The sequence below is a fragment of the Jatropha curcas genome, chromosome 6 (assembly GCF_041381405.1).
Source record: "Jatropha curcas cultivar XTBG-Jc1 chromosome 6, XTBG_Jcur_1.0, whole genome shotgun sequence".
Taxonomy (NCBI): Eukaryota; Viridiplantae; Streptophyta; class Magnoliopsida; order Malpighiales; family Euphorbiaceae; genus Jatropha; species Jatropha curcas.
The window spans coordinates 6822630-7097581 of record NC_143156.1 but is presented as its reverse complement, the minus strand read 5'-3'; the positions used below and the strand labels follow the sequence as shown (position 1 = coordinate 7097581).

Genomic DNA, 274952 nt, shown 5'->3' with positions numbered 1-274952 from the left:
AATTAGTGTCACCAGCATCTTCAGCCTCCTCATCATCAGAACTCTCTTCTCAAGATCCCACAATACGAAACAAATCCCTTATCTTTTCTACCAACTTCATATGCACCATGACATCTAAGTCAGGTCTAGTGCCCTTGCCTCTTCCCACACTATCATAAACTAGTCGAGCAGGCTTCCAAACTCTCAAATAAAATGCAATTCGGGTCACAAAATACCTCATCATGATAGCTCCCTTGTCTGCCCTTGCAATCCTAGCCCATCGTTGGCATAACCAATAGCCAACATTCAGAAATATCCCCTGATCTATCGCCCATATAAAGTATAATTCATTTAGGCTCAACACTCCATCACTCTCACTACGCCCAAAAATTGTGTTGGCCAAAAAATTTGTGAATGTAACGATAGGCTGGGTTTCTCAATTTAGAAGCTTTTGACAGTCTAGGATTATAGTTATTCTCCCCGGTCAGTTTTGTCCATGTGGTTCGATCTCTTAAATCCTTAGGTATTTGGTTAAGGGCATTTTCTGTAGGGAACGCAAAGATATGACTAACTTCATTTACTAAAAGTTCATAATTTCTCCCAAAAAGCAAAATATGAACTCAAATTCTAAGGTTATAGAAGCATAAACAAGGTCTTTCATGGCAATAAACTGTTCCCACCCAATGCGTTTAAGAGGTTCTAACACTGCATAAGTCATGCTTGCGCTAAAGCAGATTCATCAATAAAACGATTGGGTAAAATAGGGCGAAGAGAGAGTTTATTGTACCTTTCATGTTGTTCTGGTGAGCCGAACTCAAACGGAGGAGGAGCAGTTGCCATAGGAGGAGGAGCGGGAGCCGTAGGAGGAGTAGCGGTTGGTCCAATTCTTGCGGCCACTGAAGCGGCAGATCTGCTTCTTTTATATTTGGAAGGCATGGTGAAAGAAGGAGAAAAGAGAAGAAAATGGGTTTTGCGAAGCTTTTTGGTTGAGAGAAAAAGAGAAAGATGAAGAAGAAGAGGAGGAGAGGTTAGGCGTGCTTTAAAGAGAAAGTAAAGAAGTAAAGGAAGCGGCTAGGGCGTGCGTTTTAAATAGAGAAGGTGCGCGGTAACCGAAAAGGCGCTCTTTAAAGATGCAGATCTGGAACGTGGCACGGGCGTGCTAGCTCTGAGTCTTTGAAGTGCTGGCTGATACGGGCATGCTATAATGAGCATGGGCTGAGAGCGACATCTCCAGGAAGCACGTGCGTGCTACATGGCACGACATGGGCGTGCTAGAGTCTGACCTGCAAGGCCGATCTACACCTTTTGAAGCACGGGTGTGCTGACTAGCACAGTCCGGTGTGCTAGACCTTGTTGCCTCAACTTGTACCTGAAATAGCTTGACTAAAAACAGAAGAATAGGCATGATTTAAAAGTTTTGGGAAAAATGATAAAAAGAAATAACAAAAATAAACTAAAATAAGAAAGTTAAGGAAAAGAATATGAGTTGTCTCCCACAAGCACTTTTGTTTAACGTCGTTAAGCTTGACGCACTAGACCCAATTTAGGCAAAATTAAGCAAGGCTTATAACGGTTTTGACTGGATTGAATTCTCCATTTTGGTAAATTTTTAACCGTTGAGCATTAACCTTGAAACTCTAATTTCCATCCATATTTCAACTGCTCCTTGTGGAAAAATTTCCATGATTGTGAATGGTCCAGACCACCTAGAGCGCAATTTACCTGGAAAATGGAGTCTTGAGTTATAGAGTAATACATGTTAGCCTATCTTTAGATCCCTCAGAATAATATGCTTATCATGCCACTGTTTGGTGCTGTCTTTATAGATTTTGGCATTCTCATAAGTATGGAGTCTCATTTTATCCATCATATTCAATTAAAGCAACCTCTTTTGACCCACCTCTTTAGCATTAAAGTTAGGAAACTGGATTGCCCAATATTCCTTGTGTTCTAACTCAACAGGGAGGTGCAAGCCTTACCATAGACCATTCAATACGGAGATTGTAACGCCCCAAAATTTTCGAATCTTAAAATAGTATTATTTTATCAGATAATGAATGGTGTTGTAAAGAGGGGGATAATATTTTATTTAGACTCGAGGAAGATATTGAGTATAATTAACTATGAATGGATAGTGATTTACCGGTCTACGAATAGTACCACCGATCTGTGAAATAAATTAACTATGCCAGAGCGTGCTAGAGCCTGAGAGTTTTGCTTTATTTTGCTCTTTTCTGTGTCAAAATCCTACAAATTTCCTTAATATCAAGCAAATTATGTTTCAAGGAAGTTTTGAATAAAAACATAAATAAAATTAAATAAAAGTCAATCAAAGTAATTAAAACTACTAAAAATCCTAATAAAAACTATATTAAAAATACTATAAAAATAACACTTATCATTTACTGAATAGGGTCATAGTCCATCTTTCTTTTTTGGTTTGTTCCAAAATGTAGTTTATTTTCCTTTTTTTATATTATAGTTACTCTTTAAATTGTCAACTATATCCTTATTAAATTTTATCTTATTTTCAATAACCCTCATTAATTCTTATTCATTATTCCAATATAATAATTGCTCATTTGTTATTTAAAATGGGCATAATAGAAAAGTTATATGAATAAAATTGTCCTTTAATTATAATAATTGTTATTTCTTAATCTGTGTGAAAATAAAAAGCGGATTATTTTTTTGAGATAAAGGGAGTATATATTCATCACTAAATTTAATACAATAATTTTATTAATATTTTTTTTAGTATTAAACAATGATTAGTATTCATAATTTTATTAATATTATTTGGCATTATATATTTATTTTAATAAAAAAACAGAAATACAACTATTAAGTTGCATAAAATAAATAGAAACGGTATTTGTAGTTAATTTAAATTATTTATGTAAAGATATTTTAGAAAATAAAAGTACATGAATTTATAGTTATAAATTTATTTCCAAACATGATTCCGTGAAATTCAATTCAACTAATTTTTTAAATTAAATATATTAAATATAAAAATTTCATTTGCAAATTAATGAATTATATTTAAAATACTTTTATACATGAATTTCACATTTTGAATTCACATTTATACAAAATAATTACTAATGTCTACTAATCTCAATGTGCATAAATTGATGGAATCATAAGTGTAAGAAAATTTTTGCTTTGTTATTTTTAGAAAATAATTTAGCGGTAAAATGTTTTATTCGAACCTTTTGATGTTTGAGGTGTTTAAAAAAATCAATCAATAAAATATTTTTTTTAATTAAAGAGAAAACTAATCATTTTAAAAGAAAATAATTTCTATTTTTAAAAAAAAAAATATTTTTCAAATATTGATAAATTTATTAAAACCACGTAAATATACATTTATTAAGTTTTCGATGATTGGTAAACGATCATTATCCATTAATGCTAATTTTATACTCATAAACACAACTTATAAAACAATAATCTTCGACTAAAATGTATAAATTCATCCTTATAAAAAATCTTATGGCATCTTTAATTTTTTAATATTTACTTTCAAAAAGTTTACTTTCACTAATTAAGCAATTTAACTTATAAAATTACATCTATTAAACACTTCAACTTGTAAATTATTTTGTTTAACTCCAACTTGTAAAATTAAATTAATTAAACACTTATTGCAAATTTGAAATTTTTGAAAGTTATTATTCTAAAAGTTGTGTTAACTACACCCCAAATTAATATTTTAAATATAAAAGTCAAAAACACCAAAACTTATCGTTGCAAGCGTGGAGAGATGTAAAATATACCGAATTTGTAACTTTAAGAGCATAATGGGTCTTTTATAGTTTAGGATGTCACAAGATTTTTACTGGGTAAAAGCACATGAATAAATTTATGTATTCTAATGATTTTTATTTTTATTTTTTTGCTATCCAATATCTAATGAGTATTTAATCAATCTAATTTTACAAATTAGGACAATTTATGAAATAATTTTATAAGTTAAAATGTTCAATAGATGAATTTTATAAATTGAAGTGTTCAATATCAAAATACAAGCTAAGTGTATCACAAGAATTTTCGTGAAAAAGTATATTCATAATCTATGCATTTGGCTTTTCCATATATACAATTTTAAAAAAATTGACTTGGCAAAAACATGAAAATGATTTGAATATTAGGAGTTTAATTGTGAAATGTCTATCTTATAGTTGACAAGTTTAGATAATATTTTAATGGTAATCTCAAATTAAAGAAATCATGTCAGACAAGCAAATTTGAAAATAAGCAAATATATTCAATATTTATATATATATATAGCTTTCATACAAATAGATAAGTAAACAACAAAATATATGGTCTTTGAACGCAAATTAGTTATTAAGGTTCAGAAAAAACATCAGGGTCTGGCTTATCAACACCATCAACATTCCTCAGCCAACAAGTCTGATTTAAAGAAGCTGCACCTTCTGCTACATTATCCATCATCCATTCTTGCCCTTTCGGAACATATATTCCGGTACGAGGGTCCGGTATCCAGCATGATGAGTTGTCAGTTTTTCCTTCATCGATTGAATTCCTTGATGATTTTTTCAGTTGATTATTATGATTATTACTATAATCATAATCATGTTGCGATGTTGCTGGAAGACTATTAAGTCGATGATGAACTCGATTAGCTTCCCTATTATGCCAAAATTAACAGATTATAGCTTAATTAAAATAAAAATAAAATCGTAAAAACATAAGTTAATTAGAGATAATAAATCATTATTACCTAAGGATCATCATCTTTGCTCTTGCAATCCCACCCTTAGCCATGTTTGAAGTGGCAAAGCTAAAAAAGGAAGCAAGTGACATATAATTAAGCTGTAGCAAAAGAAGGGAGAGGACCTCAGTTAGAGGCTTGCAAGATCAAAAGATTATGGTTTGCAAGTTTCTACTCTGGACATATGATATGACCCCTTTATATACTGAGTATGTGCACCAATTTTTTTTTTATCTATCACCAAAATTAGCTGTAATGTAAGTGTTAATAATTATATTCTAAGTTAAAATTTATTTATAAGATGGGATTTTAAAATTTGAAATCTTCATTATCGAAAAAGTTTTACCTGAAGTTGTACTATTTATATATAAACATATGAATACACTAGGTAGTGCAAATAAAAAAATAATAAAAAAAAAGATTTTATCAGTATCTTAAATCTGTGGTTATAAACTCTAAGTTCTTTTCGAGCATCATTACTTGATACCTTATATAAGTAGAAAAAGAAAATTGGCGGTCATGGGTATTGTTTTGATGCCTTGTTTATTTTCACATCTTCTTTAAGCACCTTAGAATATATGAATTTCTTTATAAAAGAGTGGTGATTAGTTGCGATCCTCCTTGTTTATTTTCAAATCTCAAGTACCACACGTGTCCAAACTCATTTTGCCAATCAAAAGTTGTTATGAATAGGGTTAGCCTAGCCTAGCCATGACCACATTGGAGTTTGGCTTGGGTCTAGCTAGTAAACTAAAGGGCTAAGCTTATAATATGGATATTAGACAATAAACGGAACCCACTAATGCTTTGATATGTAACTCAACACAAATTTGTAAAATTACGATTAAGAAGTGAATTTGAAAATAATGTTCATAACTTATAAAGAATTTAATGGTGGTTTGGATTGATGGAATATGAAATTTATGAAATATAGAATTCATGAATTGTGAAATTAATAAAATTGTACGTAAATATAATGGATTTGAATGATAGTGTTAAAATAAAATATTTGATTTAAATTCTATCATTAGTAGAAAATAATCAAATTCAAAGTGATATTTCTTATTCTTCTAAAATGTTGTAACTGAGCTTAATCACAATTAGGACTCCTTATCCCTTGTGTGTCTAATGGAAATCGAATTCAAAAACTCTTTTCACATATTGAGCCTGTATTGCAACTGAGCCATAACCTGTAAGTTTAAATAAGCATTATTAATTCATAAAAAGTAGGACACTTTATTTTTAATGGACAACCTCTATAATGTTAGACTTCAAAATGAAATTAATTTTTATATCTAAAAAAAGTGTGATAATATTTTAAAAAAGAAAACTAATCATTGATTGAGATTTAAATTTGGTTGAAACTGCAATAAAGACTACTAAACAAGTTGTTCAATAAGAAGCTATCGGATCAAACTTTAGAGTAGTAACCAGTTAACTACTAAACAAGTTATTTTTACTTTATCATATGAAATTATAACATGCAACTTGAAACCCTTTCCCCTCTCTTCAAAGAAAAAAATAATTCTTTCCTCTAAATCCATATATGAAGCCGTAGCTTCTAAAGTTAAATCAAATTATTTTTCTCTCAGCGTCCTGATGTAGATATATAAATAGTAAACTCAAAAAATAATGATTAAAAGGTTCTCGCTTTGATGCGGCACGAGTATGATTAGACTTAACCCAATCGGATTGTATGGACAAACAGAAAAAAGAATTTTTATATATAGAAATTAAACAGATAATATTTCTGTGAAAAAGAGAATTCACCAGTAAAAGCTGGGACTTGGTTAGAATATTGTTATCTGATAATACAACTCTCTTTATGCTTCTGGTCCTCAACTTGAAAATCTTCCAAGGGATATATGGCTAGCTTTTCCAATGTTCCATGAATATAAACCCAATGGCTAGGGTGATAATCAAATTGCATACCACATTTTCAGTTTAAACCAAATACAAAATCACATCTACTAGCTAGTTTTGCCAATTTATTTTCTTCTCTTTTCAATTTATTTCGTTTATAGTATTAAATATGGTGAAAACAAATTAATTCAGTAATTAATTCAGTAATTGTTAAGATCATGTTGTATTAGTCTTTTAAATGGCTTATGTGTGGCTTGGATTAAGTTGTAGAATGGAGATTGAATTATTATTTAATCTCCTCGTTATGTTATAACTATTTAAAATATCCTGAATTTTGCCTTTTATTTATTGTAATGTCATTCCAATTTAATTTTTATAACCATTTTACCCTAATTTTTTTGTACTTGATATATAATTCTCGTCGGAAAAATACTCTACTCAGTACAAAATTAGGCTATCAGTAGTAAGTAGTAAAATTGAAGTAGAAAACTACGCATCATTTTTTTTCCCTAACCTAAAGATAATACAATAGTTGTTTTGACAATTTTTGGATTTTGTTGTTACCATTGTGGTGATTTGTTTATATTATGTTGTTATTTAGGTAGTTATGTAGAAAAAAGTGTAAATCTTCTCTCTCTCTCTCTCTCTCTAATAGAAAAAATACATTTGAAGTAATCAAACCAAATTTGTAAAAAGATTATGGAATCAAACAATGACCATAAATATCCACCAAGTGAAGAGAGCGATCGTTTATGACACATGTATTATATTTTTGCAACTTAATGAGATACTTCAAATTAATATTATGTTTATTAATAATTTGTATAAGTAGCTTATTTTTTAGACTTTCAGTTTGATTTCTTCTGAAAAAAAAAAAATGCTGAGCTTGAATTTAGGTTGTTTGCATTAGGAGTGGGCCTTTCGTCAACCGAATTGAATCAAATCAGTTTAGGTATAATCAAATGTCTTTTTTATCGTATTTAAATTTGAAACTGACTATGGCAAAGGCCAAACAAAACCGAGTTGAACTAGTTCCATTCTAGTTTGGTACAATTATTCTGAATTATATTAGTAGTTTGGGCATAAAAATGATCACTTCACTCTAGGAGGAAGAGTGTTTAACCACTTATCCAAACACTCATTGGTGCCAAACTGCTTGAGCTTTAATATTATAGTTTAAACCAAAATAAAACTTTTTATCACCCCTCTAGGTACAAAGATGGGCTTGTGGTGAATGTGGTAGAAGGATGTTGTTGGGGCTCTACTGTTGGAGAAACAAGAGGCTGTGGAAAAAGATGTACGCGGCAAGGTTGATGTTGCAGGTGTTCTCATTTCACCTAAACGCGGGTTTGAAGGTTTTGCCATTCTTGTTCAAGGTTTAAGTAGGAAATTAATTTACCCTAATCTTTTTATCAATTTTTTAAACCTTACAATAATATAATTGTATTAAATAAAAAGAATGAGATTCAATTTGCCTTTTAAATTTAAAAACAATATACAATTTATCTAAAAATTAATTTTTTGTGCAATTTATCCATTGAACTTACACTATAAGAATAAAATGTCCAATTTTTACTCCAAAAAATAAATATTTGTTTTAATAATTAAAAACTAATTAAATTTCTGAACTAAAACCAAATAATAATTAGAAAATAATTAAACAAAAAATAATAACTAAATATTCAATATATTTCTAATTTTATAATTTTCTCAATAAAATATTTTTTTAATTATTTTTTAAATCAAAGTCAAGATATTGGATTTTTATGATTATTGTAATAATTTGAATAATTTTTCTTTACTAAATTTTTTGACTTTTTGGTGTAAAATCATGAGGAAATCTATATATATTATTTCCAAGTTTAAAGGGTAAATTGAGCGTTATCACTAGATAAAATATAATTATTTGAAATTATATTTTTGTAATTTTCAAATAAAAATTAAAATTTTAAAATTATCGAAACAAATAGGTGAATTCAAAATTTAATTAATATTTCTACCACGCACTTAAAAAAACACTACGGTATGGCCATCCTTGTCAGCTATTCACGAAACTTCTGACGTAAAAGCAAAGAAAAACAAAATAAAACGCAAAGAAAATAAGAAAAAGCCATCTCCCGCCATTGACGCGGTCTGCCATTTTCTGCATTATATCCAAAGAACTCAGACAATAAACAAAAACCATTAAAAAACAAAAATATTAATTAACTATTGATAATTGATCAAAAAACTCCCAAAATCTCCATTAAACCTCAATCAAAGCTACCAATTTTGTTCCTTTCTGAAAAGAAAACCAAACATAAAGAATCACAGTAAATGAAATCCAAAACGAAGCGTTCAAAGAGAAAGCTAGGGTTACCAGCTGTCTTACTCCTATGCTTTCTCTTCTTCTTGGCCGGATTCTACGCTTCAACGCTTTTCTCTCAGGTATATTAATAATAGTGTTGTGGATGATTAGATTTGGCTAATTTTAGTTTCGATTTTGATTTTGATTATTGATTTTTGTAGGATGTGCCTATTATTAGACCTAGGTTAAGAATGCTTGAAGTTGCTGAGGAGCAGGAGATTGATGGAATGCCACATGGCGCTACCGGAGAATCTTCCGTGGAATCTATTCCTTTTCAGGTGATCTATGGATTTGTATATAATTGTGTTTGATTGTTGTATTAGGTTTTATGATGGCGTGATTTTCGATTGAGATTGGTTGTGGTTAAATTAGTACTAAATTAGGGAATTTTTTGGAGGATTGATGGGTGAGACTTTGGTTTTTCGAATGGTTTTTTAAAGAAATTATTTAGTTCTATAGCAATGCTAAAAATTATTGAAGCTAAGATTTTTTTTTTTTTTTTCGATTTTTAGTATCATAGTTAATAGGTATATATGGCTGCACTCAGGTACAAGATAATGCTGTTAGTGAAAGGTGAAAGTATTTATTGTTGTTTTAACTTTTAATCTTCAGGGGAAAACGAGAAAATTGATGGTTGGAAAAGGAAGTTGAATTGGAGATTTAATGCTTAATTCAATGAAAATAGTGATAAACAGAAATTGATTTGTCAAAATGCTAAAGAAATTGATTTGTCAAAATGCTAATGAGATTCTCAGTCCTGTAATATTTGGATGTTTTTTATGACAACCGAACCTAGTAAGGTTTAATGTCATTTATTCTAGTTTTTCATTTTGAGTTTCAGGTTTTAAGCTGGAAACCAAGAGCTGTTTATTTTCCAAATTTTGCAACCCCAGAACAGTGCAAGAGTATAATTGAAATGGCTAAGTCCCACTTAAAACCATCTGCCCTGGCTCTGCGAAAGGGAGAAACTAAGGAGAGCACTAAGGGGACCAGAACTAGGTATCTCTGTCTATTTTCACTTCTAGTTTTCTGCAAATCACTAGGCCTTGCAACTCTTCGGATGAGGGAGTCTCTTATCTACTCGTTATTGTAACTTGTGGAAACAGTTCAGGTACTTTTATTAGTGCTTCAGAAGATGCATCTGGAATCTTGGACTTTGTTGAGCAGAAAATTGCAAGAGCTACAATGATCCCAAGGTCTCATGGGGAGGTATCTTTGCCTATTATTATTATTATTATTATTATTCAGCCTGTCAAGTATTATTGGAATCAAAATCAAAAGGAATGTGCTCTAGGTTATGCCATTTGAACTTGCACAAGTCTATTTGTTTCTTTTTTCTTTTGATGAATTAAATTTCTTAGAGTTTCTTGTAATTCTTGATGATTAATATACGACAATTGGCATTGAAGCTTTCTATGAAATCATGGTATTACGACAATGATAGCTACCTCTTCTGTGATTGAAGTGGAAGATACCTTTCATCTTCCACCATTTTCCTGGTCTAAATCTTCTTATATATCTGCTCCCCTAACCAGTAAATGGCAGTTTATCGGACAATAATTATTTCTTAGTCATTTCTGGAAATCACATTTATGTTCCAATTGTATTTTCCTGCAGGCAAGCAGATACGTTATAATAAATACGGTATTCGATTGTCCATGAGTACTACAGATTGAATTGTCGATAATTAACTGACAAGACACTAGTGAAACTGAAATCCTTATACCTGAGAAAATACTTCTGAATGATAATCTGATCGTACCATTAGGTGGCTAGCCAGTTTGTCTTGTCATATCTCGATTCTTATCAGATGCCTTTATTGACCAGTCTGAGCCTTTTTGCAGACTACCTGCTTGTTATATCATTTCAGAATGATACACAAAACTGAACAGTGGATTCTTTTTGTTAAGATCATTATTGACCCTGATTGCGCAACAACTGTGTCTGTCCACATATACTATAGAGTACAGAATCTTGTTCTGATTTTCGTGCTTTTTTTATGGGTTGGGGGGGGGGGGGGGGTGTGGTAGAGAAGGGAAAGTTAAATGTTTCCATAATACTTGTTAATGCCTGATATTACACAATCTGATAGCATTTCATATCATATTTCTTCCTTTATAATCTGCACTCTGTATCTTGATTATCTTTGTACGACTGCAGTCAGGAAGTATAATATATTTCCAAAATATCATTCCACTTTATATTTTGCTTATTAGTCGCTGAACTCTTAAGTACATTGTATGGTTCTCTTGCATTGAAATATTGAATCCTTCATTTAGTTGAGACTGAGTGTATATTGCTCTATTGCAGGCATTCAATATCTTGCGCTATGAAATCGGACAGAAGTATGATTCACATTATGATGCATTTAACCCAACTGAATATGGCCCGCAGACCAGCCAAAGGGTAAGTAATAAGGATCTCCTCAATTTTTTAACGTTTAGTTAGTTACCACTCTGTGCTTCTGCTTGCACGTTTTCCTTTCTCTTCCTCCGAGATGATATATTAGTACTCTTTTTTTTTTCTTCGGCTAGGAAAAATTTTATGTTTACCTCTTATAAATATAATACTTTTTACTTCTGCCAATCAGTTACTGGTGTTAGTTAAAGACTTATAACTGTTTAATCAATGTGGTATTTTATATAAAGAGATAAAATGCCATGTCATGCTCATTAAGCTTTTTTTTTTTTTTTTTGTTTTGTTAATATTAAAAAAAAGATATTCTAAGGGATAACTATGGTAGGGTTTTCCTTTATTCTAGTATCATGTAGTAAATAAATGTATTTGGAATGAAACACTGTATATTTTGCGATTGTCTAGTCTGAACAAGAAAACTATTAGGTAGAGATGCTCTGGCTGATGGTCATGGAATGTAAGAAATGCCTTTTTTAGCTTTCCTTGTTATGTTTCTTGTTATTTGTAATATGGAAAAACATATGCATTGACCATAAAAGACATTAATATAATTTATATTTACCAAAAAAACAAGTAATGAACATTTTTAATAATTAAATTTATTTACATTACCATAAATATACTTGCTTCCTAATTTTAGCCTGTTCAAAATAAACTTACTTCCTAATTAATTCCAAATTACTATTTTTTTAAAATTTTCCCTATAAATATAGGGACATACATATTTTTAATGTTAGACAGGCATATAAGCAAGTATATTCAAAGAAACGATCTAGATAAGCACATAACTTTTCTTTTTTTCTCTTGGCTTATTGATTTAATATATGATTTTTTTTCAATTATCATCGTTAAATATGTAAATTTCATTTCTTTGCAGAAAATATTATAGGTGTCTTTAAAGTAAGCTAATTTATATTCTGTACTTGATATGATTTAGCTTTATACGCACTCAGAGCTTTAGTAAAATTATACTGCCGAGGCTTTTTAATTGATTGCTCATACTAAAATAAAATTTTTATAGTATTGTTGAATGTGTTTCCTTTAATAGTGATCCATTTTTGTAGGGTGTAATTTCGCCTATTATCCATGAACTTATCACTATTGAACATTAATATTCCCTATGTTTCAATTTGTACTATAAAACACATTGAACATCAATTTATATAACAATAAAAACCCTGTTATCAGATTTTGCAAAACTATTTTACAGATTTTGATGATAGAAAGATGATAGCAATGAACTGGTCAGTTCAACCAGGGCCAGTTGTTTCACCCTTAAAGCCTTTTAAATCTAATCCTGTTGGAGAATCAATATGCCTGACCAGTTCAACTGTTAACCAGGTTGGGTTTGGCCAAAAAACCTGGCAGGTCAACTGAAATTAGTTTATGTCAATACAAATTATAATTATAACTTATCGATAAGTTCTTTTAATAAATTTTAATAATTTCAATCTATTTTAATTCACATATATGATTTTGAGTAAAACTAACTATTTTTTTAAAGTTTTATATAATATGTAAACTATATGTATCCTAGTTCAATCTATAATTCTAGACCCTTTGCCTTTATCAGATCAATGAGCAGGCTGGGTCTGAAAACCTTAGATGATAAGTATGACACCCAGGGTTAAAATTTTGGCTCTTACCCTTCTTAATACTCCCTAGCTGGAAAGATACTTATTTGGCTAAAGAGAAAATTTATACAAAGAAATAAAAATTTAGGAGAGAGAAAGTGATTAAAGTGACAAGTGAGGGAGTTAAGAGAGAGAAAAAAAAAAAACTATAACATGGTCATATGCTTTCTTAAAATAAGTTTTTTCTCATGTATTATTCGTATCATTTTTATGTCATTGAAATTTATTTGATAGCAGGGCTTTTATTGTTATACAAATTGATTTTCAATGTACTTTATGTTACAAATTGAAATTTAGGCATGTTACTGAGCACTGGTGTATAAATTTAAATTGGATAAAATTTAGCCATTTTTTACAGTTATTATGCTTTTATTTCATTGACAAAATAAATAAAAAATTATAACTTTAACAATTTTAATATGTGCACAATTATATTTAATATTTAATTTATTAAAATGTATTAATATGAAAATATACAGACGTGCAATGCTCATGCTAAAAGGAGTAATAATGAAAATGGATTGACTTGGGTTTATATCCAAATTTAATCCATGTCTTTTAGATATTTACATTGTATATCAACATCTGGCAATATTATACTGTATTGGTCACTCTGTGACTTAAGGGGTTTTCTTTATTGTCATTCTAGTTACCATCTCAGTTGTAGCATGAGTGCATGACAGAATACCCAAAGTCACATTTAAAGTCTTTTCTATCATTTTGGATTATTCGCAAGGGCTTACTTCTCACATTAGTTGTTGCTTTTTAGCTAGATTTTATATATGGAAACCATAATTCTACTTGAAGGAAATAAGTTTGCATATAGACTATGTTCTTTTCTTTTTCAAGAAAAAAGAATTCCATGAGTTCCTGTAGTTCGACATGAAGATATTGTTGCTTAGAAATTATAACTTTTTGATTATCTATGATGCAGATGGCTTCTTTCCTGTTGTATTTATCTGATGTAGAAGAAGGTGGAGAAACCATGTTTCCTTATGAGGTATCCTAGGAAATTGTAGATTTTCCCTCTTTTGCATTATGATTGTATTTGCTTACTAATAGTTACTATGTTCTGATTGTAGAATGACTCTCAAATAAGTTATGATTATAAGAAATGCATTGGCTTAAAAGTGAAGCCTCGGCAAGGCGATGGGATTCTGTTTTACTCGTTGTTTCCAAATGGAACAATTGACGAGGTAAATTCTCTCTCTTATTAATCTGTATCTCCTTTTCTTGTTTTGTTGACTGCTGAAAGTATGCAAGTAAAGAGTCTTCCAAGCATTTTGAATTTTTGTTAGATCATCAGAACATACATTAAAGGTGGTATGAGATAGAAGTGATGCATGTATTGAGCATGTCGTCTGAACTATAGAAATATAACTATTGAAACCCTTCAATCATTTAGAATATAACAGATCAGAAGAGTAAGCACGATAATGTGTTCATCTTATTTATGTGTGCTCAAAATTTGGATTGGGCCCAAGTCGCGCATATAGTTTTTTTGTCCATGCCTGGCTCAACATAGTAAGATATTTAAACATTAATATATATATTAATTGGACGAACTGGGTCCTATGTAACAACAATAACAAGCCCCACTCACCTAGGAGATGGGTGTCGAACCGGGCCTGGTGACAAAGCCTCCTGGTCAAGCCAAGAATTTTAACAGGTTCAGTCCCATGTCCATGAACACCTCTAAACATGTTAAAGGTTCTGATGCACAACAGCTCTGACAAATCTGTTGAAAGCATATTATTGCTGATTCTGGTACATGCTGTCCTGAATGTTCATCCATATATTTTTATTTTTGTTTTGCTGTAGGCTTTTTTAGGTTAAATAATGTTGTTATAATTATAATTCAGCAACGCATCTCAGTGGCCTATAATGAACATTTTGTGAAAAAGTTCTCTATTATTAGGATGAATGCCCTAACTATGGGTATGATGCTGGAAATAGACCGATTTTATATCACCCTTCAATTTGAAGTAGCAAAAGCAATGTCTCCTTGCATAATAAGGATTCCAAACATTCATGATTTGGACGTGAATGAGTCAAATTACTTGTCCCTCGGTCTATCAGTGGACTATCTCTCCAGGGACTGTGAATGATGTTCCACTAGAAATAATACTTATTATCACTATTTATATTGATATTGAGAATTTTTGGCAGACATCTCTTCACGGAAGCTGTCCAGTTATCAAAGGTGAGAAATGGGTAGCAACCAAGTGGATTAGAGACCAAGTACAGATGGACTAAGCATGGTTATACTTTAGACCTGAGATTTTACTGATTCATAATTATTGTACTATGGCTTTTTGGAACCGATTTATTTGAACATTTGACTCAGAATGTATATATACTTGAAATGAAATGCCAATGAAAGAGAACTGCACCTGAAAAGAAGAGAGAATTCTCTCCAGCTCTTGTATTTGTTTAATTATTATTGAGAATCATAAGCTTCTTAAGATTAAGATTTGCTACTCCCTTAAGCAAGTCTATGGGATTCAATGCCTGAGATTCAATCCCTTTTCGTACTTCAATGATTCACTAATTGGGGCCGCCTGAATCAGCGGTTAAAATCAGTAATTGTAAATTGTTTTTCAAATTGCAACTAATCATTTGAATTGTCCCGTTCAATCCTTTCTTGGTATTCTTGACGTAATTGTAATTTTTTTTTTTCCTGTCGAAGATAAAATTTAATATATACACATCATGATAAATTAATGATTGCACAAGTCAAATGATAAATAATCCATCAATATATCAAATTAATTAATATCATCATAATTATTAATAATATTAAATTTATTTAACCATGTTTTCCCCCCTTACCTTGCCACTAGAATCCAAACACTCGTGCTAGCTATCCAAGTTTCGACTTAGCTTTCTTCCAAAAAAAATAAATAAATAATAAAAAAAAAGAGGTTTCGATTTGGCTAATCAAGATTTTTGTGTGTCCGCAAGGAAATCTGGGAATCCGCACGTGTCGCTACTAACTCTTCCCACCAGTACTCTCGAGTGTACCAGATAATCTCTTCATCCAGCCGAAACTAGACCGTTACGACTTAAAACCCTCACACCTGTAACGGCTATTTCGCATTTTCAAAAAAAGCAAAAAACCACCAAATCCTCCATTCATAATTTTCTAAAATTTATTTCCTAACGCTCACATTCTGCTTCAAATCACTCTACAATCCTACTTTTCTCTCTTTCTTTAATCATTTACGAATTTGTTGTATCTGCAATTGTTGAAAGCGATTTAAGTAGGTTAATTAGGCAATGGATCTTGGGTGCCTCGACTTGGGTTGCATCTCTGTTTCAGATAAGCACAGTACTGATACTGGAAATTGCGATTCCCGAGAAAATTCGACTTCAGCTACCAAGTCTGCAAAGGTATTCCTTTGTTCACTTAACTTCAATTTCTTGAGTTTGAATTACATATCCTGTTTCAATTGTTTGAATTTCTTTCTTTTTCTTGTTTATTTTGTTTTTATTTGAGTGATGGTTTTTCTTTGTATTCTTTAGAATTATTAAAACCCTAAAGAATTCTGTTTCATTTCTTTATTTGGATAAAATCAAATGTAATTCCTCTGTTGTTTATTAGTTTTGTTTGTGTTTTATGGATGTTTAGAACTTAGAGGAAAGACCAATTGGATATGTTGGCTGATCGGTTTGCTTGAATTTCAAAATCCCGAACAAGAATTATATTCAGAAGGCACTACATCACTTGCAAATAAAATCCACATTGAGAAAATTAGGTATACAATAAGCAAGATATGCAATGTTCAATCATTAATTCCATAAATTGAAAGAAATCTGTAAATTTAGTTAATGTGGGATTGGATATCCAAAATTCGATTTATTCAAGTTTACCAGCTCTAAATCTTTTTCAATTTTGCTTTTATTCAATCACGTTTCTTAAAGCTAAGGTTAAAATTCTATGCAATTAAGTGATGATTATGAATTTAATTTCCATATTATATATATATATATATATATATATATATATATATATATGATTGGAGAAGCAACCCACAATCATTTAATATGAATTCAATGCTTCTTTAAATTTATTTTTGGATTCGCTTCATTCAGTCTGCACAGGTCATTGGTCAAATCTTGAACTGAGATTTGGCTAATACTTGTCTTCAATCCACAGGTACGCTGTTGTGTTATTATCTGATATTTTCCTGCATAGAGGAGGGATTTGGTGGATTGATAAAGGAAAGGCTTTTATGCTCCAACCTGCCGTAAACAGTGGTAATAGTTTACTTTTGAATGGAACATAAGAGCCTTGTTTTCTCCAATGCGATATCATAAGCTAAGATTCCAGCATACAGAACAATGTTCACCATATCACAAAATGATATGCTGCCTTAACTTCACCTGCATTATTCATAAAAATGTTTTTTTATGTCAATTCACATCTTATATAGTTTGTCAAGATCTCTCTTGGAACCCTCTGCACATTCGTGCAGCTACTTTATTATTACGTGTATGTAGGTTTATTTCCCCTAATAGTTTGGTGTGCTTGATGAATTTCATTGTTCCTGTATTTGCTTATGTCTTCTGTTTTACATGCTGCTTTATAATTGAATGAATGCGACAACCCAAAATTTCATTTACCATGTCCTATCCTCAGTTTCTTTCCCTAATTCTAATTCCCTTTTCCAATCTCAGATTTTGATATTTTCTACTTTTGAATAGTGCAGAATAAATCGCCAAGAGGGACTGGACAGTCAACATTGAATGCCCTAAATAAATTTACATCACAAATTAAGAAGCCCCCTCATCGTAAGAGTTCTCCTATCAACTGGTTCCCACGCAAAAAGGTGGACTCCTATTTAAAGAGGAAAATCAAAATGCTGCAGGTTGTGCTTATGTCTATCGCATATTCTATTTTTATTATTCTTTGTCTTGATAGATTACATGAATTTATGCAATTTTTTAAGAAAGTTTTATCTACTTGTTTCAGGAAAAAGATGGCATGAATTTAACTCTGGATGAGACACTAGGCGACTCTAATCCACATTATTCAAGAGTCTTGAGAGAAAAAATTGCAGCAAGGGAGGCTGCACACACTGCAATGGAGGCTAGAAAAGCTGCATTGGTGGAAGCATCTTGGTGTAGAATACTTCGGGCAGCCAGGTAAGCACTAATGCTTTGGCAATATGACTATCTTTTTCTTTTCATCTCTTTTGCATAACTTTACTCTTCAATTCAGGATCCAGAGCAAAGAAGCAGAAGCTCTCTTGCTAAAGGCAGAGGAAACTGCAGCTGAAGCTTTTGAAGCAGCAACAGCTTTGGGGGTGATCATGTATGATATGCCAAATTGTCCTCGGAAGCCTAGTCGAATTGAAACATCTACAGCTAATGGAGGGAGATCTACCACTCATACTGTCACAGCATCTTTTGAAACAGAATTTGATGTAGATAAAGAAGTAGCTGCAGCAGTTAAAACTGCATTTATTAGGCTTGCAAGTTGTCCTTCTTTTGACAAAGATGAATTCAAAGAGCTATTCTGCAAAATTAGACAGAATCCAGATATTGTTTTTGATAATAACCAGGAACTATCAGACTTTTCTTCTTCAGAAGATGAATCAGATTCAGGACCAGAACATGAAACCGACGTAGATTGTAAATTGCCAACTCTAGACACAAGACAAAGGAAAAAGATAAGGCAGTCTATCGAGAAGCCTAATATTGTCGATATGATGCTTGAGAGGCTTAGATGTTTGAAAGAAGATGAACTTTCTTCTTTGGCCACTATAGTGGCAACTTGTGGTCTAAATGCTGCCTTAGCAGAAGTGGAAAGCAGTAAGCTGCATGATCAGGACTCTTCTGCTGATTATACTTCAAGCTTTAAGATGCCTCGTAGAATGTCTTCTGTGTGTGCAGGAACAATTAGATATTCCAATCTTGAGCAGATAAGAAAGAAGCAATTTGAATCAGAACTCCCAAGTTTAGACAAGTTTTTGGTTAAGCACATGTCAAAACTTGAAAGAGAGGTGCAAGAAGCTAAGAACAGCAAGAAAAATGGATCTTTTGAAGGAAATCCCAAGAATGATAAAATTGACTACGAAAATTCTATTCCTGATTTAGGAATTATTCTTGTGAAGCATTCCTCTAAGTTTGAGAAGGAGATTGAAGAGGCGAAGAAGAACTCACGGAAAGATTTTGAAATTGTTCCGAAGAAACCAGCCAGTGACCTCACTTCATCAGAGTCCATTCCTGACCTTGGCAGTATACTTATAAAGCATTCATCAAAGCTTGAAAAGGAAGTTGAAGAGATAAGAGGGAAATCTGAAAAGGCAGTTAATAGAGTTTTCAGTCAAAGAAAAGATGTTCCAGAAGTCCCAAGTCTGGATAAGTTTCTGGTAAAACATGTTTCAAGACTTGAAAGAGAGGTCCAAGAAGCAAAGACGAATTCTTCTGATAGAGATATTGCAGAAAAGGAAAATGTTGACTCGAACAAAGCACAGGATAGAAAATCTAAAATGGATAAAAAGGTGGGAAATAATGAGACAGGAGATAGCCTAAGCTTGGACAAAATCTTGGTAAAGCCAGTGCATAGACTAGAAAGGGAGAAAATGCAAGCCTTGTCATTGAGAGGCAACCAAAAACACCAAAATAAAAACGCAGGAAACACTGCTACACATTGTGAAAGCTTGGACAAAGTTTTAGTGAAGCATGTATCTAGACTAGAGAAGGAGAAAATGGAGTTCAGTTTGAAGGAAGAAGAGGTGAAAAGGGAGAAAACAAGTTGCAGAAATGTGCATATGCAGATGAATAAAGAAGGTGGACTGGACCAAGTTTTGGTTAAACATAAATCAAAACTTGAAAGAGAGAAGATACCGGCTTTATCTTCTCAGCAAGGGGAAAACCAGAGAGGACTCTCTGTGTCTCGTAGAGAAGCAAGAGATAGAGAGTTGCAAGAAACATGGGGAGGATTAAGTTTAGGGAACTCTATCAAGCCACATCTCTCCAAACTTGAAAAGGACAAGGCAAGTTTAGTCTGTTTTCTCTTATTCTTTTCATTCAGTAAAATTTTCCATAAACTTTTAGTATTGAAAACTTAATCAACTATGTTTGTTCTTTCTCATGTTCTAGGCTGCTTGGATAAAAGCTGAAGAAGAGGAAAGAAAAAGGTGTGCTATAGGAGAGGGAATGTAATTTCTGAACTTTTGCTATGTCTCAAATTCCTTGTTGATTCTCTCTTGAATCTTCTTTTGCACAATTGTATGTATCTTTGGAGAGAAGTTTATTGTTCTTGCTTGGCATGCCTTTTGGTGCCTATGAAACGAGTTCTTAGTGTTTCTTTCGGCAAGTGTAAATGTTGGCGACCATAACTTATTCAATACATTGGCTAAGGCACGTTATGGCTAATTTCTGCAATTATAGAGGTACCTCAGATAAAAAAAGAAAAAAAAACCAACAAAATAAATAACATTATTTCTTTTTGGATAGAAAATTAATTTCTTTTGGTGATAACTTTTGGATAATTACAGTAATCGTGGATAGAAAAAATAATTATAAAATATATAATAAATATTATAATAAATTTGAATCTTTTATTCGTTTTGTCTTCTCTTTTTAAGCATTCTTTCTTATGGTTTGGAATTCTATTCCAAATTATATTCTTGGCGTGATAAATAATCTCTGAGATTTTTATTCAAACTTTTACCTTAAAAAAAGTATTATTGTCATTTAAGTTTTTATTCTCAAATATTATTATCACATCCCAAATGAAATTTGAATTGTAATAATCATAAATTTAGATAAATTCCTATATATAGGAAAAAGAATATCTTATTGATTATAAAAAAATAAGTACCATTAACATGATGGAATTTGATGGCAACTATGAGTGAGATATCGAATTTGAATCCTCTCGTTTTCGAAGAGTTTTTATTAATTTTATGAGTAAAGAGAAGTACTATTATTATGGTATTAATTTTCATTAATATGATGACTCAAAGATAGTGCTACCCTCATTGTATTATTTCCGTAATTAAATTTCTCAGTGAATTAAAAAATATATATATATAATCAATCGATTATATATATATTAAATATAAATATTCTGTCAGGGACTGTATTTTTTATTTTAAATCCTTACGTTCAAAAAATTAGAATATAATAATAATAATTTATTATAATAATATTACTATGATTAAAAAAATATTTAAAAGAAGAATTATCATTTTTGTCAAATTATTATTATTTTTATTACTTATTTTATTTTCATTTCACGAGGCATAAGACATAAGGCCCCGCCCTAGCCCTACAATAATTAATAATTAATAAATCAAGTCTACCTTTGAGTTTGCTCTTTGCTGGTGCATGGTAGTGGAACTTAATATTTATATTTGTCTCCAGAAATTTCAATTCCTTTTTCTTCTTCCTCCGATACTTCTCCTACTCTGCCATCAGCCTCCATCCCTAATCTTTTAGAGACTCCCATTCTCGCGTTCATATTTCTGCAAATCAATCAGCCATGGGAGGAGGCAACGGCCAGAAAGCCAAGATGGCACGTGAGAAGAACATGGAGAAGCAAAAAGCTGCCAAGGGTACTCTCTCTCTCTCTCTCTCTCTCTCTCTCAGCATAGATATAGGGTTTTCTCTAAATTTTTGGCCTGAAAAATCTATAGAAACGTGTTATATTCCGATTTCTTTTTTAATTTTTGCTTTTTTATTGATTTTAATTTTATTTCTAATTTTTGTTGTGTAGGAAGCCAGCTTGAGACTAACAAGAAAGCCATGAGCATCCAGGTAGCATCTTTGCATGCTTTGATCTGTTAATTTTTGCTTCTATAGAATTCGATTGGAATTATACCTATTAGATACTCTTGACTGTTAATTATATAGATTTCATTAAAAATTCCCCTTTTTTGCTTGATTTTGGTTGTTTTCTGATTCTTATTACAATTACTTCGCCGGATTATAATGAGAAATTTTTTATTGAAAATTTTCTTCAGTTTTTATGCTTTAGCCTGAAATTTTCTTGCCCTAACTGGGATCTTTCTTTTAAGCTGGTTAAAAGGTTTCATAGATTTTTAATTAAATGATTCTTTATTGTATTTTGAGTTCAACTCCTTGTGTTGATTCCAAAAATCCATAGAGCCTTATCAGTGTGATTATGTCAGCATGAAGTTCTGGGAAAGTATTTGTCAATTTTACAATGATTTCATAGATTCTTAATTAAATGATTCTTTATTGTATTTTGAGTTCAACTCCTTGTGTTGATTCTAATAATCCATAGATTCCCATTAGTGTGATTATGTCAGCATGAAGTTCTGGGAAAGTACTCATCAATTTTACAAAAATTGCCCAACTCATTTAACTGTTTTTAATTTTCTGTCGAAAACTAATTTGGATTAAGATTTTCACCCTTAATAGAGAAAAAAAGGAAGTGGTATAATGACCGCAGACATCGGTTCCTCAAGTGCAGTTTATACTGAACTGTGTTATTTATGATGAATAATTTTAGCAAAGTATTATCTTCTCATCCACATCTATTTTATGCATTTGTGGTAGCAATTATGTTTGAGCGTTAAAATAACCAATTAGCCATAGCCAATTAAGGCCGATGGCACTAGTGCATGTCTAACATCATTCCCTTTTGAACCATGCATGTGTTAATTTTGCCGGTTTTACAAATCTGTTGGTGGGAAGGGGATTTATTCAAGCTAAGATTAGACGGGACTTTGTGAATACAAATTTTAATTCTTTACATGGTTTATGAACATCAGACCACTTATTTTAGCTTTGCCTCTCATGAGCTGTTAAAAGTTCTATTTTTTATTTTCCATTATTCACATTCATAGTTGAAGTTAAAACTGTTTGTTGATTTTGAAATCTTTTAGTTTAGTGCAACAAAAACAATTTGATCAGTCCTTTTGCAAAAGGTAGTGACTTGATCTTTTGTTGATCTGTTGTCTCCGTTGCTGGTATCAACTGCTTCTTTGATGATGCATCTGGTGGATCATGAATGCAGTGCAAGGTGTGCATGCAGACTTTCATTTGTACCACTACAGAGGTGTAGTGTCGAGAGCATGCAGAAGCAAAGCATCCTAAGTCTGATTTGTATGCTTGTTTCCCGCACCTTAAAAAATGAAACAAATGCAAAATAAGAAATTGAATGTATTATAAAATGCTTGTTATGTCTCTTGCAACTACTTCTTGAAGAAGAGTTTTCTTGATTATTGGTACTGCGGCCTTGTCCACAAAAATTTATATGTATGATCAGTTAGACCAAGGAAAATGATGTGTGATGGTACTATTGATATGTGAATATTTTGCATTATTGACTGGGGATGATTATTAAGATTTGTTTAGCATTGTTGTTTGAGTTGCTGTTGAGAAGAATACTGTTGAAAAAGCTGATTAGGGATTGGTCTTGAACTTAGGATTTTACATGTTCTGGTCATAGAAGTTTTTAAACGATGAAGCACTATTCACAAGCTGTTTTTTCCAACAACATTTAAAATGGTTTCATCCTAAATGGGATGAAATGCTACCATTTTTTTTTGTGATGGCTCTTGGCTTTCTTTCTTTTTCTCATTGTCACATACTGAAGAGGAGGGTTATATGGTCAGATGCATTTCAATTCATGTGTCTTTTCATAGAGAGATTAAGGCAAGTTTTGCCCTGCAAAGGAGGATGAGAGAAGGAAATGCTGTCTCCCTCAGATTTTTAGCATTTGGATTGTACAGAAGTAAATTTTGGAATTGAAATTTCTACATCCAACCAATGGAAACCAATTCCCGTGTACAAAATTGGCCTTTTATTTTTTGTTTCCTTCTCATTCAGACAGATGCTCAGGCTTTGCAATATCAGTTTATCTAACATTTTCAATATCATTCTTTTATTTGAAAAAAATTAGCCTATTTGACGATATTTTCTAAATTAATTATTTTTCTGACTAAAATGAATTAAATCTAGAAAACTGAATTCAAGAATCCAAAATTTTTACCCCGAACTGAATATGTAAAAATAGAAAACCAAACATTAAAGATTAAAAGCTAAACAAAATTGAAAAGTGAAAAGCATGAATTGTACTGTTGATTTTCAGCTCGAAATGGAAAGTGTTCTCCTTTTGTGGGTTAACAAATGCAGCACAACCCATCTTACGTGGCATAAAATGATTGGAGTGGGGCCAGTCGGTGCATGGTGAGTTCTTCCAAACAAACATGTCCTTACAGTTACAGTATCTTTAACTTGAACAACTCCACCATCAAAAAACTTCCGTAGTCCCAAGAAAAACCATTAAAAGCAAAAGCTTTGAACTTTGAAACTTTCAAGTCTTACCTATTGGGACCCACCACTCGTAACGCGGTAACGACTCTCTCTCTCCCAAAGACTCACAAGTCACAGCCATTGCGTGACTAACGCCATTCTCTCTCTTTCGTCTCCTTCTTCTATCTCTCTCTCTCTCTCTCTCTCTCTCTCTCTAAAAGGACTGGACAGTGAATTCCAAAGGCCCTTCTTCTACTCAAATGCACACTTAATTTGACTTGACCCATTTACTCTCTCTCTCTCTCTCTCTCTCTCTCTCTCTAACATTTCTCTTTGGTTTTTGCTTCTTTTGTAGTGTATAGGCTCTTTCCACTTTGCTCTAAAAAAATGGCTTCTGTTTCCCTCATCTTCTTCTCTCTCTCTTTCTTTCTCTTCTTCTTCTTCTCTCCCTCTCTCTGCACCAATTCTGAAGGTAAAGTTTCAATCTTTTTGCTAAAAACTATTTCTTTTACTTTTGGCTTAATAAACAGAAAAAGAAGGGAGATTTAACTTTATGGATTCAAAATTTTGATTAGTTTCATTAAATCTAGTTTTTATTCTAACAAGTTTGGATTTTGAGTTTTTTGGTTTTGGTGTTTTTTGCTTTTATAGGCAAGAAATCATGTGGTTGGGTTTCCCCTTTTTGAAATTTTCTTTTGTTGTGTTGTGGTTTTGTTTGTTTTGGGGTTCCAGGAAATGCTTTGCATGCTTTGAGAAGTAGGCTTTCTGATCCAACCAATGTGTTGCAGAGCTGGGACCCAACTCTGGTCAATCCCTGCACCTGGTTCCATGTCACTTGTGATTCCAACAATCATGTGATTCGTTTGTGAGTTACTCTCCACCTCTGTTTTTTCCTTTTTTTTTTTTCTTCTTATTTCTTTTTTTATTTCAATTTCTTAATTCTTATGAGTATAATGATTAAAATTTTTGGGTTTTGCTTCTAAAATTTCAGGGACTTGGGGAATTCTAACGTTTCTGGAACTTTAGGACCTGAGCTTGGCCAACTCCAGCATCTGCAGTACTTGTATGCCCCTTTTATCTCTTTTGACAAATTATCAGAAAAACTGATAGTAATTTATAAAATGCTGTGTCTAATTGCACTTAAATTAGCTCAAATATGTCATTCTTTGCTGAATAAAACCCACTAGAGGTTAGGGGTTTTATTGGTGTACCTTGGAACGAGAATGGAAATTGATGTCTAAGTTAAGAAAATCCAATTCCAAGTCTAATTTTAAATAACTGAATAAAAGTTCTTGGTTATATTAAGAATAATGCTTAAGAAAATTGAAATTGAAGTTATTTGAACTTAGAATACCTGTAAAAGTTTGGGTTCCTCATATTCAAAGAATTTGCATTTTATACCCAATTCTAGAGTGAACAAAATATGTAATAAGGATTTTGTTTGTTAGGAACTTGTGTGTTTGTACTTGATATGATTGTATCAAATAACGGGTTTTGTGAATTTCTTGAACTGGATGCAGGGAGCTTTATAGAAATGATATAGGAGGCAAAATTCCCAAGGAGTTGGGTAAGTTGAAAAATCTTATTAGTATAGATATGTATGAGAATAAATTTGAAGGAAAAATACCCAAGTCCTTAGCCAAATTGAAGTCATTGAGATTCCTGTAAGTTCCTTCACTTTGATCAACTGAAATTATTTGAACTTACACAATTTTTGTTATATAATATTCTAGCTCTGAAATATGGTTTGAATTGATGATGTAGACGGCTAAACAACAATAAGCTAAGTGGATCAATTCCAAGGGAGTTCACCACCCTCAATGACCTCAAAGTTTTGTAAGTAAAAAAGGAAAAAAAAAAAAAATCTACAATTTTAGTCTTCATTTTGTTAACTTTCTAAAGTGTCTTCTTTTCTTTTTCATTTTTTATTTTTTGTTATTTCATTTTACAATAACAAAGAAAAAAGAAGAACTTTTGCAAGTTTAAGAAATGAAACTTTACTTAATATTTGCTTTCTGATTACTCATTTCTTTTGATTTTCCTATTTAGTTATATTCTGTATTCTTTTCGGTTGCAGCGATGTATCTAATAATGAACTTTGTGGAACAATTCCAGTTGATGGTCCTTTTGCTACTTTTCCAATGGAAAGGTATCATCTATCTCATTGTTACATATTCTTTTCTTTCTTTTTTTTTTTTTTTTTTTTTTTTCTCGCATAAAGTTTCTTATCTTTTTTTCCCTTGTGTTCCGAACTATTATCACATGGAAGTTTTTAAGTAGTTGTGTGATCTCTGTACTCTGTACCAATTATTTGCTTAGCTGAACTGGAACTGGAATACTTACCAATAGGTTCACACCAATTTTTTAAGCTTAACAATGAATTGTTCCCACGAAATAAGTACAAGGAATGACATGGAAGCTATATAGTTGTGATTGAACAGATGATATCCGACCTGACCTGATCGGAAGGTAGCTTGTAGTGCTGTTTGGGTTTATGAACTTGTCTGGCATTAAGGCTGAAATTGCTTTTTCAGAAAAGTATTCCTTTAGATGTTGAAAAAAGAAAAAAAAACATTATTAAATGTTCTGAGGTTTTATGATTAGAATATTGAAATTCAGTTGATGAATAGACCCTATGACCAGGGCAGTATTCCATGTAACCTCCCCATAATTCAAAAAAAGAAAAGTCTTAGTAAAGAAAAAAAAGAACCTATTATATCGTTTGACTCTATGTTCACCCTCCAAACTCTAATCCCTAGTTCCGCCCCTGCCTATAATAATTATTGTCACAGAGGGTCTGCTCACTTGTAGATTTGTGCAGGACTGCAAGTGGATTGTTGAACCCCAAGTAATAGAAATATTCCAAGATATATGAATTATCGTTTAAGTGGATTAAAAACTTTAAATATGAAATATCCTATAGGCGACATATGCATTTTGTTTATACCAAAGTTTAATTTATATGGTCTTTGACAAATGCGTTGAGAAAAAACATTCATGAAAAAAGAAATTAGTTTGAAACAATTTGCTCGTTTCGTTTTCATATTTGGAAGTTTATACTCAGTTATTTGCTATCTTGGCCTTTGTTTCAGTTTTGAAAACAACAAGCTTAATGGACCGGAGCTGAAGGGACTTGCACCCTATGACTTCGGATGTTGAAGCCTAGAAAGTTCGATTCAGTCGGAGTTGATCCTTTGAAGACTGTAATACTATGGGTGTATAACTACTCATCATGATATAGTAGAAGTGGTGATGTGCCTGATTACAATCTGTACTTGATGAAGGCTGTCAACCTTTGATGTAGGATCTGTATTAAAAGCAAGGAAATAAAAATGGATGCCCAACATTTATGACCTTACAGTCTTTATAGTATGCCTATATATGTAAGTTGACTGGATAATTTGGCAAATAAAAATCTACTGCTACTAGCTCCAAATTGTGGATTTATGCGTATTGGTTTTTAATTTCTTTTCCCACTTTGTATATACAAAAAACGAGGGAAAAAATGATGGTCCAGTTAAACCAGCCCATTAGGCCAAACGGATCCAAGTGGCACCGACATGTTATCCTTCCACTGCAGGAAGCAGGCGGTTGTCGCTGCTCTGTGAAGCCAGCCTCACGCATTACCCGCCAATTTAGGACTCATATGGTCTGAGCCTTCGCTAAAGCCATAAGAGCCAACTCACTGCTTGGAACGGGCAGGCCAGAGACTAGCCACATTGAACCCAACCCTTTGGAGTTGAATCAATGTTCCATCACTTTCATGCCCCCACTCGGGTTACAGGCTCTCGTTAATGAGCTCGGCGGGCCGTGCTGACTAAAAGCAAGTTCATAAAGGATAGAGATTGCTTTCATCATCTCGATGTGGGAATTGATTTGAATGATGTTAGCCTCTTCATCCTCATACGTCACGCCGTTTTGAATTTTTGATAGAGTTTTGCATTTACTAATATATTTACGCATTTGTTGAAGGAAAAATGGAACGACCTTTCACAACTGAACGTCATTGATTTTTTTTTTTTTGGTTACAATAAGAACTAAAGAAACTAACGTTAAATAAGATACAGAGGAGGAAATTCTAAAATATGAAAAATCAATGAAAGGAAGAAACATAGTTAGAAAGTCGATGTGCATAGAAATTCGCTTCTCGGAAAATATTTAGAAATTCGCTTCTCGAAAATTATATTAAAGCTGATGATTAATGATTTTTTTGTATTATTCGATTCAATATAAAAAATTATTTCCGAAAACATATTTATGATGTCTAATTAATAGTCAAATATTGTTCAAAAAAATATTAAATAGTCAAATAATTATGTGCAATGTTCATGCATTTTCTCACTGAGGCTGCATTCCACATCAGCTTTTTAATTACTCACTTCATTCTTTTTGTATAGGAAAAGTTTCTATTTTGGATATTCTTTTTATACAGAAAATTTTACTTAATTTAGTAACTATGGGAACTATGTCAATGTAAAAAGTCTATCTTACATTTATTTTAGTCCTTTGCGAAGCTTTTAGTATGAGGATTCTCAAGATAGTGGCAGAAAAAAATATAAATGACCATTTAATGTGAATAAATTTTGTTGAATACATTTTTTACATCAATTTCCATTGTAAAAAAAAATATGTGTTTATATATAGGTTATATGAGCACCGATTAAAATGAAGTTTAAATAGAAAAATGCCACAAAATTTTTAAGTTGGCCACATTGAATTGAATTTTTACGAATTTTGCCGAAAATTTAAAAATTATGCAATATTTAAAGTACATTTTCAATAATGAAAGGCAGTTGGAAGGTTAAACGAACACAAATTTTCATATTAACAATTTTTCCAAATAAAGGACAAAACATAAATTTCTCTTCATATATTAGAGCAACTTTTTGTATTCCGTTCATTCCAACAAAAGTATTTCAAACTTTATTAAAGATTGAAACATAATTTAAGACATGCATTGATATTAGAGGAGAAATAAATAATATCTTAGGGGTAAATTAGGAAAAAAAATGAAAAAAAAATTAGTCAAACTACTTTCTTAATCTTGATGAAAAATTAGTTGTGCCTATATAAAAAGAATGGAGGGAGTAGCTTTTAGTATTTTGACCAGTCAAAATACGATAAATGCTACTTTTTATAGTGTTTGGTAACCTAGCCTTTGAACTACCTTTTAGAGATTAAGCGGTGTTTTGTGAAAAGTTGAAAAGTTAACTCATGTAATGTTTAACTTTTAACAGCGTTTCATGAAAAGCTATCAAATAGCTAACCGCTAAAATAACTAACGGGTAATTTTGTCGAACAGACCCTAAATATTTTTTTTTCAACTTATATAAGTAACAAATTAAAAATTAATCAATTTTTTTAACTTGGCAATTCATTAATAAAAGAAATACTGCTTGAGTACATCATTATATTATCATGACAACAAAAAATACAAATATAAAAAATTGAAATTTTTTGTTTGGAGATGATCTTAATAAAAGAGATTAATCTTCCAGGTAAATATTCTTCTTTCTTGAAATAGGACAATAAATGAAACTTTTTGTAATATTGTCTTGAAATTTTTAGGAAATTTATTTCACCTGACACTCGCAAAAAATTTTTTTAATACCAAACCTTAGTGGATGAAAAGCTTGCATTACTGAGCTCATTGATAAAAGAAATTTACTTGAATTTGAAGATTTAAAATCTCCAAACATAAGCAATCAATAATCTATTTTGTATTTCAAATTGTCAATAAAGAAAAAATTACAAAAGCACGTTAAAACTCTTTAATGATCTGTGGTGGCTCGAAACAAAAACTAAAAGAAGACAAAAAAGAGAAAAAAAAAATGCATATACTAAACCTTATTTGCATGTTTATTCATGTTTAATTTGCAAAAGCAAAAAAATTATATCCTAGAGTTTTAACCATAGATTTAATTTTTATCAAAACATTCTTAAGTAGTTTATTATTTTCTTTTTAAAAAAAAAAATTCTTAAACTAAGATTTACTTCTATACATTAACTTAATGATTAAACTTAATCAAAATTTATTACATAACATATAAAGCAATAACATAATGAATTAATAATACATCTTTAATGAATTTAATCAATGTCAGTGCGCAAATAAAAATTTGTGAACAAGCTTTATTTATTTATTTAGAGTAGGGATGTGTGATCAGCTTTGACCGAATTACTTCTTTAGACATGGTAAGTGAAAACACTTGTTTTTGTCACACGTGGGATTTGCCACTGCTTTTTTCTTTTGGGAATATGATTTCCTCTCCCTTCTAATGTCATTTTGATTTTACTTTTATTAAAATAATAAAAAATATTAATAATTATTATTATAGATGGATGGTTCTGATTTCTTCAATAACCGAACCTGAAGGGAAGGGAAAAACAGCCGCATGTTAACGGTTGGACAAGGTGTTTTGAATTTTGATTCATAAATTATGACGTGTAAATTTTTTCCATATACGTGGCAGAAAAACAATGGCTAGAGAAGATGCGTGTCACGAAAGTGATGTGAGCTGAACTCTTGGAAAGAAAAGTACTAAAATTTTCAAGTTTCGTTCGGTGGTGATGCTGTGAGCCTGTGACTTTTCAAAGCGTCCGGCTCCCACCTTCTCATTACACATATTCGCAGCATCAATGACTGATTGCTACGCGCTGCTCTCTCTCTCTCTCTCTCTCTCTCTATATATATATATTGCATGTTGTAGTATAATTAAGACTAGGGCATCCAATTTGGTGACAAGATCGTTTTAGTTCAAAAAATTATCGATTCTAATGTCGGCAATCCGAAATTGAGACTGATTCAAAATTTACTGATTTCAATTTCAATCAGTTTGGAAGCTTTTTATTTTCAAAAATAGTCAAAATCTATTAAATTAAACCAATTTAAAAAATAAAAATTAGGTCCATTCAAACATAATGAGTTTTTATTTAATTAAAAATTGAATTATATTAAATTGATATAAATCAAACATTATTTTTATATAAAAAATATTTTTTCATAATTGAATGTTTTGGATAACACATCAAGCATTAGTTCCATGAGGAAATTTGTGATAACCACAAAACAAGTGCAAAATTATTATTCCAAAATGGTATTAGCTATTACCTCTATTCCTTAATATTTATAACATTTGAAATTTTATATTTTTTAAGAAAATTATTAAATTTGTCTTGATTATAATAAATTATTGAGTAAATTGAGTATATTATTCGTAATTTAATATATTCAAATACCAAAATTTTAAGGAACTAAAACAAAAGATGTTGATTATATATAAATAATAAACATGAAAAAATATTTTATTACTCTTTGAAACCATAGATGTGTCAAATATTTTATGATATAGTAATTTTTTAAATGTAACAAATATTTAAAAACGGAGATAGCATATATCAAATCAGTATTTTACATATATAAATTATAAATTTTAAAAACTATTATTTTTAGTGCAGAGAAATATATAATTTTATTAAATTTGGTAATATTAAAGGTACAATTTGTTACCTTTTAAGTTTTGAATTGTTTTCATTTAAAAGTTTTATCTATTTTAATAAATTTTTCATTTACGGACGTGTGAATCTATAAAATTGAATTTCACACAATTTTATAGAATTTACTTATTGCAAATAAGAGATTATTGTATCTAGTCAGTGTTATGAACGAAATCCATTTTTTCATCTATTTTATTTATTTTTCCAATTTTAACCCTCCAATACATACCCAAAATGAATATGCATGTGGGGAAAAGGATTTTTACGTCATTTTGATATTTCAAAATTAAATAATGATAGAAGAAATTTAGTATAATAATGCCAATAGAAATAACCTAGAGGAAGCAAAAGCGAGTACAGGTAGATATTCATACTCGAGAATGTAGCGATTACAAAAACCCTCATTTCTGTTGTGTTTGGTATAGGCTGTTTGTTGCCACAGTTTTTTCTTTCATGCTTTCTCGTTCGTATAACTAAAACCCCAACCTCCTCCCAAAAACCCTTCGTAATTCCCAAACCTTCAGGAAACCCCAAAATGAGCGCCTCTTTCTTGAGGAAATCTAGCATCCACCGGCTATTACGCAGCCACACGATCACTGACATCGCCGGAGTAGACCCAACTACAACGGCGGCGACGGCAATTCATTCAATTTTCAAACACCAAACTACACAGTCCAGAGCTTTCTTTCGTTTCTCACAAATTTTTAGGAAAACTAGAGAGTATAATGACCTATCTCCTTCGTTTTTCACCTCTGCATTATCTTCCGGTTCTTCTTCATCGAATGTAACGGCGTCTTTCGTCGGATGGTACTTGGCTATGGTAAAGTCAAGGCCCATTTTGACAAAAAGTGTCACTTCATCGCTTATCTATGTTGCCGCCGACTTGTCTTCTCAGGTAAATTGGTAGATGAGTATAATCAAATGCGATCCCTGTATTTTGTAGTCTTTGTTCTTACAAATTGGGTTGATTTTTTTTAGTTCGTTTGATTTTTCTTTTTAGACTTCTAAAATTATATGTGGCCCTTTTGATGTTATGCTTTTTGTAATTTTTCTATGTTTTAGATATTGGTATTTAGGAGTTCTTTCGTTTCTAAAAATTATCTATTTCCTAATGCTGCTGTGAGTCTTATTTTGCAATTTTGTGAGGAGAAGGATGAATTGGAAAAATTATATATGGTTTTTTGTTTGATATGGAAAAACTCAATATTTTTTTATGTATCATTATTGAATTCAACAAAGCTCATTAATTTTGATATTGAGCTCTCTTATTTTCTCCTTTGAATTAAGATAGATATGAACGGAATTCTTTTTTTCCGTTTTCCTGCAAGTGATATGTGAGGCTTCCTTCAAATGGGATTTTCATTCCAATACTGATAATCCTTTTCAAATGCTTCAAATGTGACTCATTCTATTGGATTCTCATTCCAATACTTTTGAGTTTTTTCTCTTCAGGGCATTGTTTTCTCAAGCCTTTTGATTTTGTACAGTCATTTGTCTTCTTCACTATTCACAATCTCTTTGTTGACATTCACAATAGTTGATTGGCGTAAACTTGAAATGATGTTAATTGATTCTTAGTTTTCATCATAAGAGTAATATTGGTAATAAATTGTTTATTCCAATAATCTATTGTCCTTCTTCTTGATTACTTATCTTAGTTCTATACACAGTCCACTCTCTTTTTTAGATTTACATTACAACTTAGAAATGATATTTACCAAGCTCATCTTAGTCATCTCTAAGCAGGAAAAAATCTAAAATAGTACTTGCTTACCATTTATTTGAAGGGGATAAAGAAAAAAGATACGAAAGGTGCTGCAATAACATGAGTTCACTTTTGTTTTTTGTTTACAATGTGTCGGCTAAATTTTGCTTTTGAGTCATCTTGATATGACATATGAATTACGAATGGCATCATATCTTATTATTTCCTATGCATGGTTTATTGTGTATTAATTTGTTGCTTTCCTTTATATTCAAAAAGTTTTATGTGGTTGTACCAGTTTTTTCGTCTATATTAATGCGTTGTGAGTTATATTAAACATTAACAAATGTATACGTGCTATTGTCTGATGTCATTTATGGGGATTTCACGTCAATTTCCTTCAGACAATTGTAAAGCCAGATTCAGAAACTTATGATTTGGTGAGGACACTGCGCATGGCAGGATACGGAATGGTGATTTTAGGGCCATCACTGCATTTTTGGTTCAACTTTGTATCAAAACAATTCCCCAAGCGAGATTTAATCACAACATTTAAGAAAATTATCTTGGGGCAGACTCTTTATGGACCAGCCATGACTGTTCTTTTCTTCTCTTTGAATGCACGCCTGCAGGGTAAGTACCAGATGTTTGCTTTTCCACATTTTCTATAAGCATACTGGTACAACCTGAGAGTGTTTATTTCTTTCATTATTTTGCTGTCTTCGCTTCTTTTGCCCAAAGTAAAATAATCTCACCTATCATGCATGTCTTTTTATTATTATTATTATTATTGGAACTATTTTAGACAATCTTAGATTTTTTCCTGAATTTTGAATGGACTCCTAGGTCTAGGATACTATTCAATTGGGTGAATTGAAATATTTCAATGAAATGATGTTATGGTCAATGCTGGAAATGATTGATAACTTGATGATATACTAAAAGTACTTCAGTGTGTTAGAAGCAATCCTTGACCTGTTTAATTCTTGGCTAATAAAGGAGCATTCCCCTAGTTCTCAAGCTAAAACATAATATAAATAGTAACAGTAAAAGAAATCTTTGACTCTAAGCTAGCAAGGCTGTGAGATAATCGATGGTCTAAAGGACCTAAATTGCTAATACACCGAGAGGGAAACAAAAAACTCTGTTCCCCTGTTTGAACTACAATACAAGTTACTTGATAGTATCTCCAATATGTGTAGTAAAACTAAACTTTCAGAAACAATTGTGAGCTTAATCAGACTTGGTTTGAAAATTTATATTTCAACAGAATAATAATTTTTTCAAAGTTTGATTTTTAAATATGATTATTTGGAACTCTTGGAACTTGGAGGCAAAAGATCCTGTGTGTAGCATGTTCCTGCTATTCCTTATAACACAAAGGTGAAGTTGTGTTCCACAAAAGACTGCATGAAGCATAGATGCCTTTAAATAGATTCTACTCCTTACTCATGTTTTAAATGTTGCTGTTGTGGTTAAGCACAGGTGAGAATAATCAGGAGATTGTTGCCCGATTAAATCGGGATTTACTGCCTACAATGATGAATGGTGTCATGTATTGGCCTGTATGTGATTTTATCACATTCAAATTCATCCCTGTCCATTTACAGGTATGGATCGATTTATGACTCAGCAATGTGTTCCCCTTCTCTTCTCTTTTTCCTTCCCCTCCCTCTCTCTCTCTCTCTCTCCCAAAATTTCTTTATTTTTTTAATCTGTTTATAATATTATTGTTTACACTTTGCAGCCACTGGTGAGCAATTCATTTTCATATCTATGGACTGTATATATGACATATATGGCAAGTCTGGAGAAAGCGAATACCTAAATCAACTGGTGAAGTCATTTTAACCAAAACCCTTGAATGCTGTTTTGCTAAAATGATTTATTTTCATCGACAATGGGTTGATGGATTAATTCAACTGAGTTCATTCTCTCTGATGCAGCTGAGCAACAATCATCATGTTTGATGATATATACCCATGATGGTTTTAACGAAAGTTGTGTAAGTGAATGAACTTTGTATTCTGTAGAGCAATAGCTTAATATCATTGGAGACCTTTTACTTTGTAAACCAGTTGCCTCTATATTCTTTTATACTCCGATTTCCAATATTTTTTGAGTAATTGAATGTGAAATTTGATTATGTCCAATTTGAGAAGGTGATCATGTAAAATTACAGCTCAATCTAGGAAAGCAGCAGACACTACAAAATCCGCCCTTTGAAAATCTAAAGGTTTCTGTATCTTTATGAATTCTACCATTTTCAGTTCACACCCCTGCCCATCTACGAATTTTCACTTCATACTAAAACATCTTTGTTGAATCACTTATAAATCCATCAATAATGGCTTTCAATAATATTATGTCATGTAAATATTTTGAATATCTGAGTTTCATTTGTGGTCTAACACTGAAAAAAATTATATAAATATAATTTGGTTTTATTCAATTAAATGTAAAAATTATTTCTGAAGATATATTTATGAATTCTAATAAATAGTCAAATAATTATGTGTAATATTCATTTATTCCTATATTAAAATTTTGTTTCCTTTCCATCAATAAACTTAATCAAAACAATTAGATCTGAGACCAAAATTTCAAGATATGTGGATATGTGTAACAATAATCTCAATGTATAAGCAACAATAATTCAGATTTATATCAAAAAGGCACAAATCTAAAAATTATTAAAAAAACAAAAAGTACAAGAAAGATTAAAGAAAATTGGGCTAGATGCCAGTAGGTGATGATTTGCATTTTCGGAGATAAACATAAAAAAGAAATACAAAGTTTTAAGTTTTTATGAAAAATTATCTAATTATACAAAATAAACCGGTAAAAAAACCTATTATTTATAGGTTTCTTTTAACACATAAATTGATAATGTTATTTATATGGATACATAAATTTCATAAAGCTTTTATGACAATTAAAATTTTCTTTATCTAATATATTATTAAAAAATCAATTTGAGAATTATTTAAAAATTCAAAAATTATGTTTTCATTATATTCATCTTAAAAAAAAAAAAAAAAATCAAAGCTAGTATTTTATACTCCCTCTATCTCAAAATATAAATATAAGTCTTTTAATGTTTTTACACGATTATCAAAGAAGCAATTAATTCTCTTAGATTGTAACAAAACTAAAGGTAAATTGACCAGATTATCACTTATCTTAAAATCAATAGTTACTTGTGAAAGTATTTTTTATATATACTGTAAATGAGGATAACATTGAAAAAATATCATTTGTTAAGGTATACTTTATTAATAATTATTTATAGTTTAGATTAGATTAGATATGAATAATGTATCTTATACTAGTACCTATGTAAAATTTTTGACAAAAATATCAAGGATGGGGCAAATACATTAAGTTATTGTTCAAACAAGAATGAATAAATCTATTTGTCTAACCTAAATTAATAATCTGCTTATCTAAATTTACAAATTAATAATTACTAATAAATTTATTTTTGTTATAAAACCATGTAATGGATATCCATTAAATTTATTAAAGATATTATTTATTTCTCCAAAAGTTATGACCTTTGAAATAAATGGTTATGTCCTTTAGGATGAAAGATTATATCTTTTAATGCATAAGGTTATGACTTTTAGACCATATTTTGTATCCTATAAGTAGTTCCTTAATCCTTTTCATCATGTAACTAAGATTCTAATATTATAAATCTCTTTCTCTCTTCTCTTTTTATATTTTTTATATTTTTATAACACGTTATTAGCACGAAACTGTAATCAAATTATATAAATTGGTTCTACAATTTTTTAATAAACTTCTATGGTGTTTTATGTTTGAAATTGGTTAAAAAAAAGAATAACTCACGGTTTGCAACAACCAAAGTTAAAAGTTATATATCTAAGACTGCTCATGCTTAAAAGGTAATTTTATATACAATTTTGTCTTATATATATTTTAGATCTTAATTATATATATTTTAATTTTATATTTGGTTGGTTATTATATAGAATATAATTCTAAAATCAAATTGGTATGCTATTGTTATTTTATCAAGTCAAATCTCATAGAACTTGGATTTGTGACTTTTAATATATATTGAGTATGAATTATTTATCTTTATATGTGAATATCATGTGTCCTAAAGCCACAATAAGGAAGAAAATCAAGGAATTAGTCGAATTTGCACTAAAATGATAATTTTCTTTCACTAGATATTTAACAATTAAATGTCCACTTATTTAATTTATGAACCGTGAATAATATTTTGTATTTTTGAATATGCTCCTGCAATAGCATTTTTCAAAAAAAAAAATGTTTTAATATATCGATTGAGAATTTTAAATTAGTTTTAGTCTTTTTGTTATTGATCTTAATTCACATAGATTTGTTTCCATTCCTTGAGGTGAATGAAATGGTATATGATCATATTGAGCATAAACAAAAACAATAACATATTTATGATCGTGATATATAAGATGTCATGAAATGAAACCCATTCAATTAGATTCATTTCATTTCCTGAATTGAATGCAGTAACATATAATATTGGGTATGAATGTGAATAATAACAATAATATTCTTATCATGGAGAATATTAATAAGATCGTTATTGAATTACTAATCTTTGTAATTGTGGTAACCAAAAGTAATCAAAATAAATCTTATCACTAGAAGTGGCAAAAAATAATATAATATGTTGATTATGTACTTATTGTACATCAAAACATATGAAAGCAAATTTTGGCCTTTTGGTATTAAAAGTATCATCAAAAGCTCTTGAAGAGCAAATATTATTATTTGGATAAGTGAAATGAATATTCATATAGAAATAATAATTGTATGAATATAGTTGTAAACTAGAAGTTTACAAATTCAAAATATTTTTATTGTTTGATAACGATCAGTTGTGCTATTTTGAATCAATATTGATGCGAAAAGAAATTAAATCTTTATATGGATAATTATTAGAGAATCAGAAGTTTCTTCGAATCTAATAAATTTTAATGGTTGTGTTCTCAAAATAATTTTTATGAAAACAAAGTTCTCTATTTATGCATAGGGCTATTGTTATTGTATACAATAGTAATTATTCGCATTAAGCCAACAAGTTATTATAAATTCTTTCTCTTTTTGAATATGGATCCTCAAAGCAAGTTATAGATATGTCAGGTATGAAGTTTCATTTTCATATCTAGAATTTTAAATAAAGAGAATTGACTATCGCTAAATTTGTTGATTGTTATGGATCCCAACATTAGGGGAGAGAATAAGCAACTGAAAATGCTAAGTTCTTGATTGTTATGGACCCCTACATTGAGAGGGGGGGGGGGGGGAGGGGAATAAGCAGCTGAAATGCTAATTACTTAAAAAATAATTATTACTATCAAATTTTGATCCTCTCACAAGGTTGTATGAACTAGAAGTTCAAAAGATAGTTATTTTGCAAACTATTGTAAATCAGTTGCTAAACTCCTACTATAATCGAAGTCCCTGAAGGATAAAATTGTATATGTTAATAAATCTATTGCACAACTGAAGCGTAGTAGATTGATCAATTCCAAGGACAAAAATCATTGAAAATGAAAATGAGTAAATATGTTATATTCTATAGAAGAGATCTTAGACATGATTGATAAATAATTTTCAGACTAAATTTAGGTGCCTGAAACTAATGATTTTGATGAAAATAATGAGATCTCAATAAGTTATGTCATGTCAAAGAAAAGATGGAATCAATATAAAATAAATATCGACTGTATTTTTACATATGCTATAACATTTAATATTGTGAATAATTATGAGGATCTTGAATATAACTCTTATCGGGCATATAGACATTAAATGATTGTCTATTTTATATGGTTCATTTGATATAGATATCTATATGAAAATTCCTAAAAGATTTAAGTTGCTTGAAGCACAAACTTCAAATTCTTGAAAAATTATATAGAGCTTTATATGTACTTGATAATAATAGTCCTTGAAGGATTAAAACATGCTTGAAGCATGCAAATTGAAACCCCTAAAATACATTAAAATAAATTATAAAGATTTATATATGGATTAAGAAAATATTTGCAAAGGTGGTATAATCGTCTTAAAGATATGGCTGAGTAAATATCATGTGATCTATGGTGGAAAATAAACAGATGATGTGATTCATCATGTTTCCATTCTTCTTGGATGAAGTATATGAAAATCTTGAAGGATTTAAAATGCATGAAGCATATAAGTTAAATTCCAGAGAATTATTTTCAATCAAATTACAAAAATCTTTGTATGAGTTAAAGCAATCTGGACGCATGTAGTAATAATTATTACTATCAAATTTTGATCCTCTCACAAGGTTGTATGAATTAGAAGTTCAAAAGATAGTTATTTTGCAAACTATTGTAAATCAGTTGCTAAACTCCTACTATAATCGAAGTCCCTGAAGGATAAAATTGTATATGTTAATAAATCTATTGCACAACTGAAGCGTAGTAGATTGATCAATTCCAAGGACAAAAATCATTGAAAATGAAAATGAGTAAATATGTTATATTCTATAGAAGAGATCTTAGACATGATTGATAAATAATTTTCAGACTAAATTTAGGTGCCTGAAACTAATGATTTTGATGAAAATAATGAGATCTCAATAAGTTATGTCATGTCAAAGAAAAGATGGAATCAATATAAAATAAATATCGACTGTATTTTTACATATGCTATAACATTTAATATTGTGAATAATTATGAGGATCTTGAATATAACTCTTATCGGGCATATAGACATTAAATGATTGTCTATTTTATATGGTTCATTTGATATAGATATCTATATGAAAATTCCTAAAAGATTTAAGTTGCTTGAAGCACAAACTTCAAATTCTTGAAAAATTATATAGAGCTTTATATGTACTTGATAATAATAGTCCTTGAAGGATTAAAACATGCTTGAAGCATGCAAATTGAAACCCCTAAAATACATTAAAATAAATTATAAAGATTTATATATGGATTAAGAAAATATTTGCAAAGGTGGTATAATCGTCTTAAAGATATGGCTGAGTAAATATCATGTGATCTATGGTGGAAAATAAACAGATGATGTGATTCATCATGTTTCCATTCTTCTTGGATGAAGTATATGAAAATCTTGAAGGATTTAAAATGCATGAAGCATATAAGTTAAATTCCAGAGAATTATTTTCAATCAAATTACAAAAATCTTTGTATGAGTTAAAGCAATCTGGACGCATGTAGTAATAATTATTACTATCAAATTTTGATCCTCTCACAAGGTTGTATGAACTAGAAGTTCAAAAGATAGTTATTTTGCAAACTATTGTAAATCAGTTGCTAAACTCCTACTATAATCGAAGTCCCTGAAGGATAAAATTGTATATGTTAATAAATCTATTGCACAACTGAAGCGTAGTAGATTGATCAATTCCAAGGACAAAAATCATTGAAAATGAAAATGAGTAAATATGTTATATTCTATAGAAGAGATCTTAGACATGATTGATAAATAATTTTCAGACTAAATTTAGGTGCCTGAAACTAATGATTTTGATGAAAATAATGAGATCTCAATAAGTTATGTCATGTCAAAGAAAAGATGGAATCAATATAAAATAAATATCGACTGTATTTTTACATATGCTATAACATTTAATATTGTGAATAATTATGAGGATCTTGAATATAACTCTTATCGGGCATATAGACATTAAATGATTGTCTATTTTATATGGTTCATTTGATATAGATATCTATATGAAAATTCCTAAAAGATTTAAGTTGCTTGAAGCACAAACTTCAAATTCTTGAAAAATTATATAGAGCTTTATATGTACTTGATAATAATAGTCCTTGAAGGATTAAAACATGCTTGAAGCATGCAAATTGAAACCCCTAAAATACATTAAAATAAATTATAAAGATTTATATATGGATTAAGAAAATATTTGCAAAGGTGGTATAATCGTCTTAAAGATATGGCTGAGTAAATATCATGTGATCTATGGTGGAAAATAAACAGATGATGTGATTCATCATGTTTCCATTCTTCTTGGATGAAGTATATGAAAATCTTGAAGGATTTAAAATGCATGAAGCATATAAGTTAAATTCCAGAGAATTATTTTCAATCAAATTACAAAAATCTTTGTATGAGTTAAAGCAATCTGGACGCATGTAGTACAATTGTCTCAGTACATATCTGATAAAGGATTATATAAATGATCCAATATGTCCATGTGTTTCTATAAAAAAGTCAGCATCTGAATTTACTATTATTGCTGTGTATATAGATGATACAAATCTCATTGGACTCTAGTGGAGCCCCAAAATACAGTGAAGTATTTAAAGAAGCGATTTGAGATGAAAGAATTTGAAAATATAAAATTTCTCTGATCTTGAAGACCGAGTATTTTATATATGGAATTTTTGTCCATGAATTAGTATATATAATTCAAGGGATTGAAATTATTTTATATGGATAGAACTCATCCATTAATGACAATGATGGTTGTGAAGTTATCTAATGAGATAAAGAACTAATTTTGATCTTCAAAAATGAAAAAACTCTTTAATCCCAAAGTACTATATCTTTTTGCAATAATGAAAATACTATATCTTGAAGTACTATAGTGTCATATTGAGTATATATCTAAAAGATCATTATAATCATAATGATTGATATATGATTTACATTTATTTATTTATGAAAGACGTCACAATTTATGAAGCAAGTAATCAAAGTGTCTAATTGAAATTGAAATTTGATATGTATAAAATACATATAGTTTGCTTGCATAGAAAACAAGCTCCATATTTGTCACGACCCGATTCTATGGGCCGCACCGACATTAGGGCTCAGGTAAGCATAAAGCCCCGAAGCCCATAATAAGCCTAAACTACTAAAATTCAACCATTTTCAAAATAAATTCCAAACGACTATCCCATAATACCATGCACAGTAGGCTCCGAATTTAACATCTTAAATAATTCATGGATCGGACTCAATTTATAATACATTAAATTATAATATGAGCTCATAAAATTATTATACAACTAAAGGTACATAAGTTCTATAACTGCGGAGTTTACTAACAGATAAATACCAATGAATTTTTATACATTTATCCATTTAATGAATTAATACTAAAATTAGAGAATTCCTTTCTAGCTCTACAGTGAAGGAAGCAGGGCTTTACTGGGTCAAGGAAAATCTACTTCCTGCAAAGGTTAATCAAGGAGATGTGAGTTTAATAATAAATAATAATTATTACACGCCACATGCATTCACACAAATATGTAAATACAACAATCTAGTCATCCGACTAGTTATATGCTCACGCAGTCAATCACACAAATGACATAACAACAACACTCACAATTATTAACATCTTTACATAATCACATCACATGAAAATTGGTCTGTGGCGTCACCGAAACCCATGAAAGCCATCCTCCCACATGGCCCATCCTCTCATGACGCGCCAGGGAGCCGATCCCTCATACCTGGCCGACCGGTCTAATCCTCACTTGACCAGCTCTCTCATTGTTTTTCCATTGTCTCTTTTCTTTTCCATACCAACAGGAGGCCACCCTGTCATTTTCCATATCATCTATATCATAATATCAGGTGCACACAGGGGCGCCAATCTCCCCGTATCTGGCCGACGGTCAAATCCCATATTTTCATAATTTCCAGGACTGTCCTAACAAACCCATGGTGACCCATTTCATTCCAGTTCCACCCAAACAAAGCATAACTATGACACAATACAAACAATCAAATATTGTAATTAAATGCAAGCATATCAAGTAATTTAATATCATAATGCAAGTATATCGAACAATCAAATATCATATGCAGGTGCGCAATTAGACATTCATATTCAATTACAATTAAATAAAGGAGTAATAATTAACAATATATTACCATAATTGATTCTTGGAGAATAAATAAATAATTAAACAAATAAATAAACAAACAAATAAATAAATAATAAATAAAGAACTTTATTCTAAATATATTAAGTTAAAGAATTAATCTAAATAAACCTATTAATTTAATTATTAATTATGTCTAGCCTAGATTCTAGCAAAATTCCAGTAGTATCTCCCCTAAAATTTGACTAAACCACAATTCTCAAAACCCATCCATTGGGCGATCCACATCAACTCATCCCATCCGCCATAACCATATTCATCCATCACACACACACATATATACACTTAATAATTCCAAACCAATTAATTAACAATTTATATTAACCTCCAAGCATGTTCCAATGATATTATTAATTGTTCTATAACTAATCACCAAATACCTAAACAATTTATAAATATAACTTGTTTCGCCAATTTAAATACAGGTACTCTCATTTGATAGTTTTTAGACCTCTAATTATTAAGAAACTTCTTCATTTTTGCTTAAAAATTCTATACTTGCCACGAGGAACCAATACTAATTTAAATTACAATCTAATGTATACACCTAGTAAATAATTCAACTCGCCCTTAAATATATAACAATTCCAATGATTAGTTTATCTAAATGTTCTCAATTATTCGAAATAGTTATTGTTCGTCAAAAAAAAAAAGGTTCTTCTCAACCTAGCTCGTATATAATGTAAACATTAATTCATTCCAATTCATATAGTTCATAATCATTTTCAGATTTGAATCAGAATTGCCTACTTCATTTCGGGTTAATCAATTACGCTCAATTTACGGACTCTCCAAACATATAAACCCAAGAATTAAACTTAATTCACAAATAATTAATCAATCCGGGCAAATTTCAAATTGTAAACATAAAATAAGCACCGACCTATATTCGCAAAATCCGACTAGACTGCTGCGTTTGCTGCATCAAGGAGACCGTTCTGCCTCTTGGAGCCTTGCCGGCCCGTCACCGGTACGCCGCCGTGTACGGTGGCCGGAAAAATCGTGGTGGCTTGAAACTGAGCGCTCTTCACACCATCTGACTCGGTTTGCTGTTAGCCCGTTTCTCGCGTTAGTTGCGCGAGATTGGTCCTCCATCTGGCCGGAACAGGCTCGGTTGTTGCTGCGCCGACCGGAACAAACAGAGGGAGGAGGAGAGGAGTTACGCCATCGCGGAAGTGGTGGAGCCGCCGACTGCGCCGGCATCGACGGAAAACCAGTGGAGGCGCTGATGTGCCATTCGCCAACGAAGGACCGAGGCTCGCCTCGCTGCTGCGTTCTCCAGAAGCGAGAATTGAAAGAGAAGAGGCACTGCAGGACGATGGTGGCGCGATGGAGGAGGTTCGGTCAGCTCAGGTGGCCAGAAACGAAAGAGGAAAGAGAGGCACGGCGCTGGTGGTGGTGGCGCGCGCTCTGGCGCTCGCGAAGAAGAAGACAAGAAGAGGAGAAGAGAAAAAAAGAAAGGTTCTTTTGGGCCATTCCGATTCGATTCAAATCGGTTTGGCTCAATTCAATGATTTGGTCCGATTTTACTTTCTTTTCAAAAAATGAAAACTTATTTATTGGTTCAATTTATAATAATAAAAAAATATTTTTCTGTTATTTTCATTGTTTAGGTCTTACGATTATATTTTTAAATGAAAAATTTCAAAAAAGATTTTTCAAGTCGTTTCAATAATATCTAGGAGATAATATTAAAATATCTTATATTCTTTAAGAAACGGTAAACTAAAGAAAGAAAAGTAACTGTATCTTCATAAGAGGGATAAATAAATTTTTTAAACACAAAAAATACTATACTCTTTTTTCTTCGTTAAGATTTCTTTTCCAATAAATTTTTTTCTAGTAAAATTTTAAGAAGGTATAATCTCTATATAATACACATCGAATGGGGAGTATTATAAAACTATATAATGTAATGAATGATAAATTTATTAAATAAATTATTTATTTTTCTAAAAATTATATCTTTTATAATAAAATATTAAAAATATGATATAAAATTATATTGTTTGAGGTTACGAATTTTTGGAATATGTAAGTGAGATTTTAATACAATAAATAAATCTTATTCGTTTTCAAAAAAAAAAAAAAAAAAAAATCTTATTCCTGCTCTATATATTGAACAAAATCTCTCTCTATAGAACAAGTAGAGGCAAAAATGCCTTTCTTCAATTTTTTTTTCTCTTATCACCTTACATATTTCATTCCTCTTCCTAAAGTGCACCACATCCTATGTGGCAACCCACTCATGCTCAAAACAAAATGATATAGCATATATTTTGTTTCCATTATTCGATGTGGGAGATTTCTCTCCTGGATGCTTGTTGACTCCTTTCTCACATCATAAAATCCTAATCTGGAGTATTAACTGTTTACTCCAAATATCTATATGATACTCCTCCTTGGTTACTCATCTTAGTTTTATTGCCGTTCCTCTCTCTCTCTCTCTCTCTCTCTCTCTTTAGATTTTACACAAAAATAACATACAAATTGTGACTTGTGTATATAACATTAACTTGTGTGTTGTATAAATTGTACAAGGACAAACCTTTCCTTAAGGTTTATATTGCACTTTTCTTAAATCAACTTCTTGTTGAAGCCATCTAACTGCTCACATTTGACATGGTCCATACAAGATTAATCTTTCAACTGCTATTGCTTGGCCGTCTTTCTCACGCAGCAAATCAGCCTCGGTTGAGAATAAGCTCTGCTCTAAATCGCGCAAGGCATCCACAGGTAACGTTGACATCCAAATTGATAGCATACATCTTCCGAGTCTGAGTCGCTGGAATTGGTTCATCAACACCTTCAACAATAGAAAGAGAAAGCTAAAGGATTCTCTAATACTATCATTGTTAAAGCCAATATGAAAGACTTGCTTTGAACCAAGATATCTGCGGAAACAAATGAAACTCCAATGATCAGTTTAGTATAGCAAACTTATAAATCCATACATTTAAATATATGAATGCAAACATAACAAAATATCATTTCCAGAATTTGGAGGCTTAAAGTTCAATCAACCATTTATAGTGTACCTATCAGGTCACCCACAGGTTTATGGATTCTCAACTTCTTGGTTACACAGCTTGATCTTGTGCCAGATCCAAAATGATTTATCTTCAAATGATCAAATTGAAAAACAACTGGTTGCCTCTTTTTTACCATTCAATTACTAAATAATACTGATTGTGAGACCTAATTCTAATATTGTATTGGATATATTTAAACCAATCAATTCATTTGCATTAAGCGATTATCCATTCTATCAAATTTTGGAGCAACACAAAAACTGCTTACCCAAATCCTCCAGATAGAAAATTTCCTAACAATGACAGCACTAATTTGAAATAATCAGCATTCATGCAATACCTTAATGTTGACAATTATGAATAACTTTACGGCTTGTTTGGTTCACCTTAGAATTGGAATGGGAATGGAAATGGATGTATAACTTCAAACATCCTATTCCAAATTCACTTTTTAAATAACTAATAAGTTATTCAAACATAAGAATTCCTTAAAAAATTGGATTCTTTGGTGAATCAAACAGAAAAATGGAATTCTATTCCAAGAATTGTATTCCATTCCCAATATCGAGTGAACCAAACATGGCATTGAGCTGAAAAAAACATAGTTAAAAACTATAAAGTAAAATTCCAAGTTAGAAAAGTAACCTCACCGGAGAAAGAATATGGTGAGGCTGCAATCACCATCAGGTTTGCCCTTGCATTACCAAGCATAAGTGAAGCCCGTCCTTTGTCAAGCAGATGCCTCCTGAAGGTCTCAATTCTATCATCCTCACTTAAAAAGAAAGAATACGTAACAAAACAATACCATCTTAGGCATTTATTATTTTTGAAGGATGGTCTAGTTTTCTGCTAGTGATAATTAAAATGACCATGGAAAACCACGATATCTGGTCACCTGATAATTCTAGTGTAGAGAGATAAATACATCATATACTTTTGAATCCCTGACAATTCGATGCAAAAGTAATTTGGTTGAGGTTGTGACAGGTTTTCTTTAATCAAGCAATCCTCTGAGCAGATAAGTTAAGCCCTCCCTGGAATTATTCTCAGGATAACACATATTGATTCTTCATAACTTCAGTTGCAAGTTCTTCAAACTAGGATGAAAACATAAACGTTATGGAGAATAAACAGCATATCACAATTATGGAGGATTAAAAAAAATGATACCAGATCAAGTTATAAGTATGATAAAGCAACAATTAACAGGATAAAAAAAAACGTCATTCCAAAATCGATGTTGCTTTATTGCATTGATAAATCAGTACATTAGAGGCATGGGAAGAAAAGGAAAATCTTCTTAATTGAAGAATGGCGTGAATTTCTTAAAATAGTGAGCTCTAACCTGTATCTAATTTTACATTTTACTGTATAAACATGTATCCTTTCAATAATCATCATTTATGGCATTTGAAGGCAACCTTGCATCTGATCTAAAATTTCCACAGTTTCTACAACTTATTCCCTTTGGCTTGACTATAATGCTTTGTAACAAGTGGAGAGCAAAACTGGAGTAAACCATTAGTTCAAAAAACTGATCATCAGATAGCCTGGTATCCCATTGCAGCAACTGTGGAATTCCTACCAATTGATACGAAGATATTTATCACTCTTCAGAAGCACGCAGTGAAATTTTCTCAAGTAATATAATCCAATCTTCTCCAAGTATTTGGGGATTCACCTCCATTGCAACATGAAAATCCAACATGGATGCATACACAGATTCTGTCCGTCTCTGCATGTATCTCCCAGGTAACCTCCCATCCAAGCCAGGTAATAACTGGCCATTAACCATTTTCAAGTGACCATTTCCACACCTTGAGCTAGCTAAGCCCATACACGGCTCAATCAACCTCTTCAAATACGTGTCCAACCCATTGTTCAACAAATTAACACAATCCATTGAAACATTAATCCCTTCCATCCCCAACTTCTGCTCCAAGCGGCTTCTTAATGATCTTGTATCAGGCAGCTCACCGCTGTTCACACAGGTCTCCTGATGGTGGCTACCACAGACAGTAAAACTTGAAAGAGCTTTACGAGCTCCACCTAAATTCATGGAAACACCAAGAGGAGCAGTAACTGGGCTTCTACTTTGAACACCTGGGCTCCCCGCCACCTGCTCAACCTCTTCCCCCTCTTCAACAGAAGCAACTTCAGCTGGAGGTCTGCTGCCAAGTGAATGCAATTCCGTAGCACTTTGCTGTTCTTGTGCCCTTGAACTCAATTCCTCACAAACCAAACTTTGGGGCTTCCCAAGTGGTCCCAAAGGACTTGGGCGGTCCCTAAACTTGCGATATCGATTAACGGGAGACCTTCCCTTCCTAGGAGAAGGAGGAAAGGCATCCCCATAAAGTGACTGAAGACAATTTTTATGATACCCATTTGCAGTTTTAACATTAAGACTACTTGCTTGTCTTTTAATTGCTTTCTGCGGGGGAACTTTAGAAAGGCAAGCATTCTTGACAATTGATCTAATAAGGTGGTTGTGAAGAGGGATATTCTCCCTACCAATAATCCTAACACAAAACTTATCAAATTCAGACTTGGTAATCTTAAAACTAAACAATCTTGTCAGTTGATCAAAGTACTTTTCTGCTCTTTCATGCCCAATCTTTTTAACTATCAAAGCTTTGAGTTCTAAAGTGTTGATTCGAGTATAACTTTGATTAGGCGACATAGTTTTATACCTCCCAAAAGTTACTTAAATTTGCCAAATCTGAATCCTCGTCAAAATTTGAACTTTCAAGCAAAACCCAGATCATATAAACACTCCTCCTAATTCCAAAACCTGAAACCCTGGTTCCCAAAGCACTGTTCCCATCTGCACAGAAATAAGTAAACATATCAAGATTTACAAAAGCACATATTTCTCTAATGCCATTGCAAAATTAACGAATACAATATTACAAATTTAGCTCAAAACCATTACTTGCAACAAATACGAGTATAATCACATAATAAAATACTAAATGGAACAGGAAAAGAAAAAAAATTAAAAATAAATATAAAACCCGTAAAAAATGCATCAACAGAAGTAACAGAAACTGAAATCGATATACTTAAGAAGATTGAAACAACACTTAAGAAAATAATTAAAACCCAATTGAGATATCGATGAAAATCGAAAACCCAAAAATTGAATTAAGAATTGGAGCAAAATGAGACACGTACCAAAGTGGGAATAGGGTTTCTTGTTGTGTGCAAATTTCTGCTACCATGAACAGGTTTTTTCTGGTGATCGATGCTTTGTCTGGTTTGTTTGCTTGGTTTTGGTTTGTATTATTCAGGTGTGTAGAGGAACAGACACCAAAATGTAAGGGCTCATGGGCTTTTTGGGTTGCTTTTTTTTTTTTTTTTTTTTTTTTTTTTGTCTTCTAGTACACAACAACATACATGTACTTTTAAGGCCCTGTTTCTTTTGTGTCTCATTGACGGTTTTTGTTTGTTTTTCGCATAACAAATGAGTGGAAAAAAAAAAAAAAAACCTACTCTTAAGTTGTTGGCTCATAACACTTTTTTTGTCCAATAATTTCCAAATTAGATATTTTCACCGTTATTATCTCAAAAAAAAAAAGAAAAAAAAAATCAGCGTTATTATCCGCATAAATTTTCAAATTTTAAGTCTTCGTTCATTGATAATGAAAATTAATATACGGCAATTAATGTATTTTTAACATAATTTTTACACTAAAAATGCCTATATTATATTGTATTCAATGACGACTCACTAAATGAAATTTGACTATTTTATAATATACTGATAATCTTACTAATGAAATGTATTTTAAATTTTACAATTTTAAGAAATGAAATGTTGTTAACCTTCGATTTTAGGAATCCAAATATTAATAAAAGAATTTTGAACTACTTTTCAGAATCAAATGTGTTAAAAGTTCTACAGGTTTGATGGGGCTCACCATCTCAGCAATCTTAAGGTCTGATAGACATGAACATCTTTAAAGGTATGAACTTTCACTTTATTATGAACATCATTGAATGATGCTACATATATGATTAAATAAAGATAACATCTACACATTTCTAATGCCATTCTGTAAATCTTGAAATACAATTTGTGAGTACTAACTTTTTCGAAGATCACAGTCACTATGTCTTATTCTAACTTTCCCTCCACCAGAATTTCATAACCTTCTTGGTCTGTTCCTGTAGTGGATAAATCTGAAAGAAGCATAACTTCAGCCTCATGTGCATCTTCTTGATTCATTTGTGGCATAACTGAGTTGTCTGGCGCGCTAGTAGTAGAAGGCCCTGCAGGCTGTTCTTTAACAAATTTGGTCCATTTCTTGTTCTTCGCATGAACCAAAGTTGGGTATAAAATGAACCCAACAACAACAGCAGCACCACTTACTAAGAATGTCCTAAGAGAAGCCAAGCACATAACAAGAAGAAGCAATATTGCAGGAGGTATGCAAAGCATTGTTGCACCACATGTTTCCAATGGGACTTTATAAGGTCTATGAAGTTCAGGTTTTGTAATTCTCAGTTTTATAAAAGCTGCAAACTCAAGAAGCATTCCGATGGCATATAAGAAGTTTATAAATTCCAGGATTTCTTGGAAACTCATCCACGACAATAAGATTACTCCAGTGGCAGAAAACAGTATGCTAATCGTGGGTGTCCCATATTTTGACCTGCAAAAATGAATTAAAGGAAATGTAATTGTTTCTCCTTTCAAATAAATTTTACTCTAGTTTTTGGACTTGAGAATCACAAAAACACAAGAAGAAAGTACTGTGTTTGATTTCTGTTTTGTCAGAGCTTTTTTTGGTATAAATGAATTTTATAAAATTTCATGGAATTCATTTGTAAATCCGTACATTTTATATTTGGTTCAAGTGAAAATCATTTGAAAATTTATTTCATTAAGTCTATGAAACTGCTTCTGCTTGAACCAAATGTTATCATATTGGATAGAATCAGTAAATTAATTTAAATTAGTGAGACTGAAAGTTTGACTTCATTATTACAAAAGAATTTTATACTTGATTGTTAGGAATTTAGGATACTGAGCAGGAGAATTCTTTAATAAATTCATTTGCAAAGGAATGGATGTCTCATTTATATTTGATCCACACACTATGCAAGTTCAGTTTGGTTAACTTGCGTCTCTTGCTTTTGCTACAATAGCAAAAGGGAAATTAACCAAATGAAGCCTAAGTTTTCAGTTTAAGCTAGTAATCTTTCAAGCTCAATTTGTTCATAAAACCAAACTTAAAGAACACTAATGGTATGCTTATTGGCCATATGACAACACATGCAATTAAAATATTGAAAAATGTAACTTAGGATCTTAAACACCATAATGACCATTTCCTCAAGTAAACATGTCATGTGCGCCTAATTTGCTTGAATTGCTTTAAACTGCATCGATCTTCGATCAAGAATTAAAACAACAATTAGTAGAAGCGAGGAAAGAACCAAAAGCAGGAAAAGACTGACCTTGAAGCAAAAATAGCAGGGAGCATTCCCATTTCACTCATGCCAAGAAGCTGAAAGGCATCACCACTCATCTCTGCTTCAAACAATCCCAAATTAGACATAGCAGAAGCTGCTTGGATCCACCATTTAAGCCAAGCCCCTCCAATCAACATTCCAACTTCTGCAAAGTATCCATCAGTCCACTCACTTGATGGGGTCTTCAGTGCCCCAGTGCCCGCAAGGAGTGGAATCAAATACGAGGAGACCACCAACAATACAGCCCCAAAGAGCGCCTTTGGGAATGTCTTACTAGGATTTTCAACCTCCCCTGCAAGAGTACTTGCTTTGTCCCAATAATTCAAATTCCAAAACAAGCTATTGAAGTATCCCCTCCATTCTACTTTCTTAAAATCCACAGCTAACCATTGTTTAGGCTTAATTCGAGGAATCGAAATGATACCGATTACAAGAAATGGGCATAGAGAAAAAACAGCAAGCAAAACAGCTGAAAATCCAACAATGTGTAGTCCTCTATAGTTCAAATATGTCAAACCAACTGTAATTCCTAATAGAGCTGGAATTCTTGCAATTAATTGGTTAAAAATGGGAAACGAATGTTTCAAGTAATCAAGAAACAACACGGGGTAAAGGGCATTATCCATTACTCCACTAAACCATTTCCAAAACCCTTCTTGGAAACCCCAAAAGGGACCAAAAGCTGAAGATATCCAAATAACATACCCACCATTTTCAGGGAAACTTGTGGCTAGCTCTGCTGTTATTAGAGCTTCTGGAATACTCCAAATTAAAGGGAATATCAAGAAACCGAGCAAAGACAACAAAGGTCCACCTCCAGCTTTCACTGAATCCTCTACGCCAAAAGGACCCCCAGATACATCATAGAATATTAAGGCAATAAGAGGCAAAAGGGTAAGTTTTCGACTTGTTTTAGTTGTATTTTTTACATCTGCAGGTATTCCCTCTTCACCCATCCACAACATGACATGAAAGAGAGAAAGATTCGATCTTTTAACCCCACAAAGCACTTCAAAATTTAAACAGGGAACTGGGCTTTGCCTAAATCAGCTCTCTGTGATTATCAAGTAAGTTTTTGCATATCAATCATCAACAGCTTAGGAACTAGTTTGAAGAAATTACCTGTTTATTTTAGGAGGCTTACAGAAGGTATAAGACTCTGCTTGTAATCATAAAAGTCGACAAAAGAAAATATAAGACTCTGACGATAGAAGATGATCTGGTGGTTAACGGTGGTTCCAGCGTTCTCTTCCTTCCTGCCATGGGAGATTGAACATGGCAGTTGGCAGGAGCGGAATTTTTTGAAGTGCTGAATATTGAACCCCACCTTCTTCTTTGAGAGAGTGTCCATACCTACAGGAATTTTATTAGGACAAGTTGCTATAAAGTCCCTAAGGTTTAAGTAAAAATACTACTTTATCCCTAATATGTAGAGAAATTATTATAAAATCTCCAATATCTTGCCTCTTTAAACTATTTAGAGCCCTTTTGTTTAACTATTCTTGTCAATAAATAACTAACAGCAATTACTTAGTTTAACCGTTCATATCAACGAATAAAGTTATCACTGATAGCTTGTAGTTAGCAGCTAACAGTTGATGAATGTTGGTGTTTAATTACTGTTAAAATATAAAATTATCATTAAGGATATAATTTTTTTATATATTATGATGTATAATGTTATTTTTTATTTTTAAAGCAAATTTTTTTTATAAACTACCTGTATTTGTATCTATTATTAGGTACCGCCGAATTCGGCTCGTACATATTATTTTTTATTTTAACATACTATTTAAATAAAAAATATTAGTTAAAATTTTCAAATAATATTTATTGTACCGTATTCAACCTTGTTAAACTTTCTAGTTCATTGAATCCTACTTTCATCGGTTCAATGTCCGATCAAATTCTCAGAACATTGGTTATTTTTCTGAAGTTAATTAAGTTCAAATAAATAAAATAATAATTAATTAACAGTTGATCAAATTCTCAGAACATTGGTTATTTTTCTGAAGTTAATTAAGTTCAAATAAAATAATAATTAACTAACAGTTGATACAAAAAAGCTCCAGATATAGGTGATGGAATTAATAGTTGTTCGGGGACTTCTATCTGCTTCCAGTTACTGATTAAAAAGTTTATCAAATATCTAGAAGCTAGTTCCTGGATATGAATAAATTCAACTAAACGCGCTCTTATTTTATTCAAAAAAGTGTCATTTATGTTGTTAAATACCATGTAATATTTAAGTATTTGATCGTTGGTATGTAATATATCCTAACAATTTACATGTTATTAACTTTAATATTTTGTACCTTACTTAACAATTGAATTACTATTAGCTCTTTATTTAATGGCAAAACTGTAACTTTTACATAAAAGAATTAAATATTCAACGGGATCCTATATATATATATATATATATATATATATATATATATATATATATATATATATATGCATATGCATTTCTATTTGTGTCGGCCAACTATTTCAAAAATATTTAATTTGTCGGTTTTTTAGTTTGAATCGAATTTATTATTTGATTCGATCAGATTTAAAGAAATATATTAATTGGACTTAAAATCGAACTGATATGACAAAAATAATTAATTCAATTCGAGTTAATTTGGTTCATATATCAATTTTGGTTTGATTCAATTTTTCATCAAAAAATTTCGATTGTATTTTTTGATTATCGAACCCAACCCACCATTTGTTCATCCGTACATGCACACCCCCTATAAATTATACAAGAGGTTTTTGGGCAAAATGTAAATTATAGTTAAACACGCGCTGTGAGAGCGAGTATATAGTGATATAATTCCGAAGATATCGGGGTAGTGGGTGGTGGGGTACCAGCCCTTTTCACTTTGACGTAATAACTGCAAGTTGTATGTTGAATTATCAGTTTCGGCTTCCCTAATTTGGGCAGAGCAATCTGTTGGGCCGACTATTTGCTTTAGCTCTCTCGCTATGGGCCGGATTTTAGTACAGTCCCAATTGTGTCTTTTTTTTTTTCTCATTTTTAAGAAGTTATTACAACTTAAAGTTTAGAAATTAGGGCCAGTTTATTATTTTGTTATTTTTATTTTTATTTTTATTTGTTTATGTATTGAATTTAGAATTTTGTTATTTGAATTAATTATTTATTACTTAATATCTTAAAATAGGAAATTCATTGTTAAAATAATAAATATTAATATTTTCTCAGCTCAATTTTCAGGGAAGAAAATTTTAATTTAAAAAACTTTACAAATGTTTTCAATATTTTCAATTATTGAATCTTGTTAATTTATTTTTTATATTATGTTGCCAGTTAATTTAATAACATTTCTTTAAAAATTGATATTTATCAAATATTTATAGCTCATCTGGAACAAATGAATCATGGTTATATAATTCATTTTTAAATAAATTTCAAGTAGAATTCATTTGCAAATGAATTTGTCATGTTTAGTATGCTACAATTTAAAACAAGGACTTCAATTGAATTTCACAAAAATATATTTGGAATAAATTCTTAAATGAAAATTCATTTATCTTTATTTCTTATAACACCCTTAACATGATAATTTAACAAAAATAAATAACAAATGCTAATTATATTTATTATGTACAATACAATAACTTGTCATTTTTTATTAGAATATAAATAATTAATTTCATATAAATAAGTACACTAATATTCCACGCTAATTAATTAATTATATAAGCAGTGACATTCATCATAATAATTATTTGTAATTAATATAAAAAAATTTATTGATTTAAGTAATTAATTTGAAAACCAAAAAAAAAAAATATTAAGAACGTTATTATTGTTTTTAATTGCATTTGAAAACAAAGAATTAAACATGAATCACCTAATTATAAACAAAATAATGCTTGATTTGATTAAATAATCGTTTAGACAGTATTTATTGGGTTTAGCAGAGATAACATAAAAGTGGAGTCAATAATTAGGAGTTAGATTCTCGTTTTTATGACGAGCTCCTAGTTTTCTCTTGTTCATATGACAAGTTTCAAACTTATTTCGTTTTTTTTTTTTTTTCTTTCTTGCTTCCTGTGAGATTTCAATATGAGTTCTCCAAGTCAAGGTCCCAGTTTGAAGGACTTTTATTCCAATCTTTCGTTACAAGAAAATCAAAATAGGGTTGTAGTGACTAAAGGTGCGAAGAAGGAATAAGAAGAGGTTGCTACAGATGAGCGGCAATGGTGTATTGTTGGTCGTGTGTTAATGGAGAGGTCGATTAATTTTCAGGCGTTCAAGAATACTATGGCGATGGTATGGAGGCCGGTGAAAGGATTAGCTTATATGGAGTTGGGAAACAATGCTTTCATGATCCAGTTTTTCCATAAGATAAATCATGATAAGGTACTAAAAGGTGGTCCTTGGAGCTTCTCTCAAAATCTCCTTATTCTCCACCCACTTAAGGATGGTGAGAATCCTAGACAGGTTGAATTGACGATGGTGGACTTTTGGATCCAGGTGCACGATTTACCATTTGGTTTCCTATCTGAACGTGTTGCTAAGAACATTGGTAATTCAATTGGCCAATATGTTGAAGCTGATCCAAGGAACTTTAATGGCATATGATGTGATTATATAAGAATCAAGGTCTGCCTTGACATTAGAAAGCAACTTTAGTGGAGGTCACAAGTTAAGAAATCAGGTGATGACTAGGCTTGGGTTACATTCAAATATGAGTGCTTGCCAACTTTTTGTTTCTTCTGTGGAATGTTGGGTCAATCAGATCGTTTATGTGTGAAGCTATTTGATTATCCTTCAATAACCAAGGAGCAGTTTGCTTTCGGTCCATGGTTGAGAGTGGATGGGACGAAGGTGGCGCAGTTGGGTGAGAGATGGATTCTAAAACAGACAATGGGTACTGCTGACGTGACAGGTTAGAATAAAGAAAGTCATATGGAGGTTGATCTCCAACAACATAAGGAAACTAATTGTAGTCAACCATTGGTAAATCAGGAAGCTAGTTTCTTACATGGGGATACTATGACGGATTTGAGAAAAAATCTCATGGTTGTGTATGGGAAGGGAATCTGAGGTGGATTTTGCTTCTTTTAATGAGATTCATGATAATGTGGTCATTTATGATGCTAAACAACGTCGGCAAGATCTCAACCCTAGTCCAGTAAATTTTTTAACTGATGAATCTGGTTCAAAAAATGCGTTTCAGGTGGGTTCTGGTTCCCAGGCTTGCCCAGCCTAATGAGTTTTCTAAGTTGGAATTGTCGTCGACTTGGGAACCCACGTACAATTCAAGAATTGAAGGACTTTGTGTCCATTAAGAAACCTAAATTTGTGTTCCTCATAGAGACAATGTTTGGATGGGATAGAGTGAATCAAGTTAAGAGGGTGTTGGGCTTTGAAGGTGTGTTTGTGATAAGTCCAACAGGTCATGGCGGAGGGCTTGCGCTACTATGGAAGGATAGGTCAAACTGCTCATTTCTTGGCTATAGTTCTAACGATATTAATGTTAAAATATCTGTCGAAGGTGTTCCTCCTTATCATTTCAGTGGGTTCTATGGTTATCCTGAGTGTTCTTTAAGGCCAGCGTCTTGGAACTTAATGATTTCGTTAAAGGACAAGTCTCCCCTCCCTTGGATAATGGTTGAAGACTTTAACGACATGCTTTTGCATCGGGAGAAGTAAGGTCGTATCCCTCAGCCTTATTGGCTCATTAATGGCTTTCGGTCTACTGTGGAAAGATATGGGCTCATTGATGTTAGGTAGCAATGTAATTGTTTTACATAGGAGAGAGGAAGGGGTTCTAACGAGTGGGTTTGTGAAAGAATAGACCGAGCGCTGGCTTCAACAGGCTGGCAGTAAACTTTTCTTTATGCTACTTTCTATAATATTGATACTATTAATAGTGATCACTCGGCCATTTTCTTAAATATTAGCATCACTGTTATTTGGTATTCTGCCCTACTGTTCCCTTTGAAAACTCCTGGCTTCATAAGTTGAATTTTAAGCAGACTATCCGTAAGGCATGGAGGTCAGGAGCGGGTCTTGGTATCAAGGATCAGATTGCAAGATGTGGAGCCTTTTTGGAAGAATGGGTAGGAAGACGCAGCAAGAGTTTAAAGATAAGTGTGAATTTGTCGTCAACAAATATCTCGTTATAAATTGAAAATGGATGCTAATTCAATTCAGTTATATCGAGTGGCAAAAGCGGCATACATTGAACTCCTTCAGCAACAAGATGACTACTGGCGCCATCGCGCTAAACTTCTTTATGGGAAATCGAATACGAATTACTTCCATCAAATAACCTTTTATCACAAAAAGAAGAACAATTTTTCTTTCCTACGAGACTCCAATGGGTCCTTGGTTGGGTGGGATTCAGGTTTGCAAGAACTTATTATTTCTTATTTTACAGAGTTGTTTACCTATGATCCAAGTGATAGTAATACGATTCTGGACTTTGTGGAGTGTCGCGTGACTGAAGATCAGAATAATTGGCTTTAATAGGATTTTACCATGGACGAGATTCAAGAGGCTGTCTTCAGTATGCATTCAGATAAAGCCCTTGGTCTGATGGGTTTAATCCGCCTTTCTATCAACAGTACTAGGATATTGTTAAAGATGAGGTTAGTTCTGCTTGCCTTGCTTGTTTGAATTTCGGGTCAGTCTCTACCAGGGAATAATCAGACTACTGTTGTTTTAATTCCGAAAAAGGACCCTGAACTTGTATCTGATTTAAGGCCAATTTCTTTATGCAATGTTATTGACAAGTTTGTTTATAAGGCATTAGCTAACCGTATGAAGGCTTGTTTATCAACGGTGTCTCGAAATTGTAAAGTGCCTTTGTGCCAAGTCATTTTATCACAGATAACATAATGATCGCTTTTGATTAATGCACTCGCTCAAAAGGAAGAATAGTGGAAAGACAAGATATGTGTCGTTAAAAAAGGATATGAGCAAGGCGTATGATCGAGCTGAGTGGGGTGTTTTGAAAGATTTGATGTTAAAGATGGGTTCTTGTCAGGCTTGGGTGGAAAGAATCATGGTTGTAGTTACTTTGATTTCCTATGGTTTTTACCATGATGGTCATAGTTTTGGTCCAGTGTTGCCAGAGCACAAATTACAACAAGATGACCCATTGTCACCTTACCTTTTCATATTGTGTGCTGAGGCTCTTTCGGCCCTTCTATCCTCCTTTCAGTTAAGGGGTCAACTACATGGCTGTAGGATAGGTCGTGGGGCTCCTATGGTCTCACATCTATTTTTTGCCAATGACGCCTTATTTTTCTTCAAAGCCAACACTGTTGAAGCTTATATGATCAAGCATTGTTTGACACTGTAACAACAAGCTTCAGGATAGCTTGAAAATTACAGTAAATCAGAAATTTATTTTAGCCCCAATACGGCTCAAAGAGATCAGTGCACTATTCATCAATTACTGGGAGCGGGTCATAACAACAAAGAGGTATTTAATTTTGTTCTTGATAAAATCTGAACTCATTTAAATGGGTGGAAGAGAAAGTCACTAAGTCGAGCAGGGAAAGAGGTGCTAATCAAGATAGTTATTCAAGCTATCTCGAACTATCTTATGTCGAGTTTTTGTTACCTATGGGTATTTGTGATACAATAGAAAAGGCTATGAAAAACTTTTGGTGGCAGGGAGGTACAGATTCTAGTTTTGGGGTTCATTGGCTTGTTGTGAAGGCTTTGTGAAAGTCAAAATTAGAAGGGGGTCATGGTTTTCGAACTATACGAGAATTTAACTTAGCTTTACTAGCTTAGCAAAGTTGGTGTTTTATTAATGATCCCTCCACTTTTGTTTCTAAGGTTTATAAAGCTCGATACTTTAGAGATACTTGTTTCTTAGCAGCAGGAAGAGGAAATAATCCAAGCTGTAGTTGGTCCAGTATTCTAGCTACTCAAGCACTGCTGAAAATGGGTCTTCTTTTTTGTGTTGGTGACGGTAAAGATATATCAATTTTTTCTAACCCATGGGCTCCAAATCTTCCTCAGTTCAAAGTCTCATCAGGTAACAATTCTGGAATTAAAGATATTAAAGTCTCTAATTTGTTTCTGCATGGCAGGAAAGCATGGGATTTTGAGGAGGAGGCAGTTGCCATTCTAAAAATTCATTTATCAGTTTTGGTCCATAATGACTCTTGGCTATGGTCTTTTGAATTTAAAGGGATATACACTGTTAAGAGCCAATTAACGTTTTCTCAAGTTCACTCAACTAGCTGCTGCTCAAAATAATCAGGATATTTGGCTGTGAATTATGAAAAGTGGATGTTCTAAGAAAAATCTCTAATTTTATCTGGCGTGCCATGTCAAATGTCCTTCATGTTTGTTCAAATCTGGCTGCTCGCCATATAAAGGTTGATGTCATTTGCCCCACCTATGATCGTGAGGCAGAATCTATCATTCATTCTTTATATAACTATGATTTTGCTCAATCAGTATGGAGGAGAAGTTGTATTGGATGGTGGGGTGTTATGGAGAATGTGGCTAATTGATTTTTAATGGTGTTTCAAAAAAGCTCTTTAGATGATGAAGCTATAATCTTTCACATAGGTTGGGAGTTATGGTGGCAACGGAACCAAAGGATTTGGCATCACAGTTCACCTAGTGAAGTAGTGGTTTTAAAAAGGGCAATGCAATTTAGGCATGAGCGGATAAAAACTCAGGCTGGTCAAGTTTTACAGTTGCGAGGTCATGTTCATCAACCTACTGTGTTGAAACAATTCCCTTCTATCGCTAATAGACTCAATTTAAATGTTTATGCAGCTTTCCTGTTAAAGTCAGGGTCTGCTGGGTGTGATTGGATCTTAAGAGATCATGCAGGTGCTTGTATGGGAGGTGGGATGATAGCCTTGGGTTCCATGGCTAATGCCTTGATTGCAGAAACTTTGGATTGTAGAGAAGCATTAAGTTGGTTAAAAAGGAGGGATTGGATAATGGGAATTGATATTAAGTTGGATTGTCAGCTACTGGTCCAAGCTTTTCGAAGTGTTTCTCATTACATTTTTTATTTTAGTTCCATTCTTCATGATTGTAAAACTCTCTTAAATGAGTTTTCATCATTTTCTGTGTCTTTTGTTAAAAACTAGCAAACCAAGTAGCTCATTCGTTAGCTCGAGCATTTGTTTTGTTAGCTACTGGTCCAAGCCTTACCAAAGTGTTTCTCATTACGTTTCTTATTTTAGTTCCATTCTTCGTGATTGTAAAACTCTCTTAAATGAGTTTTCATCATTTTTTGTCTTTTGTTAAAAAACTAGCGAACCAGGTAGCTCATTCGTTAGCTCGAGCATTTGTTTTTTTTTTGTTTGGTTTAGTGAATTGGGAGTTTAACCATCCATCTTTTATTTCTGATGTATTGGCTTTCGATTTGATTAATTAATAAATAAAGCCATTTTTAGATTTTTTTTTTTAAAAAAAAATTATATTTGAAAACAATTGTTGATACTCAGTTTTTATAGTTTCACAGTAATATTAATCAACGTTATTATTAGACTTTAAAAAGAAAAATAAATTTCATTACTGGCTTGAAATTTTTCTAAAAAAAATAAAAATATAAACTAACATCACTATTGGATTAAAAAAATAAACAAAAAGAAAAAAAAAAGTAAAAATAGTTGAGTTTATAATGAAGGGTAATTTTATCAATAAACACTTTAATGATCAATTTTGTAGAATTCAATTTTAGTAGAATTCGAGTTAGGTATATCCAATTCTATAGAATTCAATTCGTAAAATTCAAATTTATATTTTTTTTTTCATTCCAAACACAAAATTTTATATTTTCAAATGAATTTTACAAAATTTTGTGGAATTTATATGTTCCAAATGGGCTTTTAAGGTGAAATTAAATTTGTATTAATTAAGATAATCAAATTGGGTTCCTTAAGATAGTTGGATTATGTTAACAAAATAATGATGAGTTTGATAAGATAGTTGGATTTTACAAACTCTTTAGATTTTTTTCCACCTATCCCAATTAAGTAAATTATTCATCGACTTATTGTTTATGCTGATTTCAAAAGAAGAAATTCAAAATCTGCAAAACATATATTGCACACTTGTCAAAAAAACAAATTGTCAAAAGCTTCACATAAAATGAAGACAGACAAACAACAAACAATTTGAATAATTAAAAAATTAATATTTTTTTATTGAGAATATCATTTCATTTGGAATTTGATGGAATTTAAAAATATCATACTTCATCTGTTTCGAAATATAGTTCTAAATATTTCTCACACAGTTTTAAAAAATTAGTTAAATTAGTTTAAATATAATTTTTTTTCAATTTTTTGTACAATACCCTAAAGGCTCTAAAAGATTGTATATTAATAATTCATTGAAACTTTTAAATTAGGATTAATGTTTAGTATATCAAGATTTCAAAATTAATTATTTTAAGACTTTTCTCCATTATCTAAGTAAATTCAATTAATATTAATTATTTACATGAGTTATTATATAAGGATATTGTGGAAAAATGAAAATGAAAATATTTTAAAAAATGTAAATGAGACTATTATTTCGGGATATTTAAAAAAGAAAATGAATTATAATTCTGGGACGGAGTAAAATGTAAACATTGGAACTGATAAAGAAATATACATAATGTATAGGATAATTTTAATAATGAAATTTTAAAAAATGAAAAATTAATAGATAACAAATAATTTTAAAATAATATAGTAACTATATTTAAATAAATTGATTTATCAACTAAAATTGTTCTAAAAACCTAATTGAATTGTATAGTTTCAATTTACTTTAATTTAGTTTATATATAAAATAATTTAGTTTAACTTGAAAATCTAAAAACAGTAACTTATAATTTAACTTTAAAATTCTTTTCACATATAAGTTAATTAAAATAATCTTAGATTCGAATATTTTCGATCTCGATCGCAAGAGTTTTTGAACAAAAAATTATAAACCTTATTATGTTGTGTGAAAATTTTAAAATAAATTAAAGAAAACGTTGTCACAATGAAATAAGAGGGATAAGACTAAATTTGACTCCGGAACTCGAAAACAATGTATAATTTGTCTAAAACTTAAATTTCTATACAATTTAGCCATTGAATTTACACAAAAAAATAAAAAGTCTATTCTCTAAAAAAAAAAAAAAAATTGATTTACATCAAACATAATTAAAAAATAATAAATATTTATTAAAATAAAAAAATTAAATAATAAATAATAAATATTTATCAAACCAAATATTCAATATAATCAATATTATTATCATCTTGTGATTTTTTAAATGATTATTTTTATAATTATTGTATTTTTAAATAAATTTTCTATTTCCTGAGTTTAAACTTTTTAAATATTTTTATTAATTAAAAATATTAAAATTTATTTTTTTAAAATGTATTTTTTATTTTTTTTGGTACAAATTCAGAAAGTAAATTATATAAAAAATTAATTTTTGAACATGCATTACTAACAAATTAGAAAGCAAATTTAGCCTTATTCCTAAAATAAAATAATCACAAGCAATAGCATATATCTGTACATTCTCTTTTCCCGCCAATCTCTATCTTTCTCCGTCACAAGAGAAAAATGTCCGATAGTCCGTTGCAGTCTCTCTTCCAAACCTCACAGAAACTCTCAAATTGTATCCAAACCCATCTCTTCAATTTCACAGGCCAATCTCCCCACCAATCACTCTCTAGCAAAACCCCTCTCTTCTCCATCTCCTCCTCATCATCTAAAGTAAACCCGCCAAACACAGATACTTCCCCTCTTCAACCCAAAGACATTCTCAATAAGGTGGATTCACTCGATATCTCTTGTTGCAAAATCATTCAATATGCACTGAATTAGAATTTGAGTTTCAGTAATAAACTTCATTGCATTTTCTTTAAGGGTTCAAATTGCATAGATAGAGTAAGCTCAGAACCTGTTTGATAAAATTCCTGAATGGTGAATCTTAAGCAAATTCATATTTTCTATTTTTCTTAATTAAAGAGAATGTCAAAGCACAATATATTTATTGTTGTTATATAGTTTTATTAAAATGAGCATTACATTTTCAGTAACTTGACAATAGAAAAGAAAAACATAATAATAATCTGATTTCTCCTCCTTTGCTTTTCCTTCTTTTTAACCATTTCTACCAACAACGAAGATGAAAAATAGCTAATAGAAAGAGTTTTAGATGTGACGGTGTCTTTTTTTTTTTTTTTTTGGTTTCTAGTCCTTAAGTAAATGATTTTTGAATGATATGAAGTGGATAGAGGGTGATGTATAATGGCATTTAGTGTGTTTGGTACTAATTATAATATTTATTTTTATATAAAAATTTTATGCTTGATTAAACTTTTTTTATTATCCATTTCTTCAGGGAAAATCTACTGGACCTGTGACTAAAGAGGAGCTTGGAAGAGCTACTTGGACTTTCCTTCACACACTTGCTGCTCAGGTTATTATCATTGATGACTTGTATTAATTGATTAAATTGTTTTTCCTATATTATAAGGGGGAAAAAAATCAACCGTTTGAACTTAAGCCGTTATCCTGTTTTCTTCTATTGGCTAAAAAGAACCAGCTAATAAAATTTCATTGAGCTTTTTCTTCATTCTCTATATCAATTTACAAACTCAAAGTCTCTTTCTAAGAATTTCGGGTTTTCAGAGTATGGCAACTAACTTTGACCCTTAAATCATGGATTTTTTTTTCTTAATCTACTAACTATATTCTTGATCATACAATAATAGTTTTTTTTAACAATTTTGTTCTGTTCCAGTATCCAGAAAATCCAACCAGACAACAGAAGAAAGATGTGAAAGAATTGGTATGATACTCTCTTACCTTTGGTGTGTGCAGTATCAAGCTTTCTGTTATGTTGCACCTACTTGCTGATAGGTCAATCAGTAATGGGAACTGAAACTAGATATCCCAACCATTAAGATCAACTAACTAAGAGAGGCTATACTGCTTTATTGTGCAGATGGCAATATTATCTCGTATGTACCCTTGCAGGGAATGTGCAGACCACTTTAAGGAAGTTTTGAGGTATGCTTTATTCTTCTACATTCCTCCCTTTTGCTGAGTTACGTATTGGATCTGTTGTTTCAGAGGATTGTTGGTAAATGGAATGCAAACCAAGTATTATTTCTGCAAAGCAAAGGCACTCACACACATGAAAGAAAGAAAATTCTTATTGCGCTTTAGATAAAATATTAGGAGCCACTTTCTGGATCTCTTATAAATTTTTACCCTTAATAAAGCAGAATGAAGAAAAAGAATTATAGTAGCAAAGCAACATTGACTAGCTTGAGATTACAGTTAGTTGAGTTGCACACTGAGATATCTTTAAATGAATTGCACTTGAATTTGCATGATCCATAAGATGAGTGTTCTAAGTTTCACAATTCTCCTTCTCTAGGAAGTTTAGAATCATACAATGTGAAAAGATATGAAAATTTCCTTCTATCTCAGCACTTCACTACAGTGGACAATTCTTTGTGTTCATTTTCTCCATCACAAATTTACAATGTAAAGTGGAAGTTATTATTAAATATTAATAGGTTATCAAGTTCCCCATACTATTTCCATTGCTTATGGCTTCATTTTCATGTTTCACAGAGTGAATCCTGTACAAGCTGGATCTCATACTGAATTCTCATTATGGTTATGCCATGTTCATAACATAGTTAACAGAAGGTAAGCCTGCAGTTTTTTGCCGATGCATTGTAATTCTTTTAGGTTTTAATTGCTCAATTTTATGGTTTTATTTTACAAAATAGAGAACAACCAAGTAATTGTTTAAAGTAGTTGATGCTCATGGTAATCTAACCAAATCCTAAAGTTGTTAATTATACTTGGTTTACACAGCATGGACCAGAATCAGAATTTGTTTCACTTACCACAATAACTAGGTCAAAAAAAGTTGAGCTGCTTTTACCCTTTTTATCCAAATTGATCATCGAAATGGACGGTTAAATTACTGACCCCTAATTGTTCCTTTTTCTTTTGGCAATTATCTTCGTATGATAGAATCTAACAGAGATTTAGATTTGTTTATATGCTTTGATTGCTCCACTTCATCCGAAATTTACATACATATACATGCATTTCTAATATTTAAGACAGCTATCAGTTTCACTGTCTGAAGCAAAATTTATTTATCGTCTTGTTAACATTTGAGTGATTTCTGACAGCCTTGGCAAGCTGATATTTCCCTGTGAACGAGTTGATGCAAGGTGGGGCAAACTAGAATGTGAGCAAAGAGCATGTGATCTTCAAGGAACCACAACAAATTTTACTGCAGATTAGCACGTGTGATGCATAGAAAATAAAAATTGGATAGGAAAAAGAAAATCATGTTATGATCTATTGGTTTATTTGTATATGAATATAGAAAACACGATTGATTTTATTGGTCTAACTTATGATTTCACTAGTTATACGAATTATCTTTTAAACCTTTCAGAGAATCAAGAAATGCATGCTATACAGTTGCCAAATAGAAACAAAATATTGTCATTATGTTTCCCTCTTCTTCATTAGTTTTATTTACCGTTAGGGTAGTTGGCATAGAAGTTTCTGATAATGTTTGGATGAATTGAAAACAATTTTCGTGTGTTCTTGTCAAACCATGCTAGCGTTTAGTGTTTTAATTGTGCTCAAACACCATCTCTGTTATCAGAGTTATTTTGGTGGCATAATATTTATATTAGTTATTTACAAAAGTATATTTATATTAGTATTTGGATAGATTGGGAGAGACAACTACTATAATAACTGGTATTGCCGATCTGAGCCGTTTCTTCTAAAATTTCATGTTTTCATGCTTGATTTGAAAAAAATGTTGATTTTATTCTCATTAATATGAAATCCAATGGGAATAAAACAAATTTTGTCATTTAAATAACTACAACTATGGACAGTTTTTGCATATTTCAATAGATGTTTGAGAGGCAAACAAGACAAATCAAATCCCTCGCAAACAAAAACAACCATGTACCCACTTGTATCAAGCTATCAGCAAAACTTCTATTTTCACATTTTGGATTCAAGTTTTCAGTAAATGAAAACAATTCGAATTCGGCCTCTCCCTCTCCAACCCACAAAGTAGCCTAAAAATAAAGTAAAATGTTAAAAAAAAAATGAAAAACACAAATGTAATATGTTAAAGTTTTTTCTTCTGAGAGAGTTTGGATATATCCACAACTTTCATCTGCAATTAGCCATAGGCGAGGCATGCCAATTGAAGCTAATTATTAGATGATTTACTATCTTGTGAGTATTCAACAGTGCGAAATGGAGGTGCCTCGCCAAATTTCAAGATGTAAGCAGTCTCATACACAGTTCTCAGCTGCACAATTACTTGGGCGTCTAGATATGCATCACAGGCAAAACACCAAACTGAAAGATCACTGTTTTTCAAAATTAAAATAACTAATATGTTAATAAACTCGAACCTGCAAATCCAAAACAAAAAGATCAATTTCAAAAGAAGAAAAGAGTTTCAATAAATACCTATAGCTGAGAGCAACACAATGGTTCATTTGCTGATAATGTTGTAGCATGTGTTTATTCACAAAACGACTGCAAAGTACATCCTTGCATGACAAGCACACCCAGTTTTCATTCGGATGATGGCATCTGAGAAAATAAGTTGCTCCTTGGATTAGCGAAAATATAGAATCTGAAAATATAGAATCTAATTCGCCAGAAAGAAATTCAGGACTCTGTTTGGTTAATAAAACGACATATGTAGAAAAATACGAGAACATAAATACAGAATAGAAGTTCATTGATCATGATACATAACTATAATGAAAAATAACTACACCATAAAATAACATGCACAAGTAAAGGATAGTAATTTTCATTTCTGTTCTATCATATTCTGCAAATCCAATAAAGCCTAGCAGCAAAAAGATTAGACCTTTAACCCTTGTTCGATATAATTAAACTAGAAATATAGAATCTAATTACAAATGATGAAATTTGATTTCACTACGTTGACCTTCATAATATTTAGTTCTTTGAAGTGGAATGAACAAATTCATTTATACCAAGCATGAAAACGTGAAGGTCTACATAAATTCCAGAAAATTTTGTGGAATTAATTTATACGAAACATTGTTAAGGGCATTAGGCAAAGTACAGCTACTATACATTGAAATAGCTATATCAACTTTGGTTAAATAATTAAGTTTATAAATTATACAAATGTAGGTTAACACTTCTGTAGAAAATGCAAATTGCACAATAACTTAAGAATAGCTAATTCATTTCTATTCTATTTCCTCAAACAAACAAAGACTAAATTAAACCCTAAAATCTTATCGAATCAAATATAATGTCTAATTCAAGTAAATACCCAGAAACAACAAACGAATTTCAAGATAAGAAGATGAAGAGCAAAAGATAACCTGTAGCAGGAAGTATCAGGAGTTGGAATGTGAGAGAGATCGGATGATAAAGAACCCAAATGATCGCAAGATGTTCGAGCCTCGACCCAACCCGACTCCGAACCTAGTATCATAAACTCATCTTCCTCTTCAAATCCCCGTTTCTACACATGAATTATTCGCAAACCTTTATATTTCTGAAAATTAGAACCTAATCTCCATATATATATATATATATATATATAATTTTATTTTTTCTCTTACCAAAGGAAGAGAAGAAGAAGACCCAGAAGCTTCGTTCGCCATTGAAACAATCTCTGAAATGATGTTCAGCTGCGGTAGCTCCAAGAGGTTAGGAACGGCGTCGTCTTGCGTTCCATATCTACATGTACACACTTCAACTGGATCGGGCCACTGTGCCAGGCAGCGATGGATCCGAAGAAATTTGGTCCAATATTGTATGGAAAAATTACGGCTAATTACATAAATTTACAATTTTAATCATGTGGGTTGTGGGAGATTAGACATTGTAAGAGACCTATTGTACCATTAAATTCATGAATTTTGCACATATTATGCCTCTCCCTACACTAGAAATAACTTATAAGATTTTTATCTTTTTTTTATGTAAAGTATTGATATTATGTGTTGTTAGTATAATTTTTCAAATAATGATTTTTATAATTTTTAATTATTAAATAAGTATTTCATTAAATTTAATTTATAAGATGAAGCGTTGAAGGAAATAATTTTATAAATTATAATATTTAATAGGTGTAATTTTGTAATTTGAATAACATAATACGTCTTTTGTAAAAATTCAGTGTTCGTAAGAAAAAATAAATGGAAACAAATATTAGCAATAGATTAGTATATTTTCAAAAAAAAAAAAAAGATAAAATGAATAATTTTGACATAATATCAATAGGATTGTATGTGGATCAAATTTATCAATTTAAATTACTCGATCAGTGTGCAAGAACTACTAAATTTTTTAATCCAATTTAACGTATCAAATGTATGATCGGTGAGTAAATAAGTTGGGTTGATTTACAAATTTAACCTAAATTTGTACGATAAATAAATGATAAATAATAGAATTAATTTTAAATAAAATATAATTATTAAAGATGAATTATCAATAAAATTAAATATATTTAAAAATATAATTATATAGTAATTTCATAAATAAAAATATATTACAATAACAACATTTCAAAATAAATTTTTAATAATAATAAGAAGCAACAATAATAAAAAATTAAATTTTCTAATAAGAAATAATAATCAATAAAATTAAAAATACTTAATAACACGATATTACATTACGTCTTCAATAGCAATATTTTAAAACAAGTTTATTATTAAAGTGAAAAGCAATAATTTAAAAGGCAATGCCTACTATAATGTATATTTAAAATTATCAAACTCGTAAATCATAAATATAACTTATTCAATACAATCCATTATATTTTCAAATCCATTGAATTAAATTCAACATGTTGAATCGGATTGAAATCGGTCATGTGTAGCCCTAAATATAGGAACACAATAGTAAAAAAAAAATACCCTTCATTTTCTCCCTTTTCTAAGCGAAATAGGAGAAAATAAAAGTAACTTACCTCATGTCAAAAAAAACGTATCTTACCTCTTCTTACATTTTTTTACCCAAACAAACGTTAGTGATTCAATCACGACTGTGAATAGTTACCGGTATAGCGTCTACCCGTTCCACATTCGTATACCCGACCCGGGCTAAGTTGAATGCTAGGGTTTTGGACGTTCCTATAAGTACTTCGCTTTTCAGTGACAATTCAACCTTTGCATTCTGGAGCTGCTCTACATCGTCTGATTCTTGCAGTGTAGTCATGGGGCACTCAAACGTCTGGAATTCTCACCCAAAGAACTACGGCCCTGGTTCTCGTGCCTGGTACAAAACCATCTGCTTCTTCGTTTCTTTTTCTTTTTCTAGATCTGTTTGTTTCCCAGGAAAATTAAAGAAACTATAGACTTGTATTGGTTTTTGTATTTCCTACGATTGTATTGATGAGGGGCTTCCACAGGTTTATCCTTTTTGTGATGCTTTCAAATGCTTGTTTTGGATTATTGGTTCTAAAGTTTTTTTTTTTTCCTCCCATGCATGCGTTTGCTTTTTATCTGATGCCTTCCATGGTTATATGATTTAATAGTTGTTGGCTGTGTATTATTTATAATGTTTTGGAGCTTAATCTGGGGTGATTTATATGTTTTAGTATTATCTAAAAATTTTAATAGAGTAATAGTAATAAATTAGAATAATCATTCTATAATTGGTCGATAATGTCTGTGTGTGAAGCCTATGGGTTGATAATGTCTGTGTGTGTAGCCTATGGGTTGATAATGAGACTGACCAAGAGGGAAAATAATAGCAAGCAGTTGTATCTAAATACGATTAAGCCTGTAAGTTGAATTTCTTTGCTTCAATTTAGACCGAAACAGTTCAATTTTCTGATGCAAAACCTTTTTAGACCTTATGATGCAATTTTCTGAAGAGCCTAGTTAGACTAAATGGTATGAAGGGAGGGTTTTGTTATCTCCATTCAATATCTGTGAAAGGATATTATTGTAAGCTTCTCATACATAACCTCTTATCATCTGGTCTTATTTATCTGCTAATGTTTGACCATTCTTTGAACTTAATTTAGTTTATGAAGTCTGATAATTTTAGTAAATTATTTGTTTGACTTGCTTCAAGTTTTTAAATGTGTTTGTATGGTTAAGAAGATGAAATATTTAACGTAGAATCATCCAGTCTGATTTCTGTTTTCTTGTTATGTTAGTCGTGTGTGTGGAAATCCTCATGGGCTGATCCGGAAGTATGGGCTCATGTGTTGCAGACAGTGCTTCCGCAGCAATGCCAAGGAAATTGGCTTCATCAAGGTATTTTTCAATTGTTGTAATCAATTTGCATCCATGATTCAGCTACAGTTGATTCTTGTGATTGGATCTCATTCTCTGTATTCATTCCTTTGCATTGCAGTATCGTTAAAGGATGAGCACCTGTTCCACAAGAGCGATGGACAAGTATGATTGGACTTGTGGTTTCTTTTTGCATGAACACTAATATAATGTTATATTTAGTTAATGTCGCGTTGAACTTCTATTGATTATGGAAGTATATTTTGCCGTTACAATGTTTGGAATTAGTCATTGAGGATAATTAATTTCCTAAGTCTATTCTTGTTGCTTATTCTATGTTCTCATATTTGTTGTTTATATGGGTGCTTTAACCTACTAGTTTGCAATTTCATAACACTGACACTGGCGACTGACCTGCTGTTGACTGTAGATTTTGAGTTACTTTTTCTTTGAGTTTTTTCCCTTATGGGAATATGGGCATTAGATTACTATAGACCTAGATGCTGCAACATTTTCACTATTCACTATTTGCAATTGTTTTTATTGTGGCTTGTAAGATGAGTATTCATGTTGAAGAATAAGAGATGGTCTATCATACTTGTGTCACGAGTTTTCTGAATTTGAACTTCACAGGCCATTAGAGTGGCTAAATTTCTGGGTTTTGTAGCTGTATAGATGGAAAAAAAATGCTTGGCCAGAACTTGGAGATGAAATGTGAGCATCTACAGATTATGATTCCAAATCTTCAATAGGAAGGGCATTGGCTATAGGACAATTTTAGGGCTGCATTGCTAGAGCTAGTCATTGGATTTGTCTGTATGATATTGGACTTGCAATTGTTCTTTTTAAAAATAAATTATAGACTGCTGTATAGTATAATGTTGGTACTTGTTAATCTTGACTAGAAAATCTGAGAACAATACTTTTTGATGGAAATAACTATTTTATGATTCAGATGACATCTATTAAGAAATATTGGAAAAAAAAAAAAAAAGAAGTCTGAGACATTGGAATGTTATAGGATTTTGTTCTCTCTATATTTAATGATGTTTCTGTTAGTATTCCTAATGTATGTTAATGTGGTCATAAGCTTGGAATTTAGAACGCAAGAGTATTGGAGCTTAGAATGCAAACGAGTTGCATTAGAATGCAAGAGTATTGGAGCTTTACCACTGGCCTTTTGTGTCGAACTTACATGGTATAAAGTTATGGTGGTTGCAGCTTCAAGCATTCTTGAACTTCTGATTTTAATTATAATTTCTGCCTCTTATGAGTTATGGTGTGTATTTGTAATTGCAGAATTGCTGCAGATTGTAGTATATTCCTTCTACATAGTATGTAAGGGGGAAAAAAAAATATATTTTCCAGTTAAAGTACCACCCAACATTTGAAAACCATTTGAATCAAAACCAATAATTGGAAACCATTTAAATCAAAAAACAACTAGAGTTCCAGCCAATAATTGGAAACTTTATTTGAATCAACCAATGAGGGGTTTTTTTTGGAAAAAAAGATTATATGAATGTTAAAAATTGGAAACATCTATTATATGGGAGAAACCATCTGAGCAAGAACAAATAAGAGGTTAAAAAATTATGAGTATTGAAATTGACCTGAAGGCTGAATGTTGATTCGTTGAACTTGGTTGTTGTCTTGTATTTGAAGCAATTGTTCTTATTTGGATAGGTCTGCCATTTGCCAATTCTATTTCTTTTCTTACCAAATGTTACTGTTTAATTGCTATTCCTGCTAAGATTTTGCTCTATTTTGTTGCAGTTGTTATATGGTAAGTAACTATAAATTTTCATATAGCGTCCCTGTCGATAGTTGATGCATCACTTTTCTTTCTTTGTAAATAAATCAGAGTCTGCTTATATATATATATATATATATATATATATAAGGTAACCATTTTTTTTTTTCCTGTTGCTTAAAAATAGCTTTAACCTGCACAGGCTTCACATGAGAACTCCATTTACATTTCAGCAAGTCAGGCTTTATATTTCCTTCAGTTCCCATTTCCAAATCCATTAAAGTGTATATGCCTTTTATATCGTAAATAAAAAGTATACTATAAATTAAGCAATACTTTGTTATTCCTGGAGATAACATCAATTCGCATTTTGGTTCTATTTGCAAAGTGAAATAAATGTATGTATTTTTCATTTGAAATTCTTAAAGAAGATGAGAAAAAAAAAAAGATTTCTATCGTTCCAAAAGATAAATAGTTATTCTATTTTGCACAGATTATAATCAAACAATGCTCAAAAGTTTTATTCATATAAAGGTTTCTAATTATTTTAGAAAAATGTAATTAAAACGATCCTTAAAGAGTGACTCAAGTGCTAAAACATATTTGAGTTCAGCATACAATTTCTACAAGATCAAAAATACAATTAGTGAAAATCACTTATGAGAAAAGATAGTCACGATTCTCAAAATAAAATTACTCATACCTAAAGAGTGCGTGAGGATATCACAGAAAAAATATAATTAGAATGTAAATCGTTAATTAAGAATTTAAGAGAACAATTTTAAAAGCGAATCAAATCCACAACTTGAGAAAGACAAGGCTGTATAATTGTAAGGGTAAAGATTTTGTTGGAATCCCTTATTAAATATTAATAATTGATTGCTTATAATGCATATTACTAACCTCATCTATCTACATCATCATCATCAACAATCAACATATGAGAAAAAGATAATTAATTGCCTAATCAAAGATTAAAATGAAAAATCTCCTGTTTTGCATTTCCTACTATTTTAGGCACATTAGAATCTGCCATCATTTCACCTCATGTGCTTTCCTATTCATTGCAGCTGCTTTAATTATGTAAGTTTTACATTTTCCTTTCGGTGTTATTTATGTTATTTTTAAACAATTTTTTATAAAAATATAAATTTTTATTATAAAATAATTATAATTGCATATTATTTTTCTCACATATAATAATACCATTAATTTGTTATATTATTTTTCTAGGAAAAATAAAAAATTATGAAAAAAATATTAAAAAGCAAGAAATGAACCAAAGAAAGCCTTTGTAGTTGCAGTGGTTTGCCTAATCATCGCAGGTTTTTCAGCAACAGACATGGAACCACTGGAAAGTGAAAGGCTTGATTTTGACCTCCATTGCTATACAATGATAATTCAATTGGTTTTTGTGAAAGATGAATTCCGATGTTCACTTATAAATAAGTTTATGTCGTCTGAACTTGCAATAAATTTATTTAAGCAAATTTTTAACATTCGTTCCCTTATGAGCTCGTACTGAACTGTTCTTTCTCTAGTGTCCCATTGGAGCTTAGCAATGATGATTTTACCTTCAATTGTCCTTCCCTTGTCCGATTATGAATCTACCAACTCATTTTTACCATTAGAACATGATCCATCTTGTCTGATTAGTATACTCAATTTTTGACCTACCATTCAAGGACATGGCTTTGATATGTACAACAGTATCAAAAGATGGGAAATCACGAGAAGAAGTTATTGAATTTTTTTTTTAAAAATAACTTAGTCTAACTAGGGTGTACTCAAGTTGACAACATTATTTAGTCTTAACTATAATTAACCTACTGATTAATGCTTCAAAACTACCTTAATAACCTGTCTCACAAACCTAAAATCATCTATAAAAAGAATATAAATACAAAACCTGCTAAAGTAGCTGCAATAACCTATTCCACTTCCACCAAACTTCTTGACTATTATTTCTTCTCCTTCAAGGTAGTTTTTCTGCTGCTTTCACATTTCTTTTCAATTATCCCTATCAATGAAGTGCATTTCTCCATTTCTCACCAATGCTAGCTTCATCTCTCCAATTAGATTGTACATGTGTGTTGCTTTTTCTTTTCCCTTTTTCAATGGGTTGAATTTGTTTGAAGGACAAAAAGTTTTAGGGTTTAACGCCGAGTTGTTATATTATAAGACAAATAAATTATGTTTGACATCTTATTATTTGAGCAATGGCCATTAGACTTAAATTAAATCCTGCTCACATCGAGTCGGCCCATTAAGGGATAAAGTGCTTATAGCGAGTATTTGATGAGCACCGAGTCAGCCTATCAAGGGATAAAGTGCTCTCTTAGCGAGTATTTGCTCGTTCGAACAACTCATTCCAACACTCCTTGCATAGTAATTTTTGTTAAACATAAAAATTTCACCAATAGAAAATCTGCTAGGCATTGAACTAGGCCATCTTTTAACAATTTAGAGACACATGTGAAGGTTGGATTATCTATGCACTAAAGAAAAATTTTTATTGTTATGGTAGGTTTTCATTCTTGAATGTGGCCTGATTGAATATATATATATATATATATATATATATATATATAAAAAGCTAAATTCATATATTTGCCGAGATTTACGCGATTTGACTTGTGTCACTCTCATATTTGCAAGAATTTATTATAACCGTACACTTTTACATTTTAATAATATACCTCTCATCAAAATGAAATAACTTTATAAGAGTTTAATCATATCCCTACACCTTTATATTTTATTTTAGCGAGTGACATAATTATGATCGAAACGTGAAAGTGTAGAGTCATAATAAGCCTTTTGCAAATTTGAGAGTACTATAATGATGCGTCCCACATCTCCCACGAAGTACATCTTGGGCTAGTGTATAAAGCTGGGTTCAGTCCTTCCTCTACGAGCTAACTTTTGGGGTGAAGTTAGGGGATCCAGTCCCTTATCATTTGGTATCAGAGCTCTGGCTCCGTAGGTTCTGTGTCTCATGGGGTTCGTCAGAACGCCGACTGAGACAATTGGATCTTATGGGGGTGGGGATGATGCGTCCCACATTGCCAGCGGAGTACATCCTGGGCTAGTGTATAAGGCTGGATTCAGTCCTTCTTCTACGAACTTGTTTTTGAGGCGAAGTTAGGGATCTAGTTCCTTATCACATAAGGCAAGTCCTTCTTCTACGGACTTGTTTTTGGGGCGAAGTTAGGGGTCTAGTCCCTTATCACATAAGACAACTTGCATAAATGTTAAAGGGCAAATTTATGCATTAGAAAGAAAAAAATTGAAGGAAAGCATGTGTTAGAACATGTAGGTCACCCATCACAAGTCTAATAGTTGATATAGGAAGGTTCTTTCTTGATTTTTTTTTTCTAATATTTTATTGTCAAATTACTTTTGAACCTTCAATTCTAAGATAATGTACACTCGTAAGTGAAATTTTTTATAGCCACCCAAGTACCAAATAGTCACATTTTTTTGTTTCTAATTTATTATTTTAGTAAGAAATAGTCACATTCCCTTTTTTTTTTTTTTTTTTTTTTATTTATGGGAAGTGGAAAGGAGAAGCAATGTTGGAAAGGAATGGATACAGACAAAATTAATCACACTCCTAAGTATATTACTACTATCACTTTCAAAGTGGGCTAACTAATAAAGCTAATTAAACAACCATTACTTAGTGGATATGTTACTTTTAAACTAATTTGTCCTATGGAGTGTTCCTTAAGTCACATGCCCTTAATGATTTGAATTATGTTCCTCTATAACCATAGATTGACAAATAGGACGTCTAGATAAATATGTTTTTTCTATTCCGGCCGTGTTCGGCAACTATTTTTTAAATAGTTTTAGCGTTTTGACTGGCACTATTTTTTTATAGTGTTCAATAACATAGCATTTGAACTAACTTTTAGATATTAAAATAACATTTTATAAAAAGTTAACTCTTGCAATGTTTAACTTTTAGTAGTTTATGAAAATCTATTCAAATAACTAATAGCTACCAAAACAGCTAATTTTATCTAGCATGACTACTACATAGAAAAGTAATTCTTGTGTTGTCATGGAGAGTCAACTTGGACATGCATTAGGCTAGTGTTTAATTAATAAATTAATCCAAATTATAAGATTAACTTAATTGATATAAGTATATCTATGCTCCATTTTATTAATTATCATTCTAATTTATAATTTTTATTAAATCACAAGGGATGTTTTTTTTATCCTTTTGTTACTAGTTTTAAACTAATGCCCATTAAGCATGTAGGAAGTGTCATTGAATAGTAGCTCAGTATTTATTTGATTATTTATTCCTTTTAACTTATAACTGAGGGTATTTTTGAATCAATTTATAGACATATTGAGACTACATTTTTTGACTGCACAATTTTAAGAGTATATTCTCACACATCAATTAGATACATTTAGAAATTTTGTTTTCAGAGCGCACCCAACAATAAAAATAACAAGTCCTAAATTTCTAATTAATTGGGGTACACTATATGAATACTTACTCATTATATCCGCTCGAGTCCATGATAGAAAAATAAGCAAAGCATATTATATATATATATATATATATATATATATATATATATATATATATAAAATTAATGATGTTCAGCTTGAAACATCGTCGAATCTTCTCGAGCTTTATATATACATACATATAATATTTATTTTAAATTTATTTGAGCATTAAGCCTCGAGTCAAACTCAAATTTAAAATTTTTTCGAAACTCGAGCCTCAAGTCGAGCTCAAGCCTTCAAACTCGTCGAATTTCGAGACGATTTAAATTCTATCGAGCCGAACTTCAAGCTTAACATATTCGAACTCAGCTCGATTCAACTCGTTTACACACCTATGCCCACACATCTATCTTATAGACCTGTTAAGTACTTCGTGCCCATAATTCACTTTCATATGATATTACAAGTTTTACTGTCGTCCTGTGTAACTTACCTTTCACTTTGATTTATTTCTATCACATAATACACATGTAGCATTTCTCCATTTCATCCATCTTGCTAAATTCTATGAGTTTCATTTTCATCAATCAAATCCCTTTTTCGAAAAATGAAGTTTATATACCTAAATTAATTACATATGGACACCACCTTATTGTCGTCTAAATGGAACATCTCGTTGTTGATTCTTTTTTTTTTTTCTATGTTAAACTCTTAATACATACTTTAATACATACTCCTTCTGTCATTAAATATAAGTTGTTTAAGATTTTTGCACAAGAATTAAGGAAGTAATTAATTATTCTAAATTATAACAAAATTAAAAGCAATTTGACCAAATTATTATTTATCACTTATAAAAGTATTTATTGTATCTAATATAAATAAGAACAATATTGAAAAAATATCATTTATTACTCGTTATAATACACAAAACGATTTATATTTTGAGACAGAGAGAGTATATTACATGGCGCTCCTACTTAGCTTAAAGCCCGAGTCTCGAGATTGCTCCTCCACAGTAACCAACTATTTTTTGTTTAATCCTTCACGTGTTTTATGAATTAGGACAATCTCATTTGCGAATAATATAACTAGGGAACTTCATCTTGTAAATTGTATATATGATACTATTTAGCTTATCCATTACTAGAATAAATATAGGCTGAAAGCAGATCTTAATTTGATTTATCCAAACAGTTATAAGAAACTTCTCTACATTTTTGACAATTGTTCCCACACTTGTCACAGCATGTCCATAAATATATCTCTGATAGCATTAGTAAGATTCATATGAATTTTTTTTTCTCCAAAGCTCTTTATTTTTTTTATATTGAAATATGATCAGTGAAGAATGAAAATTTCAATCCATACCAACTTTATTATTTTTGACTTAAAAAGATTAAAATTAAAGTCTCGACAATTTTCCACGTTAATAATTAATAATAAGTGAAACTATAATTATTACATCAAATAAGTATAGTTTTAAATTTAATTTAATGGCTAATAAAATACTCTGAAATTCTCAAAATTCTCTTTGAAATTAAAATTGTGAATGTGTATCCTTTTTTTTTTAATTAGTAATTTTTAATGATTAAAAAAAAAATAAAAAGAAGAGCTATCAGACATACGACACAGTACCTTTCTAATTGCTTTTTACAGTTGACTATCATTTGTATTTCAGTCTGAAGATATTTGGCTTTGAAGGGACCCAAACACCAAGTTGAAAGGAAAAGAAAAGTTGACCTTAATTAACCTAATTAGATCCTTTTTTTTAGTTAAGCTGCGTAGTTTAGAAAAGCTAATTCTATGTTAAAACTAAAATTGTGCAAGATTGAGACAACACAGTAAAATAATCATTTTGAAAAAAAAAAAAAAAAAAAAAAAAACTTAGATTGCAAGTGGCATGGGGAGAAATATTTTAAATTTTTTTATTCTCCGTACGGATATTTTACTATATTTAATTTTATTATTTACTTCATCGAAATGACATAGTTTTTTGAGAGTCGGTTAATTTGATTAATTAGGTTAAATTAACTTTTAACCGAATCTTTAACCGATAAATTTTTTAACCAAATGTTTATTCACAGAAATAGATTTGGCTGAATTAACCAAATTGATCGAAACGAATGCTTACCCCTATATTTGAATACCTATATTTCAATCCGTTTAAAAATTTACTATCCATGCCATTTCAAATCTATTTAAATTACTTCTTAATTTAAATAGATAGAACATTTGTAAATTTTAAATTATCCAAACTCGAACTTATTTAAAATATATTTTTTATCAATAATGGGTAAAATACACATGGGTACCCATATAAGGAAACTCATTTAATATAAATGGTAATGGATAGCGGATACCTATAAACTTATACTTGTACCCATTTTCATTAATAACTATCCATACCTAGGGGTGTTCCTATCAAATGACCGAACCGATCCATTTTTATTCAATTCAGTTAGCCTACTCAATAGGAGTTTTGTTAGTCAGTTTATTTAGTTTCAATTGAAAATACCATCTGGTTTGACTATGTTTTAATTAATAGTTTAGGATTAAAATTGAGTTGATTTCTAAAAATTTTGATTTTGCATTTTTCACCGTAGTTAATAGTCGATACGCTCAAAACGTGCTATTAAGAAAAATATATTAAATTAACTCTGTGTGATAGGTTGTGACATTTCCTTATAAATAATTAATAATGATAATCATAATAATACTACAAAAAATGCGTTAAAAGCAAGGGATAGATGAGATTGAGAGAGATGGAATAAGATGTTGCATCTTGTTTATGTAATCAACTAATTAATTTTAATTAATTAATTAATTAAGAAATGAGTTATTTATAGCTTAGCTTGCAAAAATCACAAGGCAATATTTTTGTCTCTTTTTTATAAGAAATTCTATTAAAGTTAAGTTTTGGTGTTGCATTTGCAATAGATGACACCATCAAAGCCTCCCCTTTTGTTTCTGCTTGAAAGCCCTTTTCATGAAGGTTAATTAGCTCATTCATGTCCTCTTCAGGTACTCTCTCTTTCTTCTCTTTAATTCATTTTCTTTGAGTGTTGTGTGAGAGTCAATCAAACATTTATATCATGCCTAATCTTTTTTTAATTCCTAGTTTATGGGGAAAAATTCTTACAGTTGCTTTGCTTTTTGCTTTCAACTATCCCTATTCCTTTGTTTTCAAAATTAGAGGTGGATAAACTTCGGTAATTACCGATTTACTAAGTCAAGCTGAGATTATTTAATAAAAATGGTTCAATAAATTGGTAAATAATAAACTGTCAGTAAACTTTTTAGATAAAATTTATAACCATTAAATAGTTTGGTAAAATACTCAAAAAATTCTCAATTTTCGATTGACCAATTTACTTAAAACAACATCATTTTATTTATTTATGTTTTTAAAAGACAATTCTAATATAGTAAATTGATCAATTCAGTAAACAGTAAAACTTTATTGGTGAATCGATAAATCTAGGGGTCTAAATGTGCTGAGCTGACTCGAAAGAAATTCGAAAAAATTCGGGTTGAATCAAGTCCGAATTCGAATCTAACGACATTTAGCTTGAAAGCTCATCGAGAACTTTTATCGAACCGAGCTCAATCTTAAAATTTAGAACTCATTATTATAAAAACTTTTTATAAAAATTAATTTATATTTTTATATAACCATTTTGCTCCATTTAAAAAAAAAAAAAAAAAAAGTAATATTCAAATGGATGTAAAATGCCAAAATGATATGTGAGATGCTCTGTAGTGGTAACCATTTGTCAGATATTTTTATTTATTTCAGCTACTTAATTTCTTTTTTTAGCGTAAGAATCCAATGAATTATTTCTAGCTGTACTACTGTTTAATCATTTCAAAACTTAATTAAGTTAATAAATTATCAATTAATCAATAATTATACACGAGATTTCATTCATGTGAAAGCGTTGGGACCAAAAGTTGCCTCATAAAATTTAGTAATTTATTGGGAAAATAATTATTATATGACCATAGTTATTATATTTTGCTAATGATAGTAATTAACTAATTATAGTTGGGAACAGTTTGGAATCATGTTAATTAAAGAAAAGGAAGTAATTAATTACATATGAATACCTTTTCTCCAATTGTTTTGTATTTTAAATGTTATTAACAAATAAATTTCAAATGTTAATATAATTTTTTTAAAGATTTATTGAAAATCTATTAATTAATGAAATACAATATATTAAACAAGGTTAAGAAAATAAATGGCCTAGAGAAAACAATTTTATGTTGTATTACTAAATGTTATTTGCTGTATCTAAAATTTATATAATTCAGAATGTTATTTTAATATTTAATTTCTTACAAATAAAAAGATAGGTGAAAATACAAACATAATATTTAATTTCTAATATTTTGTTAGCAAAGATAGAAAAAGTACCTACGGATTGTGGCTAGTTGGCTATGCAAACTGAGTATGTGAAAAGAGCTTTTGGATCCAATTTTCATTAAATACACCTGTAGAGAAGGGCAAAAAAATCTTAACTGTGATTAAACTCCAAATCAAATTTAGTCGGTTCCTAGTGATAAAGTCTGAATACCGGTGATTTCAACCAAAAAATAAAGATAAGATCCCTATCACTCGAGTCAGACATCATTTGCTTGTTCCAAAATATTTTGGGATAATTTATATTTTTATTATAACATGATCTAGCTAGATAGATATGTAAAAATTACTTTATTTTTTATACCATAGATTGTTTTAATGTTTTTTTTCTTAAATATCGATATTATTAGAACTAATTAATATTTCTAATCATATATGGAAAAAATAATATCAGGTAATAGTTTATAAAAAAGTATATATATATATATATATAAAATAACACATCAATTGACATAGTATTATATTTTTATGTAAGGAATTTACTAAAGTGATATAATCAATCAGCTAAATTGATGTGTTGTTATATTGTACTGCTTATTTTATGAATATAATTTTAAATCATTAAAAAATCTATTTTATGAATATAATTTTAAATCGTTAAAAAATCTATTTTAGTACAAATAACAAGCTAAAATGATATGTTATTATTATAATAGTTTATATTAAAATAATTTAAATAAAGAAATTGTTAATTTGTAAAATTAGTTTACTAGACTAGTAAATAAAAGAAAAGAAAATATTATATATATTTATATAATTATCATTATTTTTATATATTTTATTCAACAACTGATAATACTTTCCTTCATAAATTAAAGTCTTCTATCTACATATTAAATGTCAATTTTTGAATAAAAACACAAAAGAAAATAGTAAAACCAAATTCACCAATTATTACCATTCCTAAAATGATCTACCATTTCATAGTTGTTTAATATTCATAGTGAAGATCAAATGATAAGAACCAAAGATTAATTTATAATGTAATAATATGAATTATAATAATTCACCTAAAAAAGAACATGGATCATAATTAATGTACTTATAACAAAAGATTATTAAATTATTAATGAAATAAAAAAAAATTATGCTTAGTTAATTTGGATCATCATCACTATCACAATCTCTCCAAATCATATTATACCAATAACCATATTTTTAAGAACAGTAGGCCAAAAACAAGAAAGAAAACCATACCCTAACCATAATTGAAAGTCTTATAAGAACTAAAAATGTCTTTATTAATTAAATTAATTTAAAAATTAACATATAACGTCTCTCCAAAGATTCACCATAACCAAAAACAACGAAACCCCATACCTGTGACTCTCCTCTCTCTCACAAATCTCACCTCTTTTACCTACTACTGTTTCGTTCTCTGTAAACCCAAGGAGGATTTGCCGTCAAAATGCAGAATCCATCAAAAACAATTTCTGGGTTTTTCACGTCTTGCTTAATTTGTTGAAAAGATACCTAATTTTTCTTGTTTTGCAGGTTGTAGCCATGAAACCTGTAAAACCCATACTTTGATTTCATGAGGAAATGTGAGGGAAAAAAAGAAGCAGAACTCTTTTTCGTCACATAATGGTGGCTGCTATTTCTCAAGCAGCTACTTCTACTAATAAAACCCCTAATCTAACTAGACCTCCATTGTTACCTTCAGAGAAAGAGCAAAATAACAATGGGGGTCGTGTTCAAACGAGAAAACCCAGAGGAAAACAAGTCCCTTCTCGATATCTTTCTCCTTCTCCTTCCTCTTCTACAACAACAACAACAACTACTACTACCAGTACAAGTTCTTCCTCATCATCATCTTCGTTTGCTAAGAGATTTGCTTCACCTTTACTTTCGCGGCCTACTAATTCTGGGCCTGCAAACACACCGCCTTCTTTTTCGGGTCCTAAAAGATCTCAATCTGTGGATAGGAGGCGGCCAGTGGCAGCGAGGCCACTGACACCGAACCCAGAAGCTAAACAAGGCAATGCTACTGAAATGTCTGCTGCAACAAGGATGTTGATCACTTCTACAAGGAGTTTATCAGTGTCTTTTCAAGGGGAAGCTTTTTCACTTCCGATTAGTAAGGCTAAGGCTGTCACATCGCCTAATGTGGGTAGAAAGGCCACGCCAGAAAGGAGGAAAGCGACTCCTGTGAGAGATCAAGGAGAGAATTCGAGCCCTTTGGATCAGCATAGGTGGCCTGGAAGGAGTAGAGAAGGGAATTTGTGTTCTAGTGAGAGAAATCCATTGTTGTCCAGGAGTTTTGATTGTAGTAGTGCAGATAAGAGGACTATGGGATCTGGGTTATTGATGGTTAAGTCATTGCAACAATCTATGTTAGTTGATGAGAGGAGGTTGAGCTTGGATTTAACCAATGCTAAGCAAAACCCAGATGCTAATTCGGTAAATGAGTCTTCCGTTACTGGTGATCTCACTGCATCTGATAGCGATAGCGTTTCCTCTGGTAGCACTTCAGGATTGCATGAATTTGGTGGTGGGATTTCGAAAGGAAAAGGTGGGCCTCGTGGCATTGCTGTTTCTGCAAGGTTTTGGCAAGAAACTAATAGTAGGTTGAGGCGGTTGCAGGATCCGGGTTCAACATTATCTAATAGTCCTAGTTCAAGAACGAGCATTTCATCGAAGAGTATTCAATCAAAAAGATTTAGTAGTGATGGTCCTTTGGCATCTCCTAAAACAATTGCTTCACCTATTAGGGGAGCCGCTAGGCCTGCTTCACCTAGTAAGCTTTGGACACCTTCAACTTGCTCTCCATCAAGAGGGATTTCTAGTCCTTCGCGAGTGAGGCCGACGAGTCATTCGGGTAGCATGCCTTCAATTCTTAGTTTCTCTGTTGATTTAAGGAGAGGGAAGATGGGGGAGGATCGAATTGTTGATGCACATATGTTGAGGCTTCTGTATAACCGTTACTTGCAATGGCGGTTTGTAAATGCAAGGGCAGATGCTACCTTCATGGTGCAGAGACTAAGTGCAGAGGTATGGAAATATAGGTTAAAAGCAGTTCATTGTTTTCAATTAATTGATTTTGCTTTCTCATCCGTAAACTTTGTTATGTTTGTGTTATAAACGCTTCGCTTATCCTACTCGGTGCAACTTCAATTAGCTCATAAATGTAATGCTATCCTTTAAGAAACATATGAAATCATATTGCATGTACATATGAAATCATATTGCATGTTCATTCTCGTGCGATGAAATTCTTCCTTATTTGGTCAATGTTCATTGATTGCTTAAATACAATATCAACATATTTGGTATGATGTTGATTCCTTAGAACTTTTAAGTTTCTTGGAATATCAAAACTAAGAATTGCATGTAATTGCCGTAACATCAAAACTACAAATTCAACAAAGATGTCTACATTTTTTTGAGAATTGGTATGTGGAGGGAGAGGTTGCAGTACAAGTTTAGGCAGTTTTTATTATTGTCAGGAAGGTAAAGAGATTGAGAATCAAGACGTCATTTGGCTGCATAAGAATAAAGTTTATGTTCTAGTATTCTACATGATTTTGCCCCCCAATTTGTCAACATCATGATACAGCTTCATTATTATGAAGACATCTTGAATATTGATATTAACTTTCTTATTTAGGGTATGTGCTTAGTTTCATAAACTACCCTGATGACAGTGAACTATTTAGTTCTTGTGGCTGGATCGATCTTCTACATTCTAGACACCCTTATGCTTTCTTCAAGGTCAAGAAACATTAAAACTCCTCCATATCGTTCCCTTTTCTATTTGGATTTTAGATTGGAATCTCTGCTTTAGAACAGAAATAGGAATGCTGTTTAGCTATTCACATGGATATCCACTTTAGCAATATAAGGGACAGGGATTGCTCATCATTTTTTTGTTATTTTAAATCAAAGTTGATTGATAATAAAAAATTTCTTTCAAAGACTCTTCCTTTTCCTTTACATTACTCTTTTTGCTAAACTATGTAATTTCCTTTGCGCAATTTAAGCAAAAGCCAGATTGGAATTTCCAGGGTCCTTAAGGATGCTGTATGTGCTTCAGAATAGCAATTAAAATTGGTTTATATAGTCAATATGATGCTAATTAATGTTAATTTAGTCGGGAAACAAAATTTTGGCCAATTAGTCATTTAGTAGCTCTTTCGGGTTCAGAAATTGTTTTCAATAACGTAATAATTTAGTTTGCCTTTGTGTTCATCGTTTTAGTTCTGCTGATCAATTGTTTGGGCTGGGCCAGTTTCTAAAAGCTTGTTTTTGGTTCTGAAGAAAATATCCCCTATGTTGCAAACTAATTCTCCTTTCTGTTTCTGAAAACAATTTCCTGAACTTTTTTGTGATAATATTCAATTGCACAGAACATGAAAAGTTTGCTTTCAACATTTCCAAAAGTTGTTCATTTAGAGAACATTTGAGAAACAAAAGTTTATCCAAACATGAAAATTTCCTACGAAAAGCTCTTTCTTGTTTGAGTTTTCAGATAAATTTCTGGTAACAAAAAACTGAAAAAAAAAAAAAAAAAAAAAAAAAGAAAGAAAGAAAGGCATAAGCAGTCCCCTTAGTGTTCTGAGTAAGTCAGCCACCTGATCTAATGGTTTTTCAAAAGCAGTTCCATCAGCTATCTCAATACTTATCCTCTATTTTTGCTTTTCATCAAAGATATTTTCTTGTGTTTGTGATGTAATGGCATTGTTTATAATTTGAGAAAACAGTTGAGGGTGGTGTCTGTATTTGCTTGCTTTTACTGTTTACAGAAAATGTTGTTTGTACTAGCTTCTATAGTAGCTACAGTGTATTACATGGTTGCTAAAACTGTTGAGGATAAGAACAATGGACCATCTTGTGATTTTTAAAGTCTATGTTATTCTTTGTACCAGAAAATTTTGTGGAATGCATGGGTAACAATCTCAGAACTACGGCATTCTGTCATTCTTAAAAGAATCAAGTTACTGTTGCTGAGACAAAAGTTGAAGCTAACTTCTATCCTCAAGGGACAAGTAAGACTTAGTGACTCTTTTCTATTTTTTTTTTTAAATTATTGAATCTGGTTAGAATTTATTGTGAACCTTGTGCAATGTTATTCCATTGTCTCTTACCTTCTTTGATTTTATCTTGAGCTTAAATCTTGTGGTTGATGAGTCATAGAAAAATTTTGAACTTATACAGTTATGTTAAAACATAAATCAGGAAATTTTTTTGAAATCATCCACATCTACTTGTGGAGAAACCCTTGGTATAATAATGCATGGAAAAGTGAAACCATACCTGTTGTGTGGTGGTTGAAGTATGAATTAGCTGCTTTAGCTAGAGTTTACTTTTGCATACTGTATTGGCTTTTTTTTCTAGTTTTGGGGCCATTAATTTTTTTATTTTTTTTTGTAAATGCCGTAACCTAATGAATTATTGACTTTGTCATGGCATTCCTTATGTCATTGGGTCTAAGGAGACTATTTGCTTTGAAGTTCTGTGAAATAGTTTGCAAAAATCTGACAAAAATACGTGATGGAACTCCCTTGTTAAGTGGATTGTCTTGAAGAAAGAATTAAAATATTTCCTATCCTTTTGGTCCTGGTAAAAGAGCATCAAACGTACACGAGTCAAAAATGAATCTGTAGCTGTTTCCACTCTCATTCATTAACCAGGTGAACTCAGGAGTGGTTCTGGCATGTTTGTTTATACTCTTGGAGATGAAAATGTACTGTAAAAAGTCACCAAGGTAATGCCACTTAAGTACACGGGAAGCATATTGGGGAAATCCCGAGGATTAGACCCACCCATATTAAGGCTTCAAAATGTATAAAATTAGGTCTGAATAACATGAATTCTACTCCCTCAAGTGTGGCAAATTTGAAAGACGTATTAACTTTTGCCTGCCATTTGTTCTAGTTGATGCTCTCTCCTTCTCTTTCTCTATGAGAGATATAACTCAATTCTAATAAGCCTTAAGTCCCATGCTAGTTAGAGGGAAGAGAGATGGGAGAACAAAATTTTAGGGCCAACTTGAACTTTGGATTCTTTTATTACTTCACAAGGAACATGATGATTGATGTCCAACACAGACTTAAAGAGTTGGACCTAGAATTCATGTGAAGACCAGAATAATAAAGTAACCAAGGCCTTGGTTTTGCATACCTGGAACTGATAGTTGTCTATGCTGCCATGGAGAAGATGCTTGATTATGGTATTCAGACTCTTGTATCCATATGCATATTCGTGCTTTACCATATAGAATGTCACATTCATGACTTGCAACTGTCAGCCAGTCTTCATTTTCTGTCTGAACATATGCTTTATTTGCTTGCATCAAAGTGCTTGATAATATGAGGTGATCACAATACCATGCTAGCATTTGAATTTAGGAAGTTTGTTTTCCTGAACTCTACTGTTTCCTGTTTGCTGAATTCTTGTTGTCATCCTTGATAAATGGAAATTTGGCAGCTAGAATTACTGATTTTCTTATAGTTTAGACACACACAATACGTGTCATTGTTGAAGATATTTCCCAAAAAAGAATAGTTTTAGACATTGATCCCTAGAAGGAAACCTGTGATTTTTTCCTGATTAGATCTTTGCAACAATTACAACACACTTCTTACATTCGCTGCTCTCACCAGTTCGCTTTTTTTACAAGTAATGGAGTGAATCTTAACTTTTACATGGTTAGATAAAAAAATGGAAACTGTCAAGATGACAGAAATTCACCAGATACCTTTGTAAACAATTTATCCATTTTCAAATGTGGAAGCTACATTTTGTAGACAAAATGTTGGAGAGGAGTGCAACACTGTAATGGTGGTGAGTGTTTCACTAAGTTTAACATAAGTTAATGTTCGCTTTTTAGATCAAGTTCCAGTTCTTGCAACTACTGAAATTTTAAGCTGAAACTAGGGGCAAGCATTTGGCCAATTTGAGTAATATTTTTAACTGAAATAAATTAACTGATATTTTTTTTATTTAACCGAACTAATTTGGTAAGCGAATTTAACTGAATCGTTTTGTCCGAATTAATTATGATCATTAACCGCAGCAACGTTAAAAAAAAGAACAAAGAAAACTTAATTAACCAACCGAATTTAACCGAAATTTGTGATTAACCGAAATAAAAATTAATCAAAATTATTAGTCACTACTTAATCAAAATAAAAATTAAAATATTTTTAATTTTTAATTTTATTATCTACTTAATCAAACGACATAATTTTGGGAGTTGGTTAATTTGATTAATTCAATTAAATTATCTTTTAACCGAACCCCAAAAATTGTAATTTTCTTTAACCGAACATATATTCACTGAATCGAATCAGCTGAATTGGCCAAACTAATCGAATTGACCGAACCAAATGCTCACCCCTAGCTGAAACCATAAAAATCAATTTAGTCTGGAAAGTTCATGGCTGTAAGAATTTCTTCCTGTTAAACTTTGACTTTAGAAAGCCCTTAGAGTGGTTAATTTCCCTCACATATGTTGAATTTACTTGCAAATTTTAGTCTTGGTTCTTTTTTTCTCTTTGAAGGTTATTATATTCATAAATTTCCAGCGACATACATGTTGATTGTTTTGTTTGCTGGCACTTTCCATTTGTGCCTTCAAATGCCTTGTAGTGCTCAAAAATTGTTTTTGATGGGTGGAAGTCTTATCTCTAGCCAGTAGGGGTTTGCTGTAGAAGTAGTTTTCCTGTTTTGCAGTGAAATTGTAGATGCTTGTAGAGCTATGGGCTTGGGTTTCTCAATCATTTCTCAAATAGTTTGTAATAAAAGTTCATTCTGTTTTTTCCATATGAATGGATCTTTAATGCCATGTCCAAATGGTACTTACTAGTTTTATTTTGGAATAATCATGTTGATTGTGTTGCACTGTTGATCATGATAATTTAGATGTTATTTGCTGCAGTTATACACAACCAGATGTTTGTTTATATTTCTTTTATGCTGGTTTTGTGGCTCTATCTTTCTCTCTTTCTTCTTCTTCTTTTAATGACTGAAGCATGCTGCATTTGGTGACGTAGATTGCATATTTAGAGGAATGGTCTTTTCTGGATAGAGATCACTTGACCTCTTTGGAAGGAGCAACTGAAGCTTTGAAAGCCAGTACTCTTCGTCTTCCAATTGTTGGAAAAGCAATAGTATGTGCTCTTATTTCTTATCTTGTTAGGTAGTTGCTTGCATTTTGAAAGCTTAAAGCTTAATAAATGGAAGTTGACAATTCAATTCTCTTAAATTACAGGCTGATGTTCAGAATCTGAAGGATGCCGTTAGTTCAGCGGTTGATGTGATGCAAGCAATGGCTTCCTCTGTATGCTTGCTATCATCAAAGGTAGCTAATCCTTGCAAACTCAATTATAATTATTGAGAATGCCATGAACTGAACCAAGTACCCATTTATCAATGATTTTGTGTATCAGCAACAAACATAAAAAAAATGGAATTATTCACAGCATAAGACATGACCCAACAGGATTGAAACTTGAAGTAACTGACCCATGTCCACCCTACAGGGCCCAACCTGTTTGCCATCTCTAACAGTGCAATTAATTACTAATGCTTTTTAAAACTCAAACAACTAATCCTAAATGGTTATTAGTATGAACTTCTGTTAACTAATTCCATGTGGATACCAAATTGGATTTCTTTCAGTCAGTGCATATAGTGGCAATAATAAATAGGATGGATTGATTAAATAAATAAGTAAACAAATAATTGAAACAAACATGTGGATGAAAGGAAGGGGAAAAAAAATCAAAGGACGATTTTGCTTTTTGAGAAGGATGGTTCCTTATGGGTGATTCTCTCTCTCTCTCTCACTCTAAAATTATATTTGGTCAAACAAAAAAAAAAAAAAAATGAAAATTTGTCTTTTTTTCTTGAGGTGTTCCCCCCCCCTAAAAATGATTCCTTTAACTGATTACAGTTGTGTTTTCACATAGCATTAGTTTGCTAAGATCTTTATCACTTGACAACTTGGGACTAACAGTTTAATCTTTAAAAAGTATTAAGACTTCATTAAAAACTTCTAATTTAGTCAATACAAGCAAATAAAACATTGAAAGGGCCATCAATATTGTCTGCTGGTAAGGGAATATGTAGGAGTAGTAGTGTGGTTGGTAAAATTTCCAACAGTTCAGAGAGGGGGGGTTTTATTTGATATTTGTATGCACTTTTTGGCTGAAGTCAATGGCCATAGCTTGTCTGCATAATATCCTTTTCACTCTGTTATAATGAGAAAACTTTGCAAATAATAAAATTTTCAAGTGTCAATCACTGCTACAAGTTTTAAGTTTTAACTTTGGGCCTACAGCAAAGCTTTAACTCACCATTTTACACTGCAAGGACCATCCATATACTTACTTCCTCGAGAAAAGAACGCTGGGCTGAGAAAAACTATCCCATCTCCATTTCCACCTTAAAAATGTGAATGAAATCTTTATGATCCAATTGAAAACTAAAAATTTTAGGGTATTTCCAAGTTTTTTGTGCAATTTCTCTAGATGTAAAATTTCTCTGAGGAGCAACAACAATATGAAGTGCATATAATCTCAATATATGTTATATGAAGTGGTTATAATTTCAATTCTTTCATTGTTTCTATAAAAGTTTCCTTTACTTCTTTGGCTATGTTTTGGATGGCATAGTGAAAGTTGGAATGTGGGTGATCTTTTTGATGTGTGGGCCTGAAAGTTAAGAGAGATGGAAAAAGGCAGGGGAGGGGGAAGAGAATTGATATACAAAGACAAGGGAGAAAAAAGAAAGAAAAATATCTTTTGCATGTCAGAGTTACATTGGTTGAATACGAAAGTATATATTATCGTTATTTTAGCAGCATATCTGCAGTCAATGGTGAAGTTAAAACCTCTTGATGTTAGCTGGTAACTTTGACCAAGTTGACCATCTCTACTTTCAAGGATTCACTCATGCTGGTGATCAATTCTCTTCCTCGTTAACCCATATCTCAGATTTGAAAACCCTGAGGATGTTATGAAAACTCATCCAGTTTTGACATCCATTCATGAGTTGCTTGGATTTATCTCCAATCTTTCCCAATTAACCTTATTTGATTGGCTAAAACAGTTCAAATCTGAAAGACTTCATAATTTAATCGAGTATAAACATGCTAATACACCGAAAATCTAATCTTGTGGAATTAAGCATCGAATTTTCATATCTTTTATATTTGTTTGTTGCCTAGAGACTGACTGTTGGGACATCTAGTTCTACGGTCCATTTTAGAAGGTTCTTGTATTATTGTCCTTATTGCCTAGAGATAAGCTAATTTGTCAACTATTTGACCTTGCCAAATTGCACAAAACCATACTTAGATCATATGATCTTGCTTCAAACGGATTGGTTTTAAATCATATGATCTTTCTTCTGGATTATAAAAGCTTATTTTGAATATCTAAAACTATTTATCATCCACAGGTGGAGGAAATCAATTCTTTGATGGCTGAACTTGTGAATGTGACTGCGAAAGAAAAATTTTTGCTTGAACAATGTAAAGATTTCTTGTCCGCATTAGCAGGCATGCAGGTAAAACTGGATTCCTTTTCTATCATTGGCAATTTTTATTTTCCTCTTGTACTGGTAAAACTTATAATCGCCTATTTACAGGTTAAGGACTGTAGTATGAGAACGCACATAATACAACTAAATCGTTTACCGACTACCAGCAACCTGACAACACGTGTGTAGAACTGATCTCACTTGACCACTCACTCTAAATGCTAACATCTCACCAAATCTCTTCTTTTTCCCATAGGGTGGAGGTGCAGTGGAGGTAATAAACATTCATTGAAATAGCTAGTTTTGGCTTCTTCACCTTCTGGCATTTTTTGAACCAGTTGTGGTCTTTGCATTGTCATGTGTTACATATATCTTTTGTATCCGAAGATGACAGAAAGGATTTTCTTCCTACTAATCAGCTGTATACAAGGTACAAATTCTACCGGCTTTTGAGGCCAAAGGAAAGTAATGTATATGTATATATATATATATGTAACGTTCACGGCTCATATGATCACTGATCATTATTTAGTTTCTTGCCTCACTTGATTATTTTTACATTCTGAACATGCTCTTGGCTTGCTTGGTTGGTTGGTTGTGACAAGCTTTAGTGCCATTGTTTCCAAGTACATTTAACTAAGCTTTAGTGTCAAATGAGTACACGAAACAGAAACAGAAACAGAAGTAAGCTTTCTTAACATTGTTGTGTATAAGCATTCATAGCTTGTGTATGAATGGATGCGTTCATTTGGTTGATGTGTCTCTATCATCTATAAATGATTTTTTTTTTATATATTTTAAATTCATTTATATTAAATAAAGGATTGTTGTTATTATTATTATTATTAGTATTATTTTTCTATCCAACCCAACAATCTAATTGTGAAAGAAATAATAAAAAGCTTGGCTGTGTCTAACATGGGCAATGAGTGATTTGGCCAATTATTATGACAACCAAAAGTAAGAGAGAATATTAATATACCTTGCATGGGGTCCTCTTAAGTTCTTATTGCCCTTACTTGGGGTGTAAATGAGTTGAGCTACCCCTAAATGAGTCGAGTAGGAGTTGAGCTACCCTAAATGAGTTGAGTAGGCTCGCGGGCTGTTCAAATTTGGCTCAATAAAAATTTGAAAAAGTTTGGTTCAAATTGGGTTCAAGCCGGTTGTTAGCAAATGAGTAAAGTTTAAGTCTAATGATATTTAGTTCGAAAACTCATTAAGCCCTATCGAATTTTTGTATATACATCTATATAATATATATTTTAAACTTATTCAAAGATCGAGACTTGAGTCAGGCTCGAGCTTTAAAATTTTTGAGTGAACTCGACTGTCAAGTTGAACTTTGAGCTCGGCTTGTTTACACTTTTATCCATAGGTTTAAGAGATTTTGCGTTTAGTACGAAACAATAAAAAATTAAGACTTGGAAGGAGAAACATGTAAACACTAAAATGAGTTTAAAATTAGAATTCAAATGCAACTCCAACCTTTAATCCAGTTAACGGATGGAGAATCTCCATATAAAAACATGGAGATCAACATTACTAAATTTCATATTTACTCGAAGAAAACATAACTATATCAAGATCTGAGAAGAAAACACAAGAAATATGAACTAGACGTTCCAAAATCTCCATTTTTTTCTCTAATTGTTTTTTTCCATTTTGAAAATTTTCATCTCTATGGAAAATGAAAAACAGATAGAATTCTTCACAGAAATCATTTTTGGATCTTTCGAACAGGCAACATTCAGTTGGATTCCGATGCAGAGTAGAGGAACTGTGTATAATGGAGAGAGGGAGAGAAATATTGGTAGAGGAAAAAATTGAAAAGGAAGAAATAAAAAATCAATTTTGTTTTATTTTGAGAAATAGAAAATATTATTATTCTTGTATAAATTACAATTTCAACTAATTTATTAAATTGGTAAAATAATAATTTACTTTTAAAACGAAATGTGAGGGAGTTTACAATGGTGGCGGAGCCAGTCAGCCAGAGCCCACCACTAACATGCGCTGCCGGTGCAAAGAATCCAAAATATATCGTAATTTTTAAGATGTAATAATTCGATTTCTTTTATGATCTTTTGTCGTCTTAATTTCACCTCAAACAAAATGTGCTTGTTTTTGTTTCTGCTTCTTTAAAACGTGCTTTTAAGTACAGCAAAATCACGATTTGATTCGCAGAATTGAAGTAATCAAGAAATAAGAACATTAATGAAATAATTATTTCCCATATTCATATTCATTTGCATATGAAATTAATCTGATTTTAATGTTCATAATTGTCTTTTCTCTAATATATTTTTTCATTGATGGAATCTTCTAATCTTATAAAAGTTTTTCATTGAACTGAATCGTGTCTTAAAGCTTGAGGTGGTCCTCATGGGTAAATAGTTTGATTTGACAAAACATGCTACCGACAGAAACTTGAATGTCGGGGGGTGGAATAGTAATTAGCAGTAGTAATTAGGATATATTGGTAAAGGATGCATGCATGCTTAAGCTTACGGACAATAGCTTAAAAAGTTCCAAAGAGGCTTTATGGTTAAAGAGGTACCTTATAAGCAAACATGTTCTTTTATTTTTCTCCACGTTTTTCGGGGAAGTGGACATTACAAGAACACAGTTAGCCTTAGGATCATAGGATGAGTTTACAACGAAGTTTATTTAGATATCAAATTAATCTCGTTTCGAAAAAGTTTTTATTTCTTTATATTAATCTATTGAATAAAGACAACAAATTAGAAAATTTAAATTATAATTTTGGATATGATTTTTATTTTTTATTTTTTTGACACGTCAATATTCAAATAAGTTACATAATGGAGACAATTTTGGTGACTTAAAGTTCTGACCCTAGCCCTAAAATTTTTTTTCTAAATGCACTTAATTTTTTTAGTTTTTTTTTTTTAATTTTTATTTAAGGGGTCAAATTTCATGCATACAAATATGTGTTTTTCTTTGTGTGGTTCTATTTATTTATTTTAATATATCATAAAATTTTAAAAGGAAGAAGCTGATGATTTTTGGATTTTTAATATTTTATACTATGAGAAAATTATTCGATCAATAAATTATAACACTGATAATAAGCTTGACTAAGTTTCGATTCTACATCGTAATTAAAAATCGACTTACGTTTTAATTTTTAAAAATTAAAATTAAACCCAAATCTTGAAGTTGTAACTAAAGCGGTTTAGTTATAGTTTGGAATTAGTTTTAGTTTTTTCAAGAATTAGAATTGACAATTTTCGATTCGATTTCAATTGGATTCTAAGCCAAACTAATTATTAAATTAATTTAATTTAAATCTCCTTAAACACCTCAATTATCATTCATCATCCATTCTTATATATCATAATAAACATAGATAGACAACAAAATTAAGGATATAAGCAAAGCCTCCTCACGGCTTTTGGTAATGTAAAAGGGGCAGAAAATAAAGATTAAGCACATAACTAATAAGAGATTGGGAGAGACAAACCGAAATCTAATGCTGACACACCCACCACTCAACATGGGATAAAAAAAAATATTGCATAACTATAAAGTAGTAAATGCCTCTTTAGGGTAGCAAAAGCCATTCTCAATTATCCCATTTTCTTGGATTTCTTCATGAAATGAAATGCTCATTTTAATTTGTCTAATGCATTGAAAATGCTTTTTTATTTTATATACTGATTTTTGGTTAGTTATTTTTCTCCGGGAATAAAATTATATACTTCAATCTATTATAATTAATATTTTGAGATCAAATATAATATATAAAAAAACTATCAGTACACCAATAAAGTGTTGGTTGAGGTGATTAACGATTTCAGTCGTACGAAAATGAGAATAAAAATTTGATTCTTGGAAAGTTATTTTGTTGAACCTTTACCTACAATCTTTCATAAAATAAACTATTTATGTTTTTTAGAGACACATTCATAATAAAAAAAAATTCTAAAAAAAATTGATAGAGCCTAAAAATTGACTAATAATTTATAATGTTGATTAATAGCCAAATTATCAAGTAATAATTTATCATAATTTTAAAAATCTTCCATGTAAAAAAGAAGACACAAAATAAAATTTTCCATTCATATTAAAATATATATATTTTTATACACTAAAGCATAGGCCAGTAGTAGATGCATATATAATCTGATAAAAGATCTAATTTTAAATTTTATCCCTCAATACTAAAATAAACATTTTAATATAAAAATAAATATATAAAAACATATAATAAAAAGTATCTAAATAAGAAATTAGATTAAATTTCTTCCAATAATCTCAAATCGAGTTACATTTTTTAGTATACAATAAAGTGAGAACAGCAATTCTATAGAAAAACAAAAATAAAACAAATAATAATAATAAAAAAAAACAGCTCAAATAAACAATGTCAAGAGCTTTCTTTCACCTCCTTGTAAACTACTCCTACAATAAGTTCCCGAACTTCCCAACGTTGTCGTTTCAGACTCCTCCGACGACGACACCGCCCGCGGCTTCTCTTCCGAGTACATCAAGCAAAGATCAAGATTACTAGTTAGCCCACATTTAGCCTCTTCTTTATCAAAATCAGATCTTGTCCTCTTTAATGTTGCTGTTGCCTTTGAAACTGAATCCACATTTGCTTTTGGACTAAAACTAGCACATTCTGACAAGTTACCGTAGTCCGGTGCTAATATTCCGCCTTCAAATTCTAATACAGGTTCTATCGTGCCGCCGCGTAGCACCGTCATCACCGCAGCCTGGCATATGTGCCAGTTTCCAGTCCAGAGAAGCCCGACAGCTCCACTTACTGGATTTACAGTTCTACCCACCGCCTCAAAGAGAAGAGACTGAAACAATGCTGAAATTAAAAACACAAAATTCCAATTAGAAAAACTTATAGCCAAGCCAAACAGAGTGTAAATAGGTATAGAGATTTTGCAGGAACATACAAGGACGCTGGTTTTGAGGAACGGAGGAAATGAAGGACATGAGGCCGGCACGGCCAAAGAATTTAGCGACGAAGACAGTGGCATTAGCTTGTGATTGAGGATTATCTATCGATTGCAAGGATTGTCGGAGAATGCAATCCTCGCTGCACCCTTTACGAAGAATTCTACACCCATTACAGCTCATTCTGCAATATTATAAGCTTTTCCGGCACCGGCACATCAAATTCCGATATGGGTTTGCTTTCTTTGATCAGAAGAAAGAAAAAAGAACACCACCAATGCAAGCAAGCAAGAAAGCAAAGCTACATAGAGAACATTTATATAGAATAAATAAAATGTAGAGACGGAATCTGACCTTGAAGTGGCTAATTAATAATTGAAGAAAGGTTATTAGGTTAGAGTGAACTACAGTTGAGTTTAGTTTTAACCATGTGGTGGAGTTGGAGTTCCAAAGTAGTAGGTGGGAGCGGCTCCGTGTTTCCGCGAACTGGGGATTAGGGTCTTATACCCCGTTGGATTCTTTTTTATTTTGAGTTTTGATTGAGTAGATTCTATTTACGAAAAATACTTGAACCGAACCAGAGCATACCCAAAAAATAAAAACCTTGAATAGAAATTATTACTTTTTATTTTTTTTTCTTTGACAAAAAAAAAAAAAAAACTCAAGTTCTTATTTATAACAAGTATTTTTATTAAATTTATTAGTACATGCATATGTTGTAATGACACTAATGGACTAAGTTGTTTTGTTCATATCGAAAAGCTAACCTTTTAACTATTTTTATGGTTAAATAGTGTAAAAGCTTTTATAAGAGCCTTTTTTCTTATATTCATTTATTTAGTCTTTTTCTTATGGAGAAAAGAATTTTTAGTCCGATGTTTAATTAGCCTATTTGAAATTACAAAAATGGATGGAGATATAGTTAAATTAGCAATTAAATATTCATTTAGAGGAATTCTAATTACAATTGCTAGTTTGAGTAGGCATGATCATTGTTCAATAACTGTCAATTTTAATTCAAAACCATTAATTTCAATTATAAAAAGAGTGAAATTAAACTTGCACCAAAAGAACAAGATGTCCAATTTTTTTAAAAAACTTTTTACTTAAAAATTTAAAAAAAAAATAAAAAATTATTTTAAAATATAATAATAATTAGAAAAATTTACCGTATTTGATTTAAAAATAATTTAACAAATATTTGATTTGTATTAAATTATAGAATTAGAAAAATATTTGGTTAGAAAAATATTTATTATTTTTAGTTTGATTAATTTTTAATTATATTTAATTAGATTAAATATTTAATTACTTTTTAAATCATATTTGATTTATATCAAATAATTTATTTTTGGATAAAAATTGGACAATTTGTACTTTTGGTACAAAACTAAGGGGTAGTTTATAAAAAAATTTTAATTTTTAGATAAATTGTATATTGTGCCTAAGTGCAGAAGGCAAATTGAGCTTTATTCATAATTTTAAATAGTTAATAGTTATCTTGTTTATCAAATACAATTCACTTGCCCTCATATTTTTGGCATATAACTTTTCTGTTCTCCAATCTTTTTAATACATAAAAAGGAAAAGAAATATACAAATATTTGTCATACCATTATTTTGATGAGATAAACTTGGTTTCCTTTTCGTATATGGTATAATACTTATTTTCTATATTTCGGCCCAACTATTAATATATTTATGGTACCATCAAGGGAGTTATAGAGACATTTTTCTTGGAGGCTGATTAAATTACATTTTAAATAAATTATTTATAAGGTTAGAGTTTTAAATTTAGGTTTGGCACGACTGGCTTTGGAGTAATGCTGAAAATCAAAGAAAAATTGCTTATCATATATATCTAATCATTTTTTTAGAAAAAAAAAATTAATTAAAATTTTATTAAGAGGAATCTGTATACAGATATGAGATATAGATCTATATTTTTATATATGAAGCTTAATAATAAACCACTTATACAGAGAAAAAAAAACACAATCTTGATTTGAAGTATCTGATCAAGTTGACATAACATAATATTTGTGCAATCAGCGATCGCTTGCTCCACTTGGTGGCTATTCATGGTCACTGTTCGACTGCATTATCTTTCTACAAGTCCGATCTTATTACCTTCAAATTTCTTTTTTCTATTAGAGAGGAAATCTGCACTTTTTTCTGTATAAATATCCAAATAACAAAATATTCTAGACAAAATCACCATAATAATGACAATAATAATTCAGAACTAAATTTAAGATTAAAATCCCAAAATATAGGCAACAATAAATCTCAATATTTGAGCTACACACAGATCTGAGAATTGTTTAAAAAAAAAAAAAAAAAAAAAGAGGAAATTGGGTGACCACCAACGAGAGGTTGCCTATAGCCGCCCACAGAAGAAGAAAATAGAAGTTTTAGATCTTCGGAGAAGGGGGAGAGAGAGAGTTAAAATTATTTTATCTAATCAATTTTAAATAAATAATTTGCAAGGTGAAGAAATGAGAGGATGAGGAAGATGCGGGGGTGGCCATTTTTTCCTATTTTTAGAACCGGAACCGTTGGTGCAAAACCGGTGAGAATCGAAATCGAAATCGTGAGAAACCAGAATCGGTCTGAACTGAAATTGGGAGTCTACGGTTTGATTTCGGTTCCAACTTTTGAGGAACTGTGAACTGGCAGCTTTTCCAACCGGTTAGAACCGGTGGTTCCACCCGATTTCAATAACTTTTTTTATTTTTTTCAAATATTTTTGTGAAATTTCTAAATTAACCATTCTAACAACTATATAACAACTAGTATTAAGATTATTCGTGAAAAATTAATTTTTTGGATTTATAATAAATACATTTTTGTATTTAAAAATAAATAAATTAAGTTCAATAGCTTTTTCCCAAAAAAAAAAAAAAAGTTCAAACCTTTTTTTTAATAAATAAATTAAGTTAAGCCTTCTTTGTTAATTTCCTCGTTAGGTTTTTTCTAAAAATTATTTCTTAAATATTAAATTTTAAATTTAAAAAAAAAATGCTCCATAACTTTTGATTTTATAATACCAAAAAATCAATCGAACAATCGACTGAAACCATTAATTTGAAATCATTAAGAAATCGGAATCAAAATCGGAACTGTAACCATTTGATTCTAAACTGTAATTGAAACTGTTAATTTTCGATTCGATTTTGATTCAGAATCGAAATCGGCGGTTCCAACACCGAGGACACCCTAGATGTAGATAAGGACTAGACATAGAAGTTACAGTCGATACTTAGATAGGTATGTACGTGGCATCTTTATCTAATTGAACAGTACATATATATACAGATATGCACAAAGAGCCATTAAAAATGAAAAAAGGAAAAGGAATATATATTGTAAGAGACTAAGAGTTAAGATGAAATAGTTAATTCATTAATTTAGTACGGGAAGGAATTCTTTTCCTATTTACTAGAATAATTATGTTTAAATACAACTCTATCAAAATAACAATCAGAATTATTTATATTTTTAGTATATTGTTTGTAAAATTAAGATGTTTCTAAATATTAAATTTTTTTTTTAATTCATTTAAGGCTTTTATAAGCCGAAATGATACTACAGTCTATACAATATGAGTTGACTCACCAAAGGAGTAAAAATAATAGTGATCAAAAAGACTCGAACTCGAAATCTTCCACTGTTCACATTTCTGATCAAATCACAGACCTGATTGATAAATGTTAAATTATTTAAATAGATAGATTCTGAAATTTTATATATTAAGCAATGCAATCCTTTGAAAAGACAAGATTTTTAGGGTAATAAAAAACATAGCTATAATAAAATTTACAGTGTAAATAAATAAATATTATAACATGCACAATGATTTACGTGCATTTCATTATGGATAAAAAAGAGAAAGGGAGGAGGGGACCGAAGCTGTGGAAGAGAACTTTTTATTTTTATTTTGGTTTTTGTTTTGGCCTTTTTCAATATGCAAAGAAACGACACAGTTCTCTCTCTCTCTCTATGCGTCTTTTCCATCACTTGGAAAGGCAAATGAATTTTGGAAACTGGTTTGGGTTAACGTTATCCACTTCATCACCTTAATAATAACAAACAATTTCTATCGTTACATTAAAAACAAAAACATTATCTTCTTTGAGCTCCACCATTCAAACTTATTCGATAAGTTTAATAAAATAGATTGGAATTTGTTTATCAAATTTATTTAATAAATAAGCCAAGCTCAAGTTCGAAATCAAGTTAAAAAATGAAAAAATAAAAAATAAAAAATTGTAAATAAACCGAGCTTAAATTCAGGAATATCCAATCCAGCTCGATTCTTTTAGACTCTAGCTGACTTAAAAATCCATACCTCTCTCTCTTTGCAATAAACGCTGCAAATAAGATCACAACAAACTTGAATCTGTGTTTTTCTTTGTAATAAACGTAGATTACATGAAAAACTACAAACTTTCGATTTCTCACAGCCATGATGAACGTAACAGAAATATTATTTTAATAGAAAAATTGTCTTAGTAACCTTTGAGTAATTAGATAATTAATATATTTGTACTTAAGTTTTTGCCGCAGCACAATTAGGTGACCTTAAATTCATCTTAATAACCACATTAGGACATATAATAATAAGTGATTTAGATGTCTCATTTTCGTTTGTTTTGGTGTTTGCATGTTGAAATTTTATATATATATATATATATATATATATATATATATATATATTAATACGTGTGGATATATGACTTGACGCTGACATTGGATGTTATAGGATCCACTTGTGAGAGATAACTATCACATTAGCATGGAATTGACAGAAGACAAACGGAGGCTAAAATTGATATAAAAAATTAAGTACGCGGTATTGATTGATAAAATTAAAAAAACTAGCTAGAATTGATAAAAAAGATCAAATTTCAAGCTTTTTTTATCATTAAGCCTAATTTATTAGTCACTAATTTGTTTACTTAATCACGTTTAAATTTAGAATATTCTATCTCCCAAGAAATTGGATGTCAAATGTTTTGATAATGATTTGTTTGGGTTGTGTATATAATATATAAAGGGAGAGTGTACAATAATTTAATGAAGTATATATATATATATATATATATATTATTAATGAGTAGGTTTTAGGTCCACACCATAACCAGATCTTGATACTAACTATACATGTACAGAGAAAAATGAATATTAATCTTTAAATTATAGTGAAATTAATATATGAAAACCTTTATTTTCAAAAGACTAACTATAGGGTTCCTAAGTTATAATTCTATTATCAACATTTTGGTCCTTCACACTCGCTGACATTAAATTTTGACTCTGTTTATTATTGACGGGTAATGAAATAGAAATGATAATTGATAGTAGTAATATTGAGAATTGACCGACCATTATTTTACCATTTTCAAATAAATAACACCCGGTCAAATATTTATTTATTAGATAATTAAAGTTCGAGATTCTCGCTCGTCATTTAATTCTTTGTCTTTTACCAAAAATAGTCAGAAATGTTATAATTACTTGTATCTAAACTCGAAGAAGGACATTACAAGGACACTAAAATATAGACTAGTGATAAGTGCATATACGACATGACAATAGATCCAGGTTCAAATCATCTTCCTCCAATCTTCAAAGAAAAAAGGACATTACAATCTTTCAAATTCTCTTAATAAAATACAATTCTTGTTTACAAATTTCATTACTATCAATACTTAATAGTGAGATTTAACACATTGCATAGGAGTTTTATTGAAGATTATATAACGGTAACGGGGTGAAGAAAATTAATTAGAAAGTTTAGAATGAAAATTAATTAATCTTATAATGTTAGAGAGTTTTAAAGGAAGTAAATTGTAAAATCAATTAAAATCTTTACATTTTACACATCCAAATTTAGAGAGCAAGAAGAAGCAAACATTTAGAAGTTAAAGAATATAAATTTTTAGCTTTTGTCAATAAAAAAAATGAGGGTGAGTTATTTTTATATCTCAGATTTCAGACGTAGAAACCGTTTTTTTTATAAACAAAGAAAGGATGTGTATATCAATCCATCGATTGTTTTTACAGTTCATAAATGCACGATGTTTCGTACACTGGATCACCATTTTTAATAAATCCATTTTATTTTATTGAAAAGGGCAAAAAAAAAAAAACTCATAAATGACTAATATGTTAATCTCTACTTCGCACTCTAATCTCCTCTTATAACCTCCCGTAGGAGGAGTGGATTCAATATGACTGATTGGCCCAATCATTACAGATTGGACCAGTTAGGTTATAGTCCCTAATTGGCCCATTATTATTGCCTCCAATTAGAATTTAAAGCAGTATAATAATATTTGTATAATTTGACTAAAAACGTAATTTAATTAAGTTTAATTCTTGTAATAATAAATTTAAAATGACATGAATTACATTATTTCAAATTATTTTTAGAATAGGGTTTGTGATTTTGAATTTCAATTAAAAATACTATTAAAAGAATTTAAATTTTATGAAGGTATTATCTAGGTGACTTAAACCAAATCTGGCGTGGGTTTAGCTGAAAATTTAACTTAAGAAATAGATAATTTAAAAAAAAAAAAAAAAGGGAAAGAAGAAATGAAGTAGGTTAGATTGATGAAAAGAAAGAGATAAGAAAAGAGATATGAATAAAGGTGAAGAAGATAAATTTTCGAGAGTCCGTTGGCTCGGGTTAAATTATTTAGATTAGTTAAATTTTTTCTAATATGTTTTATTATAATAAAATACATTAATTTCGCTGCTAAAAAATATATCTCATATATATATATAGACATGAGAAATCTCCCTTTTAATTTTAAATAACATTTACCAAGTTAGTGATAACTTCTACGGTGGAGAACACTCGAACTCGAGACTTTCTATTTCTCACATCTTCTACAAAACATGAAAAGCCCAATGATACCGTCTAAAAATAATATCTCAATTGGAATAATATATGACATTTAAATCACCTAATTGATGCTCTCATTAAATTTAAATCGCTTAATGCACAATAAGGCATAGCCTAATAGTAAGGCCATATAAAACCTGATAATAAATTCAGGTTCGAATCCCCTTCCCATGCTGAAAAAAGAAAAAAATTAAATTGTTTAGTTACAAAGTCATTGTAATAAATTAATGGAAAAAGCCAAATTGTTCTCATTTGTATGATTGCAAGGGATGATTTACACCAGGTGTATATTTCAGTAAACTCAATAATGAAATTTGTGCAAATAAGAATATGAATTTTCATTAAAAAAAAAAAAGATAAAACAGAGGTGAAGAGTAATAATTTTTTAAATAAAAATAATCTATTGGTAGAGTATATGAGCAATAAATATATAAACAGTGTAGATAAGTATTTTTCTATAATTAAAAATGAATTGTCCCATTGAAATCTTTCCTTTTCCATTGAAGGCTTCTAGGGGAGGAGCAAATGGTTTGGTTAATTGAAAATCCGATCAAACTAATTTAATGTTAGTTAGTTAGATTTTATTTTTAATAATTTGATTCGATTTTAAATTTTTTATAAATTTTAATTATTTTGATTCAGTTTGAGTGATAACAAAAAGGGATAAAAATAACCAATTACCGGTTGGTTCAGTGGGAGTAGACGCAGTTTGAACTCTGGCGTTGTAAATACCCTATAATAGATCTCTGCAGAACCCGAATCTAGATTAGTTGACTGTACCGGATACCGGATGGTTTACCAAAAAAGAAGGATAAAAATAATCAAACCAAACCATATTTTATATTTATGTATTAATGTATAACAATATTTTTTTAATATATATATATATATATATATTAAAAAATTTTGTTTAATTTAATTTTTTGGTTAGTTTTGTAGTTTGATTCAATTTTTTGCAAAAGCTGGTTCAAATTTTTTTAAAAAAATATTTAATTATTTCTAATTGTGAAAATTTAAACTGAATCAAGTCAAATCAACTATTAATTGATTCGTAGTTATGTTATATATGAACTTTATAAAAAATAATAACTACTAAAATTATATATGTGTATGATATATGATAATTTATGAAAATATTTATATCCCTAACAGCTATCAACAATTGCTATCGGCCATTAGCTTGCACACTAACTAAACTAAACTGAATGAAATAAGCTCTTTTGATTGATTTAATAATTCCCCAGTTTATATATTTAGGGGCTGTTTGTTTTATCTTATTTACAATTTATTGAACCTTCAACTTATTTAATCACATAATAATGAATAAACTCGGTTGTATTTATTTGAATTTACAATTTTATCTAAATAGAAAAGTTCTCTTTTAAAATTAACTTACATAAAATGACACTATATACTATTTCTTAATTATTCAGCAATTAATTCTTGATATCATCGTCGATCAGGTGATAGTATAAGTGATCTTCTTACTTATCTAAAAGGTGAAAAGTCTTGAGTTTGAGACCGAAATGCCCTAACTAACAAATGAGTCTAATATATCATATATCAAGTAGTTAAAAGAACATAACAAGATTTCTTGTCGGGCTCTCTAGAGTTTAGACAACTTTCTTGCTTCAGCTTAAGAATTTAACAAAGACTTAATTTATTTTGTGGCTTTTTCTGGACTTTGGTCACTGCAACTGTAACTACTCTCACATTAGATATCTGTAATATATATAAAATTCTTCTTCAAAACTATATATGCTTCATCTTGCTCAATTAGAATAACACTACACTTTTCTGAGTTAATACCATTGATTTAAACTTTAAAAGAACCCAAAAAATCAGACAGAAAAACTACTCTATGCAAGTTATTACTACTAAGAAACAGAATGCCTTCTATTTCTGGAGGGTGTAGACTTAGCTTCTTCTGGGTTAGCAGAACCAAGACTATCCGATGAATCCGAGCCACTGTTTTCACTCTTTTCTCCTTTACTTGACCAAAGTTTTGTAAAGATCTTCTTTGACTTGAGCAAACCTTTCAGTTTGTTAGTTGTGGCCTTATCTGTGCAATTTTTACCATCGCCTCCATTTCTTTCTGCATTTCCTAATCTCAAGGAAGCTATTTCTGCCTTCAGCGCCTTGAGCTCCTCAGCTGTAGCTACAGCATCCCAATCTTCCTCTGGATTAGTGACAGCTGACCTCGAGCTCCCATGAGATCCGTTGTTTAGGTCCCTAAGACCTTTAGGAAGGTCAGGAGTGCTACTCCCTGATGTGGCAGCTGCCCTGACCTGCTCAAAAAAGAGTACCTGAACAACAACCCGCAATGGCAATCTCTCGTTCTGCACTGCATGCATGCATGCATCAACTGATAGCTTCTTGCAGTCCATTAACTTGCATATCTTCTTCCTCTCACTTTTGCCGATCCCTGGATGTTCCTGCGCCAAATGAAAAGAAGCTCTAGATATTAGCCACCCTATCGAAAAAGTTATCTATTATAACGCTTTACTCTGTTGACCATAACGATACAACATTGTTTTACTTCATAGCTAGCAAGAATGCAACAACATTCTAATCAACTGTTTTTTTTTTAAACAAAATTCCAAATGGAAAATCAGTTCATGCCATAGTTCTTTCTGAAATAAAAAGGAAACAAAAAATGTGGAACTAAACAATTCCTGTGCCCTCTATAGTGATTTGCTTGCATTTCACTTTTCTCAATAATAGGATGAGACTTTTCCCGATTCATCAAGGTTGGTTATAGTAGAGTTTAGTTTGCTAAAAGCAAAGTCACCTTCATAATTTGGTACAGAATTAAGTTTTGAGTGATACTTACCCTGAGAAACATATCAATTGCGCGGTACAGAGCATCATGTGCAGGTCGCGCTGTACCAGATACCATCTGAGCAATCTCAAAAAACTTCAACGAGGGTAGATTTGGATCCTTTGCAATTTCAGCCAGGTACCCATCTATCAGTTTTGCCACCATAAGCTTAGAAGCATCTGATAAAATCCCAGATTTTCTCATCTCCTGTATCTCATGGCCTTCTTCTTCCAATGAATCGACCTCAGCATTTAGATCTTGCATTAGAAACTCTTCCACTATTTTCTTTACTGTATCAACATCATACATCATACTCTCCCCTTCTGTTGCTCGTATCAAAAGATCATGCACAGAGGCCTCCTCTAGTTGCCATCCTATTCTCCTGATTATCTGTCCTTTCTTTGTGTCCCCAAGGTCTACATAAATGGCTGCCTTTAATAACTTCAGCAAAAAACTACAAGATACGCTGCCTCTCTCAGTAGGCAACAACCAGACGATTGTATCAACTGTTGATTTGTATTTCATTGCTTCTCCACACTGGATTGTACCCTTGCTTAAACCTTGCAATCTTCTATATGCATAAGCTTTCAAGGCTTCTCCAATCACATCACTATGAAGTATTTGCTTGCTTTTAATTGTCATAATAACACGCTTATACAAATCAATATGAAGATCACATAAATCCTCAACCCACCAATCCTTTGGCACTGACCGGTTTCTAATACCATTCGCATCTGGATCATTTCCATTTTCCTCTGGGAGTTTCTTCCGATTATAGCTATAAGACCAGTCAACTTTTGAAGTATCAACACAGGCCTTGGTAGCTACACTATCAACGCAGGTACTCATTACTTTCAGTTCTTCACATAGTGGAAACAGTGACTTTGTGGTCTGCAGAACAATGATTGAATCTTTCCAACTGTGAAAAATGCTAGAGCTAAGAAAAACATCAATTTTATGAATGAGGTTCCCTTTTTCAATGGTCTCGTGCATTCCCAAGTATTCAGCTGCACATCGAGCTGCAACAACGTTGTAGGCATTGAGGGTCACAATCATGCCATAGCAAAATTTGGCACATATCTCAAAGGCAGCAGGACCACCAGGAATGTCAGAAATGTCAACCTCATTGATGTTTTTGCCATTGGCAGTTGCAGCTGACTTCTGCAAGCGAGCACTTTTTGACAAAAGAGGAAACTGCATGCCAGATTTTGGAATCATTGGTATCCGAAAGATGGTGGAAAACAGCAGATTTACATGCATGGCTCATGCTAATCTCGCTTGAATAATTGCAAACCAGAACTCTATGCTGCTTAATTTGGCTGAAGCCAGATATATAATTACTTTCTTGGATTATCTAAGGAAAATTAGTCTTTGTTTGGGAAATGCATTTTTTGTTTTTGGTGAAATAATTACTTTAAACAAGCCAAGCTGGTTGGTATCATGGTCCTGATATATGAGTGCCAATTTTGCTAGATTTGTGTGTCAGCAACAGTAAAGTTTTATGGACTAACACTATGTTTGGATTGGTGGGAAATAAGAAAGGAAAGAAAATTGAGGAGGAAAATAGTATCAATTTTCTTTCCTTCACTTGTTTGGGAATGAAGAAAATATAAGAGGAAAGAAAATATAGAGGAAAAATGAATTATGGGACCCACATGTCATTTTCTCTTCCATTTAGAAGGGTAGTTGGAGGAAAATGGTCAAAATTACAATTTTACCCCCATTAATTGTATTTTATTGAAAAAAAAAAAAATAAAGGTTAAACTCATAATTTCACTATTCATAAACTCGTTTGCCCCCCTTATTTTCCTCTCAAATATCCAAACATCAAGAGGAAATATTCTTCTTTATTTTCCTTCCATATTTTCTTTCCTTCCCTAAATTCTTATCCGAACACACTATAAAAGTCGACCTGAATAGATTACATAAAAAAACAAGCATGCATCATGCAATTCTAAGCCTAAACCAAAATCTGAATGCTTGTTGGTTACTTCATAGAAAAACTCAATGCCAGTAATTCTAAAGATCCCTTGTTCCTAAGCCTAACATGTTTATCAGAATAGAAAGATCATTGTACCTTATGCAGTAAAAACTTTGCATCCCCAACATTAATGATGAAGTCAGTTGCCAACTCATTAGCCACATACCTGCAAGTAAAATATAGATTTTTCACATTACCCAGAATTCATAATTATGCGTTTCTCAAAATAGATTTTAAAAAAGATTTATTCTAAGGATGTTAAAAACTTAAAACAAGTCCATATATATATATATATATATATAGAGAGAGAGAGAGAGAGAGAAATATGGATATTTCTTTGAGCAAATAGCAGATGGAAGTGATCAGAACCAAGTTAGAATATTTAAGCATTCAAAGACTACAATTTACACATAAAAGCAATATTAATTATAGAAAAAAAAAGTAGGATTACATGAACGATAATATTGCATCAAAGGTAAAACAAACCCTTGATCCACAATGTAAATATCACAGTAGCAATAATATTCTTTGCTGAAAATAAGCCATTTACATCCTCACAAGAATAAATGCCAAACTTGATTACCACCTCTTGGCAGTATCAGTAATGTACTAAACTTCCCAGTGGATGCATAAGTAAACAAATTATGCTTGAATCTTATTATTTAGCTGACAGATTTTGGCTTCATTATTGTATATCAGATCTAATTCAATTGGTATTTATTCACATCCTTCTTTTGCAATCCTATTAATATAGATTTAGTAATGAAGTGAATCAACATATTTACAACTTTTATATAATCTGACATGAGCTTATTATGTCTCAATTTCTATTTCAGTGGCATTTACACAAATACTACATATATCTTTTTCATATCATAAAACAATACTGTAAGAGGCATTCGTGGAAGTAATCAAGAAACACTGGGTCTATATGCTTCAAGCAAAAATGATAGACCAACTGAACTAAGAAACAACCATTTCAATTCACTAAGCCTAAATGATCTTAGCAGCTAACGAAGCTGAAATAATCCTGATAGATTTGATTAGCTTGAATGAATGAAATGGCAGAAGAGAATCAAAATTTCACAGTACCACAAGAAGGATAATTTCCACATCAAATTCTAGCAAGGAAATTCAAAAAAAAAAAAAAAAAAAAAAAAAAAAAAAAAAAAGGAGAGAGGGAGAGTGGATACCTTGTATTGTTCACATCTGTCTGGAATGAATCTGGCTTTGATCCAAGTTTCATAAACTTCATGTTGATCAAGCAAAAGATCCTAAATCTGCTAAAACACCCCAAAAGAAAACCTTCCCCGCTACTCAATCGATCACTACTGTATCAAACAGCGTATGACTTATGTTCACTACCACACATTCTCAATACATAACCACAACTCGAGGAGAAATTCCCTGAATTGGAAAAGAATACACCAGGTGTGGGGACCGAATTCCTGAATTGTAACAGACTATTCAGGCTTCAGTGAGAGTAATTAGGATCTAAAATAAGGTCTCAAAGATATACGCCACGAAGGTATGACCGAATCTTGACAGCAACCGAGGCAGGAAGTGTGACTAAGAGAGAGAGTGTGTTTGAAGGGATAATTGAGAAGATGGGATTTAGCGATATTTTAACGAAAGGATCTCTTATATAACAAGAATACCAAAGAAATAGTTGTTGCCTAAATCGGCGGCAAAGCCCACGGAGCCCGGGCGTAATGAATCACCCCAGGGGACATAGCCAACAGGCTCTCTGCACTAAACAATTCACAAATTGAAGACACCCACAAGCATAAATCTGACTCCACCTCACTCTTTCACCATTTCTTTATGAAGATTACTCTGATTACTCTGTTTCTTTGTTTTCCTTCCCTTTATTTAAAGATTCATATTAATAAGACCTCTTGACTCTAAAAATAAATTTCTCAGGTTCCCAACTTGACAAGTACAAACAATGTGCAAATATATCTATATTTTTTTTACCGTTGAAGTTTGAAAACCTGCAACAGAAAACAGCATCTTGGTATCAGTTGAAGAAGCCACCACAACTGTAGACAACAAGCATCTCTCTTTAATTTTATTTTTATTTTTTAAAGAAATGCAAAGGATGGGAATAAGTGAGAGTTACACAAAGTAAAGATGTAATCATAATTAACAATCAAACATCAACTACCAACAACAAAATCACAAACAAAAATGGAACTGAAATCTGTGGAATCTACCAGAATATAACAGAAATCTACTTAAATATTCATAACTAGAGATCAAGTTGAGCTAGTACATCATAAACCCACAAACCCCACGCACAATAATGATATACGAATATAAGCAACTTGGAAACCAAACGACAAATCCCCAAAAGCCACTCTCCTTGTAAACCCTAGCAAAACCCAAGAATTCCAGTTTTATGCAAATCTAGAAAATGCCATGAACAACACCACCTAATTCCTTGAACCAATGTAGATAAATCAAGAAACCCATTTCAACAAAAGAGTTAAATCACCCAAAAACCGAACCTTTACGACTGAAACCAAAGAATCATCAAAATCCATTAACAAAGAAGATAAAGATCGTAAAGTGCCAAACCCAAAACAAAATATAAAAGAAACAGAAAAACAAAAAGAAAAAGAAAACTCACCCAAAAATTGCTTAATGGCGTGCATGAGTTCAGACCCAATAACCAACCCAAAAGGCTTAAAGAAATCACCACACAAGAAGTATAAACAAAGAAAATGAGCTGTCACTTCGTTGCAGAGTCCAAAAATTTTTACATTATAGGGTAAGCTGTCAAGAAATGTTTCAAGGGAGTTGCGTGTACTGGCATTACTAGTTTGTGTAGTGTAGTGTAGTGCATGTAACACAAGAAAATTGTTCACAGTTCCTTTGTTTGTTGTTGCTTTAATTTTAGCGAGGAAAGTTAGAGATTTTCATTCAATTTTTAGGGGGGCATTAAGAGGCAGCACTCATGACTCAACAGTGATCACCTTTGCTAAACTATGCACGCCAAAACTGACACAAAGGTTTCTTATTGCCAACCTCTCTCTTCTCTTCTCTTTATTAAATGTCTAACCTTTGATTGATTCCCAATTAACACAGTCCTGTATTGCTCTTTCCTCTACTTCTCTTCTAGCCAAAACTAAAATAGCCAGCATGCAGTGCCAAAGCAAATGACATGATTGTACTGCGTAGTGTGAAGTGTCAACCCAATAAAACTAATAACACTAATAATAGCTATAAATAAGAGGGAAAAAGTGAAACTTTAAAATTTCTTGGACTATAAATTGATCATGTTATCTGTTTTTTGGGAAAAAAAAAAAAAGACAAAGAAAAAGTTAATTAGGCTCCATCTTAGGATTTCTTTTGCCACAATAAACTCATCTACAGTCCTAAATTTCTTATCTAACTGAATTGTGAGGATAACTATTATTTGATCTTGGAATTAATAAAGAAATATTTTGTTAAATTTGGATTGCGATACAAGTGTGGCAACTCTTTTTTAATTTTATTTTGTTTATTTTTCATTGTAAATTTTATTTGTGATGGTGCTAATGGGAACATGTATGTATTTAGAATTAAATTGCTCTTTTTTTTTTTTGTTTTTGAAGAACACTTCAAATAAAAGGCAGATGGACAGCAGAATTAATTGACCTGCGATCTCTAATACGAGATTTTTTTTTATTTAATGAAAAGTAATTAACGAGAACTGAGAAGATAGTTAATGAGCAGTACCTATTTACATGAGCTGATGACCTGTTTTAGTACTCAGCAGTAAGCACAGAGAATAAACAATTACCAATTAATCACTTTTTCGGTAAATATATAAAATATTTAATTTGATATATAATTAGTATTATTTTTAAATAATATTTTTTCAAAATTTTAATTATTTAATAAATATTTAATATATTTAAATTTACAAAATACAATATTCAACTATTTTAAACTAATATTACAAGGTAAGCACTCGACTAACAACTTAATGGTTGGGGCAAAATTAATAATCAAAATGATATCAACTCATTTTTTGGTGAAGTTGATTTTTTTTTTCTTTTTCTTTAAAAAAACATCATTAATTCAGAAATATTGTGGAAAAAATTTAAATTGTTATTTAGTTGTTATAAATTTTTAGAATCAAATTTAATAAATTTCTCTTAACCTATTTTCAAGGGCTGAAATCAACATATTAAAGATAGGGAAAAAAAATACGTCCTTAAATTTTAGCCTAATTAATATTTTAGGACGTTTATTTTTAAAAAATATTTATAAAGTCCTTAAATTTGAATCCGTCAATAATTTCATCCTTCCATCCAAAATTATACAATTTTCCTATTAGTTTTAGCCATTTAAGTGAGTGCAACCATAGAGAAAAATTTTAAATCCCAAAAACACTCCCAAGTATAACAATGTCATCTTCTACGGCAAATCGAAGGCAATTAATGCGTGGTCGTTCATGGTTGCTATCTTCGGTATCGAAAGAGAGATTAACTCTGACAAGCGTAATTCTAGCTTTCATGACCTCGATTGTGGTTTTGATAGTTGAGATTTTGCATAGGAAAGTTCAAGGTCATTGGATAAGAATTTGTCGTGGGCAATGGTGATAAGAGCTGAGCAAGGAAAGGTGGATGACTCTTTACGGAGTGTATGAAGAACCAACCTGATGGAGTCGATGTGGTGGGGATTAGCTGGTGCTTATCGGAGCCAGTAAAAGTGCAAACTTTTCTTCTTTTTTTTTTTTTTTTTTTTTTTTTTGTCTGAATTATATAAACTGAATTAATCTTGTTCTTTAATTTTGATTTATCATTTTATTCTATTGAAACAAAAGAACTAGTTTAAGTTACTTTGCTGTGGGTATTATTAATCTTTGTTACTATATTCAATTTATTTGGATAGCTTTTCATTGGAGATTTGCAAACAGAATCTCAATAAACCCATTTGCTAATTTGAGCATTTAATTTGTAAATTGTAGAAGAAATTAAACAAGAAGAAGGGAATGAATCCAATGCAATGGCGAAGCTTGGAAGTTAAAATTCTTATAGTTTTTATGCAGAAAATTAAAAAAGAAGCCATTGATAAATGTTTCGAGAAAGATGTTCTTGATGCTTTTGCAACCAAGAGAAAAAGAGGTTATTTAGAAAGTGAAGACGGTAAAGAAGAAAAAAAAAAAAAGAAAGATTTAAAAGCCATCGAAGGGACAAAATCACAAAAAACAAATTTCAAAAGCCAAAAGAAGGGTAAGAAATAGATTTTGAAATAATTGGATTAAATCTTCAATAGATACAAACTTTAGTAAAAGAGCAAAATATTTGATTAACCAGCAATAAAATCTATATGCAGAAATTTGTTTTGTTTATAATATATTATTTATAAAATATAAAAAAATAAAGGGCAGCATTAAGTTGCCAGGCTTGAATGAGAGATGCCAAGCAAGAATCACATCCACCTACCTCAAAAATCAGGAAATGAATATAAAAATGAGCAACAACACATTTCATATTCCATCTCAACACTTCCCCATAAAAGTGCTTTATTTCTTTATATTTATTAACACCTCACTACTCCACATTTTATGGCTTCTAAGCCACAAATTCTCTCTTTAAAATAATACTAAAAGGGTATCTAAATTCTAAACTCTCACACATGGTGCTGACTCTGCCATTTTAGAATACTGTTTGCTAGATATTGTTTTAAATAAATAAGTTTGATTCTTTAGAAGATACTCAATTGATTCCTTCCAACTCTAAGACCCTTTTTTTAAAAAGATTTTTGGGCCAAATTTTGGCTGAGAAATCACCTTGTGGTGTTAGTCTTTACTCTTTAGATGTAAGATTAGTCAACTATTAATGTCATGCTGATTTGTGGTTTTATATGCATATACATACCTTATTAAGGTACTTAAAAAACATAGCGATTAAGGTCTTATTGTAAACTCTAATCCACGGTAGGGGTGTAAATGAGCGAGCCGGCTCGTGAGTTATTAGAATTCAGCTTGAAAAAAGTTCGAAAAAGTTTGGCTCGAATCGAGCCCAAGCTCGAACTAACTTGTTTACTAAATAAGCCGAGCTCAATCTAATGATGTTCAGCTCGAAAGTTCGTCCAACCTTATTGAGCCTTGTCGAGCTTTTACATATATATATATATAATATTTATTTTGGATTTACTCGAGCCTCGAATCTCAATTGGAGCCCGAACTCAAAATTTTTTGAGTTGAACTCGTATCTCAAATCGAACTCGAGCCTAAAATTATCGGGTCCTTGATTTTTAAGCTGAGCTAAATCCTATCAAGTCAAGTTTCGAGCCTAATAGGTTCGACCTCGATTCGGTTAGTATATACCCCTGATCCCCATATTTTAAAATTATAATTGAAATGCAAAAAATTACTTTTAATATGGACGGAAGGAACATTTTCTTCTTCATTTACAAGAACAAAAGTTTGATTTCTTAAGGAACACTTTATTTCTTTTCATACTACAGCACCAAATTTTAATCTAGATACTTGTAAGAACTAAACATTGTTTGATCATTTATTATAATTGTGAGCATTTTGATTTGAGTTTGAAGGCACTAATCTTTCCAACAAGAGGAAATCCCTAATATTTAGGACAATCATCTTTATATCTATTGACCATATTTTAGCGTCCCTAACTATGCCAGACTGGAGCAAATAATAGGAGACAATGTAATATTCAGGCTCCAATTATCAACCTTAAGTACAAGATTTTGTAGTGATTAGAGGTACCTAATTAATTCGCAACAACTACCTTACTACTTTATTCCTTTTAGTCTAATCTCACATTTATAACTAACTTTTTTTTTTTTTTAATTTTGTGTGTTGCATAATGTTTTATTTATTCATTATTTATACTCATTTATTTATTTAGTATAATACTTAAATGTGGTTATAATTTTCAACTTATATTGTTTAGAATTTTTTATCAGCAAATTTAATTTATTTTATATGTCGGAAAAAACTTAACTTATCCAAACAACTAACTCAAGTCAATTGTCTTCCTAATACACCTCAACATTGTTTAGATTTTTATAATGTTAAACATGATTTTATATAATTATAAACTAAAAAACCTATCTCTATCTATATAATATTCATATTATAAGTAAATAATGTTATTGTTAAACTAATTTTTGTATGATAAGACGATAATAAAAGTCAAAGGTATTTGGTAAAATAATTGTATATGATAAAATGAATTTTTTTATTAATTATATAATTAGCATCTAAGATTTCATTAAAAAAATAGCATTTGATTATAAAGAATTAACTATTGAAATTGGACTTTAACATTTCATTCATTTTCTTGCAATCAAAAGTGAAATAACGTAAATAAAAATGAAGAATATATATATATATATATATATATATATATATATATTATTGGAAAAACCGTTGGCTTAATTTAGTTTTGATTTAGTTTTTAATAATTTTTTTTCTCCTCCTTTCTGTTTTTTTTTTTTTTTTCCAATTTTAAAAAATATTGATTGCTTACGGAAAAAAATTTAGCAATTCCAATCCTCCAATTATCATTTTTATATATTATAAATTGTAGATTGAATCCAAGTTGTAATTTTCATAAAAAGTAAAAAATATCGAGAATAACAAGATAGGTAGACCCATAAAGGGACAAAGTGCTTCTTTCCAAGTGTTTAAAAGGACTTGGGATTGCTCGAATTCAAAATATCTAGTTAAAAATAGAGAAAATTCTTATCATCTCATGAATTCAAAACATCTAATTAAAAATAGAGAAAATTCTTATCATCTAATCTCACCGCTTAGGGTAAAAGTACTATTAATTTATTATTCTCTCTTTTAAGTAGTAGTAAAGAAGGATTAACTTGCATAAATTAAATATATAACTCCATTTATAAATCAAATCAATAAAAATTGAAATTTTTAAAAATGGTTCCATCTTGATATCATGATCCATAGATAAGGTGTGGATCTCCCCTAGGCAAATGTAATCCATGGTAATAATATTATACATCACATGTTATTACATTATAGTGTATTAGTTAAGTACTACATTGTTCCATAATACTTATCACATGTTCCATAATACATGTCACATTTGAAATTTTACGTCTCCTAAGAAAATCATTAATTTGTTTAAGTTATAATAAATCATTGAGTAAATTAACTATATTGCACTTAATTTAATATTATTATCTCTATTCTATAATACTTGTCACATTTGAGAAAATAGCTTGTTCCAAAATACTTATCACATCTATGGTTTCAAGAAATAATAAATATTTTTTTTTTATATTTACCCTTTGTATATAACTAATAATTATTACTTTAATTTAATAATTTTTTGTAGAATTAATGTTAAATTAAGGGTAATATAGTCAATTTACTTGATAATTTATTGTAATTTAAACACATTTAATGGTTTTTTTTTTAAAGAATGTGAAATTTCAAATGTGACAAGTATTACGAAACAAGAGTAGTAATTCTCAAAAAAAAAACATTAAATTAAAATAATAATAATTATTCATATACAAAAAGATAAATATAAAAAAAATATTTATTACTTCTTGAACCTATAATTTATTTACAAGCAAACTATTTTATGCAAACTATTTTATTGAAATATGCGGAGTATTATATAACATATACCATCGGATTAAAATCCTAATATTAATGTTACTGTAACAGTCTCTGTATCTCTCGCTCCGGGCGACAGGATCAACTGCAGAATCAAACAATCAGATCCTCTCTAATATCTCTCTTTTACCGGTTTTTACTGGTTCTTCCAGTAAAGAACCCTAACTCCAGATTGCGGAAGCGCAAAACTTTATTGGGTTTGAATTTGATATTAGATGGAGGGATTAAGCGTGTCAAACACTAATTTGTTAGTGTACGTCCATCCTTCTCAGAGCAAGAATGTTTCTCGAGCAATACTCAGTGAGCTCAGCTCCTTGCTTTTCAGGTTTGTTCCTTTGCTTTTCAGTTGTGTTGTGCCTTGTTTTGCTCGTCGTTTGAAGAAGCAGAGCAGTGTATGCATCTAGTAATGCTGTTAAAAGATTGAAAATTGGAAACACAATCATATCAATTTTAATAATAAACTACTATTACCAGTTCTATCTTTTGAGTTTCACCTGCTGAAAATAATGAGTGTTTGGACGCTATAGCTTTTACCCTGTTATACTCACATAAACATTCAAGAATTCTCTGTGGAGTTCACCCCGGTTTTGGTGTGAGTCTAAAAACTAATCTGTTAGTTTTCTCTCCAAAGCCAAATATGCTTTTAGGTACTTTTGGCTATGCTTCTTTGTGTTACCCTATTTATCAGTAGTTTCCAATACAGATTGAATTCTATAATCAAATCATCGATGTTGCAGTGAAAACAATATTGTACGATAGAAACCTTAAATCTGCAAACGATCTTATTTCTTTTGATAGAAACATTGAATTATACCATATACACAAGGGAACACCTTGCTAGGCATGGCCCCCAAAAACTACATCTTTTTTTTATTTTTTTCATATATGTAGCATACAGAAGATTTTGTTTAATAAAAGGGCATTACAGATATTTTATATTTGTTTGGGTTTCGTTTAGTATTACCTGAATGAAGATTCTTTTCTTGATAAGTTTGTTTTTCATCTTTAGCTTGTAGCTCAATTATTTTTTCTATTGGAAATCAACCATTAATGAGATCTCCTAGTTTACTTGTGTTTACGTTATAATATAATCATTATATAAATAGCTAGTAATTGAACCCCCAATCTGTTCATCTAAGATTCTCCCCTGCATATACATAAGAGCAACTTTTTTTTTGGTGTTGGCGTCTGATTAGCTAGTTGGTGAGGCAATAGCTTACCAAGGCGATGATCAGTAGCTGGTCCGAGAGGATGATCAGCCACACTTGGACTGAGACACGGCCCAGACTCCTACAGGAGGCAGCAGTGGGGAATTTTCCGCAATGGGCGAAAGCCTGACGGAGCAATGCCGCGTGGAGGTAGAAGGCCTACGGGTCTGCTGCAAATATATTGTCCTTAACAATTGTTTTCTGTCACTTCCAGAGGGAAAAGTGGTGAAACTTACTCGAGAATCCATTCATTGTATTGTTCTTGGTTTCTCATCTGGAATTATAATAGATGAAGATATTCGCGATGAATTTGGATATAAAAAGTGTAGGTACTTTGATGTGCTTAAGTGCTGAATGTCTTTGTCTATGCTTGGGAGTTGGTATTTTAAGCTTATGTAAGTAAAGCTCAGAAACGACATGTGATAAAGGTTGGAACTGTGATACGCTTTGTAGTCAAGAGGTGACTTATTATTTTGTTTGTTGTTGTTGTGCACTTCTACATGTGTATGACATGATTTGTATTATTTTGAATAAATTGCCCCCTCTTGAATACTGGATGATATAATCTCTCTATCTGGTGTTCATACTTGTTCATCGTCTTGTACACTAACTTGTATCGGAGTCCTAAAGGAATAAGAAGCTGAACCAGATGGTCATGCTGCGGAAAGCAGAGTGAATTATTCATATGCCTTGAAATGTTCTGATGTTAATATATTATTAATTCCTCAATTCACTGGGGGTGTATCTTATTATTTCTGGGGTTGGGCATCTCACACCATTTGACAAAAAATGGGCTCTGGATCACACTAGCTTAAATGATAAGATCAATATTGCTCGATAAAGATCTTGAATATTTAGATTATATTGATATATCATTGATCTTTAACAGTTTTGATGAGGAAATACTGCACATTTGTGGATCCTTGATTCGAACTCACACTAGAAGCAGTTGGTTGGATGGAGATGTGAAAAATTGTTATAACTGACAGGTTTGGCAACTGAACTTTGTCTCCCTAAAACCTGAACAAAGTTGTTTTTACTTTTGTGGATTTTAAGCTTTTTAGATGTTAAGTTGGTATCTGACATTGTAGTAGTAACAAGAAGGGGAAACAAAGGTGATGGAGAAATTGAAGTGCAAGATCATGGTAATTCAGGCCGGCACATACATTCCTTGAGCAGTGATCATGAAACAAAGAAGTTAAAAGAGGCATAGAAATGCGTAAGATCATTGAAGGCGGTCGCTGGATTTCTGATTCTTTCCTATACGCTTCATTCCTGTTAATTTCAACTTTTCTATTTTATGCTAGTTAGATACATTATGTAATTCCGATTGAATTGAACTAAAATGGTTCAATCCAGTCAGTTTGACCAATGTATGCTCAACTCGATGGATATATATTGGTAAAAGTCACTTTAAGAGCTGAGAGCCATTACACCTATTTGCTCGTAGAGAACAGTTTTCTGCCTTTCATTTTCTATATTTTGAAAAAACGATTTTATTAGAAAATAAAAGATAGAAAAAACGATTCAGTTATATATAATAAATAATGATATTTCAATTAAAAAAAAAAAAAAAAAGAGAGCTTTACTTAACTTTCATAATAAAAAAAGAAACGTTATACAACATGCTTAGAAAATTTTATATGTACTTATAATAATATTTATCATTTTTTTTTTTTTTTTCAAAAATTGATGTAAGATCAAGTGGGCTTATAAAGTTAATCCAACAAATAATACAACTAACAGGCTCATTTCAACTTTTACGGCCCAATCAAAATAACCAAACGATCCCTGCAGTGGCAGCAACTTTTTTGGATGATAGCAACATTTATGGAATTATAAAAAGAAAGGGAAATTAAAAAAAATAAATAAATTAAATAAAATCTTAATGTTTACCTATTTTTGAAATTACAAGTAATCCTCTAGCTTTCCTTTATTTAACCCAAAATTCTTGGCAGTGATAGCAACATTGTCTTGCAGTCTAGTTCAGTAAGGGCACACAAAATTGGGTAAAAGCACAATCAAAAACTACGAGCGCACACAAAACATATGAATCTTGATTTTGGATGAACAGAAAAGCCCATTGTATTAATTAAGCAGACACATAATTAATTAATTAATTAATTAATGTTGCAAATAAAGTAAAGCCACATTGGGAAGCAACCCAATAACTAATTACCTAATAACTAATTTTTAGGCCATTTTCCTGTACTTGTGGTCGTTTTCTGTTACTTATAACATTAGCCACCCAAAATGGAATGTCTACTGCCTTCATTGCATTCACGGAATTGCATCAAATACACAAACGGATATAAAAAAATATAACTACGTGATTCCTTTTTTTTTAATATTATTATTATTATTTAGGGCTAGGTCAATTAATTATATAATTTTTATATCTGAATTAAGAAAATTGGTGTTATAAAAACAAAAAGTTGAAACTTAGCATATTATAACTTGTTAATCCCTAAAAGAAGAGATGATTAAGGAACATCTAATTAGGTCTAACCTCCCCACACGCAAAGAACTTGTTGTTTTCTTATAATTAAGCATCAAAAGCTAAGAATCTCTCTTCCTTTTAAACTTGCATTCAAAGTTTTAACAAGTGTCCAATTAATAACTAATTGGGTATATTCTCCTTCGTACAAGCAAATGGAAGTCCTACATTCCTAATAAGAAAGGGCATATTCCCTTCATTCCCGTTTAATTATCTTCTATCACATTTAATTTATTATGCTAAACATCCTATTTCAAATTAGTTATTTAATTCCTAAGTTTTGTTAAATTGTTTATTTGTTCCTACAAAGTGAGTTAATAATAACTTTATAACCTAAGTACTAATTAAAGAATTGCCTTAATCAATAGATAAAGAGGAGCAATTTTGTAAGTAAAAGATTAAAAATAGTTATTATATCCATTAATAATCATGTTAAACAAACATGTTGAGTTTAAAGCCGAAATACTTGTTATGCCTAATATATATTAATTGAAATTTAATTAATAAGAGAAAATTTTAAATTTTAATTAATAAATAAAATGTTTTAAATTTCAAAACATTTTTACTTCAAGTATCAAACTCAAAATGTTTTAAGTTGAACTCAAGGCTCAAATCGAGTTCTAACTCTAAAATTTCTAGATTTGTTGAGTTTTGAACCAAACTACAATTGAGTTTCGAGTTTGGCAGATTTGCATTTGTCTCGGCTCATTTACACATCTATCGTCGCAACTGTATTATGAATCCTATCCCTACAAAGCCTTACTCTACCAAAACAATTGGGAGAAGAGTCAGTCACTAAAACACATAGTATATAGTTCTAATCTGAGCTTAGTTAATTTCATGTTATGTTTTTATTAAATTATTCAATTTTACAAGCCTGTGAACTAATATTATATATAATATAGTCAAATTTAAGAAAATTAAGAAGAGTCTATGAAATTAATAATGTAATAGCAAGGCTGCATTTGAGAGATCAATAGACAGCAATAGCACCGCAAAGCATTGTAATTGGACCACTAGCTACAAGTTTAGGTAATAAAAAATAGTATATAAATGAAATGACAGTTTGTAACTAACGTAGGGCACAGAAAGTGTAGGACAAGTTGAATCAATCCAAGTTGGCCAAATTGAATATTTCAATGCACTCATTATATGAACATTTCATGGAACCCAACCCAACCCAATTTCACAGTTCACATACCGCGTAAAACCCAAGAAAAAAGAAAGAAAATATTATTTTATTACAAAGTAAACGCCAGCCAACTTAAATATTATACAAAACAATCACATGTCTTGATTCTTGTACGTGTTATGCATACTATTTCTACTTGTTTCTTTAATTAGATCGATTTTGCCATTTTGGATCCTAAGTATATATATTAGCTTCTTAATTATTTGGCACGTCCCACTGTGATTGTCTTTTCTTTATTCCAATAAGAAAAAAATATATATATGATATACTTTTTTTTTATGGTTTGGAATGTAGGTATATATAGCGACATCTAAATGATTAATAAAGATGAAGTGCCTAGCTACTTATAGAAAAAGGAATAAAAAGTTGCATGCAAATTACAAGAATACCAAAAGAGGGTTCAATTACAAGAACCACGTTCTTGAAATTAAGATGAAGAAATCAAGAAAAGAAGCTGTGTGGATTAGAATGATTAAGGTTGGTATTATAACTAATACAAAGTGTCCTAAGCCACGCAAAATGTGTTACATAATGATGGGAACATGTGCAATAAAGGGGAGATCCACATGGGAGATGAGATTACCCAAAACATAGGTTGGCTTTCTTGTTTGTAAACACCACTAAACACTGCCACTACCACCTTCACCTCCACCTCCTCCACTTTCCACTGCCTGCTGTTCTTGCGCTGTTCACGCGGCTATGACTAATGACTTTCTTTACCACCTCTTTGGAATTTTCGGACACATTAATTATTTGAATTTTCAATTATAATATTAAAATGACTTGACTCATCACATTACGTTACTTTGATTTGCATATTACCCTTATAATTTTTGTTAACAACTTATTTTAGGTTTGGTTTAGTATTATCCTAGTAAAATAGCGGTTGAAATGTGATATATGTTACTCTTATTAATTAGTTCAGCAATTAGATAAATTATTGATTATATATGTAATAATTTATGGTTAAATAATAGTTATAATTACCTTAATTTAGTGATAAATTATTGAACCGTCAATTTTTAAGAGTTATTTTTCCATTTTAAATGTCATTTTTTTTGAAATTCAAGAAATATTATTATGTTTTTTTTATTTATTGAAAGATTCGATGGGTCGAAATAACACTGCGGGTTATACAATAAGGGAAAGCCTTTCGTCAAACTCAAGAGATGCGTGAAAACACTTCTGGTCGATAGGATTTAAATTCGAAACCTCTTATTTCTCACATAAGTGAGAAAACTAACCAGACCACACTTGATTATTCAAAATAAATAAATAAATAAATATTATATTTTTACTTGTTATCCCTGCTTATTGAATCTAATTGTAATTCTACTGCAACCCTTTTTATAATTTCCTTCTCTTAAAACCTAAAAACGCTCTTTTCCTCTTTTATAGGTGGCCATTGGTGGTCACCCTTTTTCCTTTTTTTTGTTTGCTTTTTTTTAAAAATAATTCTCAAATTTGTATCTTTCGATACAGATTTAAATTATTGTTACCTATATCTCGAGATTTTATTTTCAGATCTATTTCCAAGTTATTATTATCATCATTATGGTGATTTTGTCTTAGGTAGTTTGTTATTTGGACAATTATATAGAAACAAATGCAGATATCCTCTCTAATAAAATGAAGAAATTTAAAAGTGATTAGATCAGATTTGTAGAAAACCATGAAGTTAAATAGGGCCATAAATAACATTAAAATTGAGCAAGCAATTGTCTATGGCGCAAGTATTATGTTCTGTCAACCAAGTTGAGTAAGTATTATACTTTGTCAATTCGATCATATACTTGAAATCAAAATTATATTTTTTTTATTCTGAATAAATGGTTTATTATTCGACTTCCTATACAAAAATATAAAAACATATAAATCTATATCTCATATATCATACATTTGTCTCTTGATGAAAATTTTAATTTAATTTCTTCTTAAAAAAAGTATAATTTTACTCTGTTAATTCACTTTTACAAAAAGATATAGCGTTAGAATATTAGTAAAATAGTATTGACCAGTAATAAAAAAAAATATTGAGGTAATTTAAAATGAAAATTTAATAAAATTAAGATAAAATTAATCATTTTCTTAAGTTAACGATTTGAGTAAAAGAGCATCAGTTTTTATCTAGTGATACAAAACGATAAAAACTTATAGAGATTTAGGTTTCTAGATGCAAAACAAAAATAGAAAAGAAGATCTGAAATGAAATATTATCCTCTCAGAATATTGTAAAAGCCAGTCTGAGTAAAAACAAATTTGCCAAACAAAGTTTATTTTAACTTGTATGAAAAAGAAAGAAAGATGGTTATCGCGTTATGCATTAAAGGCGTGTTGGAGACTTCAACCATGACCAGACCACGTAAAACAACGTTTGGGGTCTGTATATTTTCGTTAATTAATTTTTTTAAAAATATTTTTTATAATTTATCATTGTTTGAAAGTTCAAAAACAATATATCAATAGAAAATATCTTTCTCTTTAAAAAAAATTAAATAATTTTTTAAAAAAATACTTTTCATTTTCGAAAAAATAAAACATTTTTCAAATATTAACAAATCTTATAAATTTATATTTTTTAATTTATTAATCACTGATCACCATAAAAATTTTAATATTTTTAACAAATTTTTATTATAACCAAACAATAAAAAATAAGTCTGAAGGAAAATTATTTTTAATAAATATTTTTCAATAAGTTATTTTCTTATAAGTTATTTTATAGAAACAAATGAAAACTAAATGCTCAACGATGAGAAGATCAAATCCAACCATATCTAATAACATAAAATAATTAAATTATCATATCATTAAAGATAAGAACAAATTTAATGAATGAATTAAATGAATAATAGTAATTATTAAAAAAATCACAGACAATGAACAGATTTCTTTTCTGTACAAAACCCAAAAATAAAAATAAAAATCAATCTGCAAACTACATAATTCTAATCTTGCAAAGGAACTTTCATTTCAGTTTTTTCTTGTTTAAGCAACAAAGACAATCTTGGTTTCTTTCCAGGCAAAGGGCTCTCCACTTCTTGCTCTCTGTTGCCTGGCCATAACTCCGGCAAAGCTGGCAAGTTCAAGTCAAATTCAAAACCGCCGCGGCTTTGACTTTGACTTTGGCTGGCGCCACCTTCCGATGAGGTTACAGCACTGCTGCTATGGTTGTGGCCACCAACAGGTCCTTCATAGTGCCGGCGCTTGTGGCCACCTAAGGCTTGACCGGTGGGGAAGGTCTTATGACAGATAGAACACTCGTGGGTTCTACCTGTAGTTGCAGCGATGGCAGCTGTGGTCGTGACGGTAGAGGTTGAATGATTGTCGTTGGCGGCGGCGGCGGCGGCGGCGGCGGAATCAGAGGAGGATTTTTTATGGCTGGCTTTGTGTCCACCAAGAGCTTGATAAGAAGGGAAAGCTTTGTTGCAAACAGTACACTTGTAAGAGAGATTCAAAGCTGGCGGTTGCGGTGGCGGTGGAGATGTAGATGCGATTTCTTCAGCTGTGGGACTGGTGGAGCCACCGCGAGCAAGCATAATAAGGCAAAGAGCGAGATACTCCTCTTCGGTAGGAGGAGATTCACCACGAGGCCTCTTGGAGCGTTTTCTTTTGGTCCAAGTATCCTCATAATTGAAAGGAGTGGCTGTGGTGGGTGAATTCAGCGCTTCAAGAGCCATAATTCTTGATTCTTGAATTATCAAGAGATAACTTATGTACGTATGTGAGAAAGGAGAGCGAAAAAAGGCAAGAATCGATTTCTTGATTCTTGAGAAGCTTGTGCAAAAGAACAAAACCAAGAATGGATTTTCTTGATTGTTGAAGAAGATAAAAGATTTGTTTGATTTCTAAAGATGGGTAAAAGGGAAAAGTCTTTAGAGAGTAAAGAAAGTTGTGGGAGTGGAGAGTGGGAGAAGGGTTTATATATAGAGAGGGTGGGGGTGGAGTGGGAGAGTTGGTGGAGGGAGTGAAGTCGGTCAACTAAGAAATAGAGAGAGAGAGAGAGAGAGAGAGACGGTGTGGGTGTGGAGACTGAGCTTTTTGGAGGACTAAGTCCAAGTCAAAACAATGGTACGCCTGCGTTTTTAACCAACAAATTGGTGGTGAGGAATAGCAGTAGTAGTAAATAGGAGGGAGGGGTTTGTTTTATTGGGCAAGTTAAAGTGTTTTGGACGTGTGGAGCACGCTTTCAGTTTTTGGGTCAGCAATGAGGGAGATTGTGTTTTAATTATTGGATAATCATGTCATTCTTTTGGTTTTGCACATTAAGTAATTCAGCTGTTGGGGTATCTTGCAAGATTGTTTCATTTACTTAGCTTGCTATGCTCCCGCTCTCTTTTTTTCTTTTTTTTTTTTTTAATAAATAAATATATATTTGTGGGCATTTTCTTCCTGAAAATGGAAATTATCATGAAATGATGAGTTTTTCATTTTAAATTATTGAAAATTCTGTGTTTTTTAAGTATCAGAAAAAAGATACTTAAAATCAAAGTTATTACTCAAATTAGACATACATTTACGCAAATTAAATATATTAATTATATATAGTCTAGTTTGTCACTTTATTTTTTATAAAAAATATAATTGAGAGGTCTTGATTTCGAATTTTTTCGACTACAAGAGTTTTTATAAATTTAATGATTCTAAGATAAAATTACCTTTATATATTGTACTATAATATTATTTAAATTTTTCAATAAATAAAAAAATTATATATGTCGCAGAATTCATAGATAAATGCATTGAAATTTCTCAATAGCAACTCGACATTTAACCAAATATCAATTTTTATTATTAAAATATTTAAACAATTAGTCAGTTGATTTTTTAAAATAATATTCAAAAATATGAGATATAGCCACCATTTAAGAAAATTCCATTTTTTTCATATTCGAAAAAGATAATAATGCAATTCAAGGAATAATAATAATAATAATAATGTAGTATTGTAGCAATAATATTCCTGGTTAAAAGTACAATTCAACTTGCCAATTAAGATTTCACTTAAATTCTAATTTTATTTAAACATCAAAAACTTGTTTAATATTTTCTAGTAGCAGCCAGTCTTTCTCTAGAAGCAACATCCTCTACTTCCCAGTTAGTTCTCAAGTTTTTTAGTTGACCTCTTAAACATTGCACTCGTACACGCGCTTATACTGTTGCGTGGGGAATATGATTACAAGTATTCGGTTTGCTAATTGTTTACCTTTTTTAACTTTGCTTTTGTGTGAGCTTTTGAACTTTATATACTTGGATTTGTTAGTTTCTTGTTGGTTGTCTGTCTAGAAAGAAAGACAGCTCAGCTCAGCCCGCTCAGGAACATCCCTTTCTTTGCCACGTGTCCTGTGCTAATCTCATGGTTACTATCGTTGTTTTCTAGAAATTCCGTGCTACTTCCTTGCTCTGAAAATACCTACTTGCCCCTTAAGTTTCATAGAATTGGTAATGAAATAATAAATTAATTTAATTATGTTTAAAAAATAATCAATACATAAATTAATTTATGACTTTTCTTGTGTATAATTAAATTTTGATCTTATGATATAACGTATAGTGTATTGAATAATCGTATGTCTGTGAATGTAATTCTAATAAGAATACTAACTGAATATTATATTATAATTTAGTTTTTTTAATATTTGTTATATTTGACATATAATGATTATAATAAAGTGTGTTTATACCTAATTTTAACTTTTTATAGGTGAAAATATAAAAATTATTATTAAATATTATTTGGGGTAAATGCCAACCTTATTTATGGGCATAAAAAAATGAATATAACGTGTATTGTAGAATTAAACAAAAAGACCGTATACGCCAGAAGGGGTATTTATGGCATACAAGAATTATAGTTAGCCAGTACAGTCTTCAGTAGCGAGAGAGGACGGCTGTAGCTTCACGCCTTCACCGACGCGCAACTGTCAAGACATACGGCACGCAACGAGCTGTTCTTATCAAGGAAAGCCACGTGGCACATCCTTTTGGCTGCTTTCACATGGTAAAGATAACCGACAATCAATTGGATAACAACCACATCAAAGCCGTCCATTTGCTAGGAATCTCCTACAAAATGCCACGTGGATATTGCTGATGCTGTATTTTGCCACGTAATCCTTTTTACAGTTGAACATCCCCTTGCTCTTGACATGTAGTGGCTCTAAAGGCATTAAAACCTCAACCCATTAAAGAAAAAATGAAAATTTTTTATTATTATATTTTAATTAAAAGACTAATTAAAGAGTGATGGTTTAGTGTAATAAGGTAGGTTTAAGCACATGTGTAGATGTGGAGCAGTTTGAGTTTGAGATGACTTGACAAAGAGGAAGCTTGTTGAGTGATGCTAATGGTATTTAGGCCTAAAGGAAGATGGAGCAATTCTATTCAATTCAAACTCTTTCAATCCTTTACTTGGAAAGGAATGCTATTTAATTTATTAATTTGTGATTGTAATTAGTGAATTGGTAATTGTTCCTTATTTTATTGATTAGTGAATTGGTTAACCTTAAAAAAAAAAGAGAGAGAGAGAGAGGAAAAATAATAATAAAAAAAAACTACGGGCTAGCGTCATGGAATTCCCCACTGTGGGCTAGTGTATGGGTAGTAATTAATTAGTTGTTAAATAAATTTAATATTATGGATAACCTATTGATTCGAATAATAAACGATTTCAATTTCTGTAAAGGTGAAAAAAATAAATTAGATTTTTGAAAAACGCATTGAAGTACAGTAAAATTTTACATTTTATTGCTTGAAAAAATAGATTGATAAATAAATAAAATCAATATTAGTAATTTCTTTTGACATATTAAATATTTTTTTCTAAAAAAAAAGGGGATTGCAGAGGTTTAAATTCCTAAAGAAAAAAAATCCTAATTTCTTACATTATAAAATAAAAAAAAAAGTTTTTCAACAAGAAGTCAATTTAATAAAAAAATATTAGTGGTTTCTTATTAATACTTTCCAAGGTTTTTCTAATCAACACCAAATAATGGATTTGTAAAAACAAAATAGGAAGGATGTTTTTGATAATTCATCTTTGTAGAAGACTGTGAGAAAATTAAGGAAGAATAAGCTCTACTACTATAGAAGAGACTTATGTAGTTATGTTTAAGCTCAAAATCTAGATATTTAAGTTTGAGAAGCTAATAGATTATAATAAAGTATTGAAATGTTTGTACAAATAATATGGAATAAAATTAAATTGATTTTTTAGGAAAAATTTTCAATCAGGTAGTGGTCTGGTTAGGAGTGGGAGGTCTTGAGTTCGAGTCCTTTTAACTACAGTTGTTTTTACCAATTTGGTAAGCCAAGGGGAGGATATTCCTGCAGTGTTATTTTTGCGCTTAAAAACCTCGAATGAATTGAAAAAAAAAATTTTAAAATTAAAAAAAAAAAGAAAAGAAAATAAGAGCATTGGTTTTGATAATTTTAAATAATTTGATGACAACACACACTTGAGTTTTGCAGGATTAAAGTTTATGAACGTGAGACATGATTTGCATTTAGTTAATAAAATATTAATTATTCAATTCTCTAGTAATAGCGTGCCATGAGAGTGTACTGTACAAATGTAGAATGAGTGTTATCTTATGACGTGTGACGCATCACTCTATTCATTTTCTTTTTAAATTCTTATATATAGCTTTTTTATTATTAATCTTGCAAGTAAAATTTTGTTAGGAATATACCGTTGATTTTTACTAATCAACGGCTTGTTTTTTCACTCATATTTTTAAAGGTTCTTAGTCAGACTAGATATATATATATATACACATGCATGCACCGTTTTGTTTTTAGAAGAACCAACGTTTTTTTCATTGAATATGAGTATAAATGAGTTGCATTTAGTTATCTTCTCCACGATATCTTCCCATACAATTTTTAATGAAATAGATATGAATTTTAATTAGGTAAGGGCTCCAATAAATAAGTCAACTTGTTGTTTGTAAGAATAATAAAGTAGAAATCTAAATAAATGTGTCTCTCCCTCTTTTTCTGAAAACATAAAATCTCTTTTTTCTTGTTTTACAGGCGTCCTTCGATGAGCTTTCATCGATAGTCACTCCTTTTCTTTTTCTGTTTGATTTTTTTGCAAATAATCTTCAGATTTACAGATCTAATGAGTTATTGCGCTATTTATTGGGTTTTATTGTTGGCCATATATTGTATTCAGATCTAGTTATGAGTTATTGTATCATCATTAGCGTATTTTATTATTTGGATAGTTATGCAAAAAGAAATGCAGATCTCTTCTCCAATAGAATGAAGAAATGGATAGTTATGTAAAAAGACCATGGAGTCGAACAGTAGTCATAAATAGCCATTAAGTGGAGCAAGCGATTGCCTATGACATAAATATAATACTTTGTCAACTCGATCAGATACTTCAAATCAATATTGTATTTTTTTTAATTTTTATATAAGTGGTTTATTATTAGGCTTCCTATACAAAAACATAGAAACATATTGATTTGTATCCGATATCTGTATACAGTTTCAAATTAATGAAATTCTAGTTTGCTTTTTCTAATATATATATATATATATATATATAAAACCAAACATTAAACCTATAGTGTTTTTCTCTCCCTCTTTCCTTTCACGATTTTGTTCTTTTGACCGTTAGCGGGTACCTGAGTACATTCGGTTTAATCAAATCAAACTAAATTGATTTGGTTCAAACCAAATATATTTTTATGACAACCGATTAAATACAATTGAAATTGGTTCAGTACTGAAAAGTCTAGATCTATCTAGACCGATTCAGGTTTGATTCACTTATTTTGCTAGATTAAGGTAATATAAATAAATTTAATAATTATAGTACTAAAATGAAAAGGAAGCTTGATTACGTGGAAAGATAGATTTTGTTTTTTAGAGCAAATGGGAAGATAGATTTAAGCGAAAAGAACATACGAGTTGTTGAAGTCATGGCTCACATAATCAAATTTGAACTGCAAGAAGACCAGAATTTTAGGTCACTATTGAATTTCTTCCCCCGTGTGGTTGTCAAATTTTCTTCTTCCTTCTTTTGATACAATTTTCTTGGAAACCAGTTGGAACTTTCAGGAATTATGTGGAAGAAACTAGATATAAACCCATTTCAATATTGCCCTTTTAGGACTTGAAATTCAATTAATGTCAACTGGTAACTGGTTGTTTTGAATTTTCCTCCTGTTGTTTTTTACAATTTCAATCAATTGTCTAGCAATTTCACCTTTTTTTCTTCTTTTTATTATCATTTTAATCATATGATGAGATGGCATCTAAACTATGTGTCTGATCTGATCTTTTTTTTTTTATTATTTTTTACCAAATACTTTGTGTTATAAATATAACAAGTCAGTCCATAATCAAAGGGAAAATTCAAATTGTATTTTACTGTTTGTATAAATAAACCACATGTGAATTTTGCGACATCGTTGACTGTTGATTGCGGACCTGACTGTAAAAGGCGAACGTCAAAAGGCCGTAGCAATCGCAAAGCCACGTCATTTTGTTTGCAATAGCGGCGGTGCCATGTCAAATCCACGTACGATAGGTGGATTGGAACTTGGAACATATACATGGCCCAAGACTGCACAAAAGCCCAAAGTTCCGAAGGTTGGGCCCAAAAGGATTTCATGGATAATCTGTCAACATTGGGTTCTTGGGCCATTTGGGTTTACAGGAAACCCGATCCATGAAAGTGAATCCTTTTGAATCAGAAATATACGGTTCAAATGTAGGAAGAGAAACAATCAATTAATGGGTTCACAGATTGAGGGCTTGGATTTTTTAGAAACATTTTCACTTGTGCCCAAGATGACCACCATCAGATTGTGGCTTGCCTTGGCATCCATCGAACATTGGCATTTACATCAATTAGATGTAAATAATGTCTTTCTACATGGAGATTTAACTGAAGAAGTACATATGACACCTCCTCTTGTTCAAAAGTTCTCGTTTCATTTATTTGAATTGTTCAAAAAATAACTTCAAACGAAACCATCAACGATAAACGACCACAAATAGCGTATTCATTGTTGCCACTGCCACAGCCATCACTGCTAGCACAAGAGCACCATCATCATAACCAACCACCATCGCGGAAGTATGTTTTTGAAAACACAGAGTGATGATTCCAGTACTTCAAACCCATCATCAACCAACCACCATATCAAAGTTTGGATTAAGGGTAACATATACAAAGCAATGGTCTACAGTAAACAAAATTATATATGCATTAATCTTTTGGCATCTGTAGGAAAAGAAAACAATGTCAAACCAAGTACAAGATTTTGCCCAAAGACAAGCATGTAACATCAATGCATGAAACTAGTCTTCATCCATTCCTGCAGGTGCATCTCTCTTTGGACCACTAGTTGGTTTTGCCATTAGAATCTACAGAATACAAATGAAGAAAAATTCTAATAAAAAGTTTGAATTCAAATGAGAAGTAACAAAATTAACCAATCAAATATCATATTTGGGGCGTTTCTAGACGTTCTCTCGATCCTGTTTGAAGTGTTTTCTTTGAGTTCATGACTTGTTTTCTCTTTCTTTGTCGTCGCCTTTTATGGTTACTATGCAGTAAACTCGTTGTTGCTTTATGCTTTGCTCAACCTTGTTGCTTCCGTAAGGCAAACGGAAAGTTGCAATGTAGTCTAGTTCGTGCAACATGCTAGCTCTTTTTGTGTCACCCGTTATGTTTTAACGACATTTTCTTTTTGAAACACCCAATCTCAAAATTAAGAATCAATCTGAAAAATCAACACCCATCTCAAAAATAAACAACTGTAATCCTAAACACCTTCAATTTTTAAATGCACAATCTCAAAATCAACAACCATGCAGCTAATGATCCAAGTCAGGTTTTGCAGAAGAAGAGAGACGGTGAAGAAGATGAGAGAATCTCTCAGAGTTCAATTTGTGATCTAGAGAAACAAACTTGATATGATTGCTGTTGTGACGGTGGTGGAGATTGAGAAATGGCTGGTGATAGAGATGAAAAGGAGGAGGAGGAGGAGGAGGAGGAGAGGTCTTGAAGCTATCCGATTAGCTGCTTAAGCATTTTGGTCAATACTTATTATTAGATGGTAGTTTAGTCTTTTCATTGATATTTAATGGAAAAAAGAGTTAATTTCAGATAAACTGACCATTTACTAAAATAAAAGAAAATTTCAGAAACTAAATACTTAATATATTTTGCATATTAAGACGAATTAATTAACATTTTATAAAACGAAGAAATAATTATTTTTGTTTAATTAATTAAAGTTGTAACTCACTCACAACTGGATTGTATGATTTATGTTCTTAGCTCGGAATATCTTGAGATGATTTTTCTTTTATTTATCTTTTCATTTTAAATGAACAAATTAATAAATAGAAATCTTTCCGTTATATATACAGTTTTTTAATTAATAATTTAAAAAACTAAAATTGAATTCCTCCATTATATATTGTATGTTTTTCTAATAATATACCTGTATGGATTTGACATCACAAGAAGACAAAACTAAACCTGGAAAATTCACAAATGCACAAAAACCTCAAGCTTCGCTATCGTTACTCTCCCATACGATAGTCAGGTAATTGAAGAGAGTGTATTTCCATTGAGACCAGAAATCAATCATTGCCATGGCAACCTCTCTCCTATCGCAACTCTCAGCCCCAACGCCAGAGCTAGCGAGTCCCTCTTCTGGGCTCCCAAAATCCTCTTTCCTCCCCAATACAAAGCTCTTCTTCTTAACCAATTCAAGAAAACAGAGACTTTTTCAACAGAGATGCTTCAGAGCCCCTTCTGCATCTGGGAAATCTCTCAACCACATACCCAATCAGTTCAGACAAGAGAATCTCAAGGATGGATGTAAGTCTCTCTTTATCTATCCATCTCTATGATTTTTTAGTAGTTTATCGTTTGCTTCTTTGATTTTTGGTTGTCGGTGTGATTTTAGTTTCCTCAGTAGGTGCTAGTTTTTGGGGTTTACTCTTTCCCCATTATTCTTGGGCTGTTGTCTGTTGTCAGTGGAAAAGAGAAGACTTTTGGGTATTGGGTCCTTTGTATTTTAGCTTCATGGGTCGTTTCCTAGCATTTATCTATTAAGTCTTGGACATTAGAGTAAAAAAGGTTGATAATTTTTATTTTTTAACCTGTGGGTTTTAGAAATTTAAGGGAAAGGTGTGCTCAGCAGGTTAGGCATCTTAGGATTACACTGTTGTCATGCCATAGTTCTGTTCTAATCATATGGTGTAATTTATAGTTATCTGCCATTTGAATGTACTGAAGCGATATACTGCCAATAACTAAAGGTTTTTGAGTGGAGGATTGGTCATTTCTAGATGTTTGTTATGACAATATGATTGGCAGCTATGGCAGTGAAAATCATATTGTATGGGCGACCTTATATTTGGAGGTTAGTACAATCAAGGCCTTTTTCTTTTGCGATAATAGGGAGGAGAATATAACATAAAATGTCTTGTGAAACTGCAGTTAGTATTCAGGCATGGCACTAGAACAAGATTTTCGGTAGCATAGTCCTGCAATAATATTTTGAAGTTAGATGCAAATCATTTTGAACCACGAGTTTCTGTAACTTTTGGCAGCTTGGTTGAGAAATTGTGTTAGGTTTTCAAAAGTAAGTTGAATGTCAATAGGAGCATCAAAAAATGCTTCAGAATATCTTTGAATCTCCTTAATAAGTTCAAGATGATACTGCTGAATGATAATAACTGTAAAGTGTTGTTAGAATCGTACAATTTGTATCGAATCTAATGGAAAATGATATGAATCTTAGTGTAGAATCGGAAAGAAGCCTGAATCGGTGATGAATTGGTCGAATCGGCAGCGAATCATACGAATCGCAATGAATTGGTCGATTCACACGATTCAGAAATCAATTGGAAAAAAAAGCAAAATAAAAGAGAAACTGCTCTATGCGTTGTCTAATCTATGTTTTTTTACTGAGAAACAAGTAGAAAATAGAAGAGAGAACATATACGAAGAGAGGAGGAGAAAGAGAAAGAAAATAGAGCCATAAAAATAATTAAACAGAGAGAATTTGAACATATATTACTAGAGGAGAAATGACTAATTTTTCCATATATGCATAGTAGACTATTTGTAGTGCACTTTAATCACTGTCACGTCACAAGGAAACAAAATAAGTCCAAACTAATTCACACAATTACTATTATATTCTCTGCAATTACAACCAGGTATTGACATATTATATGTCATTCAATTCAATTTTATTTTATGACTTGCATTTGGATTTTTAATATTTTTTGAATAAAATTAATAATTTTTAATTGAACGATTGAATCTTTCGATTCTTGATTCGATTCTCGATTTGACAACTATGGTGTAAATATCAGGAGAACCATTGACATTTACAAAGAGGTAGTAACTACTAAGCTGTAAAATGCACAAAATTCAAATTATATAGTCATGATGATGGATTGAACATGAAAACTTTATTCAGTTGGTGCTGTGTACCCTTGTGTGTTTTCTCTTTGCTTGTTTCTTGTCAAACTAGAGTACATTATCTTTGTCTTTTTACAAGGTTATAGGGTTGGCCTTTGAAGAGATGAGGTAATTAGTTGTCGTTTTCTATGAATACATAGTATATGGCCTTTCCTTTATGACTTCTGACAGCTCCTATCATTATAGTGTGACTAATTCCTTAGAGCACTGAATTTTGTTTTTAATTCTTACAATAGAGGAGATAATTCAACTTCTAATTATCCTTTTTCACTGTACTCATATCTGCAGTGATGGAAAATTACAAGAACGTACCGCGTCATCTTTATGGTCTCACACCTTCACAGCTAGACATGTTCATGACTGAAGATAATCCAGTTCGTCGACAGTCAGAAAGTGTTACAGAGGTTTTCTTTCATTTTTTTTATCAGACTGGTGTTGATTTAATAATAAGCAATTGTGTATTATTAGTCCTTTTGGGAGTTGAACTTCTTCTATAACTTATCCTCTTCTGACAAACCATATGTTCTTGGTTTTTGACAACTCTTGACAGGAAAGTATCTCATCTAGAAGTAACTATTTGGAACATGGGGGAATGTACAGTGTATCAGGCATGATGGATAGGGGTCCTGCAAAATATAGCATGAGCGTAAGCATGTACCGCGGAGGAGGCAGAGGATATGGGAGACCGAGAAGTGCTCCCCCTGATTTGCCTTCTTTGCTCTTAGATGCTCGGATATGTTATCTGGGAATGCCAGTGAGTTGCAGCACTTCATCTCATTACAAATTCTCATTAGTGGGTTAAATTTTCACATTACTTATATCATCATGATTTCATGTCCGATTCCTGCAGATTGTACCAGCTGTCACCGAGCTTCTGGTTGCTCAGTTCATGTATTTGGATTATGATGACTCTTCAAAGCCTATATATCTATACATAAACTCATCTGGGACACAGGTAAGGAACTCCTTTTCCTTCCTTTTTCCTCCTATTGAAACACTTGTTTTGCTCTCTGGATCTGATGTTGACTAACATTCTAAACCATGACCAAGTGACTTTCACTTTCTGACATGTATTTACTTGTCTTTGTTAATTTGGTTTCCTTGTGCAATTTAGAATGAGAAGATGGAGACTGTTGGTTCTGAAACAGAGGCATATGCCATTGCTGACGCTATGAATGTAAGTATTACTATCTGTATCTCATAATTGTGTTTATATTCTATCGATGAATAACATTATTAATCAAGATAAATTGGATCTATTAGGTAAGGAAATTTCTTCTCTAATAACACTTTGGGCCTTGGTTTTTTGCTGTATATTGCACGAAGGTTACTAGCAGATTCATTTTTGTTTATATTATATCTTGAAACAATGGTCTTTTGCATGTGTAATTTGTGTGTAGGGCTCCAAAAGAGCTGAGCCAAACCAAGCCGAAGTACTGTTGACCTTGAGCTTGGCTCAACAAAAGTATATTTGGGCTCGAGCTTGATCAGAGCTTGAAAAATCAAGCTTCCAGCTTAGCTTGTTTACGACTAACAGTTAAAAAAAAAAATTCGCCTTTTTTTTTGGCTCTTATAATCCTTTAATCAAACTAATTAATTTATTATCCTTTAATCAACCTCTTATCATCCATTCAATTAGCTTATCGAACAAGATCAAATGAGCTTTTTTCAAGCTAAGCCTTGCAGCAGAAGCGCAGCTTAGCTCATTTACAGCCCTATTTTTGTGTTGTTATACATATGGTTTTCAATTAGTTTGCCGTCCTTCAATCAACTTCTTAATTTGCTTGAAACTAATTGTGTGTTGCCTTTCCTATTTGCTTGAAGTACTGTAAATCAACTGTCTACACTGTGAATTGTGGCATGGCATATGGTCAAGCAGCAATGCTCCTATCTCTAGGAGCCAAGGGTTTCCGTGCTTTACAGCCAAACTCATCTAGTATGTTCCAACTTCTCTTTAATGTTTAACCTATTCTTATGGGTTCTTTTGGACAGTATATTTTGCAACTTGGATATAGTTACAGCAGTAATATAATTTTCTCATCTTCTGTTTGCTGGTTAACAAAAGTATAATCTTTAGGAAAGCATGTGGGAATAATTGAATAACATGACATCGTTAGGTTGTGCAATGAGTTCTGTGTTTGCACTGCCTGTCTGCCTGAGATACAGAATTTTTGAAATATTATATCCCTGGCTAATTTAATTATTTTCTTTTTCATTAGCACTTCCATTTAACCCCCCACCATCAAGCCTATACTTCTTTCTATCTGTCTTTGTTTTTTAATTAATTAGTTTATGTATTATTGCTTCTGGTTTGACCACAAAATTGTTTAATCTTCATGATGATCAATGGTTTGGTATGGTAAGCAGAACTTGCAAACATTGATAGATTTTCCTGCAGATTTAGAACTGTTTTCAAAAGACCAAAGAATCAGTAATCTTCACTCAAATTGATCTTTTATTCTGCATCTTTATTTCTTCTACCCCTTATACATTACGTGGTGAAATGGTGGGCAACTAGACATATCTCAGTCCAACCTATATGCATTTGGGCATGTCTCATTTTGTTTTCCTTCTTTTGATTCAAATAACATGTCCTACCCTTTTGAAGCCTGAACTAAGTCTAACTTTCCGGTGGAATATATGTTCATAGCTCCTGTTGAAGAAACTGTATGATTTGTACTTGCACTTTTGCTCTGAAAAAAAAAAACTACCCATTCAGCTTGTTGATTTCTTGTACATGCTGTAAGTCCATCATTTTGGCATAGATTCAAAATTTAGAGTTATGAGTATCACACAATTTATGACTTCTAACAAGGTCATTTTCAATTTCAGCAAAGTTGTATCTGCCTAAAGTCAACAAATCAAGTGGAGCTGTGATAGATATGTGGATTAAGGTGCTCTGTCCGTCTCTCTCTCTCCTCTCTTGCTCTGTGTTTCTGCCTCTTTAACAAACTCTTTTTTACGAACTCTTACATCAGGCAAAGGAACTTGATGCAAATACCGAGTATTTCATTGAACTATTAGCTAAGGGAACTGGAAAGTCAAAGGAAGAAATTACTAAAGATGTTCAGCGACCTAAATATCTGAAAGCACAAGAAGCTATAGACTATGGTCTTGCAGACAAGATAGTTGACTCGAGTGATGATGCTTTTGAGAAACGGGTAATATTATCATTACATCTGGCTTATGTTTTCACTTGCATTGCATGAACCAAAATGTAGCACAATAATGAACTTTTGAGCTTTCAGGATTATGATGCATTGCTTGCCCAATCAAAAGCCATGAGGGCAGGAGCGGCTGGTCCAAGAGCAGCTCCTTCAGGGTTCAGGTAATTACAGAGCAGCATAGAATGTTAATTTGAAGGGGAAATATAAAGGAAGTCTACGCAGTTGATGGTGGAGCTAGTTACTGTGACTTGATAGACCTCAGTTAGCGTACATGTCTTCAATTGCTGTATGCAAAATACGTATCTTGACCGAAGGGCTATGTAAAATTTACATGTGTAGCAAACGGTTGCTCTTTCATAATGCATACTGTGATCCTTATATTTCCTGATACCTATTAGAATTTTTTGCTACTTTTTTTCTTTTGGCATTGCCCATACTCAAAATTTTTTTTTCTTGGGGGAAAATGGAAGCATTGGTGTGAATGGAGGACCAACTTACGCCCTATGCATTTGCTTCTGATATGGTGATTTTTTTTTATTCTTTTTTGTTATTTTTCGTTGGAGGGTGTTGATTAGGTTAAATGCACAGCTTTTATTGTTTGCCTTTTGTTTGTTTTTTCAAATAAAACCAGAAGAAAAGCTTCAGATCTGATTTATGCCAAAAATAAAATTCATGGGCAAAAATAAATAATTTCGAAATAGATAGTATTTACATGAATTAATAATTGCCATCCATGAGTGTTCATATCACACAAGAATAATGAATGACGAGATTTGTATAGGTTTTTTTTTTTTTTTTTTTTCCGTTGGATTTATAATTTACATCACTAAGAAACGGCTCAGGTTCGTAAGTGATTCAAAAGAATTATTCCTGCTTATGGTTGATTTTCAAACATCTTAATTCATTAATTTGCACAATATGATAAAATTGTCAGCGTATGCTCACAAACATCTACATATATGAAGAAATAGAGGTAAAGTATTTACAGAATTCAACATAGTTATAGAACTTTTGGCATAAACCTACAGTAATTGCTTGGGCTAAAAAGGAAATCAAAAATAAAGAGAAGAATTCTAGCTTAATTCAAAATCAGTTTTAACATCAAGTTCAGACAGCTTCATTTGAGAGAAATGTAGCCTGTGCACAAAATTACTACGTATAAAGAGCATGGAATAGAGGCTTTTGTAATTATGCTGGAGGATTTGGGAACACCTTCGGTTTTGGCTTGACTTCTATTTCATTTACGCTGCGCACAAAGATTGCATCTGGTTCATGGCTGCAAGAAGGGCAGCTGTTAGAAGTGATAAATGAGCCAGAGAGAGAGAGAGAGAGAGAGAAGAAGAAGAAGAAGAAGTAGAAGAGAAAGTTGGGAAACAAGAATTGCACATACACTTTCTCTCCCTCTTCAAACGTGTAGCTTGATGCTACAGCCAACAGACGACCATCTCTGCTAAATGAAAGTGCTGCAATGCTTGATGGGTACTTCGAATACTGGAAAATACGAGCAACAATTTCAAAAATGGTCATAAGCTTATGAGAAATAAGTTAAGATTACCGTATCCTAGCAACCTCTTACCTGATAAAGCCTCTTTTTATTGTTCCCATCCCATACATTAACAAATCCATCACAGCCTCCAGTTGCAAATGTACCATAGCTGCAGGTTAATTTTGGAGCAGAAAATAATGAGAAACGAGCATATAGAGGAAATGAGTTGCTATTATTACTAATTTTAAACATAAGAGATACTGTGTAACCACATCAGTTCAGGCACAAAAAATAAATAAGTCCAATAGAGCTTGCAAGAAATTTGATTTTATGCCCCCTTAACAAATAGAGTTAAGCGCACTTCAAAAACCTTATACTTAATGAATTTTCAAACTACAGGAGAGAGAAGGCTATTTTCAAGAGAAATTTCATATAATTTCTCAACATATGTGCTTATCAGTTCAATTGGGAAAAAGATATGCACATTTACTAGCTTAAGTTTCCAGTCAATATTCCCTTTGCTAGGCTGAGGCACATACAAAAAGAGTCATCTGCATCTCTCAATCAAACAGTTACAGAACTCAATCCATAGAGAATCTTCAGAAACTTACACAGGATGAAACGCAATAGCATTGACAGGATAAACAATGTCCCTTCCAGCTTCTGACTTTCGATGACACTTGAATGCATATCTGCAAAAAACTTAAACTCCATCAAGACATAGTGAAATGAAAGACAAGATATTCTGTCACTGAAATGCACATATGTAATCCAATACTTTTATTGATTGTGCCGTGTTGAGAAAACCATTTATTGACTAAACTCCCTAACACAAAAATCATGTGTTGGCATCAATGTAAGCGCCAATAATGAAAATGATAACAAGAAATCCTAGCATTTGCAAAGAACATAGATTACATAAAACACAATAAGAGCACTCTCTATTACTTGCAAAGTGAGCATATATCCAGAATGCTTGATGCATATAGGAAGATTCATAGAAGAGGAGCAAAAAAATATATCAATATCTTCCACAGAGCTAGAATGTCTTAAAACATCTATTAATTCTTGAATCAACATATCAACAGGTGGCATATTTGGATAATATAGTCCATATTATCAAAAAATCAAAAGACAGATTATAGGAACATCAATCAAGAAGTGCAAGATAAATTCCACATGTACTTCTTTAAGGAGAAGAGAAAAACCATACTTTTTTGCTTGGCTAGCCTCTGAAAGATCAAAAAACTCCATTGCAACCCTTCCTTCAACTGAACTAAGAGCATATCCTGCATATGGTAATCCAAATAGCTTTACAATATATACTTCGAGAATATTTATAATTTATGTACAGAACTATCAGTAAGATATGCTTATTTCAACAAATCCTTAATGACAATAGCAGAGAATACGCTGCCACTTTGATGTTAGTGTCAATACCTGTTCCATTGGGATAACAGCGCACGCATCGAGTTTGATATTTCAGTGAAGATTCTCTTCGTTGCTCAGGTTGAGACATATTTCTCAAATCATAGATATTTACATGTCTTCCTGCAGTTGCTACTACTAAACGATTTCCAACAAGAGATAATGAGTAAACGCGCTCAGGTTGAGGATATGTGCCTACAAGAGTGCGTTCTTGTCCACTTGCTCCTCTGGGATCCCAACATTTCAGTGTTTTGTCCCAGCTACCAGTGATGACTTGCCCTATTAATTTCAGAAGGGAAAATTGGAATGGGTCATAAATCTCTCATATATGAAATAGAAAAGACTGCTCCCTGATATTCTATATGTACATTCTAATAATTTTATAGCAATATCATATGAATATGATGAAAGTATATGAAAATTATGCTTCCAAGAGTCGAGCAACTGACACTTGTTTAAATATAAAAATTAAATAAATAGGATAGAGCCATAATAAGTTTATAAAAATTGAAACATTTCCCATTGCCCAACCTGACAGCAGATACAAGAAAGTGTATCAAATACAAAAAACTGAAAATTAGAGAAAATTTATACAAGCTTGAGCATATACTGATTATTCTCAGGCACTATGAGTTAACAACTGTTGAACTACATTCCTAATTTTGATGCTGTTGTGAAGTGCCACCAGTTGAAAGAGAGAAAATGTGCCATATTTGTTTTTCACATAGATATCTAAAGCCAAAACTAGACTTCGCTCTCGTAGGAAACATGAAGAAGACATCACACAACTTTGGTGTTTTGACAACGGCCAGATATTTAACTAATATATGCTACACTGGTGTGTATATATATAAAGTACATCCATTTTATCCATCATCTTGCTCTAAATTTGAATTACTTTGACTTCATTCTAACCAATTCCATCATAACCTTTCCATGATGGTGATAAAAATTGAGTGGCTTATAATAAACATAAGCTACTAGAGATAATTGTACACCAGAACAAATTATTACAACAATAACAAATATAAAAGGGAAGCAAGTCAATCGTAGTCTAACACACCTGCTGCATAAGAGTACTCAATACAACGGACAGGAGCGTCGTGCCTTCCCAAGATATCCTCTTTTCCATAGTTAAAAACCAGCCTGAAACATCAATTGCAAAATCTTAAGTTTGATACACACTGTCTCCCAAAATGTTCTTGCATTATAAACATGGAAATTCTGGTAAAGTCCATGGTTCTCATCCATACATTAGGAGGCAGCTATAAGACAATGCAAAAACAGATAAAGTAAACCATCCAGCAAAGGTTGCATGCACAAGCAAATGATATGCAACTCTTATGAAGAAAATTGATAGAATTAAATATACCAAGTAGATTTAGTAGATTTTCTGATAGGAAACGAAAAATCACATTGAAATGATATAAAAGTTAAAAGTAGATTACTGTTGGAATCCATCTTGTGTAAGCTCTTTTTATAGTTTATTTCCCAACAATATTTAAACCGATAAGAAAAGGAACTGAAGGGAAAAGAATATTCCGACTGACTGAGATCTAGAAATGAAAAGCATTTAGAAGCTTCAAATAGATAATAAGAAAAAATTTTCCAGCTGTATATAATGGTTACATTAACTAGCTATTTTAGGCTATGCCAGTAATTACTAAATCAGTAAGATGCATCAGGTACTTGGCAGATCCCAAATCTTCCAAATTATTCTTCCCCATTTCAGCTTAAATGCTCATGCATACAGTGATAATTCAACGTTGGCAGATCTTCAAAACCATCTTAATTTATTTGCATAAGTTAGACAGCTTAAAATATTGGTTCAACATACTAGAGGATGAATAAATATATAAAATAAAAACCAACCTGTCGAAAGTTCGATAGCAACCAAACAGAAATATTAGGACAAAAACGATGGGAAAATAAACTGACCGTCGCACAGTATTATCAGCGCTAGCACTGAAGCCAGAGGAGTCGTCGTGGAAGCAGCAATCAAGCACTGGCCCGCCGTGCATAAACTCTCCTCGCAACGCATTAGCACTTGCATCGTACAATCTCACACTCTACGCACCAAATCAAAAATATAAAATGATAATAACGATAAAACTAAGAAATGATTAGAGAGATAATACTACCTTATCCCAGGATGAGACAAGGAGATGATCGCTGTGATTGGAGAAACGTAGGTTCGATATTCCGTCGGACGGTGGACTAGAGAGCTCGCGGCCGGATCCCGGCGGCGGGAGGACAGTTGTCATGTCTGTGATTGATTTGAAAAGAGAAGGAGATTTGCTAGGGTTTTGAGAGAGAGAGAGAGAGGGAAGGAGAATAGAAAAATTTGAATGTGGAACAAGGAGCTAAGGTTTTTGAATGTTTTTGTTTTTGTATGGAGAGGGGGATTTGAATTTAAATTTGAAATGGAAGGGGGCAATGGATCGGAATGGCCATAATTAAAGCTTCCCCTTCCTTGTTTTTGTTTAATTTATTTTATTTATTTAAATTAATTTTTAGAGTTAAAGATTAAAAAAATGTTTTTTCTTTATAATATTTTTAATTCTGTATAGAAACTTTTCTTTTTTTTTTTTTTTTTTCAAATTTACAGAAAAATTTTCACACTATATAATAATAATTGATTTGATTGTTTGCGGTTAAATACATATCTACATATATTTCGTAAAAAAATTTATTTGTCTTTAAAAGTATCTCCATTGATATGGTTTGCACATAATACATAATGCTTAAACAATTGATATGACTAATTGCTCATAATGTGTCTCGTCACGTCATTGATATGAATTTGTATTAAGGTGATATTTGGAGCCGGCTCTTAATATTTAAATTCATCTCTATATTTTTTACAGAAAAAATAATCACATTTTTAATTTTTTTTAATTTATTAAACACTTTAATTAATAAAATACATTTATTAAATATTTAATTTGACTCGTTAAATATATCAATTTGTAAAATTAATTAAATTAAATATTTATTGAGTGATCAAAAAATATAAAAATTATTGTCAAAAATTTATAATAACCACATATCAAATTAATATTTTATATATAAAAATAAAAAATTTTAAAAATTATTTTTGCTAATATAATGAGACGTGAGATTGTTAGAAAATATGAAATTTAAAGTGTTTCAAGATTGATTTTAGAATTTTGAGTGTCATAATATTCCTTTATCAAAATTCAAAAGTTAAATTATGTATTCCGTTACTTATAGCTAATTATACTTGTTTGATTGTCTATTTGTTTTTTAGTTTGTTTTTGTTGATCGCATTTTGTCTTTTGAATGTAAAAAACCAACTCTCGACTTTCTAATTTGATATTTATATATACATTTTAAAATTAGCAACTATTTGATAGTTAGGGTTTTTTTTTTTTTCCCCCTTCGTCAAAGCATTTATTTTGTTAGGAATAGTATCTGAATTTTTATATTTTTTTATTTTAGTATTAGAACTAAAAATCTTATTCGCCGAGTACGCAAAACTTTTTGAAAAAATTAATAAAGTGCTCAATATTAATTCAAAACTAGTCGTCAAGCCGTGATCACATATAGATATTAATATATTATTTGAGTAATTATTTATTGTGTATTACGTATTTTTAAAATTTTTTATGTGCAATGTAATGTTGAAACTAAGAATATAATAATGTTTATAAATATTTTAAATAAAATCTGGAAAAATAATTAAATCCAAATTATTATAATAAGTATATTAATAAATTATTTAATATATATATATATATATATATATTAATTTGAAATGTTTAGAATTGATATAAAGTAAATTAAATATATAATATATAGGCACTTTCATTAAACATATATATTATATTAAACATATATATTATATTACTACATTTTTCTGGCTTTGAATTGTTCAAAATCTTCATAATTTAACTTGTTTTTGGCAAATAAATTAGTAAATCAATATTAATGTTCAAAACTTTAAAAGTGATACAATCAAAATTTGAAATAAAGAAAAAATTAAATTTTAAATTCAATGATATATAATTAATATAATTAGATTTTAAAAGTTATAATTATTATTATTGAATATATAATTTTAACTTTAAATAATAACTTGAGTGATAAAATCATAATATAGAAAAATAAAGAGAGAAATTAAAATAAACACCTATAAAAGAATATAGAACATTAAATAAAAAAAAAAAAAAACACCTATAGAAGTTATTTTCTTTTTATTCTAATTCTTTATTTTGTTAATATAATGTTTCTCTTTTTCAATAGGAGAATAATTAATCTAGACTTTTAATTAATTCTTTCAAATTAATTATATATTAAATTTTGTTAGTTAATATTATAATAAATTTAGAACCTAACAATACTATTCTTCAAAATTCTTTGTAGTATATGTAATAACAAAAGTTAGACACATAACTTGGAAAAATTTTTACAGAAAAATGAAAAATTAAATAATTCTTGTATTCTTCTGCCGGTGAAGTAAACAATGCTATACAGGCAAAATCTAACAATACATGAAAATTATCATATCATAAACATTTGAAGATGGAAAGATAGTCCAGGCTCTTGCAAGAATTCCTTCAGAAGGTCTAGTCTTGTTCATTGGCTATCACATGTTACTGGGATTTGATTTATAACCAATAGTAGCCCAATTTCTTATTAAAAGAAATATTCTTTTGAGAGGAATAACACATCTACTGAATTTTATGAGACTGAGAGAAGGACCATTTACTTCCAGATTTCACAATTTGACATAATCAGACATATGGGTGCAGTTCCTGTTTTAGGAAACCTTCTCTATGAACTTCTGTCTTCAAAGGCTCATGTATTATTGTATCCAGATGGTGTGCGTGAGACCTGTCATCGGAAGGTAACGTTGTTAGTTTTGCCTTTTATCCTGAAAATTAACATTTGAAGAAAGCTCGGCATTCATATTCTGAATTTTGATTCATCATTCTTTGGATTATCGGTCTATTTTATAATGAAATTTGCCTTCTATGATGTGGCTTTTGACCAAGAGTCAACTTTTCGTGCCTCTCTGGTTAAGGAATACATATTGTTCTGGTGATAACAGTCTGAGTTTGTTAGGATGGCAGCTCAGGTTGGAGCTAAGATTGGCATTGTTGGAGAAGATGATTTTTTTGAAGTAAGTCCAAAGTATTTACTTCATATGCTCTTGCCTTCTATCAATTTGTTATATGAGGCACACTGCTCATGTTTTTGGATTTTTGAATTGTAGCCTACAAAAACTGGGAAAAAAAAAAAAAATCACTTGTGGAAAGAAAATTGCTAGCACATCTACATGTGATAGTTCAGATCTGAGCCATGAGCATATCCAAGTGTGATCGTTCAGATGTGGCAAGCAATTCCAATTCGATAAGAAGAAGAACTATTACAAATAAACAAATTTATGAATTACGTTGAAAGGAGGTAGAGGTAAAGAATTATATATAACATCATGTTCAATTAAAATAAGTGTACTTAGATTTTGAAATTTTGGTTGTATTAGGTTACATGATTAGATTAGGTTTTAAAAATTCCACTATCACTATTATACATTAAATATTAAATTGAAAAAATTGGCCAATCAAAATACAAAAAAATAAAAAAAAATTAAATTTAAAAAAAAATAAAAATAGGATACCAAACAAAAGAGAACACTTTTAAACTTTCTCTTTATTTTAGCTTTTTATATATATATATATATATATATATCGAAAAAGATATAGAGAGAGTTCGAGCCATTTCCACCGTAAATATTATCACAAATTTGGTGAATACTTTTTACAGTAAAAAAGTTAAAAAAAAAAAAAGGGCTACCCTTGTTTCGATGATGTGGTCTTTTCTCAATCCACATCCGTTGCTAACAATGTGAAGTTAGAATCAACTTCTCAGTCATAGCTCGAATTTTGACCTTCCAAATCAGATGAAGCGACTAATTGAATTTTTTTAAAAATTCATGCATTTGATTAATAAGGTTTCCAAAACATCAAAATTAAAAAATTTTAAAAATTTAGACTCTTAAGTTCTAATTTCACATGCATTCTACTTAAAACAATATTATAATTTAAAATTATCAATTATTTGTTTTTTAATTGAAAATAAAAAATCTAAATGACCGTTTAGGCATCAAATCAATTTCTTTTATATGAAAATTTTGATTCATTGAATAAGCAGATACACAATAAGAAGTAGCCCTCTTTTGGCTCACTTTGACAGTTTTTATAATCAAAAATACTCGAATTCGACACCTTTCACTTTTCACACGAGTAAGAAGATGAATCAAATTTTTATATTAAATTTTCATAATAAAACACGCTTTTTTCAATGAATTTTTTTTTTTTAAGATATGTTTATGGTTTGAATTGTGTATACAACGAAGAAATTTATCTATAAACGTTAGTAAACTTGATATCAAATTGCCAATTATATCTTATAGAGAATAAGATTGATAAATGCAATTATAACAAAGTTAATGGAATTAAATTGTTCTCTTTTGTTCTCTATATAAATTATATTTTATTGGTTTAATTATTATGCTGTCCCTTGGGGTAATTATTATGATATTGTGCAAATTTACTCTCTGCATTATCCATATGTTATACAAGTTGGCCTAATTATTAGTTTTTTCATTATAAAATATAAAAAATTTCCTAATAATAAAATAAATAAGATGAATAATATTGGCAAGAAAAATAATAAAATAATAAAAAATAGTAAAAATATTCCATTTTTTTAGCTTCACTTATCCTAATTAGTAAGGAAAGTAGTAAGACATCTCCAAGAATCTTTTTATGTTAGACTGCGACTTCCAATGACTCTTAACCTCTTGAAAATCATCTCTTATTTGAATAGTTTCATAAATTACGATCTAAGAAATCTATTATTTTATAAAATATTTTTTATATAGTCAATTAATTAAATTAAGCATCTAGATAAATACTTTTGCCAATCTCTACATTTAACATATCCAATAACTCTGAATATAAAAAACTATATCATAGAATATTATATTAATTGTAATTTGTAAAATTATATCTCTAATTTAGAAAGTAACTCACAATTACACTTTGGAATAGTTGTTTGGATTAAGAGAAAATATGGATTCATTTTTAATGCCTTTAATTTTATAGTTCAGATTTTCAATGAGGGTAAGTTGGTATTTTTAAATAGTAATAAAGTGTTCTATTTTATGCAAGCAATACATGAGCAGTTAGAAAAGTTTTTGCCGAAAATTTGGATTTTAAAATTTTTTAGCAAATATTTAAAATATTTTAGTTTTTAATATTCAATTTTTTTTGAAGATAATATTATGATTTCATATAAAAACTTCAAATCAATACAAATATTACAAGGAGAATGTGACCCCTCTCCTGAAAACCAGACATTGAATAAAAACTATAAAATAATAATTGTTTGCTGATCTAATAAGAAATTCTAATAAAAAATAGGAGGTGAAACTTGAAGAAAACGAATAAATATTTAAAAGTGGTTGATTAGATGAACTCTCCGAATCTTCTATACATGACATAATTATTTATGAATTAATTGCTTATGACGAACACGAGGATTTGAACCACTAAATTAAATGAAGGAACAAATGCAACCTATCCCAATAAACCAAACAAATGCAAACAACAAAATAAAATTTCACATAAAATTGAAAGATTATAAACTCTACACAAGATGGAGATAAAATACAAATAGTATCAGAAACATAAATAACATGAATCTATGATAGAATAGACATAGATCTATAATTTGTTTAACAAAAAATATAAAAATTTGCAACAAAACTAAAAATGTACTAAAAATATAAAAAGGGACTGTCACAAGAGATAAGAATCAACCACTTCCCGTATATACATACTTGATTTTGTGTTTCAATTGAGAGAAGGGAAGAAAATTTTAATAAGGAAAGGGTGAGGAAAATTTTATTGTTGTTTTTAATAGCCGGTTTGTTTAATTATAGTTGTTAATAAAATATGCAATAATAGTCAATACACCAATTAATATTATATTAAACAAATACTTTTTTTTAAGTAAATATTAAACAAATAGTTAAAGTATATTAAAAAATAAAAGTAATATAAATAATAATTGGTGGAATTATTATTTTCTGAAAGAAAAAAGGAAGAGAAAAGAAAAATGGAGTGTCCAAAGGAGCTTTCTATGTACTGAACTTCAACTGAAAATCAATTCGATTAAAACTGAAAACAAAAAAAATTATAAACACTCTCTTTCATTTTCATAATTAAAAAGGTAACTATTATTTAGTTTTGCTTTCAAAATCAGATCTTCGTTCTTCTCTTGCTTTATCTATCTCTGATCGTTTAAACCCTAGAGGAGTTTGTTCGAAATTCTTGCTCTGTAGACTATAATTACCTAAATCTTGAACTCAACGATTTATAGACTCTGAAATGGTGGTCTGCAAATGCCGTAAGGTACCTCTCTCTTTCTCACTTTCTTTTGGTGATTCAATTGGTTTTTAAACCGGAATTAGTTTAAGCTGATTTTTAGATCTGATTTAGTTGATTACCTGATATTCAACGCGAGTTTGAATCTAATTCGGTCAATGATTTTGTGGTTTTTGATTTGGATTGCTTGCAATTCAGTTCAATTCGAGATTGTTGTTAATCGAGACATTGAAATGAAGGAAAAATATGGTTTGTGGAGTGGGTCTTGTTGTTCGGCGCACATTTGGTTGGTGTTTAGCTTTGCTGAGATTGATACTGCGTGACTATTGTCATTTAGATTGAGTTGGGATCTAGTCATCCAACTAAAACAGTGCTGGTACCTGCATTTTGTTTTTTAGTTGGTAATCAGCTTATGGGGATGTTTTATAAGCTGCGGAGTGCAATTTATGATTGAATTATAATTGATTATTGCTTCGGCAAAATGTGTTAATCTATCAGTTCATGTTTGTTGGCTAACTCTAACATGTCTTGATTGACAGTCAGTATACAACAGTGATTGTTAGTTGAATATGAGGATTGATTTACGTGGACTTTGCTGTTTCAGGCTACAAAATTATATTGTTTCGTGCACAAGGTCCCTGTTTGTGGTGAATGTATCTGCTTCACGGAGCATCAGATATGCGTGGTATTTATATCAAACTCTATACTTCTTTAGTTCCACCATATTAGACACTCTGGTTATATTGCCATTTACTTATTTGATGAAAAATATATCACCTTATGTTACTTTTGTAATGATGCATTCACATTTGAAAAACAAAAGGTTAACATTAAGAAGAAGAAGTGGATAGTTTTAGGGCTATTGGCAAGAGAGATATAATAATAGGAAAGTGGGGGCAGATATGAGCTTATCAGGGGAGAAATGGCCTGAAAAGGAAATATATTGGTGGTGTTTTGCAAGTGTATATCTAACCACATGTTAGGCATGGTATTACAAATGTGATTCCAAATCTCAAAATATTTTGTGGAACTTTTGGAACCAAATTTGTTGATTGAAAATTATCCATGGGTGTGGATTTGGCTATGAACAAAGCATAATGAAAACAAAAGATGTATATAGCTGACTCAACTAGTTTGGAATTAAGACTTAGTTGTTGTTTTTGTTGAAAACTATCCATGGGTTCAGTTTACTGAACATCTGCAGAATATTGTGGAACATGCATGTAGAAAATACTGTATATGTGTCCTACGTGTGTTCATGCATGTGTTCTACATGAGTTCATGCATGTGTGTATGCATTTGCTTGTATGTAACCTAGAAAAGTGAGGCTAGTTCATGCTAACTTTGTTTTTATCTTGTTACTATTGTAGGTTCGTACCTACTCTGAGTGGGTAATTGATGGAGAGTATGATTGGCCTCCAAAATGTTGCTCATGCCAAGCTGTTCTTGAAGAGGGGCATGGTTCTCAAACCACTCGATTGGGTTGCCTGCGTATGTTTTATTGCAAATAATGCTGAATGCTGTTAGTTATAAATTTCTTGTGAAATGCACAAGATGACATGCATTTATTTTGGTGTTCATTATAGATGTAATACACACAAATTGTTTGGTTTCCCATATCAAGAGCTTTCCTCCGCATACTGCACCAGCTGGATACGTGTGTCCTTCATGTTCCACATCGGTAAGAGTAGTTGAAAGTGATTTCTAGTATATGTCTACATTGGGCATTTAAATATTTCCCCTATCTTTTTACACTGCTATTTGTAATGATGTTTGGTAGTTCTCTGGGTGCTAAAGTAAACTATTTTCCAAGAAATTTTTGGTTTTAATGATGCTTTGTAGGAAGCTAATGGAACTTTAAAATTTTGGTCAGTGATGTGGTTAATGGGTTCTCAAGGAGTTAGAAATTGGAAATTCAAATAGACAGTCTTGCAAAACAGATTAAACCATGAAAGATTTTTGATAATAATTGAGGTGTAAAAGTAAAATGTGGTGATATGACCTTTAGTAACATTTCACTCGTTACGTGTGTGTGATCTCCTTGCACTTTTGATGCTTAATTGCAACTTCAAATTGGAAGAGAGTTGAGACTGGACTCTTGGATGGGAAGTTGCAACCTGTCATATAGTTTCTCCTGTTTGCTGTTCATCATTCTTCTCTTATTTCCTGTTCTTTTTCCCTGAACATTCCTGTTTCATCGTCCCACTTAAGTGTTACAGTGACAGAAATCTCAAGTTTGTTAATTGCTGCGAGGTGCTTGTTAAGTATTGAGAATTGCCACTTCATGCAAAGATCTTGAAAGGGAAGAAGTATCTACAAGGTCTCTTTTAGGACCCTACTTTAGCGGGAGCGAGTTAATATTTTTTGGTCCTTTAGTTATAATAGTTAGAAACTGAAAATAAGAGGGATTTAGCCATCGCCAAGTTAGAACTATAAATGCATGTTTTTCTTTGAGAAGTTGGAATGCCGAGATTGACAAAGAATTTGAGATGGGTGGACTATGAAAGAGGAGTCATTATTTAGTTGAAGATGCACCTTTGCGCATCAAGCATGGTACATTTTCTCATTGCGGTACTTCTTTACATGTGACTGTGGTTTTGGATTGAAGGACGCTTGGGTTCCGAGATGTGATAATGCAAAAGCTTTCCACACGACTGTGCAAAAGAAGGCTTAGGGACTTTCTCTTGAAAATTTATAATGGATTGAGAATGATGATTCTAGTTCACATATACTCAGTGTCAAACTGTTGGCTTGTGCTGCAAATCGTTTTTCTATTTAAACTATCATAAATAAAGAAAATCAGAAAACATATAGGATTAATTTCTTCCTACATCACCTTCATACCTGTTCAAATTAGTTAATGTCCTCAGCTGGTTTTACAAAGGATCTTTTGGTCAAACATTTTCGTGATATATACTAGAAGGGAAGAATTGAGAGAGTACATATTCTGGAGTTAAGGTTTTTGGCGTTGGGATATTGCAACATTGAGCACTTAGCGTATATTGCTTATTACAAAATGGGGGTGTAAGGCTTTGTCAATTTCAGCTGAAATTAATTATGTGTAGCCTCTTTTCCTTCTTAGTTGAAATTCTCGACAATTGCTTAATAAGGATTCTTCATGTTTTACAATGGCAGTTTTCAGGAGAATAAAAAAGTTGCCATTTTTTCTGTTTGTTTCAAGTCATTTTATTATTGAATTGCATTTTGCTTGTTGTGTTTAATATTGCAAGTCTTTTCTTATTGCGGGTGTCTGTTAATGAGATAATGGCAAACTTTTTCTCAGGTTAGCAGTATCATATTACACAGAACTTCTAATCTATGAAGTTCTAAAATTTAATTTTTGAAAGAAGTTTCCTTTTTCTTTTTCTTTTTTTTTTTTTTGTTTGTGAATAATTTGTTTCATGATTGCATTGGTTAGGAGTTGACTACAATATTGTTTTTGGTACACCTCAGTTTATTTCCATCTGGTGCTTTAACGTTGCAGATGTGGCCTCCCAAAAGTGTGAAAGATTCAGGATCTCGTCTTCATTCAAAGCTAAAGGAAGCTATCATGCAGGTAAGGTGCATTCTCCCTTGTGAAAATCTGAAGTTTCTTTGATAATACTTTGCTTGATTAATGTCTTAATAGTGAACCTATTTTTGGTGCGTTATAGTAAACCTTTCTGTAATGCACCTGCTTTCCTTGAGTTCACTACTTTCACCTTTATATATCTATTGATTGGGTGATTACACAAGCTTTTCTGTCCTCTTTCCTGCTTTATTCTGCTAACTGTGAATTTGCGCCCTTGATGCTCATACAAAGGGGCGGTTAATTGAATCACTTAATCCATCAAAGTTAAGGCCTTTGGTTAGATGGCAATGGCGAACATACACAGTTAATCAAATTCAGCAGGTTTATTTCTTGCTTACGGGTTTTAGACTTTACCCCTACTGTGACACGCATGCACATGCGAGACCAAATTTGCAGAGGTGTAAATGTATACTTGCACACACAAAAGAATTGACCATCATAACAGAAGCACATTTGATTGGTTGTAGGCAATAGTAGAAGAGTTCAGTTTATTAAAACGTGACAAGTGCTTGCATGACTAAAATTTTGGAGATTTTTCCACGTACATCTCAGTGGTGGGTTGACACCAAAAGATTGTACAACTCTGTCTCCCTAATACTCTTCAGGAAAGTAGATTGATAACATCTCCCCATAAAAGGTCCTGCTAGCTGTAACAAGGTGTGGAGTATGATGTTAGGAATTAATTTTTCACCTTGAAGTGTTAGTTTGGTATGATTACTGATATGATACAAGATAGCCTTTTTGTTCTCTAAGTATCCTTGTGCTTAACTTTATTCGAGAAACATGTATATTCGTTTGCGTATTCCACTTCCACCCTTGTATCCTTCAATGGTGGATATTTCATCAGGTGGGAAATGCTATTACTGATATTTGAACCTCGGTGCCTGCTTCTAAATAGCCTCAACTTTACCTCTAGCTAAGCGCTTGTTTCAAGAGAATTGAAATTATTGTCTTCCACTCTTCCTTATCATTTTTCTGATAAAGATTTAAGAAACTTCGATCACTTTTATGCAGACTGGTTTGGAAAAGAACTTGTTTGGAAATCATCCAGTTTCTTTGCCAGCACCACCTCCTGCATTTGCTTCGGATCCACTGGTTGCCATTTCCTCATCACCTTTGCTGACAAAAGATGAAATAATATCTGAAGAATATTCATCTGCAACTGGAACAGGGCCTCCTAAAATTTCAGTGGCAGATATTGTGGAGATTGATAATGCCAGTTCAGCAGGGAATTATTTGAAAAACTCAAGTCCAGCTGGTGTAAGATTTCCCCCCTTTCTCCTCTCTCTCTCCAGTTATTGTACTGTGGTATTTTAGTCAATGTACTCACCTTCATTTGTATATCTAGGTATTTTGCCTTGTTTTATTACTTCCAGTCTTCCATGTCTCATATTGTTTTGTTTTGCAATATTGCTATGCAAGCCAGCCCGGTGCTACAACACGAAAGGGTGGCATTCATGTTGACAGGCAAAATTCTGAAATTTCATACTATGCAGATGATGAAGATGGAAATCGTAAAAAGTACAGTCGAAGAGGTGAGTAGAAACTTTGCTATATATTGGCAAGTTCAAATTACAACGGAGCTTTTTCGCATATTTTGAGACCTATTTTACCAACTTACATGTATATTCTGTTTTTGTTTCCTTTGTCTACTATGGTTGTAAAATATCAAACTGACTTGAGACAATTTCTTGCATACATGTATGTAAATAGACTATCTAAAAACCAATAATTGTGATATGGAAGGCACAGTGGCCATTATAAATGTGCATGTCTTAATGGGAATAGGCTATATAGATGGCATAAAACTGATAGGGTTACAATAATAGTAACCTGACTTCTGGTTATATTTATTCCATATCTTTTATTCTTACTGCATTAATTGTGATGCAAATGAACAAAGCTATTCAACTCTCATTCATATCAGATCTGTTTGATGTATTATTGAGATAAAGTAAGATTGATGCCTGCACTATTAAATTTTTTATGCTGATGGCTTTATTTCTTGTCCAATTTTTGAACTCTCAACTCTTCCATTTCAGGTCCATTCCGCCATAAGTTCCTTAGAGCATTGCTTCCATTCTGGTCAAGTGCATTACCAACTTTACCCGTAAGTGCACCTCTACGTACAGATGATGTCCCAGAAGGCCGTGTGAGGCATCAAAGACCATCAAGAATGGATCCAAGAAAAATACTTCTCTTTATAGCAATCATGTAATCTCTGCACTTCTTTGTTAATCAATACCCCAATGATCTTCTCATGATTATGAATTATTTAAATGCTTGATTTGATTTGTCTTGGCTGTTTCTACTAGTGCAAGTGCATTACGATCACTGCTTTTGCTAATTCAAACATTTATCACGTGCAGGGCCTGTATGGCAACAATGGGTATACTGTATTACAGAATCGCTCAACGAGGTTTTGGGGAAGAACAGCCGGATGACGAGCAGCAGTAATTCTGTTAATGATGGAATCCTCCGACCATCAATTACACCATTATATACCAATGGTGCTTTTGCTTGTGCGGCTGCTTCTCTTGTATTGGTATTCCCATGTGTGCACCAGTTGTTTCTTATGTGAAATGTACAAGAAGGGGGAATGGAAGAGAATTTTATTTCCACTGTCAATGGCAGTAAAAATGTTGCATGCTCTATCTTGACCCATACTCCTTTTAGGCTGTTTCCATTTTTTTGTCCTTTTGGAATGGAATTGGAGAATTAGGTTAAAAGGAAAGATGTTTTTGATTAAAGTTCGCTTTTTTTCTGTAATTATTTGTTCATTCAGTCAATAAATGTTGCAAAAAGAAGCTGAGCAGTTCATCTGGGTTCATTTCAAAGAGGGCCTCATTAGCATTCAAAATATCCACGAGCAGGGAAATCACTTTCGTAGCATAGGGGTGTGGTTCATCAGAAATATTCGTACAAATAGATTTTTATAGTACATTCAACTTAAAAATAAAGATAATAAAAATGGTAAATTATGTAAGTTGAGACCGGTGACGATGGCAGTTGACGGGCGGCTGATGGTAATGGCTATGGATGGTTAATAAATTAAACAAGATTATAATAAATTTATAAAGGTTCGGAAAAAGTTTTTCTTTTTTGAAAATGAAATCATTTTCCTCAAAAATAATTAATTTTTCTTTGGCAAAAAATATTTTTTATTGATTTATTTTTCTGATGCTCTAAATAATGAAAAATTATAAAAAATAGTTTCCTTCAAATTATTTTAAATAAACAAATTTAGATTTTTTTTCATTTTACTTCACGCCAGCACTTGGCATTCAAATAAAAAATTAATTATTTTTCTATTAGTTAAATGGAAAATACACAACGCAGATATACCGGTGAATACGTGTTACACTTTTTCCTATAAACTATGACAACTTTGTGAAGCCAAACTAACCCATGATAATTCATTATAAGATAACTCATCGTTCTGATCCCAAACGTTGAATTGGTCAATTATTTGCTTTTTTTAACATTTTTTTCTCTTTCAGTTGCATGGACCATTTAAAAGGATCCTAATACAATAATGAGTAGTGCTATAGTAACTGATGATTAATAAAATAGAAATGACAGTAAACATTTGAAGCTCCTTTTAATGCTAGTGACATTCCGACCCGATAAAATGATCCTAAAAGGGTGGATAGAGTAAAATTATTGGCTAGCTTTTAGGATGATAGGCTAACTATGGATAGTGAAATATGAGACATACGAATGAATCGGATTGTATATCAAAAAGGGAGAAATTAATCATCAAAGTACTTTTCGGTGAAATGATTTGGAGAGTTGGAAGAACTCCAGATTAATCGTGCTTACTTAAAGGAAATTTCAAAATGGGTTACCTCATAAGAAATTCACCATTTCAACTGAGAGACACAATCATATGGGTCTTGCCAATTTAGTATGGGATGGTTAGGGTCGGGCGTCACATGTTGTACCTAAAATGGATAACTAAAAAATAACATTACACCTCTTGTTATGGTTTGTCTAATTCTTAAATATGTTTGCACGAGGAACCCATGTTCTCAAAGTGTCCAAATTTTTTTTTTTAAAATATCATGATACGTTTTTTAAGGTATTTATCATGTGTCTTGAAGTGTTTGAAAAGTCAATATCACTGCGACTACTTGAGTATATTGAACCTTTTGAGGTGTCTATACTGTATTTAAACTCAAACATTTTTAATAGTAAAATTTTATCTAACTTTTACTGGATACTTAAAAATTTCTTATTTTCTCAAAATATATATTTATCAATTTTGAATTCAAATATCTCACCACCAAACCCTAAAATATTAATGCTAACACCGGCCGTAGCATATTAATTTAGCTTTAGAAAGTTGGAATAATTTATCAATGGCAATTCAATGCTAATATGCATCTTCCAAGTCATTATATATAGTCCTTCTTCCCTAAAGAAGAATAACAACTATTTTGAATCTTTGATATTGAAATTCAGTCAAGATATGGTGGGTATTTCCATTTAAAGAGGAGGAGATTGTTTTCAATTTGCAAATTGCAATATAAATAAGAAGATGATTCCTCACATGGATGGAGAAAAATGCTAAATATATTTCATAACTTCTTAGAGGAATGTAACATCGATCAATATTTTTATGCATATGGAATATTTGGAACATCTTGGGATTACTTTTAAATTTGAGGAGAAGGCAAATATAAAGAATTTGAATTCTTAATTTGCATTATACGAAACACATTCCATCATTTACATATATAGAATAGTATTATAAAGTTTGCATGTTTAACATTATCCAAGAATACTTTGTAATTGTCAATGAGTTGTGGTCTAATTAGTAAACATTCCCTAGCTATCAAGTTTTAAAAGTGCTCTATATCAAGGGTCGAACTTCAAACCTCTAATTAACGGAAAATAGACCTTTGTCATCCAATCTCACCCCTCGATGGTTTTTATACGACACCTTATAGTTTGCACATTTAACATTATGCATTTTTTTGGTTTGTATCAATTGATGGAAGGAAGACTATTCTCCTAGCGTAGGTGATTGAGTCCATTCCACTCGAACTAACTTAAAAGTTTGGTTATCACATATATATTAATATCATAATTAAATGGTAATAGTTAAGTAATTAATGAGTCTAAGGCTCTGTTCAGGAAAATTAATTGTTTAAGTAGTTGTTAATTATTCTAGTAGGTGTTAACTGTAGAGAATAATATCTTATAATCTCGCTTCTTTAAATTCTAATACTTTAAATAATAGAGATTATATTTCGAATGTATCAAAACACTAAACACTATATTAAATGCTATTGTTCAACAATGTAAGTTTTAGTTAGTCATAAGAATGTTAACCCTAAAATTCAAAAAAGGCCTGCTAACCCTAAAAGAAAAAAAAAATCCTACTCCTACTAACATAATTATGCACCTAAAGTCGATCGTAATCTCCATGATCAGACACTAAAATCATGCTAATTGCTTATTATAAGAAGAAATGCTAATTAGTTTAAGGCTTAAAGTACAGAAAGATGCTTTCCATTTTTCCCCAACTTTCTATGAGCTCGCGATACAACAAATTTATTATTCGATTCCTATACATAGAAAAACTACAAAAAACTATATTTATAACATGAATAAACTACGTGTGAACACTGTACGTTCACCATTTGCAATAGAATATGCAAATCCCCATAATAATAAAGCAGGTTGCAAAAAGAATAAAAATTGACGAAAACATATCGTATGATTTAGACACGTCTCATTCTTGAAGGTAGGGTTGACAATGGATGAGGTTTATTTAGATACCCAACCTGATTCGATCCTAATAGAATAAATTCGGATTGTTAATAAATGAATTTGAATTCAGATAGTGCATTTTAAGCATGTATCTATCTAACATGAGCCCATAAATTAATCACTTTTTCTTCAATTTAATTGGATGAATATTATAATCTAAGATATACGGACACCTTAAAAGGTTCAATATATTTGTATCCGTGTTAGGCGTTAACACTTTTTGAACACTCTCGGACACACACTGACACTTTTTGAACACTCCCGAACACATGTCAGACTCTTTCAAAACTGTTTCTTATTATTTATTTTATTTTTTTAATTTTGCATACTTTAAGGATATCTCTCAAGATATTTTAAGGACACTTCTAAAGATAATTTGGAGATACATTTGAAAATTAAAATATAGAATGTGGTCAAAGATTAAATTGATTTCTTTTAAAAATGTTGGAATTCTTTAAATTATCAATCTATCCATAAATAAGCTAGAAATGCTATGATTTTCAATGGTGATATTAATTTTGAGAATTTAACTAATTATATTGACATAATAAATTAAGTATTTTTTTTTTTTGTTTTATGTTTGTGATTTATTATAATTGATTGTTTATTTATTTAAATTATTAACAAGTTATACTTGTTTAGTATAATGTGTCCTAACCATATCGGTGTCTAATTTTTAAAAAATTGCATATCCCATATCCGTATCTATGCAATGGTATCCTTACCCTATTACCATGGACCTCCTAAAATTCAGCTTATAGTTTAGTCACAGTTAAGGTTCTGTATCCCCTGTAAATGTATTTAGTAAGGATCAAATCAGAAAATTTTTCTCACATATCCTGTTTATATTACCAACTGAGATACAACCCATAGATAAGATTCAATTTCTTAGATTTAGTATATAAATGAGAATTTTTGCTTATTTATGAATATTTTAATTTCAACATAAATAATCGGTTTTTCATCTAATTAGAAAGATGAATGTTATGCAATGTACGAAAATTAGCATGTGAAACACGATGCACAGAAAAAAAAAATGTCATAGCCAAAAAATTTGAAATTTGAAGTTCCTAATCAAGGTTACAATTCTATTCTATCTCATTCTATTCATATGTTTAATATTTAAATACCAAGATTTATACGTGGACGAGTGTTAAATCCAGCGCAAACCAATCCAATCAAAACTACACATATAAATTCATGTACACATTTTTCCAGCTGCCAGCCAAAAAAAAAAGTTCCATAAGAACTCCATATTCAGGTCCATCGTGCAGGCCGGCCAATTAAGAATAAAAAAAAAAAATATTAGTTTTATTCTCATTTCCATTAAAGAACAATCTACTATAAAATGCAGTTAATATATATATATTTTTTCATTCTCATTTCTCATTCTCATCGTCATCAACCAAACAAGGAACAAAATCAGATTACAACAGTTCTGCAACACTTGACTGCAATGCAAAGATTTTATTCCTGTAATTATTATTATTATTATTAAGCTGTTTGTTTCTTTTCAAGAACTCTTATCATTATTAACAACCTTTTTATTAATATCATCCTACAAGAGATCGTGCAATGGCCGGCGCCAAACTGCTTAGAAACATAAATTTATGTATAAATCAACATTAATATTAATATCAAAATTAAAATATTAACCGTTATATGAAATTAATACTTAATTTTACGCGTCCAGAGTGTGAAAAAGGTCGCCGGAATCTCAGTTTGGGATTTCTGTAGAGGATCAATATATGGTCCATGGTCTTTTTTTCTTCTTCTTCTTGTTCTTGATTTTTTATAGTTTGGGTTAATAAGTTATTGGGGTCGTGTTTTCAGTTCAGTGTTTGTTACGTATATAAGATTAGGGTTTTGTTTCTCTGTTTTTTAATATTATCTTCATTTCTTTGTACAGCTCACGTTGTGCAATTTTGCATTAGAGTTTTTATTAATATTATAATTGTGTTTCTCGTGATGTCTCTCCTTTTATAATTACGAAGTCCCTTTCTTTTACATCAACTACACGCCTAATACGTTAAAATGTCATGGGTTTTGCAGGTTTTTGCAATTTGTTTTTTTTTTTTTTTGCAATTTCATAGTATTTTGACATTTTATCAATTTTATTCTAATTTTGATCTTTACAGTAATAACACATTCAATTGCAGTTAAGGATGCAATGCCAAATAAAAAAATACTTTTATTATTTTAAAACATTATGGGATATTTATAAAAATTTTAAAAATAACTTTTGTAACTAAGAGGACTCAAAATTAATAGTAATTTTTACAGTTAAAAGGACTCAAGCTCGACACCTCTGATTTTTTATGTCTTTTACAAGGTGTGACAGGACTAATCAGATCAGATACGATGATGGTATAATATATATATATATATATATATATATATATATATATATATATATATATATATATATATATATATATTTTTTTTGATTACAGAAGAAAAAAACTAAACAAAGAAACACAAGCCAATGAAGAAACGAGACAGACAAACAGCAGCACTAAGAACAGAAATATAACAATAAAAAATCTCAACCAATAAAAAGGGATGGATATCATAAATATAACAAGAATAAAACGATTGGCTCCTACTTTAGTGGCTCTGTAACAGAAATTACATATATTAAATTCCAACCTCTATAATAATCGACTGACAATAACTATTTGTTTTCTCTACATGTGAATCATTTCATTCACATAATAATATCAAATAGGGAGAAACCAAAATAAATATTCTTAATTTTAGTTTAAGTGTTGAACAATTTTTCTGTAGAATAGTAAATTTGTAATCTTAAGAAGAATAAAGAAATGGGCAACAGATTAAACCTCAACCCTAATGGCCTAAAATATTATATTGTATAGTCTTAACCGTTGAGAATCTCATCTCGACTAAATAGTCATTCCATAAAGACATATAAGAGTGTCAAGTTAATTAGCTAACTTGTTAGTACTAACAGTTTAACATTGATTGCCTGAAGCCCAAGTAAGCTCGGGAATCTGTTTTCTTAAATGGACAATGATTTAAAGTGCAAGAAAGATTACTATATGTACTTCTCAAAAAAAGGGATCGAACCTAAAATACAACTCTTTTTTTTTTTTTCAAGTAGTTTATTTTAAAGGCTATCAATTAATATAGTGAGCGTGGAATATGATTTGATTGCGTGGAATATGAAAATCTATCTCTTAATTACTTTAATTTCATGTCTTAAATATCATGTTTTGAAATCTATAAATGTGACAACCAACTAGATTTGTATATAATCTAATATTCAAATGCCATTTAAAATTTTATTTTTACTATTAAATAAGACGGATAAAATTATAATTATGATCAAACCTGAACAATAAGTAATTATTTATTTACCAAAAAAAAAAAGCTGACTTGTCTGAAGATTAAAATGTCATTATCAAAGGTAAAAGTTGAATTAAGTTGAAGAAGCACTTGGTAGGGTATAAACAAGAAGGAGACAAAAGAATCCAGTAAACTGATACAGTGTCTGGTTCGAGGCAGTTAGTTATAGAGAAAGAATGTCAATTACCTAAAAACAAGATCATTATCAGCCGTCCTATATTTCATTCCCGTTTACCTCAATTTCTTTATATTATTATATACAATAATATTCAACACCCCACGTCTCTCTTTTGCCAGGTGTCATTCTCTTCAATCTTCCAATTCACCAAATCTCAGTTTCGGCTAATTTAATTGACCTCTTTGTTAGTTTAAGTCCCTATCTTTTAATCATTCTTTTTCTTCATGTGTCTTTTAGCAAATTGATTAAACTAATGGTCGCTCATAAAATTTTAATTTCTTAATGTTTTGTCATAAATTTACGGATTGAAACTATAATTGGAAGCAAAATGACAGACCTGAATGTCGTACCTGCACATCTCCTGATACTTAGCAAAAGAATAATGCAAGGTAATAGAGATAATGAAAGATTGACAGACATGATGCCTTTGCTGTTTAGGAGTACTGGTAGACATGATGTCCAAGTTTACCATTTGGTAACACTAATTAATAATAAAATTAAAGTTCCATAATCAAATATTAATTAGTTAAAATTTTCTGGGGATCAAAATGAAATATAATAATATGTTTGATGATCAGTAATATAATTTAGTGCATTTTAGTTAAGTTTAAAATGCATGATTAATGAAAGGTATTGGTTTCTATTATTTTAGCTCTATAATTGCTTCAACCATGTCTTTTGGATGAGTTGTACTTGGCCCCATTACGGACTGTCCGAATTGGCTACAAAGAATTATTAAAATGCTAATGATGAATGTTCTGATATTGTTAACAGAATGTTAAGTCAATGACATTCTTCCTTCCTGTTGGGTATAAATACATTTCATTTTCATTGTCTTCTTTCCAAGCATCAAAGCTTTTCGAGCTTTTTTTAATTCATTACCATCAAAACCTTAGGCTTCTGCCAAAAAGAGAATAGTACATAAAAATGGAGCCTGTTGGAGTAACTATGGAAGGAGAATGGAGTTCTCTTAGTGGAATTTATACAAATGAAGAAGCCGATTTCTTGGCACAAATGCTTGGTATAAATGCTTGCTTCGATTCGTGTTCTTTCTGGTCTAGCCATGATCATTCAGGAACCCATAATAATTCCTCGGATTTTTCTAATGGTAGTAATTTTTGCAATTTTTCACAAGGAAATAGTAGTAGTATTTATAGTGGTTGCAGTAATTTTGTATTTCCTACCTCTAGTCAGGAAAGTTACCACTTGAGTGAATCTCATCTTAACAATAATAGCTCAATGTCTATGGATTTTTGTACTGGAGATGTAACGAACACTGCCTCGTATCTTGTTGAAGGCTATGATTGCTCGAATCAGGAGATAAGTAATGGAAATTTGGATGACTTTATTTTGTCTGATCAGAATTTGCAGCCTAAGAGAGAGAGAGAGATGCTCGTGATTGAACCTTCGAAAGAAGATAAAAGCAACAGCCTATCGGAGGTGCCTAGGAAAAGATCGCAGAGTGCAGGAGATGTGAGTACTGTAACTAATAATTAGACTATGTTTAGTACTCTCTAATGGAATGTAATATAATCAAATGCATTTTCAATTGCGTTTTGATTATATTACATTAATTAAACTTAAAATGCATGACATTTTATTCCATTACAGCATACTCAACATAACCTTAGTGCTGTATTTGTTTCCGAGAGAATTAGAGTTGGTTTATAGAGAGCTTATTCTCATTGTGATTTAACGATGCAGACTCAAAAGAGCAAGAGGAATGCAAGGTTCAAGAAAAGCAAGAAGCTTAGCAACAATGATGAAGAAAGTAATGCAGGCCTCAGCGGGCCTGCTTCGAGCAGCTGTTGGTCGGAGGATGACTCGAATGCTTCCCATGAACTCAATGGAGGAGTAATTTCAAGTATGAGCTCAAAAGGGACTGAAGCTGCCAACTTAAATGGAAAAACAAGAGCCAGTAGAGGCTCAGCTACTGATCCCCAGAGCCTCTATGCAAGGGTAAGAATTGTGGATATGAAGAAATTTAGTTGTTTTTCTGTAGGCCAATTAGTGTCAATTTGGCATCAAGATTAAAACTGTTTCTTGAACAAACGCAACTCTCTCATGTTGCTGGAAAAAGCAGTTTGGAATGTTGTTTAGTTGTTCTGCAACTTTAGTGATTATGACATATGAAATTCTGCTTAAAAAGCAATTTCTGATCAATATATTCATTAGTGTTTTTCTACCAGCAGCTAATGTAACTATAAATGACTTCTTTTTTGCAGAAAAGAAGAGAAAGAATAAATGAGAGGCTGAGAATTCTGCAGAATCTTGTTCCTAATGGAACAAAGGTAATAATCAATATCTGCAAATATAATTAACCTTTAAGCTCTTGCACTTTCTTGAAAAATTAATTTACAAGATTTTGGTTCTGTGGAAATGGCAGGTTGATATCAGTACAATGCTCGAAGAAGCAGTCCATTATGTAAAGTTTTTGCAGCTCCAAATTAAGGTAAGCTTCTTTCATTTTATAAAAGAGTAAAAGATGCATCAATTAAGAACAACATTTCTGGAAATATATATTTTTTCTGATACAAATTTTCATTGTCTTGTTTTTCAATTCTTTAGCTGCTAAGCTCTGAAGATCTATGGATGTATGCGCCTATCGCTTACAATGGGATGGACATTGGACTTGATCTGAAGCTCACTACACCAAGATGATATATGATTGAAATTAAAAATTAAATGATTGGGATTTCCGGTTAATAACAACATATATCAAGTCATACATTTATATTAAAATAATGCTATTGACATTTTATAACAGTTTATTGTTTAGAAGTATAAAGGAATGCAAGAGGAGAAATCATCAAAAGAATTTCTTCAAACTATTTCATGTTGTTGCTTTGATAAAATGGAAATTATTCAAGCAGATTGTTTGTTCTTTTGATGCAAAAATCTTCTCAGTTATTAACAGGAGTCTAAAAAGAAAATTAATGAATTTTAAGTACAAGATAATAAAATTACATAATCAAAATGAGTTATAGCCGATCTATAAATTCACCCCTATACTTTACAAAAAAAACTATGTAACAACCTTAACTTTTATGTTGATTTATTAACCATTCCAATTTATAAAATCATACATATTAAAGCAAAAATTATTCTACTGAACACTTAAACTTATAAAATTAAATCGATTAAAAACTTATTAGATAATTGAAAATTTTGAAAATTATTATTTCAAAGATTATACTAAACACTTAGTAAGTGAACATTTTGCATATAAATGCTAAAAACACCAAGAAACTATTATTACTAGTACATAGAACAGTATAATATTACTAAAATTCATAAATTCAAAGGCATCATAAGTTCCTCGCAAAATTTAGAATGTCACAAGATTTTTTAATGAAGTATATGGATTCTAATAAGCCTGTGATATACCTTAAGCAAAGCTCAAGATACAATAGAATCACAACATACAAGCAAATTATTCTCCAAAAGTAATGAGTTGCATCCAGAATGCAAGAACAAAAATGATCATGGCGCCTTAACAATCGACAGAGCGATAAGAATCATCAAATAGCAGCAGCAGCGGGAGGCATATTGGAAAAGGAAAAGCTGTATTTTCAACAGAATCCTTGTTAATCATCCATGCAAAACACGTTTACTCCTTAAACTGAAATAAGGTATAGTTATCAAAGCCAAAAAAGGGGTCAAGCAGTCTAAAAGGCACTAATGAATTACAGAATCACCATATAAATTAAGCAGCAAGATTTTAGGGATGGGAACGAAAATTATAAGACGTTACAGCCAAATCCCTTACAATCTGCCACAAATCCAATCTCTACTTCAATTGTTAAGCATGTTATGACTTCAGTAGATAGGACAAGTTCTATGCTACACTTCTTTATTGTTCATTTACATACAGTTATAAAAATCCAGGCTCAAAATCCTCAACTTGATAAATCATCCCTGCATTACTCCAAATCCCTGAAAGATAAATAGTGGAATTTGTCTTCTTCATGCACGTTCATCGTTCACATGATTTGGAACTTCTGCTTGACTATCCAGCGGCATGTACTGTGCCATGATAGCTCTGATTTCTGAATCCATGTACGACTGCAAAAGTAACAATGAAATGTTAACAGACTGGAATTTCATCAACTGCTACACTGATGTTACCCATACAAAAACTTTAAAGGATACATGTCTCTATGAAATGTACTGTAGATATTCTTTTTAAATGGCCACTCTAGTCTGGTAATATTAAGACTGTCGGTGATTTTTAACAGAAACCAAGTGCCAAACTCACAAGCTTTAGTCCAAGCGACTTTTTAAATTGGACGAGGAGCAGTCAGGTACAGCCAATCGTATGCAACTCCAAGAGCAGACAACTACTTACACTTCATTAATGACAATTTTTTTTTCTATTCTCTATTTACAGGTCTAGTATAGTTTAACAAAAAGCCAGCATTGGAAGAAAATGCAAGTATAACCTGCTTCACAAGGGTTCATAAAAACAGTAATAAATGATACCATGAGACAGTTAGGGTCAATGAGTAGGGTCTTTGAAGGAAATTTATGGTCAGTTGTCACAACATTTTTTGCATTAAGAAGCTGCTCTTACGCCTTGATCTTGCAGCATTTTGGTTGCTAGCCAAGATTCAATGATCAAATCATTACTCATATAAACTTCTATCCAGATTTTGCCCAGAAAGTTCATGCATGACTAAAATAACTCAAATAAAACCTACAGTTTCTTAATACCATTTCCAAAAATACACCAGCACAAACCTAGAGACTTCATTATTATAATTGCGATAAAGACCGAAGTTAAATGATAGTGCCAGAATTCCAAATACTTGCAACTAATAAATATCAGTTAAACTGTAAGTACGATGCCAAAAATAACCAAAAGAAATGAATATCAAAAAAAAAAAAGGAAAGAAAAATTGAATCAAGCTTACCCTCAGTCTATATTTGTAGATAAGATATCCCCCACCAGCAGCCATTCCCAAGCCTATCAAAATGACCCAAAAAGCAGCCCATGCTGACCTCACTTCGGTGCCTCTCTTACCTGCCATTAGAAAAGTGTATAAATCAAAACAAAAACAGTAGTATTCAACATTTCTAAACAGACTAATCTGGAGTTATGGTTTCTGAACTCACTTATGCAGGTATCATGGTCTCTGATATACAGAAGATCTCCACTACAAGTGCAATCATAGCTACCCCATGTATTTTTGCAGTTACACTCAGGGCACTGACAGGCTGTCCTATCTTTGCATTCATCAATATCTGCATGATTAATAAAGACAGATAAAAGATCAAGCAGGACTATCAACAAATTCACAGTTTCTCTGACTGTGACTTCAATTGCAATCAAGATGTAAGCAAGATCATGCTGACCAGACACAAGCTCACAATTGAAAACATTTTTGTAAGACAAATGCTCTGCAGTTAAAGTGTGGGGGGTGCAAACAAAAAATTTCTAAATTAAGGTGGACCTGAAATGCGAATTTGAGTGAAGTATCAAAGAAGCATGCAGGATCTTATTGCATGCCAGGAAGGACCACTTTCCAAGGCCAAGTCCAATATAACTACTAATCAAACACTACCAGATGATGTGAAATAAATCGACACACGCATTGGGAAAGTGAAACAGAAATCAATAGAAAACTCCCTAGTGGTAGAAAATATGCTATTTTTCAAAATATACTCTTGAACATTGAAATATTCTTCCAAAATTCTGTAACACTTTGTTTGGTTGGAGGTGAAGGAGGGGTATATAAGGGGAATGAGAGATAACTAAGATATATATCCCCGTTTAGGAAGGGGTGAGTCAAGGAAGGATGAGGGTAAATAAGGGTAAGCCTTACCCTCCTTTACCCCTCAAATCTCAATTTTTGTTACACCCCAAATTGGGGTGTAAGGGAGGAGAGGCAGGTAACTTAGTGTTTTTGTACTATATTTAATTATTTATCCCTCTCTTTGCCTTTCCATTAATTCAATCCTTTCCAAACATCAACATAATTTTATTGTAACTCATCTTACCCTTCCCCTTCCTTACCCTCCCTTACCCTTCCGTTAATTCACCCTTCCCTCACCCCATCCATTGCACAATAATCACAATGTTTGCATCTATTACCTTCACATTTTGTCGTACCATCACCTTTAAACCCAGTGGGACATTGGCATTTAGTACCCTCAACATCCTGTTTGCAGGGAAATTAGAAATTAAAACTTAATTTATTTACTGAAGAAATAAGAATTGGAGAACGTGAAAGATAACTAACTGAACAAGCAGAGAAGGTATGCCCATTTCGGGATTCATGCCAACAGCCTCCGTTGTTTAGCTTGCACCTTCCAGCTCCGCTAACTGCATCACACAAATATATGATGTTTAGAAGCAATTCCAGTTTCATTTAAAAACAAAAAGAAAAAATAAATGAGCCATCTTAGTTGATGCATGTGGACACATTTGCACACAACATCCAAGTGTCAAACTTAAATCAACAATAAGCATAAGTTACATTTCTGCCCAGTTCAATGGAGCAGGGCCTAAATAACTATGGGCCTGAAAGCACCAACTCATGTACTGTAATTCATAATCCTAGCCGAGTTGGTCATCTTTCTCTCTCAATCAACGCTGGACTTGGACACTAAAAAGTTCAAAGTAGGTTTAACCTGAAACCTGATAGTAATCTTTTCAATATTGATGTTGAGTTCGACTTGGAAATCTCTCTTTATAATTTGCATATTTTGTATATTTAATATATTTATCATCTTTAATAGTAGCTTGCATAAGTGGCAGAATGTTTCTTTTCCTTCCGTCCATTTTAAGGAGCATCTTGGAATGTTAGTGAACAGAAACAGAGCAATTATTCCAAGTCTTTTGTGCACTAAAAACTGAATCTCTCAACCAAGAGTTCCAGAAAATTATTCAGAATAGTTACAGCAGGAAGCGTAAAGTCTACTAAAATTAGACGAAAAGACCCCTTACTAATCATGCATCATAACTTGTGCAAACAAAAACAAGAGAAGCATTAAAAACACCTTCACAGTGGCTGTAACCATCTCCTTTGAACTGAATACCATCAACCATGGGACACTCACAAATCCTCCCACGAAATGTATCCTGAGAAAATAAAACCACTATCAATTAGGGAATATATAGACAAACACAGACCACAGCATTCACATAATGCACACACAAAAAGAGACAACTTCCTCACGGCAAGTTTTTATCCACACCTTGCAAGCAGTGATATTTGCTATTTTGTCTTCCCAGCAACCCCCATTATTGTCCAAGCATTCATTAGTCTCAACATCTGCCCCAGAAAGAATTCCCGATGAAAAACTCAAATTAAGAATAACTAGTCACATAATACTGCCACTACCCAATAATAGTCGCAGCAAAGCCATGGGCTAGAGAGGAGATCTACACACAGTCCTCACCTTAGCCTTGCAAATTTATATTTAAAAAACAACTAAAGACTGAATACTTATTACTCCCTCCGTACCAAATTGATAGGCATGCTTTCTACTTAACAAGAACTAAGAAAAATTAATTATTTTAGTTAGAAATGTAAATTTATATGTATTTTTCCTATTATACCCTACTTTAATATGGATATACTCATTAATTTATTATTGAATTTTTGCATCAGCCAAGATTAATTAATTATCTAAGGTTGGTTAATATGCATTGAAAATGGCTAAACTTAGTAAATACTCACGTTTTCAGTTTTCAAAGTGACTGTCACAAGTAATGGCATTAGAAAACAAAGAATAAATGATAAAAATAAGAAAGTTATTTTTAGCAAGTAACATTAAATATGGGTATCATAGAGATTTAATATATTAACTAACTTATTAAAATGGTAAGTAGGCTATTAATTTTGGACTAACGAAAAGGCAAGTGTGCCTATCAATTTGGAACGGAAGGAGTATTAGTACTTCACAGCTAGCTTGAATCTTTTATAGTTGCATCAAAATGTTGTCCCAGTGTCACCAGTTAATTCCTACCAAACAGCAGAAGAAACTTACCGCCACTCAAACAAACACCTGGCTCAGTTGTTTCCTCAAAACCAGCACATATGGCTCTCAGAACAGCACCTTTCTCCAACTTTCCTGCAAGCATGTGCATGTGATTAAAGAAATTGAATAATAAAAACAAGAGAGAGGTTTTTCTTCCAAGCACAGAAGTGCACAGTAACAGACCTCGATATTGCCGATTGTTGACAACAAGTGTAGGCAGTATGGTTACATCACCTCTTGATCCTTTTCCAACCTGCAAGAAGATCTTTGTCAGGAAGCTTTGCGTGGCTCATAGCTGAATTAATTACAGAAATTTCAAAAGTTGCAGATTGGCAATATGTGACAGATTAAAGCCAACAAAAGTACTACAAGTTGTAATGCTATAGTATATAAACAACACACAATTACCTGGGCATCTTGCTCTTCTTTCAAAACAGGGTTATCAGAATCAGCATATGGGTCTCCCATACAATTCTCAATCTTTTTAATATCAAGCCCTGTGACAAAAAAATACTCAATATATGAAGATTCTTATTTCATTTGTATGTAATCCTTCTAATGAAGACATACAATGAAAAATTATTTACCAAGGGTTCTGATCACACTATCAGCACATTCTTTATTGTATTTCTTCTCCTTCATGGGACATCTGATTTGGAAATCAGTTGCATAATCCCACCACACCCAAGGTCTTTTGCTCTCATTTGCCACTCTAAAAACACAGAGTTGCCTTAGATTTTCAATAACAACATCTTTCCCATCATAACCTGTGCTGAAATCCTGCTCAGGATCAGGAGCACAATATCTTCCATGATTTATGCACTGTGACTTGCACTGCCTGCTCAAGGTGAATGCCTGAGGACAGTACCAGGTTATATAATGGGGTGTGAACTGGGTGTAACCACCTTTCTCAAGTATCTGTGCTGGGCCCCTAAAATCTTTCACAAATTCCATAAGCATATCACATTTAACACCACATTCATCATTGCTGTTGGTCCATAGCTCATACTCCACACGATCATCAGGGTGGGGAACAGCTTCTCTCCAATCAAGATTCACGTTTACCATGTCCCCAGAGCTTGTTGCTTTCTTTAACATTTCACCAAAGCTTTTCTCGATAAGTGCAGATGGTACTGTTATGTTCTCAATATATTTTGTAGCTGAACCATCCTCTTCGGGGGAGTCCATAGTTATTAATGGTTCCTCAATGTCATCTGCAACAAGTACTGCAGAAGCTCCAGCCTTCTGGGCATTCCAGACCTTCAAAGCAAAGAAGCAATCTAGAAAAACAAAAAAATACTTCATTACTGAGTTGGCATAACAGCTGCAGTCAAAACTCAAAGGAAATCTTTTAAAGAGTCTTGAATCCAAATTAGAAAATAAAAAATCCATTCAATCAGCTTTCTATTTAAATCAGTAAAGTGCAAAATAGATATATGCAGAATCAATGACCTTATTAGCAACACTTGTATGCAAAGAAAATGGTTTGCAACTCATTGTAGGAGTTCTAATATTGATTGGAATGAAGCAGATACACCCCAAAGAAAGGTTCAAGCTTCCAAATCGGAATTTCTCATGATTTAGTTCAAACAGAACACTAATTGGATGTCAAGCAAAGACATTCAGTAAGACAAAGCATCATCAAATTCATGCATGATTTCACTTTCAACTCAGACAACTACTTCTCATAGTTTTAGAATATTGCTTTTGAGCCAGGAATTCCCAAAAACTGTTGCAGGAATGAAAGTTCCATCACAGCACATGCAAAATAAAGCACCCATGTAATATGATCACCATTAAGCACCAGTGAAGCAAAGAATGTAAAATTTTTTACATCCTGGTAGAGAACAAATAAGCTTTAATCCCCTTGGACACTAAGGATGCATCTTGTTGGACTTCTAAAACTTGTTTAAACAGAGCCCTAAACAAATCACAATATCCTAAACTACTGCAATGCTGCCTACATCAACCAAGTAAACTAAGACGCATAACACACCTCCATTAAGCTAAACAAGTTACCGTCTGCAGCGCCGCATGACCAAAATGAGAAATATATCAAGCACTTCAAACCAAATTAGGTGATGTAAATTTCCTCAATAACCAGCAGTCATTACAACCAATCACGTTCCAAAAACCACACAATAATAAGAAGTTCAATAAAATTGTGGAAATTGTTTAGCTGCACATCCCTTGACAAAAGACATGCAGGTTAATCAAAATCATGAAAAGAGTATCCTTGCAAATGGTAAATGATATGAAAACATACAATTTGACCAACTTACCACAAGGCACCTACATAATCAATCAAAGAAAATTGACAAACTAACAAGAAAAACCATTTAAATGGTATATTGGCAAATGCTCAAGCAGAGGTAAAGCATGGCAAATTGATCCAAGTTAGCACAAGTGTGCTTTCTATCAGCTAAAAACCAAAGAATTACACAGAAATATGGTGAACTACAAAATGTACTTCCAAAACTGACTAAAACTGAGCCATAATTTACCAAGTTTATCTGAACCAAACAAAATCCTAAAAACTCTTCAATTGACCAGGAAGGAGGTAAAAGTAACGTGAATTGATCCAAATTAGCCCAAGGTACCTCCACCATAACCTCAGAGAAGAGATGCTGGACCCTCAAAAGCTGAGATACACGCCATTCTCCAGTAACCCAGAAATGGGGAAAAACGAAGTATATCTCAAATCTCAAAATAAACAAATGCTTAAAAAAAAAAAAATCAGAACAACAATCAAATTAGAGCTTCCAAAAAAAAAAAAAAGCTAAAGAGTACACAGCTGCGGATCACTAAAATGAGCTTCAGAAATTTTTTTTATTTGGTTCAAATTAGTATATGGGGACCTCACAATCAACCAACAAGAAACCATATGCACCCAAAGAATAATATGTCTCTCATGAAGCAATCGAATTAGCTAGTCGAGAAGGGTACCTCATATTCAAATCAATCATGATTAAAATGCATAAGAAAAGCCAAATAAATTAAGAAAACAAAAAGGGTACCTCCACGATCGAGCAAAACGAAAGTCGGTAAAGCTCCAGGCTGAGACTTGAAGGAAAGCCCAAAATCATTAAAATCCTTGCATCCCTTTCTATTATCCTTTGGGTACGTCACAGCCCCTGCCATACTACCCCCATATTGCGGTATCCCAAAATTTCCAATTGCACTATCATACGTCCCCTTAATTTTATCCGGCGATGTCACCCTCAAACTGTTCTTCTCCACCACAAATCTCGCCACCGAACCAGTTACCATCAAATACATCAACAAAAACCCTAAACAGACAGTAAAACCCGGTCTTCTAAGCTCCATCTCGTCCAAAATAAACTAAAAAAAAAACAGTAAAAAAAAATTGTGGGTTTTGCTTTTGAGGATCAATCGATTAAGCTAAACATAAAAATATCGAGGTTTTGAAGCATAATCAAGCATTTCAAGATGCGGGCTATTATTTTTGCTATTTGTTTCTTGATTGGAGAAATCCTGGCGTGTGAGATTTATCGTGGTATACGGGTTAATGGATATTTGGTTTTGCTATATGGTTCTCTTCCTTCGTTTTTCAGCTGCGTGAAGAATGCTAGTCCCTGTTGTTGTTTTCTTTGTGTTTTTTCCGCTATCAGTACTTAACACTTACGAGACAAAGTAATAGACATCAACGTCCCTAAATCCAAGTGATAATCAATTATTAAATATTTTTTATTACCTTTTCTATTTATGTTTCTGGGATTATATTTTTTTTATTAGTAGAAAATTACATAGAAAAGGAAATATTATCCTATTATCACAACATACTTCCAAATTTAGGTTAGACAGACAATCGTGCAAATTACTATCCAATCCTTAAATTTTGATATTAATTACTACTTAGGTCCTATATTTTAACTAAATAATTAAATTGCCTCTAGCCATTAGATCTATTAAATTATTTAATCCTTATATCCTAAAAATATAATTTTTACAGTTAAATATGAGACTAAATAATATTGTTATATTAAATTTAAAAGACCAAATAATAATATTAAATATTAAATGTGAATAATCGGATAGTTAGCATAGAAAATGGTTGGACAGAAAAGACTAAATAGTTTAACAAATCAAAAAGCAAGACTAATTGAATTATTTAATCAAAATATAGAGGTTAATTAGTAATTAGGATTAAATAATAAGTTACACACGTTTACAAATAATAGAGTGGGACTATTTATAATTATTATTATTATTATTATTATTGTATTAAATATATGCCGTTGGATCCGATGGAAGATTAGAATCAATGATTTTAATGTGATTTCATATAGGTTTGAATGTAGTGGATAGGAATCCTAAAATATTTTTAAAGAAGAAATTAGGAGTTTTTGCTTTTATAATTTGTTGTCATTAAGACAGAAGCAACAACAGTGGCAAAATAGTAAATGGGAAAGCTAGAAAAATCTGTTGAGAACCTAAAAAAGTTAAGTCTCAACTACTCGGTCAGTTTCCATCAGAATAGTCAACGCCACTAGCGCATTGTTAGCCACCTGGCTTTTACCTATAATCTTCTTTACTTTTCTTTTTTAAGAAGAAAAGTTAGTTATTAGTTTCTTTAATTAATTAATTTATTTATATATTTTTTAATTAATTAATTTACTAAGAGGCCCAAACGATGGAACTAAATTTAGTGATGTTCCTAAGCTTTTAGACAAGCAAAATAGGAAAGGAACATTTGACATTAGATGCTTTGAGAGTTGTCTTAAATTAAAGCTTAAATGCTTGGGGTAGAAGTTTGGTAATAGAAATGGAAAATGGAAACAATTTTGGCTTTTCTTGCTTATTAAGTAACTAAATAAATTTTGATTTTAAGCAATTTAAATAATATATTTCTAAATTAATGTATTAGATTGATATGGTGTAATATGTTCTTAGCATACTTGAAACGAAGTTCTAATTTCCAAGTATGTAATTGAAATTTTAACTCCAACCAAACTTTATTTAATTGTTTAAATATAAATATAAACCACTCATGAAATATTTTTAAAATATTCTAGGTATAGTTTTATAATAGATGAATATAAATATTTCTAGATAATAATGGAATGTTATTCATAAAAAATTTTAATAAATTTTCGAGCATTTATTTTTTTTATATCTATTTATACATATATTTAAAACTTTAAATCATTGTAACTTTAAAACTTTTTGAATTTTTTTCTTATTTATATGTATATACTTATATCAATCTATCTATACCTCTATTAAATATTACTTCGTCCGTCCCAAAAAAAGATAATCAATTTTTTATTTTCACATAAATTAAGAAAATGACAATTATTATGATTAAATGATAATTTTATTCATATAACTTTTCTATTATACTCATCTTAAATAACAACGATCAATTATTATATTGGAATACTACTTCCGCTCCATAATACTTGTTATATTTGAAAAAATAGTTTGTTCCAAAATACGTGTCACATTTGTGCTTTCAAGGAGTAATAAATATTTTTTTCTATGATTACCCTTTGTATATAACCAATAATTATTACTTCAATTTAATGGTTTTCTTAGAGATTAGTATTAAATTAAGAGTAATATAGTCAATTTACTCAATAATTGATTATAACTTAGACAAATTTAATGGTTTCTTAATGGATGTAAAATTTCAAATGTGACAAGTATTATAGAACAAAGATAGTAATAAATAAGAATTAACGAGAGTTATTGAAAATAAGATAAAATTTAATAAGAGTACAGTAGACAATTTAAAGATTAACAATAATGCAAAAAATGAAACTGGACTATATATTTTGGGACAAACCAAAAAGGAAAGATAAATTATTTTTTGGGACGGGGAAGTAGAAGAGTATGAAAGCATTAATAATTGTTCAAACTATATGAAATTTAGCTGGTTTTGAAAATGGCAAATCCAAGATAATGGGTTGTGAGCAAAATATGCATAACTGTTGTAGCCCTTTATTTGAAGGTTATATTGGAACTCGACTGTTTTGTATTGGAAAGATGTTGGAATTGTTGTTGAGAAGTACTGACTCTGATACACGATGTTATATTTTCACGAGGGAGTAGAAGTACTTGATGGGAGCGGGTATAAAGCGGAAACAACCCTTAACGAAACCATATGAGGCAAACTAAAAACATTATCGAACAAATCAATAAACTGACCTCTTGAAGCGCAGAATCGCTCACTGGTCTTCTTTCCAGAGATCTTGGAGTCACCCACGATCTTCTGCAGTAATCCCTAACTATCTCTCTTTTGGAACTCTCTGAGCGGTAGAGAATAGAATAACGTGCGTCTCTTTATTCTTAGGGTTTTCCAATCTTATATTAAAAAAAACTCTCTAGGAAGATATTTTTTAATATAAAATAAATTAAATAAAAAATTATTTAATTAAAATAATATAAATTATTTTAAAACTAAATAATTTATCTATTATTTAATACACCCTTAACTTTCCAAATAATTAGGGCACTACAGGGACTGCAGGAATAAAATAAATCAGGCTACTAATTATAATAAGAACCTATATAGACCAACATATTCTTATTATAATTAATCATGAATTATTCCACTAAAAACTCATGACTGAACTCCTTATTTATTTTACAATTCCACAACATAATAAAATAATGTTCCCCACGTTAAGATTACAGATGCTGTCATTTAAATAACTTACTGACAATTTATTTAAATCACAATATAACTTTAAAATTGTCGCTCAACTTATTTCATGTGTCGGATTCAATATCCACCTGCAGGGTTTACACTATGAAACCTTATAAGCTTACTTAAAGTGCATCATCAATCTCTAAACCGAGACATGGATTCTATCATTAATTAATATTTCACAAACACAAAATATCTTTGCCCAATTCACCGAGAATATTATTCCAATAATGAAACTCACCCTTTAATGAATGAAAGCACAAGACAATCAATGTTTGCTCATATTAAAATAAATCGAGATTAAGAACAATAAACATTATTTCTAATGTCCTAGAGAATATGTTTAACAGTCAGTACTAAACATCCATTCTCTACTTGGTCCAATTAAATACATACAAAATGTACTAATCACAATTATTGTTCATATGCTAATAACATTTATTTAATGCAAATTTCCAATTAAATACAAAGAAATAATTGTCAATAGAAAATCATTCATAGCTATACTATTACATATGCATGGTTAATAGTATATCTCTATCAATCTCCCACTTAGACTTATAACCATGCATTTATAATTTTAACTCCCATTCCTTCTACATGACTGTCAAAAGTCTTTGCTGGTAAGCTTTTTTGTAAAAGGATCTGCCAGGTTGTTTTCCGATGCAATCTTTGTCACTACCACATCTCCCCTTTGAACTATGTCTCGTATCAAATGATACTTCCTCTCAATGTGTTTTGCCCTTTTATGGCTCCGTGGCTCCTTCGAGTTTGCAACTGCCTCACTATTATCACAATAAAGTGTAATAGGCAATTGCACTGAAGAAACTACACCTAGATCCATAAGGAAGTTCCTAAGCCATACAGCTTCCTTTGCAGCTTTAGAAGCTGCCACATATTCAGCTTCCATGGTGGAGTCAGCAACACAAGTTTGCTTAATACTCCTCCAACTTATGGCTCCACCTCCCAAGACAAAAACATTACCAGAGGTTGACTTCCGAGAGTCCTTATCAGTCTGAAAATCCGAATCTGTATACCCAATGGGTACAAGATCGTCAGATTGATAAACTAACATATAATCCCTAGTCCTTTTCAAGTACTTGATTATATGCTTGACTGCAGTCCAGTGTTCTCGCCCAGGATTAGATTGAAATCTGCTAACCATGCCAACAGCAAAACAGATATCAGGTCTGGTACACAATATTGCATACATAAGGCTTCCAACTGCAGAAGCATATGGAACTGCCTTCATGTTCTCTATCTCCTCAGGTGTCTTAGGACATTGGTCCTTAGATAGAGTGATTCCATGTCTGAAGGGAAGAAAACCCTTCTTGGAATCCTGCATGCTGAAACGAGCAAGAATGGTATCAATATAAAGTGCTTGAGATAAGCCAATCATCCTTTTCTTGCGATCTCGCATAAGCTTAATCCCAAGAATATGAGCAGCCTCTCCCAAATCCTTCATATCAAAACGTTGGGATAGCCAATCTTTGACAGAATTCAACATACCTACACAATTCCCTATAAGTAGAATATCATCCACATATAGTACCAGAAAAACAACCTTACTACCATTCCATTTCTTATACACACAAGACTCATCATGACACTGATCAAAGCCAAAACTTTTAATCGCCTGGTCAAAACAAGTATTCCATGACCTAGATGCTTGTTTAAGCCCATAAATGGACCTATTCAATTTGCAAAGCAAATTTTCTTGTCCATTGTTTATGAAACCTTCTGGTTGCTTCATATAGATGCATTCATCAAGACTTCCATTTAGGAAAGCTGTCTTGACATCCATTTGCCAAATCTCATAATCATAATGAGCTGCAATGGATAGAAGAGTTCTAATAGACTTTAGCATGGCTACCGGCGAAAAAGTTTCCTCATAATCGATCCCTTCTTTCTGAGTAAACCCTTTTGCAACAAGCCTTGCCTTATAAGTTTGCACTTTACCGTCTATACCCCTCTTTTTCTTATAGATCCACTTGCATCCGATGGGTTTAACCCCTTCAGGTGGTTCTACAAGTTCCCAGACTTGATTAGAGTACATGGACTCCATCTCAGATTTCATAGCTACAAGCCACTTATCAACATCTTTATCTTGTAGTGCTTCATCGTAACAGACAGGTTCAATAGTCACTTCTTCAGGGATTCTATCAAAAGCTTCTCCCAAAAGTGTATATCGAACCGGTGGTCATCTAATTCTCCCACTACGACGAAGTACTACAGGTTCTGCAATCACACCTTCATTTTGTTGTGGCTGTAAAGCCGGCAAGTCCATGACTGGTGGGACTACATCTTGATCATGTTCTGGAACTTCAACATGTCTGTCATCACCAGGAGGCAATGAAATGTTAGAAGCCCCAACATTGTGCTCCTGTATATTTGGATCAACAGCTGCCACTTCAGTTTCTACATAACTCCCACTACTTTCAGGTGGTAGTGAAATGTTAGGTATTGAATATTCAGGCTGATGTTGATTTACTGGTCGACTAACATTTCTTCCACTACGACTAGGCAATGGAATGTCAGCTCCAACCATTGATGGTTTAGGTTGTTGTTCTAATGGAAAGGTTCTAGTTGGTATATTTTCTCCTCTCAATTCATACAAGGCTAATCGACTTTTGGGAATATGGTTTTTAATATAGTCTTCCTCAAGATAATGTGCATTGGTGCTAACAATGACCGTTTTATCTTGAGAACTATAAAATAAACCACCTTTCTTTCCTCTAGGATATCCAATAAAGAAGCATAAGTCTGTTTTTGATTCCAACTTATCTGCTTTCCCTTTCAGCACATGGGCTGGACAACCCCACATCCGAACATGTCTTAGACTTGGCTTTCGCCCAGTCCACAGTTCTGTAGGAGTTTTAGGTACTGACTTAGATGGAACCAAATTCAGAATATATGCTGCCGTTTCTATGGCGTACCCCCAAAACGAAATGGGCAAATCTGAATAACTCATCATTGATCTAACCATTTCCATAAGCGTCCTATTTCTTCTTTCTGCTACACCATTCTGTTGTGGCATACCAGGTGCAGACAACTGTGAAGTAATTCCTTGTTCTGATAAATAAGTAATGAATTCCCTAGAGAGGTATTTGCCACCACGGTTAGACCGTAACGACTTGATATATTTTCCATGTCGTTTCTCCGTTTCTGCCTTGAACTCTTTGAATTTCTCAAAGCATTCAGACTTACGGCGCAACAGGTAAATGTATCCATATCTTGAGTAATCATCTGTGAAAGTCACAAAATACTCAAAACCACCCCTAGCTTGGACACTCATTGGACCACACAAATCAGAATGAATTAATTCAAGTACATCATTAGTTCTATTACCCTTTATAGGAAAAGGCCTCTTAGTCATTTTACCTTCTAAACAAGATTCACAGGTTGGTAGTGCCTCCACTTTCAATGAACTCAATGGTCCATCCTTGACCAACCTAGAAATCCTATCTAAATTAATATGACCAAGCCTTAAATGCCACAAATAGGTATGACTAAATTCAATAGGACGTTTTCTTTTCAATGGAACAATGACATCAAAGTTATTAACTTCAGAATTAGGAATTTGCAGTTCAGGTGAAACTTTGAGAATAAAAAGATCATCAATCATTGAGCCAGAACATATCATTTGTTTTCTAAATTTAATAACGACAGAATCATCATAAAATTCATTAAAACAAACCGAATATACATTCTTGCTCAAACTAGAAACTGAAATTAAATTCCTTCTAATTGAAGGTACATATAAAACATCCTTCAAAAACAAAGTTCTATTATTCTCAAAATTCAAAGAAACATTTCCTATAGCTAGAACTGCAACTTCTGTGCCATCTCCCAGAAAAATGCTTACATCTCCTTTATTTAGCTGACGAGTTACCTGAAACCCCTGCAATGAATTGCAGACATGATTAGTGGCTCCAGAATCTACACACCATTGGAGTGTAGTCAACACCGCTAAACAAGTTTCAACTATCAGCATATAAAATAGAGACATACCTTGCTTTTTCTTGGCTAACCAGGTTGGACATTGTGACTTCCAGTGCCCAGGTTGCTTGCAGTGAAAACACTTACCCTTAGGCTTTTTCACAGCAACACTTGCACTAGTAGATGCACCACTTGTTTTAGGCTTAGTCTTGTGAGCATTTTTCTTCTTCTTACCCTTGTTCTGGGCAGAAGAACCTCGCTCAACATTAAGCACAACAGGTGCAGCTCCTTGCTTAATGATAGTCTCAGCAGCCACCAGCTCATTCAGCAACTTAGACAGAGTGAAATCCATCTTATTCATGTTATAGTTCAAACGAAACTGCTGAAAACTGGCTGGCAAAGTGTTCAAGATCATTTCTATCTGTGTAGCATTGTCAACCTCAGCACCAAGAACCTCCATGTCATTCAGAAGACTCATCATCTTCAAGACATGAGTTCTAACTGGAGTTCCCTCCTCCATTTTGGAAGTAAGAATCTCCCTCAGTGCATTTTGCCTTGCTGCACTAGTTTGATCTCCAAACATCTCCTTGAGATTTTCGAGCATGTCAAAAGCTGTGTCCATCTTCTGATGCTGATGTTGCAAAACATTTGACACAGAAGCCAAAATGTAACATCGCGCCATCTCATCAGCTTTAACCCATTTCTGGTAAGCTCTGGTGACCTCCTCAGAGGCACCCTCACCGGGTTTTTCAAGACAAACTTCAGTAAGCACAAACTTATACTCCTCAGCAGTAAGCAAAATGTCCAAATTCCTCTTCCAGTCAACATAGTTTGGACCCTCAAGTTTGTTTTGGGTTAAGATGTTTGCAAGGGGACTGAATGATGCCATTTCTATTTCATGCATTAAACAAAAATAGCATATCAATAATAAACATTGAATAAATCAAATTGCAAATATACAACTTTGATATCACAATTCAAAAAAAAAAAAAAATACACATTCACAACATTCATGAATAGCAACCTCGATGGGAGAATTCAACCAATCACATGTTTTGCATATTATAATTAGATAAGACCGGCACATACTACTCGATGGGAGATAACATGCCTCTTAAATTAACATTAATGTGTGAGAAAATATTACATCTAATTCATGTCACTAATTAATTTACTCAGATGGAGAGTTAAATCAATACAGACAAATTAGACTAGCTCAGTAATTATATTAAAACATGACATCTTCCGATGGGGAAGAAATGCAAATAATTACAACTAGAAAGTAATAAAAAACCACTCACAAATTAATTCATATAATTAAAATAAATTAATTATAATCAAAATTGCAAAATAATATATTTTTAAGACAATTTTGCAAATAAAATTAACATTTTTGGTTGAAAATGTTAAAAATTTAGTGTTCTGGTCTATTTATGCAAAACAAATAAAATATTCTGGGTTTATCTTGCAAAAACAGAAAAATTCTGGGCCATTTCGCAAGTTTCAGAACTTGTTTGGACTATTTTGCATAAAACAGAAACTATTGGGCCAAAATTGCAAAAACCGAAAATAGTCAAGGAAATTTTAATAAAATCAGAAACAATCAGGGTCACTTTATAATTTAAATAACTCCAGGGGCCAAAACGGAATAACTGATACTTTCTGGGTCAAAATATAAAAAATTAAAGTCCAGAGGTTAAAATATAATAAACAGAAGATCTAGGGTCAAAAAAATAAAAACTTAAAGATCAGGGGTCAAAATATAAAATTTAAAAAATTGAGGGACCAGATGGGAATTTTGGCAAGCAGCAGCTTCTTCTTCACGAAGAAGCCCTAGCCGCCGCCCCTTTTCCTTTCAACCTCCATTAACGCCGCTGCCCTTTTTTTTTTTTTTTTTTCTTTTTCGTTGCCCCTCTACTGATCTTCAAAACAAAAACCAAATTTTGTTTTTTCTTGCCCCTCTCCTGTTCATCGAAACAAAACCCAATATATATATATATATATATATATATATATATATTTTATATATTAATGCCCATTAAAAACCACAGTTTCAAAAAAAAGTTTGTATCAGTTACTACACTTTTGTGCTACTGTCCTTCAAAAACTCTTGAAGCTCTCTTAACCATGTACCAATCAAACAATCAAAACAGATTATAGATACACGATTGAAACATGACAAAATAGCCACCATCATACAGTTTCGTATGGCTCTGATACCAATTGATGGGAGCGGGTATAAAGCGGAAACAACCCTTAACGAAACCATATGAGGCAAACTAAAAACATTATCGAACAAATCAATAAACTGACCTCTTGAAGCGTAGAATCGCTCACCGGTCTTCTTTCCAGAGATCTTGGAGTCACCCACGATCTTCTGCAGTAATCCCTAACTATCTCTCTTTTGGAACTCTCTGAGTGGTAGAGAATAGAATAACGTGCGTCTCTTTATTCTTAGGGTTTTCCAATCTTATATTAAAAAAAACTCTCTATGAAGATATTTTTTAATATAAAATAAATTAAATAAAAAATTATTTAATTAAAATAATATAAATTATTTTAAAACTAAATAATTTATCTATTATTTAATACACCCTTAACTTTCCAAATAATTAGGGCACTACAGGGACCGCAGGAATAAAATAAATCAGGCTACTAATTATAATAAGAACCTATATAGACCAACATATTCTTATTATAATTAATCATGAATTATTCCACTAAAAACTCATGACTGAACTCCTTATTTATTTTACAATTCCACAACATAATAAAATAATGTTCCCCACGTTAAGATTACAGATGCTGTCATTTAAATAACTTACTGACAATTTATTTAAATCCCAATATAACTTTAAGATTGTCGCTCAACTTATTTCATGTGTCGGATTCAATATCCACCTGCAGGGTTTACACTATGAAACCTTATAAGCTTACTTAAAGTGCATCATCAATCTCTAAACCGAGACATGGATTCTATCATTAATTAATATTTCACAAACACAAAATATCTTTGCCCAATTCACCGAGAATATTATTCCAATAATGAAACTCACCCTTTAATGAATGAAAGCACAAGACAATCAATGTTTGCTCATATTAAAATAAATCAAGATTAAGAACAATAAACATTATTTCTAATGTCCTAGAGAATATGTTTAACAGTCAGTACTAAATATCCATTCTCTACTTGGTCCAATTAAATACATACAAAATGTACTAATCACAATTATTGTTCATATGCTAATAACATTTATTTAATGCAAATTTTCAATTAAATACAAAGAAATAATTGTCAATAGAAAATCATTCATAGCTATACTATTACATATGCATGGTTAATAGTATATCTCTATGAGTACTTACTCTGATAAAATTATATTTTGCTGAGTTTTCCTCAAGAATGTTTTATCAGTTTTTATATGGATGGTCAATGACCATTCCATTAAAACTAATATTAAATGGCACGAGTTACATAAGAAGTAGATGAAAGGTGTGTTTGGTGCTCTCTTTTTTTGACGTATATATATATATATATATATATATCTCCATTTAAATAGTTAAAACTTTAAAACTTTGGAAATTTTTCTTTGTTGATTATTTTGTTTTAATCTCTGCAAATTTTTTTTTAAATTAATGCTTTACGTATAGTTATAGTAGATACAGTCAGATAGTGAGAGATTGGAAAAAACCTGAGTGAGAAAAAAAAAATGGATGAGAATATTAGGATGTGTTTACTTGTGTTCAAACATGAATTTTAATTGATTTTATGAGTAAAATGGGAAAATTTCTCAGAAAAAGTAGCAAGAAATGAAGGAAATGAAAAAGGAGGCTGTAGATAGCTGTCACACTCGACTCCAACCACTAAAAGAATAATTCGCTATGGATCAAACCAATTCCATCCCATATTGTATTGGGAGACTCGCATGATTTTGTCTGTAGGTGAAATGAGGAATTTTCTAGGAGGTCGCCCATCTTAGTATTTCCGTTAAGCAAACATGTTTAACTCTGAAATTTTTTCAACTCTCTAAGTCATTCCACCAAAAGGCGCCTCTGATGATTAATTTTTCACTTTTGGATATATGATCCGATTTATTCCTGCGTCCAATATTCCACTTCTCATAGCTAGTCTACCATCCTAAAGCTAGCCAGGAGATTTGCTCTACCCACCTTCTTATGATCGTTTTTGTCGGGTCAGGATGTCACAATAGGGCTGCACATAACCTGTTATAATACAACCAACCCGAGCGACCCAACCTAATCGAATTCAATATGGCAGGTTTGAAGATAAAATGGGTTAGGTTGGATCGCGGGTTTACTAGATAAATCCGCAAACCTAACCCAACACATAAGTAAATTATGAATTATTTAATTGATTTGAATTGATTTGCAATTTTGAATATAAATACTAAATTATTTACATATTTAGTAGATAATACATTTGCTTTTGCAGTATATTGTAATATAAATTAAACATATTATATAATTATGTTACTAAGTATTTTTAATTTCACTAGTCTTCTTTTTTATTAGAAATTTAATTTTTCATTGTTGATTATGATCATAATGATGATAAAATGAACATGTTAAGAAATTTAATTTTAATATTGTCATTGAAATATATTTGTAATTTGTGAAAATCATTGTATAATTAAGATTTTAAGTATATTTAATTTTTTTACTAATCATCTTAAAGAATTGCATTTTATTTAAAAATAATAATATTATTATTATTTATTTAACCCGCGGGTTATATTTACCCAATCGAACCCGTTTATAACTCACGGGTTCACATATTTAATGAATTGGGTTGGTAAAAAAAATTATTGATACGCACATACAGATTAAATACTTTAAATCAATTAACCCGACCCAACCAGACCCACATGCAACCCTAGTTAAAGCTTCTTTGCTTGCGAAAGGAATCGTTGAGACTTGGCAAAAAATGTTATAAGATCTAATGTTTTCGGTTGGTAATGGCCTCTCTGGCAAGACCACTGGCTCATAAAGGGTAAGGTTCTTTACGGGGAGGGCCTTGTGGAGGTTCCTATTGAGCATGTTGAAAATTGTATTTCTGAATATGTTCTTAAGAATGAGACTTGGAATTGAATTAAATTTTCATCTTTCCTTCTTAATTCGATTCTTACTTGCATAGCTGATGTCCTTTCTCCTTCTATGGAATGAGGTCCTAATCAGATTTTTTTGGAGATTTAAGAGTTAAAATGTCAATTTTCTGTTGAGTCTGTTTATCAGTGGCTAGCAGGTCATATTAATGCAGGAAATCATGGGGATTGGCCTTTCATTTGGCGATGAATGACCCTCAACGGATTCATATTTTTCTCTGGTTAGCTCGTCACAGTAAGCTATTAACCAATGATAAAAGAGTGAGGAGTCACTTACGCGAGGATCCATATCCATTGATATTGCAACGAAATAATAAAAAATAAATCATTTGAAAAAAGTAAGTTATTTTTTGAAAACAAAGGAAGTCTAATTGACAAAATTCACAAGGGAAAATATATTACCAGTATGTATGTATATGTTCAAGGCAGAAATATAAATTAGGAGGTAAATTTTTAACAATTAAATTCAAAAGGACAAACATTTAAGAGCGTACTTTAAAATACTGTAATTTTACATTTTAAAAGAGAGCGATGTGCATATACCAAGAAATAAATATTATTTATTTAACCATCTAGAGCAGAGAGTCTCGTGCAGCAATGCATCCATCCATTGAATAATTATAATAACCAAAATTTCAAGAATCAACCAGCGCGAGTGTAGCATTTAATTTGGTATAAATAAAATAAAATTAATTTTGCTGATAAAAAAAAATTTCAAGAATCAACTATTGCACTCATGGCCGTTCTCTCTACATGCTTCAAAAGAATCCCATATATTTTATTCCTAACTCTAATACAAGCCTCTAATTCAGAATCCTCCAATGTGGATTTGTCTTTCAAACACAAATCTAACCAATCACTCACTTTCTTTATTTGGTGCATCATTTCAGCTACTTGTTGGCTATCAAATACTGTAGAACTAGTTTTCCTACAAACCCATTCTAAATAATCCTCAACATAACTGAAAAACCATTTTCTACATTCATAATTCAATGAATTTACCATTTCTGATGATACAGCTAAAGCAATTCCTTTCACCCAATTTTTTTGGCTCTCCATATTAATCACTATCTCAGGTAGCAATTCATGTTTGCTTGTTTGCTTCCTGAGAAGTAATGTGCTTTTTGGTGTATTGCTATAATTTGCTGTTTCAGGAGTAGTTGAAGAAGTTGCCAAGGAAATACCAGTAGTTTTTGAAGGATCAGAAATTGGGTTAAGGTCACAGTCTAATGCTGCTTTGATCCATGTAGCTGCATTTTGCTTTCTATCTACTGCAATTTTCATGGCTTCTTGAGGAGAAATTGGATCGGTTAATGATTGGAAAATTAATTTTGTTTGCGACAAATCATCTTGAAGATTGAAAAATTTGTCCATTGATGGATATTGATCATCCTTCTTGCCTGAGATAATCTCAGAGTAAACACTGAAAAAATGAGAAAAAATGGTTACTTAAATAATTATTTTAACAACACACAAAAAGAAGGCCCGACTCCAAGTTGTTCACTACCTAATTTTTATCAACATCAAAGATTAATATTTTAATAAAAGGTAGCCCCATTGCCAAAAATTATTTATATTTGTTGCTAGTATTAAATTTCAGCCACAAGTTGCATACCTTAGACATTTGAGCAATTTTTCAGCAGCAGAAGCCTCTAATAAAGCTTCTACAGAAGCAAGCAAAGAAGTTTCTCTTTGCCTTGAGACCTCCTGCAAATCAAATATAGCAAAATTTTTAAAACACAATCGTTAGAGATAACAAAATACTTTGAACTAAGATTAGGGTCAATTAAATTTAAATACCTGGCCAAGTTTCACTAAAGATGGAGGAAGAAAATCCCATGATATATCAGTATCTGTTGACACAATTGTGTCATTTCTTGAGCTCAAAGACACTGTTTCGTTCTTCGAATCTTCGCTTAGTTTTGTTAACATAGGGATACTACTCTTGCTGGAAAGTTTGGAAGGTTTAGTAGTTACACTAGTGAGAGTTTTCTTTGTCACAGAGATTGAGTTATCATCAGAGCTATCATTTCTAGTCGAATGAGCCGGCGAAATCTGTAGATTAAGAGTGAAATTATGTATCATATGCGCATTAACTTCCATAAAATTGAATTTATATTTGTAAATTGAATATTTGCAATCATATGAAGCATGAAAAAATAAAGTACAAATGAAGTTAATGAAATGAGAAAAGAGAAAAAAAAAAGGCATAGAAGCACTTACAGGAACACTAGAACCGCAACAATTTGTTTTGGCCTCAGGCTTGAGAAACGTAGTGTCTGAAACATCCTTTGAAATTCCTGTAGCTTCCTTTCCACCCCAACTTCTTCTTTTGAACATAGGAGATGTAGAAGAAACTGAGATTGTGCTTTCTACATCACTATCCTTCACATTTCTAGGCTTATGCTTTCTAGGAATCTTGTAATGAGTTTCGATATCAGTACTCCTTTTAGTCCTATAACCACTTGATACACTTTCTGTATCGCTCTTTCGAGGCCTATGAATCGAGGATTTTCTACTTACCCTCTCATTCGAGCTTCCTGATCCTCTAAAAACATTGCTAGAACGAGACTTTTCGCTTAGCTTCTTCTTTAGTTTATCATTAATCTCTTCGAATGTCGAACTTAGGTCTTCAGTCTTCCCATTCTCGTCATTCGAGCTTCCTTTCGAAGAACTTAAAGATGTTTGAGACTTTTCGTCTTGCTTTTCTTTAATCATATAATTACTTTCTTCTTTCATCAAACTTATGACTCCTGATCTAATTGTTCCCTCCTCAGAACTTGCATCATTTGAGCTTATACCTGAAGCACTAAAATATAAAGATTTTTCCCTTTGTTTTTCTTTGATCATACAATTATTTTCTTCAATTACTACATTACCTGTGCTTCCCATTTGACCTACAGGCTTTTCTATTGGAACTTTTATTTGATCATTCGTAGAATCTAATTTAGACACACCAAGAAATTTTTCTAAATTATGGAATGGAATAAGATCTTTAGGAGCACCAAGACATGGATGCCTACCTTGAAGAGGTCTAATGCCTTTAAGCAATGGAACAGGATATGCAGCTTCCAGTTTTTCTACGTATAAATATTGCCCAATATGCAATTTATCACATAGAATCATATCATCTTGTTCTTGTGGGAGAGAAACATATAATGCATGAGATATATCAGCAACTCTTAAAAGGAATCCTTGATTTGGCCAAAGATTACCTTCTCTTAAAACTGGAATTATGCTTCTGATTTGTAACAAAACTGGTGTATGATTATCATGTATTGGGTTTTGATCACCAACATTCATCTCTTGAAGAAATTTCACTAGCGATCCAAAACTTAATTCTGCCATTTTCATCATCAACTGTTGTCAAAAGAAAAAAAAAAAAAAAAAACCAAGAAAGATTATTTTCTAATTAAAAGACTATGTATAGTGTAACCAAAGTTCAAAAATGGGTCTCTGAATCATTGAAATGAAATAAATAGAAATGAAGAAAATGGATTAAATTTGAAATGTAGAGATGGGTTTTTGAGATTTGATTGTTTTGATCAAGAAAATGCAGGAATGAGTGGTTTTAGGGTGTCAAATGGCATATCTCTGAATTTGCTCTTTCTTTTTTTCTTTTTCTAGTTTCAAGATTTGGAATAGGTCAATTTTGGGGGTTATTGTATTCAAATTAGTGACAATTGGAGATTGTCAAAGGGATGAGTTGATAATGGTTTGAGAACATTTAGGTCTGTAAATCTGCTAATCTTGGATGTGAGAAAGGTAGTTGTAACTGATAATTTATGGTCCACTAACGTTCTATTTTTATGTGAAACCTTATTAATTGGACACTGTGCTGTGACAATGGGTTTGTCGTGTTGGGCCTTGGGCTTTTCTAATTTCACCCCTTCTTTAGATGATATGGATAATAACGTCTTTTTCTTCCCTTGCATGGCAAAATTTTTCAGGTCATGTGCAGGAATAATTATAGGGTGAAACAGTAACATGTAAAGCTTCCCTATGCATAGTGTACGCTGTAAGTAGCAAAAACAAAGACAAAGTATATGTTTTTATATTTAGATATATATATATATATATATTGAAAAAAAAACAGGACATAATACGCTTAAGACACGAATACTAAAAATATAAATTTTTTTATGTTTATATATATATATATATACTTCAATTATTAATTTAAAAGTCCATAAATATACTAAATTATTATCTAATAAATACTTAATCTCCTAACATTTTAAAAAAATTAAATAAAAAACATCCGTAATAAATCAAAAGCATGAAATAAAGAAGTTCTAATTTTTATGAATTAATCTTGTGAACAAAATATTAAGTTGAATTTGAAATAAAAAACTATGCAATAGGTCTTAAAGTAGCAGTCAACAATAATTTAGGTTTCTTCCTTCTTCATATGTATTTTCAATTTTTGAATTTAAAGTTAAATAATTATCTAATTTACATTTAAGACTCCAATTTAAAATTTTAGTTAATAAATTATGAATTTTTTTAAAAGTGTCTATAAAATATTAAAGTGTCCACATAGTGTTACAAAGTGTTTTTAAAGTGTTTAACATTAAAAAAAAAATTTGAAAAAAAAATATTAGAATACATTTTTTAAAATATTTGACGTGTATCTGGAAGGTGTCAGATATCCGACACGAGTATGCATTACTTTTTAAAAAGTCTATGTTTCGTAATGTATAGACTCGATTATACACAAGTCAATTCATGAAACTTAAAAAAAAAAAATGGTTACAATTTTTTAGTAAGTAATTAGAAATAGTTTCATTTAAATAAAAAAATTATTTTTAATTAATTTGGTGCGTGGATATATCCATACGTAGGAATAATAGAAGTCATTTCCATTAACAGCAGTATAGCAAAACAGTTGAAATCACAATTGAATAAAAATAGGATACCTGTCAAAGTGAGACAAAAACTTAAAATATAATTACTCTTAACGCAAAAAATTTTGAGAGTTGGACTTCATTTATATCCCATTTTCCTCTATCCCTCTCTCCCTTTCTGTTTATTATTACTTCTATATCATCATCATCATCATCATCATCATCATCATCATTTTTGACTATTAAGTATATGTTCTTAGACCAAAACTTTAAGAGAAAAATTTATATAAGAATTCTAAACTATAGAATTGAGATGTAGAGTCAGAGAGTTCTATTTAATTTGGTTTAATATTATCAAAATTGTAAAAAGAAATTGTAATATTACAAGTTAAAATCTAAATAAAAAATCAAATTAATAAAAAAATAATTAACATAAGGGATTTATAGAATCACATGATTACAATATTACTTGATCACCAGTATTTGCTTTTGCAACCAAACATAGTATCTATCCACCTATATAAATATATAAAAATAGAGTCCTGAAATCTAACACGTGGCATTCTCTTAGAATTTTAATTTGCTAAGATGGCGTAAATTGAATTTTATAAATGTTATGATAATAGATAAGGGAAGAGTTATAATTAAATATTTCAATAATCCATTAATTATGATAATTAAAACTTTAGTTTATAATTTTAGAATTTCAAAAGTAATAAACTTTACAATTAAAATTTTGAATTACCACATGTAATTAGGATAATAAATTTTTCAGTTTATAATTTGAGAATTTAAAAGGTTTTGAACTTTAAGGTTGATATAAATTTATATTCATGCATAAATTCGTTCAAAAAAAATTATAGTTTAAGGGTATTTGATGTTGATGCTTTCAAAAAAAAAAAAAACTCAAAAAAGGCGATAATATTATTGAGAGGCTCTTTTACGGTATGTCACCATTGTTACACTTAAAGTGAATTTTACTATATATTAATAATATGGTATTTGATTTTCCTTCTCTTGCTTTATCCTTTTGTGGATAGATTATTGAATATTTTGATCTTTTTTAATATTTAACTATTATAATATGAGCATTGACAATTTCGAATTTGTGCACATTCCTCACTTCCTTTATAATTTGGTTCATGTTTGGATATTGATTTAATCATTAATTGTGACTCTCGACAGAAGAATTTTAATTTTATATATATTTTATTACTCTAACATATGCATAATTTATGTATTTTATATGTTTTTGGATTTGTCATTTATAAGAGGTGACTAGTAAACAGTTTTCATTTTTTGAAAAAATTTTCATATAAAATAATAAAAATATATAAATTTGCATAAACCGCACGGGTACGTGACCAGTTTAAATAGGTATTACATTCTCAATTACGTTACATTGTTGAGTGCCAAGAAATCCTTTTCATATATACAGCTTTATAACCGTTTGTACAAATAAAGAATATAAATTCCTGGAAATGGGTACGTTGCGAGTGTGACGATTTATAAGTTTTTGGATCTGTGTAAGAAAATTATGAAGATTTTAAGTAAATAGTTGATTGTTCTTTATAACCACCTTGCGTGCATTGTCTTTGACAGTTGTTTATGACCATGCTAATTTAATAAAATTATATTATATTTTTTACTCATTGGAAAGGTTCAATAAGTCGAATTTTTCAATCTTCGACACTAATGAGAAGACCAATCAGTCAACACCTGATTTGATATTAATTTTAATTTTATATGTTATGTATATGTCTTGATTAGTCGTTTTCTAAGGTTGGGGAATTGTTTGGGCACTCACAAATGGCTGAGTTACTTTTTCAATCTCATAATTAATTGCATTTAATTGATATTTCTTACGGGAATATTATTTTTATCTAATTTTTTATTTTATTCATTTCTTTAAAACAATTTTTTTCCTCGCATTATTAATTTCATTTCTTGTCGGTTTTACAGATTGAATTTGTTATAGAGCGCAAAGAAAATTTTAAAGAATTTTAAAATTTCTTCTTGAAAAATAAGAAAAACTACAAAACAATACGAGTTTGAAAAACTTTAAAAAATAGAGATAAATAAATGGATATTTACTTGTGCTATCATTTATTGAGTATAATTATATTTATTTATTTTAATATTTCGACGAAATTTTATGTCGAATACACTTAATTGAAAAAAAAAAAAAACAATCTATCAAACACTTGTCACATTCCAATTATGAGAATTGAAATCATAAAAAGAGTAATAGATCATTCCTATTCAAAGTTGTTACCAACAAGACAATAAGTCCAATTACTATTTGTTGTTACACGTTAATAAGTGAGTTTGGTGGGCCATGCAAAATGTTGGATTTCCTTTGAAGGCACCCTTCCTTAGTGTCTTTATACACATGGTAAACTTTACTTGATAGAACACACTTTATTGTTATCAATTCCATCATAGCACAGCAAAAATAAGAACAACTCTATAAGGTTGTATTAAAAGATCAAATATACAATCTCACGCAAAGTGAAAAACAAAATTGAATGAAGCTATAATAATTATCATAATTCTAGCTATGCCCAATGTTGTCCAGAGTGCAAGATATAGATAAAAATTGATGAGTGTAAAATGAGAAAATACCGAAAGAATGTGTTTGTAATAGTCTGAAAATCAGATGATCATTTTCCTATTTCTATACACTTATTTATAATATAATACAGACCGTAACCGATTAAATAAACCTTATGGTAAGAATCTAAGTCATGAATGTCGAGCAAGAATCTCGGTCATTAATAACCTTTAATGACTCTGTTTAACTAAATGTTACACTGAGCGTTACAAAGTTTAGATACTACTCGAGCTTTATCTATTCGGGCTTTGCCCACTTGTTTAGTCTTCGGCTCGTTTGGTTCATTCGGTTCAGATCCTTTTATTATAAAAAAATGATGTTTTATTTTTGATAATAAAAGAGAAAAAAATAAGTAAGAAGATTTTGTTGGTATGCATTCCATTCATCCCAAAAAGATAGTCCATATTTTATTTTTAGTTTGTACTAAAATATAGTTCACTTTTCTTTTTTTGCATTATAGTTAATTCATAAATTATCTACTATCCCCTTATTAAATTTTATCTATTTTTACTAACCTTCATTAATTTTTATTTATTATTTCAATGTATAATAATTATTTATGTGTTATTTAAAATGAATATAATAAAAATGTTATTCCTTAATCTGCGTGAAAATATAAAATAAACTGTATTTTTAGGACACAGGGAGTATATAAAAAATTTTATTGTCCCAAAGAGTTGGCAAGTGAGTTTACTATGAGCGAAAACTAACTTGTGAAACTATGTTATCATTAAATAAAAGATTCTATTATTTTGTTTTATCTTATCGCTAAATAAAAAATTTTATTGTACCCAGTCAGTAAAAAGTTTGGACCATTACTCAAAAATTTGCTACAAAGAAGCTTTTGTTTTGCCCAAGCATCCTAAATGTTATCATTACTTCGTAATCCTTACCTCAAACCACAAGCAACCCACTTTTTCTTTTCTTTTTTTTTAAAAGGGAAAAAAAAAAAACAAAAGAATGACATTAATGAAAAAAAAAAAAAAAAAAGAAACTTCAGCTATATATAAACTCTCAATTCACTACTAATAATCATATATCGATTCAAAGAAAACAAAACAGAAAATCAAGAAACCATGAAAAACTTCCGACTTCCCTTAACACTAATACTTTCAATATTTCTCCTAATAATAAACCCTATTGCCCCACAAAATTATGCATGTGACCAAAAAAATCCTGAGACAAGCCAATATGCCTTCTGTAATACAACTTTGCCTTATCAAGACCGAGCCAAAGATCTCATTTCACGTTTAACACTTCAAGAAAAGGTGCAACAATTAGTAAATCATGCAGCAGGAATTTCCCGGCTAGGCATTCCGGCGTACGAGTGGTGGTCAGAGGCATTGCACGGAGTATCAAATGTCGGTTATGGTGTACATTTCAATGAAACAGTGCCTGGTGCCACTAGCTTTCCTGCAGTGATATTATCTGCGGCTAGTTTCAATGAGACATTATGGTTAAAAATGGGGCAAGTGGTGTCAACCGAGGCTCGAGCCATGCATAATGTGGGTCTAGCCGGGTTGACATATTGGAGTCCTAATGTTAATGTGTTTAGGGACCCAAGATGGGGCCGTGGTCAAGAGACACCAGGAGAGGATCCTTTTGTGGTCTCAAGATATGCAGTGAATTATGTTAAAGGATTGCAACAAGTTGGTGAAAGTGGTGATGAAGATGACGATAGGCTTAAGGTTTCAAGTTGTTGTAAGCATTATACTGCTTATGATATTGATAATTGGAAAGGTGTTGATCGATTTCACTTTGATGCCAAGGTATCAAATTAGTATGAAACCCACTTAAACCTAATTCTACATGGTGTGCTCTTATTATAAAATCGAAAATTGATTTATTAGAAATGATCAAGTCTTGTGATGATTGGAAATTGTAATGAAAAGGAATATTTGGGTTTTGGCAGGTGACAAAGCAGGACTTGGAGGACACATATCAGCCACCATTTAGAAGTTGTGTAGAGGAGGCACATGTGAGTAGCGTGATGTGTTCATATAATAGGGTTAATGGAGTTCCAACTTGTGCTGATCCTGACCTTCTCAAAGGTGTCATAAGAGGCCAATGGAATCTTGATGGGTTAGTAGAAAATGGACTTTGAAAGTAATGATTTTCTTTTTCTGCTAATGTCATATCAGTATTCAAATACAGAGTCTCGTTTCTTATATACCAAAAACAAATTCCTGGCTAACAATGAGTTCTTGGATTTTCTTGTACAGATATATTGTCTCTGACTGTGATTCCATTGAGGTTTATTATGACAGAATCAACTATACTGCTACTCCTGAAGATGCAGTGGCCCTTGCCCTGAAAGCAGGTACTAGAAATTAATTAATTGCCCTTTAAACCCATAAATCAAAATCTATTTTTTCAATTTTTTTACTAGGCTTTTACTCAACTGTGAACTCACAATTTCATAGTCAGGTACTACTAAACCAAAATTATCCTATCTCCCTAAAAAAAGCTTAAAGATTGGTAAATGGAACTAGATATCATTTTCAAACTGTGAGCAGCAAGTTTTAAATTTTAGTAAGAGCCAAATTAATTGAAAAAAAGTTCAAAATTGTAATTTTTTTAGTAATTATTTTCATCTTCTGTGATATGCAGGTTTGAACATGAACTGTGGGGACTTTTTAGGGAAGTATACAGAAAATGCAGTGAAATTAAACAAAGTAGAAGAATCCATTGTTGATGAGGCCTTAACTTACAATTTTGTAGTCCTTATGAGACTTGGTTTTTTTGATGGGGATCCAAAATCACTCCAATTTGGAAATCTTGGACCGTCTGATGTATGCAGTGATGATCATCAATCACTAGCACTTGATGCTGCGTTACAAGGAATAGTCCTACTAGAAAATAAGGGAGCTCTTCCTTTATCAAAAAACAATATAAAAAATTTAGCCGTTATAGGACCTAATAGTAATGTCACTACAACTATGATAAGTAACTATGCAGGAATACCTTGCCAATACACTACCCCGTTACAAGGCCTAACAAAATATGTATCAAATGTTACATATCAAATTGGGTGTAAGTCAGTAAGTTGTAGTGATGACACACTTATTGAGGCCGCAACTGAGGTTGCGGCTGTGGCTGATGTGGTAGTGGTGGTTGTAGGGCTCGATCAGTCGATCGAGCGAGAGGGATTGGATAGAGAGAATTTGACATTGCCTGGATTTCAAGAGAAGTTAGTAATGAGTGTTGTTAATGCAACAAAAGGAACAGTTGTTATTGTTATTATGTCTGCTTGTCCTATTGATATTTCTTTTGCTATGAATAAGAGTAAGATTGGTGGGATTTTGTGGGTGGGCTATCCTGGTCAAGCTGGTGGAGATGCTATTGCCCAAGTCTTATTCGGGGACTATAATCCAGGTAATTAATCTCTCTTTTGCTATCTTCATATGCCTAAATAAAAGTAGGATATGTTTGGTACCTTTTTATTTCTCAGTTTTATACAATTTTTATTATTTAACACACACACTAAAAACTAGTTTGACATTAAGACTTCATTTGTTTTCTGAAAATAACTTACATATAGAAATACATTTTCCAAATGACTTATTTTCTGCTGTTTGGTTGCAATTTGAAAATTAGTTAAAATATTAAAATTTTTAACTCATAAGACCATAAAAATATAAATACTAAAAATATAAATTTTGTATTTTAAAAATTTTATTGTTAAATATGAGAATAATGTAAAAAAAAAAAAAAAAAAAAAGGGTAAATTATGAAAGTTGCTGGCGGTGGTGGCCAATGGTGGTAGTCGACGATGGTTGGTGGTGAACGGTAAGTGGTGGTAGTGACTACTGATGATTAATAAATTAAAAATATAGATTTATAAAATTATAATAAATTTGTCAAAGTCCAAAAAATGTTATACGCTCTTAAAGATGAAAAGTCATTTTCCTGAAAAATGACTTAATTTTCTTTTGACCAGAAAAATATTTTTCGTTGACTTGTTTTCCTCAATGCTCCCAAACAATGGAAAATTAAGGAAAATATTTTTCTTAAGTTATTTTACGAAAACAAACGGAGCTTAGAAATTTGTTGATTTTAGTCATGGTTAATGCTTAGAACAAACCTGCATACTAAGAATCCTTTTCTGTGTGTTTATTTTTTTAGCTGGAAGGTCTCCGTTTACATGGTACCCACAAGAGTATGCAGAAAATGTGCCAATGACAGACATGAATATGAGACCCAATACAACAAATAACTTCCCTGGGAGAACTTATAGGTTCTACACAGGAAAATTTCTATATAATTTTGGTCATGGACTAAGCTATTCAACATTCTCGAAGTTCATAATTTCAGCTCCATCAACTCTACTTATTAAATTAAATTCTGATGTCAAAATCCTTAATTATAATATTCTCTCAACTGAAGAATACCCTAACCCAAGTGGCCAGACCATCGATGTTTCAACTGTGAATTGCACAAATTTAGTACTTGTTCTCACCATTGGAGTGAGAAACTCCGGACCAATGGATGGGGATCATGTTGTGCTAGTGTTTTGGAAACCTCCTAGCACTAAAGAGATGAATGGGGCACCAAATGTAGAATTGATTGGGTTTAGTAGGGTGGAGGTAAAGAAAGGTAAGACTCAAAATGTGACATTGACAATTGATGTTTGCAAGAGACTTAGCCTGGTTGATAGTGAAGGGAAGAGGAAGGTGGTGACAGGGCAACATACATTTGTTATTGGGTCTGCTAATGAGAGGCAAGTGAGACACCATCTTGATCTTAGGTTGAATGAAAGTCAAATTGATAGAGACATTGTTTCTATCTAATGATTGTTACAGTCAGTGCATGAATCTCTTTGCTCTATATGAATTTAGTATCATGAAGTTTATGTATTTGATATCAATAGCTAGCTAATATTAATATATATTGTATATGTTATGCTTTGTAACGGATGCAGCTATAATATATATTTTTATATATCAAGGAATTGCAATTTTGATATTGCTTTAACTACTAGAAAATGTCCCAAAATATTTGTAACGTTTCTAAATTTAGATATGTAAATAATTTTTTTTGTTTCGTAATAACTTTTACAATCCTTTACTAAATGAGGGACTTTTATTAATATCTTTAATAAGTTAACGGTAAAACACGGTAAACTAACTTTTGTTGACTAAATTTTTGTCAAACCATGCAAACAAAATGGGACGAATGAAGTATAATGTATTAATATTGTATGTGTTGTGCTTTTGTAGCCGTTACAATTATATTTAGTGAAGCATATATTTTTATATATCCAGAAATTGCAATTTTGATATTTCTCTTATGATAACTAAAAAATGTCAAAGAACAAAAAAAAAAAACAAAATGAAAAATAGAACATTTTCGATAGAGGAACGGCTTGAATTTAGTATCATAAAGTTTATATAAATTTTATATATATATATTTGATATCAATAGCTAGCTAATATGATATGTTTATATTGTGTACATTATGGTTTTGTAACTAATAATGTATACAATATATATTAATAAATACGGTAAATACGGTATATATACATATATAGGTTCGGAATATATACTTATACAACATATATATAAGGTATATATACGCATGTAAAACTAAATTTATATATATATATATATATATATATATATATATATATATATATATATATATATTCCAACTAACACATTGGATCAGACCAAGTAAATACGGTATAGTATTAATATAAATCTAAACAGAATCGAGAATCCTACTTTATTTCTTTAAAGCATATATTAACATTCATGGCGGTGACAATTTTTCGACGAGCATTAAGCCGCTTACATGCTTATACAAAAATGAAATCACAAAAGAGAATCGGAAATCTAAAAGATAAAGAAATCTTAGAAGAATAGAGACGACAAAGGCGGTAAATAGATCCAAAAGGTAGAGGAGAAAAAAAGAACATAAAAAAGAAATGAAAAGAAAAGACAAAGTGAACGCCTATCATTGAAAGAAGAAGAAGAAACTAAAAAAAAGAAAAGAAAAGAAAGCAATCACATACTATTGAAACAAGGGAAGAAGAAGAAGGAACATCAATAACAAACGGTGGGCTAAAAAACATCCAAACAAAAAATAAAAGCCATTTGATAAAAGGACAAATAAGTAAATTATTAATAAAACTAATATTATTTTAATTATTTAGCTAAAAGTGATATTTTTTAAATCAAAGTTTCAAAATTTGAGATCTACTATAATGTTCCATTTTTATATATCAAGGGAATTGCAATTTTGATATTACTCTTATGGTACTATAAAATGTTAGAAAACGAAAAAAAATTGAGAAAAATAAAATTTTCGCTAAAAGAAGGACTTGAACCTTTGACATTGTGGTTAACAGCCACACGCTCTAACCAACTGAGCTACTTTTTTAAAAAAATAAAATGGTCAATCACCACAAAATCGGGAAAATTAGAAAAAAAAACAAACAGAAAAATAAATGAAATAAATTTATGGTTTCGTTTACATAACTAAAAAAACAAACAATCAAAATCTAGGCTTTCTGATTTAATGGTAAATACAGTATATATATAGGTTTTCTCGATATATATGCATATACAATATAAGGTATATGCAAGGTATATATTACGTAAAATTAATTAAATACATAATATATATACACACCAACTAACACATTGGATCAAACTGAGTATATATATATCCTTACCCGTGGTGTCATACCATGGTAATCCAATGGATAAAGTAAGGTTATTGGAGACGAGAATAGCATGTTGGATGATGTATGGTTGTAGAACATGATAGGGGAGACCATCGTATGCTTTTTGTCTCGCGGGGGCCATTATGCTGGGCCGAGCCCTGGTGAGCTAGGATGCGGGCATCATACTCTATCAGGAAGAGGTGGTATCTCCATAGGGAATGAGCTCTATGGACTTTATAAGACCAAAGGCCTATAGTGCGCATCTCTCCACAGTTGAAGGTTTCAGTATAAGCAGTTCTATGTGGCTCGGGATGCCCAAAGGCTTTAAGCTCATACACGGATATGCAAGACCCATATACATATGGCAAGATGAGCCTCTAAAGTCGGATACTATGCTAAGACCCTTGAAATATGCATGGCTGGCCTAGATTATGAGCTAAGTCTAGGCGTCACACGAGTGTCAAAAGCTATGAAGCCCTAGTCCCATGACATTTGGTATATATATATATATATACTGTATTAGTATTAACCCAGACAAAATTGAGAGTCATACATTGTCTTTTCAAAGCATAAACAACATTCATGGCTGTGACTGTTTCTTGGCGAGCATTAAGCCGCATATACAAATATACAAAAACGAAATCGCGGAGGAGAAATGGAATTGAAAAACAGAAAGAAATCACAGAAGAATAGAAATGACATAGACGGTGAATAGATCTGAAAGATAGAGGAAAACAAAAATGAACAGAAAAAGAAACGAAAAGAAAAGATGAAGAGATAGCCTATCATTGAAAGAAGAAGAAGAAACGGTAAAAAAAAAAAAAAAAAAGGAAGCAATCACCTACTATTGAAACAAGAGAAAAAGAAGAAACATTAATAACAAACGGTAGGCTAAAACATATCTAAATAAAAAATAAAAGCCCATTTAGATAAGTAAATGATTAGTAAAATTAATATTATTTTAATTGTTTAAATAAAAGTGACAGTTTTCAAATTAAAGTTTCAAAATCTAACATCTATTATAATATCTTATTTTCATATATCACTTGCAATTTTGATATTACTCTTATGTACTATAAAATGTCAAAAACGAAAAAAAAATTTGAAAAAATATCAAATTTTCACTAGAAGAAGGGCTTGAACTTTTCAACCTTATGGAGGTCTTCACACTCTAACCAATTAAGCTACTCAAGCTACTTATTTTAATTTCATAAGGTTGTATACTTAGATTTGTAAGTTCAACACTTTGGTACCAACATTTACGATAACTTACATATATATAAACTATTGAATAATAATTTAGTGCTAAATTAATCAATTATCAATTCATTAAGTAGTATCACAAATACTAAGAGTATGAAATTAAATTTCCAATCCAATTTAATTAATCAGGAAAAAGGTATTAAACAAACTAACCCATTTTTCACCATATAAATATGATTTTACCAAATCTCTTAGTTGGTACAAGATTTGCTTTTATGTGTCATTATTCACCAAAGTACTCAACAACCAAACCAGCACAAACATATTACTCATCTCCTGCAAATCATGTGTCATATTCTGGGTTTGTACAGCAATAATTACCAAGTATGATGCCATTCTCTCAACCTACAAAAGAATCTTGACCTTTTCTAATCTTAACCATATAAAAAAAAGGTTAAATCTTAAATCTCTCATGCATTCTTTGTATGTTCTTTTAACAAGACCAATTCAATTGAAATCAAATCACCATATATAAATTAATTGATTTATTTACTCAATTGAAAAGAGCTGACACAGTTCTAAAATCTTGCAAAAATGAAAGAAAGATCAAAACTCACAACAAGAACAATGGCCTTCTTGCTCATTATCTTAATTCTTTCTTTCATAGTGAATTCTCTTGAACTAGCTCATTCACCATCTCCTGCACCAGTAAGTTCATTCTGCAACTTTTATTATATATCCTTATTTTCAATTATTTCTGATTAATATACGTTAGGGCTATCATTATCTTTAAGGATGTGTTCAGAAACTCAAAGAAAAATACACGAATTTAGTTCAATCTTAGTTTATTTATTTATTTTTGAAGCAAGCATAGTTTATTATATAACCATTCGAATTAAATTTTATGAATACGATTGAATTGAATACTAATATAAAAAATTCTTGTGACGGGTTTAAAATGATTTGTATATTTTCGTAGATGGGTGAAGAGCTAATAATGGCCAAAGAACTGAACCTGTACAGAGGAAGAGCAAGAAAGGCAATGAGAGGATCATTTCCTGCTAGATGCCATTCAAAATGCAACAAATGCAGGCCTTGTATGCCTGTTCAAGTATCCATAAGAGCAATGGAGTTGAAAGAGAAGGAATACTATTATCCCCAGGTTTGGAAATGTATATGTGGGGATGGCATATTCTCTCCTTAATTTTGGGATGTGAAATAATTATTTCTATGTAACAATAAAATACAAACTTAAGTTGTTGTTGAATTTCTAAATATATAATAATTTATTATAAATATTTTCATATATATTGTGGTAAGGTTTGAACTTAGGATCTGCACCCCTTTATTTAAGATCATTGCTCCTTTGATTTCAATGATCAATAGTTTGATTCCTTAATTTTAGTCATTTTAGCAATAATTGACTTCAATTTCAAATTTTTTGACTCTAACTTATTTGTTTCATAGATTGTTTCTGTTGGACAAAATGATTTTGTCTCAAATTTTGATAATAATAAATGATTGTGTTACTAATAATTTCAATTAAGTATTTGTGATTAGTAAGTTAACAAAGAATATCAATATTGCCAAGAGTTTCAAATATTTCAGAAGTTACAAGTCAATAATAAGATTTTTAGAATTTTGTAAAATTATTTTAGCCTGAGGTCTATTCCTCTCAATTATTTGATTTGGCTTAATTTTAGGAATTTTTTTAAAAATTTCTTTTATGACGTTAAGATATTTATTTTAAAAATTATTTTTGAGTCAATCACCTAAACATTGTAGTTAGAAATTTTTACAAAAGGTTTTGAAAATTGCACTTGGTTGGAAATCTTTTAGAATTAAAATTTTTATGAAAAAATAAAAAAAAAATCTCAAAAGGATGAAATGGGATGGTAGTGATCTCTTCTCCCTTAATCAGAGTTATCGAGTTCAAGTTTTAAATATAAAGTCTCTTTAAACACTCGAAAAATAATATTTTACCCCACTTGTTCAGCTCAAATTTAAATTAAACGGACTAAAATCAAAGAAAAAAGAAAAAAAAAAAACAATATTGTGTTCATAAGGATGAAAAGTGAAACAACGCGTAGAGCCGCATAAATGGATAAGCATTTAGTCAATTACAATGCACTCAAACGTTGGACGACACGATATTAGATATTATTAATCAAAGTCAAACTTGTATTTCCTAATTGAAGTCAACTTCGCCTAACCCTAAGGGCTATTCGACCTAACCCACTAACGAATTGATATTAATTTAATTTTTCTTCTACACTTTTTCTTTGATCAAAGTCTTAAGAAATTTAATTTCATGCCTCTTTGACCTAAAATTATTTCACCCCAAATGACAAGGGATCTTATGTCACATATTTTTTAAAATTGTCTAATACAAGTACTTAATTTCAATATAATTTTTTTTTTTTGTCTTTCTTTGTCGCAAGAAAAAATTTGTTGATTTATTTTCTATAAAAATATAAGAAGTGAAAAGTCTTATATTTGACTGTTTTTGGCTATATATTTGTAATTGACTTCATTGCTCAATCCTACGATCACCAGAGTAGGATCTAATGCGTTTCAATTACTAAATCAAGCATTCTTGGGTGTTCATTAATTTTAATTAGTATTAACTAATCTTCGACTTTTAATTAGATTTTTTTTTTTAAAGAAAATTATTGTAAATAGTTTATGGTATGATTTTCGTTTAATAAAAGATATGAAATTGAACTTTTGTTTTTGAAATAATATATAAAATTCAACTCTAAATCGAAGGATTCAGACAAAAAATAATCTCGATAAGGATTTGACTTTAAGATGATATACATCAATTTATTGATTGCAATAGTAAAATACAGTACATTTTCCTAACACATGATGATGTTTTCTTTTTCATTCGTTGCTATATACAGGAATTATTATACACTTTGCATTATTGGCGGCCGTTACAACGGTCTTAAATCTATATCTATCAAAAACAGTATAATTCTTATCAAGCTCATTAAATGACATTGTCCACAAGAAGAAGAATACAAATAATATTTAAATCATTACATATACATGAATTGAATCTGAGGTCCCAGGGGCATCTCCCTTACTACTAGAACAGGGTATTATTTGCACGCATGATGTTTGATTGGGTTTTACGCAGCTGTTTAACGTTACCAGCAGAAGATTTTTCAAAGAAAAGTCTCATTTGACAATTATGGGTTAGGTCTTTGACCAAATATCATATTCCTTTGAACTTATCTGCCTAGTAGCTGCCTCATCCATTGTTACTTGTTATGAGCCAAAACCCACTATAAAAATAGGTTTCTTTGTCACAATTTAGTGCATCCATACCCAAAAATCAACATCCACAAAGCTTTAGTATTAAGGGGGGAAAAAACAAAAAACAAGAAGACATAATGGAAGGTTTAATTCCATATCTTCTTCATGCAATGAAGAAACAAAAACCTCATAATAACTACAGGTCTTTCTCTGCAGGCTCAAGCCGTAGCTACCATTTGTTAGTTGGAGGTGTTGATTCCGTCAGCGGCTCATCTCATCGGCGAACCCGATCGGACTTTCAGCCATCAAACCTGGATTTCTTTGAGCAACGTTCTGGTGAGAATCTCCGGTCGAACAGTTTGATAAAACGCACGGCGAATTCTCCTGCAGTAGCTAATGGATCAACGTTTGGTGCTAATTATTATAATCATCAAGTGAAGAACAATACCAGTGTTTCTCATCTTAGGCAATATTAATTAAAAGATTCAAAATGAATAATTTGTTTGACATTAATTGATTTTTTGTATTGTTTTGTTAACTTATTGTTGTATTTCTTTTTTTTTTTTTTTTTAATTTTATTCTCACAAGATAATTGTATGATATGGACGATGGGTAACCATCTTTTTTTAAGGTAACAGAAATTGTATATTTGATTTTGTAAATGTACATGTTATGGTTTTCAACTTAATTTACAAATGTATTTGTTTGTTATGTTTGGTTAGATTGAATTGTGAAGCTTTGTGGAATCCCTTTAACTTAATTTATATTTTCTTTAATCTATTTATTTTATGTCAAAATTATGTTATTTTGGAAGAATTAGGTGGTGTAATTCCTTTGAGGTATTTCCGCAGTTGAGGCTACTGTTACGATCTGTGTGAGCGAAATTTGGTTAAACTAAAAAATTAAATGGAACCAAGATGAATTAAGTTTGATTTTCGATTTAAAAGGATGAGATCGGAGGATAGAACTAGTCTATTTAGTTTATCGAATAAACCCAAAAAAGATTTAATATCCCAAAATGAAGAATTTTAGTATTCCTGTTTCGAAGAAGAAACAAAACCAAAACCCTTGTTTTTCATTCTTCACTGACACCCTACACGCACTAAGGGTTTGAGTATCTCATTATGATTTATGATCTGTTATCTATTAATGCTCTCTTTGAAACTCTTTCTAAATTTGATTGGATTGTTTCTTATGATTTGATTAATTGCTTTAATTCGATATATTATTAGTTTTGTTTATATAATTACCTTTTAAAAGGAATGCTAGATGGGGTGTGACTGTTTGTTTTATTTTAGGCCTAACGCATAACATGTAGGATGAGAAGAGTGTTTCAATCCTCCAATAAATATGTCACTCGCCATATAACCACGTAGGATGAGAAGACCAAATCTTGATAAGAGTATCTCTAATGCAGTAATAGATTGCTTTAATTTATTTTTCACGTCTGAAAAATTGAAAGTTAGAAATAAAAATCTTCTACAATATTTTTCTCCAATGTTGTTGTCTATTTAGTTTATGAATTTGACGTGTAAAAAAAAAAGAGACACGGTCCATCACGCTCTCTATTTTAGAGGGTCTATTAAACAGCATAACTCAGCATTTTATTTTTTTTTCCTTTTTATTCATTTTTTTCTTATTTTTTATTTTCTTTTATGCTTTCTCTTTTATTCGTGCTCAAACTTCTTCTTACGTGGAAACTGATTTCTTTATCATGCATTGGAGAGCCATTTTTAAAATCTAACATCTATAAAATACACATTCAGCCACATAATCATCCACAACTTCTATTTATCAAGACACATCAACCACAATCCATGGTTGCATTGGAAGATGCTCTAAGAGCATCTCCAATGTAAACGTTGATTGCGTTAATTTATTTGACACGTCTGAAAAATTGAAAGTTAAAAATAAAAACTTTCTCCAACGCTATTGTCTGTTTAATCTGTGAGTCTGATGTGTCAAAAAGAAAAAAAAAAAAAAAGATATTGTCTATCATGCTCTCTACTTTCAGAGAGTCTGTTAGATAGCGTGACTCAACTTTTTATTTTTTTTTCCTATTTATTCATTTTTTTTCTTATTTTTTTATTTTCCTTTATGCCTTCTCCTTTATTTGCGCTCATATTTCTTCCTGCGCTAAAACTGATTTTTTCTTTGTGCATTGGAGAATCATTTTTAAAATCTAACACCTACAAATACACATTCAGCCATATCACCATCTACAACTTCTACTTATTAAAACGGATCAATTCTTTATCATGCATTGCAGAGCCATTTTTAAAATCTAACATATAAAATACACATTCAGCCACATTATCATCCACAATTTCTATTTATTAAGACACATCAACCACAATCCATGGTTGCATTGGAAGATGCTCTAAGAGTATCTCCAATGCAAACGTTGATTGCGTTAATTTATTTGCCACGTCTGAAAAATTGAAAGTTAAAAATAAAAACTTTCTCCAACGTTATTGTCTGTTTAATCTGTGAGTCTGATGTGTCAAAAAGAAAAAAAAAAAAAGATATTGTCTATCATGCTCCCTACTTTCAGAGAGTCTGTTAGATAGCGTGACTCAACTTTTTGTTTTTTTTTTCCTATTTATTCATTTTTTTCTTATTTTTTATTTTCCTTTATGCCTTCTCCTTTATTTGCGCTCATATTTCTTCCTGCGCTAAAACTGATTTTTTCTTTGTGCGTTGGAGAATCATTTTTAAAATCTAACACTTACAAATACACATTCAGCCATATCACCATCTACAACTTTTACTTATTAAAACGGATCAAACACAATCCACGGTTGCATTGGAGATGCTCTAAGTAAGCCACTCGCTACATAGTCACGTAGGATAAGAAGAGTATGCAATTAATCGTGTTAGAGACGTTTCCCTCTCTTAATCTTAACTTTTCTTTCTTCTTATCTTATAAATCTATGAGTATCAAAATGGTTGATAAAAATCAATAAATCAATATGAGAAATGACATTAATCTCCTTTCTTAATCTTAACTTTCTTTTTATCTCATATATCTATGAGTATCAAAATGGTTGATAAAAATTTATTTGTGCTTTTTTTTTTTTTGAAACCTCAAACTCAGATGACAAAGAACCTAGGAACTGATTGAAACTAAAATTAATAGATGATAGAATGACGCATGAAACCCAAATGGAGATAGCCAGGTCAGCTCCTTTGTCTCTTCCGATTGGGTATAGCTCACCATGACTTAGGTCATGAGTTTAATCCTTCACAATGCAAACTCCCTAGGAGCCAGCCCCTTTGTCTCTAAGGTCAACTAAGATTAGTTGAGTTCGCGCATGAGCTCACAAGTAAATATGTTACAAGGTTATAATAGATCCTTCAAAAAGTTTAAAGAGTTACAAAGAGAATAAAAGAAGTTTACAGTCAAATTTGTGCACTAGAGCTTTTATTTTATTCCAATGTAATTTTAGAATGATTTGAATGGTTAGTTCAACAATTCATAGAATTTGGATAATATATAGTAAGTGCAACTCGAACGAGATTGTTGATTGTAGCTTATCTAATTGTCAAATCAGATAAATGGACAGTTGAATAACAATATCTTCTCTAATGATATTGTCTATGAAATATGTTAAGTTGTGCAAAAAAAAAAAAAAAGACACTGTAAACCACATCTCTACTTTTAGAAGATGCGACTCAACTATTTAATTCCTTTTTTCACTATTAATTTTGTTTTCCTTTTCCGCCGTCTTCTCTTCACCGTTAACAACTTCTATTTAATATGCCACGTAATCCACAATCTACGGTCACATTGGAGTTGATCTAATTTTAGCTGTTTTTTTGTTTAATTTTTGTTAAAGGATGAGGACTTTAAGTGAATATATTAATTAAGAAAACCAACCGTGTAATGACTAGTAAGTACGGAAACGGCAGCGTTGCCCTTCATGTCTATTTTTTTTTTTATTATTATTATGCATTCGTCCGCAGTACGACTCCAGATACGATGAAGGAATACACTCGAGATACATATACATAAATAAATTCTTTAAGTAGACTTCAAGAATTAAGACCTTTCTTCTCAATCTATCGCACGCGCAAACAAAACCCTAGAACGAGCTCAGACCAATGGATCCTCAACCAGAGCCGGTAAGCTACATCTGTGGAGGTATGCGATTCGTGATTTTCAAAATTTTGTTTGTACCGATTAACAGAGAATTGACTGTTTCTGTTTTGGGGCTTTAGATTGTGGAATGGAAAATACTCTAAAGCCAGGAGATGTTATCCAATGCCGAGAGTGCGGTTACCGTATTCTCTACAAAAAACGCACCCGTAGAAGTATGCAATTTTATTTCGCCCTTTGTTATTTAATTATTTTAGTTTATCGGTTACCGTATTCAAAATCTTATCAGCATTTCTGTGAATTCTTATTTGGATTGTCTTTATAGATTATCTTTTAGGAATATTTATTTGATAATTTAGGCCTGAAAGAAGGAGATTTATGTATCTTGAGACTGTATATGCATATTTGAGAAGTGGGTAAGTAGAGATATTTGGAACAGGATTGACAAAGGAAAGCAAGGGTGGGGAAAATAAAAGTAGGAATGAAGTATAAGTTGAAAATTGGAACAATCATTGTAGTTGATGCTAAAAAGCAAGGGAACTAAGTGTTAACGGTTATATCAACAAAAAGTTTGTCTTTGGCTGTGATGAGATTTGGTGGATCATCAAAATGAGGGGGCTCTAGACCTATGTAAGCCCCTTTATTTTGGCAGCTCTTGTTTGTAGCCTATATATTAAATAAAATAATTTGTTGGAACAAGTAATTCAGTTATCAAAGGATGGAAATTAAAGTAGCAAATGCAATTTTGTGAAATCAGTTGGTTTTATTTGTCAACAGTATTTCAGGTTGAAACTTAGAGGTACTTAATCATGACATTTTGATAAAAAATTTATTACCTATTTTATTTTGTTTTATTTTGATTTCTTTTTTTTTTTTTTTTAAGAAGTTTCTTTATGGTGCCGGCCACAATTTGCAACATACTGACATGTTTACAATGCAACAGTTGTAACCATGCATTTAGTGCTTGTTTCTTGTTTGGCCTTTATATCCTTTCATAGACACTTCTCCCACATGTATATTTTACATGTCTAGATTTCAGCAAAATCTTATGGTTTGTCTGATGCAGACTCCCTTGACTCTTAAGACTTATCAGTGCTTAATCATTTGGTTTAACACAAAAAGTTTGCCTCTTGCAGTTGTTCAGTATGAAGCTCGCTGAGGTCAGATGAAGATGTTGATTTTGTTGATGGAGGATAGAGAATGTGTTTGTCTCTGTTAATGGAGAATGTCTTTGTTGCACTGCAACTAGTAGATGTATTCGGTTTTTCTATAGTTCAAGAGAAACTCTAACAGCTATTGATATTATTACTGGTTTGATAAAGTTTATATGGAAGTATCACATTAATGCTGGATGACTAATGTCTATATGACATCTGTGAATGGTTAAATGGTTTAAAAGTTTGTGCTTGTATAGTGCCTAAATGATTTTATTTATGTGTTTGGTTTTTCTGTTGTTGTTCAAGAGAGAACATGTAAGAGCTATAATTCTGGATGATTAATGTTTGTATGACGTCTGTGAATGGTTAAATGGTTTAAAGTTTGAATTGAGCTTGAGTTTTAGGATTCTCTTGTTGTGATCATTGCTTGCTAACTCTCTTTTATCATTTCTCATCTCAAGAAATGGTTTTGGATGGTTGGTATAGCTATAGATTATTGCACCTGTTGTTTTGGCTCTATAACTTTATGAGATATTAGTTAATAGTTTTGGATTTCTGTTGTATTTAGTTTAGGTGACTATTGGTATTTTGATCAGATTTTTTTATTCAAGTTATCAAGTTAGGTTGGGTGTATATGTAGGGTCTACTGGCTTGGGTTAGTACTTGGATAAAATAAGTTTTCCCTGGACATTATTAATTAATAAAATATAATCTTTTTGATGATAAAAAAAAAAAAAGGTTTGAATTTTGTGCTTGTGCGTGGTGGCTAATTTTGCACGATCATTTCATTGATGTTGTATGGATGTGGTTAAATGTCAATGGTCATTTTATACCATCTTTGCTCTGTTGAAGATTTGTGATCTGAAAAATTCACTAGTAAAGAAGCCTACATTGGATGAACAATTGACAAGTGGGGCGTTCTGCTACTTCTTGTCAATACCTCTCCTATCTTGCAGCGAGAAGTGAATAACAGACTTTTATTTATAGAAGCTACAGTATTTTCAATGTAAATGTATGTGGTTTATTGTTTCAGTTTTTTGTTATATTTTTGTCATTTAATCCCATTATTTACCAGGAAATCCCTGCTGCTTAAGCTGAATTCTATTTTCAATTATTCACTTCATGTGATGGAAGGATATGTCTTCCCAGAAATACCCCTGTAAACTAGTTTTCTGCGAATTCTGTTAACGTTTTGCAGCAGGGTTTAAATGTCAAAAATAAGCCAAAGGAAAAAAAAAGAAATAGAATCCATTTTAATTTCCTTTTCTTTTAATGATCAAAATTAATTGGATTAAAACGGTTCAGTTAAATTATTAATTTAGTTAAATTTGGTTAGGTTAGAAAATTTCAGTTAAAAATATTATTTCAATTGATAGAATAGACCAAATATTCGCCCTAATCACAATAATATTTAAGTTGTCAAAAATAAAAAAAAATAAAAAGAAATTGAACTGGCATGATATGATTCAAACTGATAAGACACACTTGAATTCATAATAAATTTCAAACATCAAAATCCATTTAGAAGAATCCTTTAGAGAAAATAACATCAACGAACTAAGAAAGATGGCATAATTTTAGGATAACACTGTATTAGTATTAATAGTGGCACTGGCCAGCTTGGACACAATAAGTATCACCTTTATTGTTTTATTGTAGCCATAAGCTCTTTGAAATTACATATTAAGAACACTGGACCAAAGATTCGACTGAGTTGAAATTAAATTGAGAATCCCAAGCATAGGTGAAACTGAATGATTCGAATCCGTGAAGAACACCTGAATTAACTTTTACCACGCACTTTCCACCCTCCAAGGCGATGATTGAAGGGTTAAGTTTTTCTGTAGTTTGAAATCCATTGCAACCTATTGCAATAGAGGTTCGAGTACACACACAGTTATTTTTTACAGTCACTTTCCACTCTGGCTTGTTTCCCACTTTCACTCCTGTTGCCGATTGTGTAATTACAAAATTTGAATTATTATCACATTGTTGGCCATTCCCTGCAAGTTTACAACATAAAAAAAATGATGTTAATTGAAATTTAATTTTATAAATTTGTTTAAACTGCTATTCAAAACTTAACGAAAAATATTTTTTGAGTGAATTTACCATTTTCTTCTAAGATAACACTTAATATATATACACGACACAAAAACAGGGACAGGACAAACTATTTATTCGTTTATCAAAATAATTACAATTTTGTAGTTTAGCAAAATTTTCAATTTGCGAACAGTTAAATAATGGCTTTAAACTAATTTTCAAATAATTTGAAAAAAAAAAAATCTGAATGCAAAATGAGATCATAATAATATATATTTTGATAAAATATTTTATAGGAAAAAAGAAAAAACAATAATAAAGTGGGCAAAAAAAGAAAAAGGTAAAGAACTTTACCTTGGCTGACAAGGATGAGGAACAAAAGTGCAGATAGAGCATGAATGAAGTTGGCCATTGCAAATGCACAATATTTTTGAACTAGCCTCTCTTTTTGCTTATGTTGAACAAGAATGATTAGCAAGGAGCAATTAAGGGGTATTTATACAAGTTTTCTGATATACATTTTTTTTTTCCTTTTTTAGAACAAAATCATTCTCTGAGATACATTTCTAAATATATTTTATATGCATTAATATTATTGAGATGCAATTTAATTTGAGAAATCATTTACGACAATTAAGGCAAGATTTATTCTTAGTTTCTCTTTACATTATGGGAAGAAATTTAAAAATTTACCATTTTTTTAAATTCGTAATTTTTGTTATTACTTAATTTAGCGGTCTTGGTTAATTGCCGGCCAAGCTATTAGTTATTAGTTAACGATGCATGCTGCAAAAAATTATATTTTCTGCATTATATATATAATGACTGTGCAAAACACACATATGGGAAGTCTTATATCGTATGAGATGGTGACAGAACATACCACAAAATATACCATTATATTTAGATTATGTTAACCTTATAAAATATTTACTAAATTTTCTTTCAAACTAATAGTTTTATAATCATTTTGATAATTATTTGAAAACAATAAATAGCTATAAAATATTATTATAAAAAATTCATTAGTATTTTTATTTATATACCATATTTGAATAAGAAATGACATATTTATCATAAAAAAGCCATATATATATATATATAATACATATCAAAAAGAAAAACAATCATTTTATATTTCAACGGAAGCCGTAATGTAAGCCGTAATGAAATTGAAACCGTTGTAAATTGATTGGTTAAGGACTTCATGTTGCTCTTTGCTTCCTTTTATAGTCCACGGAAAAAAAAAAAAAAAAAAAATTCTTTCTTTCCCCATTCTCCAATTATTGGTGCACAACTGATGTGAGGTCACTTCCATAACGTAATGTAGCCAGAAAATTCAGTGGGAGTTTACTTATATTATATAATTTACAAAAAATAATACATACAAAAAAAAAAAAAAAAAAAGTAAATGAGATTCTTTATAAAAGAAGTAAACTATTATAATTGAATTACAATAAAACTCGCTCATTTTTAATTGATTGGAATCTGTTTTTAATAACTAGTTTTTTTATATGACATACATTATACGTTAATTATGTTCGTTATATACTATTTTTTATCTATATAATATTAAATTACAAGTTTTGTATAGATCAAAATAAATATAAGTAGTTAATTTGTATTTTACTTTGTTGTATAAAATACTTGCAATGATTTTTTATGTACTTAATTCTATTTTTATATAATGAAGTGATCTTAGGATAAAGTTCAACCCTACACCTAGATCTAATCTTTTAATCCCTAATTTATAAATACAGATTTTGGAAATCCTAATAGTGCCCAAAAATAAAATCAAATCATCATTCAATCTCCAACCCCCTGCCCTCAATCCTGAATCAATATCTATAATTTATTGTAGTAAAAGAAAAAAAAATGAAAAACTAATTTGAATTGATAATGAAAATCACTTTGGTTGCAATCGCAATGCTAGATAAAAGAAAAGAAATAAAAAAATGATCTGAATTGATAATGGAAATTACTTTAACTACAGTCACAGTATTACTTACCTAGTTTTTCAAAAAAATGAATATATGCATATACACACAAATTCTTGAAATCTCAATTCAATGATTTTTTATCTTCAAAAAATAAATATGCAAAACTAATTCAATGATTTTTTATCTTCAAAAAATAAATAAGTAAATAAATAAATATGACATAATTTTAGGATATCAATTTATTGATGTTAATAATGATAATAACCAACTGGAATACAATAATTATCACTTTGAAATTACATATATATTAAGAACATTGAACATAACCTTGAACTAATTTGAAATTAAATTGGGAATCCCAAGCATAGGTGAAACTGAATGATTCGTATCCTTGAAGAAGCCCTCCATTAACTTTCACTACACATTTGTCACCCTCCACAGCAATGATTGAAGGGTTAAGTTTTTCTGTAGTTTGAAATCCAGTGCAGCCTAATGCAACAGAGGCTCGACTACACAAACAATCATTTTTTACTGTCACTTTCCATTCTGGCTTATTTCCTACTTTCACTCCTGTTGGAGCTTGTGTAATTACAAAACTTGACTCTTCATCACATTGTTTCCCATTCCCTGCAAATTTACAACATAGAACAAAATAATGTTAATTTACCATTTTTTTTTTTAATATAACACTTGATAGAGTTGGAGATATGATATACCATTTATCATTTATCAAAATAATGATAATTTTATTAGTTTAACGCATTTCCCAATTTGTGAACGGTTATATAATGGTTTTAAACCAATTTTTGAAAAAAAAATTTATATTCTCAATGCAAAATGAGATCACAATAATATATCTGTAAATCAAAATATTTTATAAGAAAATTCCGATTGATGAGATGGGATGGCAATGATTTCTTTTCCCTTAACTAAAAATCTCGAGTTCAGGCTTTAGATATGGAGGTCTCTTTAAACACTTGGGAGAGATAGTTTTGTCCCACTTTGTGGGTATGCTTGGCGTGCATCTAGATTAATCGGGTCACCCCGGGCTTGTGAGGAAAAAAAGAAAAAGAAAACCAATAACTTTACCTTGGCTCACAAGAATGAGGAACAAAAGGGCACATAAAACAGGAATGAACTTGGCCATTGCAAATGCACAATATGTTGAACAAGAATGCTTAGCAGGGAGAAATTAAGGGTAGTTATACCACAGTTGAGATGCAATAACATTATTGAGATGCATTTTAATTTGAGAAATTATTTACCACAGTTGAGGTAACTTTCCTTTTAGTTTCTCTTTGCATTATGGGAAGAAATTTAAATTTTAACCATTTTATTTAAACTCACAACAATTTCATCTTTTTAAAATTTTGTTATTACTTAATTTAGCGGTTGTGGTTAATTGCCTGCGAAGTTATTACTTATTAGTTAACCATGTATGCTGCAAATTAATTATATAAATTCAAGAGATATATATAAAATAATTATGCAGAACACACATATGGCAAGTGTTATCACATATGAGTAGACTTCTAAAATATTTTTTGGATTCTATTTCTAAGTGGTAGGATTTCCTTTCATATTTCTATTCATTTATTTACTTTCCTGGTTAGTCTATGATTTTCTTTCTGCGTTTTGTAGCTACAAATACAATAGAAAAACCAATATTTTTTTCCTTTTCTTCCAGAACGATATTATTGAATGAACAAGCACGAGAGAGGTTATACATATAAAGAAAAAGGGAAGAACTTTGCACTCCCTTTTGTATAAATGATGTCAAACTGTAGAATTCATTTATATATAATACATTCATAAATTAATTTTTTATATTTAGAATAAATTTAAAATTTAAAATTTATTTTCTTTTATTTTTAAAATATCTTTTACATAATAGTTTTAGAAAGTTAGGAGAAATGAAAGTTTTGTTTAAAAGTTTTGTGTTGTTTAAGTTTATGGAATTTATTTCGATTTTTTTTTTTTTTTTTTGTAAAATTTGATTTAGTATATTGTATCCTTTTTATCTTGATTGATGGTTTTGAATTTATAAATATTTATTAATTTGAATATTTCAGAATTAACCTATATTACCTGGTTATCGCTTATGAAATCTATGCATTTTTCATGTTGAATAAATTAAAGTTATAATGTATGTTTATAAAATTATTATATTACAAGAAATAATGTTTTTATGAATTTTAAATTTATATTCATAAGTGTTGGAAAAGTTTAATTTGAGTGCTCTTACTATAGAACAAAAAGGGATAAAAAGTCAATCATGTTAAATTAAATCAATTATTAATTTATAAAAATCAAAATAAATACAAGGATTAATTGGACTAAAAAGTGAAATCGGATCTTTTTAATTATTTTATACAAGTTTAAGAACTAAATTGACTGAAAATATTAAATCTGACTTTTTTATCCTGCTAAATAAATTCAGACACTAAATTGACCTTTACTTTAAAAATTTATCGCACCGAACTTTAAAGTTAACTTTGTAGTATCATTAATTTCAATTTTTTATAATAATCCAACACTTTTTAAGATAAAAAAAAATAATTTTTAAGATTTTCAATTTTAATATGTAAAATATTAATTTAGTATATGATTAATATAATTTTTGAAATAACATTTTTTTAATTATATAATAAATTATCTAATTTTAAAAGTTTATGTGTTAATTCGTCAAATAAAATATTGAATAATTTTATAAAATAAATATTTAATAAATAAAAAGTAAAAGTTGTATGGATTAATGTTTTAAGTATAATCATTTAAAAACCCAAGTAATTTTTTTTGGCCCGTAACCAGTCGTCCCGTCCCCTCAACGGGCAACAGCACCGTGAACTCGTCAGGCCATGAGCCGCGAAATACTGTCCTGAGCAAAACTCAGACAGCAAAAAATCGTTTTACGACGATATTCAGGTCCTTATGCCCACAAACATGGCCGTTAGATCAATTTTTAACGCTCCAGATCTCAGAAGAGAGTTTGAGGAAGCAGGCGTTAGCCTTCACTTTATCCCTTTCATTTGGAAGTATGATATATACTTTACTTGCCCAAATTATATCTTTCTGTTTGTTTTATGCAGTATATAATTATGCTTTAAATGGTCTTTCCTTCTTTTTTGGTTGATGGAGCTAATAAGATGCTTTTTTATTTCTTATGGATTATGGAGGTATGTCATTAAGAACCCTAATTGTGAATGGAATGAAATACCCGATTTGCCCTCAGCTGTATATCCACTCTTGCAATCAAAGTTCAAAATTTTCACTTCAACTCTTCACTCTGTCATTGAATCAAATGATGGGGTCACTACGAAACTTCTTATCAAGCTTCAGGTATTGTTTATCAATCAGAAGTTTTGCTCCATTTATTTTTTTATGTTTGAAGCATGTCTTTCTAATCTTAACTCATATCTATGTTTCCTAAAGATATAAATCATAATGTGTTTCTTCTTTTCCTGTAGAAGTAAGTACTTGCATGTGTGTCAATTCTCTTTGTTTTTTGTTAATTTGTGGTTTGATTTATAATTTTGATTAGAATGGAGCATTCGTGGAGGCTGTCATTATGAGGTATGATACTCGTTTGGGAAAATATGGTGGCAAAGCTCGTCCTGGTGGTCCAAGGTCGACATTGTGCATTTCATCCCAGGTATGACCCCTGTCTCAATTTCACTTAACAGATATTTCTTAAAGTCAGTTGTTCCTTTGGCGTGTATTTAATGTGGCACTTGAGTGAATTCTAATGGATTCCATCAATTTTCCATGTAAGTTTTAGTCAATTTATTTTGTGAAATTTGGCTCTTGGCCTGCTTTAAAAAGGACGACCATGACACTTTCTGTTCCTGATTTTAATATATGCTAATTTTGGATTATGAACTCTAATGCAGCCTAAAGAAATATGCTAGCTTCAACTTTTTCTGTTCCTGTTACAGGTTGGTTGTAAAATGGGATGCAAGTTTTGTGCAACTGGAAGCATGGGATTTAAAAGCAACCTGTCATCAGGAGAAATTGTTGAACAATTAGTTCATGCTTCTTATTTGTCCCAAATAAGGAATGTTGTTTTCATGGTAAGAGCCTTTTACTCTCTCCTGACAACATTTTGTTGCATAAAGTGTCATCTTGGTTCTAAAATACAAATCAAGAAATTATGATTGTCATTCTAAACGTAAGTATGTTAATCATCTTTGTTACAATCACTAATTTGATAGGTTTACTGCTGCTTGTCTCATTAAGCTGGTATAGAAAAGGATTATTGATTTATGGCCATGCTACTATGACTTTTGTTAATATGTAGAAAGCATATATGGCCATTGACATTGAGAATAGATGTGACATTAATGGAATGTCAGTGGGATGGCCAAGAGTTCTATGCTAAATATTTAAGTTGGCTGTAATGTCTAGGATGGTATTGAAGAAGCAGGAACATATGAACAGTTTAGAGAACATGTATTTTGCTGCAGCAAGGTGTCCTTGTGTAATGGCATGCTGCCGATAGTAGGTTTTTTATTTTATTTTTATTTTTATTTTTTTGGAGGCGAGCAGCTTTTCTTGTATGTATGTGTGAAGTTTATCGAGCCAAAGAGCCAAATAAACCCTCATAAAAATTAATCTCCAGTCCTTCTCTGGCCCAGTTTATTGAAGAAAGGCATAAATCTTGCTTTCAGAAGTAACCGATTTATGGCTTACTTGGGGGAAAATGTTTTCCCTACTTTCTGAAACTAAATATGTGCTTTTTTTTTTTCCCTTCGTCCAAAATTTTTGCTGAAATTTATTGCATGCTTTGATTTTCTACTCTTTGGCCAGGGAATGGGAGAACCATTAAATAATTATGCTGCATTGGTTGAAGCAATTCGTGTTATGCTGGGATCTCCATTTCAGCTGTCACCAAAGAGAATTACTGTGTCAACGGTACGTGTATTTGCATTGTGAAAATTTTTATTATTATTTTAGTTATTATTTTGGAGCTGTTTATAGTATAATTATTCACTGGTTAGGCTGCATATTCCTGTCCTCAAATTGATATGCTTCCTGTGAAATGTACTTTTAGTAAGATTTAGAAAATAGGCCCTTGACTGCCTATGTTTTCAAGGGTTTTTGGTAACTTCTATTTAAAAAAATGGTGAAGTATAATAGTTTAAAAGTTTGATACCACCAGTACACCAACTGTCCTGCAAGTTATGAAATTGCTTTAACATTTACGTTCTCCTAGGTGATTTAGATATATGGTAAACTAGGAACATTGCTCATATCATTTACTTCTCTTGATTTACTCATTATTTGCTTTTTGAAAGAGTATTAGGAGGTAAGCTTTATAATATGCATTCGTATACACCCACATGACCAGACATTTTAGAAAGCAGATGAAACGCATTAAATGGTTGACCCATTTAATAAAGCATGCAGGTTTATTTAGAAGTCATAAGAATTAGTTCTTCTCTGATTCCTTCTCTATTTTCACTTCTCTTCAATGTATTTGACCTGACTTTCTTGATTATGTTTCCGAAAATGTTCTCTAGGGGAACACATGATTAGGTTAAAATTGAAATGGATATTTTAATGCAGGAAATAATTATTGGTCGAATCTGATATTATGTAGGTTGGGGTCATCCATGCCATTAACAAGCTTCATAGAGATCTTCCTGGTCTGAACTTGGCTGTATCGCTGCATGCCCCAGTTCACGATATTCGCTGTCATATAATGCCTGCAGCTCGGGCTTTTCCCTTAGAAAAACTTATGGATACTCTGCAAGTGTATCAAAAAAATAGGTAAAAAACTTGCCTATTAATGTTTCTGCTGATAACTAACTCCATTTCTTTGTGCTCTTACAAGTGGACTTAATTTCCAGTCAGCAAAGAATTTTTATTGAGTACATAATGCTTGATGGAGTAAATGATGAAGAGCAACATGCCAATCAGCTTGGCAAATTGCTAGAGACATTTGAAGTGGTGAGCTATAAAATTTAAGTTTGAGCATGTTTAGAATCTATTTTATAATGGTGCTATGTGCAAGAGATTACAGGCATTTTGAATTAGTCTGTTTTCCCTTTTCAAATTTTTGTGTGGTGCCATGCATGGATTCTTACCAACTGCATTAAGACTAATCTATGTTGATTGCTTGCTTGTTGCCAAATGAAACTGTTAAAGACTCTTGAAAAGTGATACTTAGAGGAGTGATAGAGTGCCCTTTATTTTTTCCTTCTTTCCTGTTTTGCCTCTTCTAAAAAATTAAGATGCCATTTTATTTTTAAGCTTTTATCTTTTACAAATGTTCTATCGAATTCATGCCCCACGAACTTTTCCATTGATCTGTTATGCTCATTTTGGTACTTTGGTTCTACCGGATTTTCTTACACGCACACACTCATGTATACGATTTTCTATGGCAGTGGCACTGTAAATTTTTTGTTAACATTTTTAACAGTTGAATTGTAAATGCATAGTTTGTATGTTTGTATGTTTAAGTTTTCACTTTATAAACTTTGGATAGCTAATTTAGTTGTTTGTATAGTTTTCTATACAGTTGACTCTCACACTTTCTGAGCAGGTTGTGAATTTGATACCTTTCAATCCAATTGGTAGTTTGAGTAAATTCAGAACCAGTAGCGAGGAGAAAGTATCGAGATTCCAGACTATTCTTAGAGGTGTCTATAATATTCGAACAACTGTTCGCAAAGAAATGGGTCAGGACATAAGTGGTGCCTGTGGTCAGCTTGTGGTGAACTTACCTGATAGGAGGTCTGCCAAGGGAATCGATGTACTAACTGACATTGAAGACCTTCATCTTTGATGTACTGTAAACTAGTTCAGTTCTGAATTAATGGAGATTCTCTCTTTTTTTTTTTTAATATTTATTTTACTTACAGAAGGCGGTGATGTAGCTGTAATTTTTTCCAGTTCAATGTTGAGGTGTTTCGTGAATTTTTCAGGTTCCGTTTGTGACAGGTCATTTAGGTTCTATTTGTTTATGGAAAATAACTTGTATAAAAAACATTTTCTAAAATACCCAATTTTTGGGGTGTTCAGGAAAATCAGTTGAAGGAATATATTTTTCTGGTCGAAGAAAAATGAAGCAATTTTTAAGAAAAATGACTTATTTTTAAAAGAGGAAAACTCTTTTTGGTATTTTGATAAATTTATTTTAATTTTATAAATATACGGTTTTTAATTTATTAATAATTGATAGCTACACTGATCACCACTGGCTAGCATCCACTAACATTAGTCAATTATGTTTATCATTTTTTATGTAACTTTTTATTATTTTTAAGATATGAAATTTTAGTATAATAACCAAAAAAATATTTTTTTAAAACAAGTTATTTTTTAGAAACAAATAAAACTCTAAAGTTAACATTTTAAGCTATATAATAAAAACTTAAAAAAGTTTTGATTACATTACATCATTTTTCATATCCGAAATGTCGAACCCTTGAGATTTCTCTTGTACACCTAAGACACAATAGGCGATAATGCAAGAAATTTTGGGGCTACAAGAATAGAAAATCAAAAGTTGGTGTTGACAAACAGTTTGGCCAATTCAATAATGTTTCATCAACAAATTAAGGTCATAAAGACATAAAGAAATGTATTTGAAGAGCCAAAATATCACTAACAAATAACAAAATAATGTTTTCGCACTGTTCTAATTGCATATGCATATCAAAAACTCCATCCTTCGTAGCTATGAGGCCAAAAGTTCTTCAACTTTTGCAATCTGATCCTCTTCATTCTTTGCGTTTGGACTCTTATTAGCTTCATCAAACAGATCATGCTTCCATTTTTCTAGTCGGGTACCACTTGTGCGATAACCTTGCCTTCCGCTAAATCTCTCTCTTCCCCTGTAATTGCCGCCTCTACCGCCAGCACTATTATATCTTTCCTTTGAAAAGAGGCCACCCCTCTGTGCTTCTTTCTTGTCAGCTAACAAAGGTCTCTCAGATCTGTCAGAATGGCGGGGGTTACGATCCCTTTCCTCCCTCCTTTCATTTACTGATGTGGGACGATCAGGAGGACCTGGCCTTGCAGACTCAGTAGCTGCTTTCTCAGTTTTTTCAAAGTCCGCTGGCATTTTCTTCTCCCTAAATGCAGGTCTTTTCCTCGCAGGTGGTGGTGGTTCAGTCTCCATTTTGAAGAAACCATCATGGCGCCAGACATTGTCATCCCCCTTAGTTTGTGATTTCTCATCTCTTCGTCGTGAATCATAAGTTGATGACTTGTCCATTGCTCTTTCATTTCGGTCATCCTTTGAATCCCTCCATTGGCGCTCTTTAAAAGAATGGAAAAGCATGTTAGACATGAAATATGTGTGAAGCTTCCAGCCAAAATAAAATAAGGTAATATGAAAGATCATAATCTGGTGTTTAAATAGCAATATTTTGGCAAAGCAAAAGAGAAACTGAAAGGCATCCCTTGAATCTAAGACAAAGGGCATGGACCATGGACATCTCGTATTCCATGTGACAAATGCACTTCGTTACCTTTGGTAAGGATGACAAATATAAATATAACAGTAAATTTTATGTCAGAAATGTTAAATAAATTCCTCAAAGAAAGATTACCATGGGTTATTGTTATTTTCTTTTCTTTGTGTTGGTTTGAAAATACCACAAAACATATTCCAATAAGTCTTATGCATTGAACTGCACCCATTATGACGGAATAATTTCTTATTACTTTGTATATGTTCCAAACATAGAACACAAGCAAAATGACAGTAAACAATCATTTATCTTCAAAAATATATCAGAATGTATAACATACGATTTAAAGTAATCTAACCAATGCAGCAAAAGATAAACAAGAAAAACTGGAAATGGACAGAGAAATGAAAATAGAAATAAACCAAAATAACAGTAGAAATCCTCAAGTGAAATAGAGCTCACCAGTAGCTGCTCTCCTGCCAAAGCTTTGACCAACTTGCCCGGCATTACCACGCTCATCGTGCTGTTAAAAGACACGTACAGGCAAGCCTAAGATTGTTATATACAGGGACGCTTTTGAAGTCATGGGCCGGACAACAATCCCGCTACATCAGCCCAGAAAAAAAGGTTTGCATACACTGAATTGAAAACCCAAGTAATTAAGATCTAGAGAAACACTGCTCATTCACTAGTACAAGTGATCAATCTGGAGCTTGAAAAATATTCAACCTATTTTTTGGCCCCGCTTGTGAAAAAATGCACCCAGATTATTGTTGACTATTGGTATACACCGAGTTGCATAAGCATATAGCTCAATCATATTCTACTCATTTGGAAGAGTTCATGAAACAAGATTAGCTTTCACATTTTTTTTTTTTTTTTTGAAAGCATCAGCCTTCAGAAAATGCACCAATGGTGCTTTTTGACATCATGTTACAGATACTCTATTTTACTTCAAATAAAGTCTCCATTTGACTATCTCAATAAATCTATATTTTCTTGCATTTTTTTTTATTTTAGAAGCAAAAGGCAAAACAGCAATATTGGCTAGATGACAAAAGATAATCATTTAAAAGCATCAGAAAGTCCAGGAAACAAAATTATTCAGAGACCTTTTTGAGATAATATATTTACCAAGCATGCTTCTCTTTCCAAATATTGCATTTCCAAAAATGGCAGCAGACAACAGACACAGCAGAAATAAATTTAACATGAAGGCAATTTGTAGATGATTCCCCCCCCCCCCCCCCACCAAAAAAAAAAAAAACACCCTTTTCTCTCTCTAAAGCTATTGTACAATCAGCTTCAATTACTGTAACAATAATTACTCCAGTCAACATAGAAGCCCAAAACATAAAACCAAAGCCAAATTGTACGGTGAATTCCGAGCCCCAATGCCTGCTATTCTAGCAGTCAAATATCAAATAAGGTTCCTTGTCTTGAACCCCAGAGGGATATATACAGTCTTTAGCATTTGCCAAAAAAGAAAATTCACATGATAGATTATTAGTAATACAATATGTTCTGTAGAAAATGATTATGATGCACTACTAGATGTTATGTGTAGGGGAATTATCAGACAAACTAATACTAGCATTTATGAGGGATGACAAAAGCCAAAATCCATCACTACATACCAATACAAAGAAATAGATTTTGACAAAAACTTAGCAGAATAAACGAAAGCAACAAACTCTAAATGATGAAAACCTGAAAATAGGATCGAGACCGAGGTACTTCAGTAGGATCAGAAAAATGTTTGCTTCCTTCATGGTGTCCATTCGTCTTCTTTTCAGATTCTTTACTGACAGCACCAGACTCCGACTTAGGATCAGGTGCTGAAGGAGCCTCCAGAGGTAATGCATCTTGCAGTCTGCGGCGGTGCTTTTGGTCCCGATCTGTATGATCTTCAACATCCAAGTTAGTCTTGCTAGTAACTCTTCCTGTCTCTGGTTTTCCATCCCTTCTGGACTTCTTAGGACTGCAACCAAATGGTGAAAGACAAAGGCCATGTTATAATTCAAAATTACAATAAGTTATTACACAGTAACAGAACACAAACCATGTGCAAGGCATTAATTCAGAATAACAATCCAACCATAAATGGTAGTTGTTCTAATAAGAAGACTTGAGGCTTTTTCCAAGTAAATATTTGAAAGTTGACACCCAGCCAGTTTTTCCCAAAGAGAGGTGAGAAACATAACATACTTAACCTAGAATTGCAATCGTGTGATAATCAAAATCTTGACATTTCCAACCAACACAAAAGGAGGGAAAGAATGCCCAAAAATACAAAAATAAAGATAATAGATTCAATACCTTCTTACAATCCTAAGCACTGAAAACAAAACAGGTGCAAATCATCCTCCTCTACCCAAGAATAATACTCTGGACGTTTCAAGACTATTAGAATCGCAAACAAAGACTACAACATATCAAATATCAGATCTCAAAACTTAACAATTTGTTGGTAATAAGCACTACATAGAAATTATTTGTCTATGGAGATTACTTTATCCAACAATTTCAATTGCAAGCAACAAATAGTAATATCTATCATCTAACAAGTTTAGACCTTTATTTGACATTAATTGCAAAACCTGAAATCTTCATCATCTAACTATCATTAAGCCAATTAACATTTAATTAAAACTTCAATTACAAATAATTCAATGAAATGTATAGACAAGTACAACAGAAATCCACATTGACATTAGACATTTTAATAAAATTTCTACACAAAAAATTCAAAACCTAGAACAATCAAGTCATCCAAGAACCCTAAACAGCAGATACCTGGGTTCTCTATCGAATCCTGAACGGCGTCGTCGAGAGTCGGAATCGCGATCGTCTCTTTCTCGTCGAGACATTGTTAAAGAGGAGAAAATTTCGAGTGAATGTAAATAGGGCTTTGCTTTCTTCTTCACTCGCAATAACGATAGCGAAGGCCCAGTGGATATACTGTGGAGCCTCTTCTTGGCAGAATAAAATTCAACATTTTCGTTTTTTGAGTAAAAAAATAAAATCAAAAATATAATGTTTTACCATAAAAAGAGATTACAAAATCCTAGTCGTTCTGTATTCATAAACAATAGTTAATAGCCATTGGATTTTACTATTTAAATTTTGACCATTAAACGATAAAATAAAATAAAAAACACTTAATTTTTGCAGGTAAAACAACTCCTAATTAACTTAAAAGTAAAAATATTTTTTAATCTATTAAATATTTATATATACCCCAAAACTATTTTGTCAACTTAATTTTGAATAATATTTAATTATTTACCACTTAAATAACATTAAATTATTTTTATAAACAATCAATTTCTTGTTTGTCCAAGTGTTTTTATTAATGCATTATTTCTTAGTTATTAATTTTTCAAAAACAATTTAAATATTTTAATTATTAATTTTAAAGATCAAAAGCAAGGACATATAAATTTATAATTAAATTTTCATAATTCTATTTAAGTAAGATTAGGAATTTTAAAGTCTATGTAATTTTTATTGTAGTTTATTTATAAATTTTTGATATATCTAGATATTCTATTGATACATTTCAAATACCTAAAATATTCCTATATTTTATAATTTATATTCTTAATATTACAAAAAAAAAATATTTATATATTTTAATATACCTAAATAGCTAATCCTTTAAAACTTAATTTTTGTGATTTTAAATATATTGTTTCTATTTTAATTAGATTCCATTTGCACTTATAAAACATTATTTATAAAAATAATTATTTTTAACAAATTATTATGAATTTCAATTATTTCTAGATATAAAAAATAATTCGAAAAATACTTTTAAGATTAATTTAACAGGAAAAATTATTTTTTTCCTAAAAAAAGCATTTTTAATTTAGACTGGAAAAAAAAAACATGCAATATTAACATCTTAATCGCTTTTTTTTTTTAATATATGCGAATCATTGTTGCATAATATTTTATATCAAAAAAATTAGTAATACTGGAAAGGAATATTTTATATTAATGAAATTTGAATTTTAAATATGTACTCTTAAGTAATTTTATAGTTGTTACTAGACTTTGGGCATGAGAAAATAATTTTTATTTTTAATCTTTATATTGAAGAGTTATATATTTTATATAATATATTTTTATATATAAAAAATAAGGGTTATAATAAAAAAAAAAGAAATAAAGAAAAGAGAAAGTAAAACTAAGAAATACGTTAAAAAGAAAAAGAAAAGAAATATTGTGAATGATGTAACTTGTTGTAACAAATTTAGATGGACAGGTGTCAAGAAAGTTGCGGTCTTTATCAATACAGATTTTTTCAATTCTGTATACTAGGAAAAACCTCAGATTTTATCTATACTAAAATTAAAAATTTTTAATTGATCATGCTTAAAAATACGTTACGATGTATCAAATTTCATTATGAATATTTTAAGGAATTCCATAATTTTTCTCCTCGCTCCTACATTAGTTTTCTCAAACGTATATTACATATTGTTTGTACTCGTTACAAGTAAATATAATTTAATTTATATACGTATTATTTTATATTAATTTATAGATATAATTTTTAATTTTTTATTATAAATTATAATCTTATGAAGAGTTAATATTACTAAAAATATAAAAGTATTCGCAAAATAAAAAAAGTATTTTATAAAATAATAAAATAAAAAACTTAATATTAAATAATTTGTAAAGGAAAGAATATATTTAATTTTAAATAAAAATAAGTGACAAATTTTATTTTTCTCTGTATATAAATAGTAATAATATAATAAGGTAAAATTTCAAAATAGAATTCTAATTAAAATTATGAAAAACTTCCCTAGTAAAATTTTTAATATGGAATTATGTATTTAATTAAGAAATACATTTTAAGATTATTTATTATTAACATTATATGAGTGAATTTAGATCAAATGTTAAACTTCCACTTTAAAAAAATTGTAAATTAAGTTAATAAAATTCCTAATTAAAGTTTCTAATTTCCTAATTAAGTTAAGATTTCTATTTTAGTTAATTAAATTTTATTTTAAATACAATAGGATAGGATTTGTACTTAGGTACCAATCAAATTAAAAGATTTTTTAAAAATAATAAATATTTAATTTATTTTTTATCCAAACAAAATAAGGATAGTTTGGAAATATATTTTGTCTTCTCATAATGGCACATATGAGTTCGAAAATATACTAGTATATATATCTTCAAAATTTTATTAAATCTATATATCAATTTCTTACCATAAATATAAGAAATTTAAAATACTTTAATCTACAGTTTTTTTTTAGTAACAGAATTTAGATTAAAATCGGAAGAATATATTCATCAAAATAAATATTTTATTATTATTATTAAGCCAACAATATTTAGATTTAAGAAAGAAACTAATTAACCAATCAAATTAAAGATTAATTAAAAATAATTTATTTTTTAGCCAATTAAATTGTCAAATTTAAACACACCCTTAGACAATCTCAATGTTCCCCTCTCCATTTCCCCACACACATATAAAATAAATTATAGATAATTAAATTTATGATCTTTCTTACTTTAATTTAATTGGCTTTCCTAAAATTAAATCTTAACTTACAATTTAATTTACGATTTTTTAACTTTAATTTGATTTGCTTCCTATAATTAATAACGATTTTATTTTGGGAAATAAATTTGATACAATTTGGATTAAAGTGGAACTATTCAAAAAAAAATTTCAGTCTTTTTTAGCCAATCAAAATAGAAGGCAATAAAAAAACTACATATTTTATTTTTTATAATAGAAAATAAAATTATGACCTTGTTGGTCCATCCTAATATTCCCCCGTCTATTCCCTTTTTATATATGTTAGATTTGGACTTGGTTAACCTCATAAAAATAATTACTAATAAAATTATTTTCTTTTGTCCAAATTAATATTTTTATGTTCATTTTATTTTTAAAAACAATAATTTTTTATGAAATATTACTTAAAAAATTTAATTAGCATTTTTATTTGTATAATACGTTAAATAAAAATAATATATTCACCTTAATAATTAAAAATATATACATTACAGGCCATAGTATACAAAAACAATTATACCCTTAACGATAATTTCATATTTTAACAACCACCACGATTAAAATTTTAGCAAACACCAATTTATTTATCATTTAACTAAGCCACTAACCACGAGTTATCAGATATCACTATCTACTATTAACTTGTATAAGCAACTAAACCAAACGAGCCTTTGGAAAAACAAACACTTTGATGTAATTATAAGTAATTTCTCTTTAAATATCTTTTTGGAAATTCAACTGCTGAAATGTTTCCTATCATCATTTTACCTAAATCCAGATTCATTTGAGTTATTAATCTGCAGACTAAAGGCTATTCTCTCTTTTCTCTTACACTATCCTTTGTTAAACAGACTCCTATGCTTTCTGATAAAAAAATCCAAATCAGTGCTTTGGCTATTTGATTAGACAATCTTTACTGCAATTAGTTGGATGAATCCAACATCAACAAAACTGCTTCTTCAGGTGAGTAGGCAGTCTAATAATAAATATTTTCTAGTTCAGCCATGAAATTAATATCTTAATTTGGGTACTAAATCCTAAGAAGGTGACCACCTTCCGTCTTATGTGTATATCTCTGCACAGCCAAACAAAAAGGAAAAGGACTAAAGTGCAGCTTAACATAGAGCAAGATCACCCAAATGGTAGCTACTGCAGAATAATTTCTAGTAAATTAAATTCAATCTGTTTGAACCTAAAGTAGTTAACACAATATGCATATATATATACATATAGATTGGTGAAACCATGGTTATGACATCAAATTATTTCCCAAAATAACGAAAATAAGGCATATTTGTACAGATAACATATCAAGACAAATAGTTCGACAGATTTGTGGAGAAAATTAGGCAACAGAATCAAGAATTTCAGCAAGTAAATAAATTGTATATACAAATATATATATCTACATTCTGGATTGTTTCCTGGTATTATGTTGTGATAGTGATCTATAAGTGAACATTAGTTAGTCATTGAGCCATTTAGCCATAATGTATCATCATACAGAAATTGTACAATAGTACAGGGTGGTACCTTTCTCCTGCTTTGGGTCTTTCTTGTCAACCAGCTGAACAGAATGCCACCTGAGCTTATAGGCAAGGGAATACTGAGAAAAATTCTTGCTTGGTGAGGTGCAGTTCTAAGATGTAAGACCGTAAGAGCGGTTCTTTAGGTTGATGCTGCTGACCAAACATGTTTCTTTTCAAACCTGGATTTCGGCTTTTGCACCATAACTTTTCAAGCAATTGGATCATGAAGATAAATCTCGATGTTTGAACCTGGTGCACCATTTTACTAGAAGCTCCTCAACATCAGCATCCATTCTAGTTCCTATGCCTCCCCAGACCAACATATGAGCAAGGTCTCCCATTGTTGAACCAGTCACTTCATGCACAGCCTTGAACCCAATTCTTCTATAGAACCTAACAAGCTAGTAAATGAAGAAATCAGATGAGATGAAGAACGATTAATTGATTCAGCCAATGGGTAAAGATTCTTATTGCTAAAACATCCAATAATATAATTGAAATTCATTGACGATGACTCCCTTGGTTATGTATTTCGGTTTTTTTGCTTTTATTTTCTTAGATAGCCTCAAACTGGAGTTAGAACTGGCAATCTTATAGTCCTGGAGACAAACACAGATTTTGCCAAATCTCCTTTTTCCATCACAACTCACAGCTATCAAAACCAGAAAAAAGAATCCGAAGGAAGAGAACACTTTCAATTTAGAAATAATGAGAATTCAAACATGGACACATTCATATTAAGAAAATGACAAAAAATTATCCACCTACAAGCTCTACTTTGATTTAATAAATTCAAAAAGAGAAGCAAAAGGGAAAGCAAGAAAGAACCTTAGAATGGTAAAGATTAGAGTCATTAATAGCAAGCAACTCTGCGATCCTACATCCACAATTATATCCGTATCTGACAGCAACAGCTCCAATAAACAATCCAATACCAAAAATTGATTTCTCCATACCAAGTGTTTCTCTTCTCAACCTAATTGAATCCAAGTGAAGAATTTTGCCTTTTAACCAAACCCTAATCAGCCCCTCAGCTCTACCAAGCTCATTTTGGGTTTCAAGACTTTTGGCTGTGATTCTGAAGAAGGGTCCTAATGTTTTTAGCTGGAGATCAAGGTTTTGGGCTTTTGCTGAAGCTAAAATGTCAGCCATTGTTGGTGTAGCTATATCTTTGATATTTTCACTATTTTTATATTGAATTGTGCTGTTTTTGAGAGAATTCAAATGGGTTATTGCTAGTATTCTTGAATTTGGTAAAGATATTTTGGAGCTAGGAGTTACAGGTGTCATTGCCATTATATTTTGATTAACTGTGAGAGAAGCTCAGATTTGCAGAGTAGAGTAGGAGAATTTGAATGGCAAATTTTGTGACCTGGGAATGCGCTTGTGGTTGCTAGGGAATTTCTACGTTTCAGCTAATGGACGTGTAAACGTGGCCAACACTAGAAATTGATAAGTGGAGATAATATCATAATATTGCATTATTGTAACTTTTAAGATATAAAATATAATTATTGTAATTACAAAGACAGCTTAATCTAGTTATATAAAATATAAAATATAATTATTGCATTAATGGTAGAAAAGGAAACATGTCTTTTATGCTCCGTTGGCAGTTAAATCCTCGACAGTAGAATTATTAAGCAGAAAGTTCTTCAACATTTTCAGGAGGAAAATTCCAAACCAAGCCAAGTCACGCAAGGCAATGTAAAAGCTGATCAAGAAAGATCCTTCAAACTCCAGCTATTCAATTATGAATTTGAACTATTAAATCAGAAATAAATCACACTGCAGTTAATAAATCAGTAAAATTAAAATTGAATAAATGAGATGTTGCTATGCTAATGTACAATTTCAATATATACAAGCCTAAAAACAAAAACAAAATGAGAAATACACTGCTAGAATTTTTGATTGCTTTTGACAAAGAACATATCAATGGATAAATGATTGTCTTTCAATGGAGATGGCTTGTGCTTCTTACAACTGCTTCGGCCAGATACATCGGTGGTCTTCTTCGAAACAAGCCTGTAAAGATCAGGCTGATCAGATCAAATGCAATATTTTATATAAAAGAGTACCTTTAGCATTGAAACTTAGAAGCAATTATTTTGAGCCAATGGATAAACTTTTGAAGGCAATAAGGTGATTGAAAACTTTCGACTACAAACTTCTTCCGAAATCAGTTTTAGACTCATAAAACCCATGTTGCAAGAAGCTATTATGCATTAGCCTAAAAGAATTCTTGACTTTTGACTCAAACCTGCTTTTAGCAATAAAAATATCAAATTAGCTCCAAGTATATTCATAAATAAAAAGTTATTCAACTCTAATGCCCAACCAGTTGCACTTCCCCCTTTAAAAAGCATATAAGGTCGATTTTGCTTCTATGTTCAAGCTAAAGTCATCAAATGGTTTAGAGAAGTTGGTTGCTTCTATTATGTAATCCAATAATCAGGTAAGTATATATCATGGAGTACCTTTGCCTCCGCATAGGAGTTCTTGAGTTGATGCTAGATTCCTCCTTTTGAAGTCTCTCAGCAAGATGAAAATCCGAGTGTTCTTGTCTTTCCTCAATAAAATCTGGTGGCATTTGAATCCCACATAATGAACATTTGTAGTTATCTACCCAAAAGACTGCTGCATTGTCCATGATGACTGCCTTATTTACTATGTCTGGGCTACCTCCATCAACCTGCTGAGGCAAAGACGACTCTGCATCCTTCAGTTCTGACAATTCAGTGTGACAACATTCTGAATCAAACCTTCCAGTATCCACAGTATTCCCCTACATAAATGCCAAAAAGCATGATTAAGCTAAATGGAAAAATGAAAATCAAGATTGTGTACCGAACTTTGTGTTTCACAATCAAACATACATCGCTGCTCAAAGATTCATGAACTTCCTCTGCTTCACCATTATTACTGATTGTGAAATGGCGATCATCCAGATCTTCTACATTATTGCTGTCTAAGGGATTCCTAATTTCATTGTGATGAATATCATGGCTGCCAGTTGAAAAGGCCTCTTCTATGTCACCCATGAAGTGTTGATCACTACAATCTGAGCTCATATTTTTTCTAGATGCATCTCCTGATACAATAAAGTCGGTGAGAGTTTTTTGTGTTGGGTCAGATGGAGTACCAACCTTGTCTTCATTGAAATGTGACACCCGCAAGCCTAATATAGGAATGCAAACACTTTGTTATTCTATAAGCACCATAAAGGTGATTAAGTTTTTCCAAGGTTACCGATAAACCCAACCCTGTCCCAGTAATACATATGCATATTCATGCAGAGGCACATGCATATCAGACATGATATATGTACAATCACCCACTAAATGAAAATATAGTATTAACCAGCGCATGAAATCCTTCCTACCCATTAGTCTTAAAGAAATAGGAAGTTCAGCCTTCAGCAGCTTTGAAGCATATTTCAATATGTCTTCACTTGAACAAATATATTTTTGTAGTGTCACAGCTCTGGTTCGAACCTAAGGAATAAGATCTGTCAATGAACTTCAGAATATGAATGGCAAATGAATGGAACTACAAAAACAACTCTAGTAAGGAATTGGAATAAGAAACTACTAAAGGAGAATCTAGTGCAAAGGAAAAGGTCTCCGTCCTCTGCTAATCAAAGTAGAACAGCATGTATTTATGTCTTTGGAGAAGTTATTTCTTGCAAAATGCTGAAGATAAGACAAGTTCCAAGATATCACACCCTCTTTTTCCAGGTCCAACTTTTGGCAGTAGATTGTTTGAATCTATAACAATTGGATCTCCTCCATCCCTCCAGCCCAACGCAGGCCTGCTCCCAATTCTTTACCCAGGCAGGTAAGAGCCATGAAAAAGAAGAGAGCCTCGCACCAGAATCACTTGAAAGGAACCTTCCAATTTGTCTCTGAGTAATTTTTCAGAAAAAAGGACTATCAGAACCTACCTCAAAAGATGCAGTTTTCAATTTGAGAGTCAATGTCCGACCACGAAGCCCTTCCTTTTCCATGTCAGTACACAGCATCTCCGCAATATCAGCTGCAACTTTAAGGAATTTTGGTTAATCTTTTTCAGATAATTCTATAGCTTCAACTATTCAGCAAAATCTGCTTGGAAGTATATTTTCAGTATGAGGACAAAAGTATAACTATTACTACACCATCAATGAGAAATACTCTTGATGACAACAAATTACTTCAGTATCATATTTAAGCAATATTTCAAACTAATCTTACATGAAATAAGCCAGAAACAAGTAACTACTTGATCTCAAAGCACTGTACGTCTATAAAATTCATTGAATGATTAAAGAAAATATTATGCAGTCGCTTACCTAATTTTTGATAAAGAAGTGCCTCATCGTCTGTGGCAGAAAATGTTCTCTCACTACTAATACTTTTCCGAAACTTGACTTGAGGGGTGTTTGTTCCTCCAAGCCCCAGTCCCACAGAGAGGAAAAAATCTGCAAGAGATCAACAAAATGAACATGAGCTGAAGAAAATGTCACCCCATTCCTTTTGCAAGAGAAGAATGCATACGTGACTATATATACTCAAATTTTAAATGTAGAAATTACATTAATGGAACAACATATGCTGCCTGATTTGTGGCCACTTTAAATTAATTTGTTCAGATCTTGTAAGATAACATTTTCAAACCTTGAAGTTTAAAATGTGCCAGTTCAACTCAACAATTTGTTCTCTTTTTTCTGATTTAATAATTGCTATATCAATAAGGTCATACTCACTCTAATCTTGATAGGATAACACTATTACCCTCACATGACAAATTTCATAGAATTTCTGCATTAGAACCATAGGAAATGTTAGAAAACTCCAACCAATGCACAAACCTGCTGAAGAGCGAGAAAATAGTGCGCAGAGGAGGCCACACTTTTGCAGCATATCCACACATGTATTTATTCCTAAAACCTCCTTTAAAACATGTTCAGTGACCTTACCAATGCCTCCAATCTGTATGGATACAAATGATGTGTGTTTCAGTAAATGTGAAAATTTATTATAATTTTATAATCATACTAAAAAATGGTTGTTCTTAATCTTCGTCAACATAAGGTGACAAATTCACTTAAATAAACCAGCAAAAGCAAATATACCTTTCTTATAGGAAGTGAGGATATAAATGTCATGACAGCCATTCTGTCATTTGGCAAAACAAACTGTCCATTGGGCTTATTTATATCTGAGCAAACCTGCAGATACACGGATAGTCAAGTGGACAAGATTTAAGGAAAAATCCTGCTCTAAAATCATATGATAAATATAAAAAATAAGGTTCTGCAAACATCTATGATTCTTTACCTAATTTATATTGTTCCATGCTGCAATTTGTACATATAATAAAGGCAACCATAAGTGTATCACATGAATAACGTATATTCGAGACATGAAGTGAATATAATCAAAGAAAAAACTATAAAAACCTATCATGTTTCATGTTGGGCTGTCAATGAAATTTCTAAAATAAGCTCAACTTCAAAAGAAAGAGAGAGAGAGAGAGAGCGAGAATGAATGAACCTAACACCATTGGATAGTCTTACCTTACTTTGCAAATATAGTTAGTCAACAATGTCTTCCATGTTTTATCAGTGATATATTTTATAAGAGATCCCTTTATATTTAACCATGGGGCTTATTACACCAACTCAACTTTCAGAAAATTTACAGCTTTGTCAAAAGGCCCCTCTTGAAGTTTCAATGCAACATACGCACTATAGATATTTCATTACTTTCACTCTCACAGTTAGAATAAATAAAAGAATACCAAATGTTAGTCCACAAGATAAAAAATTCAACAATAGTAAAGAAAACAGCTGGAAGAACCTTAGCAAGTAAGCGATTTGGAGCCACTCCAGCACTGCATGTTAGACCAGTCTCTTCATGCACAGCAGTTCTCAGTTCTTCAGCAATCTTGGCACCAAAGAAAGGAAATGAACATCAATGTTATGAAAGACATCTGACAATAAAGAAAAACATGCATGAGCATACTTCTCCACCAGCAATGCCCCTTTCTTTGCAGACATCAGTTATATCAAGATATGCTTCATCCAAACTAGCAGCCGTGAAACGGGGATCATATTTCTGGAAAACTACAGACAAACTAATGTATGTCAAAGATATAAAAAAATGACATCAATTTGCATTATAAAGTATGTAGCAAATGAGTATGTATGAGAAACATAACAACTTACCTTTTCTAGTTAAATCACTGTAATGAGTATACTTCTTGAAGTCTGTGGGAACAAAAATTAACTGTGGACATAACTTACGTGCAATGAAACCAGGCATTGCCGCACAAACTCCAAACCTACGTGCCTACAGCATATTGAATAAGAATTTCAATAAAATTTGAGGAATGAATCAGAGATGCACACAGTTAAGGTTTAATTTAAGTTTTTTGTATACTAGGATCATTTAGAAATTCAAACATGGAAAAATTTCACAGAGCAAATTCAAACCTCATAATTGGCTGTGGAGATCATAGACATGCTACCAACAGCCATTGGCTTGCCCTTTAATGAAGGGTTGCTTAACGTTTCAACAGCTGCATAAAAAGCATCCATATCTACATGTAACCAGATCCTTGAAAGATCACGCATGCCTTCCAGCTCTAAAATTCTTTTATCAGCAATCTGTGAATAGGATAAAATATAAATTGCAAGATAACGGGAAGTATCAAACCACAACAAACATAGTTACACTTTCTTCTATAGAAATTCAGCATTGGACCTAAGTAAGCTTCTTTCCGAGTGAATCTTCTATATAACAGGAAAAATATTTTCAATCTCAAAACTCAATCATGAAAATCATGGACCAGTTTGTGGGATCCTCTCTTCAAATGGTCCATGAATTTCATCTTTCCAAATTCGTGCATGAATCCCAAAACAATTTGCAACACTAAATCTATCATTTTATTCATATCCCTAAAAACAGGTGAAACTTAAATCTCATATCTTTATTACTAACTAATAAAATAATCAAAATGAGCGCATGCAAACAAAATAGGCCTCTTCAGCTTTACCAACTGGTAATGAGAGATATCAGCTGCAGTGAGTTTCGCACACTGGACACGCATTTTTTCAATTTTCTGCCTCATATAAGCCTCTTTCCTTTCCTCATTCTCAAAATACTTTGATCCCTTACTCATTTCATATACTATTCTTTGCACTTTCTCTTTATCCACTTCCTCCATACCTAAAAATCACACAATTTCACTCAATTCAGTAACAACTTCACAAAATCATTAGGATTTTTATCAATCAAAAACCTTCTATAATTGTTATAATTGTGAATAAAGCTAGAAAATCTGATAGTAATGGTGAAACTCGTTGATTATCAAGGAGAACTAGAAAAGTCCAGAATCAATTGAAAAATTACCTGCTTTAGCGTTAGTGTAAACTGTATGATACGATTGCCATGGCTTTGGATTTTCTCCAGATGACGATGTCGTTTCATTATTCTCCATTTGTGCCTCTCTGGCTCTTTCTTCTTCGCTTTGATTCAAAAAGCTTGCTCGACAAGAAGAAAAGGGAAATTTGCGAAATCTATATATATAATATAGACAGAGAGACGAGTATCACACCATAGTAGCAGAAAAAGGCTGAATACAAGAACTAACCTTTAACTTTTGATTTGAGATATACTTAAGGGCTAAGGCAATAATTTTTATATTTTTAAACTATTTAATAAGTAAAAATTGATTTAATTTTTATAAATTATAGTATTCAATAAAAAAAATTACTAATTAAAGTGTTTGAATAGATGTAATTTTATAAGTTAAGTATTTAATATACCAAAATAAAAATTAAGAATGTAATAAAGTTAAAATAATAAATTTCAACAGTGAATTTATATATGCAACTTCGTTTAAAAAGGAAATTAAATAAAATAATAAAAAAATAATAAAATTTATTTTACATTAAATAATGCAATTTTTGCATTAATTAATTATTATTTTTCTCAAATTTGGAGAGATTTTAATTTTATGGACCCAAACTTTTGATATTGTTCTCACCCTTTTTCAAATAAAGAAAAATTAGTTTCCCCTAATGTTTTTTTCTCACATATTTTCTTTTCATGAAAAATCTCATTTTCAAATAAATAAGTCACTTCGAAACCATTGGAAGAAACCAAAAAAGAATAATAATAAACAAAAGCTTTAACTAGGCTTTTGTGGAAATTTTGGAATCTATTTAAGAGTTTTGTTAGGAGTAAACATACAACACAGCAAAATATATTTAGTTTGATTTTTCAGTTTGCTAAATTTAAATTAATTAATTTGGTTTGATTCATGGATTTGAATAATTTAATTTTCGGTCTTCAATTTTCAGTTTACAGTTTTCTATTTAGGGGTATAATGTCATTTTTAATTTAGTTTAAGTTATTTTCAAAGGATATACCCGTTGGCGGAGGGAGGGCAAAGGCAGCCCCGCCTCTTCTCTAAAAACATTTTAAAAAATTTATCCTCCAGATTTCTGAAAATTTTTAATTTTATCTCTTAAAATATGTATTTTTTTAAAAATTTTACTCCTAACTTAAAAAAAAAAAAAATCCGCACCCTTTATCTTCCTACATATATAACACGACGGATTCTTGACTTGTGAGGTATGTCGACATATCTTTAATATAAAGTCATCCCACGGGCTGAACTATACGGATCATAACAACTACATTTTAAAACGAACTTAATATTTTTTTTTTTTTTGTTAAACTTATATCCCAAATTCATTTTGATTAAAATCAGACAATTAAAAGTTATTATTTATGGGATCCACTAGCCAATCCATTGACCTAAGTGATGTATTTTTTTTTATATATATATATATAAAGCATGCAAATTTTCCTTTGTACTGCAACTTAAATTTCTAAATAAGTAACATGTATAATTTTATAATTATTTGACTTTATATTTATTTAAATTTCAGTGCTTTAATTATTTATTTTTATATTTATTTAAAAATAAACTGAATTTGTGATTGTTTATTGACTGATTTAAATTATGTTAATTATAATTTATTAGTACAAGGTTAGAAAAATAATAGCATATTACCTAAGTAACTTATATAGTTTTTAATGATATAAATAAATTCCTTAATTTATGGATTTAAATCATAGCATGGTCATTGTTTTATATTAAGTTTAAAATAAATAATTTGGAAGTAAATTGAATAATTATTTATTTTTTGAATTAAATTAGATTATGGTGGAGTTTATCATATTTAAAATGAATTACTTAATTTGTAGATTTTGATGATGTTAGAAGTTATTTTTTTATTAATTATAAAATAAATCAAACTAATTAATTATCCTTTTATTTCATTTTTTTATTTATCTTTATAAATTCCGCTATTTTCAATAAATATTTATCTACTCATTTTCATTCTCATTATTAAAAAATCATAAATGCATTTATTATTATTCATTTAGCTTTATTTATATATTCTAATAGCATAATATAAACAAATTTTACTAAAGAATCTATCAACAAGCTATATACATAAAAAAATCATTTGATGTTATACAGTTTTCTCTCACTTTTTCTTTCAAAATCTAAAACATAAAAGCTTTTTTCTCTTCTCCAATGAACGACCACCAGTGCGCTCTCATCAGTGGTCATCCATTTCCCTTTTTTGTTTGTTTTTTTTTTGCAAATAATTTCCATACCTCTATATATAGATATAAGTTATTATCGCCCAAATATTTAGATTTATTGTTGTCCATATTCTGTAGAAAGTTCATGGAATCGAATAGTGACCATGAATAATCACCAAGTGAAGCAAGCGATTGCTTATGGTATAAATATTATATTTTGTCAATTCGATAAAATAGTTCAAATCAAGATGGTATTTTTTTTTATTTTTTTATATAAGTGGTTTATTATTGGACTTCGTATATAAAAATATATAAACATATTGATCTATATCTCATATCTGTATACAGTTTTCACTTAATGAAATTTTTAGTAAAATTTCTTTTAAAAAAAAAAATCTATGTACATTCTAGCATATACATATATACTTAGCTTGATATCTAAGGCATGTAGAAGTGCGTTTGGATTTTATATGTTAAATGCATAAATATATTCTTGTACTTTACAAAAAATATTTTGTGGCATCTCAAACTTTACGAGTGACCTATTATGTCCCTAAAATTATGAATTTTGCTAATATCGTACCCCTCTTTATACTAATAATATTTTTTTTTTTGATATTTTTGTCATTTCTGTGCAATATATTCACTTAATGTGTGTTCTATACTTTTGGAATAATAATTTTCATATTTTTCAATATAAGTGTTTAATTAATCTAATATTAAAACTTTGAGTATTCAATAGAATAATATTTATAAGCTGAAGTATTTAATTTAATAATTTTATAAATTAAATATTCAATATGTCAAAATAAATGTTATGAGTGCAACAATGTTTTTTTACATAAAGTATAAGGGCGAATTTATATATTTTACCGATTTTGTATTACGTTGTCATAAACACACACATGTTGTCATAATGCAATGTTTAGAAAAGGGATGAAGTAAAATAAAGCTAGAAGTAAAATAAGGCTGGAAAATGATAATATTCTGTAACACTGTCACGATCCGTTTCCGTGGGTCGGACCGGCACTAGGGCCCAGGTAAGCTTAAGGCCCCTGAGGCCCGTAGTAAGCCTGAAACACTAGAATCTATTATCTCGGTATAAATTTCAACATTCAGCCCATATGATTATGGAAAATAAACCTCAACATTTTATTAGTTCTCGGCCCAAGTTTATCTTCTACAGCATTCTATAGTTCGGGCCCAGTTTACAATACATCACATTCTAATATGGCTTACAGAATTATTTTGTCTATGTTAATTCACGACTAAATATATGTAAATCCTACAACTGCGGAGTCACTAACTCTTTGGTATACATAGCTTTTTATACACATAATTACATAGTGAAATAATTATGGAACTAGGAAAATTTCTCTATTGCCCTGCGCCGAAAAAACATAGCCTAAATCGGATTAAAGAAAAACTTACTTCCTAAAAAATCAAACAAGACATGTGAGTTTTCTAAGGAGTAATAATTATTGCACAACACACGCAGTCACACAAATGTGTAAACATATCAATCTAGTCATCCGACTAGTTATATGCTCACGCAGTCAGTCACACAAATGGCATGTCACCAGCACTCACAAACAATATTACCTTCAAATAATCACATCACGTGGAAATTAGTCAGTGGAGTCACCGAACCCCCGATAAGCCGTCCTCCCACATGGCTCATCCTCTCACGTGTGCACCAGGGAGCCGATCCCCCATACTGGCCGACCGGTCTAAACCTCACTTGACCAGCCCTCTCATTGTTTTTCCATTCTCTCTTTTCTTTTCCATACCAACAGGAGGCAACCCGGTGGTCTCCATCCAATCTAGATCATCAAGCGCTCACAACAGGAGGCCACCCTGCGGGCTGCAATCAAATCTAGATTTTCAGGTGCGCAACAACAAGCGGCCATCCTGTGGTTTCAGAATAAACAGAATTATCAGGTGCACACGAGGGCGCCGATCTCCCATTTACCCGGCTAACAGAAACAGAATCAAGATCCATATAACAGAATCAGAATATAACAGAAATCAGAATCAGGATCCGTATAACAGAAACAGTCTCACAAACCCATGGTGACCCACTTCATCCCAATTCCACACAAGCAAAGCACAGCAATATCACAACACAACTAATCAAACATTGCAATCGAATGCAAACATATTAATCAATTAGACATCCAACATCAAATGCAAATAAATAAGTAAATAGTGTTAACAATAAACAATAATAATAAAATAAATAATAATAATGATAAACAATAACTATGAAAATAAATAAATAAATACTGGAATACTTAAATGAATAATAATGAAAATAAACAAATAATTACAGTACTTTATATTTATTATGTATCAAATTATAGAATTTATTTAAATAAATTTATTAATTATATTGTTAATTAAAACTAATCTAAGTTCTATCGAAATTTCGGCAGCATCTCCCCTAAAAATGGGATTATCTACCTGCTTAAATATCAGCAATATTACATCCATCAACCATTACACACACAGCCCATCCATCGAGCAATTAAACAAATTAATTTCCCTTCCTCCGTCCAAAATAATCACATCAATATTTAATCGTTAATGTCAAGCTTCAACTTATTATATAACATTAAGTAAATAAATAAATAAGCAAATAAATGAAAAATAGCTATTTGCTTAACCTCCACACATTACTAGTTAAACAATTTAATATAGACCCTTAACAATCATATAAAACTATAGCTTATGTATTCAATAATCATCAACTAAATTCGGAGTTTTTCGACACCAAAATTATATATTACACATTAACTAATCAATCTCATAAATCATCTATAATTTATACATGTCTTTCTTTCTTCATACCATTACTAGAACCGAATTTCTAATCAAACTCACATATATATATATACACTTAATAGTTCCAAATTAACTAATTAATAAATTATATTAACCTCCAAGCATGATTCAATGGTACTACTAATTGCTCTAAAACTATTCACTTGTCTAAGCCTTAATTTATAACTTCTCCTAACAATATTTATCCAAGTTCCTAAATTAGCTTACATCAATATTATACCGATTGCTTCTTAACAAAATTATATTTGTTTGATTATTCATCCAAATTCAATTTAATTAACTAATATTTACTAAGTTTATAATTTATACCGAAGATAAAGAAACTGGTCTTAGAACGTACCAATTGAGAATCGGGCGACGATTCCACGATCAGCGCGAAGAGAAGAGCATTCTGTCTCTCGGGGCCTCGCCGGAGTGTCGCCGGCCGGTCACCGGACAGCCGCCGTCGACCGCCGTGCACGGTGGGCGGAAAAGTGAAACCGCCCAGAAAATTGCAAGGTCACCACCACCTGCCTCCAATTTTCGTGAGGAATCCAAATCTGCGATCACTTTGTTGAGCCAGTGCCTCGTTTGGCCGGATTTAGCTCCACAGCCACCTTCAAGCCGCCGTCCATGGTGGTTTATCAAAACTCAAGCAACATCACAAATTAATGGGGGAAAAAGGTTCATATGTAGGAGAGGAGTCGTTTGAGACCAACCCCAGCACTTGGAGTTGACGGAATTGATGAGATTTCGCCGGAAAACTTCATCGTGCGATGGACAGCCTTCCAATCGGGATCTCTCTCAATTCCAGGCCTCATCACGCGAACTAAGACCATAGAAGAGTTCATCTCGACGAGAGGAGCAAGATGGAGTGCTTGGTGTCGACTTCCATGGCCGGTGGACGGAGATCGTAGTGAGCAAGAGAGGAGAGGATGTCGCGCGCGAGGAAGAAGAAGAAGGAAAGAAAGGAAGGAGGGAAAGGAAAAGAAAAGAGAAAAGGAAAGAAAGTGGCTTCTAGACCATTCCGATTCGATTTGAACCGGTTTGGTTTGATTTTGTTTGGTTTTCGAGTTTTTCACTCGGTTTTCGGATTATTCGTGGGGTTTTCGACAATTCAAATTGATTTTCGGGTCCGGTTCGATTTATTTAATTATTTTAGTTGGGTCATAAAACATTTCTTCAATTTACTTTCTAATAATACCAACAATAATAATAACACTAAGTTAATTCAGGATAATTAGTTTATATAGTAGCATTCCATTTTATTTCATCAAAATTTCCAGACAGTCTGTTTATTAGGCTTGGGCCCAATTCAAATTTGGGCTCAAGTTAAACTTGCTCGGTCTTAACAACCCATACTATCAAAAATTCAGATTTTTGATTTAATAAAAATTCCAAAGTTTTGAAAATAAAATTTCGGGGTATTTCAAACACCAACCGGCCAATTCCGGAGAACCAGACGGCGGATGCCACAATCGGTGCTGGAGCACCGTCTTATGTCACTTATTAAAGCTATATCACAAATTAGAAGTGATTAAATTTTCATAAAGAGGCAAGTAATTAACATTTTGTTTTTTTTTTTTAACAAAAATAATGTTTAAGGAAATTCCCAAATTATGGACAATCTTGTCCTACGAAAATTTCGCAAGAGTTTCCCTTAAAAATTAACTTGCCACACAAAGAAAATATACACACTTCCAATTTTCTCCAAACTCCCAAAACTCCAATTCAACACAACATACCACAAGCACTTCTAAATATCCCTCAACATACGCATAATATTCTAAACACATTCTTTTCAAGGAATACAAAATCATCATACACCAGAAATATAATAAGATGTTATTTCCTTAAATAATCATAACTCTTAATACATTATAAACTTATTATATCCAACCTCCACAACACAATATTTATATACATGCCAAAAATCACCATTTACAAAATATCCTACCCAAAATGTGATATCTACTCTGAAGCTACTCCTCTGGTCTTGAAAAACACCCTCTGCTCCTAACCTGCGCGTGATAAAAATCAACGCGCTGAGTGGAAGACTCAGTGGTGCTAAATAACCAACAAGTAAATTAACAAGAATAGCCAAGGCAAATCTTAAATTACTCAACTATATAAATACCGAAATCGCATTCATTTAATTCAAATACTTTGAAAGCAATGAGAAGATTATAAATACAAATTTTTGGAGCATGTTTGCATGATTTAGGCGGGTAGAAAATATTTCATGAATATTATTGGAGAGTTTATGTATTAAATGCATAATATTTCTAGTGTGGTATATTAAGAAATAAATGAGGAATTATTTTAGTGGAGTTAATTTAATTAATTGGTGGAGTTAAATAATAAGTAGAAGAGAATTATTTGAGGAATATTTAGAGCCATTGGTTGAGATTACTTAGGACTTGATCTTAGCTACACATTTGGCATGAAATTAGGAAGTCAAATTTGACTTTGGCACCTTAAAGTTATTTTCTTTCTTCTCTTCTCCTTCTCCACGCCATTTCCATCTTCTTCCTCTTTCTTTCATTTTCTTCATTTTCTTACCTCCAAATTACCACCAAGCTACCTAATTAAACCATAGAATAGTACTTAAATCTCAAGAATTAAGTAGTAGAAGTTGAGATTGGTGAATAAAAGCAAAGAGAAGTGAAGTTACCATTGAAGTAAGTAAGTTGTGGTTTTTGAGTTTTGTGAATTGTTAAGTAGAATTCATGATTTAGATATGTTATTGATGCATTAAATCATGCTCCAACTATTTCTTTTGTCAATTTTTGCTTTTAATGTTGATTTCTCATACTTTGAAGAGGATGGAGAACCATCCTCAAAGGGTAAAGAGAAAGCCAAGGAGTAAGGCTTTCCAAGCTTATTCAAGCTTGTTAATAAGGTTAGTGCAATAATACTTTCACTTGTTTAAGTTGTTTTTACATGGTTAGGGTTTTGAATATATTTTGGGAACTTTGTATGTTTTGGTTAAATTGATGAATTTTAATATTAGATATGTTCTGCAGTGGGATTGGAACTCATTTTCGACCCCTTTATACTTTCCATTTGTTTCTGACTTCTTCATGAAAGTTGTAGCTCTATTTCTCAGCTTTCCAAAACATATTTTTATGTCTAATTCCAATACTTGTAGCTCATTCTACTTAACAATTCACAAAACTCAAAAATCACAACTTATTTACTTCAATGGTAACTTCACTTCTCTTTGCTTTTAATCACCAATCTCAACTTCTACTACTTAATTCTTAAGAATTAAGTACTATTCTATGGTTTAATTAGGTAGCTTGGTGATAATTTGGAGGTAAGAAAATGAAGAAAATGAAAGAAAGAGGAAGAAGATGGAAATGGCGTGGAGAAGGAGAAGAGAAGAAAGAAAATAACTTTAAGGTGCCAAAGTCAAATTTGACTTCCTAATTTCATACCAAATGTGTGGCTAAGATCAAGTCCTAAGTAATCTCGCCCAATGGCTCTAAATATTTCTCAAATAATTCTTTTCTACTTATTATTTAACTCCACCAATTAATTAAATTAACTCCACTAAAATAATTCCTCATTTATTTCTTAATATACCACACTAGAAATATTATGCATTTAATACATAAACTCTCCAATAATATTCATGAAATATTTTCTACCCGCCTAAATCATGCAAACATGCTCCAAAAATAGTAAATAAAATATTAAATATGCATAGTAATTTTTTCGGACTAAAATAATACCAAGTCCCGAACCGATGGTACTATTCACAGACCGGTAAATCACTATTACCGACACTAAAAGAAAATCAGTCTGTTACATATTCATTTTTGTTTCAAAATGGAGTAAAAATTAGGTTAGAAAGGGTGTTAAAATAAATTTGTTTTACATCCTTTTTAACATATTTCACCAAATCAAACAAAAAATTTTGAAAATTCCATAGTATTTTCACCATTTATTTTACATCTTCCTATATTTACATCCATCCAAACAACTCATAAATGTTTTCCATTTTACAAATGGCATTTGTCTCTTATATGCATAGCGGTCAACATTATCATTTGTAAATGAATTACAAGCCATGTGCAATTTAACTCAAATTGCCATGATCTTAAAGTATTCAATCCATAAATTTCACCTTACGCTGATTATTCTAGTGGCTCACTAAACTTTGCAGAAATTTAATTATGACCCTACACTTTTATATTTTAGTAATAAATATACTTCTTACTAAAATGAAATATAAAATTACCATTGAACCCCTATAAAATTGTTTCATTTTAGTGAGTAATGTAATTATTACTCAAATATGAAAGTACAATATCATTATTGAACATTGCAAAGTTCAAAAGGGTACAAGGAGAATTAAGCAAATGTCATGTATTAAACTGATTTTAAATAGTTATTATTAAAATATGAAAATACATTATCATTACTAAACTCCCGCAAAGTTCAAAAAGTTACAAAGAGAATCGGCCAAAGTAAAGAATTAAATTTGTGTATTAGGCTAATTTTAAAGAGATGAATTATTAAAAAAAAAGAAAAAGATGCACCACTTTTATTTCTAATATATGTATATGCATTGTTTTTTTTTTTTTGAATTGTTATATAATATGGCATTAGAACCTTATCATTACTTAATGCAAAGATTCGTATAAAATATTTTGTATTGTATAGTATTATTATTCAAAACATTTATAATGAATCCTCAAAATTTTTGGATATTTATTTCTACATACCTTTTAAGATGTTGTTATTTTAACCTATTTGTTTCTTTTGGTTGTTTATATGTAATTATTGTAAAGCAATGGCAGTATTTTTCTTGGGAATATTTTCTTAATTTCTTATATGTGTTTAAGTTAAAAAAAAAAAAAAAAACGATTACATGGTTCTTGATTTCTTATAGATATTCTATTAAGAAAAGGTAAACAATATAATTTAAACAATCAATTAACAATAAAAATAAATTTCTCAAATTTCACTTTTTCCCATTAATTTTATGTAATTTTAAAAAGTATACTCAATGCAAAGGCATAGTAAGGAAAAAGAAAGGTATTTTGAAATACCTCTTGTCTCCAATCTCTCTCTCTCTCCACCTGACACCAACTCGAACCCGAGCCAATGTGGAGTTGGCAAACATCACCAAGACCACCAAGCTACAAGGGGAGCCAGTGATCAAGCCGCGCCGAACAAATTAATTTAGAGATTATCAAAAAATTTCCATATTTTTCCATTTCAAAATGTTAACCATTCATTTATTTTTTCCTTCAAATTTGATTTAGGATAAAACTATATAAGGAATTAAAAATTTTCTTTATCCATATAGAAATGTATATTCATCACTAGGTTAATCCTTTTTTTTTTTTTTTTGAAAATGATACTATTTAAATTATAAGTTGCAGATTTTAAAAATATTAAAATGGCTTTTTACCTTTAAAGCATTATGTATTCATTTTTTTTAATAAAAATTAACTTATATATTTGTTATTATTATTTTTTGATTCAAAAAGACATGTACTTTATCAATTTTTTTTAATAATATTATTTATTCCTAAAAAAATAAAATAAGATAACAATTTGGAATAAATGCAGAAGGAAATAGAACAATAATTATGAGACGGGCAAAGTATTAGATAAGGATAAAATAATAAATTTCAAAATTTACTTCTAAAAAAGGAAAAATACAACGATTTAAAATGATTTTTGAAAGAATACTGTTATTATTTGTGACTTATTTTAAATAGATTTTCTATATAAACCAAACCAAATGCTATTTTAATTATGACCCTTTGATTAAAAATAAATCCGGTTGAATTTCAAATCAAATACTTCTAAAAATTTTGTTTGATATCCTTCGGATATGATTGTTTTTATATTACTATTATCATTTATAGTATATTCTCTCTATTTTAAAATATAAATTATTTAAGGTTTTTACATGGAGATTAAGTATGGTATATTGGATTAAGAGTCTGTCAGATTTTAAAAGATTTTAGAATTTCAATAGTATTCAATGTAGATTTTTTTAAAATCTATTAAATTTTGTGTTATTCAATTCAGACTCTTATAAAATTTACAAAAATCTGATGGTATTCAATTATAACTTTTTAAAAGTCCATACAAATTTTATGGTATTTAAAAAATTGCTGATTTGGAACGATTATATAAAATTATTGATTTCGTTGGATTTTAGAGTGTTATATACGAATAAAAGAGTCATTCACAAATTCATCATCAACCTAAATTTCAAAAATCTTTTAAACTCTAACAGATTCTTGATCCAATACGCCCCTTAATAGAACGAAAGCGGAGTGGGTAACCGCGAATTTTAAACTACCTGTATATGTATCTGTTTAAAATTTTACTATCCGTATCCGTTTTAAACCCGTTTAAATATATATTTTTAAGTACTTATATTCGAACCCGTTTAATATTTACTACCTTTATCTGTCCAAAAACCCATTGAAATTACCTCTTAAACAGGTAAGGTATCCACAAATATTTAATTATCTAAATTTCGAACTTATTTAAAATATATTTTTTACTAATAATTGATCGGATATCTACTACCGAACTTGTTTAATATATCGGTTAACGGAAGAGGGATGACTGATGACGCTAGCCATTGCAGGTCTTTCACTGTTGGTGGCGATAAATTTTTAACGAAAAAAATAATGATTTTGGCCAAGATGACGCATTTTGCTTTTTAATCCCTCACTATTTTTCAGTTTTTCATTTAGCTCTAAAACCTTTTAATTTATTTAATTAGGTCCTGAAATTAATTTCGATTAGATATATAAAAATCATTGTGATTCCATCAAAGTCAATCAGAATCTATAAAAAAAAATCCCACCAATTCCATAAAACTCTATATAGAATTTTAGTGGAATTTGTGAAAATCTTAGGAAATCCTTCAATTCCGTCAAATTCAATAATTCTTTTAAAATCTAACACAATCCTAATTCAATACACCCCTAAGTAAATAATTAATTTTCTTAAATTTTAACAAAATAAAGAAAAATTTGACTGAATACCCTTTCTTTATCTTTTTTTTTTAAATATAATTCATTAATAATAATATCAAGAATTACAAATAAGTTTATAGACCGGATATAGAACTTTACTATTAGTAGCTAATAGAGTTGGCTGATATTTTAAGAAAACAAGGGAATTCATATCCTTTTGAATGAAACTAAAATTAAAAAAAAATATAATATTAGATTTTTCCGCTTAAAGTTGATATTGACAAAAGACATAAATTTTCATAGTAGTAATTAGTCCTTTAATTGATTTGGACGTCAAAATAATAACTCCTCTGGATCTTCTTCTATAACTGGATTGCTTCTCTAATAACTTACAACATATGACGATTACAGATGAGTTTCTATTGCTATGAGTCAATAGCATCAATGGAGGAACATGCCATACTACTAGGCTCCATCGATCGAAGATCCACACCTGTAAATCAAGATCTAAAGTCTCCAATAAAATAAAATCAAATATCATAGTTTTGTTTAGTACTAAACACTCACAAAGAAGGGATTACACTCACAAAAAATGGACAAAAAAACTTTAAATATGGGCACAACCAATAATAACAAAATAAAAAAGATAAAACTGTTATAGAAAAACAGATATAAATTTATTAAAGCGAAAGAAGATAGAAAGTAGGAGGTAGGAATTACCACCGTTTAAAATTGGAGTTTAAAAAACTAAAGAGAAGAGAGATAAAGTGCTACGCACCTTTTCTTTTATATTAAAATAAAAAATAACCCGTGAAAATAATGGTTGTATCTGATATAAATAAATACAATATTAAAAAATATATTTTATTACTCGTTAAAATACTCGAGATGATTTATATTACAATCATAATAAAATGATTTATATTTTGGGATGAAGAAAATTTTATGTTATTTTTGAGATTTATATATCATATTATATTTTAATGGGTGTTATATAAATTAAAAATGTTAATTAAACTTCTTTGTACTAATAGTTAATAATAATAATATTATTATTTTTAAATAATCATGAATAGAATGAACACACAACATAAACTATACTATTGCCAAATAGATTTGATCTAACCGTTAGTGTACATCAACTGAAAAGTTGAGCAGTCGGTTTAACTGAACTGAACTCAACCTGCTCAGTTCGGTATAGCTGAATAACTGTTTATGATGATTGAATATAATAAAACCAAACAAAATTGAATCTCATCAAATCAATTTGATTTGAGTTTGGTTATTTAAAAATTAAAATCAGCTAATTTAAGATGTATAAATAAACTCGATTAGTATAAAGATAATCGGATCAGATAGAAAACCGAATGGGTTTCTCTGATCAAACAGACTGGTATTTAGATTTTAAAATTGCTGACCGAACCAGAGCGAAATATGTCGGTTCAATCCAGTTTTTGGGTTCATAACCGACTACTATTGCTCACCCCTTCATCATCGTATAAATTCATCTTATTCTGACCTTTAAAAACAAAAAAGATCTTCTTTCTTCCCTCGATACACGCTTTACTTCCGCCACTTACAAATCTAGCAGCCACGGAACGGCGATCGCTCATCACCGGCATCGTCAAACTCCAGGAGTTGAGCCAAGCGAAACTTTCGCTTGTTTCATTGCCGTACTGCAAAGAAACAAACAACAAGAAGAAATTAATCAGAAGTAAATTCGGTTAGCTTGACTCTTCTCCTTTTCATTCTTTTTTTTTTATTTAATCACTGTGCAAACCTCGAGATCCATTAGAGTCGAAGAGATATTCTGGATTCTACCGGATATCCTCTTCGAAGGCCAAGTAATGGCTCCTCTTCTTTGTGAAGAGGTCACAAAAATCATGGAATAATTTTATTTTTTAAAATAGGTCTTAGGATTTGGTGGATAGATGTAGGATTTTAGGTTGAAGATGCAGGGTTTGTTGGCTTTTAGTTCCAGTTTCTGAAGTATATTTTATGTTCGAGTTTTTGAATCGAGCCTGCACGTATGGCGATGTTTGATTACTCCAATTTTGTGAATCATAGATAAATTAAAAGGCTTTTCTCTCAGCTTATGCTCTGTCTAAGCACTAATATGTTGTATCTTGTCCAATTTGGTATGCTATTTATATTTTTCTTCAATATTTATGCTTTTACATGCATTTTTTTTACTTTTTGACAGGCTTCTATTGAAGTTCTTAACTGCATTTTTCTGCTTTTTTTTTTTCTTTTTAAATATAATTATATGTCCAATAACACGAGATTGCAATTTTTTTTTTTTTTTTTTAAACTTCTCCAGCTTTTTTATTTTCCTAAAGTAATTTCTACTATGGGAAAAAAGAAAACAGAAGAGGTTGGTTTAGCAGCAAAAGCAAAGACAAGCAACAAAGATGGAAAGAAAGAGAAAATATCTGTTGCAGCCATGCTTGCCGGCATGGACCAGAAACCTGACAAGCCTAAAAAGGGGTCAACTTCATTGAGCACTGCTAAGGCTAAGGCTCCAAAAGTTACATCTTATACTGATGGGATTGATCTCCCTCCTTCTGATGGAGAGGATGATTATGGCTCTGAGGATGAGCAAAAACAGCAGTCTGAGATCAGAAGACAGTCAAATAGACTGCAAAGGGATGATCCAAAGCCACTTGAAATCTCTGTGACAGACAAAGAACTTAAGAAACGAGAAAAGAAGGACTTGCTTGCTGCACATGTGGCAGAGCAGGCAAAAAAAGAGGCCCTTAAGGATGACCATGATGCTTTCACTGTTGTTATTGGTAGCCGAGCTTCAGTTCTTGAAGGTGAAGATGAAGCAGATGCTAATGTCAAGGATATTACTATCGATAATTTCTCTGTGGCAGCGCGGGGTAAAGAACTCTTAAAGAATGCATCGGTCAAGATATCTCATGGAAAGAGATATGGTTTGGTTGGGCCCAATGGGATGGGGAAATCTACGTTGTTAAAACTTCTTGCTTGGAGGAAGATTCCTGTTCCTAAAAATATAGATGTGCTTCTGGTAGAACAAGAGGTGGTTGGAGATGATAAATCTGCTCTTGAAGCAGTTGTTTCAGCTAATGAAGAGCTTATCAAGATTCGGCAAGAAGTAACGTCTTTGCAGGATTCAACTTCAGCTGTTGATGATGACGATGATAGTGAAGATGTAAATGGAAATGATGTGGGAGAGAAGCTTGCTGAATTGTATGAGAAATTGCAGATCTTAGGGTCAGATGCTGCTGAGGCTCAGGCATCAAAAATTCTAGCTGGACTGGGCTTCACTAAGGAAATGCAAGGCCGTCCTACTCGATCATTCAGTGGTGGCTGGAGGATGAGAATTTCGCTCGCTAGGGCACTTTTTGTGCAGCCAACTCTTTTGTTGTTGGATGAACCAACTAACCACCTTGACCTCAGGGCAGTTCTATGGTTGGAGGAGTACCTGTGCAGGTGGAAGAAAACTCTTGTTGTTGTTTCTCATGATAGAGATTTCCTTAATACAGTATGCAATGAAATTATTCATCTTCATGACTTGAAGCTTCATGTCTACCGTGGAAATTTTGATGATTTTGAAAGTGGATATGAGCAGCGTCGAAAAGAGATGAACAAGAAGTTTGAGATTTATGATAAGCAGGTTAAAGCTGCCAGGAGGTCAGGAAGTCGTGCTCAGCAGGAAAAAGTTAAAGACCGTGCGAAGTTTGCTGCTGCCAAGGAAGCATCAAAGAACAAGGCAAAGGGCAAGGTCGATGAAGATGAAGCCCTCCCAGAGGCTCCAAAGAAGTGGAAAGATTACAGTGTGGAGTTCCACTTCCCTGAACCTACAGAGCTGACACCACCACTTTTGCAGCTGATTGAAGTCAGCTTTAGTTACCCTAATCGAGATGATTTCAGGCTATCGAATGTTGATGTGGGCATTGATATGGGAACTCGTGTTGCCATTGTTGGTCCCAATGGAGCTGGAAAATCTACTCTGCTAAATCTTCTTGCTGGGGATTTAGTTCCTAGTGAAGGTGAGGTGAGAAGAAGTCAGAAATTGCGGATTGGGAGGTACTCACAGCACTTTGTGGACCTATTAACAATGGATGAAACACCTGTTCAGTATCTGCTTCGTCTTCATCCGGATCAGGAGGGACTTAGCAAGCAGGAGGCTGTTCGTGCAAAGCTTGGGAAATTCGGACTCCCTAGCCATAATCACCTCACTCCAATTGCAAAGCTGTCAGGAGGACAGAAAGCACGTGTTGTATTCACATCAATCTCCATGTCGAAGCCACACATATTGATGTTGGATGAGCCAACAAATCATTTAGACATGCAGAGCATTGATGCATTGGCTGATGCACTAGATGAGTTCACTGGCGGAGTTGTCTTGGTCAGTCATGATTCTAGGCTTATTTCTCGTGTTTGTGAGGATGAAGAAAGAAGTGAAATTTGGGTGGTGGAAAATGGAACTGTGGAGACTTTTCCTGGCACATTTGAAGAGTACAAGGAAGAGCTACAAAGGGAAATTAAAGCAGAAGTTGATGATTGATTTCAGTCCTATAGATCTAGAATTTGTTGCTCCAATTCATAAAATAGTCAGCCAAGTTGTTGTTATCTTGTATTCTCATATAAGTACATCAAGAGAGGTACCATTTCTCCTTTGTTCATGATTGATGTTTACTGTAGTCTTATGTGCTGCGGGTATTTGCCTGAATTACAAACAGTAATTGATTCGTTAATTTTGTCCACTTGCATGTAGTTACATGATATCTCTTTACCCTTCTTGCTTGTCTCTTTAGATGCGAATTCTTGTTCAAAATTGTTATGTTATTGATTTTTCTGCTCATGCATCTCTTGTTCATGCAAGCCGGATAAGATAATTCTTTTCCTCTGGAGTTGATTGGAAATTTTGAATTTTGCATGCATTGCCTGCAAAATCCAGTTTGGAAGGGTAGCTATCACTAATTTCCTTACAATTTCTGCTTGGGAATTATATTTATCATGCCCTGTTATTGAGTAGCATCAGCAGCTAATATTCTCTGTTTGTGAAATGTAAGAAAATGCAAAAAAGAGATTTGTCTGAATCTGGATGAATGGTCTAAGTTTATATTGTTTAACATAGATTCGACTGTAATGCAGGTATTATCCTAGTAAAAAATAAAGGGAAAGTTCCAAAAAGAATTCTCAAGTTTGAGAGGGAAAAACTGAAAAGCAAGCAATTGAAGGAGTTATTCCTTGAGCTAGCCACTGCTCTTGGTAACTTCTATTCTTCAGTTATTTTTTGTGCCACCTTCATTATTTTAGATTTTCACAAGATGTGGCATCGTTTATTGCTTGGAGACTCCTTGTGTATATTTTATACTTTTTCCTTCAATTTGCAGGGTTGTGTTGTTTCTAATCATTCAGTTGCATTTGGAGAACTTGCTTATCCTTCAAATTGGAAATTTAAAGATCAAAATTTTGCCCGGCTATATCTTTTTCCATGGCTTGTATCAAATATTATGGTTTGGAATATTACTGGATTTGTATTTATTTGAGTTACATTAAAGGGACGGATAATTAATTAATATTATTAATAACAAATATAGCAGTGAGGATTTCACATTATTTATGCGTGTCTATGCACAGCCTTTTTAGACCAACACTTCACAGTTGAAAGTGTCTCTCTGCAACCAACCCTCTTTGAAGCAGACTAGTCGCCCCGGATGAGGTGGAGCAAGGTCAGGGTCACGCCTCATTAGACTCTTTTGTTTCGACTGCTTTCGGCCGTTGGCTTTATGGCTTTATGGCTTTATGCTTTAGGTTTGATATAGTGAGCTAAAAGATTTGCGTGGTAATTTTGGTTGGTTGCGGATAGCACAGATGCATCCACACCGGACAACCTTTTTGTATGCTCTGGTTCGGTTGAGGTATACTACTATAAAAACGAAACAAGACGACTTTAAATTGAATCTACTCAATCAAAACTCAAAATAAAAAAGAATCCATTTTAAAACATTTAAGTTAATACATATATTTATGAACTAAAATTATCAGGGATACAATATACTATGTATTATTTTCCTCTATATAAAATTTAATTAATTTTTTTATTAAATTATGAAGGCCGATCCTAATTATTGAGGAGTATGGTATATAATTTTGTTTTCTTTTTTCTTTTCCTTACGTGTTTTCCTCTTTTTGTCTAATTTTTACTTATTTGTGATGTTTTTATTTATTTCAGCTATTAAAGTTTATAAATATAAAATTATTAAAATATAATTAATTTATTAATCAAAAATAAAAATAAAAAAGGTTATGATAAAATAGAGACAAAATAGCAACAAAAATTTACTTTACATTTTATTTTACTATTATTTCTGAAACTAATTACAAATTATCGATTAAATATTAACATACAACTGATAAAATACTGATAAACTTTAAATAAATTATTCATAAAATTTTAAAAGTTTTGAAAATAAAATTACTAGAAAAAAAAGTTTAACAAATTATCTATACCTATAAATTTTATACCTACAAATTTTATGGTTTATGAAATTAGTAAAAAAAATATTTCCGGTAATTTGTCGATAACTGTGATTTACCGATAAAATATCAGATTTTACCGACAAAAGTTCATATTACCAATTTTCTTACACATAAAAGTTAGCATGTTAATTCATTATTAAACTACATATATTTTTAGAATACACTTAATAACCGTTGCTTCCTTCTTTATTGATTGATTTTCGATCCTTGAAATTAAATTATAAATGAGATTTTTTTTCCTTAAATTTTCTAGACGAATTATATAAAAGAGAGGTCAATTGATCTCTCTTTTGATGCGGTGGATTCCCCACTATTCATTACAAGCAAGAGAGGTGTATTTAGTACAGTGTGTGAAAGCTTACTCATAATATTACCTTATCGTTAAATAAAAAAAAGAAAAATACACTTAATAGATGATTTAAGAATACAATTTTTTTTTCATAATATAAAGCGTTAATTTAATTTTAGATGTAAATAATTAATCCATAGTGTTGAATAATCTTTTCAAATAATATAATAATAAAGATTTCAAGTTTTTACTCAAAAGATAGGCCTCCATGTGCATAGGTGCTCTTCTTGACAAACTCAAGCATCACATCAATTGCTTACCTACATTATACTCTTCTTATTGAGTATTATCTTTTTGACTATCCGATTGGGTTGTCCTCATTGTTTTCAAAGTATTCATGATACAATGGATCAAGTAAATTTCTCAAATACATGAAGTTAGATAATTGAATGTGAATTCACGAGTCAAATGAATCATAAGTAATATAAATAATTTAAATAAAATTTAATTATAAAGAAAAAAATTAAAAATATGTGCAAACGAATCATTTGAAAAGGACAGAACATACTAATATCCTACGTTTTTTATCCTCTTTTCTTATCAAATATTTTTGTAATTAATTGTTATCATTATTACTATTATTTATAATATTCTAATATATAAATATTATACATAATATATTTGTTATTATTTATAAATTGGGTCTACATATTTATTTAGGACCTATGATTCAATTGAACCTCTTAATTTTAAATAGGAAAAATTATTTTCTGGTCCCTGAGGTTTTATAGAATACATGACTTCGTTCTCATTGTTCAATGAAATTATTTCGCAGTCTTTGACTATGTTTCCGTCTTGCTCTTCAATCCTTCCGTCCAAAAAGTCATATTTTTTCTGTTAATTTTACATAAAAAAGACCCAAATACCCATATGTTGTGGGACCCATAAATATTATAGCATTTTTTAATTATCCAACTCCATTTCACTCCTTCCTCATCCAGGATTCCAAACACAGAGCGTTTGATATAATTGTTGATTTGTGAGAGTTTGAAAAATGGAATTAACGCAAGCGGTTTTATTGGTTGGGTTTCATTCGCACTCAACTCGATTCTGTTGCAATTACTTGACTAGAAAGAGGAGAATGCAGCAGAGAAAGATGAAATCATATTGAAAAAGATGAGAATTTTAGCATTTTGGGGCATCTGATGTGTAAAAAGAGGCAAAGAGATGGTTAATCACCGCCTTCATTATCATTAATAATATAGGAGAACTTCGAATTGGGTTGGAGTTCAGTTCTGATGATTTCCTTGCTAGCATTGGGTGTTATTGCGGTAGGAGATGTAGGTCAGGCGGTGGCGTTAGCGGTGTTGTCGAAGAGTGATTCTGAACTTAACAAGAGTTGTAGTTGAGTTTGTATTTTTAACTTGGACTTGATCAGAGATTGAAAATGCGGAGGCGGAGGCGGAGGCAGATTGTTGACTGTGGCTGTAACTGTCGTAGGAGGTGGTGGTTTACGATTGAGAAGAGAGATGAGTTGGAGTTTGTGAAAAGTTTGTTCTATTTTAATGTTTTTTTATGATTGTTTTTGACTTTTATTATTATTATAATTTGCTTGTGGGCCATTTACGTGATGTAATAAGGTTATTTCAGTCTTTTTATATAAAAAGAACGGAAAAAATATGATTTTTTCGGGGGAAGGACCGAAGAGTGAGATGCACATATGCCACGACTGCGAAATAATTTGTCAAATAGTAAGAACGAAGTTATCATGTATTCTGTAAAACTTTAGCTGAAAAATAAGTTTTCCTGTTAAATATAATTAATTCAATCCAAATTATTATTATTATTAGGGCCCAGTATCATCATCATAGGCCCAGTTAGGAGACCGCGGGAGTCTGAAAACTTTCTACCAGACAAATCCATACTCTTTAAAATAAGAGAAGAAAAAGACTGCCATTTTTAAAATTTCTAACTCCAACGGTCAACAACTATCAAAATTAAAACCGGAGCAGTTTGTCAATACTTTCCTTCCTCCAAGCAAAATCCCCCACTTCTTCAAATTCAATGAATCTGATATTATGGTTAGAATTGGGAATTTTGCTGTTGTTCTCCGTCTGCTGTCCCATCGAGTCCAAATGCACTAAAGGCTGCGATTTGGCTCTGGCTTCCTATTATGTCCGGCCGTCGACAAACCTCACGTTCATAGCGAACGCTTTGAGATCAGAAATTTTACAATCTCCATATCAAATCATCGAGTGCAACAAAAATCGACACCCGGCCTCTAACAGAATCAACGTCCCCTTCCCTTGCGATTGCATCGCTGGTGAATTTCTCGGCCACGTTTTTCACTATAATATAACACCCAGCGATACTTATGACGTCATCGCCGAGTATCGATATTCGAACTTGACTTCAGTTCCCTGGTTGGAGAGGTTCAATTTCTATGCTGGTAGTATGATACCAGAAGATGCTGTCATTAATGTTACGGTGAATTGCTCGTGCGGGGATAGCTCAGTTTCCAAGGATTATGGGTTGTTTATCACGTACCCTCTTCGGCCTGAGGATGGGTTGTCATCCATTGCCAGTCAGTTCAATATTTCTGCTGATTTGCTGCAGAGATATAATGTTGGTGCCAATTTCAGTGCCGGAAATGATTTGGTCTATATTCCAGGCAAAGGTGAGTTTTTATAATTCAAATTTAGGAATTTTTAATGTGTTAGGATTTGGATTTTCTCATTTTTTTTATTATATTTGTGTAATCTCAAGAATAAGCAGTTGAGATTTAATTGAAAATTAATTTTTAATTTTGACAGCGTATGGTTATTTATTAAGCAAATCTAGGGCTGTTTGGTACAATTTGTTATTTTTTATTTTTAGTTTTTATTTTTCAAATATGGGAAGCTTATTTTCCAATTTATATATATATTGCCATTTCTAAAATCTGAGGCCCTAGGTGAAATTAATCAAATTCGTTACTAGTTTGGTTTTATTTATATTCTATTTACTCTTATATTTTTCCAATTATTTTTGTGTCGTTTGTTACACTTAAATGGCTACAATGACTAAGCTCATATCGATCTTTGGATGAACTTGTTTCCTGGTTATTGAAAGTGAATCTATTATACATTTGCTTCTGATGAAACATTATCATGTAACAAAAAAATATTAAAAACCAAAATATATTGTAGTTTCAGCTGATATGAAATGCTATTAATGTGCCTTATTGAAGTTCTTTCTGCATTTACAGATGAAAAAAATAGTTACCGGCCATTGTCATCAAGGTGATTTTGGTTATCATGCTCATTCTATGAATCTTGAATTCCATTTTGCTACCTTTGAACAATCTCTTACAAATTATTATTATTTTTTTTACTAATTTTTGCAGGACAATTGGTTTGCTCCTCTCCATGTTCAAGCTTTTTTGTGATGATATTGATGTAGATGTTCTCACCAAAAAAAAAAAAAGTACACCTTTAGATACTATATTTTCTTAATTGGAAAAAAGAAAAAAATTATAACCCTACAAAAACATAAGAAAGCCTCATTAAGTTTTTTATTACTAGAATGACCTAAGGAAGGATAAAGGTTTCAAATAAGTCCTATCCACGATGGGTCACGATTAGGACTTCAGCTAGGCCTATAGGCAAGAATAATGCATTAACCTCCCATTCTGTGAAGAGTTATAACCTTCTCAAACTATGAAACATCATGACATAGCTTAGTATTAAGTATATATATCATGAATTTAGGTTTGAATTCTCTCCCTAATACTTAAAAAAAAAAAAAAAAAAAAAAACCTTGTCGAACTATGAGAAGTAGACTTGGGATAACTAAAGAAATTGACAGGTAGTATTAGATGATTCAAGTAACCTGTATCATCGATAAGCTCACTGCCATCATCAATTTCTTTCATTTTCAAATTTTCTATCGGACCACAATGGAATTTTGTTTCCTAGGAAAATTCCTGTAATTATGCATTTTCTCGAAACATATCTAACACCAAAACTTACTTATAATGTTGGCAAGTTTGCTTGGTACAACTGTCGGCTGAAAGGTTATCTTCTTTCACCAAGATGCTATAATGCAAATTCCATTCCTTTAGGGCTTATGTTGTACTTTCATTTCATATAATCATGGACAGGGTTTGGAGTTGTTGCTGGCTTGTCCACAGCAACAACAGTAGCTGTTGTATTTTTATTAGCAGTTTGTATATACGTTCGATTTTACACAAGGAAGAAGGCTAAGGAGGCAATACTTCTTAAGAAAACATCTCCAGATCTCTCTACTAATGGTATTTTTATTTTTATATTTGATCAATTTTTAATGACAGTACTTAATGAATCACTGTTCTCTGCAAGTTTATCTAAAGTATTGTTCTATTTTTACCGAGTATAATATTGACATTGGCAGAGCATAACTTTTGAAAATTTTCTATTTGGGTTCTTAAACTTTTAAATTCATTCAATTAAACTTCAATTTTTTTACAATTAAGTGTATTTGGAGAATTTCGGTGATTTGAATCACTTCTAGAATGAAACCAAATAAAACTAATATAATTTTGCTACATTATTGGCAACATTGCTATAATTTTCGTTAGTGATATCATATGTTTTTTTCGTAAGCTTTCCCTTTCGTTTTCTTCAGCTTGTAATTCGGATAATCTTCCCTTTCTCTTTGTCCAGCTCCTAGAAGTAATTCGGATGGACTTGTTGAATCAACTGGTCTGGCTCCATCTTCAGGTTCCACAATCATAACATTGAAAAAACCGGTGGAGTTCTCATACAAAGAACTTGCCCAGGCTACTGATAACTTCAATGTGGCTAATAAGATTGGCAAAGGTGGGTTTGGGTCTGTCTACTATGCAGAACTGAGAGGCGAGGTATGTAATGTTTCATTATTATGAATTTTTGCTGTAAAAATGTTTTAACTTGTGCGTTTTTCCATGATTTTATTTCGTTGATTCTGTATCTCAGCATGTGCATTTTCACTCTATCTGGTATTATGTGTAAGTGGCTTTTTTTTTTCTGGGTATTTGCCTATATGGTTCTCTTATTATTTTCTTTCATACATGTGAATTTTTGCCACTCAAATGATTAAGTTTTGAAAAGAAAAAGATATTTCCTTGAAAATTGCTTAATTTTTCCCATTGACTAAGAAAATACTTTCCTTTTAGAATCCTATAAGCCCAACTGTTGCAAACTGATATTGAGGGAAATTTTGTGTTTATATAGGAAACTAGATACAAAAGGAAAATTACTATCATGTAAAACTAATCCCTAATAATCTGGGATTCCAACACCAACACACAAAATGAGGAATATATTGTTAAGAATTAATCTCAAAATGATTCAATAATAACCTAGATCGTGCAAACCACTAGATTCAACAAAATAGATTAAATAAGAAAAGGTTGCGTACCTGACATCGTTGTTCGTCGATCTTGATGTATAGAATTAGGTTTGCAGCCTTCCAGAGAATTGAAGAATCGATTTAGCGGAAGCAATACGAAAGGAACGTAAAACTGAATCGTATTCAACTCCTCTGGGGACCACGACCTTTATATACCTGTAGGGTTAGTACAATTCCTATTTCGGTCCTTTAACGAAATAGGAATTATATAATGGTCTCTACACTTAATATCTATAATTAGTTGATACCTCAATAGTCAATTATTCACAATCAAGACCACATTTGAAATTGACTTTACAATTGGACTGCTGTACATATTTAATTTTACATATTAAGCCCACAATAGAAAATTAAATCCAACAATCTCCCACTTGGGCGAACATATGTTAAATAAAATACATACACCAAAATGAGCTCAACAAACGCAGTCATACAAGGTATCCAAAAACAATCTCGTCCATTAGTTATATTGATAAAGAGCTGAAGAAACATTCGCCATAGATCTCATGACTAAGTTCATCATCAACTACATTACCAATACCCCTAAATGACATAGATTCATTATAGAAGTGTAGCATGAAAACTACATGCAATGTGATCATCATGTCTGTTTCCAACTGGTCACCAACAAAAGTGAGATCAAGCAAAACAATAATAGTAATACAGAGTGTAACCATCAACCAAAATGAGTACTCAACAAAATTTCATAATAAAACATATCCAAAACAAAATAGAGCATTCAAAAACATAATGTATACATAAAGAGCAAACTCTCACTAAAACTAGACAGTCTCAAACAAAACGATACCCATATGAGCGGTGTGCTCATGGAAAACTTTCGGTATCACTGCCTTTGTAAGCGGATCTGCAATCATAGAGTTTGTTCCAATATGCTCTAAGGATATCTGTCCACTCTGTACCCTCTCCTTCACAGCCAAGAACTTAATCTCAATGTGTTTTGATCGAGAAGAGCTCCTGTTGTTGTTGGAGAATAAAACGGCTGACCTGCTGTCACAATACAACTTCAGTGGTCTTTCTATTCCACCTACTACACGCAGCCCAGTGACAAGGTTTCTCAGCCAAATAGCTTGATTGGATGCCTCATAAGATGCTACAAATTCAGCTTCCATGGTGGAGGTTGCCACTAGAGTTTGTTTCACACTCTTCCAAGAAATGGCACCGCCAGCCAATAGAAAAACGTAGTCAGATGTGGATTTTCTACTATCTTGGCATCCAGCGAAATCAGAATCAGTATACCCAATGATCTCAAGCTGATCTGATCTCCTATATGTGAGCATATGTCCCTTAGTCCTCTGAAGATATCTCATGACTCTTTTGGCTGCTTTCCAATGATCCATTCCTGGATTGCTGAGATATCTGTCTAACATGCCAACTATAAAGAAATGTCTGGACGAGTACAAACTTGAACATACATAAGACTTCCTACAGCTGACGCATAAGGAACCTTTTGCATTTCCTGAATTTCAAGTTCACTCTTTGGACATTGTTGATTACTAAATTTATCACCTTTTGCAATAGGGGTATCCAATGGTCTAGAATTCTGCATACTAAATCTCTTGAGCACTTTATCAATATAGCTCTTTTGTGATAATCCAAGAATACCTCGAGAACGGTCTCGATGTATCTGAATCCCTAAAACAAAAGAAGCTTCACCTAAATCTTTCATCTCAAAATGCTTTGAAAGAAAAACTTTGGTTTCATGTAGCAAGACTTTACAATTAGTAGCAAGAAGTATGTCATCCACATATAAGACCAAAAAGATAAACCTACTCCCACTGAACTTATGGTACACACAATTTTCAACAGTATTTGCCTCAAAGCCAAACGAGACAATTACTTGGTTGAATTTAAAGTACCATTGACGAGAAGCTTGCTTGAGTCCATAAATGGATTTCTTTAATTTGCATACCAGATGTTTTGGATCTCCAATTATAAAACTTTCTGGTTGCACCATATATATTGTTTCATCAATGTCGCCATTGAGAAACGCAGTCTTAACATCCATTTGATGAAGCTCAAGATCAAGATTTGCAACTAAGGCCATGATTGTCCTAAAAGAATCCTTCGAAGAAACTGGAGAGAAGGTTTCTTTATAGTCAATCCCTTCCTTTTGAGTAAAGCCTTTTGCTACAAGACGTGCTTTATATCTTTCCACATTACCTTGAGAATCCCTTTTGGTTTTAAATATCCATTTGCAACCAATGGGTTTCTTTCCTTCAGGTAATTGAACAAGATCCCAAACTTGATTGTCTTGCATAGACTTATACTCTTCGTTCATTGCCTCAATCCACTTATGAGAGTCAGAACTCTGCATGGCATGATAGAAACTAACTGGATCATCATCTATCATGTCTACAGTATCCTCATGTTCCTGAAGAAACACTATATAATCATCTGGAATAGCACTTCTTCTCTCCCTAGTGGATCTCCTCAAAGGCATTTGAACAGGCTCTAATTCTTGAGGTTGTTGAATTTGTTCTTGAGGAAGAATAGCATTGTCTTGAATTGGATCTTGAATAGCGACAGGAGCAACTGGAGTCTGTACGCTATCAGAAACAACAAAAGGAATGAGAACCGAATCATCCTTACTTGGTTCCTCTTCAAAGACAATGTTTCTTTCTTTATTTCTCCCTCCAAAATCAACATCCTCAAAAAATGTTGCGATTCTCGTTTCAAAAAAGGTTCTGGAAGTAGGATTATAAAACTTGTAACCCCTAGACCACTCAGAATATCCAACAAAGTAGCTGCTGATAGTTTTGGAGTCCAGTTTTGTTTCATTCGGCTTGTAAGGCCTTGCTTCAGCTGGACATCCCCAAACATGAAGATGCTTTAGACTAGGCTTACGTCCAGTCCAAAGTTCATAAGGTGTTTTAGCAACTGCTTTAGATGGAATCCTATTGAGAAGATAAGCTGCTGTCTTTAACGCTTCACCCCACAGAGACTCTGGTAAAGTAGAATGACTAATCATACTCCTTACCATATCCATAAGAGTCCTATTACGTCTCTCAGATACACCATTCATGCTGGGAGTACCAGGCATTGTATATTGAGGGACAATTCCACATTCCTGTAGGAAAAGCGCAAAAGGTCCTGGACGTTGTTCGCCTGAACCGTCATATTTACCATAATATTCACCACCACGGTCAGATCGAACAGATTTAATCTTCTTTCCTAGTTGATTTTCAACTTCGGCTTTATAAGATTTAAACACGTCCAAAGACTCAGATTTTTCATGAATGAGATATAAGTAACCATAACGAGAATAGTCATCAATGAATGATATAAAATATCTTTGGCCATTTCTAGTTGCAATATGGAATGGACCGCAAATATCTGTATGAATCAGTTCTAAAACATTGGATGACCGAATGACACCTAGTCTCTTTTGTTTAGTCTGTTTTCCTTTAATACACTCAATACAAGAATCCAAACCTGTGTAATCAAGTGTATCTAAGATACCATCAGAAACAAGACGCTCAATTCTCGATTTGGATAAATGACCCAAACGTCTATGCCAAAGTACAGCCGAGTTATCAATATTCAACTTTCTTTTGGTACCTCTTGTAGTAACATGCAGGGATTCATGATAACTAGTATCAATGTCTAACATATATAGATTATCACATTCATTTTTCACAACCAGTACCCAAAACTTTTGAATTCATAGATAAAGTGAATACACTGTCTCCAAAAGAACAATGAAAACCAGATTTGTCCAAAAAGGAAACAGAAATCAAATTCCTTCTAAAAGAGGGAATAACAAAAGTATCTATAAGATCCAAAAAATAGCCAGTACTTAAACATAATCTAAAATGTCCAATTGCCTCTACTTCAACCAGATCGCCATTTCCCACATAGACGTATCTTTCACCGTCAGTTGGCTTTCTGTAGTTGAGGCAGCCCTGCAATGAAACACTTATATGAGCGGTAGCACCAGAATCCATCCAATAAGTGTTTTTAGGAGCTGAAGTTAAATTAACTTCACAACAGACTAAAACAAGGTACTTACCCCTCTTTGCAAGCCAAATAGCAAATTTAGGACAGTCCTTTCTCAAGTGATCCGTCTTTCCACAAAAGAAGCATTTTGGCACATAAGGCTTCTTTTGTACTGGATCTACAGCAGTAGCAGCAGCAGGTTTCTCAATAGCCTTTTCAACAGTCTTTGCAGAAGGCCTCTTTCTTTTCTTGTTCTTGCCCTTCCCAGCTGAAGAAACAAAATGAGCACTCTCTCTTTTGTTAGAATTCATCTTTTCCTCCTCATCAACACAATGAGAAATGAGCTCGTTAAGAGTCCATTTATTCGGCTGACAATTATAGGAAGTCCTAATTTGTCCATACTGAGAAGGAAGAGAATTCATAACCATATGGACTAAAAGGTCATCTGGTAAAGCCATACCCAGCGCCTTCAGTCTCTTTGCAATCTGAGACATGCTAAGAATATGCTCCCGAACACCACCATTGCCAGCAAACTTCATGGAGGTTAATTTTCCTAAAAGTGTTCCCACTTCGGCTTTGTCATTCTTGACATAAGCCCTCTCCAGCTCGGCAAGATAGTTTTGAGCATTGTCCTTTTCAGCTGAGACAGAGTCTCGAACATGTTCTGGGACTCCTTTCTGCATGATCATCAGACCTAAGCGATTAGAACGCTCCCACTTCTCATACTGAACCCTTTGAACATCAGTGCTCGTATCAGTAAGAGGAGCAGGTTCGTCCATCCTGAATGCAAGATCCAAATCCATACAGCCCAGAAAGATCATAATGTCTGATTTCCAAGACTCAAAATTTGATCCCTCAAGTTTAGGGACACAATCAGGATTAAATGACATGTTAACTGACATCAGAGAAAATAAACAAATAGATAAGTATAAGCTCACAATCCACAAATGAAACAATTCACATAAGTAAAGATCAAAAAATGGAAATAAGATACAGACACAACATTAATATTCTCATCTTTGGATGTAAAACATTAACTTGCAATTAGTATCTCAATGCAGCAATCAAATATTGATAACATAGTCCTGACAAATAATAAATCTTCCTTTGGGCCGATATATCATTGTCATGGAAAATAATCAAACAATTATCACATATTTATTGCCAAACATGTATTTAAAACTCAGCCAGATAGCAACCTTCCTTTGGGCCGATTAACTATCCGCAACGAATTCTAATACACCTGTCTAATATTCTAAAATAAATCAATTCAAGCAATAGAGGTCACTTTGGTGACTTATTGATCAAATCAATTTATTTTAACAAATATCAAACACAATAGGGACTTAATCACTCCAAAATTTAATCTCAAGTCGACAAATTAAATCATTTAATTGTAATTAAAACAAAACAATTGCAATTAAATGAATTGATTGTCTAAATATTTAATAATCTAAAATTATTTAGTCCAAAAAAAAAAAAAAATTATAATCTAGTCTTTAAGTCACTAAATTAGAGACTAAGTTATAAAATTGGACTAAATAAATTTGAATAAATAAAGTTTGGGGTCTAAACGAAAGAAAACAGAAATTTAAGGGCCTAATACGAAAAACAGAAGATTAGGGGCCTAATATGAAGTTATAGGAAATTTAGGGACCTAATCTGAAGTTACAGAAAATTTAGGGACCTAATCTGAAGTTACAGAAAATTAAGGGACTAATATGAAATTTTCCAGGGACCTAACCATAATTTTCCATCCCTAACCTTAAAACCAAAACTATCAGAGACGGAAAAAAAAACACAGCCGCCGACTCTCTCCAAAGAAACCAGAAAAATAGGCCAAAACAAATCTTTGTTCAACAATGGAGATTTCATTATACTCAAGCCAAAATTTCGATCAAAATTCACAAACCTATACTGTTTTTTTTTTTTTTTTTTATTAAACAAAACCCTCTATCCGTAAACAGTAGGGAAAAAAAAAAAAAACATTACGAAAATCAATCTAAAATCTAGCAATTATGCACAAGGCTCTGATACCACTTGTTAAGAATTAATCTCAAAATGATTCAATAATAACCTAGATCGTGCAAACCACTAGATTCAACAAAATAGATTGAATAAGAAAAGGTTGCGTACCTGACATCGTTGTTCGTCGATCTTGATGTATAGAATTAGGTTTGCAGCCTTCCAGAGAATTGAAGAATCGATTTAGCGGAAGCAATACGAAAGGAACGTAAAACTGAATCGTATTCAACTCCTTTGGGGACCACGACCTTTATATACCTGTAGGGTCAGTACAATTCCTATTTCGGTCCTTTAACGAAATAGGAATTATATAATGGTCTCTACACTTAATATCTATAATTAGTTGATACCTCAATAGTCAATTATTCACAATCAAGACCACATTTGAAATTGACTTTACAATTAGACTGCTGTACATATTTAATTTTACATATTAAGCCCACAATAGAAAATTAAATCCAACATATATTTCTGCTCCTAAAGCATGTAAATTGGACTTTTATGCAGAAAGTGGCAATTAAGAAGATGGATATGAAAGCTTCTACAGAATTTTTAGCTGAACTAAAGGTCTTAGTACGTGTTCATCACATTAACCTGGTACGCTCGCATCTCCCAGCTACAAGAAATATTATATCGGTTATGATTACAAAGACAAAGTAGCCATGTGCATAATTTTATCCTAGCATAATTTTCAGATCTGTTGTTGGCATTACCTAGAAACTGCAAAGTCATTTGCTATGTCTATCTAATTACAAACACAATAAGATCTCATTTCATTTTAATTTTAGTTTAATTTAATTTAATTAATTTATTTTTTTTTGTGATTCCATTTTCCTCGGTGAGCATATAGAGAAGTTTTGGATGATTCTTTGCTGCCTCATTCACTTTAAGAATTTCATTCAATTGATTTCAAACTAACACATCATTCAATTGGAGAATTCGTTTTAACTGATTTGAACATAATTGAATGTCATTAATTGTTCAATTAATGAAAATTGCTTCAATCATTTAGTTTAACATATTGTCTTTCGTTGTAATAATATAAGGTTAATTTAATTTGAGTAACTATGAGTTATAATCAATACACTATAGCCATGTAAGGTTCTTTGATTTGTCTCTACTATACGCTATGATTTATTTGAAACTAAATTTTAAATTGAAGAACCAAAAAGTCTAATGATTAATTTTATAAAAAATTTTTTAGACTAAATTAAGCTACTTATAAAAATAAATGATGTCTCATCATAATTGTTCGGTTCTCATTCTATAGTTTTTTAAGATAAAAAACATTTTCAATCTATATTCACACCTAGTTTAGCTTCGTTTCCCGAGCTCTGATATAGTAAAAATGGACCAATTCCAGCAAACTGCCAGTGATAAGCCACAGGAAGGGGATCATGACGCTAAGTCTTCATGCCCCAATAGAATCTTCTTGCCCCCTTACTTCTAGTCGATGTGGGATTTGGCACCATCAAGTTGTTTAATGCACCACTCATTCCAACTTGTAAGATGTTCTGTCCTTTCTATGGAAGGATCTTAAACAATGTGTTTCTGTCTTCCATGAAAATGGGAGCTCTAGTTCAACTGTTAGCAGAAATAAAATGTAGAATGACAGTCAACAGATTTTGTTTTGCTTGTTTCCAGAAAATTTTATGATCTCACTCAAACCTTTGGAGTGCAAAGCTGTGACATTAAATGGTATTTACTACTGGAAGCTATGTTGGTCGTCTACATTCTTGTAGTTTGAGGTCATCACATTAAGCGGATATTGGTATTTCCTCCAAAGATTTGGAATATATTACAAATTTTATTCATAGTTGTGATAACTATATAAGTTTTGTAATTTTGCAGAGTCCAATGACATGGATGATCTTGCATGGCGTAGGATTTTTCATTAACTACCTAATATTGTCTACATTTAATGCATGCAGGTCCGATTGATTGGATACTGTGTTGAGAGATCTCTTTTTCTAGTTTATGAATACATTGAGAATGGCAACCTAAGCCAACATTTGCGGGGCTCTGGTGAGATCTCATGCATTCTGTATGAATTAGCAGATACAGAATAATGGCATTGGTAATATTCATATGCTTGTTTCCAGACAGGGATCCACTGTCATGGTCTACCAGGGTACAAATTGCCCTTGATTCAGCTAGAGGACTCGAATATATCCATGAAAGGACTTATGATCATTATGTTCATTGTGATATTAAGCCAGAAAACATACTGATTGACAAGAGCTTCCAAGCAAAGGTTGCACTAACTTTGTTGCTTTTGGCATTCATTTCAGTTATTGTAAATATTTCTAACATATGATTTCTCATTTAGGTTGGAGATTTTGGTTTAACAAAATTTGTTGAGGTTGGAAGTGCTCTGCGACCTGCACGTCTTGTGGGTACATTTGGATACATGCCACCAGAGTGAGACTCTTTTTACTTCTCAATTTAACAGGAATCTGGAGTCTATGCATCAAGTTTTATGAATTTTTGCCGCCTGCAGGTATGGTGAAAGTGGCACTATTTCTCCAAAAGCTGATGTTTATGCCTTTGGGATTGTTCTTTATGAACTTATTTCTGGGAAGGAAGCCATCGTGGAGACAAATGATTCCAGCCTTCAATTTAGGGGCCTTTATGCATTGGTTAGTTTTCTAATATGTTGGTTCTCAAATTACATTACTCCAACCAATGCACCAATGTTGGTTTTTGGGATTAAAGAGTAGGTGATGTCTGGTTGGGGGTGAGTAGATCAGAGAAGTATAACTTTCCCAGAAGTGCGTAAAATGCTTATTTTTTGCTTGCATTATCAATTCTATTTTCCGGGAAATAGATCATCCCAGTATAAGTTACCTGAACCAAGTGAGGCCTTGGTTCAACTAAACTAAAATTTACTTGCAACTTAGAGACAACAAAGTTTATGGTACATATATATTAAATTCGTAATCCTCTCAATTTCCGCCCATAAAATAAATGTATCTACAATGCACAAGTTTTAATTTGTGGAAAATGGCATGACCTGACTCGGTTCTCTTAAAATTTTATTATGTTGTACAGTTTGATAAAGCTTTTAAACAGCCTGATCCTAGAGAAGACATCCGAAAATTGGTTGATCCAAGGCTTGGAGATCGCTATCCATTCGATGCACTTAAAAGGGTAAAAGAATGAATTGCAATATATGCAGTTAAGGTTTGATATATATATATATATATATATATATATATATATATATATATATATATATATATATATATAAGCTAAAAGTTTTGCGTGGCAATTTTGGTTGCAGATGGCACAGCTGGCCTGGGCATGCACACAAGATGATCCTCAATTACGTCCAAGTATGGAATCTGTTGTTCTTGCCTTAACGACCCTTTCATAACAAATGGTTTCGGATTTTGGCTGCTTAAGCGAAAACCGAGCTTTTGTCAATAGAAGAGAAAATATTTCATTTACGAAGGTAAAGGACTATGGTCAACAAATATTTTTTTCTTTTGCCTTGTATCATTAGATCTTCCATTCTGGCTTGATCATGATGAAGCTGGTGCTTGTTCTAGCTAGCTCTGTTTAGCACTCTATTTTACCAAAAAAAAAAAAAAAGTCTAGTTATTTGAAATTGCTGACTGCATACAGTAATAATAGTGAATTGGATTTTATTTCTGGTGGTGTTTTGTTATAAAACTTCATGGTAAATTATTTAATTTACACTTAATCTACAAAGCCTCTTTTGTTTCCCAAGTTGTAGATAAATAGCGATTCCATTGTGGTTTATGGACTTATTATATTAGATTCTCATTTACACTAGTGTGTTTATGCTTTTTTCTTAACAGTCAATGGCTGAACTGTAAATAATTGGTCGATAAACCAAAGATGGTGGTCTTTTTTTTTTTTTAATTATTTTTCAGAACTCGAAATATTAAAAAGGGAAAAATTTTTCATTTTAAAAAAGAAAACATCAGTTTCCAAGCGACAACAATTCCTCTATCATATATATAGAGGGAGAAGATTAAGACCATATTTTCTTTGTGCAATCAATGAAATCATATTTAATTAGCATTAACTTCTTAATTCCGAAATTTTGCTAAAACGCAAAAATTATTTTTGTTATTGTTAATAAAAATCAGGCCTAAACGAGATATCTGAATTTGCAAAGTTTAGAAAGGTTCATTATATTTTTAGTATAGTGATAAGAGGGCCATTTAGACTTAAAATCCAAAAAATTCTAAAGGAGGTTACTCCTACGAACTCTATAGATAGAGAAACAAATGTCGTAATTAACACGTAAATTTGTACAAACAATCGAATTATTTAATCGCATTCAACCTTTAATCCCACTTTCTTTTCTAGCCTCTTAAGTTTTTATATTCTGTCTCTTTTCATCTTTTTTTTTTTTCCTCCTAAACTCTTCTATTCTCGGCATTTTCTTTTGGAACTAAACAAGTTTCTATCCGTTTATCTAATATATCTCTAGACATTCCTGATAGACGTATGGTCAAAGGATCTATAACAATTTTAGACCCAATAGCTAATTAAAATTAATTTTGAAAAAATCAAATCTTTAACAAAACTTTTAGTAAAAAAAATCGAAGAAAGGAGAAGAAAAATATCAGAAGAAATCCTTCAATCTTTGACGAAAGATAAGAGTCTCAGACCTATATACTGCGTGGTCTGATGGTTATAAATCTATGACGGCATGGCCGCTTGGGGTTCAATAGAGATGGCGGCAAGTCCAAACTACTTGTCTTTTGTAATATGCTACTCTTTCTAGTTGCAAATTTTTTTTTTCACAAAGAAACGATCACTTAACTACTCCTAAACTACCTGTCGTATTGTAACAACAGGATTTTCCCCTCACGCTATTCCATTATTTCTTAAAATAAAAATAATAATTTCTTTAAGGAATAAACCCTGAATTTGTGTAGCAGTATAAAAAAAAAAAGTTAGATTTGTTTAGGCCAATTTATTCTTTGAATTTGTTTAAAATGAGTAAAAAAATCCGATTTTACTTTTTAGGCTAATTTAACCTTTGAAGTTATTTTGATTTTTATCGATTAATGAATTGATTCAGTTTTTATCCCTTTTTGTCCTACTTAAAAATATTCAAATCAATTTTTTCCGATACTTAATCCATAAAAATATTATTTCTTCTAACATAATAAATTTATAATATGCATTATAACTTTAATTTGTTCAATATGAAATATGCATATATTTCATATGTGATAATCAAGTAATAAAGGTCAATTTTAAAATGTTCATATTAATATATAATTATGAATTCAAAATCATTGGTCAAGGTAAAGAGAGAGATAATATTATTCATATACTATTTTCCTCTATTCTGTATTTAATTACGGTTTTAATAAATTAGACAGCCGGATTTCAATTATAGTTTTGATAAATGTCTGTATAATGATTCTCACATTGTAAATACATTGAAAAATCAGAGGCTAAAAATTGACTCAAAATGTCTAATATGATCTTTTTAATCATTTTAAATAAGTTCAAGGGTTAAATTGACCAAAATGTCAAATCTGACTTTTTTTATCCTACTAAATAAGTTTAGGAGCAAAACAAGTTCAGGAGATAAATTGGCCTTTATTCTTTTCTTGAAAACATACAAGTTCAAAATAACTAACAATGTGTTAGTTGGATTTAGAGAGGAAAGCAATCTCAACCTCAATAAGGGTAAAACGTATTTACTAGAAGTGTTAAAAGTATTTATGTTGTAAGATTACACTCTTATTTCTACAAAAAAACAAAAGTTCAAATAGATAATTAAAATAAAAAGAACCATGGAGAGATTATACTCAATTAATTTTCATTGTAATTCAGACAAATGTAGGTGGATATTAAGGATGTGTTCGACAATATTAATTGTTTTAATAGCTATTAACTGTTGTAGTAATTGTTAGCTGTTTATTAGCTGTTAGCTATTAACTTTTAGCTTTGTCAAAAAAATTTAATTAAAACTAAACGCTAAACATTGAAGTGTTTAACGTTTTATAAAAAGCGCTATGTTATCAAACGGTAAAAATTAGCTCAAAATTTATTGCCGAACACGACCTAAAATTGAACTGAGAATACCAAAACTTTTAAATCAATATAAATAAAAATATATATAGAAATTATTTTATAGTTAAATATATCAATATTTGTTATTTAGAATTATTAACAAATATTCTCTTTAAAACCCTCTAAAAATCTCTAAAAAATCTCTTTTAAATCTACAATGATCATCAAATAATGGGATAGTGGACAGATTCGGACTATTCAGACTACACACTCTCTTCTCGCTTCTGATTAATAATAATAATAATAATAAATCTCAAGACACTCCACAAAATATTCTCATTTACTGAGTCTAACAATAGTATTCCAAACTTTATAGGAGCTATTGTAATTTTAAAATTCTAATAACTGTAATTTTTAGAATCTTTTACCTTTATATGTAAAATATTGATTTTACATATAGTTAGTACAATTTAAACAATAATTTTATATTTTTTTTAATTATTTAATCGATTTAATTTTATTAATTATAACATTCAATAATATGATTTTACAAATTGAAATATTCAATTGGTGTAATTTTATAAATATTCATTAGGTCAAAATAAAAATTAAAAGTGTATAAAATTTTTAACAAAAAGTACAAAAGTGAATTCATGTATTTGACTAATTGTTGAGACAAAGGTTAACTTTATTATATACGATGAAGGGAGGAATCCAAAAGAAAAATTAAGGCATACCATACTCTAATCTAGGTCAAATGACACCTTGCAAATCTTATTTGAGAAATTGAACAACCTGGTTAGGAGATAAACTTTAAAGTAAATAATATTTACAAAAAATGGTTAAATAATAAGTCATGCTTAAATTCAGTGGAAGATCACTGCAAGATTATGAATTCGATTCATTAAAAAAAAAAAAAAAAACACTCGTGAAAGGATATCAAATTTAGACGCAGATATATGAATTAACTAAAATAAAAT

General features: G+C 31.3%; 32 protein-coding genes, 1 long non-coding RNA gene, 1 other non-coding gene and 1 pseudogene across 46 annotated transcripts; 19 read left to right on the top strand and 16 right to left on the bottom strand.

The window, feature by feature from the left end:
- Nucleotides 1–4231: 4231 nt before the first annotated feature.
- LOC105650752 (uncharacterized) lies at nt 4232–4911 on the bottom strand. Its single transcript, XM_012237698.4, has 2 exons — nt 4733–4911; nt 4232–4639 (listed from the first exon to the last, which is right to left on the bottom strand). The coding sequence occupies exons 1-2, from the start codon at nt 4813–4815 to the stop codon at nt 4336–4338; spliced, it is 387 nt and encodes a 128-aa protein (XP_012093088.1). The 5' UTR covers nt 4816–4911; the 3' UTR covers nt 4232–4335.
- A 3774-nt stretch (nt 4912–8685) lies between these two features.
- On the top strand, nt 8686–15401 carry LOC105650753 (2-oxoglutarate (2OG) and Fe(II)-dependent oxygenase superfamily protein). The gene is made up of 8 exons (XM_012237699.4): nt 8686–9013; nt 9095–9211; nt 9775–9932; nt 10040–10142; nt 11244–11339; nt 13917–13982; nt 14065–14178; nt 15152–15401. The coding sequence occupies exons 1-8, from the start codon at nt 8903–8905 to the stop codon at nt 15236–15238; spliced, it is 852 nt and encodes a 283-aa protein (XP_012093089.1). The 5' UTR covers nt 8686–8902; the 3' UTR covers nt 15239–15401.
- A 667-nt stretch (nt 15402–16068) lies between these two features.
- Nucleotides 16069–20368, top strand: LOC105650754 (myosin-2 heavy chain-like protein). 4 transcript variants are annotated; one of them, XM_020676761.2, is made up of 6 exons: nt 16069–16375; nt 17142–17242; nt 17690–17853; nt 17958–18130; nt 18207–19986; nt 20093–20368. In XM_020676761.2, the coding sequence occupies exons 2-6, from the start codon at nt 17218–17220 to the stop codon at nt 20153–20155; spliced, it is 2205 nt and encodes a 734-aa protein (XP_020532420.1). In that variant the 5' UTR covers nt 16069–16375; nt 17142–17217; the 3' UTR covers nt 20156–20368. The 4 variants fall into 4 exon arrangements, with proteins under 4 accessions (XP_020532420.1, XP_012093090.1, XP_020532421.1 ...); XM_012237700.4 differs by lacking the exon at nt 17142–17242 and having other exon boundaries at nt 16070–16375; nt 17695–17853; XM_020676762.3 differs by lacking the exon at nt 17142–17242 and having other exon boundaries at nt 16070–16375.
- Nucleotides 20369–21336: 968 nt separating this feature from the next.
- LOC105650757 (uncharacterized protein At2g23090-like) lies at nt 21337–23319 on the top strand (annotated as a pseudogene). The gene is made up of 3 exons (XR_016321220.1): nt 21337–21552; nt 21714–21754; nt 22980–23319. The product of XR_016321220.1 is annotated as an uncharacterized protein At2g23090-like (transcript).
- A 964-nt stretch (nt 23320–24283) lies between these two features.
- LOC105650756 (leucine-rich repeat protein 2) lies at nt 24284–27656 on the top strand. The gene is made up of 7 exons (XM_012237701.4): nt 24284–24692; nt 24953–25085; nt 25212–25283; nt 25741–25884; nt 25985–26056; nt 26298–26369; nt 27313–27656. The coding sequence occupies exons 1-7, from the start codon at nt 24608–24610 to the stop codon at nt 27377–27379; spliced, it is 645 nt and encodes a 214-aa protein (XP_012093091.1). The 5' UTR covers nt 24284–24607; the 3' UTR covers nt 27380–27656.
- A 65-nt stretch (nt 27657–27721) lies between these two features.
- LOC149495449 (signal recognition particle RNA) lies at nt 27722–28025 on the bottom strand. Its single transcript, XR_016321514.1, has one exon.
- Nucleotides 28026–32139: 4114 nt separating this feature from the next.
- Nucleotides 32140–35575, top strand: LOC105650758 (Peroxisomal membrane 22 kDa (Mpv17/PMP22) family protein). The gene is made up of 5 exons (XM_012237706.4): nt 32140–32612; nt 33827–34055; nt 34908–35032; nt 35170–35258; nt 35369–35575. Exons 1-4 carry the CDS (start codon nt 32253–32255, stop codon nt 35248–35250), a joined length of 795 nt encoding a protein of 264 aa, XP_012093096.1. The 5' UTR covers nt 32140–32252; the 3' UTR covers nt 35251–35258; nt 35369–35575.
- Nucleotides 35576–42407: 6832 nt separating this feature from the next.
- On the bottom strand, nt 42408–44953 carry LOC149495448 (uncharacterized). The gene is made up of 2 exons (XR_016321185.1): nt 44245–44953; nt 42408–42641 (listed from the first exon to the last, which is right to left on the bottom strand). It is a non-coding gene; the product is annotated as an uncharacterized LOC149495448 (long non-coding RNA).
- Nucleotides 44954–47619: 2666 nt separating this feature from the next.
- LOC105650759 (uncharacterized) lies at nt 47620–49727 on the bottom strand. Its single transcript, XM_012237707.4, has 2 exons — nt 49568–49727; nt 47620–49217 (listed from the first exon to the last, which is right to left on the bottom strand). The coding sequence occupies exon 2, from the start codon at nt 49071–49073 to the stop codon at nt 48000–48002; it is 1074 nt and encodes a 357-aa protein (XP_012093097.1). The 5' UTR covers nt 49074–49217; nt 49568–49727; the 3' UTR covers nt 47620–47999.
- A 624-nt stretch (nt 49728–50351) lies between these two features.
- On the bottom strand, nt 50352–53216 carry PUT5 (Amino acid permease family protein). Its single transcript, XM_012237708.4, has 2 exons — nt 51857–53216; nt 50352–51048 (listed from the first exon to the last, which is right to left on the bottom strand). The coding sequence occupies exons 1-2, from the start codon at nt 52834–52836 to the stop codon at nt 50511–50513; spliced, it is 1518 nt and encodes a 505-aa protein (XP_012093098.1). The 5' UTR covers nt 52837–53216; the 3' UTR covers nt 50352–50510.
- Nucleotides 53217–63377: 10161 nt separating this feature from the next.
- Nucleotides 63378–66289, top strand: ERV1 (Erv1/Alr family protein). The gene is made up of 6 exons (XM_012237709.4): nt 63378–63650; nt 64225–64302; nt 64627–64674; nt 64831–64895; nt 65469–65546; nt 66044–66289. The coding sequence occupies exons 1-6, from the start codon at nt 63441–63443 to the stop codon at nt 66156–66158; spliced, it is 594 nt and encodes a 197-aa protein (XP_012093099.1). The 5' UTR covers nt 63378–63440; the 3' UTR covers nt 66159–66289.
- A 564-nt stretch (nt 66290–66853) lies between these two features.
- LOC105650762 (histone deacetylase-like protein) lies at nt 66854–68691 on the bottom strand. The gene is made up of 4 exons (XM_012237710.4): nt 68510–68691; nt 68267–68409; nt 67365–67490; nt 66854–67261 (listed from the first exon to the last, which is right to left on the bottom strand). The coding sequence occupies exons 1-4, from the start codon at nt 68549–68551 to the stop codon at nt 67099–67101; spliced, it is 474 nt and encodes a 157-aa protein (XP_012093100.1). The 5' UTR covers nt 68552–68691; the 3' UTR covers nt 66854–67098.
- Nucleotides 68692–70014: 1323 nt separating this feature from the next.
- On the top strand, nt 70015–71474 carry LOC105650763 (small ribosomal subunit protein uS14z/uS14y/uS14x). The gene is made up of 3 exons (XM_012237711.4): nt 70015–70175; nt 71065–71164; nt 71265–71474. Exons 1-3 carry the CDS (start codon nt 70114–70116, stop codon nt 71271–71273), a joined length of 171 nt encoding a protein of 56 aa, XP_012093101.1. The 5' UTR covers nt 70015–70113; the 3' UTR covers nt 71274–71474.
- An 11581-nt stretch (nt 71475–83055) lies between these two features.
- QWRF2 (QWRF motif protein (DUF566)) lies at nt 83056–92814 on the top strand. Of its 2 annotated transcripts, XM_012237713.4 has the most exons (7): nt 83056–84789; nt 86664–86783; nt 89793–89909; nt 90011–90100; nt 92203–92310; nt 92392–92464; nt 92540–92814. In XM_012237713.4, the coding sequence occupies exons 1-7, from the start codon at nt 83383–83385 to the stop codon at nt 92578–92580; spliced, it is 1956 nt and encodes a 651-aa protein (XP_012093103.1). In that variant the 5' UTR covers nt 83056–83382; the 3' UTR covers nt 92581–92814. The 2 variants fall into 2 exon arrangements, with proteins under 2 accessions (XP_012093103.1, XP_089579077.1); XM_089722951.1 differs by having other exon boundaries at nt 92392–92814.
- A 3707-nt stretch (nt 92815–96521) lies between these two features.
- LOC105650765 (LOB domain-containing protein 39) lies at nt 96522–97570 on the bottom strand. Its single transcript, XM_012237715.4, has 2 exons — nt 97215–97570; nt 96522–97123 (listed from the first exon to the last, which is right to left on the bottom strand). The coding sequence occupies exons 1-2, from the start codon at nt 97396–97398 to the stop codon at nt 96660–96662; spliced, it is 648 nt and encodes a 215-aa protein (XP_012093105.1). The 5' UTR covers nt 97399–97570; the 3' UTR covers nt 96522–96659.
- An 8291-nt stretch (nt 97571–105861) lies between these two features.
- On the bottom strand, nt 105862–112011 carry NPY2 (Phototropic-responsive NPH3 family protein). Of its 2 annotated transcripts, none has more exons than XM_037638255.2 (5): nt 111566–112011; nt 110127–110975; nt 109030–109099; nt 106965–108146; nt 105862–106566 (listed from the first exon to the last, which is right to left on the bottom strand). In XM_037638255.2, the coding sequence occupies exons 2-5, from the start codon at nt 110186–110188 to the stop codon at nt 106009–106011; spliced, it is 1872 nt and encodes a 623-aa protein (XP_037494183.1). In that variant the 5' UTR covers nt 110189–110975; nt 111566–112011; the 3' UTR covers nt 105862–106008. The 2 variants fall into 2 exon arrangements, with proteins under 2 accessions (XP_037494183.1, XP_012093106.1); XM_012237716.4 differs by having other exon boundaries at nt 110127–110927.
- A 5548-nt stretch (nt 112012–117559) lies between these two features.
- LOC149495447 (uncharacterized) lies at nt 117560–119320 on the top strand. The gene is made up of 3 exons (XM_089723168.1): nt 117560–117937; nt 118036–118194; nt 118970–119320. Exons 1-3 carry the CDS (start codon nt 117763–117765, stop codon nt 119107–119109), a joined length of 474 nt encoding a protein of 157 aa, XP_089579294.1. The 5' UTR covers nt 117560–117762; the 3' UTR covers nt 119110–119320.
- A 5951-nt stretch (nt 119321–125271) lies between these two features.
- On the bottom strand, nt 125272–126355 carry LOC105650768 (zinc finger protein ZAT10). Its single transcript, XM_012237718.4, has one exon. It carries the CDS (start codon nt 126122–126124, stop codon nt 125393–125395), a length of 732 nt encoding a protein of 243 aa, XP_012093108.1. The 5' UTR covers nt 126125–126355; the 3' UTR covers nt 125272–125392.
- A 7577-nt stretch (nt 126356–133932) lies between these two features.
- Nucleotides 133933–139472, top strand: CLPR1 (CLP protease proteolytic subunit 1). Its single transcript, XM_012237719.4, has 9 exons — nt 133933–134298; nt 136204–136319; nt 136466–136669; nt 136766–136870; nt 137030–137092; nt 137740–137851; nt 138748–138809; nt 138894–139076; nt 139164–139472. Exons 1-9 carry the CDS (start codon nt 134070–134072, stop codon nt 139245–139247), a joined length of 1158 nt encoding a protein of 385 aa, XP_012093109.1. The 5' UTR covers nt 133933–134069; the 3' UTR covers nt 139248–139472.
- Nucleotides 139473–140001: 529 nt separating this feature from the next.
- On the bottom strand, nt 140002–144442 carry LOC105650771 (mitotic checkpoint protein BUB3.1). The gene is made up of 9 exons (XM_012237720.4): nt 144138–144442; nt 143935–144065; nt 143060–143142; nt 142009–142275; nt 141782–141857; nt 141180–141260; nt 140659–140737; nt 140473–140573; nt 140002–140358 (listed from the first exon to the last, which is right to left on the bottom strand). Exons 1-9 carry the CDS (start codon nt 144258–144260, stop codon nt 140271–140273), a joined length of 1029 nt encoding a protein of 342 aa, XP_012093110.1. The 5' UTR covers nt 144261–144442; the 3' UTR covers nt 140002–140270.
- A 5674-nt stretch (nt 144443–150116) lies between these two features.
- On the top strand, nt 150117–156804 carry LOC105650772 (RING/U-box superfamily protein). The gene is made up of 9 exons (XM_012237721.4): nt 150117–150440; nt 151018–151098; nt 151784–151904; nt 152000–152094; nt 153898–153969; nt 154999–155244; nt 155411–155519; nt 156027–156198; nt 156354–156804. Exons 1-9 carry the CDS (start codon nt 150417–150419, stop codon nt 156439–156441), a joined length of 1008 nt encoding a protein of 335 aa, XP_012093111.1. The 5' UTR covers nt 150117–150416; the 3' UTR covers nt 156442–156804.
- Nucleotides 156805–164233: 7429 nt separating this feature from the next.
- On the top strand, nt 164234–166090 carry LOC105650773 (transcription factor bHLH84). Its single transcript, XM_012237722.4, has 5 exons — nt 164234–164779; nt 165011–165265; nt 165532–165597; nt 165693–165758; nt 165875–166090. Exons 1-5 carry the CDS (start codon nt 164234–164236, stop codon nt 165965–165967), a joined length of 1026 nt encoding a protein of 341 aa, XP_012093112.1. The 3' UTR covers nt 165968–166090.
- Nucleotides 166091–166992: 902 nt separating this feature from the next.
- On the bottom strand, nt 166993–174926 carry LOC105650774 (vacuolar-sorting receptor 3). Its single transcript, XM_012237724.4, has 12 exons — nt 174310–174926; nt 171880–172572; nt 171701–171789; nt 171476–171545; nt 171302–171385; nt 170507–170583; nt 170309–170390; nt 169549–169631; nt 169401–169467; nt 168422–168550; nt 168220–168329; nt 166993–167371 (listed from the first exon to the last, which is right to left on the bottom strand). Exons 1-12 carry the CDS (start codon nt 174617–174619, stop codon nt 167273–167275), a joined length of 1893 nt encoding a protein of 630 aa, XP_012093114.1. The 5' UTR covers nt 174620–174926; the 3' UTR covers nt 166993–167272.
- A 12676-nt stretch (nt 174927–187602) lies between these two features.
- LOC105650849 (protein CORTICAL MICROTUBULE DISORDERING 6) lies at nt 187603–190749 on the bottom strand. The gene is made up of 4 exons (XM_020676735.3): nt 189251–190749; nt 188828–189082; nt 188643–188734; nt 187603–188450 (listed from the first exon to the last, which is right to left on the bottom strand). The coding sequence occupies exons 1-4, from the start codon at nt 190382–190384 to the stop codon at nt 187742–187744; spliced, it is 2190 nt and encodes a 729-aa protein (XP_020532394.1). The 5' UTR covers nt 190385–190749; the 3' UTR covers nt 187603–187741.
- A 4764-nt stretch (nt 190750–195513) lies between these two features.
- On the top strand, nt 195514–199435 carry LOC105650775 (Glycosyl hydrolase family protein). The gene is made up of 5 exons (XM_012237725.4): nt 195514–196257; nt 196401–196570; nt 196711–196808; nt 197099–197863; nt 198614–199435. Exons 1-5 carry the CDS (start codon nt 195565–195567, stop codon nt 199276–199278), a joined length of 2391 nt encoding a protein of 796 aa, XP_012093115.1. The 5' UTR covers nt 195514–195564; the 3' UTR covers nt 199279–199435.
- Nucleotides 199436–202852: 3417 nt separating this feature from the next.
- On the top strand, nt 202853–203767 carry LOC110008770 (EPIDERMAL PATTERNING FACTOR-like protein 8). The gene is made up of 2 exons (XM_020676771.3): nt 202853–203067; nt 203339–203767. The coding sequence occupies exons 1-2, from the start codon at nt 202954–202956 to the stop codon at nt 203561–203563; spliced, it is 339 nt and encodes a 112-aa protein (XP_020532430.1). The 5' UTR covers nt 202853–202953; the 3' UTR covers nt 203564–203767.
- Nucleotides 203768–205629: 1862 nt separating this feature from the next.
- On the top strand, nt 205630–206344 carry LOC149495446 (beta-1,4-xylosidase). The gene has a single exon (XM_089723054.1). The coding sequence runs from the start codon at nt 205761–205763 to the stop codon at nt 206097–206099; it is 339 nt and encodes a 112-aa protein (XP_089579180.1). The 5' UTR covers nt 205630–205760; the 3' UTR covers nt 206100–206344.
- A 3263-nt stretch (nt 206345–209607) lies between these two features.
- Nucleotides 209608–211129, top strand: LOC105650776 (DNA-directed RNA polymerases II, IV and V subunit 12). Its single transcript, XM_012237727.3, has 3 exons — nt 209608–209767; nt 209845–209937; nt 210859–211129. The coding sequence occupies exons 1-3, from the start codon at nt 209728–209730 to the stop codon at nt 210879–210881; spliced, it is 156 nt and encodes a 51-aa protein (XP_012093117.1). The 5' UTR covers nt 209608–209727; the 3' UTR covers nt 210882–211129.
- Nucleotides 211130–215089: 3960 nt separating this feature from the next.
- On the bottom strand, nt 215090–216087 carry LOC105650778 (uncharacterized). Its single transcript, XM_012237729.4, has 2 exons — nt 215955–216087; nt 215090–215492 (listed from the first exon to the last, which is right to left on the bottom strand). Exons 1-2 carry the CDS (start codon nt 216010–216012, stop codon nt 215173–215175), a joined length of 378 nt encoding a protein of 125 aa, XP_012093119.1. The 5' UTR covers nt 216013–216087; the 3' UTR covers nt 215090–215172.
- Nucleotides 216088–217646: 1559 nt separating this feature from the next.
- LOC105650779 (Radical SAM superfamily protein) lies at nt 217647–221793 on the top strand. The gene is made up of 8 exons (XM_012237730.4): nt 217647–217900; nt 218042–218204; nt 218407–218517; nt 218801–218935; nt 219672–219776; nt 220465–220634; nt 220715–220814; nt 221413–221793. Exons 1-8 carry the CDS (start codon nt 217797–217799, stop codon nt 221653–221655), a joined length of 1131 nt encoding a protein of 376 aa, XP_012093120.1. The 5' UTR covers nt 217647–217796; the 3' UTR covers nt 221656–221793.
- Nucleotides 221794–222364: 571 nt separating this feature from the next.
- LOC105650780 (cyclin-like protein) lies at nt 222365–226257 on the bottom strand. The gene is made up of 4 exons (XM_012237732.4): nt 226085–226257; nt 224999–225269; nt 223751–223811; nt 222365–223133 (listed from the first exon to the last, which is right to left on the bottom strand). Exons 1-4 carry the CDS (start codon nt 226156–226158, stop codon nt 222550–222552), a joined length of 990 nt encoding a protein of 329 aa, XP_012093122.1. The 5' UTR covers nt 226159–226257; the 3' UTR covers nt 222365–222549.
- Nucleotides 226258–230190: 3933 nt separating this feature from the next.
- LOC105650781 (uncharacterized) lies at nt 230191–231829 on the bottom strand. The gene is made up of 2 exons (XM_012237733.4): nt 231203–231829; nt 230191–230775 (listed from the first exon to the last, which is right to left on the bottom strand). The coding sequence occupies exons 1-2, from the start codon at nt 231668–231670 to the stop codon at nt 230596–230598; spliced, it is 648 nt and encodes a 215-aa protein (XP_012093123.1). The 5' UTR covers nt 231671–231829; the 3' UTR covers nt 230191–230595.
- A 339-nt stretch (nt 231830–232168) lies between these two features.
- LOC105650782 (DNA/RNA polymerases superfamily protein) lies at nt 232169–238010 on the bottom strand. 4 transcript variants are annotated; one of them, XM_020676776.3, is made up of 15 exons: nt 237772–238010; nt 237416–237588; nt 236853–237026; nt 236586–236709; nt 236383–236483; nt 236218–236304; nt 235491–235586; nt 235227–235347; nt 234708–234836; nt 234321–234418; nt 234102–234200; nt 233760–233871; nt 233254–233555; nt 232855–233162; nt 232169–232402 (listed from the first exon to the last, which is right to left on the bottom strand). In XM_020676776.3, exons 1-15 carry the CDS (start codon nt 237857–237859, stop codon nt 232276–232278), a joined length of 2139 nt encoding a protein of 712 aa, XP_020532435.1. In that variant the 5' UTR covers nt 237860–238010; the 3' UTR covers nt 232169–232275. The 4 variants fall into 4 exon arrangements, with proteins under 4 accessions (XP_020532435.1, XP_012093124.1, XP_020532436.1 ...); XM_012237734.4 differs by having other exon boundaries at nt 234321–234412; XM_020676777.3 differs by lacking the exon at nt 234102–234200 and having other exon boundaries at nt 237772–238009.
- A 13270-nt stretch (nt 238011–251280) lies between these two features.
- Nucleotides 251281–255359, top strand: ABCF4 (general control non-repressible 4). 3 transcript variants are annotated; one of them, XR_001047700.4, is made up of 4 exons: nt 251282–251481; nt 252088–254398; nt 254892–255008; nt 255134–255359. XR_001047700.4 is itself a non-coding variant. In XM_012237737.4 (2 exons), the coding sequence occupies exon 2, from the start codon at nt 252118–252120 to the stop codon at nt 254299–254301; it is 2184 nt and encodes a 727-aa protein (XP_012093127.1). In that variant the 5' UTR covers nt 251281–251490; nt 252088–252117; the 3' UTR covers nt 254302–254500. The 3 variants fall into 3 exon arrangements, 1 of the variants encoding a protein (XP_012093127.1); XR_001047699.4 differs by having other exon boundaries at nt 251282–251490; XM_012237737.4 differs by lacking the exons at nt 254892–255008; nt 255134–255359 and having other exon boundaries at nt 251281–251490; nt 252088–254500.
- A 3169-nt stretch (nt 255360–258528) lies between these two features.
- On the top strand, nt 258529–271676 carry LOC105650850 (chitin elicitor receptor kinase 1). 2 transcript variants are annotated; one of them, XM_089723137.1, is made up of 12 exons: nt 258529–259249; nt 259820–259853; nt 259958–260037; nt 260714–260863; nt 261255–261451; nt 268471–268560; nt 269895–269988; nt 270066–270217; nt 270293–270384; nt 270464–270602; nt 271015–271113; nt 271247–271674. In XM_089723137.1, exons 1-12 carry the CDS (start codon nt 258637–258639, stop codon nt 271337–271339), a joined length of 1833 nt encoding a protein of 610 aa, XP_089579263.1. In that variant the 5' UTR covers nt 258529–258636; the 3' UTR covers nt 271340–271674. The 2 variants fall into 2 exon arrangements, with proteins under 2 accessions (XP_089579263.1, XP_089579264.1); XM_089723138.1 differs by lacking the exon at nt 268471–268560 and having other exon boundaries at nt 271247–271676.
- The last annotated feature ends 3276 nt before the right edge of the window (nt 271677–274952 follow it).

Coding starts and splice junctions, on each gene's coding strand:
- LOC105650752 (XM_012237698.4), bottom strand. CDS start 4,815: ATGTCACTTGCTTCCTTTTTTAGCTTTGCCACTTCAAACATGGCTAAG. Junction 4,640..4,732: donor GCAAAGATGATGATCCTTAG/GTAATAATGATT, acceptor TTGGCATAATAG/GGAAGCTAATCGAGTTCATC.
- LOC105650753 (XM_012237699.4), top strand. CDS start 8,903: ATGAAATCCAAAACGAAGCGTTCAAAGAGAAAGCTAGGGTTACCAGCT. Junction 9,212..9,774: donor TGGAATCTATTCCTTTTCAG/GTGATCTATGGA, acceptor TTTGAGTTTCAG/GTTTTAAGCTGGAAACCAAG. Junction 13,983..14,064: donor AAACCATGTTTCCTTATGAG/GTATCCTAGGAA, acceptor TTCTGATTGTAG/AATGACTCTCAAATAAGTTA.
- LOC105650754 (XM_012237700.4), top strand. CDS start 16,262: ATGGATCTTGGGTGCCTCGACTTGGGTTGCATCTCTGTTTCAGATAAG. Junction 16,376..17,694: donor CAGCTACCAAGTCTGCAAAG/GTATTCCTTTGT, acceptor TGAATAGTGCAG/AATAAATCGCCAAGAGGGAC. Junction 17,854..17,957: donor GGAAAATCAAAATGCTGCAG/GTTGTGCTTATG, acceptor TACTTGTTTCAG/GAAAAAGATGGCATGAATTT.
- LOC105650756 (XM_012237701.4), top strand. CDS start 24,608: ATGGCTTCTGTTTCCCTCATCTTCTTCTCTCTCTCTTTCTTTCTCTTC. Junction 24,693..24,952: donor TCTCTGCACCAATTCTGAAG/GTAAAGTTTCAA, acceptor TTGGGGTTCCAG/GAAATGCTTTGCATGCTTTG. Junction 25,086..25,211: donor AACAATCATGTGATTCGTTT/GTGAGTTACTCT, acceptor CTAAAATTTCAG/GGACTTGGGGAATTCTAACG.
- LOC105650758 (XM_012237706.4), top strand. CDS start 32,253: ATGAGCGCCTCTTTCTTGAGGAAATCTAGCATCCACCGGCTATTACGC. Junction 32,613..33,826: donor CCGCCGACTTGTCTTCTCAG/GTAAATTGGTAG, acceptor AATTTCCTTCAG/ACAATTGTAAAGCCAGATTC. Junction 35,033..35,169: donor TCATCCCTGTCCATTTACAG/GTATGGATCGAT, acceptor TACACTTTGCAG/CCACTGGTGAGCAATTCATT.
- LOC105650759 (XM_012237707.4), bottom strand. CDS start 49,073: ATGTCGCCTAATCAAAGTTATACTCGAATCAACACTTTAGAACTCAAA.
- PUT5 (XM_012237708.4), bottom strand. CDS start 52,836: ATGTTGTGGATGGGTGAAGAGGGAATACCTGCAGATGTAAAAAATACA. Junction 51,049..51,856: donor CCTGCTATTTTTGCTTCAAG/GTCAGTCTTTTC, acceptor TCATTTTTGCAG/GTCAAAATATGGGACACCCA.
- ERV1 (XM_012237709.4), top strand. CDS start 63,441: ATGTCCGATAGTCCGTTGCAGTCTCTCTTCCAAACCTCACAGAAACTC. Junction 63,651..64,224: donor CCAAAGACATTCTCAATAAG/GTGGATTCACTC, acceptor CCATTTCTTCAG/GGAAAATCTACTGGACCTGT. Junction 65,547..66,043: donor CATAACATAGTTAACAGAAG/GTAAGCCTGCAG, acceptor GATTTCTGACAG/CCTTGGCAAGCTGATATTTC.
- LOC105650762 (XM_012237710.4), bottom strand. CDS start 68,551: ATGGCGAACGAAGCTTCTGGGTCTTCTTCTTCTCTTCCTTTG. Junction 68,410..68,509: donor CTTCTTCTTCTCTTCCTTTG/GTAAGAGAAAAA, acceptor ATTCATGTGTAG/AAACGGGGATTTGAAGAGGA. Junction 67,262..67,364: donor TGTGTTGCTCTCAGCTATAG/GTATTTATTGAA, acceptor TTTGAAAAACAG/TGATCTTTCAGTTTGGTGTT.
- LOC105650763 (XM_012237711.4), top strand. CDS start 70,114: ATGGGGCACTCAAACGTCTGGAATTCTCACCCAAAGAACTACGGCCCT. Junction 70,176..71,064: donor GGCCCTGGTTCTCGTGCCTG/GTACAAAACCAT, acceptor TTGTTATGTTAG/TCGTGTGTGTGGAAATCCTC.
- QWRF2 (XM_012237713.4), top strand. CDS start 83,383: ATGGTGGCTGCTATTTCTCAAGCAGCTACTTCTACTAATAAAACCCCT. Junction 86,784..89,792: donor CTTCTATCCTCAAGGGACAA/GTAAGACTTAGT, acceptor TTGGTGACGTAG/ATTGCATATTTAGAGGAATG. Junction 92,465..92,539: donor TACCAGCAACCTGACAACAC/GTGTGTAGAACT, acceptor TTTTTCCCATAG/GGTGGAGGTGCAGTGGAGGT.
- LOC105650765 (XM_012237715.4), bottom strand. CDS start 97,398: ATGAGCTGTAATGGGTGTAGAATTCTTCGTAAAGGGTGCAGCGAGGAT. Junction 97,124..97,214: donor TCCTCAAAACCAGCGTCCTT/GTATGTTCCTGC, acceptor TTTTAATTTCAG/CATTGTTTCAGTCTCTTCTC.
- NPY2 (XM_037638255.2), bottom strand. CDS start 110,188: ATGAAGTTTATGAAACTTGGATCAAAGCCAGATTCATTCCAGACAGAT. Junction 108,147..109,029: donor CAAAGTTTTTACTGCATAAG/GTACAATGATCT, acceptor TCTGGCATGCAG/TTTCCTCTTTTGTCAAAAAG. Junction 106,567..106,964: donor CAATTGATATGTTTCTCAGG/GTAAGTATCACT, acceptor CATTTGGCGCAG/GAACATCCAGGGATCGGCAA.
- LOC149495447 (XM_089723168.1), top strand. CDS start 117,763: ATGGAGGGATTAAGCGTGTCAAACACTAATTTGTTAGTGTACGTCCAT. Junction 117,938..118,035: donor TCGTTTGAAGAAGCAGAGCA/GTGTATGCATCT, acceptor CTATCTTTTGAG/TTTCACCTGCTGAAAATAAT. Junction 118,195..118,969: donor AAAGCCAAATATGCTTTTAG/GTACTTTTGGCT, acceptor TGTCACTTCCAG/AGGGAAAAGTGGTGAAACTT.
- LOC105650768 (XM_012237718.4), bottom strand. CDS start 126,124: ATGGCTCTTGAAGCGCTGAATTCACCCACCACAGCCACTCCTTTCAAT.
- CLPR1 (XM_012237719.4), top strand. CDS start 134,070: ATGGCAACCTCTCTCCTATCGCAACTCTCAGCCCCAACGCCAGAGCTA. Junction 134,299..136,203: donor AGAGAATCTCAAGGATGGAT/GTAAGTCTCTCT, acceptor TCATATCTGCAG/TGATGGAAAATTACAAGAAC. Junction 139,077..139,163: donor ATGATGCTTTTGAGAAACGG/GTAATATTATCA, acceptor TTGAGCTTTCAG/GATTATGATGCATTGCTTGC.
- LOC105650771 (XM_012237720.4), bottom strand. CDS start 144,260: ATGACAACTGTCCTCCCGCCGCCGGGATCCGGCCGCGAGCTCTCTAGT. Junction 143,143..143,934: donor GCTGATAATACTGTGCGACG/GTCAGTTTATTT, acceptor TTGATGTTTCAG/GCTGGTTTTTAACTATGGAA. Junction 140,359..140,472: donor TTTGAAGAGGGAGAGAAAGT/GTATGTGCAATT, acceptor CCCTTCTTGCAG/CCATGAACCAGATGCAATCT.
- LOC105650772 (XM_012237721.4), top strand. CDS start 150,417: ATGGTGGTCTGCAAATGCCGTAAG. Junction 151,099..151,783: donor CGGAGCATCAGATATGCGTG/GTATTTATATCA, acceptor TTACTATTGTAG/GTTCGTACCTACTCTGAGTG. Junction 153,970..154,998: donor TAAAGGAAGCTATCATGCAG/GTAAGGTGCATT, acceptor ACTTTTATGCAG/ACTGGTTTGGAAAAGAACTT.
- LOC105650773 (XM_012237722.4), top strand. CDS start 164,234: ATGGAGCCTGTTGGAGTAACTATGGAAGGAGAATGGAGTTCTCTTAGT. Junction 164,780..165,010: donor GATCGCAGAGTGCAGGAGAT/GTGAGTACTGTA, acceptor TTAACGATGCAG/ACTCAAAAGAGCAAGAGGAA. Junction 165,266..165,531: donor CCCAGAGCCTCTATGCAAGG/GTAAGAATTGTG, acceptor TCTTTTTTGCAG/AAAAGAAGAGAAAGAATAAA.
- LOC105650774 (XM_012237724.4), bottom strand. CDS start 174,619: ATGGAGCTTAGAAGACCGGGTTTTACTGTCTGTTTAGGGTTTTTGTTG. Junction 169,632..170,308: donor TGGTTACAGCCACTGTGAAG/GTGTTTTTAATG, acceptor TGTGTGATGCAG/TTAGCGGAGCTGGAAGGTGC. Junction 168,551..169,400: donor TGGTACGACAAAATGTGAAG/GTAATAGATGCA, acceptor TTAATCATGCAG/ATATTGATGAATGCAAAGAT.
- LOC105650849 (XM_020676735.3), bottom strand. CDS start 190,384: ATGATGAAAATGGCAGAATTAAGTTTTGGATCGCTAGTGAAATTTCTT. Junction 188,735..188,827: donor CTTTAGTGAAACTTGGCCAG/GTATTTAAATTT, acceptor TTTGATTTGCAG/GAGGTCTCAAGGCAAAGAGA. Junction 188,451..188,642: donor AAATTGCTCAAATGTCTAAG/GTATGCAACTTG, acceptor TCATTTTTTCAG/TGTTTACTCTGAGATTATCT.
- LOC105650775 (XM_012237725.4), top strand. CDS start 195,565: ATGAAAAACTTCCGACTTCCCTTAACACTAATACTTTCAATATTTCTC. Junction 196,571..196,710: donor GGCCAATGGAATCTTGATGG/GTTAGTAGAAAA, acceptor TTTCTTGTACAG/ATATATTGTCTCTGACTGTG. Junction 197,864..198,613: donor ATTCGGGGACTATAATCCAG/GTAATTAATCTC, acceptor TTATTTTTTTAG/CTGGAAGGTCTCCGTTTACA.
- LOC110008770 (XM_020676771.3), top strand. CDS start 202,954: ATGAAAGAAAGATCAAAACTCACAACAAGAACAATGGCCTTCTTGCTC. Junction 203,068..203,338: donor ATTCACCATCTCCTGCACCA/GTAAGTTCATTC, acceptor ATATTTTCGTAG/ATGGGTGAAGAGCTAATAAT.
- LOC149495446 (XM_089723054.1), top strand. CDS start 205,761: ATGGAAGGTTTAATTCCATATCTTCTTCATGCAATGAAGAAACAAAAA.
- LOC105650776 (XM_012237727.3), top strand. CDS start 209,728: ATGGATCCTCAACCAGAGCCGGTAAGCTACATCTGTGGAG. Junction 209,768..209,844: donor GGTAAGCTACATCTGTGGAG/GTATGCGATTCG, acceptor TTGGGGCTTTAG/ATTGTGGAATGGAAAATACT. Junction 209,938..210,858: donor CAAAAAACGCACCCGTAGAA/GTATGCAATTTT, acceptor TGCCTCTTGCAG/TTGTTCAGTATGAAGCTCGC.
- LOC105650778 (XM_012237729.4), bottom strand. CDS start 216,012: ATGGCCAAGTTCATTCCTGTTTTATGTGCCCTTTTGTTCCTCATTCTT. Junction 215,493..215,954: donor CCTCATTCTTGTGAGCCAAG/GTAAAGTTATTG, acceptor GTAAATTTGCAG/GGAATGGGAAACAATGTGAT.
- LOC105650779 (XM_012237730.4), top strand. CDS start 217,797: ATGCCCACAAACATGGCCGTTAGATCAATTTTTAACGCTCCAGATCTC. Junction 218,205..218,406: donor AACTTCTTATCAAGCTTCAG/GTATTGTTTATC, acceptor AATTTTGATTAG/AATGGAGCATTCGTGGAGGC. Junction 219,777..220,464: donor AGAGAATTACTGTGTCAACG/GTACGTGTATTT, acceptor GATATTATGTAG/GTTGGGGTCATCCATGCCAT.
- LOC105650780 (XM_012237732.4), bottom strand. CDS start 226,158: ATGTCTCGACGAGAAAGAGACGATCGCGATTCCGACTCTCGACGACGC. Junction 223,812..224,998: donor GGTCTCGATCCTATTTTCAG/GTTTTCATCATT, acceptor GTCTTTTAACAG/CACGATGAGCGTGGTAATGC. Junction 223,134..223,750: donor TGGCAGGAGAGCAGCTACTG/GTGAGCTCTATT, acceptor ATTCTTTTAAAG/AGCGCCAATGGAGGGATTCA.
- LOC105650781 (XM_012237733.4), bottom strand. CDS start 231,670: ATGGCAATGACACCTGTAACTCCTAGCTCCAAAATATCTTTACCAAAT. Junction 230,776..231,202: donor CTAATCTTTACCATTCTAAG/GTTCTTTCTTGC, acceptor TTCATTTACTAG/CTTGTTAGGTTCTATAGAAG.
- LOC105650782 (XM_020676776.3), bottom strand. CDS start 237,859: ATGGAGAATAATGAAACGACATCGTCATCTGGAGAAAATCCAAAGCCA. Junction 236,305..236,382: donor GGGGCATTGCTGGTGGAGAA/GTATGCTCATGC, acceptor TTTGGTGCCAAG/ATTGCTGAAGAACTGAGAAC. Junction 233,163..233,253: donor ATGAATCTTTGAGCAGCGAT/GTATGTTTGATT, acceptor GCATTTATGTAG/GGGAATACTGTGGATACTGG.
- ABCF4 (XM_012237737.4), top strand. CDS start 252,118: ATGGGAAAAAAGAAAACAGAAGAGGTTGGTTTAGCAGCAAAAGCAAAG.
- LOC105650850 (XM_089723137.1), top strand. CDS start 258,637: ATGAATCTGATATTATGGTTAGAATTGGGAATTTTGCTGTTGTTCTCC. Junction 259,854..259,957: donor TACCGGCCATTGTCATCAAG/GTGATTTTGGTT, acceptor TAATTTTTGCAG/GACAATTGGTTTGCTCCTCT. Junction 261,452..268,470: donor ATGCAGAACTGAGAGGCGAG/GTATGTAATGTT, acceptor ACTTTTATGCAG/AAAGTGGCAATTAAGAAGAT.